The sequence below is a fragment of the Balaenoptera musculus genome, chromosome 3 (assembly GCF_009873245.2).
Source record: "Balaenoptera musculus isolate JJ_BM4_2016_0621 chromosome 3, mBalMus1.pri.v3, whole genome shotgun sequence".
Classification (NCBI taxonomy): domain Eukaryota; kingdom Metazoa; phylum Chordata; class Mammalia; order Artiodactyla; family Balaenopteridae; genus Balaenoptera; species Balaenoptera musculus.
In genome coordinates, this window is record NC_045787.1 from 13,898,608 (window position 1) to 14,142,400 (window position 243,793).

Here is a 243,793-nt window from a genome sequence, read left to right on the forward strand (position 1 = left end):
GGGGGAAGGAGTAAGGGTTGTGATGGCGAAGAGGACATAGGTAACTGTCCCGGGAGGACTGTGGTGAGATTGGTTCACCTGCTGCATGTGTAACCAGACTTAGGGTGGATGGGATCTGACAAACCCAGCTGTTCGATTCCGCCACACAGAGGCCAGCTCTCCCATCCTTAGGTACTTGGTCTCACAGACAGAAACAATCTGAATCCATCAAACATTTTTCCCTGTGGCATATCTGCATAGAGAGCTGTCAAAAGCTTGTAAAATCCTGACTGCTAAAAGCCGGCTATGATATTGTCATCAGTTTAGTTCACAAACACATACACAAATCCATGGGGTAAAATGAACAGCTATCACATTTACCATTATTGGGTCGGGGGAAAGGACCGTCTTTCCCAAAACCCAGTAAAAACTTGCACAGCCAGACCTTTCAATGATTGACAGTGATTGGAGGAAAGCTTTATTTTAATTATTTTCATATGACACATTTTCCAAAACCTCCTCATGTTGTCACACAGGCTTTAATTACTTATCTCTTTGTTTCAGTCACCAGCTCTGCCAGGACAAGCCGGTGCCAACATTCTCATCTATTGCTTTTCTCTCCAAATCTGGAATACCTGTTTCTCAGGTCCTACAATGGCCATGTTTACCAAAATTAATGCTCAGTGGAACAGGCATTCAATTCAAAATCAGGAAGAAATTGAATTCCACATGGCCAATTATTCAGCCATTTTTAAAAGAAGACATTCTCAAGAGGTAAAGAGGAGACCAGGCACATTTGATATAGAAACACGCATCATGTCTCTCTTCAAGGTCTTTGCACGTTTTCTGTCTTCCCCAAGCCTTCTCCCCTCAGACAGCTGCTTTCTCACTTCTTACTTTATTCTGGTCTCTGTTGAGGTGTTATGTCCCCGGCGAGGTCTGCCCTGACCACCCTATCTAAAACGGCACTCTTACCCTATGCCTCGCTCACCAACTGAACTACTCTCTCTGATTTTTGTTTGTCTTTACCTGGGACCTTGTCTGGTTACCAGTAAACACCCAGTGCCTAGAACGCTGGATCTGACACAAAGCAGCACTTAATAAATATTTATTGAATGATTGAACAGATGACTGTGAGAAAGGCCACCCCAGGGAGAGAAAAATTTTACAAATGTTTTAGGTTCATAATAAGAAAGCATAATTTAGAATATACCTTCTGCAAGTTTAAACTGTTAAAATATAGTCATGTCACAGAAGGCAATACAATGAAACTTTCTGCTGAAAAGAGAATTCCACTTAGGTAAGAAAAAGAAAAAAAAAAAAAAGTCAGTCTAAAAGATATTTTACTTGAAAGGTAAGTGCTCAGAAACAGTGTCTTATAATGGAAGCATTTCATCAAGTACATTGTGTGCTAGACAATACACTTTCACTAGTGTAATTTATGTCGTGGTTGCTTTAAGCATGTCAAGATACACACATATTAAACATAAAAACTACACAAAAATGTATACAGAACTCATTGTCTAGTTTTGAGAAAGAGGTAAGTCTTACTTCTGGTTGATAATCACATTGGTATTTATGGGAATTGCTGTGTTAAGTGTCATAAGGTCCTCCTTGCCAAAGGATCAATTTAATATTCTGCCCTAAGGAGCATCAATCATCTGAATAGTTTCCTCCTTATAGATTCAGGCAATATGAGACAGCATTTTCAGATATTCCTGGCTGAATTCCAACTCCATATTCACAAGTTCATTGATTTGGCTGGGGAAATGAGTGAGGAGAATGGGGGTAGAGAGGGGGGATGGGCAGACACACAGACCAAAGCAAACTAGCTGAATTACTACTTTCATTTGTTGTGCAGACCTACCAATAAAACACAACTGTAGCTCAGTTTCAGAAATGGCACTACCACCCTGCTGCTTATTTTCCATTTGAAAGAAAGAAACTCTGCTAGCTTAGTGATATCATTATATATAGACATTTGTCTGTTCATTTCTAAATATATGTTATCTATAACTCACTCCGCCCCAAGACTTTGTTCCATTTTTTTCAGATCCTTGGGCATCTACTTAAGCAGAAATCTGCAAATGCTTTTCTGGAATTCTTCAGGGCAGCCTAAAAGGGAAGTTTCATAAAAGTCAGAAAGAAAAATTATTCACATCCATTTTAGACATTAAGCTCCCTCCAGCTACCCAAGTTAAATCATTTTTACTCTTTTACAAAATAATTTCTATTTTTTAAGACTTATAACTTACTTTCAAGATTTTAATCCACGTTCCTAACACATAGCCCCATGATAAACTCTTAAACTTACCCAAGTAGCAGAGGGGCTACAAACACACTTTTAGCCTGATAGAACTTGAGGTTGACCTTTTTTAGTCTCAAATACAGTCCACAACCTTCCAAGATTAAGGGGCTTAGAGCAAAAAGAAGGTGAAATGTGTGTCTAGCATTTCAGATAATCTTGCTTTCTGTGCTGGGTGATTTATCTTCTGTACCCTGAAGGTAGTCACTAGCTTTCATTCATCAATTCACTCAGTCTTCACTCTTTGTTCAACAAAACTTTTGGAAACACCTACTAACGATATGGAAGTATAGTAGGTGTTGGAATAGTACAGATCATCATTGGTCACCGTTTGCATTAATGTCCCTCTCGCCCTGAGAGGCACAGCCTCTTGCCCTTGTGATTTGCAGAAACCCAGTGTTCCACATTCACCTAGCAGACCTGTCAGAGAGGGGTCATCACCTAACTTCCAAAAACAGACATTTCTTCAGGCTTATAATGGAAGTGAATTCATAATAGTCCCTTGAGGGGATGCTGTCTTTATCATCTAGGGTATTTCAGGATGTCTATGGAAGATGCTCGCTAAATTTATTCAAAGACCCTTGGTGGACTAATTTCATTACACTATACTGGACCCAGGAAATGGTGCTTCTCAAAAAGGTCATTGGATGTTTTCTGTACCTTCTTCCGCCATGAATAATTTATCAAAATGCATCCTCAAATTCTGAACAAGACAAATACAGAATGAATTATTAACACAAGCTTCCCCAACCTAATCATCTTCTCTTCCTCTTTGACTTTATCCCCCTCACTGCTCTTATCATGACTCAGTAGAAAAGTCTCTATTCTGGGCTCTTGCGTCAAAGAGCTGAGTACTCAAAGGGTTTGTGTCTCGTTTCTTTGTCTGTGAAGGGAGGTGCTGAATTAAATGATTTTATGGCCTATCAGCTCTTGATAATTTGTCATTTTCACATCAAGATTTAGGAATAGGATTCTTTTTTGCCCCCAAGTGCAATCCAGCTACTTACCTGAATGAGGGTTTGAGAAATCTCTACCCAGTGTTAGGTGAAAATCGATGCTTGGAATAAAAGGTATGTTGCCACTGGTTACTCGCATAATAATGTATCCAAGTCGTTGGTAGCACTTGTTCAAAGCTGGAAGAAGATAAGGAGAAAGTCAAGTGGAGTACGGAAATTATGGTTTGGTTGCTCATCAGTGAATTCTCTGAGAGAAGATACTTCCATCACTCCCTTATTCTTTGATTGCATCTGGCAGACTTCGGGCCTTTCCCTTAACGCCAAAAAGTTTAACCTGGTGGATATGCTTTGCCTTTATTTCTTTCTTGCCACTTTCCATCTTCATCACTCCTCTCTCTACCCCACCCCACCCCTTCTCCTTGTTCTTTTGTGCTACCAAACAGTTGCTGTTTTCCCAATCTGCAATGGAACTGAAAGACGGTGGAGAGAGAGGGAGAAAGGGAGAAATATGTGTGGGAATTGTCTGCTGGAAACAGAAATATAATTAAGAGCAGGGAGTGATTGTCATATACTTACTTTCCCTGCTTCCCCTTGTTCCTGATCCAAGAGTTTTTCATTGAAACGATGTGCACTGTGGGTCTGATGGGCATAAAATAAGACTTGATGTTGATGGTGGATGTCTAGGCTTGGCACATCTTATAATGAGTATGTAATCTAGCAGGATATGGGGGCCTTCAGGGAGCCAGAAGTCTTGGACTCCACAGTGAATCCGTCAAAGCAAGTGGAGGAGGAGGGACAGGGAAAGGGAGAAGTGAGATGGAGAGAGCAAGACAGGAAGTCAAGGGGAAGAGAGAGAGGATGTACATTCAGTTCTGACAGTATTCATCTAACTCAGTACATCTCACCCAGGAAGAGTGCCTTGGCCGCTCTTGGCTTGGCCTGGGAATAGATGACATCAGACTTCAAAGATCTTTTTCTTCAGTACCTTTAAAAAGATAACTACATCCACAAAAATTATGCTGACAGCCTAATTAATTGATCCTGCATGACCGAATAGCATACTGTAAAATGGAAGATGTATTATGTATCATTGGAAAACACTACATCTGATATATATAAGTTCTCACAAATGGTTTCTTAGGGGTTATGAAGATAAGACTGAACTGTGTTCATTTGGTTTTCACATTGATTGTGAACATATCATATACAAGACCCTGGAGCAATAAGCGATGGAGAAGACAGGGTCCATGCTATTGGGAAGCTGATGGTTCTGGTGGGGTAGGATATCGGTCAGTCTTCTGGGCTGCCAGCAACAGAAACCACTCTGGCTATTTTCAACCACAACAACAACAAAGGTATTTTTAAAGACGGTTACTGGGTAGCTCAAAGAATCACCAGACTAGCTGGACATTTTCACTGGAACTAACAGAGGCCACCACTGCCAGAGTCATGTTGAGAAGCAGTCAGGTTTGGCCACTAGTTGTGATGGTCAATGCCACTGCCAGCACCACTGAGTGAATTCTGAACTCTCGCTATGACTTTTGTTAGTATCCCAATATTAGAAGTCCCAAGTCCAACCTTGTGAATATCCGTCCCAGAGGCTTCATCAAATGTACACAGTGGAGGACTCTCCCTAAGTAGAAAGGGGAAATGCATGCTACCGGGCCAAGTATTTGTAAAGGATAAATACGCACTATGTGGATATAGACACATATCTAGATCCATTCAATACAAGGTAGACAGTGTGCTAATGGCAAAGGAGAGGCCCTTGCCAAGGGGATCAGGGAAGGCTTCCAAGGGGAAGCTGAGTTGAAATGAACAGGTGTAAGTAACATAGGCAAAGACAGAAAGACATGGAGCGAGATGGTACACCTGGAATCTACAAGCATTCAACGTTGCTAGAGCAGAGGTTTTCAATTAGACGCTGTTCGTGGACTATTGCTGGGGAGTTGCTCAGTGGAACCCCCAGACCACTTACACCAAAGTCCCGGGACAGGGCTCAGGCACCAAATGCTTCTGATGTGCAACCACAGTTGAGACGCACAGAGATGAGACCAAAAGGGCTTCTTTTCTGCAATTAGGGAGGAACTTCCCTCCCTTCTCACTTGTGTTCTTCTTACTCATCACCACCACCATCCTGCCCTAGGACATATATTTTCCTTGGATTTTTCTCCACAGGGAAAGTCAAGCCAGAGTACCCTGAAAGCATAACTCTACAAGTGAGCAGAAAGAAGGGGAAAAAAAACTGATTTTAAATACGTTCTGGTTTGGAATTGAATACCTAGGAGCAAAGAGAGAGTATTAGGAGAAATTTGTAATTGACATAGATGAAGCCCCAGTAAATAAACTGAAAGCAAGATCAATTGGTGAAAAGAATTCTATATAATAGTGGTTTAAAAGTTGTATTGGCCATCCATGAGTTTTACCAATCTTCTGAAAGAGTGTTTTATTAAATTTTGCATAGAAAGATAAATTACTTTCTTGTCACGGAGCTCTCTGAACCCAAGACTAAAAGGTCTAACTTCAAATTTGCTCCTAGAAAATATGGATCTCCACCTCCTACTGCATTGTGAAAATATACTAAGAAAGAGTGTGGGTCTAGTCATACATCACCATAAAGAAAGCAAATCAGTGCTCAAATCTTTGGATATTTAAGAGAAATCAATACACAGTCTTCCAGCTGACATCACGTCTCCTGGGTGATCAAACAACCATTCTGGTTTCCCAGGGACTGAGGGGATTCCTGGGAAGCTGGACTTTCACTGCTAAAACCAAGAAAGTCCTGCACAAACCAGGATGAGTCGATCATCCATTTCATCAGCTTCTCCTGCCCTGCACTTGAAAAAGGAGAAAAAGAAAACTGGAATCTCATTCACCGTTTATTCAGTGGCTTTATCCCTAGCCTGTGTTAGAGGCAGCTGACTTCTACAGCTTCTGACACACGGCACTTCCCAGCACCTTCGGGATGCGTGTGAGGGGGTGATGTCATGGCAACAAGAACATATGTTAGTGTAGGTGGTTCTTCAACACTAACTTCAAGACTTCAATAGAAAGTCTCCAAGACATTGTTTCAAATGAGTTCTCTGTGGGCTGTCGTTTGAGTGTCACCCTCTCAAATCTCTGAAGACAAGGAAACTGAAGAGGAGATGGATTTGATCACCCACTGGCTGGCACTAGGGCCATGTGCAAGCAGTCTCCCCGCACTGACTTCAGCATGACTGGCGCATGTTCCTCAGGCTATTAAGAATGTGCAGCCTCGGTCCATGCCCCTCTTCCTTTGACACTGTCTGTCCTCATCTTTCATTGTCTGTGTTGCCTGGAACTGGAGATGCTGAACGGGTACTTTCTGGAGTATGAAACAGATGTCTATGCCCAGACGTGTGGTCAGAACCTAAGCCCTTCCTGGAAGGACCCCAAGAGTAAAGCATATTATATTCAGAGTCAGCATCTCAAAAACTTATGGGCTGGAGGTCTGCAAGCTGTCCCCTCCATCCCGCATGTAGCAAAAGACCACAAAGGAAAGAGGTTGCTTTGTCAGCTGACACTGGAGCATTTCAGTGAGTTTTCACTTATTCCAGTGATGTGACCACTACACAAAAATGTTTAAGAATTAGACTTATGGTTTGGAGTAATTATTGATACAGATCTTTCAGGAGCCCCACAGGAAACAAATGGCATACTCAAACTGGTGCAATAGAAGAGTTTAGCAAAAGGGTCTGTTTGCAAAGATGGAGGCAGAGTTTATGGAAACCAGCAAGGGACAGTGTTATGTCATTCTAACCCCTAAATAGGCAAGTGGGGAAAGTAGTGACAAGATCCCTGAAAGGAAATGACAAGAGTCACCAGCTAGGTGTGGTGGCCTTCAGTACAGGGAAACAGCAACTCCATGGAGACTTGGCAGGGAGAGAACTGAAGGAAACAATGCCTGAACTTCCCTCTCCCTCCACCCTCTGAACTTCTAGCAGTGCCCTCACTCCCTCTGGTGCAAGCCACCCAGAAGCCAGAGGACAAAAGATCCATGGATGCAGCCTGCTCAGATCACCTCCCGGGGCTCAGAGCAAGGTGAAGATGTCTATAGAGTTACTCTCAGCCCTGTTCTCCATGTTATCACTATTTCTGGGCACGCTGAAAATTTGTACTGCCCCATCCTTGACAGGCAAGAAGGACTCTGAGAGTTACTCTAGTCTAATCCCTCTAACTAAAATGTAAGGTCAGGGAGGGCAAGGATTTTTGTCTCATTTTGTTCACTGCTATATCCCCACTCGCTGGGATAATGCCTGGCACATAGCAGCTGCTCTGTAATTGTTTGTGAACGAATGGATGGTTAAGGTAACACCACTGGCTAGTATCCACTGTGAGCAAAATCTAGATTTCCTAAATCTCAATCCTACACTTCTTCCTTTATTCCTTTTGTGAACATAGCACAGGTTTTAAGCCATTTCCCCACAATTATATGTGCAAAATACTGTTTGCACCAATTTCCTTGGAGACAATGGCTGGCACCTCTTCTTTCTTGTTTACTCTCCCTTAATGTTCTTGTTCAGTCTCCTGACTTCAACTCTTACCTCTATGCAACCATTTCCCAGATATTTCTCTCTAGCTCTTAAATTTCTTGGGAGCATCTGTACCTGGGTTTTCTCCCTGTGTGGAGAGGGCTTCTTCTTCTTTTTTTAAAAAAATACTTTGTTTATTTATGTATTTGGCTGCGCCGCGTCTTAGGTACAGCACACAGGATCTAATTCCCTGACCAGGGATCAAACCCAGGTCCCCTGCATTGGGAGCTTGGAGTCTCAACCGCTGGACCATCAGGGAAGTCCCGAGAGGGTTTCTTCTGACTGCACGTTGGAATCACCTGCAGCTTTTACAAACTACCAGTACCCTGGCTCCACCCCCAGAGACTCCAATTTAGCCTGTCTGGGTGGGGTCCAGGAGTCTAAAATCTTTTAACAACTCAGTGGATTCCAGTGTGCTCCCAGAGTTAAGAATCCAGTCCCTTAAACTCTACATGTTCAGTATCTTCCCCTCCAATCAATTTTTTCCTGACTTCAGTGTTTTTATTATTGAGTCAACTATTTCCCAATTGCCCATAACCAAAACCTTGGAGTTCTCTTGGACTTCCTCCATCCTCCTTTAGGCAATTGTTGGCCAAGTCATGAAGCTTTGACCTCACAAGATTTCTCCAATGCTTTCTCCACCTGCCATCTCCACGTTTGCCCCTGAATTCCACCACCGTTTCTTCTACCAAAAGCAGCACAGAGTGGATGTTCTCACAGCCTCTATAAGGGAGGCTGGCACCACCTGTGATCCCACAGGTGTGCCCTTTGCCAGCTGTGTGGCCTCAAGTAACTTGCTTAATCTATCAACAAGGATAAAGTCACACACTCCCCATAAAGGCACCTGGCATAGAGTAGGTGCCCCACAAATGTTAATTAGCATCCCATTCATAAGCAGCCTCTAAATAGCTTTTCCTGCCTTTCATGCCTCCCTAGTCTATGCAAGACATCCATTTCTGCTTGATGGTTTTTTTTTTTTCTGGAGTCGATCTGCATTTATCTAACTTCCCCTTCTCAAAAAAATTTCATGGCTTCATTTCATGATTTAATTGAGTCACCACTCAATTAAGTTCAAACCCCTCCCTTCTCTCCAGTGGGACCTCCCAGGATTTCCTCCCCTTCATCTCACCCATGCTCCAGTTCCCCAGACCACTGCAGTCTCCTGAGTGGGTCTACACCTTCCATTGGGTCTATTGGTCCCTTCACCTGGAATGTGCTCCCTTCTCTTCCCATCCATTTAAATTTTACTCCCATCTTTAGAGTCATGATGTAAATGGCACCTCCTCCCTGAAGTCTATCCTGATCATGTGATCATATCATCCTGTGAAGCTTATCTTTGTCATGTGATTCTATGATCATGTGATCTCTTCCTCTTCATTGGACCATAGCTCTCTGTGCATAGTTCCCTTTTGTCACTTAGCCTAGCCTTTCATTATATTCACAAGGGGACACGTGCAAATGTTCCCACAAATTATATATCGATCTAATTAAATGTCTATCCCTGCACCCTAGGGGAGCTCAGCTAGTGCACAATAAATATCTGTGGCTGTGACTTTCCTCTCATATCCAATGAGTATTTTGGCAATGGCACTGACTTTTGTTTAATTTAAAATAGAAGAAGCAGAACATGGAAAGAATGGCTTCAATTTTATTGAGCATCTTTTGTGTGCCGGGCACATATTGTGTGGTTTATTTCTAATAATTGTTCAATCTGAATCCCCAAGTCTCAAGCAAACAAACCTCCTGGCTTGCACAGGTTTCCGGTGCCCTGCAGAGTTGACTCCCTGCACCTGAGGATTTCGGGGTCACCAGAGGGGGTGGACCAGTACAAGTGGGCCTTTCCCAGGTCTGCAGAAGTGGCTTCCAGGGGTCTGTGGGGATCAAAGCCACGTGGACACCACACCACATATGCCGCCTATACTTCCCAGGCCTCTGTCCCTCTGATTAGCCCCTTTCTCAGTGACACGTGGGCAGAGGTGACCTCAACCAGGGTGTAAGGAGTAGGCTTTTGGGGGTCACACTCACAATCTCCCTTTATAAAATGGGAATTCTTGATTTCCTTTTACCTATGGTGACATTTTTCCCCTCAGGTGGCTTGTCCTCCCTCCTAGCAACTGGGCTGCGGCTGGACCTTCCTCACCTGTCATACACACGCATCTCTTCCTGAATCCCAGCCATAGACCTGATGTGTGCTCACCTTTCCACACGAGGCCCAGCCTCTGCAGGTGTGGATTCAGAGGAGGGGCTCATTGCCAGCATCTACCCCCATTCATACCCAAACTGTATTTATCCATCATCAGCAACCATGCTAGGAGATATTATGGTCCCCATTTTGTTTAAAATCTCCTGGTGTGAAATGTGGTAAAAATCAAAGCAGTTATTTTGCTAAGCTGGCAGAATCATGGGTCTTTTTTTAAACTTTCATTTTTTTCCCCTTATTGATGTTAAATTACTGTTTGTTCATAGAAAAAGAGCAGACTAGATAGGAAACTCCAGGACTTATCCCATCCATCACAGACATGGAGACCAAGTACAAAACATACAGAGGACAGATGTTTAATTATGTCCCCAGGAATCTGAATATAAAAATTCACAGTTGTTACCAATAATCACCTCCAGGCAGTCACTTTTGCCAAGAAAGCAATCACCCTATTGAGGTCAAGAGATCTTTCCAGATATTTACCTTTACAGTGACCTACTAGGCCCTGTGTGGTTCTCTCCACCACCCCCTGGTTTTCACCCTCTCCCCTTTGCTCACTGCAGCCTCATTGGCCTCTTGTTGGGTTTTGGTTTTCATTTTGAATATGCCTGACTCCTTCTGAGCAAGGCCTTTCGACCTGCCAGCCTCTTCTACCTGCAAACTCTTCCCCAGGTGCCCTGATGCTTCCCCCCTCCCCTGCCCCTTCAGTTTCATTTTCTCTAGAAAATTTTCTCGGACACCATCTGGCACTGACACTGTAATAGCCCTTCTAAGGGCTTACATTATGCTGGGCCTGTTCTAAGAGCATTACACCCGTTATCTCATTGAACCCTCAGAGCAGTAGTGCAGGGTGGGTCCACTATCGACCCCATTTCACAGATGAGGAAACTGAGCCACGGAGAAGTTAAGCAGCTTGTCCAACATCACACAGCACCTATGTGGTGGAGCCAGGATTTGGGCTCCATGCAGTCTGGCAGAGGGTCCACAGTTTTCCTACCATTACTTACTTTCATTACTTAACCTACTTATTTTGTTTATTTTGAGCCTCCCACTATACTGTAAGCTCCGTGAGAGCAAGAATTTGACTTTTTTTTTGGGGGGGGGTGGTGGGTAGCTGCTCCCTGCAGCATGCGGGATCTTAGTTCCCTGAACAGGGATTGAACCCATGCCCCTGCATCGGGAGCGCGGAGTCTTAACCACTGGACCGCCAGGGAAGTGTCTGACTTTGTTTTTTTTACTGCTGCATCCCCAGTGCTTGTTGCAGTGCCTGGCCCAGAGTAGGTGTCTAATAGATATTTGTCTAATTAATTAATTGTTGGTTAATTAATATCCATCTCTAATACCTATGTCAGCTGCTGGTATATTTCTGCATATATGTGGTAAGTGCCTAGCAAATATTTTTTAACATGAACTAAAGCCTTAAAGCACATTTTCCTAACCATATCCCCCCACTGCCCTGCTTGGGGAGGAAACATACAAGGAAATGTCAGAACAAAATGCTTTCTCTCTGACTTATGGCCAAAGCCCCCAAGGCCAAGAACACAACAGCACGTGCCTAGGGCACCCACATTCCAACACAGTGATGCAGGACAAGCGAAGAAGGTTTGAGATTCTTCTCCAAACCAGACCCTCAAGGGAAGGTCACAGAGAGGCGCTGGGTTCTACTGTGAAGTCTGACGCACCTGTTCTCAGCTCCAGAAACCAAACCTGACAGCAGCAGCCAGTTCTGAAAGACACATGTCGGCTTTCATCTCTTTCTCTGTGCGCAGCCTCAAATACACACAGGGCAGCCCTGAGCCTCACCGATACGCACCCACTCAGCCGAGCTCCCCAGGCCTCTCCCCCAGGGCAACGCCTGACATGAAGTGACGTTCATCCTCCATCCTAGTTAATCCACTAGATCGTGCAGCCTGTTTGGAAAGATGCTTCCATTCACACGCACCCTATTCGTTCATGCCCGGCGGCCCAGGCTGGACACCCCACCCCTGATGAAGACAAGAATCATGAGAAAGATCAGACTCATTTTACTGCAATCCCTGCCACCTCTTGGAATTAAGCAAGGTCAAAACACAGGACTGGAATGTCTCCAGCCCCTTTATGAACATGTTTGGTTCGTGACAGGCTACTTGAGCTGTGCTTCCTCAAACCACTGTGGAAGAGCTCAGACTGAATAACGGTTTAGTCCACTGAAGCCTTCCCTTCCCCAGTGCAACTCTCCAGACACTGTTGGTGAGGCGCTGGGCCGCCTCACCAGCTGTCACCCTGGCCCGCTGCCCACCAGGGGAAATGTGCCCGTGGTTTATGGCATCCAGCAGAGGCGCCCAGGAAGATGGAATCTGCTGGACGAGTGGCCTTGCATTTCCACACTCCACCCCTCTTGCTGGAAGCCCCTCCTGATTGCACCTGTTGACAACTGTCCTAGTGGTGGTCTGTGCTGTCCGCGGCATAAGAGAGCACCCGCCACCGGTAGGGTTGGTACAGCATTTCCTCCTGATGGCAGCTCCCACGTTCTTCCTCAGCCTGAGGCCTTGTGAGAGGAAGGTCTCTGAAAGCTCAGCTCCAGTTGTTCGTCCATCCTGGCTGTTACATGATCCAAAACCACCTGGGAAGAATTCCGCAACAGGGGAAGAGGTAGAGCAACCACCTTGCCGCCTACTTGTAAGCGCTGGTTGCACGTCTGCAGGACAGAACTAACTAGGACACAGTGTCATCTACAGGACTGTGTGGTTACATTAATTGCCAATTCACTTCATGGTGTAACTTCTCAGGTGAGAGAAAACTCTGTGTGCAGAAATGACACTGCCCCAAACACCAAATTAGCCTCATCCCTTGGTTTCTGTCTTAGGACAGAATGTTTGCCATTTGCTGGAGGGAGGGGGCACAGGAGGTAGAATGGGGCAGTAGGAATAAAGAGAGGATAATTAATTAAACAGATCAATTTGCAGTCAAATCAGAGTTATGATGAACGTGTCCGCTAGGCACCATTTAATAGAAAAGAGAAAATGCGCGTTTTCAGGATATTTTGGACTTCAAAAGAAGATTCAGGGAGGTCACTACAATCCGATCAACATAATCAGGTAGCATTTAGAACATTGACTAGAAACTTACCCTCTCCCTCAGTGTGAAAGGAAAGAAGGCCGTAGCTTCAGTGTCATCCTTACAGAAACACACGGTGCCAGCTTGGAGGTTCAACGAATGTGGCTGAGTAATGGAAGCACTCCCAGGCATATCCTACTTTGGGGGTGCAAACTACAATGAATCTGGCTTAGCTGATTTACGATCCCATCCAAGAGTCTACAGGAGCAGCCTTTCCAGGGGCAGGGGAGCGGCGGTGCTTGGCCTTGCTCTATTCTGAGGCCACAGAAGGTAATCCACACCCTAATCTGTTCTCTGTAAATTTCCACTTTCATGACATAAGGGGATTGTGAAAAAGAGTGGCAGATGGGGCTTCCCTGGTGGCGCAGTGGTTGAGAATCTGCCTGCCAATGCAGGGGACACGGGTTCGAGCCCTGGTCTGGGAGGATCCCACATGCCGCGGAGCAACTAGGCCCGTGAGCCACTACTACTGAGCCTGCGCGTCTGGAGCCTGTGCTCCGCAACAAGAGAGGCCGCGATAGTGAGAGGGCCGCACTTCGCGATGAAGAGTGGCCCCTGCTCGCCGCAACTAGAGAAAGCCCTCGCACAGAAACGAAGACCCAACACAGCCAAAAATAAAAAAATAATAAAAAAAGAAGAGTGTCAGAAATAACTCCCCATTAGCTACTTCTCAAATGCCAGTGGGTCCGTGGAATTGGGGTTTGCAGCAGGGCACGAATACTTTTTAGGGGTGCACCCAGGCAGGGGAAGGTGGGACTCAGCACTTGCATCACCCCAACCACTGCACATTAGGGCACTCTGATCCTGCAGCTCTTCTCTCCTTCCTTTTCCTGTTACTTTCAAGATACTAATTTATTTATTCGTGATTCTGTGAAACTTCAGTTTATGATGGTCAACAAAGTGACATCACTGTTAAATGATGCGAGCTCTCTGCTGGGGACATTGCCAAGCCAGGAAGCAGGGACTCTCTCTCACCATGCTGGAACTCTTTCCCCACTCCACACATACATCCCTGGTCACCAGCTTTATTGTGATGGCACAGACCACAATCCACGGTTTGTTGAGCTGAGACCATGCGATTTACTTTCCTTCAGACAAGAATTCTGACTAAAGTCAAGATGTTGGAGACCATTAAATAGATTTCCATCCATTAAGTAGATGAGGAAATTTCTTATTCCTTTCACTGAAATTCTCTACATGAATTGAAATACTCACAGAATAGGCATAAGTGTCAAGATTAAGAAATAATACTGATTTTCCAACTACAGTTTACCTACTTAAAACGTTTTCAAAGTCAAACATAAATGATGTATTATCAGAACATCATGTCACGGTCTTTTTCTATTCTTAAGTGGAAGGGGTCCTGCATCGTTGACGGACTTTCTAAATGGGCTTAGCAATTATAAAAAAGATCTTAAAGATCTTGGATAGAAAAAGGAATATCCTGATGGGAAGGACATGGCTACCCAGAGCTAGGAAATGGTTTCTTCCTAAACCACATGCTCGCATCTGTCCTGGGAGATTGGAGAATTCTTCAATCAACCTAACTTGGGTTTCGCCTAGGAACAAACCTCTCTGAAGGAAGGAAGCTCCTCCAGTAAGCTTTTGTTATTCTGATGACACTCACTGCTTTACTCTCTTTGCATAGAGGTCTTAAATAGCCTTGCTTCCAAACATTTCTCCCATTCTCCCATCCCTTTATTTACTCTTATCATTAAAGTCTCCACCTTCTATGGAGGTTCCTTAAAAAACTAAAAATAGAACTACCATACAACCCAGCAATCCCACTGCTGGGCATATACCCTGAGAAAACCATAATTCAAAAAGAGTCATGTACCACAATGTTCATTGCAGCTCTATTTACAATAGCCAGGACATGGAAGCAACCTAAGTGTCCATCGACAGATGAATGGATAAAGAAGATGTGGCACATATATACAAATGGAATATTACTCAGCCATAAAAAGAAACGAAATTGAGTTATTTGTAGTGAGGTGGATGGACCTAGAGTCTGTCATACAGAGTGAAGTAAGTCAGAAAGAGAAAAACAAATACCATATGCTAACACATATATATGGAATCTAAAAAAGAAAAAAGGTTCGCAAGAACCTAAGGGCAGGACAGGAATAAAGACGCAGACATAGAGAATGGACTTGAGGACAAGGGGAGGGGGAAGGGTAAGCTGGGACGAAGTGAGAGAGTGGCATGGACATATATACACTACCAAATGTAAAATAGATAGCTAGAGGGAAGAAGCCGCATAGCACAGGGAGATCAGCTCAGTGCTTTGTGATCACCTGGAGGGGTGGGATAGGGAGGGTGGGAGGGAGACGCAAGAGGGAGGAGATATGGGGATGTATGTATATGTATAGCTGATTCACTTTTTATACAGCAGAAACTAACACAACATTGGAAAGCAATTATACTCCAATAAAGATGTTAAGAAAAAAAAGTCTCCACCTTCTAGGTCAGCATCGCAGATGAGCGCATCCAGACCTGTCCCTCCTGCATCCTCCTCCCTCCTGCATCCTCCTCCCTCCTGCATCCTCCTCCCTCCTGCATCCTCCTCCCTCCTGCATCCTACCCCCTCCTGCATCCTCCTCCCTCCTGCATCCTCTCCCTCCTGCATCCTCTCCCTCCTGCATCCTCCTCCCTCCTGCATCCTCTCCCTCCTGCATCCTCTCCCTCCTGCATCCTCCTCCCTCCTGCATCCTCTCCCTCCTGCATCCTCTCCCTCCTGCATCCTCCTCCCTCCTGCATCCTCCTCCCTCCTGCATCCTCCTCCCTCCTGCATCCTCTCCCCATGTATGTATGCTCTGCACCCCTTTGCTTGCAGATCCATACTTTGGATTTCTCTTGCGTCTTGCATGCACATGCGTGTGTGCTTGTGTGTGTGACGTTCCTCCAACTGGGACTACAGATTCAGGAACTGTGTTATTTATCTTTTACATCTCTGCTTGCCTAGGGCCTCTAAGACAGTTGATGATCAAGACAATGTGCTCATCAAATGAACTGAATGGTGGAGAGATTCTCACGAAATCTTAAAATTCAACTCCAGAGCCGCCCCTCTCGTGAAATCAATCACCTACCTCAGCCCATGTTAGAATTAAATTTCCTTTCATTAGAGCTTTTAGAGCACTTGACTTGTTCCTTTATTGTAGTAACATCACATACTCTGTGTTGTAATGTATCTAGTTGTGCATATTTCTCTCCCCTCTGGACCAACTGTGTATACCTGTGCTAGCTTCACATGTATTATCTCTATTCCATACAACAATCATCCCATGTAGATATTACTGTATTCTTTTTAAAGACCAGAAAACTGTAGCTTATAGAGATTAAAGCAATAAACAGTGAATCATAACCTGAGCTAAGATGTTGTTTACAAGATAAGACCCCTGCCCCTCACCTGGTGTTTTCTTTCAAGAAAAGGGAATCCCATCAGTGAAACCCCCCAGGCCTCTCTCTGTCCCTTACTTCTTCCTGCCCAGGAGACATGGATCATCGCAATGTAATGGTTTAGTTTGGAAGGAAAGTCCGGACATGCTTTCCTCTTCTCACTCCTTCCTTTCCCTTCCCTTCCTCTTGTACAGGGAACACTGATCTCCTCTGCTTTATATACCTTAAGTCTTTTGGAAGTAGTCCCAGCTCCTGTGGCCAAAGGCACGAGGGCTTGTAGTTGGGGGGATATAACCTCAAATGTAGCAATATCTGGCACCGTAAGTCAGTAATCTTAGGGGAAAGACAAGGCATAAAATGTAAGTAGAGTCATTGAGTCCAAGAAGTGGTTTTGAGTCTCGGATTTGAGTGTAGGAACAGGTGTTTGACCTCAGAATAGGTAGAGGTTTATCCACAATGGTTAACACAATTGTTGGTTGGAGGTTATGTACTTCAGTTTGGGCAAAAGCTTTATGCCTTCGGCTGCATAGTATTTTCACCTTGGTAAGTGACTGCAGCTTATGCCAGCTTCATCCACAGGCTGTTGATCGGCAGGATTGCTTTCACAGGGCCAGAAGCTGATAACATCCATAGGCCTCAGCAAAGGAACAGGACAGTGCAAGGATTAACAAAGGCACAGGGGACCACAGCCACCAAAAAGCGCAAGGGCTCCAATGGTAGTGGCAAGGGCATCTCAGCCAAACATGATTCACACAGGTGCCCTCTGTGGATGGTGCCTCATAGGAACTTTGCAAGCCAGCGCTGGCCCCGCAGGTCTCAGCAAAGGTGTGGGCTATTAGCAGGTGAGGGCGGCCTCTGAGTACAGGTGCTACAGCTGGTCCTTGACCTACGCAGATGCAGGTTTTCCTGGGCAGATGCAGCTAAGTCATTGATTCACCCATTGAGAAAAGAGCCTCTTAGACATCAGAGTGCAGAACATGTCTGCTGTTTTTAAATTATAGCTAGAGAATCCCATCTGCACTACAGGTTCTAGATTTAAATTGTTAGTGCCAGGCACCAGCAGGGAAAAGCAAATGGGAAATGCAGATTGGTAGGTTAGGGATATATAGGATGCCAAAACCAGAAACATTGTCTACTGGTGATGGGGATTATAATAATTGCAAATTTCTAAGCTTTGCAAGAAGACAGCCATGTTTCAAACGCTACTCTTTGAGAGCGGAGATGTGCATATATGGATCTTTCGCCTAGATGTGGTAAATGCCCTTGCTAGGAGAATTTTTTTTCCCCATCAAGTTTAAGTTCAAAACTCATGGATTCCAGACAACCAGCATAATCTGGGGAAGACAGAAGCTAGATGACTTTCCCCGGCTACCTCCTCCCAGACTTGTCTGGTTCTCTGCTGTTTCCTGGGGCAAACTGCTTTTCTGGGTTCTAGAAATCTGGTTTTGCCAAGAAGAGCTGCCCTGGGAGTTAAGAATTAGGCTGCTTTGCTCAGTTTCGTGGGTGTGGGGTCAGGGCTGTGATACTTGTGTGTGTCCTATTAACTCTTTAAACTCTTTAAAAATAAGAGCACTCCAGGGCTTTTCAATGAACGAATACCCCTTCTGAAACCTGCAGGCAGTGATGCCCATTCCAGGTAGAAATATCCCAGGCATCTCCCCATCCGCAGACCCCAAGGATGGCCCACAGCCCCTTCCAGGGGTCTTCTGTCTTCTTAAGAAGAGTAAGGTGGTGTTTGCTTTTTTCATTTGTTGACATGTGCATGGGTGGTACAAAAGCAAGCGGGCATGAGCTGCTGACCCTCAGCCGGCGTGGTGCCCACCTGCGCTCACAGCCATTGAATTCTTCACCACCAAATTTTAATCCACTTTCCTTTAAGAATATCCTTGACAAATCTGTAAAAATTACTAATTTTCTTAACTCTCATCCCTTGAGTACACATCCTTTTAATATTCTATGTGACAAAAGGGAAAGGCCACCTAGAAGACCTTGGCTATGAGCCAAATTTCGAAGGCTATCTTGAGAACAAGCACTTGTACAATTGTTTGAATTCAGAGCTGAACTAGCCCTCTTTCTTTTTAACAAAAAAACCCCTCCCGTCTTTAGAGCCCAGCTCACATATCACACTTCTCAGGAAGCCTCAGGCTGCAGCTCTCCCCACTGGACCAGAAGCTGCTTGGCAGGAGGGACTGTGGCTTTTTTTTTTTTAAGGCCACACCACACGGCTTGTGGGATCTCAGCGCCCAGACCAGGAATTGAACCCGGGCGACAGCTGTGAAAGCCCAGAGTCCTAACCACTGGACCACCAGGGAACTCCCTAGCCCTCTTTTTTAAATGGGCATCTTTTTTATTTAAAGAAACTACTGTAGTTATTCAAACAAGTGTCTGGCCACCATTGCTCAAAATTGAACAAAGAGCCTGTCAGTTCAAGGAAAACAGCTGACACTAATTGTCACCAATAATAAAATTCAAGCTGTCAAGTAAAAATTGGAGTTTTTAAAAATGCATATCCACTACCATGAGCCTGTTTCCTAGTGCTTAAAGACTTCTCTGATAAGATGGGTGGTATATTAGCAAATGTGATTTTTTGATCTTGTATAGTAAAATACGTCAACATTCATAGATGAACCAGTGAACCGGTTCAACTCAGTGAACCGGTATTTTCCAAATGACTAAAATATGATATTAACAAAATTATGCATGGGTAAAACATCCTTTCAAAATGGAAGATATTCCAATGGATTTTAATGTAACAAAGTACACAAAGTACACTGAAAAGGTTTCAGATTCTTCACTGGAGCTAACCTTTATGAAACTAGCTCTTGTCAAGCACAGTGTAATATCAAAGAAGAAAATCCACAATTACCTGAAACAGGTATGAAAATACACCTCCCTTTTCCAACTGCATAACAGTGTGAGGCTGGAGTTTCTTCAGATTCTTTAACCAAAAGGAACATATTGCAACAGAGTGAATGCAGAAGCGGGTATGAGAATCCAGATGTCATCTATTAAACCACACAGGAAAAAGGATTTGCACACATGTAAAAAAGAAAAAATGCCACTATTTTTCACTATATTTTTTGTATTGGAAAATATTGTTATTAAATATTTTAAATTTTAATGGATTTATTTTATGTTTAAATAAATTAATAAGTACTTTTAAATGTCTCCATTTTAATTTCTAATATAATGAACTTTGATAAGCACTTCGGTGTTTTCGACAATTGTTGAGAGGTTAAAGGTGAACTGAGATGAAAAGCTTGAAAACCAATGACCTAGACAATGAGAACTCTGGCTAAGACAGCCAGAATACGAAATGGAGGGATGGGGGAATTTAATATCTTTGAATTTTTAACTCAAACAGAAAACAGAATTTACTTTTAAACATTAATTCTGGTGTATGTTTGAACTTTACTGCTAGGGGATTTAATAATTGGACTTTAATTTCCTGTTGGGAAATGTAGAAGATTTGGAGTCAAATTCAGAATATCTATGTTGCTGTCTATATTATTGTACTTTGTTACTAATGTCTTTTCATTTCAACTCAGACTCTCTGTATTGGAGACACCAGAATAAGCCGAATTGGCTGATGATAATTTGGAATGCAAATGGAAGAAGGATTACACTTGCAGGCTTGGGTTGAGTGGCCTTGGCTTTGATTTCATTAACGCCGCTTTCTAACTAACTCATTCCAGAGAGCTCAGGGAGCAAAATCTACACTGCCAGGGAGACCTCAGATGGTACCCAAAAGACCGTGGTTGGTATTGGGAGCAGCATCAGGAGGGGGAGTAGGTCTCTTCTGAGAGTCTGCTGATCGCCTCCCGAATGGGGAATTGTTACCGAACCAAACTCGGGTCCTCTCACCTGCACTCAGTAAAGCCAATCTGACACCGGACTGTGGTGAAGGAAAGTGCAGCGTTTATTGCAGGCACCAAGCAAGGAGTCCAGGCAGCTAGTGCTAAAAAAAAACCCAGAAGTCCCTGAAGGGTTTCAGGAAAGCCTTTTTAAAGGCCAGGTGAGAGAGGGGCATCCCAGGGTATGGGATCAACTCTTGCACAATTCTCTGATTGGCTGATGTTGAAGTAACAGGGCGGTGTCACAGGGGTTAACATTATCAATCCTTAGGCGCCAGTGGGTTTGGGGGCTATGCGCTTCTGATCATCATGTAGTTAATTTCTTCCTTTTGGTGGGGGTTTTAGCATTGGCAAAACAATTCAGGCAATGTGCATCAGATACTATTATCTAGGTACTTCAGAGAGAAGCTACAGCAGAGAATACAGGGGAGGGGTCTGTCCTGGGAAGGCCCCATAGGGTCCTGACATTACAGAAGGTCCACACATGTAATGGACTCCACAGCCAAATGGTCCTCCACCACTCTTGGAGTTTCCTTTCTCGCAGATGGAGTGTCCTTAGAATACACCCCACCTCTCACCCTGACACTCACTGTGCCTCAGGGAGGTGGTATGACTTATCTGTTGGTGATTTGGGAGTAAAAAACTGTTCGGCCGCCTCTTCTACTCTGTCTCTCCTGGGAGTGCCCAGAGAGCACGAGTTCCAATCCATCCCAGGCTCCACTGAGTGATTATTGTAAAAGTCTGCCTAATTCTGAAGTTCTGAATTAGGAAGTTAACTTACTCACAGACAGAAGCCACATTCTCTAAAATCATCTCATCAGTTAAAGTGGTGACATACTGGTTCCATACGTCCTCTTACTTTGTCTTATCTCTTGGGTTATTTAAAAGGCAAGCAAGGAAGCAGCCTTATTCATTAGGTCACCTCAAAAACCACAAGAGACTGAACTCAGGTCCACTTGATTCCAGAGGCCGTGCTCTTTCCACTTCATTACTCTGCTTCTGCTTTGTGTTTTCCCAGAGCACCAAGACCACCTCTCCACTAATAAGAACTTGAGGAGTGAATGCTGAATGCATGAGCAAATGAATGAATGAAACACTATCCCAGCATATTGTTTACCATCTGTGAATTATTCTTCAAAATCAAGCAGAATATTCTTTCTGATCTCAAGTGATGACTAGCTTATAAATAAATTCTGGAATTTGTTCAAACTCTGTGGCTTCCTTTACATTAAGAGCACATATAGGAGAGGTATGATAACATAATATGCTGAGACAAGGTAAGAGTAGCCATCAGAGCTACATCACCTCACCCCAAATTCATTAACTTCACTTAAATAAGAAATAATGTCTCTAGTGGAAAACTCACAGTTGTCCACAGACTATCCTATATCATTGCTGATGGCGAGCAGCATCATTTTCTTCTTTAGCCACAATTCAAGGAAAGTAAAGTTTTACCCCAGATACTTGATGGGCAATTGGCTCATTGTATGCATGTTTGTATAATAAAAACTCTATTTGTAACCACTTCTTGTGTACAAAGGTATATCGAGAAGGTATATGAGAAAATTCAAAAAGCATAATGCACTGCTCCTGTATTAGTTATCTATTGTTGCATAACAGGTTACCCCAAAACTTAGTGGCTTAAAACCATGATTGGCATTTATTATCTCACACAGATTCTGTGGGTAAGGAATGTGCAGCTTAACTTGGAATGGGTGGGGGTGTGTCATAGTCCGGAATCTGTCTTGGGTGGCAGTCAAGAGGGCAGCTGGCGCTATAATCATCTGAAGGTTTGACCTGGCTGGAGGATCAGGTTCCAAGATGGCGCACTCATCACATGGACCTCTCCATGTGGCTGTGTAAGTGTCCTCATGACATACCATTTGGCTTCCCTCAGAGTGAGTGATCCAAGTGCAGGAGGCTGCAAGCACAACGTCTTTTATGGCAGAGCCTCAGAAGTCACACGCTGTCATTTTCACAATATCTTACTGGTTACACAGGTCATCCTATTTAATGTAGGAAGGGACTACATAAGGAATGAATAACAGGGGGATCCCCATCCCATCGTGAAAAGCCATTTGGATACTGGCTACCACAGTTCCTATCACTTTCTCTAGTCTCATCATGAAGAAAAACAAAGCTCATGAAAAGGGAATAAATCTAGGTGGCAGCAATCCATGATGTGTCACATGGCAGGGGCTGTCTTTTCTGAACTGAGTTGATGCATTACGGGCCATGCTGGGAATGTCCAAGGCTTGGAAATCAACCAGATCCTCAGGAAATATTAATTCAAGAAGGTCTCATTCTCTGGTAATAAAGGCTCAGAGGAAGGGTAATCATTTATTCATTGAACAAAATTCACTGAGTTCCTACTCATTGCTGGGTACCAGGCTAGTTCTCTAGATCCTTAGATAAATGTGGAGCTCACACTGCAATGAGGAAATCAAACATGTGAACACATCACTCCAGTGTAATACGGTGAGTGCACCAATGTTATGTACTGATGTACATCAGTGAGTTCACTGATGATATGGTGAGTACATGTGCTTCCTACATAAGACTGGAGCAAGCTGCTAACCCAGTGGGGCCTGGGTAGGTGTCAGGAAAAATCTTTCTGGAAGAAGTGAACTAATCTCACCTTAAATGATAACTTAGAATTAGCCAGGGGTTCGGACCAGTTGAGACAGCCTGAGAAAAGTTGCAAAGATGAGAAATGGTATGGAGTATGTAAGGGAATGAAGTTCGCAGCATTGACAAATAAAGTGGGAATTTGTGGGACAAGGAAATGGAGAAGCAGGCAGGGCCACTCAGGGCCAGACCATGAAAGGCCACACTGGGGAGTTGGGTCTCTCAGACCATAGACAATGGGAATTCTTTGACTTTTATTGTCAAGAAGAGTGGTGTGGTTAAGTTCACATTTTAGATAGATCATCCGAGCAGTTTTCCATAGGAAGAATTTGAGCAAACAAGACTAGAGAGAGTTAGACTAATTAGAAAACCACTTGCTGAAGATACAAACGGGGTGATAGGACTAGCAGTAGAACAGTAGCAACAGGCGGAGAGATGAAAAGATATATCTGTCAATTAATAATGCATGCAATTTTAGGGACAGCCAGCAAAAGATAATAGGCATATTTTCTGGTAGTAAGGTAAAATATAGTAAGGTAGTGTGGTAAAGGAAATCATTCTGGTGGCCTGTATTACAAGGGCAAGGCACGGGATCTTTCAGAGTTGGTCACCTGCATTACAGGATGCCTGGTTTGCTAACCTATGTATCTGGGTGGAAAGGGCTCAGGTGTGACTGGTTCTTTTCAGATCCACCTGGTAAATTTTGATCTCTTGTTTCTACTTATTTATTTGGCCGCGTGGCTTGTGGGACCTTTCCTGACCAGGGATCAAACACCAGGTTAAGTGTGGAGTCTTAACCACTGAACTGCCAGGGAAGTCCATCAATCCCTTGTCTCTTCATCATATTTTCTATACTTTTTTTTTTAATAAATTTATTCATTTATTTATTTAGTTTTGGCTACGTTGGGTCTTCGTTGCTGCTGTGGTGAGCGGGGGCTACTTCGTTGCGGTGTGCGGGCTTCTCATTGCAGTGGTTTCTCTTGTTGCAGAGCACGGGCTCTAGGCACACAGGCTCAGCAGTTGTGGCACGTGGGCTCAGTAGTTGCGGCACACAGGCTTAGTTGCTCCGCGGCATGTGGGATCTTCCCGGACCAGGGCTCGAACGCATGTCCCCTGCATTGGCAGGAGGATTCTTAACCACTGTGCCACAAGGGAAGTGCCTATACTTTCTTTTATTAAAATATATTAAACACACCCACTTCACATTGTTTCTGATCATTTTCACATCTACTCACTTTGCAAGTCTAATTCTGTGCTTTGTTTTTTAGTGCTGACTTTTGTTTCTAAAGACTTGTTTTTGCTTGTTTTTTTTAAATTATGAACTCATGTTCTTGGAAGTTTAGCTATGGGAATTCTTTGAGTCCACTGTTTTAATTGTGTTTCTCTAAAGAGTATTTGCATTTGCCTCTGCCAGCCTCGCAGGGGCACTACCAACCCAAGACTGCTCTAAATTTTCTACAGCCAAACAGGCAGAGGAAATTTGGCCCCAAACCCTAGTGATAGCAGGCTTGTGGTTAGAAATTATAAGTGGAAATTTCCTCCAATTCACTGAAAGGCAAGCTTGAGACAGGATGTATCTCTAATATACGTCTCCAAGATTTTCATCAGCAGGTAAGTTTCTTCTACTCGTCCACTTTAGGGCTGCTACATTTATGCAGGAACTCTGACTCGGCCCCCTTTTCCTGTTTGAGGCCCAGGCTCTGTCTCCTGTCCCTGTGCCTTTGTCCCATTAAAACCCAGGAAATAAGCCCCAAGTTTTACCCCATACCTCCAGGGCAAACTGTGACTCCAGCTCTACCTTGCTCTTTGGGATTTGAACTTTCATGAGGTTTCTAGAAAAATCCTGAAAAATTATTTTACTTTCTCTGAGCTTCACCATGCATTATAAAAGATGCGAGAGGTTGAGTTTTTATACAGCATTTTTAGGTGTGCTGTACTGGGAGAGGTCCCTCTGAACATCTAAACTGCCACTTTGCAGAAATTGGAAGTGAGAGCTACAGTCTTATATCATCACAAGGAAGATCAATCATTTACTTATGCCTTATGTTTGAGATGATCAATCAAGAAAGAAGACAGTCGCTAATCCGAAAAGATGCATGCACCCCAGTGTTCACTGCAGCACTATTTACAATAGCCAAGACACAGAAGCAACCTAAATGCCCGTCGACAGATGAATGGATAAGGATGTGATATATATATACAATGGAATATTACTCCGCCATAAAAAGAATGAAATAATTCCATTTGCAGCAACATGGATGGACCTAGAAATTATCATAATAAGTGAAGTCAGACAGAGAAAGACAAATATCATATATCACTTATATGTGGAATCTAAAAAAAATTATACAAATGGACTTATTTACAAAAGAGAAGCAGACTCACAGACAGAGAAAACAAACTTATGGTTACCAAAGGGGAAAAGGGAGCGGGGGAGGAGGGATAAATTAGGAGTTTAGGATTAACATATAAACATGACTATATATAAAATAGATAAACAGCAAGGACCTACTGTATGGAACAGGGAACTAAATTCAGTATATTATAATAACCTAAAATGGAAAAGAATCTGAAAAAGAATATATATATGTATAACTGAATCACTGCTGTATACCTGAAACTAACACAATATTGTAAATCAACTATACTTCAATTAAAAAATCAATTAATTAATTAATTAAAAGAAAAAAGAAAGAAGACAGTTGGAATAAAAGAGTTAAGGAAGCCAAGTTGTCATTTGTTCCACATGGTCGACCACAAAGGGACATAAATGAGGTCCAGAGACAGTCCATAATTCTGTGTTATTAGGAAGCAATAAAGTGTCAGAGGGTGAGACCATTGCTCAATGCCTTGCACAAACAAAAAACAACAGACCACAAAGCCGAATTTATTACTTCATTAAGTAAGGAGAGTTACGCTGGGTGGGCACAGTCTCTCTGAGAAGAGCGGGTAAGTGTCCTGACATAGGCTAGTATCTGGGATGTGTGGACCTCAGGGGTCGGTGGGCTTTCAGAAGCAGGTGTGTGGATACCTCAGCTGGAGAAGCAGAGTTACTCAGGTGAGACTTGTCGATGGGTTCACTTTCTAAAGTCTGTTTATTGGAGCGCATCCAATAGTGCCTATTGGCTGATTTTCCAAAGCAAAAGGCTGGTGTTGACTAGTTGGGTTTCAGAAGCACGTTCCCTGGGATGAGTCGCTGATTGATTAAATAGTTTTAAAACTAGTTCTGATGGCTCCATGGTATAAAATTCTCTCTCTCTTTTTTTTAATAAGCTGTTTTAAAATCCATTTTGGTGGCTACTTATTACCACGACTACAGAATAATTAGTCCTTTCCTAGGCATATGAGAATTTTTCAGTTGGCAAAAAAAAATGTCATCGACTAAAATACGCAATAATTTGTAGACCCAAATCTAAATTTTCAGATAAGACAAAAATCCTCAAATTAGGATTAACCTACCAACAGCCTCAATTAACCACATATGTGTACACATGGACACATTCATTCTGTGTGAAAGACACAGTGACAAGAAAGTGTGATGTCTTTGGGTTGATTCAGTCCTTCACGTCTTCTGCAACAGCATCTCGGTACAATTCAAGTAATACTCAGGAAATTCACCTTGTTCACAAGTCGTAAAACAAAGTCCTCAATCACAAAGTAAGATTTTGGTCAATGTCACAAGATCTACGCAGTAAAGAAAGGAGCCATGCAGCCTAGAAGATTTTAAAACAAGTATAAAGTCAAAAATAATTATGCTCAATACTTAATGAACTAGGAAAAAAAACCTCAAACACCGAATTTCCTGATGATTTTAATTAATACCAATTACATACAAATTAAAATATATTGAGATATCTCCAATTCAAGATCTGAGAGCACTTACCTTGGCATCACATCTCACTCAGCACACGACAGTATAGTGGTTCAGAGCGCAGCCCAGGTGCCTGACTGCCTAGACCACAGCTCGGCTCTGTAAGTGCCTCAGTTTCCCCATCTGCTGTTATGGGCTGAATTGCATCCCTCCAAAATTCAGATGTTGATGTCCTAACACCCAGTACCTTAGCATGGGACTATATTTGGAGAGAACGTCTTTTCAAAAGCAGTTATGGTTAAATGAAGTCATTAAGGTGGGCCCCAATCCAATATGACTTGTCCCTATAAGAAGAGGAGATTAAGACACAGGTATGCCCAGAGGGAAGACCATGTGTGGACACAGTGAGGAGGCGGCCACCTACAATCCAAGGAGAGACACCTCAGGAGAAACCAACCCAGCTGACTCACTGATCTTAGACTTCCAGCCTCCAGAACTGTGAGGAAATAAATTTCCATTGTTTAAGCCATCCGGGCTGTAGTATGTTGTTATGGCAGCCCTAGGGAGCTAATACATCTACTAAAGAGGATAGCACTGAATCCCCATCATAGGGTAGTTGTGAGGATAAAAGAAATTAACCATTTATTTTATTAATTATTAAAATAATAAATGTAAAGTAATAATAGTGACTATCATTTCCTGACCACTTACTGTATGCTCTAGCACTGAGACCAAAGACTGGTGGGAACTTCCCTGGTGGTCAAGTGGTTAAGAGTCTGCACTTCCACTGCAGAGGGCACAGGTTCCATCCCTGGTCAGGAACTAAGATGCCACATGCTGCATGGCAGGGCCAAAAAAAAAAAAAAGACCAAAGCTTGGGAATTGCTCAATGTACTTACTGTGTATTTTTGCTTTTTAAAGAAAAAAAAAATCAAGATTTCTTAGTGAGAACAGGATGTTATTCTAACAATAATTTTGGATTTGATTTTAAATATTAAGTACAGGCGGCTCACCTTGCTTCCAAACTCATCCTCTGAGTGGCAGCCAGGTGTAGTTTTTGATCAGCACGTGGATAAACTGTAGTTTGAGGAATGAAAAGAATTCATTTAGCCTCATGCAGGGGAATCAATGCTATACGATGTGTCAGGCAATAATTCACTGACTTAAATGAGAGGATTGGTTTTGACCCACGCTTCCCCCCTTTAGATGCCCTAACCTCTTTACTTGGAGTGGTAGGGAATTGGCTATAAATTTTTAAGTGCTGCCAGAAGAGACTTACTATTTCAATGGGAGGAAGAGACAGCTGGAATAAAAGCATGGTTTAGGAAGAGGCAGAAAAGATGCAGGAAGGCCAGGCAGTAAATTTGCACAGGGGAGGCAGGGAGTGAAGACAGGAAGATTGGGTACCTTGAGCACGAGGCCGTGACTTGAGAAGTTTCATGCAGATTATGATGTGGTGATAAGTAAGCACGTTTGGTAGAGGGATTTTAGCATGGAGATGTGGGAATAACTGAGAAGCAAATAGTCTTTAAGATGTTCCTAGAAACCCTGGAAACTTCCTCAGTGGTGTGAAGGGGTTATGTGGCCAAGTGGCCTCAGAAGGAAATTCCCTACAGCTCTCCCTCTGGTCCTGTAGGAGGACCACGCGCAATGGAACCCAGAACTCCGTGGAAGTCGACCAAAAACAGATGGGCCGAGCTCTGCTCCAATCCAATCCTGGACCGGGGAAGAATTATTAAGGTAAAATGTAATAATACACATGACTCGGGGAGAAAGGCAAGTTTGGATTTCAGAAGACTTCAGAAGCCCAGATTCTGTGTTTCAGGGACATGCAGTCACTTGAAAGAGACGAACGCATATAGGCTAGTGGAAGTCCCAGTGACTTTGCTTTAATGACCAGTTAAGAATCACATATAATAAGGACATAGCAAGTATTTATGTAGAATGAGTGATTTCAAATGTTTTTTTAAATTTTAACAACTTGAACAGTTCCATGTTCTTCCATATCCTAGTCAAATATTTTGTGATTAATATATGAACATAAATTTCAGCCCTGCCTCTTAACCAAATAATCATAAATTCCATATTTATTGCAATGGGTGATTGGATTCTTGGACATTCTTTGTCTCATTGTCTGCCCCGCTCATACTCCTCCTCTACCCGCCCCCCCAAGAGGACTGCCCACAAATTTACAGCAAATCATCTGCCAGGAACTGAACCAACTCCTTAGTCTGTGGGTTATTTTCTGTATGTTCTTATGGTACCGTTAGTTTAACTCAATATGTTAATTCATTAGGTATGTGCCCAACTTTGATCAATTTTTCCCACAAAAGCCTAAGTGCCACAAAATTAAAAGACAAAAATAAACACAAAAATATTTCCTCCCCTCCAAGTTAGCTAACCTGATATGAAATTGCCCCAAGTAACATTTCCTGGTATGAGGTGTTTCAAATATGTTGAGAGTTTTTAAAAAAATGTTAAATAGCTTTGCTTTCATCCTGCATTATGGAGTCATGGTGGGAGGGGATGGGGGCTAGACTTTAACTGTTAACCAGGAATATTCTGGATAGTACAATTTGGTTTTGTACACATGCAATTACTAGCTGAGTCCTTTTTGCAGATTTATGAGGAGAACTCCTGAAAAGACAGGGGTTCTTTGCCAAGCTGTTAAGTTTACAGTTGTCAAAGTAACTGTCATTTTGATTTGTAAATAAAACCAAAATGATAAAGACATCACTGAAAAAAAAATTTTTTTCTTGGGCTTATGGTGACATAAAGAATAAGCTTGATCATTTGCTGACTCACTTGATTATATTAGCTGATTTGAACTTTTCAAATTCATTAAACCAGTTGTTTGAATTGACTGCTAATTCAGTTTAGAAAAAGAACAAGTTAGCCCTGTAGGTAGGGCTTAAATTGCTGCTCTGAATCCTGCCTTTGCCTTCCAAGAAAGGTAGCTTATAGGCCTACGATTCATCAGCGGTTATAATTTCTTTTTTTTTATTTTTTATTTTATGGAAGTGTAGTTGATTTACAATGTTGTGTTAATTTCTGCTGTACAGCAAAGTGATTCAGTTATACCTATATATATTCTTTTTCGTATTTTTCATACGGCTTATCACAGGATATTGAATATAGTTCCCTGTGCTCTACGGTAGGACCTTGTTGTTTACCCACCCTATGTACAATAGTTTGCATCTGCTCACCCCAAGCTCTGACTGCGGTTACAATTTCTATTTGTTTGCCTTCTCAGCCATCTCCCACAACCCAGGCAAACCGCATGTAATCAATGAAGAGTCATTATGTTGTAATCAGTAGTTATGTCATAAACTGCTCTGAGACACTGCAGCCAGCAAGCCAGGATGGGAATAAAGATGGAAAATCAGTAAATAAAGGTGTCAGTTTCCAGAAGGGTGAGAGAGGCCTCCCTACTGTTTCGGCTCCATGACGGAAATTGTTATTACCCAGATGGATATTAAGGAACAGCAGGAAAGCGGACTGGCATTGCTACAAATTAACGCACACAGCAATGGGGAGTGTTCATTTGTTATCAGTGTAACTGCATGAAAGTTACCAACATAATTTCCTCTGACAAGTGATTGATTCAAACAAACTAAGAAGCCTCTGTGGTTAGTTATCAGACATCTGCAACCTGTTTTTTCCTTCTCTCCCCCAATCTGCAGGTATTGCACGCTGGCTGGAATACACTCATGGTATGCAAAGGGAAACCTGTGATTTACTGAGTCATAGCCTCTTGTATAAGCACAGCAAGGTTCATTATCACTTACAGAAAGTGTCTCCAATGGGGTGACAACTCATGTTATCAATAGTGTTTTCTAAAGATCCAGAAACGAAATGAGCTGGGCTTGGTATTTGAAAACACATTTTAGACAGACCTGGGAGAATTAGTATAGGCCGCGGAATTATCTCAGCTCCCTAATGGTGCTAACATTTATTTTTACTTAATCGCAGAGAATGACAACTGGGAGAGGAAGTCGGTAAGTATAAAAGAATGAAATTTGCCAGATAGAGAGAATTCTACATCCTGACCAATTTCAGGCTCCCTTGGGAGACCTTTATGTCAGCACTTAGAGAGGAAAGGAGCAGGAGGCACCATCTTCCTTTGGCTCTTTTGTTGATCCCTTTATTTGCTGTTTGGGCCCCAGACTAAGCCATGAGTCATTCCTGGTAGAGAGGGACAGGGTGAGGGGGGGAGCGGAAATGGAAGTAGTCGTCTCATCTATTTGCAAAAGGCTAAATATAATTGAAGCTAATATTATTAGCGTGCATCAACTCTCGAATTTTTTTAAAGATCCATTTGTTTGATATGTACATTTTCATAAAAGCTTTTGCACGACTTTGATGCTTTTAACTTTCACTCTATTAACTGAAAGTGGTCAGGAAGAAAATGATCGTGCCTGAGCGGCAGCGCTTTCTTGTTTAAAGATCTCTACTGATCTCTGACATAGACCACCAGAGTCATGTTATTTTTCAGGGTGATGCTACGATTCCAACTAAACAGGACTGAACACTTTATTCTTAGCATGATGCCCCTCCCTGAAATGCCTACATTCAGAAACACGGAGGAAATGGTTTGACAATTTAAAAAAATTTTATTGCCGATCTACCAACAGTTACACCTTTGTCTTCACAATTCAGGAAACCTCTTATCTTTTCTTTCTTTTTTCTTTTTTCCCAGCCCTCCCGAATGTACACCACCCGGTTGTGATGATATATGGAATGCATGGCACAGTGCCCAGTAAATATAGATGCTCAAATACTGCTAGCTGTTCTCCTTAAATGGTCAGAGCCTATGTCTCTCTAACGTGGCTAAGGCGTATGACTGAGGACTGATTGGTTTTGAGATCAGACCAGAATTAGGCCAAGCGAATGAGCAAACAGTTGATTGGCTCCAGCATGGCAAAGAATGAACAGTCTGTGGATTCAGACTGAACTTGAACACCACATTGAGCACTGAACGTGACTTTGTTACTCCAGCTCTCTGAGTTTCTGTTCCATCTTCTGTAAAACATGATAAATAATATGTTACAGGATATTTTTGAGGATAAAAATTGAAATGTACAAATCAAATATTGAAATTAAAATATATAAAACCCCTAGTGCAGTATCTGGCACATAGTAAGTACTCAAAATGTTTTTAATTTAAGGGAACACATACTTTGGTAATAAAATCATTAAAAAGAAAGAACAACAGTAATGTTTTCAGTGCACATGTCATAGAAACTTCTCTTCTTGAAGGCAGCAGGTGGTACGTCCCTCCAGTAGAGCAACTGGATTTCATGCAGATGTGTTCTGCCAATTTCACTATTTGAACAGAGTAGAAAAGAGAGGAAAATGGCCATCCATTCAAGAAAGGGGGAAAGGAAAGGACTTTTAAGTGTCAAAACGCATTCTCAAATAAACCATGTGCTTACAGCAGGTCAAGTGAATGTAGGCTACGTATTTACAAATGCCCCTGCCGAGGCCAGGTGTAGATCTCTAGGGATGAAATCATGCCCTCTAAATTTCTTGCTTAAGTCACTCTTAACTTGGCTACAGACACAAGTAAAAACAAGCTAATGAGAACTTGAAGTCCAAGAGCCTGCTGGATCAACATGTTTTCCAAACGGCTGGAAAATCCGCAATAATTCTGTTACCGAATGCAGATTTGGCTGCTTGCCACTCAATAGCCAATAAATCAAATCGAAGGGCAAGCTTAGGTAGAGAAGGAAGGTACTTTATTCAGAAAAACCGGCAACCTGGGGAGATGGTGAATTTATATCCAGAGACCAACTCTGAAGATTCTGCTCAGCCATGACAATTTTTAAAGGGAGAAACGGGAAACAGTCTCAGTTAATCATTAAGGCAGGAGGTCAGATTCTTGGTCATCTTTCCATTGAGTTTAGACCTGCAGACTTCTCCCCATCTTCCTTGGGACACTGTCTTGCTCGCATGGTCCGCCTGCAGTTGGATGTTCTCTCACCCTCATGGTCTGCCTGCTCCCATGTGGCCCACCTGCAAATTTACTAAGGGGAAGCTAGGGGTAGAGGGTCAGTCAGTAGTTAATTAAGTCATTAATTTAATTCTTCTTAATTCTACTTAATTCTTCATTCTTACTTCTCCTAATCCAGGAAAGGAATCAACAGGTTAGGTAAGGTGTTGTGTATATTTAGTAAAGCAGAAATCAAGAGCTAAGTTAAGTGTTACCTAACGATGTCATCTTTATGATTAAGGTCCAAAGAAAACAGGGATGATTAAACAGAAAAGAGGCAAAGGAGCTGCTTACATGACCACGTTTTCACATCAGAATTCCATCCCCTCCAGACTGATGATTCAAAAGGACATGTGACCTAATCTGTAATCTGATACCAATTTAGTCATGGGGTCACCTTGACTAATCGCCAAAGGTCACCATGTAAGGAGAAGACACTCCTTTCCTAATTCAGCCACTTAACCTCAAAAATGAATATTTGAATTAAAATGACTTCAAACATGAACCTGGAAGCTCAAGTTCATATTTGGGCTCAGGGAACTGTTCAAATGAAGACCATACCTGTTATGTGTCAAATGTTTGCACTCTCTGGCTGATTTCTAAATTCATTCATTGGCTACGACACCCTAAGAAAGCAAACTTAAGTGAGCTGGAATATGGAGGGTAGCTGAGGATTTTGGAAAGAAAATATTGCCTGAGGATAGAGAGGAGAAGAGGAGAGTAAGGCACAGTCTTCTTAACCTCTCAGGAGGCCACTGTCACGTCCTCAGCATGGCTGCCCCAGAGAGCAGTGAGGGAACAAAGAGCCTCTCGCGACTTCACTAGGGAGGAGAAACAAGGTAAAGAAAAGCACTCAAGGACAGAGGAAACCCGGCTGCTACAGGGGACACGGGCCACCAGGGACGTCTTACTGTTATCCAGGCACTTCTGTGATTTCCCATGGGTGTGCCACACACCCACCCGCCTCTTTCCCTTCAACAAACATCATTAAGCACATAGTGTGTGCCAGGGAGCGCTAGGCGCTATGGGTGATCACAATGGATGAAGGAAAGGTCTGATCTGTACCAAAGTTCAGCTCCAGGAACTACACAACACTCACACACCTGGATGCCATCACATCCTAAAGAAATCCCATCTTACCAAGCAGAGTCCAGAACCCTAGTGGCAAAAATTCTGTTCCTTTGAGGATTTTGAGCTCCTCGAAGACAATGACTATTTTCCATCCCCTGAGCCCAGTGCCCCTCTCATAATGTGTATTCAGAGTATATTGTGAATAAATTAATTAATGTTTGAGTGGATATTTCAATGGACAATCTTAAAATTTTTATAATTACAAAATACATCACATCGAGTGTATTTATAAAAAATACTGTAATTTATATTTATTTATCATGTTTATTATTTAAAAAATCATACTATAATAAACAAGATTGGCTCAACAAGTAGAATGTCTCTGAAGCCCTCCCTATGCATTTCCCGAATTGCCTTCCAATCCTCACTCCCACACTGTAATAACCAATATCATTGAGTAAAACCTTGGTGTCATTTAAGACTCCTACTTCTCTTTTATTCCCAGATTCTACTGGCTACCCTATCTAGTCTTGGTGTGGAAATATACTCCTCCCTCCAAAGGACCTTCCATGGCTCTATTTCTCTTTCCCATTATCTCTTCTAGATTATTGTATTTGCTGTTTTCACCAGCTAAGTCTTTCCTATTCACATTTTGCTAATTAAATGAACTTTCACTATGGTTTTATTTTTGTAGAAGAACAGCCTGAGCAGTGAGATAACTTTTGTGTCTGTTTCAATGCATTTCCAGGATGTTGAAATCGTAGTAGCTTCTATCTCTCGGTATATACAGCACACACAAAGGAACTGTGACAATAGACCTCACATTTCTTTTCAGTAATTTGTACAAATGAAAGCAGCTGGCAGTACGTCAACCATTATTATTGATGATCTCCTTGTACAGGGCACTGGGCAAGGGGCTGAGGGGCATCTAAAGATGTGTAAACAAGAACCATCTAGTCTAGGGTTCACACAATGAATTCCTTTAGTTGCAGTGGTGACTAGTTGAAATCTCTGTTATGTTTATGGAGACTAACAGACAGAACTGTTAATCCTCTGTTGTCTCTCTAGACTTTAGCCTTTTAATTAACTGGACGCATTAATGTACTACACACACCCGCTTTATAAATCCACAAATATCGCCATTTTTGAATCCTAGTTCAAAAGGTATTTTGTTTTATCCTAACAATCCTAACAAAAGGTATTTTGTTTTAGCCCATCCCTAACTCTGAAGATAACCGAACAGAGAGCAAAGGCCACTGGCCTTGAGAATGACTCCAAATGCTTCCCCTGACTTCCTTAAGTCTATCGCACATCTCCAGGGACACTGATATTACCAACTATTTAAGGGAAACCTTTGAAATGCTTGCCCTCAAAAATTCCAGCATAAATAGAGAATACCATAGTCATTTTTCTTCTCTGAAAAAGAATTGATGCCTATTTCCTCGACTGATGACCAATAAATCAGTTACCCTTTCCATCCACACATGACCTATCACAACTTAAATGAGTCAGGTTCTCCAGAGAAGCAAAACCAATAAGATACGTAGATAGAGAGAGAGACATTTATTTTAAAGGACTGGCTTTTCTCAATGTAGAGACTGGCAAGTTCAAACTCTGCAGGGTAGGTAGGCAGGCTGGAGACCCAGGGAAGAGTTGCAATTTGAGTCTAAAGACAGTCTGCTGGCAGAATTCCCTCTTCCCCCAGGGAGAAGTCCTTCAATTGATTGGATGAGGCCCACCCACCCACATTATGGAGGGTAATTGGCTTTACTTAAAGTCTACTGACTTAAACATTAACCTCTTCTAAAAAATAAATTCACAGAAACATCTAAAATAATGTTTGGCAAAAATCTGGGTACCAGGGACTAGCCAAGTTTAACACAGAAAATTGACCACCACATAACACAAGTGGCTTAACCTCTCAGTAAGAGACACTTACCCAGGGTTGCACAAACTATGGCTGAAAATGTGGCGTCATGTCAGTTGAAACTTAGGCTACTTTTCCAGAAATTATACTCAATTCAGTAATAACCAAAGATGGGCAGGAAACTTCTGCTTTGTTTACCTTGTTTTATTTTATTATAACAAACAGATACTTTATGGTTTACAATGTGAACTTGCATGCACTTTTTAAATGAGTCTCATAAAATAAGACTTCAAGGAAAAGTTTTCCTTTCCATAAACCCCTTTGGTCTAGGTGCCCCAGTCTCTGCCAGAGACAATTCTGCTTAAACTTACTTTTCTTTGCTGTTAGATATATGTTTAAGAAGAATTGCTATGGCGCTTCACCCTGGTCATCTTAAACTCTTGGCCACCTTGAGTAAGTCTTTGTTTCTGCACGCGCGCTTTCTCTAACTGCAGTGAGTGGGGGCTACTCTTCATTGTGGTGCACAGGCTTCTCATTGTGGTGGCTTCTCTTGTTGTGGAGCACGGGCTCTAGGTGCTCGGGCTTCAGTAGTTGTGTCACGTGGGCACAGTAGTTGTGGCACACGGGCTTAGTTGCTCGCGGCATGTGGGATCTTCCCAGACTAGGGCTCGAACTCGTGTACCCTGCATTGGTAGGCGGATTCTTAACCACTGCGCCACCAGGGAAGCCCAGGGCTCACTTATTCTTAACCCAAGTAGGCAAAGGAGTTAACCATGTCTGTGAGCACAGAGACCTGAGTCCACAGTTGGCTCTGCATCCGCCCCTTTCCTGACCGCTAGAGACAACACAGAGAGCAGGAAGCAGTGTGAATTGTATAGCAATCCATCACTGAGAAACAAGCTCAGGACCCATGTCTTCAGCAGAAGGAATCTATGAATTAGTGTTTCCAATAAAAACAACAGCATACACATCGTTCATCCAACAAATATTTATGGAGCACTTACTATACACTAGTAACACTCTACTAGGTGCGTTGGTTAGTATATGGCTTGTGTTTGGTTCTTGTTCTCAGGAGGTTCGTGGGGATTCAAGCCCACATAAAAGGATGAGGGAGAAGCATCAACAGTGGGCTTCATCCTGAGTGTGTTTGTTACGTGACTGAATTGGATCATACATTGCAAGGCTTAGTGAAAAACCAATTGTATAAAGCCTTTAATTTAAAATGGAAAAACTCAATGATTTCCTCCTACTGGAAATTTAGAGGGGGGAAACCCCTACTATCTAATAAATTATCTGCATTAAAATGCATTAGTCATCCATCTTCATACCATCTGCTGACAGCTACATTGCTTATTTAAAAACAGCACAGTACCCTTTGTCGGAGCAGGCCTTTTATGGTTCTCCTGAAAGAAACTCATTACACTCAGCCATAGAGGAAAGAAAACTGCTTTACAATAAATTAGTATGTTATAAATAAAGGAATGCTTTGCATAATATTTTAATTACTATTTTAATTTAAGGCTTAATGCATTGCTGCCCAAAATGTCTATTGCAGAAACCTAAAGAACATAGACCTTACTGTTGATGGTATACTCTAGAAAGAAGACCAGCCACAGCATTTATCTTCCTATGCTCTAACTGAATGACAGAGGATTCTAAGGTGCACTTGAACTATCCATAACAAATGGCATTTCCCTCCTCCCTTTGAAAGGTCACTGAGCCAAGCTGTCCTGGAGTCCTCATGGTTAGAAAGGCAGATGCTTCAAAAGGCACATTGGCTCTTGCAAGTATATATTGATATGTTGTATTTGACCCTTTTAGAGCCGTAAGTGTTTCCGTGGTTCTTAGTATAGTGTTTCAGGATATCCAAAAAGCATCATAAAAACGAATTAGTTTTGGATTTGTTTGTTTCAGACAAGTGGGTGATTTCTATATTTGGCTGCCGAAGAGGCATTATTTACAAAATAGAAGAAGCCAATACCCCACAAATGACTCATAACTCCTTCTAGAAGGCGACAGTCCACTCTACTTTCTCTGTGCCCTGGGGGATTGGGAAGGAAAGAAGCTTCTGTAAAAAGAAAGCTGAAGAGCTGCTATATTACACAACATCCCGCCAAGTGACAAGAGGATGGTGGGAAAGGGAATGAGAAGAAGGAATCAGTCAGGTTTAGGGGAAGGAAGAGGGTTTCCCACAGTTGGGAAGTGAGGACTCAGAGGAATGTCGGGAGTGAAGGAGGTGAGCTGTAATTGTGGAAATGGTGATGAAGAAATGACGAATCAACAAAGCCAACTTCAGAAAATGAGAGGTTTGTCTCTCATTTGGAATACCTTCCTCTCTTCCCCCTCCTGGCTCTCAATCTAATCAAGTCCACTGTTTTCCTCTTTCCTTTCTTCTCTCCTCTCCAGTTTCTGTTCCTTTTGTGTGCACGTGGCCAGGTCCCTCCCACAGACACTGCTTAAAGGAGAATCCTGGGTCCACTTCCCGTTTCCTCCATTTAATGGACTTGTGATCTTGGGCAAATCTTTTATCCTCTCTGCACCTCAGTTTCATCTGATATACAATAGGGACACCAGTACATAGCTCGTAAGGCAGGTACATGTAATGCTTTCCCCAGGATTGCTGATGTCCAGCCCAGGGTGGGTGATTCCGTAATTTCTCGGGAGGGGAGTTCATATCCTTTACCCCAATCCCCAAGGCTGACTGCCCTCTTCACCTCAGTATATTCCTCACCTGCTCCAAACCCTCGAGTCCACACTTTTACAGTGAATTCTTCAAGTTCCCAACCTGTCTGACCTTCAGAATCACCTGTAAATCTCCCTCAAAATAGAAATTCCAAGAACCAATTAAATTAGAATCTGTGAAACTACTGAATTGGAATCCTGGGGGCAGAAGGAGAGTGGTGTTGGTCTGTGAGCTGATTCCCATGCTGAGGACAAGGAGAGACAGAAAAAAGAAGCAGCTCGTCCAGACTGGCAAGCGGAGAGTTTAATAAGAAATGGAACTCACTTACAAGGCTTGTCTTGGGCATCTGCAAGACCAGTAGATCTCCACACATGCTCACCAGAATGTAAACCTTTATACAGAGGGCTTAACTGGGTGCAGTCACGTGCACAGCCCAGATGGTCTCACCCTCACACTGCTCACTCAAGGCTGCGTCCTTGAAGACAGCTCCCACTATGGGAACGGTGGACAGAACACACGTTCCAAGGACAAGGAAGGAGGTGAGGAGCCTCGGATGACCCAAGTCCAGCTCGTGGGTCAACCAGTGGCCACGTCCTCTCGGCGACCTCCTCCAACAGATGGACTCAGAGGGTCTGCATGCATTTTTTACAGAAGCTTCTCCATCCAATAATTCTGATGTGTCATCAGGCTTGGGCTGCATTCGAGTTCTATTTCCCTGTGAGGGGCATTGGTCCAAATGCCTGCTTTCTGTGTGGCCATGAGTTTTGGTGACCAGTAATGTTCTAGAAGACTCCATGGTGGTTTTCCTCCCCCTGGAGTTGACTGAGTCCTTCTCTTCCCATTTCACTGCCTCACCCCTGCGCCCAGCCCTGCCTTTCCCAGAATGTCCAGTCCTCTTCATCCAAGCCCAGCTTTTCCATAAGCCAAGACGACCTTAGCCTCTTACATATTCTTTCCCCTGGAACTTAGACATCTAATTTCCTAATGTCCAGGGTGCGAATCTGACTATGTGTAGTGATCCCATGCTTAGCTCTTACTCCAAGATCCCACGGCTACTTCCTCCCAAGGCTTCTGTCCTTTGCAGGGCATCAAGAATCCATCCAGGACTTCCCTGGTGGCGCAGTGGTTAAAAATCTGCCTGCCAGTGCAGGGGACATGGGTTCGAGCCCTGGTCTGGGAAGATCCCACATGCCGCGGAGCAACTAAGCCCATGCACCACAACTACTGAGCTTGTGCTCTAGAGCCTGCGAGCCACAACTACTGAGCCCGCGAGCCACAACTACTGAAGCCCATATGCCTAGAGCCCAGGCTCCGCAACAAGAGAAGCCACTGCAATGAGAAGCCTGTGCACTGCAACGAAGAGTAGCCCCCGCTCGCCACAACTAGAGAAAGCCCGCGTGCAGCAACGAAGACCCAACACAGCCAAAAATACATAAATGAATAAATAAATTTAAAAAAAAAAGAATCCATCCAATTAGTCATGCAAACCCAGTTTCCCTTTCCTGATGCCATTAGAAATGCCTTCCATCCCTCATCAGGAGCCCATTCTTCAGGCATCTTTAGCCCTTAAAAGCAAATCCAGTCTATCTTGGATTTTCCTGCTCGTGCCGGAAATACAAATGTTTCCTTGGCAAGAGCCTCAGGAAAGGCATGAACAATCCCTGAATAAAGAGGACACGCCGCCCACACAGCCATGGAGCACCTCACTCATTACCCAGACCCGCCTGACTCAGAGTCACTCATTGACACTGTCACTTCATATCTGTGGATTCCGAGCTTTCATCAATGTTCCCTGGGCACTTAAATACATCACACACACACACTGAAGTGAAAGGTAGTGAATCAAGTCACCGTGTGTGTGTGTGTGTGTGTGTCTGTCTGTCTGTCTGTGCAGTCCTAAGCCTGGTGCCAAAAGGAATTTTCCTGGACTATGAACTATGTCTGTGTTTGTGACAAGGGAGCTGCCTCGGGCACAGCAGCAAGGAGCATGAGTGTGCAGTGGAAGCTGGGGCAAAGCGTGTAGTACCAGGATGTTTTCAGATGCAGGTTCCTACCTATTCAACTGAAAGTAGCTTGAACAATAAGGACATCTATGTCATAAAAAGCAAGAAGACCAGAGGAAGGGTGATTCCCAGATTGGTGCAGGAGTTCAGTGATAGCGATAAGGCTCTTTCCACCGTTTTACTCTGCACTCCACAGTGTTGGAATGTCCACCCGTGGGACTGCAAGAGCACTGCTGTGTGCCAGGCATCACCTGTCATCACGACCACATCCAGTGAAAAATACTGGTACTTCCTCCTATGAGTCTCTTTTGATTAGGAAATCAACCTTCCTTAAGATCCCTCACATATGCATACAGCATCCTTTCCTCTTAGGTCCCTTTAGCCAGGACTAGCTTCAAGAGAATCATCAAGAGAATTTAGGAATGTATCTGGCATGTGTATATCATGGTGGAAAGATGGATCTGCCAGGAAATAAGAAGCCATGGGGCAGAGACAGGGATAGGATGGCTGTTGGGTAAACAGCCAACACCGATGTTCCAGGGGTTCAGGACTAGATGAGGAGAAGGATGGAAGAATTCTCCTGCCTGAATCTCGGATGGTCCCTCTTGGAACCACTTTGAAAATTACTGTCTCCACGTACCTAGACATACCTCAGAGGCAAAGGTCCAGATACTCGGGCATCACCATTTGGGGTCACTACTTAAGGACATCAGAGGCATTTTGTATCTTTCCCAGCACCAGGAGAAACCTGGGAAGACTTTATATTCTTAAGTGTATTCAAGAGATAGAAACAAACTCTGTAAAGCTCTGCTTAGCTGGGCCTGCTATAACAAAAATATCATCGACTGATGGCTTAAGCAACAGAAATTTATTTCTCACAGTTCTGGAGTCTGGGAAGTCCCAGGTCAGAGGGCAGCATGGTCAGGTTCTGATGAGAGGCCTCTTCCAGGTTTGCAGGTGGCAGTCTTCTTGCTATATGTCCTCACATGGTGGAGAGCAGAGCGGGAGAAAGCAATCTTTCTCAGGTGTCTTATTATAAGGACACTAATCCCATTTGTGAGGGCTCTACCCTCACGACCAAATCACCTCCCAAAGTCTGCATCTCCTAACACCATCACTTTGGGGCTTAGGATTTCAACATGAATTTTGGAGGGATACAGACATTCAGTCCATAGCAAAGCCAAAGTGAAACGAGGAGAAACAAGTGGGTGCCAGTGCCTAGACTCACAGCTCAGCTTCTGGTTAGTGGTGGACAAGTTTCCACTGAGGGTAGCTGAGCTGAAGGAAAGAGAGTGACGTCACCATTACAAAAATGAATTTCACCCTAGTTTTTGTGAAGTCTGCAAATTTATGGATAAGGAGAATTAAGGAATGTCAGCAAGTAATGGCTGAAGCAGGGGCTTAGAAGTCAGAATATGGGCTTGAGTCCAAATTCTGGCCATGGATCATGGTGTGACCTTGGACAAGGCACTCCGGACAGTGTGGGTCTGCTGGAACCTCGTTTAAACAACGTGTGGCATGTTCTGAGCCAGCAGGGAGAGGAAACAGGGGCTATTCACAGACAGGACACAGGCAAACTCAGGCTGCACAAAAGGTAGAACTATCACACTCATTGACACCAGCGACTACTGGGCAAGATACGACGATGTTTGGCAATTCTACAAACTTCCATGGTGGTGCTACTTCTACGGGGGGGGGGGGGGTCTCCTGAAGCCCACTAGCCCTCCTTGCACACCCCTCCTAGTCTTTCTCTCTCCCTTCCCCTCAGCCCTCATGTTTCTGGTGCTTTTATAGGGTCAGGGGCTGCCCAAGTTTGTTCCCTGAACCCCTGAAGCTCTTTGCCTTCTTGGGACTATAGTCTATGTCCTAACTCTTCTGTAATCTTTGTGCTTCATGAAAACTTACCTCCCCTGCATACCATGGCTTCTGGGACTAACATTTCACCTAAATGCTGTCCAGCTAAGATGCTGCTAATTGACTCCGGGTCAAGAAGTACCCCCACACATCCCCTCCCATCACCCATCTCCCAGTTGGTACTTGCACTTTACAGGGGTTTCCTATGTCTACTTGCAAGAGATTCAAATGTGGGAAGATTTCTACTGTCCCTGAAGTCATTAATCTGTTCCATCTGTAGCTCAGGCAAGAGTTCTCTTGGGAAAATATCATTCTTTTGTATTAGAGGCAGTAAAGCCAGAGTGGATGAAAGTGACAGCTCCAATGTCAGGGCATCTGGGTTCAAATCCTGGTTCTATCACTCGTTGACTGTGAACCTGGGCAAGTGAATTAACTCCTCTGTGCCCAAATTTTCACACAAGAAAGAAATAGAGAAAGAGATAAACAGACACAGAAAGGGCAAAAAGGATTACTGTAAATTCCTCTTTGGACTGGTTTAAGAATGTAAGGAGTATCATGGACTAAATGTTTGTGTCTCCCCTTCTACCCATTCGTATGTTGAAGCCCCAAGCCCCAGTGTGATGGTATTTAGAGGTGGGGTCCTTGAGAGGTGATTAGGTTTAGATGAGGTCGAGAGAGAGAGAGAGAGAGAGAGAGAGAGAGCGCGCGCGCGTGCGTGCGCGCGCGCGAGGTACCAATGATGGGATTAGTGTCCTTATAAGAAGAGGAAGAGAGTTCTCTCTGTCTCTCTCTCTCTGTGTCTCTCCCTCTCCCAGGTGAGGACATAGCCAGAAGGCAGCCATCTGCAAGCCAGGAACAGAGTCCTGCCCAGAACCACTCTGGCACCTTGATCTTGGAACTTCTACTTCCAGAACTGTGAGAAATAAGTGTCTGTTGTTTAAGGTGCCTAGTCTATGGTACTTTGTTATGGCAGCCTGAGCTGACAAAGACAATGAGTTAACGCACAGAAGCAGAACAGAATGAAAGGCGTTGATGTATGGAGAGCACTCATAGGCATCAGTCAGATGCTAAAGCTTTACTGTCAATAACAGCAGGGATGGAGTTTGTTGAATTGATTTTTTTTAATATCGCATCTAAATGTTATTTATCTTGATTACTGAATTTGTTGATGCCGCCTTAAATTTTGTGCCCAAGGTGACTGCTTTATTCATCTCACCTAGTTCCAGCCCTGGTTACTATTCCCTGACAACTGGTAAACGCTTAGTGATAGTTGTAATTCCTTAAGCTTAAAGGCAATGGCGTATTCATTAATGATATTTTTACAATAAATTTTGTTGAGAGTTATGTTCTAAGTGGTCTGGTGAGGAAATCCATTTACAAATCCCTATTCCTGGTGTTTCTGGGTCACTTCCTTCACACTGTAAATAACAAAAAGGTCAGAATGGCATGAAAATCGCACAAGTGGCACCATACCTGACCCAGAAAGACATATGACCTGAGGTAATGGAACCAGCCGAAATTCAGGTGGAAAACCTTTGGCCAGATCATCAATCTCCATCTGAATCCTCATCATAAATACAGAGCAAAGTCATTATGGTCTTTTTTTTTTTTTTTCCTGAGTCCCACCCCCCTCATTAGGGCTGACCCTTGCCCTGTCTGAGCTGGGACCTACAGAAAAGATTCTCACTTCATGTTACATCCCAGCCACCCACAACAGACATCACTTCTGAACGTGATGGGCATTGCAACAAACATCGCCGAAGTTCTTTCTCCACATGATCCCTCTGCATGTCTGCACCCCTTTTCTTTCAGTGAGTTTAAATCACTTTCCAATACCCATCGATCTTTACAACATCCTCAAGAAGAGCATCAGCCAAGAAGAGACATTTCCTCTACTTTATAAGTGAGGACCCTGTGTAAAGGAAACTCACACTTCATCTACTCCATGCCTAATGAGGTGGTCCAAGCTATTCACTGGGGCCATGATTCTTGGTCTTCTGTTCACTAATGCCCCAAGCCCATCTTGCTTTCCTCACTGGTGCTCTTGCCTCAAGGATTCATGTATTTAGAGTTCAGGTAGATCTTTAGCAAAAAGGACCAAACACTTTTAACTGGGAATCCCATTCCCAATGGATAGAGCTCTTCCCAGGAAGTGTGCATCAAAGGGAATCTATATTATAATCATGGCACGACCATGATAATCATGGTGGTCACTGGTCAAGTAAGAAGGAAAGGGAAAGAGCAGAAGTATTGGACATTTGCTAGGGGCCAGAGTGCTGATGCAGTGGGAGTCTATGGGGAAAGAGTCAGACTGTGATGTCCACGTGAACAGCACAGAACACGTCACTAGCACAAGTGAGCCAGTGCTGGCCTCCCATGAACAAAAAAGAACCACCATGGAATTCTGGCTCTGGCCTAGGAAATAGAATCTTGGTCGAAGATGTATCTTATCCAGGAGTGTGACTTTCAGGAACTTACAATATTTGGGTCTTTGCTGCTAACTTATAATATGAGGGGTTTAGACTAGACAAGTGGTTTTCTACCTGGGTCTGTCTGATACGTGGAGGTGCCTTAAGGCATCTGTGGGGGGGACCCAAGCCGATGGGGCTCAGGAGCTGCCATGTTGAGGCCAAAGCATTCCCCTTTGATCTGTTTTACATGCTAGGACACCACCTAAGGTTGTGTCTGAATAAAGAGCTCTGTGGTTGGATAATAAAACAAAGCAAAACAAAACAAAAACTAGTAGAGTGGATGTTCTCAAATCTTTCTTTCAATGTCATTAGTCAATGATTTAATAAAAGTTAGTGATATGTTTTACAAATGGACCCTCAGTCAATGCCCTCCAGCAAAGACCTCAGAAATAGCACCCTTGAAGAACCTGGGTTTATTATTCGTAGCAGGGAGGGAGGATCCTCACCAGGAGGAACCACGGGGCACATCCATACGGAAGCAGTAGAAGGAAGCTATTCTAGACTTTGGGTTCTGCTTGGGTAATTCTGAGAAGGGAGAGGTGGGTAAGGGGAGGGAAGAAGGTCCTAAGGAAACAGGGGTTTGGCCTGGACTGGGTGCTGTCAGAAAGTGGGAGCGTTCTATGGCTGGGTGTATTCAAAGGCTTACTACAGGGAGGGCAGACTGGAGCAAGGATAAACTGTAACTGGTAAAGAAGCAGCACTCACTCATCTTAGCTGAGAGAGAGGAGGCTTGCTGTTTTCTGGGTGCACAGTGGCCTTTGGGTCTCACTTCATCTTGGTCTCAGAGTGACTTTGTCTGACATTGGCACGTCCAGTGTGAGATCCCAGTGTGAGATTGTTTACATGAGCAGAACACAGGGTCTAGCTGTGAGCGTCAGGCCAGCTCCCGCATGTCAGGGACTGCTTTTTATTTTCTTATCTCAATTCAAAGGTTTGTTTTAACTTTGAAAGAAATCCTTAAATCAGCATCTCCCCGCTCAGAGCTCCTCAATACAATCAGGGGTTCTGTGAATGAGCTGAATAAACATTCGTGTGAAAAATCTTACCCACAGTGTCCTTCCCACCTCCCTCTCCTTACGCACCCAGAGACACCCGAGTGATGCTGAGATTTGTCTGCCTTGTGTTCACATCCCTGAGAAATTCTGGGAGATACCAAAGAAGAATAAACACAGAACAGAAGAGGAGAAGGATGACATGAGATAAAGACATATGTGGGTTTTTTCATTAACGTGGCTCATTGCATCAAAAAGTCAGACAGAATGAATGTTGCCTGTTTTTCCATCAGGTGGTGATTGGCCAGTGGCTACATGAGCATCAAGGTGAATTCCTCTGTAATGAAATAATTTGGAAGGTATGCGTGCCCCCTTAAAGGAAAATGGGTCTGAAATGAAGATGGTCAATAGACACAATTATTTAGAGGTGAAAGGGAGAAGATGTAGAGACAAATGATATTTGAGCTGTTAGAATATATGTGGAAAAATTAGTGAATAAATCAGCTAAAACCGCACTCACATACATACATGAACATACATGCTTTACTTGCTTTCTTTTTTTTTTTTATTTTGAGTTATCTACAATTTCCTGGCAGGTATAGAGTTACATAATAGACTAAATTATTAGTAGGAAAATGGCATTGGGAACGTTCTAAGTTCCTGGTCTGGACTGTCCTCATTCTTGGTCAGTGCTGGCAGGACTGTGTTATATATCTTAAGATAAGAATGGCAATGGTTCAGAGGAAGGGACCCTGACCAAGGAATCAATGATTCATGCTCCAGTCCCACAGTTGACCAGGAGTGTGATTTGGGCAGCGCACTTAGCCTCTGTGGGATTCTAGTTTCCTTTGTTATCCAATGGCAGATTTGGACAAAAATTTCTTTAAGTCCCTTCTAGCTGAAATGTGCAATGATTACGTGGCCCACACCTTCTCTGCATCAGAAATAGGTACCTTCCTCTGTGGTGGGCTGACCCCTCAGGCACAAGATCTACAGTTTGGGCTCCAAAATAAGTATAGTGAGCACTTACTGGTTTTGGCCTTTTAGCATCTGTATTAGTCAGGGTTCTCCAGAGAAGCGGAACCAATAGGATATATCTAGATACGTATATTAGAGGAGATTTATTACAGGAATTGGCTAACACACTTACAGAAGTCAAGAAGTCCCACAATCTGCCAGCTGCAACTGGAGAACCAGGAAATCTGGTGGAATAATTCAGTCAGAGACTGAAGGCTGAGAACCAGGAGGCTGCACGTCCCAGCTCTAGAAAAGTGAGGAAATTCGTCTTCTGCTTTTTCGTTCTTTTCCAGCCCTTAGCGGATTGGATGATGCCCGCCCACACTGGTGAGGACAGATCTTCTTCACTCAGTCTACTGATTCAAAAGCTCATCTCTTCCAGAAACACCCTCAACAGACACACCCAGAAATAATGTTGACCAGCTCTCTGGGCTTCCATCAGCCCAGTCTAGTTGACACATAAAATTAACCATCACAGCATCCATCACACCATGTTCAATAATCTCTTTTTGAAAGCCCCAATTTTGTTTGAGGATTCACACACACACACCTTTAGCAGTCCAGGTGGTTTGGATGAGTGCCCACTTCCCCTGCAAACCAATCAGAATAATTTCATCATTTTGGTCACCATGCTTGACTGTTCTGTACGAGTACCTAACTCAGGTTTGTTCAGTCAAAGTGAACCTTCCAGCTTGAGAGGTGGCCTGGGAAGAAGATTCCACCTGAGAGGACAGGAGTCTGATCAAGTTTCTAGAGCTAATTACCAGCCTATAAGAGATCTGAGGGAGAAAAGAACATATTAAGTTTTGTGGACTCTATAGGGAAAAGGACCTAGTTTCCCCAACAGAAGAAAATAGAGCAGAGAGAGAGAGAGGGAGGGAGGGAAGGAGTAGACAGCTAAAAAGAGATCTAAAAAACTTATTACCCAATCAGGTGTATGGAACTAATTTGGGTACTGATTCAAATATGTAAAACAATCAAGGAAATGTGAACTGACAGGATGTTTGACAATATTAAAGAATTATTGTTAAAAATTTTAGATGTGACAATGATAGTGCAGGTATTTTTTAAGGGAATCTTTGTCCTTTAGAGATTCATACTGAAATATCTACGTATGAAATAACATCTGGGACTTGTTTCAAAATAACTTGGGGGGCTTCCCTGGTGGCACAGTGGTTGAGAATCTGCCTGCCACTGCAGGGGACACGGGTTCGAGCCCTGGGCCGGGAAGATCCCGCATGCCGTGGAGCAACTAGGCCCGTGAGCCACAACTACTGAGCCTGCGCGTCTGGAGCCTGTGCTCCACAACAAGAGAGGCCGCGATAGTGAGAGGCCTGCGCACCGCGATGAAGAGTGGCCCCCACTTGCCGCAACTAGAGAAAGCCCTCGCACAGAAACGAAGACCCAACACAGCCATAAATTAATTAATTAATTAATTAATTAAATTAAGAAAAATAATAACTTGGGGTGGGGAGGGGATAGATGAAACAAGATTTTCTGGGTGTGGATGACTGTTGAAGCGGATGATGGGAAACCAGGGTTCATTAGATCATTCTCCCTACTTTTAGATATACTTGAAAATTTGCATAAAACAATTTTTAAATAAAATCACATATGTGGTTTCTAAACACAAAAATTCCACTTTTAAGAAATGACACAAATTATAGACAAAGATGTTTATTTAAAGATTATCTGTGGGCTTCCCTGGTGGCGCAGTGGTTGAGAATCTGCCTACCAATGCAGGGGACACGGGTTCGAGCCCTGGTCTGGGAAGATCCCACATGCCACGGAGCAGCTGGGCCCGTGAGCCACAATTACTGAGCCTGCGCGTCTGGAGCCTGTGCTCCGCAACAAGAGAGGCCGCGATGGTGAGAGGCCCGCGCACCGCGATGAAGAGTGGTCCCCGCTTGCCGCAACTAGAGAAAGCCCTCTCACAGAAACGAAGACTCAACACAGTCATAAATAAATAAATAAATAAATAAAAGAACGTGAATTTCTTTAAAAAAAAAAAAAAAGATTATCTGTAATGGAAAAAAACTAAATTTGAACCACAGGTTAAGTAGATTACAGTAATTCCTTTCAATATAATGATATGCACCCTTCAGTTATGTCTAGGAATAGTTTTTAAAGACATGGGATATATTTATATAATATTAACTGAAATATATATCAAAATTATAATATTATCTCAAATAAGTGAAATGTATATCACATGAAAGATTGTATTTATTTCTAAAGAGGCTCATTACCATGATTTTTATTGAGGGGCATATGACCTTGTTAAAAGGGCAGGTTCTAGAGGGAGTTGGAGCCTCAGCTCAGCCACATACTAGATGTGACCTTGAGCAAATCACTTTACCTCCATGTTCTAATCTCTTAAATGGGTATAATCGTGGTACCTATCTCAGAGGTTGTAAGATTTAAGTACATTGATTTATTTAAAACCCCCACAACAATGCTGCCACATAGTAAGTGCTTTACAAATGTTGGCTGTTACTACCGTTCACAGTATAGTGCATATAATACATGCTGATACTGGTTGCCTGAAAATTGATGCTTTACATGGAACGTATTTCTAATTTTCCAAAGCACCGTTGCCATGTTATTCTATTTTATTCTTGCAACAGCACAGTGAGATAAGAAGTCGAATAATAACTATTTTCAAAATGAAGACTAAAACTCAGTTGCAGAGAGTCGAAGGAACTTTCCTGAAGTGCCCCTGGTGATCTGCTAGAGGTCACAAATCATGCACCTTGGTCTCCTGGCTTCTGCTCTGCCACAGATGCCTTTCTGCGAGCCATCAGGTCATCACGCGGCGGGCTGCTAGCTGCTGTCCTCCAGGCCCAGACATTATTTTTAATCTCGCTGCTCTGGTAGATAATGGTTCAAAATTCCAGGGCTGGAGCAATAAGGCCTCCCTCCCCCAGGCTACGTACTGGAGAGTCAAGAGACCATTTTGTGCGCCTGGAGCCTCCGATAACTGACAGCACTCAGCTGCTCCAGCTCGGGTTCATTTCTCTTGCCTGAACTGGCCCTGTCTGGGCACCTCCGGAAGGATGTCCTCACAGCCCATCCAGATTGTGAGGGCCTTTATCTGCATCTCCTGATTAGCGTGCTATTTGTATGCAAATGATAAGTCCCTGCCTTTGTTGCTTGTGGATAAATGGCCACTGCAAATTGGAGCTCTTCTGCTGAAAGGACAGGAAGTGATCTTATAGAATAAGAAGTCAAATTTGTGTATTTTATAGATGCGGAAACTCAGGCTCAGAGTGACCAAATGGATCCCCCAGGGGCATGTTGCTAGTGAGAGCAGCCAGTCCAAATATTGGGATCCCCATAGACCATATTTTAATCTCTACACTAGAACCTCAGTTGAGCTGGAAAAAACAAACCTCCGTTGAGCTGGAAAAAACAATCACTGATTAATATCAGTCTATCAGTTACTGTGTGTGTGTGTGTGTGTATGTGTGTGAAAGAGAGAGAGAGAAAGAGGGGGGGGGGGTAGAGAGTCGGGGGTGTGGGGTATGGGTTAGGGGTTTTATCCCTAAATCATTGGTTTCCAAATTGTGGGACTCGCCTCCTTAAAGCAGAGATTGTGCTCAGTTAACAGTAACTTTAGTCCTTCAATGAACTTCTATTTTTTAAACAAAAGGTATTTTTATTTTTTAAATAAATACAGATGGTTAAATTATTGTCCAATTTTATTTGATAAACAATCTGATTCAACTGCTACCTTTAAATTAGTTAAACAAGGAGGCCGTTAGACAGAGGTGGCACCAATGCCATGGCAGCCTATGTAAGCAAACCATATTCTAAGCGTCAAAGTGCCTCAAGTTTTGAAATCAAAACCTAAAGACAGCCAATCACAAACAGCCATCTGGCTCTAAGCTACAGCCAACCAATAATTTTCTCACTTTGTTTCCGCCTTTTCTGTGTAATGTCTCTCCCCAGCTCCTGTCAGTGGAGCATTCCTAACCACTTCCGGTTTGATGTTGCCTAATTCAAATAGGTGTTTGTTCAAATAAACTCTTAAAATTTGTCATGTGCCTTCGTTTATTTTTTGAACAACACTGAAAGTCCAAATACTATCAAACGATTGCCAATAAAGATTTTAATGTAGAAAGAGAGGGAATCTCATAATAAAAATGATTGTTTTCTTGCCATATAAAACAAACTGGTTGAACTGGGTGATGGGGTTGGAGGAACCCAAGGAAACTTTGGGAGATATTGGATATGACTATTGTCTCAATCGTGGTGATCTTTCGCCGATGTTCAAACTCATCAAATTGTCTACAGTAATTATGTGCAGTTCTTTGTTTATCAATTGTACCTCAATAAAACTATTTTTTAAAAGGATGGGGAAAAGCAATTATAAGTCAAAAGGAAAAGATGAAAGAGGGGTTAAAATAGTCCTTTGAAGATGAAAAGAAAGGGAATAAGGATCGAGATTGCTTAATAAAAATGGAAATCGTAACTGACATCCACACATACACAAAAAGTGGCAAATAACTCATGTTCACCATTCCCAAAAAGCCCAGCAGGGCTAGAAAATGCCTGGGGTCAAAATGCAGGAGCTTGGGCCCAGCCAGGAGCACAGACAGAACAAAACTTCCCCCAGTTCCCTCCTAACAGAGGCAAGTTCAGAAGGAGTTCCTGCCACTGGAAGGGCAGTAACACCACCCAGCGCCCAGGAGAAATCCTTGCTATTGAGGGCTGTGTAGTTCTTCAGGAGGGGAACTGCCTTTCGGAGACACAGCTAATACATATTGGTTTGGCCTAACAGCGTCCAGCAGAAACTAAGGGGTGAGAATATTTGTAAATGCCCGTCTTTACCCCAAGACATCTTGGTGATCATGGCAACACACTTAGGAGTGAAATTCAAATGTGACCCATAGGCTTTAAGTGGCAAGATGGGTGAGAATGTCCCAAGGGCTGTCAGAGCGTGTATGTGGGCCTACAGAGGATGCCCCAGATGATCCAATGTTGTTCACAGGGCCAGACTGGTTCACACAGGCAGGCCGCTATGCTGACGTACCTGGGAGCTTTTGAATTTCTTTTTTACCAGAACGAGGAGGGGAAAGTTGCTTGTGCAAAAGCAAGAGGTGAAGATGAGATGGGGACAACATGGCAGTGCCCTCGCACATCTGCCCACCCACCCAAGTCCAGCCTTCTTGGGGCTAGATTTGAGCCCCAAGAAGGAGGTCTTAGGTCAAAGCATGAGGTAGCTATGTTCAGGGACCGGGGGGCTCCTTACACAGAAGGCACCATTCCATTCACTTTACATACATGATGTCATTTAATTTTGACAGCAATCCCTGAGGTAGGTACAGCTATTGTCCAGAGTTTATAGATATGGAAACCAAGTCACAGAGAGGGTAAGCAACTACCTCAAAGACACACAGTAAGACGTGCAGTCAAGATTCTAATACAGATGGTCAAACTCTTAACCACTGAGCCACACGGCCTCAGCTCCACAGGCAACGATGCTTTGGGGGCCCAGGTGACAGGAGACAACCTGCCCCCATCTTCCCAGGAACCCAGGGACATGAAGCAGAGCAGGATCTTGGAAAGGCCTTGGAGCAGGGACTGCAGTGGCCCCTTGACCAGGAGGGTGGAGCCGACAGGGTGAGACAGAAGATGCTGCACACCTGGACACACCCAGACACGCCCAGGGTCCGGCAGGTCCCAGGTCTGCTCTGGAGACACCCTGTTGGAGCCAATGGGATTCAAGTTCCCAGCTCTTGAAGGAAATGGTCATGAAGAGGAGAAAGAGAAACCCCGTAACACTTCCTTTACCCTTCCTCCACACCTAGACCTTATCCTGGCCTGTCCTTCCTGGGTTAAGGTGGTGTCCTCAGTGCCTCAAATTACTGGCATAACATGGAGGGACTTAGCTATTACCAGAAACCCAGCCAACTACATCATCTCAGAAACATACTCAGGATAACCACCAACTTCACTGAGCTCCCATGACTTAGAAACGCCCTCTGGGCTCCCAAACTGGAGTAGGGAAGCTGGCATTTGGTGGGATGGGATCTGTGAAACGTGAAATGGTAGGATGCATTTACTATTAAAAAGAAGCAGCAGCAGGCATATCTCAATTGCTTCCTTGGAGCCCGGGCTTCCCGCCAAGTGTGTCGAATGTGCCTAATTGCAGCCACCAGCAGACCATGGGGTCCCTTGTGGCAGAGGGAGCTGGCAGGAGGCCTCAGGGGAGAGCCAGCCCACCCTCCCTGGGGACCCAGGTGACAGCGCCATCCAAATCTTGCTGCAATTAGGAGACACCAGCTCCCCCTCTGCAGGCTTCTTTGTGGCCACAAAGAAAACCAGAGCATTATTATTCCTCAGTCATCCTACAAGTTGCTGAGCCTTGAAAGCTCTAACAGAGGTGGCTGCCGGGGCAGCCCACGTTTAATTGCTTCACACATGGATCCCGTTTATGGGGCCTTTGCTCTGTATTTAACGCCACAGCTGGTGATGGATTTTCGCTGTTTGAATGCGCTCCGGTCCTCTGCACACTGCTTTATAACTGATGGGGGAAGATGTCCTCTCTTGGGCAAATTGTATCTGGCCTTTCCAGCCCAGTGGTAATTAATGTTTGTTCTCATCCAATGGGCAGATTCAAAGAAATACAGCTCTCATTAGCTCCCGCTCAATTAAGAAAAATTCTCCTTTGTCTCCATGACTCAAAAACTGCTATCAAGCTGGAGCTGCTTGAATTACACAGCTGGGAGGACCAGGAGGGCATCCTAGCTGCCTGTGGTGCTCCAACCTCATCCCCATCAGCATCCAGACTCCTCCGGTCTCCTCCAGTGCCCCCCACCCCGCCCATTCCACACCCACCTCCTAAGGAACCAGAAGGACGATAATAACTAGATAATAACTAATGTTTGTTGAGTGCTTACCATGTCCTAAACAATGCACATGGATCAGCTCATAAATGATGCACATGAATCAGCTCATATATGACTCACATGGAACAGATCATAAATGACACATATGAACCAGCTCTTAAAGGATGAACATGAATTTGCTCATAAATGATGCAGATGAATTAGCTCATTTAGGCACGGTCACGTATCTATGATGCCAGGAACTCAAGAGTTGAACAAGAACTTTTTTTTCTTTTTAAGACTATATGTTTAGGGGCTTCTCTGGTGGCGCAGTGGTTAAGAATCTGCCTGCTAATGCAGGGGACACGGGTTCAAGCCCTAGGCCAGGAAGAACCCACATGACGCAGAGCAACTAAATCCACACACCACAACTACTGACCCTGTGCTCTAGAGCCTGCGAGCCACAACTACTGAAGGCCTCGTGCCACAGCTACTGAAGCCCGTGCAGCTAGAGCCCATGCTCCACAACAAGAGAAGCCACTGCAATGAGAAGCCCGTGCACCACAACGAAGAGCAGCACCCACTCACCGCAACTAGAGAAAGCCCACGCACAGCAACGAAGACCCAACACAGCCAAAAATAAATAAATAAATTAAATAAAAATTTTAAAAAGGGCTAAATGTTTATATTCTTCCTTAAAGATTGTATTTGAAGGAGCTGGAGGGATCAGGCTCCCTGACTTCAGACTATACTATGAAGCTACAGTAATCAAGACAGTATGGTACTGGCACAAAAACAGAAATATAGATCAATGGAACAGGATAGAAAGCCCAGAGATAAACCCACGCACATATGGTCACCTTATCTTTAATAAAGGAGGCAAGAATATACAGTGGAGAAAAGACAGCCTCTTCAATAAGTGGTGCTGGGAAAACTGGACAGCTACATGTAAAAGAATGAAATTAGAATACTCCCTAACACCATACACAAAAATAAACTCAAAATGCATTAAAGACCTAATTGTAAAGCCAGACACTATAAAACTCTTAGAGGAAAACATAGGCAGATCACTCTATGACATAAATCACAGCAAGAGCCTTTTTGATCCACCTCCTAGAGAACTGGAAATAAAACCAAAAATAAACAAATGGGACCTAATGAAACTTAAAAGATTTTGCACAGCAAAGGAAACCATAAACAAGATGAAAAGACAACCCTCAGAATGGGAGAAAATAGTTGCAAATGAAGCAACTGACAAACAATTAATCTCCAAAATATACAAGCAGCTCATGCAGCTCAATATCAAAAAAACAACCCAATCCAAAAATGGGCAGAAGACCTAAATAGACATTTCTCCAAAGAAGATATACAGACAGCCAACAAACACATGAAAGAATGCTCAACATCACTAATCATTAGAGAAATGCAAATCAAAACTACAATGAGATATCATCTCACACTGTTCAGAATGGCCATCATCAAAAAAGCTAGAAACAATAAATGCTGGAGAGGGTATGGAGAAAAGGGAACCCTCTTGCACTGTTGGTGGGAATGTAAATTGATACAGCCACTATGGAGAACAGTATGGAGGTTCCTTCAAAACCTAAAAATAGAACTACCATATGACCCAGCAATCCCACTACTGGGCATATACCCTGAGAAAACCATAATTCAAAAAGAGTCATGTACCACAATGTTCATTGCAGCTCTATTTACAATAGCCAGGACATGGAAGCAACCTAAGTGTCCATCGACAGATGAATGGATAAAGAAGATGTGGCACATGTATACAATGGAACATGACTCAGCCATAAAAGGAAACGAACTTGAGTTATTTGTAGTGAGGTGGATGGACCTAGAGTCTGTCATACAGAGTGAAGTAAGTCAGAAAGAGAATAACAAATACCATATGCTAACACATATACATGGAATCTAAAAAACAAACCAAAAACATGGTCATGAAGAACCTAGGGGCAGGACAGGAATAAAGACGCAGACCTACTAGAGAATGGACTTGAGGATACGGGGAGGGGGAAGGGTAAGCTGGGACAAAGTGAGAGAGTGGCATGGACATATATACACTACCAAATGTAAAATAGATAGCTAGTGGGAAGCAGCCGCATAGCACAGGGAGATCAGCTCGGTGCTTTGTGACCACCTAGAGGGGTGGGGTAGGGAGGGTGGGAGGGAGGGAGATGCAAGAGGGAAGAGATATGGGGATACATGTATATGTATAACTGATTCACTTTGTTATAAAGCAGAAACTAACACACCATTGTAAAGCAATTATACTCCAATCAAGATGTTAAAATAAATAAATAAATAAAATAAATTTTAAAAAAAAATTGTGTTTGAAATAAAAACAAAATATTTACTTTCTCATAGAGAACTTACAAATCTCCTAACATATGTTCGTGGTCTCCAGTGTCAGAATCACTCCTTACAACATAATAACATACTTTCATTCTCTCTACAACTTGGGGTGATATAAACCAAGACTAAATACTCTTTTAATGAATTTGATTTTAGTTTAAATAAGAAGGACTTCTTTCAATTATCCTTCTTTTCCCCATTTCTTTTCTTTTCTTTTTTTCAAAATCCATGTATTTTTTAAATAATTTTTATATAATTTTAATAATTTTTTAAATAATTTTTTTATAATTTTTAGTATAGTTGCTTTACAATGTTGTATTAGTTTCCACTGTGCAGCAAAGTGAATCAGGTATACGTATACATATATCCCCTCTTTTTTAGATTTCCTTCCTATTTAGGTCACCACAGAGCATTGAGTAGAGTTCCCTATGTTATACAGTAGGTTCTCATTAGTTATCTATTTTATATATAGTAGTGTATATATGTCAGTCCCAACCTCCCAGCTCATCCCACCACCACTCCCCCAGCCTTGGTAACCATAAGTTTAAGAGTTGAACAAGAACTTGAAAGAGTTCAACTTCTACTCCTGACACCTATGAGCTGAGTGGTCACCAGGAGGCAAGTCACCAGGAGGAGACCTACATTTCTGTAACTGATCAAAGCCAAATAGTCATCATGTGAAGCTCTGGTGTTGCTGTCTCCATGGGCCAGTTCCCTTCACTTTGTTCCCTTTCCTCAGGCTACACCCAGGCAGCCGACTCCCAAATGCTGGTGAATGGACCAGGGGCAGGAGGAAAAAGGAGAGAATGGATCAACCAAAATCCATCACCACCCTTGAAAATAATGCCTGTGATGTTATGTTTGTGCATCTGTAAGTTGGAGCTGAAAAGAACCAGTTGTAGGTGTGTGTTAACTGGCAGGGCCTCTCTGAAGGAAAATTTGCTAATATTTCAGAATTTCAAATGCACGTACCCTTAGACCTAGCAATTCTACTTCTAGGAATTTATCCTAAAGAATGGAGGGAGGGGGATGTACAAGCATATTTATGGCCATATTGTCTGTACTAGCATGGGACTGGAAACAATCTAGTTGAGGGACCGACTAAATAAATTATAGTATATTTATACAATGGAATTGTATATAGCTATACAAAAATAAAGGCAGCTTTAAATTCAAGTGGAACAATCTCCAAGATATTTTGTTAACTAGGAAAAAAGCAAGATGTTATCATTGGCATATTGTTTTAAAATATCCATACTCATTTGCTCATAGGTGAATAGAATATCTCTATAAGGAGATCAACAATGGGTAATAGTTGCTGTGTCTGGGGAAGCTCCTAGGGTGGCTTGAGGTCAGGAGTGAGAAGGATGTTCATTTTCACTGTGTACCATTTTGCATCTTGAATTTGTGCCATAAGAGTGAGTAGGTGGGCCTCGTTCAATCAGTTGAAGGCCTTAAGAGAAAAAGGTTGAGATTCCCCCTAAAAAGGAAGAGGGAGTTCTGCCTCAGGACTGCCTTCAGACTTGACTTAAGACTGCACCACCAACTCCCCCCGGGTCTCCAGCCCGCCATCCTGCCCTGAAGATGCCAGACTCGCCGGCCTTCCACAATCGCGTGCACAAATTCCTTAAAATTGGAGAGGTGCATGGGTTTTGTTTCCTTGGAGCACCCTGGGGTATTATCACACATCACAACACACATCACACCTGGTGTAGCCAACGCTAATCTCTTATTTCCAGGTGTGCGTATGTCCAGCCCAGCTCGCTAGGCTGTAAGGTCTCTGTGAGCAGGCACTAGATCTCCAGCATCAATGCATTTCTACCATTCAGCGGAGAACCTGCATCAGGAACAAGGGCTCACTAAAGACGTGTTGTTGAAGGAAGCAACACTTTTCGTGACAACGGTCCAGATGCTAAATACTTCGGTTTAGCTCTTCTACAGGTCAGCATCTAAATCAGCTCATTGATGAGGGGAACATAGAGGAAAAGAAAAGAAAAGACAAAAAAAAATCCTTCCCAGATATTGCCAATTACCAGGACATTTCATTTTACATGTTTTCTTCTTACACAGCCACCTAAAGACCTGTCCAAGGCAATTCACTGCTCAGAATCTATCGATCTGACCACGGTAGTCAAGTTTCCCCGATGTCAGACTTAGCCTACATGGATTCAAAATTAAAATCAAGAATTCTCTTTTGAAATAATATATATTTAAATAGAAAAAAATTATACAGAAAAATGTTACCTAATATTATCATCCTCCCTTAAACCTCAGATCTGTAGAATTTCATTGCCCATTTGAAAAGAAGAAATTATGACCCTTAACTACAAGAGCAAAATATCATTCCTGAAAAGCAGATTGAATCCTAGATTAGAAACCTCTGCAGATATCTTCCACACAAGTTTTTATCATTTGCCCTAGTTTTAAAGGATTACAGATGAATTCATCCTTGACAAGTCACTCTGAATCGATCTGAATCCTCAGATGAATAAAGACCCAGTTGGTTTAGTTTTCTAATCAATAAGACCATTTTCAATGTGCACCAACACTGACAATTCTGTCCCATAGGAAAACTGATTTATAAGCATGTCAAATGGAGATTTTATTTTACTTCCTGTTTTTACTGCTCTGCCATCAGCTGTCAACCCAGGACCTACAGGCTGTCCCCTGGGAGCAAGGAGACAGAGATTATGAGGCCCTCAGAGGTCATCCTTGAAAGCAGGACACACTCAGCTTTGACCTGGTCTATTAAAATCAATAGGACATGGCATAGAGAAAGAAAGCAGATGGCAGAGTGTAGGTACATCAGTATTTTTCTTAATTATAGAATTTGCATTCAATTCTATTAACGGACAAGTGGGTTAAATTGACCATGAGAGATACAAAAAGCGTACGCAACAAATCGTATCCCATATGAATTTTCATCCACACTATAGGATTTATTGCATAGGCTTATTTTTCTTTTAATGAAGTTATCTTATATCTTTCCATTCTAAGTTACGTGAAACAGTATAGTTCAAAGCATAAAGAAGAGAATACATGACCTGTAGTCCCACCATCAAAAGACACCACTACTGACATGTTAGCATATTTGATCACAATAGTTTCCTATGTGTTTTTTATAAAATTGTGAATCCTGCTTTTTCCGCCTAACACTATAATGAAATAATTCTGTATGTTATTATAAATTCCTCTTCCTTATAAGAGCTCTTATTATCCTCATGTTGTGAGATAAAGCCTTTTCTAGGTCCCCAGAGCTAGTAAGGAATAGAGCTTGGATTCTAACCCTGATCTACCCACTTCTGAAGCCACTTTCTACTATGTTAAACCACCTTAAAAACAGTTATTCCTTTTGCCCCAGTAAATTACCTTTTGAGGATCTATATGGAATGTGAAATGTACAAGATGAGCCTGGGACGTCTTGAAATGCAGAAAAGCAAGAAACTATCAAAGACTAAATAGATCCTGTCAAAAGGAGGCCAACTTGAAAGAGATCCCATTAGCCAAAATAGCCCAGTATCACTATAAAAAGAATAATAATCACACACAATTAAAATATTATATGTATAAAATTCATGAGTTCCTAAGGATACTTTTTTAAAAACTTACTAGTTGCCATTGGATGTTATAAGGGCACTACCTCATTGCTCGGAAATTGATAAATACATGGCAAGAATAAAGAATTGGTCTGCCTTTCCTATACAAACTCTGTTTCAGGGAAGCCAAAAAATTGATGAGAATAAATTATTCCTTATAGAAGAATTATGGCTAACTAATGCAGAAGAATGGCAATAAGAGAATTGCATTTCAACCCTTAATGAAACTCTGCATCTAAGCAATGGTTGTCAGTGGATCTTAAAATTATAGGTGAAATGTTCTTAAGAAACTCGCAGAACATTCTGATATCACCTGGACGGATTGGTGACGTTTCTGAAGGTGGGGCAACCAGACTTCATAAGCTCTTGATATGATTCTACAGGAAGTACACAGCATAAGAAATATTATGACCTAAATGGGAAAAGAAATTGAAAAAGAATAGATACATGTATATGTATAACTGAATCACTTTGTTGTACACCTGCAACTAACGCAACATTGTTAATCAAGTATACTCCAATGTAAAATAAAAACTGAAAAAGAAAAAAATAAAGAAAAGTATTACTTTCTGAACTGATTCAAAATTCTGGCAAAGCACAATAAAAGATTTTATCTCCCCTCCAAAAAAAGAAAACTATTATGACCTAAAAAACATTTCAACTTTAATTAAATCATGTCTCAGGTCTCACTACCAGTTTACAGGAAATACAGAGAACAGAGGAACAAGTTAAAAACATCACAGAAATACAATCATACAATTCTAGAAATGGGTACAATTCTATAAAGGACGAATAATCTGATTTCTCCAACAAACTCAATGGCATGAGAGGGGAGGGGGGACCACGTAGACTAAACTAATTAAGAGATACACTACCATGCAGTTTATGAACGTTATTGATACTTATTATCTGAATAGACCAACTGTAAAAGAAAAATTTGAGACAACTGGGGACATTTGAATACAGATTGGGTATTAGAATATTTAAGATATCGTTACTTGGGGGGTATAATAATATTCAGGTGGTTATATTTTTTTAGTCTTACTACTTAAATGCATATAAAATAGTTTATGAGGAAAATGATGCAATGTCTGGTATTTCTTCAAATATTCCAGGAAAAAAGGGAGGTGGGGGGGGGGTGGAAACAGGCAGGAGGAGGTAGAGATGAGTAAATACACAAGATGTGCAAAATGTTGAAAACTCTTGAAGCTGAGCAATGGGTACATGGGTGGTCATTATACTATTCTCTCTACCTTTGTGTATGTTTGGGAAATTCCCTAAGACAAAAAAATTTAACACTAAAAAATGATGTTTAAGAGGACATCAAAACATATAGAAATGAAATCCCATACATGCCAAGGTCTAGGAAGTCATGGAATAAATAATCTGAGGAAAAAATCTCTCATAAAAGCCTGCTCCATGTGCTGTATATTGATTTCTTATCTATATTTGAAATGGAATCACTGCAAATATTATCTGATTAGTTTTCAAATTGATAATTAAAAAAAAAAGATCAATCACCTTCTACGTTCTTTTGGGCACCTAACGCTACCACCATTTCAACAGAAAGAGCATCAAAACAATCAAGTTAAGAAAGAAATTCAGTGAATTAAAAGATCTATGATATGCTCAGTGAACATGTCTTTCTCTTTGCGAAGAAATCATTTGGAGATGGAAAGAGAAGATACATTTGCAGATCAGTTGTCTGTGATCCTCTTGAAAGAGGTTAAGGTGATGATTGGACTTTTTTCCCGAAATCTGATGCTGAAGATTCCAAAGTGAAGCAAAATTAATTGTGAGTGGAGGAAGGAAAAGTACAATCATAATAGCCCTTCTCTTCCAGGGAGACAGTGAAGCAAGCTAATAGCATTCAGGGGTTAAAAATAATTCCATTCACCATCTGCCCACACATTCTATATGACAGATGGAGATCTAATTTTTTTTTTTTTTGAAACTTACTACATTAAAAAATACTTCAGAAACATCTACCCGAACAGTGGATTAAAACTTGATTAAAAAATAAATAATTGAAGCACCAAAAGCTCATTGAAAGTTGAGATGTTATGTGGCAATGCCTTCCCATCGAAACAAAGCCCTCTGTGTTCAGCAAAATGTTTTCTGCTGAATGAAACTACTAAATATTTTAATTTACAATTTGTAAGGGAAAATTATTTACTCTCACTCACGGGTCTGTTTTAACCCCCGAGTTACAACAGCTGGGACAATGCGTTTGTAAGATGCCTAAACCAGAGCCCAGTCTCGGGTTCCTGGGAACCACCTTCAGAGATGGAAGGTCTCATGCAGGGGCTTTTGGGGGGAGGTGCTCTCAGATACCCGCCATGAGGGCTGAAGGAGACAGGATGGGGCGCAGGGAGAAGCTGAGCTGGGACGCAGTTGCAGAAGAAGCCTCAGCAAATACCACAGGGAGACAGGAAGTGGCCATGGCCCTTCAGAGGCCCCAATGGAGGCAAAGGTGCCAGGCCTCTGTATCCTCACAGAGGCCCATCTCCGGATGCCACTGGAACTTGGCTGTAACCTTGACAAAGGTAGCACCCTTTGGCCAAGGGCCATTCCTGAGTGAGACTCACTGATGAGTGCCTTTGCAGAGGTCAGAGCCAAGTCTTCTGACTGCTTGGGCAATGAATGCTTTCGTCCTGAAGGGCAGACCCCTAGATCCATTACAGTTCACCCTTCAAGCCCTCCAAATCCAATTCCTTCGTAGAGTAATTTCGTCCCATCTGAGAATAGCTCCATGTGATTCTGGATGATCTCTTTTTGTGGGAAAACTTATAAGCGGGAGGTTATTGGGATGTACTACAGGAGCCCCTGCCACTACAGCTGGTACCCCCGTCTCCCTCTTCAACTCTCCTTTCTAGAGTCCCCACACCCTCAGACAGCACTACAGCTAGTCAGGGTGGCTTACCTGGTGGGGTGACCCAGATTCTCATCCCTGAGGGCTCTGAGCCCTAGGTCAGCTTGAGGACATGCCTGTGGTGCTAAATGGCCAAATTCAACCCATAGCTATGGTACTTGCTCATTTACCTTCAAACTTCGGCGAGGGGGTACCAAGGAACAGCCTAGTGAATCACTGTGTGTGGATGTGGCTATAACTAGGCAGCAGCCGTAGCTTCAGGTTTAATGGAATTCTTGCCATGTCCCTTGATGGAAGCATTCTCCCTCTGAAAACCAGGGCCCGGGAGACTAAATGTGCAGTGACAAGGAACACAAATTCCCCAAGCAGGTCATTGAGAATAATGTTTAAGTGGGTCAGGCCTACTTCCAATCGTTGTTTTATGGACCAATCAATTCCACCTATTGGGAGCACAGCACTATATAACGGGCCTTGATTTAATGCCAACCCGTCCTCATGGGGCATCATCTCCAGGCTGTCACCTTAGCTGTGTTTTCCAAAGTCTCTGTTGGGCAGGAGGCTTCTGGGTGGTGTGGTTTGGCGTAAGTAGGAACTGGTTGCTATAAAATGGGATTCTTGGTCCAGGATTACGTTATGCACAATCCCATGCCAGTTTATCAAATACTCTATAAACTCATGGATGGCTGGGCTGACTGAATCCTTTAGGCAGGAAAGGCAAAGCAGTTTCTTGGAATATGTGTCAATTCTGGTCTAGATACTTCATTGCCACTTGCAGATTGAAAGGGATCCCATGCAATCAAGTTGCTAGCAAGTAACTGGTTGGTCTCCTCAGGGGAAGATGCTGTATGGGGGCCTCAGTGTTGGATTCTGTGTTGGCAGTTTGGATATTTAGCAGTGGTAATAGATACACTAAGTCTGTTCTCAATTATCAGGATCCTGGTTTTAAATGGGGCAGAGTGTTGAATTAAATGGGGGCATGATGGGACCACTACCCTTGCAGTGTTGAGTGGTTAAGGTGACAGATATTGCTGCCGTTCCCCCCGAATGTGATACTGTTTTTTATCTACTCTCTCAACCATAGTGGGAAAGTCTCAGGGTCCTCCATGTGGCCTTCTGCACTACAATAGCTCACTCTACAAACAGAAGAAATAATGAAGAGATTCTGTCAACTACTAAGGACATCCATTTATTGATACATTCAGAGACTGAACAAATGATCACCAGATGGATCCCTGGAGCCAAAGAACCCACTGTGAACAAGGCTGGGCCTGGATATCCTACTACCTACCCCTCATAAGACCCAAGGTTAGTAAAGAAACATGATGAAACATAAACATCTCTGAATATCAATGGAGATTGTCTTGCCCAAGAGTCCCTGAAACATCTGGGAAGCCACTGCAGAGTTATCCAAGGAAATGGTCACAGACCTTTGGGTAAAGACCAGGGAAATTATTACCATAGGCACTTGCCTTGGTATATCAGGATCCTTCCTCAAACCAACCTTTCCTTTAGGCAACATTTTAGGGGTTGAAGGACTGGCTCAGGTCTGGAAATTGGCTGTGACTTTTCAGTGGGGGGTTTGTTAGTTTTATCCTTGTTAGCTACCCCTCTACCTGCCCTTAACCACACCAGGTTCTATTGGTCATCTCCATGGCTCTCTGTGAGTGAGGGTCCCCTTGCCACTCTCATTATAATTGCATTCTCTTTCCTTCCAATGTTTCAGTTCTGCCACTTGACCCCTATCAATCTGGGATCTTACCGTCCTCTTTGTTCTCAGGGATCCCAGTTCTATATCAGCATCTTCTATAGCATCAGCCCTGCATGCAGAGGACAGTCTCATTGAGATTCTCAGGGAAGACAATGCCCCTCTCACCAGCTCATTCCTTACAGCTTTGGTAAATGGAGTGTCCTCTGGGTACCCCTATGAAACACAGTGAACAGGTGGATTTTCCAGTCATACAGAGTATATCCACCCAGCCTGCTTCTTGGAGAATTTCGATCTCTTTCTCCAGTGTCTGCCAAGGCGTTGCTCACATATCTCCTCCACTTAGCGTGGTCATTGTTTTCCTAAGCTTTCAAGAGCCAACCAAGAGAGTGTTAAACCCTGTATGTCAGGAGAGTTCTTTTGTGTGGAGAAACTCTCCTTTACCCATCCTCCTCAATCCAGGCCCTTCAGAATTCAATCCCATAAGTACTCTTCCACTCCTGCTAGTATTTGTTGGCTAGGACCTTCATCTTCCTTAGTGTATTTTCTCTTTACTCCCTTATCAGGACCAGCACTTCTCCTGCTGGGTTTTATTATGACTTGACTCTAGTTCAGAGGTCAGCAAACTCTCCCTATAAAGAGCCAGTAAATAGTAGTAAATGTTTTAGGCTCTGTTGCAACTATTCAATTCTCTCACTGCGGCATGAAAACAGCCATAGACAATATGTAACTGAAAGGGCATAGCTGTGTTTCAATAAAACTTTATGTCCAAAAAAGCAGACTACAGGCTGGACTTGACCCATAGGCTGTAGTTGCTGATCCCCATTCTAGATAGTGCCCCTAACTCCATCCCTAGTGTAGAGGGATGGAGTTAGGGGCGGACCCTGAGCTGGGAGCATGTTGTCTTATGCTGCTGATGAAGAGGCTTCTGCCTCATCTTCAAGCAAGGGGGCAGCACTAGTTTTTCATAGGGAAGAGTAGGCCCAGAGGGTTCAAGGGCATTTGACGATTCGAGATATTTCATAGTGCATGACCACAGTGTCTGCATCCCAAGTCTCAGCATTTCATTTATTCCCAGTTAGGGCCTTGACCTTGGCATAGCAGACTTGCTGGGGTTGAAAATTCAAACTTCTCTGGAGCTCTGCTGGCCTTCCAATTAAGTCCAAGGTTGAATTCTGGCATTGTTTTCTGCCTCTGGCTGCAGGAGGTGAGAGTCTCTTTATAAACTTCCATAGCCCTTTGGCTTTCACACTTTGACTTAGATTGGTGATTAATCACTCCAGCCTTTCACTGCCTTTCTCTAAGTCATATTATAGCACTCAGCAACAACCATCCAATTCCACTGTCCCTACAATCACCACTTCCCTTGAATGTCTCAGATGCCCAGATCCTGCACCCATCTATGCATTCCCTCCCAGCTGTCTCGCCGCTAACAATTGCAGGGCTACAGCATGCTGGGGGCTAACAGTACTCCACCCACCCCCAGAGATGGTGCCCTCATTGACTGCAGCCAGCTAGTGACCCAGCACCAGATCCCATGTAAGAGCCTCCTTCCTTGGGCCTTTCCTGCCACCATTGCTTTCAGTTATTCTTCCCTGAAAACAAACTTTGAGATGGAGAATTACATTCAGGACTTTTTACTGGGGAGTGCTTTGGGGATCTATACCTATAAGCGAGAGAAAAAGGAATCCACATAGGGAGAAGTTGAACTATGATGCAGTTGCAATAAAGGCCTTAAGCAGTCCCATGGAAAGCTCTGGAGCTGGAAAAGCTGTCAGAGTTGTCCTGATCTAGGCAAGGGGACCAGCCACTGGATGCGGAGGGGGCGTGGCCTTGGGCGGGGCAGCTTCCTTCGGCTAAGGGCTGTTCCCGGAGAGGGGCTCATCAGTGAGGCATCAAAGGCCAGCTCTCCTGGCATGTGGGGGAACGAGTGCCTCAGTCCCGGAGGGGTGATTAGGCAGCACACCACAGCATCCACTACAACACAGATTTGAGTGGTCGAGTTGGTGTATCCACGGTAACGAAATTAGACAGGCATCCATGAGCCCAGGTTTACTGTCACACCCTCGTTACCGGGGATCTTGGGAGAAGCCCTGGGTTCAGCTAAATGTTGTGATTGTAATTGTTGTTCCTAAAAGAATTCTAGATAATGAAGGCAATGAAGTATCAGTGGTTTACTGTCCATAGAAACGTTAAAATCCACTTTTGAAGGGTAACATAACAACAAGAAAGAAAGAAAGAAAGAGAGAGAGACAGAGAGAGAGAGAAGGGAGGAAGGAAGACAGCAAGGAAGGAAGGAAAGAAGGAAGGAAGGAAGGGAGATAAAAGGAGAAAAATCAAGTCCTCCCAACTCACTGCAGCAGCCATATCTACTTAAATAAAAGTCAGTAGTTTAAAAAGTTAGCCTTTTAACAAATATTTGCTGCATTTTGACATGGTCGGGGAGGGGACATTTTAATACCACGATGCTGACAGCGGCAAACTTAAAGACGTCCAATATAATTTCAAATGTATAGATGTATTTAAGTAAGAATCAATGGAACAGAATCAATGGAACAGGCCAGCATTTACATTTTTGGCATGTGCGATGTCCAAATAAATGAAATTTATTTCCCTCTAAACTCGGAACAATAATGTAGGTAGCAGCTTAAAAAATCATTTAAAATTATTTTTTCTTTGAAGTTGCAAATTATAAAATCCAAAAGAAAGCAATGGCTGAAGTGGTTTCTCAAGATCCCCAAGCTCTGTCATATATTTGTACAGTTTCAAATTCTGATGAATCCCTCAGACGTTTTCTTCCAAGTACCTGTAATCCTTTCATATTTTTTTTTCCTTTCATATTTTTCAACATTAATTCATAGCCAGAACTTTTATCTTCAAACAACTTCAGGGTTGATTTCTCCCTGAAATTCTGTAAATTAGAGATTATGAACCTGAAATAATCAGTTTGGGCTCTTGTTTACAGATGTTTTTAATGTGGCCTTGTGTGTAATTTCTATCTTTATGAGTGTAGTAGGTAAAGGGTTTTATCAGTATGTAAAACAGATCATCTCACCTTATCTTAATTCTTCAGGAAATTGGCCTCCTGGCTAAGGTGGATTTTCAACAAATGAAATATAAACTTTCTCTGCATTCATTAAGTCATCTGTGACTGCCATTGGGTTCATTTTGAAACACACACATGCGCACACATACATACTCTGCATGTCTAACTCCCACACCCGCCCAAATATAATAAACGTTTAGCCTTTTAATTACAGGCAACAGGCATGGACAGAAAGTCAGAGGCCACTGCTGCAAACCTGGGATCCTGTAAATCTGGTTGAAAGGCAAAAAGTAGCAAAGATCTTTCTGAATCCTGAGATGTCTGCTTCTTGGTCATGGAGTGGAGAGAATTGAATGAAATTGCACCAGCATGATCCTTAGCTTGGTGCTGGCACAGTAACATTTGGTAAATCCCACAATCTGTCCAAAAATGCCCAGAGCTCTGAACACTGAATGATTTTTTGTAAATCATGTGGCATCAAAACCTGGCCTGAACAGACATGAGGCTACTTCTAGGCTTGGTGTGAGTGGAGTCGGTCCTCTCTAGAAATAGGAATGTGTGACCCTTCTCCTTCCTTTCCTCGCCATCACTGGCCAATCTGAAAAAACGGCTACCCTTTATAAAGCCATTCTCTGTGTGTCAGCACCTGTTCGGTACTTTGTCACCTAGCTTTTGGAATGGCTACAATGCCCCTGGAAGGGATCCATAACTAGCCCTATTTCAGATGAAGAATCTGAGACACAGAGAAACAAGTAACTTAGTGAAGGTCAAGAACCACCCGGTGCAGAACCTGGATGGCACCCCAGCCTCTGACCACGCCGGTCCTGCTCCTACTAGACTCCAGGCCCGGGTGTACGTGAGGACACTACTTCTTAAGGAAAGACATCTCCCCTGTGTACCGAAAGGCAGGAAAGTGCAGGGCAGTGGTTCTCAAAATGTGATCCAGGGACCCCTGCCTGTCACCAACAACTTTTCAGGGGGGTTGCTATTTTTATAATAATATTAAGATGTTATTTTCCCTTTTCACTCTTGTTCTCCCATCAGGGTACAGGGAGTTTGCACCATCTACGTGATGTGTGTCGTACAGCAGACTGAGTGCAGACGCAGAGAGGAAAATCCCATTGTCGTCTGTTCAGCTGGATGTGAAAGACACTTGAAAAGGGGTAAAATAAATTCACTCTTCACATTGCAGTATTTGAAGGAATTATACTTATTTTCTTAAAAATGTATTACTGTTAATATGTGATGATTTTAGTATTTTTAAAAGGCTTCACATTTAAATTTTTTCCGTCTTAATTCTTAACACATTTTATATCAAGAAAGACACCCAACAAACCCAAAAGCTCTTTCGAGTCCTCACTGCTTTGGACGAGTGTAAAGAGGTGTCAGTGCCTCAGTCTCCCCACTTGGATGAATGGGGAGATTACCTACCACGCATAGTTGTTATGAGAACAAAATGGTCTAACATCTAAAAGTGCACACAGCACTGCCTGGCCCATAGTAAGCTCTTTGTTTTAGCTTTTACTGTTATGAATTTTCACGTTATACATTTTTGTGTTTATATCATGAAAAACACCCCCATGCTTCAAGATGAATAAAAAGAAGACACTACCAAATTATCCAAATAGATTTCATTCATTGAATTAGCAATAGGAAGGACATCTTGGAAGGAGAGTTATGCTTCAAGCATAAATGTTACGAGCGTTTCTGTTTACTGTCAATTTCATATTCCCATCGACCAGTACTAAGCATAATACAAATCTCTTCAGAAAAACTAAAATCCATCACTTTTATAAGCAGAGTCTTATTTTCCACATTTGCAGATGCTGGGTTTAGAAAATGGATGATCTTGGTCAGGACAACATGCCTGAGACACATTACCCAAGGTGAAAATGGTATTTGCTGATGCAATACCAAATGTGGTCATTAATAATAGAATATCATGGAGCAACATAATAATGAATGCCTTGGATTCAATAGAATCAAAATTGTAGATTTCTTTAACGAATACAGATTTGATGTTTTAGTATAGTTAAATGCTTTTAATATATTTGTCGGTCTATGCTAAACATAGGTGCATTCATTTCCTCCAAAGAAATGCATGTTTACTCAGAAAATAGTTTGTACTAAAAGGTCGTTTGAAGGAGTTGAAAAAGTTTGACTTTGCTGAGTAGTATAGTGAGTATCAAGCCCAGCATGGAGATAATTGTTTTCCCTTGCTGTCAGTTACTGACGTGTTCCACAGATGAGTCACATGACACCATCCCGAGCGTCCAGGTTCTTGTGTGTAACCCAGATGGGAGGGAAGAGGTGGGAGGTGGAAATTGATCTGGGTCAGTTCAATGTGTCACCAAAGTCTGCAATTCTATGACTCAAGCGGCACAGATGATAGTGATGTAGAGCAGCAAGACCCTGGCCAATTATGCCTGAGATTCCTGAGCTGTACAATGGGAATAATAATCATATCTACTTGATAAGGATGTTGTAAAGATTAAGTAACATAAGTAATGTATGTAAAGTCCTTGCCCTTGAAGTCATATTGACAGGAAAACTGCACCAAAAGTTGGCAAGTGGAAACCAAAATGCCAATTGTGCAAAACAGGTGATGGTATAATGGTAAAGTGTACTAGTCACTACTGCTTGTGTAAACCCAGTGGTGTAAAACAACTGTTTTATTATGCTCACGGCCTCCGTGGGCCAGGGATTTGGGGAAATCTCATTTGGGCAGTTTTTGGTTAGGATCTGTCGCATGGTTGTGGTCAGATGTCAGTGGGCGCTGCCGTCATCTGAAGATTCGACTGGGCTGGGCGTGCACGATGGTGACCTCTGATGCTGGCAGTCGGTGTTGGCCACTGACTGAAACCTCAGCTGGGACTGTCAACCAGAGCACCTACAGTGACCTTTCCCCATAACCTGGGCTTTTGTACAGCCTGACCTCCTTGAAGGAGTCAGACTTCTTACATGGTCAGCGGCCAAGGAAGCAAGGTGGAGCTGAATTGCATTATGTGACTGTCTGCGGAATCAGCAGCATCACTACTGCTGCATTTTACTGGTTATGAGCAAGTCAACTAAAGCCAGGCCAGCATCAGAGGAAGGGGAGATAGACCCTGTCTCTCCATGGGAACAGGGTCAAAGAATTAGCAGCATGTTGCAAAGCTGCCATACAAAGTTAATAACAAATATTCGTTTTCAGTTTCTACTGTCTCTGACTGTCTCTGAAAGAATAAAAAAAGAGACATAGTGAACATACTGACCTGAGAAATTCCCATATGATCGTAAGGCACTTTTTTCCTAACTTGTCCTCCAATCCTGCATAAAGAGAAGGATCTAGCCCACCTCAGTTTGAGAACAAGACCAAGAGGAAAGCTATGAACCAGAAATTTGACAATTGCATCTCCAACACTGTTGCATTATGACAGGTCACATTAGCATTACCCTGGGGTTTTACTCTATTAGATTATAAGCGAAGCTACTGTAGCAGAAAGTCCACAACACAGTGGCTTCAGTTTATTTCACATAATAGCCCAGCCAGCTTGGGTCAGCAAGGCAGCCCTACTCCATGATGCCATGTAGAGACCCTGGTTCCTTTCACTCAATCACTCCGCTGTCCTCTGAGATGAGAGTGGCAACATGGGTGAAAGTGGCAACACCTCACCTCCAGGTGGGCAGAGGAAAAAGAGGCAGAGTGTAAAAATGCTGCTTGTCTCCAAGTTGGAGATGATCTGTACTTAGATTGAATCCAACCTCTGCTCACATCCATTGGCCCTAATTTAGTCACATGACCACACCTTGCTACCAGGGAGGCTGGGAAATATAGTCTGGCTGGGAAGCTCTGTGCCCAGGAAGATAGAGCAGATCTACAGAAGAACAGTCAGCCCCACAAATAATCAATAAATTATTATTCTAACATTGAAATGTTTGCAGCATTAACAAGCTAATCAAATCTTCCTAACCTCCATCAGTTTCAGTGGCATTAATAATTAACGTGCCAACTGCAAATGAGTCTAAATTAAATGACAGGTATTCTTCAATGCACTTATAAATTTCTCTAGGAATACAAGCAGTTCCCTTGCAAAAATGCCCGCTTGTTCAGTTGGAAACACAGCAATTATCTGGTCTCCTACAGATGAATTATTGTGAATTCCAAATTAATCATGTCCAATGGAATCTTACAGAGTTTTGAAAAATCTCAGACAGAGGAAAGCAACTTAAAATTAAGAATCCACAAATGACCAAAATTGGTTGAGGGCCAAATTCATTCACATTCTAGGCAAGAAAAGATATTTTATGTGGTAACATTTATGTTAACTATGAATGCATCATGCATGTAACATTAAAGGACATATTAAATTCCATGTGTTTCTCAATTTAGAACAAGATTCTTTCACAGCTGCTGCAAATAGAAGGGACTTGAATAGATGTTTACAGCCCCACTGAGTGTGCTCCTTAGGATGAGATGCTGCTGAAAATTCTGTATGAACATGTGGCGACATTAAGAACGCTGGACCAGAAATCTCTGGCTTCTTTTTGTTGTCTCCTTACAAAGGTCACTGAACTTCCCTAAATCTGTCTTCTCATGTGTGAAATAGGAATGTTACCTACACTTCACAGTGGAGAAACAAAAAATGGCACAATAAAGCACTTTGTACTCTGTAAAGCACAAATTCGGAGTCCACAAAGCAGGAAGAATACATCGAGTCATCATCTAGTCTGCAGATGGGTGGTGCAACCAATCAGTAAAGCTGCCTGGGGCTTTGGTAAAATACACAGAGAGGGAAGGAGATTGTATTCTCTTACTTTTGATCCCAGTCTTGATGTCTCAACCAAAGACAGATGAATCAACTTGCAAGGTCCATCTGATCCTGGGATTACTCCCAGGAGAAAAGAGTCCTCACAAGTCACCATCAGCCAGCTACAGCAGCCAGTGCTAACTTGGTCCTAATGCAGAAACTTTAATAGGATTACTATGGCATCTACTGTCAGCTTAGACAACTAACTGTCTTACAGATAATAGGTGTTAGGAAGTATTGATAAGGATTAAACTAAAAATTTGGATTTAATAAAAATTTACTTTGGGGTTAATTTGGATAAATATTTAATTTAGGGCTTCCCTGATGGCGCAGTGGTTGAGAGTCCGCCTGCCAATGCAGGGGACACGGGTTCGAGCCCTGGTCTGGGAAGATCCCACATGCCGCGGAGCAACTGCGCCCGTGAACCACAACTACTGAGCCTGCGCGTCTGGAGCCTGTGCTCCGCAACAAGAGGCCGCAACAGTGAGAGGCCCGCGCACCGCGATGAAGAGTGGCCCCCGCTCGCCGCAACTGGAGAAAGCCCTCGCACGGAAACGAAGACCCAACACAGCCATAAATAAATAAATAAATATTTTTTTTAAATGTGAATAAATAATTGGAGAAAGACAAAAGCACTATGTCAACAATATATTGTAAGTAGTGAAATTAAAAATGATCAAGTGTGAAGTTAAGGATGGGCGCTTTTCCTTAGGCTCTAAGCTGGTAGTTTGACAGGTCCTGTCCCTTCTCCAATGTGATCGGCATGACATCAGGTCAAGAATATGCAGCCTTGAAAGGACCAAAGTGGGGAGACCTGGTAGCAAATTGCTGTGTGGGAATGAGCCAGAAGCCCCAGGAATCCCAACTACAGAAGTCAGAGAGTGGGGCGCAGTGCACCCAGAGGATGAAAAATAGACACACATCAAAGGAGAGAATGACAAGGAAATCCAGTATCAGACATTTCCCTACTTTCCTGAGCCACAAAGAAGTCCACCCCGCCAAACAAGCTCATTTCTCATGCTGTTTTGTTTCTTCAACTAGAGGAGTTGTTTAAATCTTCTTTCTTTGCCTTCTTTCCCAAGTAGAGTTTTACTCCAGAAAGGCAAATAAACTGAATTTTTAAAAGTTATGATGTGGATAGAGGTGACAGTGGATTGCTTCACAAACTTAACTCAGAACGAGTCTCTTGAAGACTGGAAGAAGTAGATAATACATAAATGGAATGTTTTCAGGTCAGCAAATACGCTGTCCTCATCGCCACTCACAGGTAAAAAGGCCTCGAAATTAAAAGGGCACCAATATAAACGAGGCCCTCAAACAGTGCGGTGCTGGTGTGGGACTCGGGGGTTAGAGAGGAGGAGGGGTCAGCGCAGGGGGAGGCGAGTTCTGTGCGGAGAACACAGTATGGACACTTCCCAGCAGTCAGAAGATGAATTAGGCTTATCGAGTCGAGTGAAAAAATACTGAAAGAAGAACAGAACTGACAAGAAATACAGCACAATGTCCTGTACGTTCAGTTAAGTACAGATTAAAAACATACCCCATGCCAAGCACTATATCGTTTTCTCAGGATATAGATTCAAAGATGTCAAACACAAGAAGGTGGGTACTTGTGTGACGAGAATGTTAGACAACAGGATGAAGGAGTAAAATTAAACTAGGGAGCCCTCCACTGTTACACAGTGAACCCGCGTACTAACGAAATATAATTCATTCCATTCTGCACCCAAAATTTAAAGAAAAAGATGTGTCTCTAGCTAGCGAGGGCTGCTGAGGGCAGGGTCAGGGCAAACACGATCTCCAGGCATCCCTGAAGCCACTCCTCAGAAAGACCACTGCGCTGACCAGACGTCCTCCTCCTCCGAGGGGCACCTGCTCCACCCGGGAGAACGTGAAGCACTTACTTTGTGCTGGGGACTGAGCGAGGGACGGGTCTGTGGCTGACTGAATTCACCGCACAACAACCTATGAGGTAATAAACACCTCATTTTACAGATTTCAAAGACCAGGTCACTTTTCCAAAGTCAGAAAGGTAGCTCAATGGATTTGAACTTCATGTTTACTTTCATTTCCAATATATCATGGCCTTCCCCCTAAACCACCTAAACTGAGCATCTCTTGAGAGATTGAACCCTGAGGTCGTTTTTGTTTCTAAAATGAAATTTACACATTTCACATTTATTTTCTTCCTACTCTAAAGGCGGCACTGGAAACTGAGTCTCAGGGTGAAGCACTCTCATTCCTTCTGGGATCACATTTAGAAATGAAGACCCTTGACGACAAGCCACTGACATGCCCTTTTACTTTCCCTGGATTTAATGAACGTGCCCAAACTGTCACCACCTTGGGAGCCATAATACGTTCCAGTGAGGGACATTCAACCCTGCTCCTCCAGAAGCCTCAAAGCCCCCTTACACAGGTCCCAGCGCCATGATATGCTAAGGTGTTCTTCTGAAAACTAAACCGGGTTTGGAGCAGACAAGCCGCTCTTGAATTCCCCACACTATTCTGAAAGCCCTAAATCAGTTTCAAGCCGAGACAACAAAGCAACTCACAGGAGAAGAGCAGGGCCTGCGTCCAGTTGACACAGCACTCACTTTGTAAAAACACGACATTTCAACCCTGTCCAAAAATTACACTGGAGAGCCAATATGATTCTGACTTTTATTATCAGGTCAGGACAGAGGAAGTACAGGGAGAAGTAGCAGCAAAAGGGTCTGCTGTCCGATCCGGCTTCCACGGGTCCCCAGGCAAGGAGGACGCTTGTGCAGGAGACGGATGACGGCTCAATCCCCGGCCGACTCAGAACAGCACCTGGGGCCTGAAGTGCATCTGCTTGGTGGCGTTGTTCTTCATCCCCATCTTCAGCATCCATTTTGACTTCATCCTTTGGACATACTGCATGTCCCGCTGGCGCACGAGAGCTGCTCCTGGGGTTGGAAAGGGGATAAGAGATGAGGCAAAGGTCTGTGACCTGTGATCAGAGAAAACCCAACTTGGCAGAGGATCAAAGCTAGTTTCGGGTAAGTGGGTTCTTATATTTAAACAAGAGTTATTACCTGGGGTCTCTATCCAATGGGCCTTGGGGGGTTTATTGCATACCAGAACTTCTCTCTATATACATTCTTCTGGGATGAGCCTCTTTAGTTTTCATCATCTGAAAGGTCCATAAGCCCAAAAGGTGAAGCCCCATTGACCAAAAGGGACAGAGAAAGGCAGGCTATAAACCAAGTCAGAGGGACTTCCCTGGTGGCGCAGTGGTTAAGAATCCGCCTGCCAATGCAGGGGACACGGGTTCGATCCCTGGTCCGGGAAGATCCCACATGCCGTGGAACAACTGAGCCCATGCACCACAACTACTGAGCCTGCGCTCTAGAGCCCGCGAGTCACAACTACTGAGCCCGCGTGCCACAACTACTGAGCCTGCACTCTAGAGCCCGTGCTCCACAACAAGAGAAGCCCACACACCACAACGAAGAGTAGCCTCCGCTCGACGCAACTAGAGAACGCCCGCGCGCAGCAACGAAGACCCAAAGCAGCCACAAATTAATTAATTAATTAATTAATTTTAAAAAACCAAGTCAGCTGACAGGGAGCCATAGTGAAGGAACCTACGTGTATATAAACACAGAGCCATTTACAATGGATTCCGGTGCCAAAGCTTTCCAGGCCATCAGAGGGCAGCTCTCGCCCTTCTGTCTATACTGTTTTCAGTAGACTGACTTTCCCCTTGAAGATCCAAGCATAATGAGCTTCACTCAGCAGACACATCAGAATAGATTTAAATAATTTCACACTGATGATGCTTCAAAGCTTAACAATTTCAGTGGCTTGTCTAGCTCTCTGAGTGTTACTAAGTTTCCTATGGAAAAATTACAGAAGGAAGAACTGACAGCTGGCCTTTATTATGTGCACGTACTACGTCATACATGCATTAGGACAGCCAACCTGCCCAACTCTACAAGTAGGTCCTATTAATACCATCTCCACTTTATCAGTGAGGAAACAGAGGTTTCAATCAATTAAATTACTCATACTCATTGTATAAGAACCTACAAGTATATCAGGTAAGTCGTGCTTGACTTCACAGCTCAAACTATTGCCACAAGGATATTTAATTCCTCTGTATAACCTCCAGGAGAATTTCAACCTTTGATAATGGCTGAGCAATTATTTTTGTAACTATACCTCCTGAAAAAGGTAATGGTTTATATGAGCTTTAAAATAGTTACTGTGCTAGGGAATGCAAAGCTTTTCAGTCATGGAGCTTTGGGCTTATTGCCATAAATGTCTCAAGTGGTCATAGAAGCCCCCAGAGCCAAGAAGGTAAGTTTCCCCTAGAGAGGACCCACAAGGGCAGAGCGAATGGAAGCACCTCACCCGAGGCCCTTTGTGTAATGCAAGCTCCTGGGCTGGTCCCTGTGGCCCCCATGGACGTACCTGCGCTGCCAGTATATCCCAGGGCTCTGTACTGCTGCAGGACCCGGCCCACGGCCTTCTGATTCTTAGCAACTGCCACGGCTCGTGACAAGCCAAACCGCTGTTTGTAGTATCTCATCAAGGAGCGATGACCCACTCTGGCACCTGTTTTTCAGAAGAACAATATTGAAGCACTGAGTTGGATAGTTTTTCAAGGCAGAGCTATATAAAAGCAAAGGCTTTCTGAATCAGAATTTTCACTTTTATCTAGCTGGAAAATGGATGTGCCAGAAGAAACAGAGCTTTAACCTGCTGAAGAAAGATGAAGCTGCATGTTAAACAATGAAAGAAGGAAAACCAAAGAGTAGAAACGTTGAAAAACAGAGATAATGGCAAGTCACTGTCAGGTGAAAAATTCAGTATCTGTACTACAATGTGCTTCCCTAGAAATTCACATAGCTGCCCTCAACTAATACAGATAATAGGGTCCTAGGAGGTAAGGAGTTTTAACTTTTTTTTTAATAGAAAAAAGATTAAGCACAGATAATGGCCCTGATGTTTAGGTCTACAAGCCACAGTCTGAGTCTAGAAGAGACACCAATCCACTTTTCCTTTGCTTAAATTCTCTATTGCGGTGGTTCTCAAACCGGCGATTTTACCCCCAGAGGACACGCGGCAATGACTGGAGACATTTCTGGCTGTCCCAGCCAGCGGGAGGCCCCTGACACCTAGTGGGTGGGGGCCGGGGATGCGCTAAGCGTCGTACAATGCACAGGACAGCCCCCAAGACAAAGAATCATCTGCCCCAAACGTCCACAGTGCTGAGGCTGAGAAACCCTGCCCGACTGCCTTCTACGTGACAGAAGTCGCCTGGTGAACCGTAATTTTAAAAGATGACTAAGATGAATTCTCTCTCCAGGTTTTACTTACTGAGAAGGATCTGATACAACCATGCCAGTCAATCACGCTTTCAGGAATGAACTCTTTGGACTATCTGCTCTTTTATAGGAAAAGTGTGCTGACCCCTGGATCTCAGCTTCACAGCAGGTGAAAGTGAAGGGGGCGGGCTTCAGTGATGACCCGCTCCAGGCTCCATCAGAGCCCTGGCTCTCGGAAAGCGCTCCTGGGCCACCAGCATGAGATCACCTGAGAGCTTACTAAACCCAGGCTATACTTTCACAAGAATATTAACTAGAACATAAGCAATCAAATACACTCCCAGACAGACATCAACGCATAGAAATTTAACAACACCATACACACAAGGCACGGAACAGCTATTTCCACTGAAAATGAATTAAGGAAATACAGCCAGGTAGAACCATGTGTACGCCTGCTATGGAAGTTTTACACTTATATATATAAAATCATTTCTTTCAGAATATTTTGTGCAGAAAGACCATGAACAGAATACTGTTAACTATTGTAGATGGCTACATTCACTTTTAGGATCTAGATTTTTAACTTGCAAGAAAAAATTCTGTCAGGTTATTTCGTTTCAAGTCCCTATACCTGGCAAGCTACCTGGGCAACAGTTCACTCTCTACACAGATATGGAAAAGTGGTTACTTCCAGTTGACTGATTAGTGATCAGACGCAAGAGATGACAAAAAGAAACTTTCAATTCAAAGATGATGTGGCCTTTGGATACTAATATGGATGAAAAGATGTTTGCCAGGACCTGACTGTTCTGGCAGCAGAAGAGTTAACAAAGCTCCTAAACCACAAGAAATAAGTGAGATACAGCGGATGGAGAAGGACTCACTCTTAAATGGAGGCTCTAGCAGGAAAGCCCAGCACTGCTGATTATGACTTTCTATTTATAACGTAGGTCAGGATGCTCTGAGTTTGCAATGATGATTTCCTCAAAATCATTAAATGATAATGCTGCTGGTCATTAGTACTTAATAAATCGATTTATTTACATTCGTAAGCAGCATTTAGAAATACGTCATTATTGAAGGTTGGCTTTTAAAACATGCTTGAAAAGGTTTCATTAATCAACGCCAAGGTTTCTGACACCTGACAGGAGAACTCTGAACATTCAGGGTCTAAAGTTACTCGTGTCCCGTGGCAACGACAGTGAGCACCTAACACTAAGCACCAAGTACAATGCCAGAACACGGTGCGCCTGTCCATCATAACAGATGGGTAATGTCCAAGTTATGATGAAGCCACAACCGGTCCATCTATCTTTCGCCACGGTAAGAACTGCTTACAAGACTGTCACTCCTAACCTAAAACATGATACAAGCGAACTTCTTTACAAAACAGAAACGGACTCACGGACCTAGAGAACAAACTTACGGTTCTCAAAGGGGAAAGGAAGGAGGTGGGCAAGGGAGAAATTAGGAGTTTGGGACTAGCAGATACAAACTACTGTATATAAAACAAGTAAACAACAAGGTCCTACTATATAGCACAGGGAGCTATATTCAGTATACTGTAATAAACCAAAATGGAAAAGAATACAAAAAAGAATATATATATATATATATATATATTAAAAAAACAGAATCACTTGCTGTACACCAGAAACTAACACAAAACTGTAAATCAACTATCCTTCAATTAAAAAAAAAGACCGAGGGCTTCCCTGGTGGCACAGTGGTTAAGAATCCGCCTGCCAATGCAGGGGACACGGGTTCGAGCCCTGGTCTGGGAAGATCCCACATGCCGTGGAGCAACTGAGCCCGTGCGCCACAACTGCTAAGCCCATGTGCCACAACCACTGAAGCCTGCGCACCTAGAGCCCGTGCTCCGCAACAAGAGAAGCCACCACAGCAAGAGGCCAGTGCACCGCAACAAAGAGTAGCCCCTGCTCGCCACAACTAGAGAAAGACGGCGTGCAGCAACGAAGACCCAACGCAGCCAAAAATAAATAAATAAATAAACAAATAAATAAATAAATAAATGTATTAAAAAAATTTCCACTCCTACTTAACAAATAGCCTAACACTGGGTGACATTAGACAGGGAAAAAGAAGACATCTCTAACTGTAATTTTCCTAAGAAGACTGATTACGTGCCTCTCGTGGATCCAGCAACAGATTCATCTGGCTAGTCAGCAGCGAACTGGATGTGTTTTCACACCAACTTGCTCCACAGGAACTGAAGAGCAAAGAGGGAAGGAACTGAGCCAGACCACAGTCTTCAAAATAAATGCTCACAGCGCCCTCTACCGGATGCTCTACGTCACTGCCTCTGGGATCATCTACTTGACCTGAAGCAACTAGGTTTAAGGAATCACAACTACCCGCTGCTTTCCAAACCAGTTTAAAGCAGACTCTGCTAAGTGTAGCTGATTAAGTATCCCTAGGCTCTCCACATTAGAATCCTTCTCAAGTCAGCTTCACGCTAACATCCACGCTGACCCAGTCATATAAATGAGCATAATCAAGGAAGTTTCTGAACGGTAAATTTGTTCAAAGACATAACCAGGTGACTGAATATACTATTGTAATATCACTACACATGTATACAGTGTTTATTCAGAGATTTCCTATTTTCTTGGTTCATTACAAAATCCCCAAGTCAGTACTGAGGCAAACCAATGGACGAAAAACTGTCATGTCTCATTATAACCAAGACTGACTAGAGCATGACTGGTTTTTAAAATGAGATGGTAAAAGTGTATGTAACTGTATAGCTGGAAGAAATTTCCGAATATTGGTAGCTTTGATTCACTAAGAATGCTATGTGCTGTTGCTATTTAAACAAATTCTATTATCAGGTCTCAGCAGCTGGTCCTCTGTGAAGAAGACCCAGGAAGGCAGCGAATGCTGTATATTTAGATTTTTCCATTCTTGGCTCTTAATCTTCTCCAGGTCACAGATGCTTTACAGAAACTACAGCCTTTCCCCAGAAAAAGTGCACTTACCCGCGCAGTCAAAAAAAAAAATCTGTGTGTGGGGATTCCCTCACGGTCCAGTGCTTAGGACTCCGCGCTTTCACTGCCGAGGTGCGGGTTCGATCCCTGGTCGGGGAACTAAGATCCTGCAAGCCGCTCAGCGTGGCCAAAAAATAAGTTAATTAAAAAAAACAAATGAATAAATAAAATAATAAAAAAAATTTAAAAATCTGTGTGGCCACACAGGTGACTTTATGATGTTACAGCGTTTCCCCAGGAAAATGCACACACTCAGAAAACACTGCACAGCTAGTGACGAACGCTGAGGTAAGGCAGCACCTGGCAGCTGGTCTGGCCTCTCCAGAGTCTAACAGTACAATATTGCCCAGCACTCCAAGACCAAGCCGCTTACTCACGACTTCCCCGTCTCCCTTAAGAGCGGCCCTGAGGTTATCATCCAGCACTTTAAAACAGCATCACTTGGTAGGTGGACATGTAGCTGTGAGCAAGGACATTCATGCTTTCAAAACCCAAGAAATTGGACCTTCAAGTTAATCTCATGGCATTTTCTTCTTTTTTTTTTTTAAATTAATAGCTACTCTATTTATTTATTTATTTTTAGCTGTGTTGGGTCTTCGTTTCTGTGCGAGGGCTTTCTCTAGTTGCAGCAAGCGGGGGCCACTCTTCATCGCGGTGCGCGGGCCTCTCACTATCACGGCCTCTCTTGTTGCGGAGCACGGGCTCCAGATGCGCATGCTCAGTAGTTGTGGCTCACGGGCCCAGCTGCTCCGCGGCATGTGGGATCTTCCCAGACCAGGGCTCGAACCCGTGTCCCCTGCATTAGCAGGCAGATTCTCAACCACTGCGCCACCAGGGAAGCCCCGGCACTTTCTTCTTTGACTGTATGATGAAGAGGCAGAGCAATCTGCCGCCCGGGACTGCAGGCAAATGCGACTCTCAGCCCCCAAGGCAACATCACAGCCCAGAGCGGCTCCCTCTGCTCTGCTTTTCCTGCACTGTGCCAGGCCCGGGGAAGCCACTTTGCTTTCCTTTTAAAAGTCACCTCCAACCTGCCAGTCATTCAGTCAACAGACATTTACGTGGCTCCTGTGTGTCTGAGGCACTGCGCGGAGATCAAAGACGCTAGCTTTGTCCTCACAGAAACGGGGAAGAAGGCAAGGCAGCCAACAGGCACAAAGGAACACATCATGACAGCTGGGCAGGAGCAGAGGCGACTCTCCTCACTCAGGGCAGGCGCTGAGCTCAGAACGGCCTCCTGGAGCAGGGAGCCAACTTGAGTCCTACAGGATGAGGACGAGGAGGAGGAGGGCAGAGGCAGCGCACAGGCAAAGGCCCAGAGGAGGGAAACTGCATGTGGGCAGGAAAAGGAAGAGCACGAGACACCTGCGTGACAAAGTGACCCTGAAGGCAAGGGCTCCCCCTGGGAATTCCAGAGGGAAAAGAAAATAGACTGGTGTTTGTTTTAGAAAGAACCTTCTGGTGGTCAAGTGGAAACCAGATTGGAGATGGCCAGACAGGAAGCTTTCATGGTGACACAGATAAGGAGAAAAAAAAAGAAAAAACATCCAAAAGCCATTTAGGAATTGCAATTAGTCACCATCTGGATGAGGGAGAGGAAGAGCAGATCCTGAGAAGACACCCAGTTTTGGCTTTGGCGAACCTGAGGAAACTCGGTTGCTCTGGGCAAATGTGTTGTCTAGATAGCTAAGGAGTCTTTAAGCTTCAGACGTTTTAAGTCCAGATGAAAATTTCTCTCAAATAGACTATATTTCTAAAATAGGATATGCTCACTGTTGAGCAGAGCTGCTGCAAAATGAAGCCCACGTTCCTAGTGATCCTACTACATGCCAGACGCTGCTGGCAGGGACCATTTCATTCATTTTCTCAAGGTCTACTGTGATCTTAGTCTCCAGTTAAGGAAGGGGAAGCTAATGAAACAAGGGGCTAAATAAATAGTCTTAGAAAAGAAGTCATTAAACTTATTTCTGAGATTCTGCATTAGCATTTTCACCAAGGGACGATGAGACTAGGTCCTCTGTGATATATTTAGGCCTGTTCTGCTGCTGCGTATTGTATAGGCCACAATATTCTGCTGCATTACAGCTTTCCTACCACTGTAGAAGAATTACATCCTCAAGACAGGTTCTGCCTGCACTTCCTTTCACTGTCATTGTCTAAAGCTGCCCTTAGCCTTAGAAGGTGATTACTCTGGGTTAAGCAGAGCTCTCTATACCTAAGCCGTGATATTCCAGGTGGAGAGCAGCACCTCAGGGTGGCCTCTTCATGGCAGACGTCTCCACTGGCAATGTGGCTGTTCCTGCTCCCACCATTACTGCAAATCTCCCAGGCAGTGCAGAGGAGTGGGGAAAGGGCTTCACTGACGAGGTCCATGATCCTGGGTAAATTACTCAACCTGTCTAAGCTTCAGTTGGCTCATATGTCAAATAAGGATAATAGAATCTAACTCAAAGGCTTGATGTAAAGATAAAATAATATATCTGCCTGAATGTGCTAACTGCTCAGAAAATACGAGGTATTATTAGGATCTTATTATCTTATCATCCCATTCCCTGTCCTTTTTAAATGCGTCTTCTGTAGCTGTTCCCATTCCTATTAGCTCAGCATAACACTGTAAACAATACTGCATACTTCTCGTATTCGTGGCTATCCTTCTTCTATTCATATCTGGGACAAAATCCTGCCATTATGAATCCTGTTCCCCAAAGGAGAAGGCAGAATTCAAACTCCAAGCCTCCCCCTACACCCAGAATACGGACAGGAAACCTGGGCGCTGTCAATCAGGTCCACCCATGCCAGACTAACATGTGCAAGTCTGAGCCGCCATGGAAACAGGAATCAGTTCAAGGAATAAGAGCAAAGTCAAGTTTAACAAGAAAAACCTGGATGGGGCCAAAAAAACAGATAATAAACAGAATACAAAAGGTCTGTGTATTGAAAAGAAAGGCAATGACTGATTAAAGCATTATGAATCACAACAAAAGTGAGGAAAACACTGATGCAATTTAAACAAAACAGCCAAGACAGAGCTACGGGGCAACCTTCAGAGTTCACCTCGTCCAGGGGAACACAAACACACACATGAAGCTGTAGGGTCTCCCCTCGGCGTGGAAGGGAAGCGACGGGAACCCGCCTCCCCGATCATCTCGGCAGCACGAAGCCGTGTGTTCCGGACGCGTGCGCTCACCGGACGGGAGAAGCAGCTCCATGGTGTCGTCATCGTACTCCAGGGCCCTTTCTGGGGGCGAGTCCTCAGTCTCGTCGGCGTCCTCCCCTTCCCTGTGACCCGGGTAGCTACTCCTGGAACCATGGAACGGCATTAATACACAGACCAATACCTCAAATTTAACTAAAAGACATATATTTTATTTGTCAATGTGAAAAACCCACTTGCTACCTAAAGGGGTGGGGGGACAGGGATAAATAGATGCAGAAATTGCCAGCTGAAGGATTTTGGAGGAAAAAACAACTTGTTAGCATTTTTCTGTAGTAAAATTTTTCTGTAGTAAAATTTTTCTGTAGTAAAATACCAATGAACTTAAAGTGGACCACAGACTTAAATGTAAAATGCGTAAAAACTCCTAGAAGATAACATGGGACAAATTCTAGATGACTTAAGGTTTGCTGACAACTTTTTAGGTACCACACCAAAAGCACAATCCATGAAAGAAAATGGATAAGATAAACTTCATTCATATTAAAAACTTCTGCTCTGTGAAAAGCAATGTCGAGAGAATTAGAATACATGATACAGACTTGGGAAAAATATTTGCAGAAGACACAACTGATAAAGGACTGTTATCCAAATGCAGGAAGAACCCTTAAAATTCAACAGTAAGGGCTCCCCTGGTGGCACAGTGGTTAAGAATCTGCCTGCCAATGCAGGGCACACGGGTTTGATCCCTGGTCCGGGAAGATCCCACATGCCACAGAGCAACTAAGCCCGTGAGCCACAACTACTGAGCCTGCACTCTAGAGCCCACGAGCCACAACTACTGAGCCTGCGCTCTAGAGCCCACGAGCCACAACTACTGAAGCCCGCGCGCCTAGAGCCCATGCGCAGCAACAAGAGAAGCCACTGCAATGAGAAGCCCGCGCACCACAACAGAGTATCCCCCGCTCGTCGCAACTAGAGGAAGCCTGCGCGCAATGAAGACCAACGCAGCCAAAAATAATAAATAATAAAAAAAACACACAAAAAAACTCAACAGTAAGAAAATAAACAACCCGATTAAAAAATGAGCCAAAGGGCTTCCCTGGTGGCACAGGGGTTGAGAATCTGCCTGCCAATGCAGGGGACACGGGTTCGAGCCCTGGTCTGGGAAGATCCCACATGCCGCGGAGCAGCTGGGCCCGTGAGCCACAACTACTGAGCCTGCGCGTCTGGAGCCTGTGCTCTGCAACAAGAGAGGCCGCGATAGTGAGAGGCCCGCGCACCGCGATGAAGAGTGGCCCCCACTTGCCACAACTAGAGAAAGCCCTCGCACAGAAACGAAGACCCAACACAGCCATAAATAAATAAATAAAATTTAAAAAAAAAAAAAAAAAAAATGAGCCAAAGACCTTAATAGATTCCTCACCAAGAAGATATACACATGGCAGACAAGCATGTAAAGAGATGCTCCACTTCATATGTCATCAGGGAAATGCAAATTAAAACAGTGAGACACTACCACACACCTATCAGAATGGCCAAAATCCAGAACACTGACAAGACCAAATGCTGGTGAAGCTGTGAATCAATAGGAACTCTCACTCAGTGATACTGGGAATGCCAAAGGGTACGACCACTGTGGAAGACAGTTTGGAAGGTTCTGGCAAAACTGAACATACTCTTACCATAGGATCCAGCAATTGTGCTGCTTGGTATTCACCCAAAGGAGCTGAAACTTATGTCCACACAAAAACCTACAAATGGAGGTTTACAGCAGTTTGATTCACAACTGCTAAAACATGGAAACAACCAAGATGTACTTCAGTAAGTAAATAAACTATGGTACATCCAGACAGTGGAATATTTTTGGAATTAACCAAAAAGAAATGAGCTATCAAACCAGCAGACATGGAGGAACCTTATATGCACATTACTAAGTGAAAGAAGCCAGTCTGAAAAGGCTACATACCGTATGATTCTAACTATACTATGTTTTGGAAAATCTATGGTGACATTGAAGATGCCAGGGGTTGGGGTGGAGGAGAGTGATGAACGGCAGAGAACACAGAGGATTTGTAGGTCAGGGAAACTACTCTGTATGATACTTTAATGGCGGATACATGTCATTATATGTACATTTGTCCAAACTCATAGCCTGGACAACACCAAAAGCGAACCCTAAACTACGGACTTTGAGTAATAATTGACGGGTCAATATAGGTTCACCAACTGTAACAAATGTACCCCTGGGGGACGCTGATAACGAGGGAGGCTGTGCACCTGTGTGGTGAGGAGTCTATAAGAAATCGCTGCACCTTCCGCTCAGTTTTGCTGTGAACCTAAAATTGGTTTTTAAAGAGTGAGCAAATGGCCTATAACTGAATTCCTTCCCCTAGTATTTGATTCTCTTTAGGAAGGTTGCAAACCAGAAAGTAAGAGGAAGAGAATGGAGACTGGGGATGCGGCTCTTGGTAACTTAACAATTAGAAAAACATGTTTTAGAAGAGAACTCTAGGCCAGTAGAACTCTATAAGGTTGAAATTTTCTTTCTGGGTTCAACTATGTTGCTACCAGTCACATGTGCTTTGAAATGTAAGCTGTGCAACTGAAAACTTCAATATTTAAATTTTTAGATCAATTTTTAATAACAGAGTCATGTGAGCACCCCTAGTATTTATCATACTGTGTTTCTAGAAATATTCACAAATACACATAAAAAATAATTTGAGAAATGCACACTAAAATGTGAATAGTAAGGCAGATAACCCAATAGAAAAACAAAAGACTTGATCAGACACTTCACAAGAAATGAGCTAGCTGGCCAATCAGTATGCAAAGGGTTCTTAACTACATCAGTCCTCATCAGGGAAATGCAAATTAAAACCACAATGGATACCCCTACAGAGCCACCAAAGTGGCTATAATGAAAAACTCTCTGTCAGGACAAGTGAGAAATGAGAAGTCAGGAGGAAAAAGCAAAAGGACAACTTAAAAGACCAGGACTTTCCTGAACACCTGTATTAGGTGGACTTGGCACACCTGGCATGGTCATTATAAACACCTGCTCGCAGAGCACACCTGTGCTAGGTCACAGGCACACTGACACCAAGAACCAGCTGTTCCAGAATTCCTAGCATGGATTCGTTGCAGGATGTATGGAATAGTCAAGATTCTAGGTAAAGGTGGAATAATTTCACCAACAAGTGACTGGGGCAGGTCTGGCGCAGCCACCAGCTCAAGCCCCTTAGGAGACAGCCTGTGATTCAAGGGCTCTCAGGGAAACCAAGGTGTGAAGCCTAACTTCCCTGCCTCTGTCCCTGAGGTAACTGGCAACACTGAACTTCTGACCATGGAAACCACAACAAGCAATAACAAGTTTTCAAACCACACAAACTGACAGTTTGGGCCTGAGATCTTCTCTTGGTCAGATATGTGTGTTTAACTCTGTGATACTCAGTTTCTCATCTACAGAATGAGAGGAAATAACTACCTCCTAAAAAAGTGTGCTACGAGGTATGAAGAATACGACACTGGACAGAGCCAGACGCAGACAGTTATCAGGTAGGGGCACATGCAGATCCAATGCAAATGTGATCAGCTGGCTTCGCTCGGTATTACAAACCAGACTTACCTAAAATCATAGAAGTCTGCAAATTCCAAAAGAGCATCGCCATCTGTGAAGAGCTTGCAGTGACTCCTGTCATTCATGTGAGCCTGCACAGCGTCCGTGGAGTAGAACGACTTCCCCCTCTCGTTGCACCACAAGCAAACCTTCCCCACACCAACCTTCTCTCCTGGAAAAATAAGTTGAGAAAAAAATATGAAAGCAGCTTTTTGCAGCCAGATTAGAGCTCACTGTCTATGCCCACAATTCAAAAAACAGCCATCAGGTTTCTGATTTTCACAGAATCGGCCGGTCATTCAATCCAAGACTGAGGAGAAGCCCCAAACTAACGCCCCCCAATAATGTGGTATTTTGTCATTAAAAAGGAAAAAACGACTGAACTTACCCAAATATTTAATCAGTCCCTTAAGATCTGAAAGATACTCTACATCAGGAATGAAGAAGCTGTGGACTTTAGTCATATGAGCCACATTCTTCGTGAGGGAGCTCGAATGATGGGGACAAAATAAGCAGTCCGTGACGGGGATGGCACCAAGTGGGGTGCTGCCTCCAGCCGCTTCCTCCTCTGCCTCCTCCTCCTCCTCCTCCTCCTCCTCCTCCGTGGCCTCAGCATCCTCACATTCCAGTTCCTCATCAGAATCGATATCCTCCCAGTCTGCCAGCCAGAGATGTGAAACACAAAGTTAGCTGAAGATCTCAAAGTCAGCCAGTCGCCCACCACACACCGGTCGGCATGGCTAAGGAATGCCTTCATCTTTCTTTTTCAGCGCACAGTAAACCCCTTGAAGGAAGCACGTGCTCCTTTCCTATGCACATATGAACGCATGCAATCAGCGTCAGTGGGATGAGGGGAAAATAGCTCATTAAGTCAAGAAGCCTAGGTTGCTGGCTCCAGCCTCACACTGCAAGTTAGCTAGCTGATTCTGAGCACCTCAAACTCAGAGCAAAGCCATCACGACCAGAAACCCAATGGAATTAAACATTCTGCAGCACATGGTGTGAGGGCACTATGTTCTCCTTTTGCATATGTTAACAGTCTCCTTCTTCAACAGAGAAGGCATCCCTTCATTCTACAAATATTTACCAAGTAACTATTCCCCCCACCCCCCGTTAAGGTTTCAGTCCCTGAATCGACAGCAGCGAACTAAACACACAAAACGCCCTGTGGGGGTGCTGGCCACACCAGCCACTTCAGAAACCAAGGAAACAGCCTCACGCATCACCTTCACCTGAAAACGGACATCTCCCCCCTCCAACCTCAAAGATAAACTGGAAGCTTGAGGACCAGCCCCGTCCCCCGCCCCGCCCCGCCCCCCAGACAGGCCCCCACCATCTGCATCCAGGTCCTCCTCACTCTCCTCCTCCCCGTCCCGTTCGGCCAACTTCTTCGCCTGCTGTTCAAACCACTGCAGCCGGGGAGGTTTCTCGGCCGGGTCTCGCTGCTGAGTCCCACGTCCTCCAGCGGCCACGGTCACGGGACTCCGGGACTCCGCCTCGGGCGCTGGGGCCGCCTCCTTGGGAGACGTGGACGGCTGAGCCTTGATGACCTGCTGGATGGCCGCGTTCACCGCATCCTTGTCCACACTGTCCACGCCCAGCCCTTTCTCCAAGTTCTTCTCATTCAGGATCGCCACTTGCCGACTCACCGCCTGCTTCTCCAGCTCCACGTGCCGCCGGGACCTCAGATGGTTTTCGTAGGCCTTGAAGGAGGCAAACTTCTTACTGCAGACGCTGCAGTAGGTGGCCGCGCCCTTGCTCTCCGGCTCCGCCAGGGCCCGCTGCGCCCGCACCCGCTCCTGGAAGCCCTCGGCGCCGACCGGGGCCATGCCGGCCACTTTGCGCCTCAGGTTGTAGCGGTGCCAGTCCGTCTTGTAGTGGGCCCGCTGCGCCTCCGTGTCGTCCAACAGCGCCCGGCAGGTGTTGCAGGTGTAGGTCGCCATCGCCAGCCGGGAAATAAGAGGCGAACCGAAGCAGCAGTCTAGCGACCACTGAGTGCCCTAACCCCACCAGACACCCAGACCGTAGGCCTCAAGGCCCACGAAGAACCACACTGCGAGCTGACTTCCGGACTGGATCGAATTATTCCCGGCCGGACAGGAAGTCCCGCCTCCCGACCTGTAGCCACGCCCCCGCCGCTGAGAGGCCAGAGGCCCCGGGAAAGTGGGGGAAGGCCGGGAGGGATCCGGTCCCGCCCAGTCGGCCTGAGGTGGGTGTTGATTGGGTTGGCGTAAGGAGGGTTGTGATTGGATGGGCCTGAGACGGGTGGTGATTGGATGAGCCTGAGACGAGTGGTGATTGGATGGGCCTGAGGTGATTGTTGCTTCCGTCTCCGCGAGGTGTGTGATCGGTGGAATCGCGTGAGCTGGGTTGATCAGAAGTAATAGGTGTTCATTGAGTCGACCGAGGTGGGTGTTGCCCTGAGCTGGGTGTGATCGACAGGCCTCGTCCCCGCAGGTTACTGTCCTTTTTGGCTGTGCTGTGAGGCGTGGTGCTGGGAAGGCGACCACCGAGCGGGGCGGGACGGAGGATTGGGGAGCCGGGAAGACTGATGCGTGCGACCACCCGACCGTCTGGATTCTCTTGAGGTCCGCGCCCTGCACCCCTGCAGCCCGGGGAGTGGGTGTCACGAAAGCCAGGGATGCTGGTCAGCCCGGGTGTCGGACCGGAGACTCGGGTTAGAGGCTGAGGGAACTCACAGGAAAACCGGAGACTCCCGGCCAGAGCCTCGGCCTTACTGGGGCGGGAGGGGCGCAGGGGAAACTCCTGGATGGATAGTTTGCACCTCGGAGCGCAGAACCCAGCCCAGCCCAGCCTCTGCCCAGTAGAAATAGAATCCCAGACAAGTAGGTCCTCTTAAATCTAATAGTAGCCACGTTTTCATTAAAGCGGAAAGAGAGAGGTAAGATGGCCATATTTTATTTAAGCCAGTCTATCCAAAATATTATCATTTCAACATGTAATCAAGCCAGAAGATTTAGTGAGACATTTTACCTCCATTTGTTGGTACTAAATCTTGGGATTCCAGAGCGTAACAGCACACCTCAGTTCAGACGAGCCTCGTGTCCTGTACTTAGTTAACTATGTCATGTCATGCGTAGCAGCCCGGTTCTATAGGAAGCATGAATGTTAAAGGCGTAGGGAGTTCTTACACTCGTCTACGCAGCCTAGCTGAACCAGTCCATCCTTTTTCAGAATTGAACACTGCATGTTTAAAATCCAAGCGGCCCATAGCACCAAAGAAGATATCGACGTTTTTTAAAATGTAGGTTAAGTCGCATTGTTCTTCTTGCTGAAAACCTTCAGTGGCTTCCCCTGACTGGGAATAAAGTACAAACACGTTCCTGCTCTGGTCTGAATGTTTGTGCCACCCCCCTCAAAAAGAAAAAAAAAAAATTCATATATTGACAAACGAATTCCCAAAGTGATGGTATTAGGAGGTGGCACTTCTGAGAGGTGATTAGATTGTGAGCACATAGACCTCAGAGACCCAGAAAGGGATAGAATAAGAAGTCTGAGACTAGGAAGAGGCCCCTCACCAGACCATGCTGGCACCCTGATCTTGGACTTCCAGCTTCCAGAACTGTGAGGAAAAAAAATTGTTGTTTATAAGCCACCCAGTCTGTGATATTGTGTTATAGCAGCCCAAACTGACCAAGAGGATTGCCTTTCTATTCTAGGAGGCCCTACCCCTCCTTCTGACCGCCTGTCACACCCCCTGCCCCACTCTGCTCACCCCGCTTCAGTCACACTGACACTTGATGTTGCTCTAACAAGGCTAAGCAAGCACCTTTCGTCTCAGATGCGTACTAAGTCTCAGAAATCCTTTACTATTCTGCATGGATCGACTATTGCTGTCTTGCTCCCTTACTTTGAAGGTTTCTGCCCAAATGCGTTTACAGGAGGGGCCTATCCACACCCTCTTTTCACAGTAGTGCCTACCCCCAACTCATCAGTCCTTCCTAAGCAGACCTTTTCTCAGTAGCACTGTACTAGCCATCTAGTACTCCATATCACATTACCCCCCAACATTTAGCAGGACAACAACAAACTTTGCTTCTTTCCATTTCTGTAAGTCGGAAGTTTATGTGGCTCATAGTGTCGTGAAGTTGCGGGGGGACAGGGCTGTGATCGTGTGAAGGTTTGACCGCAGCTGGAAGGTTTGACTCTGGCTGGAGGATCCCCTTGGAAGAGGCTCATTTACACACTGACAGCAAGAGCTCTGGGGTCCTCACTGAGTGGACCTCTACCTAGGGCTGCTTGAGTGTCCTCATAACATGGTTACTGGCTTCCCCCAAAAGTAAGCAAAGTGGAAGCCACAGTGTCTTTTAGGACCTAGCCTTGGAAGTCACACAGGGTCATTTCTACGATATGCTGTTACTTAGGAAAGCCAGCTCTGTTTAATGTGGGAGGGACTTTGTAAGGGCATGAATGGGGTGTCTTTGGGGACCATTTGGGAAATTGGCCACCACTAGCATTTGTTGTTCGTCCCTGATTTCCCAGTTTTAGCACTGAAAGTCCTGTATCCGACAAACCCCCTCCATCCTGGGCAAACCAGGATAGTCAGTCCCATTATAGGTTAGTCATCCACCTCCAGAGTACAAGCTCCATGAGGACAGGGACTCCTTTCCTTGCTGTGTACCCCAAAGCCAGAACAGTGCTGGCACATAGATTGTTCAGTATTTGTTAAACACATCTTTTCTAGTGCAAGTTAAGTCTGATGCTGATTTTTATTCCAGAAAACTTGATTTTTAGATTACAAAATCTTTTAAAATAGCCGAGTCCTCTGGACAGATATCCATCTTAAGAAATGTAATTTGTTCAACAGGAATAAGCAAAATAATGTATATTATCAAGCTTCTCTAAAATTAAAGCAGAGAATGGTTATATTAAGTAAAGAACTTCTGTTTTCTCTTTCCAATTATCGTTCACATATGGTTCTTCAAGCATCTGTTCCTTCTTCAGGTCATTATTTCCTCCCTGCCTCCTCCCATCCATTTCCATGACCCATTTCAGCATCTTTGAACTCTCCACGGGTTCTTTCCTTTTCCTCTTCAAAGGGACATTGTTTTCTCCACCGTGTTAAATTTCCCATGGGCTGCAATTCTACTGCAGTCTCCTGGAGAGACTTCTCTTTCCTCTTAGTCTACCCTACAGCACATAGAGATAATCACACTAATTCCTCTCAGCCATGTTTCCTCTTGTGTCACTCGTTGTGTTCAAGAAGGGTTACCTGTTGCCCACAGAAGAAGTTTAAATTCCTTTGCCTGGTTTTCAGTATCTCCTATCACCTCTCACCCATGCTACCTATCTCCAGGAACGTGGGTGTTTTTTCCAGACTACCAAGCAATTCTCCAACACCAGCTGGGTGTCCTCAAATTCAACTCAGTTCCGACACCTTCTACCTGGAGATGAAGTCAGATCCCACAGGTTAAATGCTCAGTCCCACAATGGCCCCACTTCAGAAGCCAATGCCAAGTCCAGGTTTTTACCTGTGCTTCTTCTGACTGGCTATAAATCACAGGTTTCCATGACCCCCTCCTCAGGTTTGAGTAATTTACTAGAGCAGCTCACAGAAATCTGGAAACTCGTTTACTTACTAGATTACCCGTTTATTACAAAGGATATTAAAAGATGTAAATGAACGGCCCAATGAAGAGACACATAAGGTGAGGTCAGGAAGTTCCCAAACAAGAGATTCTCTCCCTCTGGAGTTTTGGTTGTGACACCCTCTCCGCTAGGCTACCTAAGGGCTTTGCAATAGTCACCTCATCAACATAACAAAAGACACCTTTATCACTCTCATCACTTAAGACCTGCCAAGGGTTTTAGGAGCTCCATGCCCAGAATGGGACAAAGACCAAATATCTGTATTTTATTATAAATCACAATATCTCATATATAATATGCTACTGGTTCTAAATTCAAACATCTCTGTCTTCAAGGAGATTTTTTCTGCTTTGTTAAGGATGGTAAGAAATACACAATTAACTAATAGAATCAAGATGGGGTCAAGTAAGATGAAATACAAAGAAAGGGGCACTGGGTATTTAGAACAGAAAAATGGCATCAGCTAGGGAGATGAGAAAAGTTTTCATTAAGGAGTTGACAGTTCAGATGGGTGGGTCCTGAGAGAGGAGACAATGAGGACTTCAGCTGCAAGTGGAAAAGGGGGCGGGAGCACCTCGAAGAGAAAATAAGGGACATATTTAGGACGACTACAAGTCTAGTTTTCTTGAGGCAAAAGATAGGGGAAAGAAGACTAGGAAGTTTTAAGGTATCACTGGGTAAAGAGTTGAACTCTAGAGTTTGCTGTTCATTTTTCAGTTGGTAAACAGTAGGGACTCCAAGAGCGTTTCAGTTTTTATGGGCATGAGGAATAGAACTGGACCTTGAATAGATCCAGCAGCAGTATCTGTAACTGATTGGAGAAATATCAGAAAGGAGCAGGTCTATAGCCAGTAGGTCCTTAGTAAATGCAAGCCCTTTGGCCAAGAGACCTTTGAGTTAAATTTCTCCATGGCATATCTAGGGTATTACGTTAATGTGTCTAAACTCTGCTGATAATACTGTCAAGAATTTTTATTACGAAGTTAATCATTCTTCCAAAGAATTTAAACTGAGTCTGCCATGAAAAAACTTTAGCTTTGAAAATACTGGAAATTAGAATTCCTTCTGGGTACTGTGACATGGCTCTTAAAAACTAATTCACTTACCAAATTATTGAAGTTACTCTACACACTGTAAAAGTGACAGTACCCACGATGATGTTCTTTTTCAGCTTGGATGACACTGGGATGGTGATCTTTGATAATTACACAATTTAAGACAAAAACTAATAAGGTCACCTTCAAGTCAGTTGATGCTACTTTCCACATCCCTATATTGCAGTGGCAACTTGATTTTTAAAGGGAAAAGTATGAAGGTGATTGGATTAGTTGAGTTTAGCTTATAGGGGGTAATAAATATAGAATATAAAACATACGTTTATTAAATGATTTACAACTTCTATGACTTCTGTGTTCATAAAAATGTTAAGTAAAGCATTATGATTTTTTTTAAAAGGAATTCCTTTATTTTTATTATTTATTTATTTATTTATTTTATTTTTGGCTGTGTTGGGTCTTCATTTCTGTGCAAGGGCTTTGTCTAGTTGCGGCAAGCGGGGGCCACTCTTCATCGCGGTGCGCGGACCTCTCACTATCGCGGCCTCTCTTGTTGCGGAGCACAGGCTCCAGACGCGCAGGCTCACTAGTTGTGGCTCACGGGCCCAGTTGCTCCGCGGCATGTGGGATCTTCCCAGACCAGGGCTCGAACCCGTGTCCCCTGCATTGGCAGGCAGATTCTCAACCACTGCGCCACCAGGGAAGCCCAGCATTATGATTTTTAATAAACAATTTAAAAACATTTTACTACCTCTTAGTTTTTGGATATCTAGATATGCAAAGTTTTCTTAAATTAACAAGGGATTGAAATTTACAGCAAAATCTGGTTATTGCAGCATTTAAAACAGTTTCGATCAGCTGGTTTGTGGATTCTTTGAAAAAAGAAAAATTAATCTAAATCAAATAAAATCAATCTTTAATATTTAGTGAAATTCTGTTAAACTATTACAAACATGATCATTCTTTTTTTAAAATTATTTATTTATTTATTTTTGGCTGCGTTGGGTCTTCGTTGCTGCTTGCGGGCTTTCTCTAGTTGTGGCGAGCAGGGGCTACTACTCTTCGTTGCAGTGCGCGGACTTCTCATTGCGGTGGCTTCCCTTGTTGTGGAGCACGGGCTCTAGGCGCGTGGGCTTCAGTAGTTGTGGCACACGGGCTTAGTTGCTCCGCAGCATGTGGGATCTTCCTGGACCAGGGCTCGAACCCGTGTCCCCTGCATTGGCAGGTGGATTCTTAACCACTGCGCCACCAGGGAAGCCCATAAACATGATCATTCTTAATGTATTTTTAAAAAATGAAAAATATTAGGTAGTGTGACATATTAGAAGGAGGATAGGCTTTGGGGTCAAACTGGCTTTTCCTCTTAGTAGTTGTGTGACTTTGGACAATTTATTTGACCCCGTCCTTCTGAGAAAAGCTCTTAATACCACTTAATTGTAGTCATGAGGATTACACAGGACCCTAACTGTAACTGAGTGTTTTCTACATATTAGACCAAGGATTGGCAAACTTTTCCTATAAAAGGACAGATAGTGAATATACTAGGCTTTGTAGGCCTATGGTTTCATCACAACTTTTCAACTTATCTGTTTTAGCATAAAAGGATGCACAGACAGTACATAAATGAGTGTGGCCCTCTTCTAATAAAACATTCTTTATGGCTGCTGAATTTTGAATTTCATGTATCTTTCATATGTCATAAAATATTCTTCTGGGTTTTTTGGAAATATTTTAAAATATTTATACATATATTTTAAATTTATTTATTTATTTTTGGCTGCATTGGGTCTTCGTTGCTGCGAGCGGGCTTTCTCTAGTTGTGGCCAGCGGGGGCTACTCTTCATTGCGGTGCGCGGGCCTCTCATTGCGGTGGCTTCTCTTGTTGTGGAGCACGGGCTCTAGGCGCGCGGGCTTCAGTAGTTGTGGCATGTGGACTCAGTAGTTGTGGCTCGTGGGCTGAGTTGCTCCGCAGCATGTGGGATCTTCCCGGACCAGGGCTCGAACCCATGTCCCCTGCATTCGCAGGCAGATTCTTAACCACTGTGCCACCAGGGAAGTCCAGAAAAAGAAAATTATATTTTTAAATATTCCATAAAAACAGGTGGCAGGCCAGATTTGGCCCATGGGTGGTAGTTTGCCAACCCCAGTCTTAGACATTTAATCCTTATAACATACTATGAGGCAGGTGCTTTATCTTAATTTTATAGGTGAAGGAAACAAGTACTGATGTTAGGTGACTTTCAGTCCCACAGCCAGGAAGTGTTAGAACCATTCACAATGACTAATGTAGAACCTTACACATGTTTCAGAGTCAAATGAAATAACAGACAATTTGGCAACACTGTCTATCCTTTTATTCTACAGGATTTATTGGATTATGAGGCCAATATCATGCTAGGCCCATTAAAAGAACTTTAGAGTTTTTTGTAAGCAGGTTCTTGTTGATTGACTTTTCTTTAATGTTCAAAAAGATGGCTTAGCTGAAATAGGAAAAAGATCACTATCTTCGTTTTTGTTTTTTTTTTTTAATTAATTTATTTTATTTTATTTTTTTTGGCTGTGTTGGGTCTTCGTTTCTGTGCGAGGGCTTTCTCTAGTTGTGGCAAGCGGGGGCCACTCTTCATCGCGGTGCGCGGGCCTCTCACTATCGCGGCCTCTCTTGTTGCGGAGCACAGGCTCCAGACGCGCAGGCTCAGTAGTTGTGGCGCACGGGCCTAGCTGCTCCGCGGCATGTGGGATCCTCCCAGACCAGGGCTCGAACCCGTGTCCCCTGCATTAGCAGGCAGATTCTCAACCACTGCGCCACCAGGGAAGCCCAAGATCACTATCTTCGTTTTATACAGCATTTTTTCCCCCCGAAAATGCTTCAGACATTTTTTTTTTCATTCATTCTCAAAACATCCCTGTGTGAGAGGATAGGAATTAGCTTCCTAATTTTGTTTGGGGAAACTGAGGTGGTGGTTTGAGATGCTATGTGACTTGACATTGTGTCTTAGGGTCATAATGTTAACATCAGAACCAGAACTCATAATTCTGACATCCCATCCTACCTTAAATGCTTCAGTGGAAAAGGAGGAATATACAAAAATATAGTTCAGAGACTGTGTCTTCATTGTGATACACAAGACCTGTGACACATGTAGTTTAGGAAGGGTAGTAGTTTAGGAAGTGTTTTCAAAATAATTTCTTATCTCATAACTAACATAGCCAGAGCAGTATAAGGAACTACATCAACCTAAGGTATAAACAGAAAAGGAAAACTTTTAAATCGCTTTTTTCTTAAATGTAGATTTGCTTCTGGCCTAAAATCAGTAGTATGCTGGCACTTGCCACTTTTTAAAAAGGAATAAAGTCGCACTTATTTCAGATATAAGAGTGAGATGCCAAAATACGTTGAGGACGTTTGCCACTTGCCAAACCTCATAAAAGTTTCTTTTCCTAACATTCTACTAAACTGGGGAGGGAGCAGTTTTAAAAAATCACTTCTGAAGGTTTTTAGGGTAGAAAAAAAGTAAAGATGTCCAGAATGAGAATATAAATATTGCTTTAAGCCTGGATTGACCTTCCAAAACAAGCTTGAACTTCAGCCCTGCTTTATTGCTTCAGATCAAAATGCATGATCAGTGTATGCTTTTCCCATTGTATGGTTTTGCTCAGCATTTCCTACAGGAAGTGAACAAAACATCTTTCTACAGCTCCTCTACAATTAAGAAATATCCATGCTTCACATTTTAATGACTGTATAAATTCTCATGGTAAGGAATCTGTAGTTTCCCACTGTACTGAATCAATCACAGGGTTTATTGCTAGTACATCTTAAAGCCAGAAACAGGACTATATATAATGTTCCCCCCACCCTACCCCCTGCCCCACACACACACACACACACACACACACACACACACACACACACACACACAGAAAACGAAACCCCTTGACATCCCTATGTTTGATAGTATTAAGAGTACCATTATTACATTGTGTAAATTTATAGCCATATATATTCTGGAACAAATACTACTGAAGTGCATGTGTGGTTATAATCCTACTGTCCACAGAGAGCTGGTATGTCTCCACCATAGGGCTGTAACACATTTTTCTACCCTAACAACCTCCCCAAACCCCTTTTAATTTATAGTGTATAACATCTGATTCTAGCTTTACTGTTCATTCCATCAGATCGTGAGTTTATCTCCTTGTAAGCTTGTCCAGTGACTTGTAACACATTCTTTAATTACTTAAGTTTTTAACTTCTTGTTTTCCCCTCAATGAAGAAGCTGAAAAGACCTTTAAACTTTCTGACTTCGTGGCCAAGAATATTTTTTAAGTGAAGAAACATACACGTAAAAAAAAAAATAAACCCGGTAACAAACTATTTTATAAATACATGACTGTATTTTTCTTCATGTCCAGAAACTCTTACTGAAATAGAATTCAGGTATATTCCTTGCAAACCCACACAGTTCATAGATCTAACACCAGGTTTTCATTTGTAAACAAAACGGGCAAGATAAGGAAGGCACAGGCTCACTTTGTATCAGTAAAGGACATCAAACGCAGTCAAGAGGTACCAATGACATAGAAGCATCGTCAATCACGAAAAGCAAGTGTTCAGAGTCTGCAGTAACTTCTCTCCCTTTAATATTTGGCAAAGTTCAGTCTAGATATTTTAATACCTCAGAAAGAAAAAATAAATAAGAGATGCTACATTAAAATGTCAGATGACCTATCATTACTCTTTAGACATATAAGGGAAGGGATAAAGTAAAGGGAGGGGACCACAGATGTCCTATATTCTTGGATTATCCTTCCTTTCTGAGGGGCTCAGATGTCTGTGTGCATCTGTCAAAATGCCAGCTGTACCTGAAGATTGAAGAGATGGTTGGTAGTTGCTGACATGGTCCCTCAACACTATTAAAAGTTTCTATCACAAAAACAAAATTAGCTTGATTTCTGCTCTTTAGTCCTTTGTTAAACACCTAAGTCGAATTTGGTTATTTAAAAGTGATCTAAAACGTTTAAAATAAAGGAAAAATATATTCTAGCTTCCTAAGAAGAAACAGATTACAGATTTAGACTTCTATGGCAAATAAATACACTTGAAAACCAAGCAAGTTTCTCTCCTGCAGGAGAGTCAGACTACAAAAACAGTTCTCGTTTCTCTACGGCTGATGACCACATCACTCATAGAACATACCAGGAACTAGTTTCACAATTTTAAGAGACTTTTTCCATAATATGAAAGATTAGGTTTAACCTAGTTCTGAGCAGGCAGAATAGATCTGCACTCACAACATCCCTATCACAAATATATGACAATTGAACAACAAAGCACAGCCCGATCTCTGCTTACATCGAAACCACCATCTACATGATATCTAATTACTTGCTTTCGATGGGTTAATACCACCTGTTGCAAGACTAGAGCTGGCACTCAATGGAGCACGCCATTTACAAGGAAGCCTAAAGTCTATAACTGCAAAAATAACATGGAAATGTACTAGCCCATCCAACGTAGTTAAATATATTTTCAAATTTTTTCCTAGGAAATGAATTTTAACAGTATCTCCCAAGTCCTTCAACCAAAGTGACCTTGATCATTTTTGTCTTTTTACGTCAAAATCTACCAAAATTTTTTGACTCTTTCCAAGTATTAGGAACAAAGGAGCCAATATAGCATGTTTCACAATTAACTGTTAATATTTCAGCGAGTTACAATAAACTGTTTTTGCATGCTTGAAAAACTAACTGTGAAGAAAAAATAAGGAATACTAACGGGAGGATCTCAATAATTGGGTGTTTTCATTTTGCTTTAAAAACAACCTCTAATATTCAACTCTGACAACACAGTAAATATATATACATATATATAAAGTTCATTTCCATGCGCATTACATAAAAATAACTATGAGAAATATCAATCTATCAGTGTCAGCTGATATATATCCAATTAACTCACTGCAGAAGGGAAAAAAAAAAAGGCCAAAAAAATTCTAAAGTAATCAGTAAAGCTCACAGTTCGAAAAGTTTTTTTTTCATTTTTTTTCTTTTTTTGCTTGTTTGAATTTTTTTGGTAGTTTATCTGTGCTCTGTCATACAAGCTGATTCCCAGACTAATGGCCTCCGAGTAGATTTGAAAGAAAGCCTGAAGACTTCTTCTTTTGCTGTGCTTCTGCTTCCTGGTCTTGTGAAAGCCCCAATTCACTCTCAATTTGGTCGAGCTCTGACTGGTCCAGCAGCTCAAAGTCATCCCCTTCCTCCGCGTCTGTGTCCTCCCCTGCGCTGGGAGCAGCCTGGGACAGTGCTTGCTGCATGCCTGCTAACTGGTCTTTGACGGCGGCAGTCACCGCCGCGGTGATGACGTCCCCAGCCAGGTTGCTCATCAGGTGGAAGGTTTGGTCACCGCTCAGAGGAAGGGTGAGACCAGCCACTGATTGCCTCTCTGAGCTGGGTCGGGGACCGCGGTCCAACTGCTCCTTTCTTCTCTTGAGCTCAGTGGGCAAGCCAAGGCTTAATTCATCTTCATCATTTGTTCCTGTGCCATTTTCTAGAGATGGAAAATCTGAAAGGTCTCGAGAGAAAACTTCCTCACTAGGTCGGTCAAGATCTGTGAAATGTAGAACAGAAGTTCATGCTTAAGCACCATAATAAATTTTTTTTTAAATTATTTTATTTATTTATTTATTTATTTTTGGTTGTGTTGGGTCTTCGTTTCTGCGCGAGGGCTTTCTCTAGTTGCGGCAAGCGGGGGCCACTCTTCATCGCGGTGCGCGGGCCTCTCACTATCGCGGCCTCTCTTGTGGCAGAGCACAGGCTCCAGACGCGCAGGCTCAGTAGTTGTGGCTCACGGGCCCAGTTGCTCCGCGGCATGTGGGATCTTCCCAGACCAGGGCTCGAACCCGTGTCCCCTGCATTGGCAGGCAGATTCTCAACCGCTGTGCCACCAGGGAAGCCCATAAATTTTATTTTATGATTCAACTTTTAAGTTATAAAGTAGTAATTGATAAACCTTTACTATCTCAGACATACAAAAAATAGAAAGTCAAAGGTTTATAAGACCCTGTAATAAACCATAATAAATTTGAAATCAGAAAATTGTCTAAAAGATCCCTGCTTTTAATTGGAATCCTCTGAATCACTCTGGCATTCATCTAGCCTCCCATCAGACCCCCCCAAGTCTGGGACACTCTCTCCACAGTACACACAAACACTACATGTCCCCCAATGGCCTTAGCTTTCCTCTTAAACACAAAAAGTGTGCAATGACTTACTACTCAACCTGTCTTAATGTCAGCTTGGGGCTCTGACTAGAGTTTAAACGTTCACCAAAATCTCATCCTGCTCCTGGGGAGGGGATTAGCTTAAGCCAATGTGGATATGTATAATCCAAAATAAAAAATATTTCAGTTGGGCGTTTTCATAGATTTTGGTCCAGCAGATGGTGACTATTATCCAGCCTTTGCATTTTCATTCATGGAGATCTATTTGAGTATCTGTAACTGTGTTTGTTTAAAGCAACGAGTTAAAAGAAGCTATTGTTCCTTCTATTCCATATTCAACCTAAGACCTTATGGAAACATTTAGCTTTCCATGAACGTAGCTGAAATTAACCATACCATTTTAGCAAAACATAGGTCCTGAACATATACAGGAACGCTTTAAGATTTGGGACATTTGAAAGCAATGTCAGGTTAGTAGGCAGTGATTTCATTGTTTTTCACTTTTCACAGAAAATCTTTTGGTAACTCTTTGGAATCTTCAATTTAATTAATGAAAGCCTTCTATATGGGTTCGATTATTGTGGCTCCCTTTGTTGTGTAAATCTGAGCTAGGATGCTTAAGAACAAAGGGTTTGTTTTCCTGGTCTTGTAGGTATTTACAGCTCGTAGAGCTTGAGAGGACTTCAGTGACCCTCTTGTTCTAATGCACTTTAAAGATGAGAAAATTGAGATCCACAGAAATTTTGTCACCTGTTCAAGGTCATACAGTAAAGTTAATGACAAAAGCAAGGCTACACTTGGGTCTCCCAATCTCCAAACCTGTATTTTTTCAACACTACACAGCCTTCTTCCTTCCTCTAGAAAAAGAAAGTGTGTTCTTGCTTATAAAGACACATATAAAATAATTTATTCATAATCCTCCATTATAACCTGCTTATATTTTCAGTATATTGTTAAAATGACTTGAAATAATCCAATGAGACTAGCAAAAGTTATTGCACAAGACTTGTCTCAAATTTCATTTTAAATTGTACTTAACCTAATTATAAAAGATAAGAAAGCTTTTTTTTTTTTTTTTAACTGACTTGGAAGAAAAACAAGTTAGTTAAAAAAAAAAAAAGTATATGAGAAACCGTGGAATCAGCTTTGGATTTGGGAAACTTGCCCCCCATGCTTCAGTCCCTCTTCATGAGGACTAGCCCTGGATATATGGGATTAGCTTCTCTCCTCCCCTGTCCCATTACTGCTATAAACAATGTCACCAGATATTCCAGAAGTTAAGTTTTTTCATTGTCAATTATTTGTTTTCAAAATAAAGGCAGATTTGAACATTGATTAGCCTAGATGTTTTTCTCATACTCTTCAAAAAAATAGCTTTTGAGATAGAATTCATATACTATAAAACTTACCCGTTTAAAGTGTACGATTAAGTGTTTTTTAATATATTCACAAAGCTGTACAACATCACCACTATCTAATTCTAGAATATTCTCATCATCCAAAAAGAAACATATTAATTACCAGTCACCCACCATTCCCTCTTCCCCCAGCCGCTGGCAGCCACTAATCTATTTTCCTTCTGCATGGATTTGCCTATTCCGGACATTTCATAGAAATGGAGTTACACAACGTGTGGACTTGTGTGTCTGGCTTCCTCCACTTTAGCATAACGTGTTTAAGGTTCATCCATGTTGTAGCAAACGTGAGTACTTCATTTTTATAGCCAAGTGAGATCCCATTGTGTAGATGTACCACACGTTGTTTACCCAGTCAGCAGTTGACAGATTAAATACCTTTGCGCGCACTCATAATTATAAAAATCAGAGCATCTAGAAGTTTGAGCATACCGTCAGAAGTGTCCGTCTGTGGAGTGTAGCCTTCTGAAAGGTTGAAGGTCCCATTGTCAGTCCAGGAGACCTCGGACACGTCTGTGTCAGACACAGACAACTCTTTGGCGGCAACGGTCAGGCTAATCTGTGTTAATATAAATACCAGTGACACATTTCAAACTTCTGTGGGGAATCTTTTGAAACATTTTCCTTTCCATATTGTTCAATCATCTTAGAGAAACAGGAGGAGTCTATTAAGAATATCATTCCAGTTTTGGTACATTTAGATAAATTTACAGTCAAACCACACAGGAACAAATTGAAAACTGAACAAAAAATACCTTAGGACAGAGAGCTGAGAAGTCTAATTCACTGTCATCTTTGTGACCTTTTTCTTTATCTGCTTCTGTTGGGAAAAAATTTGGAAGCTTTCAGTTTCCTGGCCAGCTTAGACAGCGTGTATTTTACCCATTATATATCCTTACCCCACCTTCCTCATATTCTCCAACGCCTCCACGTAATTAAATGTTTGCACATAACAAGGTCCACGGATTTGCAACTGTGTGGTTTCCGAGGGAAATGGTCCATATCAGTGGTCCTCATGGTGTGGCCCCTGGACCAGAAGCATCACATCACTGGGAAACTGTTAGAAAGGCAAATCCCCGGGCCCTCCCCTAGACCAGCTGAATCAGGAACTCGGGGGTATGGGCCCCGCAATCGAAGCTGTAATAAGCTCTTGAGACAATTCCGATGCTCCCTCTAGTTTGAGAATCTATAAGGTCACAGGCCAAGTGAAAAAGTGAAAAAGGAGCACATTAGTCTTCCCCCTATTTTCTTTTCCTTCCCCTGTTCTACTGGCCCCCTCTTACAGGGCTCCCACACACAGCCCTACTACCTGTGTCATTTGTTATTTGCAACCGTCCACTCCCAAAGAAAACGATTTAGAGAAAATAAATAATAAGTAGCAAATACAGAAGTGTTAAAGCCTTTTCTCTCTCCCCTGACAATTTGGATTAAAAAGTCAATTTGTTGTATGTTTGAGAAAAGCATAAAAGCCTAAAATAGGAAAAAGCTATGTTACTTTGGGGGGATTTGCTTCTGTAATAGTATGTGGTGAAAGGCTAAAACACCCTGAAATATATTAAAGGTGATTTCATAACAAATAGCCAGCCGATGTCTCATCTCATGCATGGAATCTAAAATTGAAACATTACCTACCAGCTCTCTCACGTTTCTTCTGGTTAATATATTCTCTGATTCCAAAATCTAGTTTCAGCAGAAATGACTTGATTTTGTTGTATATTTTTTGTCCAATATCATTACACTTAAATAGTGGACACAGAAATGCACATAGTACTGCAAGATAAGGAGGAAGAGAGTTTAGGGAAAGTGACCTTACTTTCCAAAGGCTACATCTTAGTATGCCACAAAATTATTTCAGTTCCCTTACGGACAAACTGGTTGTTTTTTCCTTAGGGAAGCGCCTCTGTGAAATAAGTCCATAGTTTTTATTCTTCCCCCTGTAATGAAACCATTTTCTCCTATATACACACAACCCAACAGTCATGGTTTTCAAAGACTTGCAATTAGATAACTCCATCCCTTCAATCCTCTTACCCTCAAAATTTATACAAAGGTTACGTGCTTTCCCGACAACAGTCCTGGATTAAAATATCAACTCTACTTATTTGTTAAATGATCATTTCTCCATACAAAAGTTATTAACTCTCTGTTAGTCTCTCATCAGTAATATTGGAATAATAACATCATCTCTTGGGGTTGCTGGGAAGAATAAATGAGATAAATACAGACCATCTGAATAATGCCTTGCCCATATTAGACTCTCTTTCCCTAGCTCTCTTCTCCTTTCCCTCCTAAACAAGGCAGATCAAGGGCTGATATTCCACATGAGTTCTACTTGGAGAATGGATGTGAGCTCTGACCATTGGCCCTTTGTGTGAGGCATTAGGAATACAAAAAGAAATGAAGATCAACACAGGGAATGCATTGTATTCCCTACTGTTTATTTCTCTGCTGTTGTCAGGACACATGCCCATTTACCTTTTAAATAGGAGTTGCAAACTCAAATATCTCTAAAGGAGGTATATGTAAATTTTAAAGGCTGGTGCAAGAAAACTAGGGAAATACGAGGATTAGTTGGGTGGAGAGCGACTGCCCCATCTAAAGGTGGCAGGGCCAGATCTTTATATTTTTCAGGAGAAGCAGGAAATCGAAACTTTTTTACAGCACTCTTGAGTTACAATTGACATACAATAAATTGCACATATTTAAAGTGTACAATTTGATGTTTTGACATATGCATACAACTAAGAAACTGTCATCATGATAAAGATAGTGACCATACCACCCCCAAAAGTTGCCTCATGTCTCTCTTAATCCCTCCCTCTGGTCTTTCCCTGCCCTACCCGCCTCATCCCCAGGCAACCATTTATGTGCTTTGTCACTAAAGATTAGTTTGAATTATATATAAATGGAATCATACAGTATGTACTCTTTTTTTACCTGGCTTCTCCCACTCAATCTAATTATTTTGAGATTTATCCAGACTGTTGCATACATCACTTTTTTAGTGCTGAGTAGTAATCCACTGTATGGATATACCACAGTTTGTTTACCCATCTATTTGTTGATGGACATATGAATTGTCTTCTGTTTTTGGCTGACACAAATAAAGCCACTATGAACATCTGTGAACAAGTCTTTGTATAGGTGTATGCTTTCACTTCTCTTGGGAAAACACCTAGCTCTGGAATGCCTCGGTCACATAGTAGCTTTTAAAAAACTACCAAACTGTAATCCAAAGTGGTTGTACCATTCTACCTACCCACCAACAGTGAGTGAGAATTCTAGCTGCTCCAGATCCTGGCTAACACTTGATATAGTCAGTATTTTTAATTTCAGCCATTTTGGTGGAGGTATAATGGTGTCTCACTGTGGTTTTAATTATATTTTGAGCCGCAGATCATGCACAACGGCAAAAATATTCATGTATTTGTGAGGGGTGGAGAGTAGAGCTTGTTTACAGCTTTACTGACATAATTTAAAATAAAATGAATCACTTATAACCTTGTTTTTTGACAGCTATTCTTATAATTTTGAAATAGCAACATGTCTCTAGAAAAAGGAGAAACTTTGTACAGCAGGAAATTAAAGAATAATCAACTTGCTTTATAATCAAGAGCACATCCCTCCTCTTCTAAACTGCAGAACGTCTTGTAGACCATTAAATGATACCATGTGTGTCACATCAATTAGACAAATGCTCTACTATACTTACACAGTAGATAGCTCAGTATAACCCCAGGAATGTAACTTCCCAAGATCGTAAAAAAGGTGCATACACTGCAGACCAGGAGACAAAACTAAAAATAATAGAAGTAACATGTGACAGTTGTACATAACATCAAGATACTTTAGAGCACAGGATACACACAAAATTATTGATCTATATGCCATCTATCATGTTATGGCAAATGTTTTTCAAACAGTGTTCTTTGCACTTAGATCTGACTAATGACTGCTGTGTTCAACCAGCCTTAGCCCACTTTAACATTAGGTGATAATCATTTTGAAGGTTCCAGAAGCTAACCTCTGGCACAGAGAACAACATCTCCCATTAATCATGCCTGCAGCTGTATTACCAGATGCAAGAGACCTGAAGAATAGTATGGACCCAGAAACTTGTTTTACTCAGGGTCACTCACTGAAAACAATGCAGCCCAGTAACGAAATCTGTAGGTTCAAACTGTTTCTATAAATCCACAGAAATTCATAAACACAGCAAAACATGTTATAGAAATTAGAGGTATTTACATAAATATAACAGTAATTCGCACAGCTGATAAGCAGCCGGGATAAATCGACTGGGCATTACTATCCTCCTTCCTAACCATATCTGTTCGGCAAATGAAACTAAATTTCACCAGTGAAATTTGATTATTTTCTTTCTGTCAGTTGAAGCCAAAAGAATCTTGGTTGTTTTAAGTAAGTAAAACATCAAGACAGAAAAATTCTCCCATAAAGTCTTCACTTCTTTTTCACACTCTATTATTTAAAATAAACTATCTTACTTCTTTGCTTTACCTTTAAATTATGGTACTGAATTTCACTGATCAGCCAAGAAAATTCAATAAGGGAATTTCAAAAAGACACACAAGGAAAGGATACATAACTCTGATCAATAACTGATTAAGAGAAACAGCAAGGGGGTCTAAAATTCAGATTAACTTTGATTTTTCATTCTTGGCACAGGGTTAATAAATTCACTAGTCAAAAGGAAAACAAAATTAAGAGCTGTTTCTCAAACATCAGGGATCCTTGAAGAATATGGAATTCTAATAGCAAAACGGAAGAGGAAAGACCATAAAAGTTAAAAGAACAAATAAAAGCATTACTATATCCAGAATTCAGTTTCGCAAAGGCATTTCATATTATCCACTAAATTCGTAGCATCGTTATCTTAGGTTAATTGACTTGGGGTATATTAATGCAATCCAGTGTAGAAGTTTAAGTTCAGAATCTTCTAAAAATGTGTTTAATCATCTCAGTAAAATTAGCATCAAAAACACAAGTCACCCCACCCCGCTACCATGTTGATATGTATTCTAAAAATCACCTTCAGTGATAATAAAATAATTGATCCATATACAACGCTGCAACTTTAGTATGCTCAAAATGTGTCCGAATATAGTTCTGTTACTCATTGAAGTTAGATTTCCTGTAACACGGTACAAAGAGAGGGATTTTAAGTGAAGACATTCCTAGGTTCTTCCTTCCAACTACAGGTGGACATTCGTTTCTATAGCACTGGAAGGGAAGGGGTCTATTGATGGTTCTGTAGCTCACCCGTGCTGTCAAGATACAGTGGAAGCTGTCTCAACACATAAAAACCCTATAGTGGGCATTTCTTGTAACCCCTTTCAAACCACTCAACTCTCGCCCCGTGGGTTTTCATCTTTGTTGGAAAAATACTCATTCCATTTATATAATCACTGTGGATGTTTCTGCCAAAGATTTTCTTTCTTAAGTAAATCACACAAGAATCTCCACTTTTTAGACTGAACGTGAGACTCAGTTACCTCCCAAAACACCCTCAAAGGGCTATGTGTTCCTTTGACTTGAGAACCAGCCTAGATAATATAAACTGAAATTCTTAATAACACATTTTTATCCTTGGTCTGGCTGAGAGGACAAATCATCATTCATTTTAGTTAATAAGCTACATAAATATGGATAAAATAGAAATCCAATCCAATTTCAAAATATAAGGTTAAGGATTTTCTAGTGCTAACAACACTAACATTTCTGAACCTTGCTAATATCAGTTTTTTGGCACGTGTTCCTAGTGTATTATATTCAGAATTGGAGAACCCTTACAGGCTAATAAAATAGGTTAATTCATTTGTTTCCAAGTTTATTTCACATTTTAAAGCACACACATCATTCTCCTTTTCTGGAAAACTTGCCTTGCCCGGGCTCTGCTGTTTAAACACAGACATTTCTTGAAGAAATAGGCTGAAATTCATCCATGATTCTGTAAGACAGTGGCTGAGCCTGGGTCTTTCATCTGGTTTGGAATTGATAACTTCCCAGCTAAAGAGAGAAAAAGAAAACAAAAACTTTTAACTGAACTTTGGACGATTCACTCAACATTTATTGCTTTAGCAGATATTCATTGAGCACCTCCTAGTGGCCACACTCTCTGGAAAAGCCATGTGAATTCAGAGATAAACAAGCCAGACACCTGTCTAAGGAAGTTCACAGGCCAAGGCAAGCAATGAGCTCCATGATTGTCTGGTCACAATGAAGGAAAAGTATAGGGTGGAGGCTTTGGGACATCTTCTCTGAAGATGTCACTTTTATGCTATGATCTGGATTTGCACTATTTACCATAAAGGCTTGGAAGGGCTCCGGACAGAACAATGTACAGCATACGCAAGAGGTCCTGTTGTGAGAAGGAGCTAAAGCACCATTGGTCCCAGTATGGCTGCAGTAGAGCGAACCAGAGAATAGCATTGCAGGGAGCTGGCATGGTAGGAAGAAACCTGATCATACAGGGCCTTGTGGGATTGTTAGAAATGTTTTAAACCTTAAAGGTAGTAAAGCCACAGTACCTTTAAAGAAACCTTGGCTTTAATCTTATCATTATCCCCATCATCAACACGAACAAAGCATTTTCAGTCCACAGTGGATCCTTGTACAATGCTGCAGTTAATCCACGTATGTATAATTTATTGTTGGCCCTTCGTATCTGTGGTTCCTCTGCATCCACAAATTTAGCCAACGACAGACCCTGTTGCACTGTAGAATTTACTACTGAAAAACATCCACTCTAAGTGGACCCACGCAGTTCAAACCCGGGTTGTTCAAGGGCCGACTGTACACTATGTTGGTCAACTCAGTAGAAAACTGTCAAACTCAACAGGATCTCACAACACCCCGTATTTGTCTAGAGTATCTTTTCCCGATCACCATCATAGAATGTGTTGAATGTGGTGTGTGTGCCAGGCACGTGCTGTGGGTCCCCGCCTTCATCTTCCCACAGGAATGGTAGTGAGCTAAAAGCTAGTAACAATCACTCCAGGAAGAAGACATGCAAATACTGGGCATTTCCTGAAGTTACAATGCCATCAAGTCCAAATCCCACTCTTGCAATCCTAACTCATCACATAAATATACCAGCTCAAACAAGCTCTATTAAGGGCACCCAAATTCATTTATTACACAGATAATTTTCAACAAATGTGTCTAGTAGAGGACACATTGTTAGTGAAGTGTCATCTGAGCTATGACTGCAAGGGTGTCAGGGTGAGACTGATCTCTGGATTCAACTCCAGTAGCCCTGCGACAAATTAAAACTACTCTGGCCCTTAGATGCTCAACTACCCAGAAATTGTGTACATTTAGATTCTGTTTCTTTTTAATAAACTTTCGAATCAACATCAAGGAAATTGTAAATTAAATAATACAATTTCCCTTTATAATATAAATTTTAAGTTATATTTAAACGAGTACAATAGCATTAAAAAAGCAAAAAAAAAAAAAAAAAAGTAGTTCTTGTCCTTCCTCTTTGTTCTGTCAGCATCAACCAATGCTCTGCCAGAGAGTCACCAAGCTGCCTGGTGTCCAGGTTGATGCTACTCCACGAGGTAGACATTTGCCAAATGATTTCCCGACTGTTGTAAGCAATGAACTTTTCGGGACGTTTAGCTATCAGTTTATGCCTTCATTAACTCTTCCCACGCTCGAACCACTGAGCAAGCCTGTTTACATTGGTGACCAAATCTAGCACTATGCATATCCTACGAACGATTCCAGACCTATTAAAAGAAACACTAGGGCTTCCCTGGTGGTGCAGTGGTTAGGAATCTGCCTGCCAATGCAGGGGACAAGGGTTCGAGTCCTGGTCCGGGAAGATCCCACATGCCACGGAGCAACTAAGCCCGTGCGCCACAACTACTGAGCCTGCGCTCTAGAGCCCGCGAGCCACAACTACTGAGCCCACGTGCCGCAACTACTGAAGCCCGCGTGCCTAGAGCCTATGCTCCGCAACAAGAGAAGCCACCACAATGAGAAGCCCGCGCACCACAACGAAGAGTAGCCCCCGCTCGCCACAACTAGAGAAAGCCCGCGCCCAGCAACGAAGACCCAACACAGCCAAAAATAAATAAATTAAATAAATTAATTAAAAATAAAGAAAGAAAGAAAGAAACACTAAGTTTTTATGTTACATATAGTGGCCACTATCTGTAACAAAATCTTGCCAGTATGTCAGCTTAATGGGAAAAGATTTTGTACAGGAGAGTAAAAACTGAAATTGAACTGTGGCTTCCTTTCTAGAACAACATAGGCTTGTTACAAATTGGCAAGGGTAGGCTACTCTACTGCTCAGTGTATGACATAAATACAGATTTTAATTTCTGCTCTCTATGCATACTGAGTAGTATTTAAGGATTTGGTTAACCTGTCTGGCAAATATAATTCTAACAAAAATCAACGAAAAACTTATAATGGAACTGTTTATTATTATTTTAACAATTCCAATGGAATGGGTGAACAGTTTGTATTTTGAAGCAACTTTAAAATATACTTCCGGGGCTTCCCTGGTGGTGCAGTGGTTGAGAGTCTGCCTGCCAGTGCACGGGACGCAGGTTCGAGCCCTGGTCTGGGAGGATCCCACGTGCCGCGGAGCGGCTGGGCCCGTGAGCCACAATTACTGAGCCTGCGCGTCTGGAGCCTGTGCTCCGCAACGGGAGGGGCTGCGACGGTGAGGCCCGCGCACCGCGATGAGGGGTGGCCCCCGCTCGCCGCAACTAGAGAAAGCCCTCGCACAGAAACGAAGACCCAACACAGCCATAAATAAATAAATAAATAAACCCAAAGTTACAAAAAAAAAAATCATAATTAAAAAAAATATATATATATACTTCCATTAGGATAATGAACAAATAAAGTGAGTTGTGTTCAAAAATGAAAGATGGGCTTCCCTGGTGGTGCAATCGTTAAGAATCCACCTGCCAATGCAGGGGACATGGGTTCGAGCCCTGGTCCAGGAAGATCCCACATGCGGCGGAGCAACTAAGCCTGTGCGCCACAACTACTGAGTCTGCACTCTAGAGCCCGCAAGCCACAACTACTGAGCCCGCATGCCACAACTACTGAAGCCCACGCGCCTAGACCCTGTGCTTTGCAACAAGAGAAGCCACCGCAATGAGAAGCCCGCACACCGCAACGAAGAGTAGCCCCTGCTCGCCGCAACTAGAGAAAGCCCGCCCGCAGCAACAAAGACCCAACGCAGCCAAAAATAAATAAATAAAAATAATAAAGTTCCCTTAAAATAAAAAAAAGAAAGATGGAATGGATATGAAGGAACTCAAACCCCATGTTTATACCTGAACCTCAGGATCATAATATTGAGAAACACATCACAGAGGCATATACACAGCATGATTTCATTTATATAAAGCTCAGAATCACATTAAGCTAACAGTTATTTAAGCAGGGAAATGATTAAAAAAAAAACAAGATTCAGGAGAGGGGATACCTAAGATGGGGGTGTGTAGGGAATGAGACTTGAGATGGCAAGTGGGAGCTTCTTGGGTATTTGTCATGTTCTATATCTTCCTTTAGGTGCTGGGTACACAAGAATCGATGTATTTCTGTTCTTAAAGCTATACATGTACACACACCTTTGATTTAAAATTCCTGGATACTTAAATGTATAATCATTCTTTTTATTTAATGAGTAACATTCTTACACGAGTATATCCCACTTCACATCCTATAGTCAAAACACAAGTGTTACCTCCTGTGACAGTACTTTGGGACAATAAATTCCACTGTTACTTATATTTATTTTTAACAAAATCACCTTAGGGAGTTCCCTGGTGGTCTAGTGGTTAGGACTCAGCACTTTCACTGCCGTGGCCCAGGTTCAGTCCCTGGTTGGGGAACTGAAATCCCATAAGCCGTATGGCATGGCCAAAATTTTAAAAAATCGCCTTGAACAATTCTAATGATATCTGAATTACTGTTACCATCACAAACAGAAATGAGAAATGCATCGTGTAAATCATGAAAATATTATCTAACCAAATGGGTTTTGGGAAGAGTAGCAAATGTCTGAGATAAAATAATTGTGTAGATTGTCCTGAATAAAATTTAATGGAAATATGTATGATTTAAGAAGGAAATCCGAATTCAAGGGCAAAGAAGAGGTGTCACTCTACATGAACACTCTAAATAAAACATGCACCTAGCCATCACTCTCTGGGAGTTTCATAATAGTTTTAAATTGTCCAGTGACTAATTCTGAGGACCAGTGGAACATAACATTTCTAATGTCTTCCATTATATACAGTCTACCATTAATTTATGTCACCACAGTTCAGTTTAGGTAATACAGTTACATAATATATTTGAATAATACAGTTACGTAATTTAGAATAAGATGGGCCAATTGATGTCAACTTTTCAAATTCCCTTCTCTTATAGACAAGGAAAGTGAAACCCACATTTTCTCAGCTAGTTCAGGGCAGAGCCTGACTGGAGGCTCCTGATTTCCAACACGGTTCTCTTCCCTTTAAAACATGTGCCCTCTGCAAGGGAAGAACAAATTCAATGACACCTTGGAAGAGGCCACATCTTGTAATTTAGAACAAGAAGGAACATGTGATGCTCCTCCTCACTCTTTCCTAGACTCAGGAGGAATGAGGTGTGATTGACCAGGATCAACACGGCATCATTTAAGACCTACCCATCCCAGAAAAAAGGAGAACTTCCTGTGCAGAATCCAAATATTTATTGGGAAGTAAGATGCATACTTGATGGTTGGTCAACGATTAATACAAGTGACATCTGCATGTGTACACACACACACACAACTCACACACACACACACACACACACACACACACACACACACACAGAGGCTCTGAGTTGCTCCATAATGAAACTCTAGGTTTTCCTAGAGAGCCTTATCTGGAAAACACATAATCAGAGAAAGGATCTCCTGTGAATACTGGACGATGGTAGGGAAACAGATCTTTCACATGGTGTGTGGCTGTCTTCCCACCATCCTTGGCGCTGATCAACGTGCAACGAAAGGCCCAACAAACAGAAAAGAAGGCTGAAAAACAGTGTGAATCTTTACCAAGTTCTTCACCAAAGAGTGCAAGTCTTCTATGATTGAAGCTCATTCAAGGGAGAAAATTAGCTACCAATGGCTTCAGCATGAATATTCCAGGGCTTAGATTTTTTCTTCCATAGTTTCAGAGAGAACACGCATTTTCCAGGTTCAAAGGGAAGTAAGGTCCTTTTGTGGGTCCGTCTGTCCTTCTTTCTTTCCTTCCCTTCTCCCTACCCTTGCTTGCCTCCTTCCTTCCAGCTAGTTTTCTCTCTCCTTCCTCCCTCCCTCCAGCCAGGAGGTAAGGACCTCTTAAGAGTCCCTCCCTCGTGACCACCAGCTCCAACTTCCCAGACTCTCCAAGTGAGAAGCCACACCTCCCAGCCTTCCCACGGCCACGGCATCTTTCACGTGGGCTCTGCCCAAGGATCTGCAGCTGTGCAGAGCTTGCCAGAAAAGCTACCAAACTGAGGCCCTGGCAGATTCCGTTCAGTTACATTCTCCTTCTTAAGAGAAACTAGAGGGACGGATTTTTGACAAAAGACACTCTGCATGGTCAAGATAAGCAGCTGTTTACTGAAGAACCGATATGGTTCCACCAGTCCGAGACGTTCTAAGGGAATAAGAATTAGAGAGATAGCTCCTCAGACAAGCAGCCTCCCTTTGGCACAGAAAGGAGCTCTGCTTCCCAGGAGAATCTGAAGCCAACACCCCTGCTTTCTGCCTCCATAACCCTACTAGAATACAATTAGGCATAGACGTTAGATATGGCCAAAGTAATCTCGTTAGGCAGTTCCCACTTGGGAAGTGTGTGTGAACCCCAGGGCACTGTTTCAATAGCAGCTGTCATGGCCTCACTCCAGAAACTCTGATGGAGCAGGCCTGGGGTGACCTCAGAAATCTGCCTTTTGAATTAGTGTCCCAGGTGATTCTGAGGCACGTGTTTCTTATCCTAAGAGTTACAATAAGAAATACCCAGTGAGAAAGTGTCAGGCCGCAGAGCAGGCATCTGGGTGCCCCCAGGTGGGTCCTGGCCACTACCTGAGTTGAGCAGCAGAAGTGAGAGTCCAAAGGGGCTGGAGTTGGAGGGACAGAGTGTGGCAGGTAGAGCCTGCACAGAGAACACGGGCCACCTTCGGGGTCCCCTGGACCCTCCAGCTGAGGACGCACGTGTGAGGGACAAGGCATGGGAAAGGATGAGAGGGAACAGCGTCCTGTGCTCACAGGGCTGGGAAGGATGCCTGGAAATCCTTCCCACCGACTAGACTGGAAAGCCTCAAAATTCACACGTCGGGTAGAGTACTCACAAGGGTCCTACCTCAGCAGCAGAGAATAATGAGCCCTAGACTGAATGCTGCTGTGGTCCTAACACGTCTTAAAAGCAACGTCCAAAAGGATCCAACTGATTTTAAGTAATTTAACTGTGTGATACGTAGGAATAAAAAGTGGTGAGTTTTGTTATGAACCAAATAAGCCACATGGTCAAACTGAGATCTGAATGATTTTTTAAATTTTTCTTTCATACCTATCTTTTTTTTTTAGTTGAGTTTTCATTTATTTATAACATAGGAACTTACAAAAATGAAATTTTAAAAAGTATGTCATTTACAATATCATCAAAAAAACACCAAATTCCTAGGAATAAATGTTACTAAAGATGTATAAATCTCCACCCTAAAAACTACAAAACATTATTAAGAAAAACTAAAGAAGACCTTAGTAAATGGAGGTATATGTTCAAGGAGTAGACATATTGGCATACTGTAAATATATCAATTCTCCCCAATTGGACCTACAAATTCAAAATCTCATCAGAACTTATAATGCCAATCGGCTGCCTAATCCTAAAATTTAAATAGGAATTTAAAGTACCAAGAACAGCCAAGGAAATCTTGAAGAAGATAAACAAAGCTGCAGACATACGCTACCATATTTCAAGCTCTATTATAAACGCTATTGAATACACACACACACACACACACACGTATGAACAACACATAACTGTAATTTTGTTTTTCTTGTATCTTTTTTGTATAGTTTTTAGCGTAGAGGGTTATGCATCCTTTAGGACATTTGTTCCTAGAAATCTGATGGGTTTTGATGCTATCATAAATGATGTACTCTTTTAATATATGCATAGTGATTTCCTTGCACAGTATTTATGCAAGAAAATAGCAAACTAATCATGATAATGAATGATGACACTATAGTTCAGTGGGTAAAGAATTTTTTATTAACCTTTTTTTTTCACTGAAGTATAGTTAATTTACAATGTTGTGTCAGTTTCAGGTGTACAGCAAAGTACCTTTCTTTTACACGATTGTGTACCTTCTTTCTTTAAAAATCTACTTAACAAAAACAGTCTTTAAGTGTTATATTAAAAGACAAGTTAGCCTTTGCACGGTTTACGGGCGCCAAGCGTGAACCTTGGATGCACTTGGTTTTCAGGGTGCAGCACACAGCTCTCCCCGTTAGGGGGCTCTGTGAGACTAAGAAATGTGACACTCGGCTGCTCTTTAAAAACAGACGGTAATTCTGGAGGAGAGAACACGTGCCAGCAGCCTGCTACATCTCTTTCACCCCAAGCGTCTTTGAGCACAACCAAAAATTATGCTGAAATAAATGAATCCTGGCAGAGGACAAATAATGTGTCTCAGTGTCATTTCCCGTCCGTTCATTTCAATCACCACGCACTGAGTGCAGCTGTCTGTCTGTCAGCAGTCCCGCCTCAGGGATTTCGCGATGGCTAAGGCACAGCCTCTACCAGTGAGCGACCCCAAAGTGATTTCTCTCTCGCTCGCGTTATATATGAAACTCACGTTTACAAAATGACATTTCATTGAATCTAGGGGCTGTTGGGGGGAAAAAACATTCAAAAACTAAGCTGGGGCTTGGATATATGAGAAGAGCCTGTTGAATATAAGATACTCTCTTTTCATTATTGTACACTTTACAGGATAATAAATCTTTTTAGCTTATACTAGTCAACCTAAAAGTCAGAAGGTATTTTTATAACTGAAAGTAATTTTTCAAAGCAAAAAAAGGGATTTTTTAATATATCGAAGCTCAAATCCTTTCACATATTTCTGGAGCTTTAGATTTGAGGAGATGATTACCAACAAGAGACAGGAATCGTGGAGCAGATGGAGAGAGAGAGAAGGACGAGCATGAGGTGGAGGTAGAGGGCACAAACGAACCCTGATGGTCGGGTTTGAGCTCCTGGGTTCTGCTGAGCCCAAAACAAATTCAAACGTGGACATCCCCTTTGTGGAGCCCATTCCCTTTTTCGCCTTAAGCTGGTTTCAGTTTGGTTTCTGCCATTTGCAATACAAAATAAAGTGCTACATTTTTCCGGGGAGGGGGTGGGCAATGCAGAACTGTAGAATATATTTTAAATTGTAAGGTAGAAACAACTATTCAAAAGAGTTATGGAATAAGATTCCACAGAGATCAGCATGACAATTTATTTACTTTTTTTGTTTGTTTGTTTTTAGTACCTGAATGGTTTCGTTTGTTACTTTTTTCACTTTATTTTTTAATTTTTATTGAAGTATAGTTGATGTACAATATTATATGTTACAGGGGTACAATATAGTGATTCCCAATTTTTAAAATATTTTATATTTTATAAATATTTTATATTTTATATTTTATAAAATATTGGTTATATTCCCTGCGTTGTATAATATATCCTTGTAGCTTATGTTATTCCTAAAGGTTTGTGCCTCTTACTCCCCTCCCCCTATATCGCCCCTCCCCCCCCCACTGGTAACCACTAGTTTGTTCTCTATATCTGTGAATCTGTTTCATTTTTGTCATAGTCACTAGTTTATTGTATTTTTTAGATTCCACATATGAGAACACATAGTATTTGTCTTTCTCTGTCTGACTTATTTCACTTAGCATAATACCCTCCAAGTCCACCCATGTTGCTTCCAATGGCAAAATTTAATTCTCTTTTATGGCTGAGTAATATTCCATTGTATGTACCACATCTTCTTTATCCATTCATCTGCTGATGGACACTTAGGTTGCTCCCATATCTTGGCAATTGTAAATAATGCTGCTATGAACACTGGGGTGCATGTATCTTTTAGAATTAGTGTTTTTTAGAAAAACAGTTCTATTTAGGTGATGGTTTTAGTAGAATGGAAGGATGCTAATAGAGTGAAAAATTCACACCAAGGCAGTTGATGAAAAATTCAAGTAATGGGGGTTCCAGGCAATGTGAGATAAGAATAATAGCTAACACTCACCAGGAGCCAGGCACCGTTCTATATGTTGTAAACTTACTGTCATATTCAATCCTCACAGTCAGCCTATGAGCGAGGTCCTATTATTTATTCTGTCCTACAGATGAGGGAATTGAGGCTCAGATACGTTAACTATCCTGCTGAGGTCACAGAACAAATACACACAAAATAGGGCCTTCATAAATGGAACCAAGAATGCTTATAATGGGAGGTTGAGACACCGGAAGAACTCTCTGGAACTTGGCATCATTTCAAAGATGAGTGGGGGGCTTCCCTGGTGGTGCAGTGGTTAAGAATCCGCCTGCCAAGGCAGGGGACACGGGTTCGAGCCCTGGTCCAGGAAGATCCCACATGCCGCGGAGCAACAAAGCCTGTGCGCCACAACTACTGAGCCTGCGCTCTAGAGCCCGCGAGCCACAACTACTGCACCCGCGTGCCACAACTACTGAAGCCCACGCGCCTAGAGTCCACGCTCCGCAACAAGAGAAGCCACCACATGAGAAGCCCGCGCACCGCAACGAAGAGTAGCCCCCGCTCGTCGCAACCAGAGGAAAGCCCGCGTGCAGCAACAAAGACCCAACACAGCCAAAAAAAATAAAAATAAATTAATTAATTAATTAAAAAAAAAAAAGATGAGTGGGAAAGAACACTAGAGAAGTAACGTGGACGGATTATGGACTCCCTGAATGCCGAGCTACAGAAATAGAGATATCGATAAAGCATCTCGGTTCCCAGGTGAAGCCTGGGACCAAGGAGTTCAGATTCCTATTTTCTCTCTCCACTGCTTCAGCTCTTTCCAAGCCAGGACCCTCCAGTGATTCCATACCCTGTGCCAATGATACCCTCGATCTCTGGGCCCTCCCAGGCCCGGCACTGTGTCACAAGCACTATGTGCACCTCCTCCCTGAATCTCTCCTCCTGAGCCCTGCCCACCTCCACCAATACGTCATTTTTTTTTGTAGCAAGTTTTCAATTGTAGTTACTTTCCTTTGTAATGTTGACACCTCATGAGACTTAAATGCCCTGAACGGATTCACAGATACGGCTCTGTCTTCAGCAGCTTACAGAACTTGACTTCTACGAGGCACATAAAATATTGAATAAAGGAATGGATATAAACAATGAACAAATATCAAACCAAGAAAAACAAATCAAAAATAGTTTAGTGACTTTTATTGATTTTTTTAATGCACTTATCCAAATGCTTCTATACATTACCTATCGCAATAATTAGTGTGTATTCCTTTATATGTGTAGGAATACATCATAGGCAAAAAGTCTGAAAAATTTGGAAACCGACTTTCACTTATATGGAATAGTTTTATTATTTTTCCTTGGAAATGCAGAATTAAACTGCCTTTGAAATTAGGTAACCAGGAAATAGGGCTCATTTATTTCAAATGTTTCCTGAGGTAGAAATTAGTATTTTGTGTGGAATTCCTTCTGGCAAAACTTAGGTCCTAATGCCTGACTTCTCCATGGAGATCCCTGGATCCAGGAGCACCTTCTATAGACGTTACTCTCACATGACCCACGAGCACCTGTGCGACCCATGGAGACCGGGCTGGGGCTTGTGAAGTCGGCCAGAATGTGAAACCCCTTGAATATCCATCCTTCTGTCGGGATAGGGAAAATCAGTGCCTTGTTTGTTTCTGTCGGGTGACCTCAATCCACTAGACAGTATTTTCAGCTATTGCTGTTTCCTCTCAAACACATGTGCACGTTCACACACACACACACACACACACACACACCCCTTTCTGGTCACTTTTTAGATTTTCCATATCCTTAAGAACTCAATATTGCAATAACCATTTCCAAAGATCTTTAGAAGAACCGTCAAAGTACCTCCAGAGAAAATACATTATTTTACACTGATTTATTTTATTTTTAATCCATAGGAATTGGAAATTGAAGCCAAACCATATTTTACAGAAAGTTAACAATGTCAACATCCCATACTGACAAACTTTTGTAAAAGGGGATTTGTTATAACCTAAGCTGTCACCTAGCAACTGGGACAAACAGCTGCTTCACCTATCGCACCTATAAATATGCTTTGGCCGGGAGCCCTCGCCGCCTGTCATTCTCGGCTGGTGACTAATGGTCTCATGTCCTCTGTTGGTAGTGAATATCTGTTGATGTTAACTCCTGAATAATTTTTCTTAGAAAGGTCAGTCAGTCTCCAGTTACAGATTTGACCATTTCTGAGCGCGATGTGTTAGAATTGTTCTTCATCCTCTGGATCCACGGCGTGTTCCTCCGCGTGCAGGCGTGTTTGCGTGTGATCGTGTGTAGGCAGAGAAACGAAATAAAAACAGGGATCCTGTTTCCCTGCACAAACACTCACAGAATTAGAACCATGACAAAGCAAATAAGATATGTCAACTGGAGGATTAAATAAGCAAACACAAGATTAAGAAATTACACAACACTCAATGTGAAATTGTCACTTTTTCAGACCAATTAACCACGTGGACAACTTCTCCCCCCCCCGCCAGGGACCAGGAGGCGCCACCTGAGTGTTGGCTCTTCCTGCCCTGAGAAGCTGAGCCTCACCTCCCTCTGGGCAACTTGGTGTTTTACTTGGAGCTCTATCGTTCTTTTTATACCAAGTCTCAAATGAATTCGAGATCAGTCACGTTGTGCAACTGCCCCTTTCTTCCTTCCACCTCAGTCTCTGCCCTGCCACTTCCCTGGGTGCAGTGATTATCAACTATCCAATCCACCAAGATCATCTGGAAGCCTGGCACTCAGCTGCCCATCACGTTACTTCTTGTATGATTCTAGTTTCTATGAACAGATGCCAGTAGAAGTTATTTTCCAGCGTTTTCAATTTTGTTAACTTTTCAACAAGTAGACTTTCATAAGCCCAGGGCACGAACAATTTAAATTCCATTACCAGCTCCGAACAAGCTCCTACTTGAGACCTGCAGGAGATTAAACACCCTTTCATTTGTGAACACGGAGATTTGCTTTAATCACTACCCCTGAGGGAAGAAAAGGTTTCTACTTTATCCCCGAAGGACAGATAATACCTGAGAACCAGGAAACACTCCCCAAGGAAAACAGAAATTGTTCCTGTAAAGCAAGTTTGCTAATTCAGATATAAGCCTTTCTTTTGCATTCTGTTTGGGACCCACAATTTCCAATGAAGTACCATCCAGGATTTACTGCAGTTGGAATCAAAAGGAAATGTCCTCTCCCTGCCTTTTTTTTTTTAACCTCTGGCCTAGTTACATGAAACCTAAGCTTCTGTGACAATACCGAAGAATGTATTTCTTATGGTGCAAAAATTTTTCATTAACAATATAGTTCCTCATTCTGTTTTTTGAGAGATCTTACCCATCACACCGCGCTGGAACAGGTATATACAACCCAAACAGACTGAACGATGATAAAGTTCCTCCAGAGGGCTTTTCAAATGAAGGCCAATTAAAATTAATTTTGTTGGGAGAATTTGTTGTCAGCCTTTGTGTTGAAGGGGGTACCTTGGAATAGGGCAAACCTGGAGCCAGTGACTATCAGTCATTGAGATATTTATTCAAAACGCTACACTGTTAAATCATAGGCCACAGTCCCACCTTAGTCCTTTAAAGACTGCATCTCCCATTTACCTTCATTTAAAAGAGAAATGCAAATCAAAACTACAATGAGATATCATCTCACACCGGTCAGAATGGCCATCATCAAAAAATCTAGAAACAATAAATGCTGGAGAGGGTGTGGAGGAAAGGGAACACTCTTGCACTGTTGGTGGGAATGTAAATTGATACAGCCACTATGGAGAACAGTATGGAGGTTCCTTAAAAAACTACAAATAGAACTACCATACGACCCAGCAATCCCACTACTGGGCATATACCCTGAGAAAACCATAGTTCAAAAAGTGTCATGTACCACAATTTTCATTGCAGCTCTATTTACAATAGCCAGGACATGGAAGCAACCTAAATGTCCATCGACAGATGAATGGATAAAGAAGATGTGGCACATATATACAATGGAATATTACTCAGCCATAAAAAGAAATGAAATGGAGGTATTTGTAATGAGGTGGATGGAGTTAGAGTCTGTCATACAGAGTGAAGTAAGTCAGAAAGAGAAAAACAAATACAGTATGCTAACACATATATACGGAATCTAAGGAAAAAAAAAAAAAGGCCATGAAGAACCTAGTGGCAAGACGGGAATAAAGACACAGACCTACTAGAGAATGGACTTGAGGATATGGGGAGGGGGTGGGGTGAGATGTGACAGGGTAAGAGAGTGTCATGGACATATATACACTACCAAATGTAAAATAGATAGCTAGTGGGAAGCAGCCGCATAGCACAGGGAGATCAGCTCAGTGCTTTGTGACCACCTAGAGGGGTGGGATGGGGAGGGTGGGAGGGAGGGAGATGCAAGAGGGAAGAGAAATGGGAACATATTGTATTTGTATAACTGATTCACTTTGTTATAAAGCAGAAGCTAACACACCATTGTAAGGCAATTATACTTCAATAAAGATGTTTAAAAAAAAAAAAAAAAAGCCGGTGAATGACGTTGGTGACTCTTAAAGGAACATACCCTTACCAAGAGGATCACTGTTGTCAGTCATAGAAAAAAATGAGAATCGCATTATGATGTCTTCCTGCTCGCTAAATTGGCCATCGGCCTCCCTCAGAAGCAGATTTTTAACAATGAGCTACTGTATGGATACTGCATGTTTTCATGGTAAATAATGCACTACTCAACAGCAGCATGGCGGGAAGGTGGGGATGTATCTGGGAGTGAGGAGGGCACGAACTAGAAAGGAGTATGTGTGGGGGGGCAAGGGAGAAGTGGATCTGGGCACAGGTTACCGAGGAGGCATCTCTTGCCCAGGGAGGGGGTGCAGTGGCCGACGCTATGGAGTGAGGACAAATTTCAGAAGACCGTATTTCTCCTAGTGATAGTTTCTTTAGGAAAACAAAATTCTAAAAAGTAACTAATAGAGCCTGTCTGCTTTAGAGGGTGAGTTTCTACGGGATTGCATTTCCCCCACTTTCTCATACACATAGAACCGCAATAAAAATCTGGCTGATAATTAACTAAAAAGGAGTTGCCTTCAGTGCACTTCTCACCACCTCGATAACCGTCATTGTGCATTTTATACCTGAAGACTGAAGGGGTTCCTGCAAACACTTACTTAAAGAGTTCCTCTGACATTTCATTTCCATTCATATTATAAATTCGCTCAGGAAAACTTATTCTTAAAAATTCGTATTCCCTTGTGCAGTGAAGTTCAGTGCGAGTAAATGAGATTGGAATGATCTAGGCCGAAACTTATGCCCGTGAGAGAGGTGCCCGCCATCTCCCCCATCCTCCTTCCTTTTTGCAGACACTCACACCTGCCCCCAGGGTCCAAGTTCCTGTCCGTGGTGTTCAGGAGAACCTAACGGCTGCCACACGCGCTTTCTATGTGTGTAAACTGCCAAGCCGGCGTATTGGAGATCATCTGCTTGCCCAATCTTCTAGCCATTTCCAGGAAGCCGCCGACAACTGAATCAGATCTCCTAGGCAAGTGCCTGTGTGTTCACAACTCCCGCCGCTCTCTCCGGGGCACACGGTTACATCCATACCCCTTTCTCCTCTCCCTCTAGGTCACTGTTGACTGGATTGGCTAGTCGGTAAAATGTTAAATGCCTTCTTGTTTTTATACACATATAGAATGTATTATTATCCCATGTTCTGCTTCTACTCTATTGTAGGGATGCAAAATTTGCCACTCCAAGTTGTCTCTTTGGCATGCATATTATTTCGAGGTGAAAACAATCAAGGCCCAAAAAAACTCAGGAAGAAACTTTGACCTTCCCCCTAACTGCCTAAAATAATGTATCAACAGATAGAGGGCTTGTTCCAGGAAGCAAGATAGCAGCAGAGACATCTGCGAAGAATATGGTCTGAGTGTGGTGAGGGAAACTCAGCAGGCCCTAGAGCTCAGAGCCCACTCTGTGTCCCATTGTCTCTTCCTGGCCCAGCAAACCTCTACTTACCAAACATTTGCTTTTCTATCTCCATGTCAATTGCCTTCCTAGCCTTTGAAGTTCCAAACCACTACCCTCAACACCTCTTTTGTCTTTAGCTGAAGATGGTAGTTCACGTGAGGGTTTTGGCCATTCTGGAGAGTTACTCAGTTCTCCTAGGTCTCTCCCGTGTGTACATGTTATTAAACTTTTGTTTTTCTCCTGTTAATCTGTCTCGTGTCAATTTAATTCTTACACCAGCCAGAAGAACCTAGAAGGGTAGAGGAAAATTTCTTCCTCCCCAACACTATAATTTACTAACATGAAACAGACTTGATAAGAGCCTATATAGTAAGATCAAATAGCTCTTTGATCAACCTTAATCATTTATTTGGTTGGCCAAAAGTTCGTTCAGGTTTTTCCATAAGATGGTATGGAAAAACCCGAACGAACCTTTTGGCCAAACCAATACTCTTCCCGTGTGAGAACCATTCAGAACCACAAGGACAAAACTACTGCGAAATGGCATTTAACTGGGCCTGGACATGCCAAGGGTTGTCTCCACCCAGTTAAGTAGATCAATTAAGTGGTGCTAAATATTTCATCCTGAGCTCCTTGCGAGTTCATCATCCTAGGTGAGAGCCACAACAGTAATGAGTCTTCAGGGAACTGACCACAGCCAAAAGGGAACCAATGGAGCCAAATGGTCAAAGAAAAGCACCTATAATTAAACAACACAATGACTATTTTAAACATGCACTGAAAGACAGAGAGAGATATCTTTTAATCATTGTCTTGAAAGATGTTCTATGTTTAGAATTGTATTTTGATCAGAACTTAATTTATTATGTATATTCTTCTTGCTTTTTTCTTCCCTAGCTCATGCTACCACAATGCATTTTCAAGAAATGGAAAAAATGGCTCATCAAAATGTTGGGTTCTAGAAAAGGTAATTGTTTTTAAAGACAGATACCTGCCTTTGTTTCTCTTACAAAGCCCATACCTTCTAATCTATGTAATCTTTAACAAAACTATCCAGTGCCAACACGATTTGAGTGATCCCCGTACATACCACAGCCACTAGACACCCCAGACGCTAAGAATATGATTAAGTTCACTTAAAAATTAAGTTCACTTTGAATATATAGTCCGAGAGGCCAGGAATGAACCAACTCTGTGAATTCTGTTCTGAACTGACTCTTTGGAATCATAAGAGGAAATGAAATTAATGTTCTTTTCACAAATTATGCTAAAGAATGCCACACATCAGTGGCACGGCAACCACCGAAGCCCCTGGGAGGCTGTTCTGACTAGTCCACAGGAGGAATTCGGGTTTCTGAAGTCTATAAAATAAGGAGCTGGACCAGATCAGATATTAACTGGTTTTGGATAATGGCCTCCTTCAAAATACCTCGGGAATTCAGAGGGTCCATGGGCCCGGGTTGAGTGCTGCTGGATTCGATAATCAATGATGTCTTCTGCTCAAGGATTTTATAATCCACTCACGTTTACCTAAAAGGCTGAATTTAGGAAAACTCCAAATATATCCTCCACTTTTATGAAATAAACATTTATCTTCTCCTATAAAGAGTTGATTTAGAAATTGATACTAACTTGAGAGAGGAATACTTAAAGCTGGCAATATCCCTTAACACATCCCTGGTGGTATTGATGGGAAAGAGAATCTCAGCCAGTAGCTATCAGTGACCTTTCAAGTACTGATGTCGAAGTGTCAGATCTCAGGCCGAAAGAGGTTCCCAGCAAACAGACCTCCTCATAAGCTGAGAAGGTCCAGTCTGCTTCCATTTTCTGAGGCTGTGAGGGTATTAAAGATGTAAAATGTCAATATCTGAGGTCCTGTAATGGAGAAATTTAAAGCCATATAAGGAATTTCATCTTTCCTTTACAATGGGCTGCTGATTTCCAGGCCCTGGGGACTGCAAGGCCAGAGCAGATGCCCAGCTGGCCTGCCCTCTGCAGACTCAGTCAGTTGGACCCCTGAAATTCTGTGTTTGGTCAAAGCAGGGACCTATGATTTCACTGGAAATGTGGAGCAGGAGACCAAAGAGATGGGAGTTAGAAGGTAAAGGCAAATTTACCAGAAACAATGGGCGCTCCTAACTGTCAGGGCCTAATTACCTGAGAGTCATTAAACTTCCTTTCTTAGATTTTCATCATGGGGTTTAAAAGAGCTATCACAGTCTATCTTTATCCGTTGCAAACAGCGGTCACTTTTAAGCTGCTTTTTCAGTATTCGATAACTTTCCTATTCCCTTATCTGGGCTGGTGTAGGGGATTAATTCTCAACCATATTAATGAGTAATTGGCATGAATATTCTTAGACTCAGGGTAGAACTTGAATGCTGACTGGAGACTAAGAAACCAAGCAGTACACCCTTGGGGCAGTCAACTCAATCCAATAAATATTAATTTATGAATACGTGCTGCGGGAGTTATAAAAGTTCCAGCTGAGTTAGGGCTTGCAACAAAGATTGGCGTTCTGGCATAAAACACATCCCCATGAATTACTCATGATTTCTAGTTTCATTTATTTAAAGAGGAGCAAGAATTTAATGACGAATCAAACAACCCACATAAAGGATCATTCTCAATTTTTATGCCTATCCCCCCCCCCACCAACCTTTTTAGCTGTTTGTTCACTTTTTTCAAAAAGCATTATTTATCAGCAACTGGCCCTTACTGATTCTTCCTAATACATTCAACAGTTTTCTTAGGGATAAACAACTGTATGTATTAAGATATAAGTTTGCCTGTTGTATCAAAGGTCTAAGTGATGGGTTTAAACGAGAGAGCACTTCATTTCTCCCTCATGGACAGCAGAGCATAGTGGTTCAGGGCTGACACAGGATCTCTATAATGTTGAAGACCCAGGCTCTTTCCGTCTTGATGCTCCATATTCTCAAATCACACAGTCATCCCATGGACCACTGCAGTCAGCAGGGAGGGGGAAAAGGAAGCAGAGGGCACTCCCTCTCCCTTTGAAGTCATGGCCTGCAAGTTGCATGCAAAGCTTTCACCCACCTCCCACTGGCTGGAATGCAGTCACGCGGCCATACCTGGCTGCAAGGGAACCTAGGAAATGTAATTCAGTTGCTGGTGGCCATCATCGGGCTGAAACTTGAGATTCTACTATCCAAGGACAGGAAGTCGAGTATGTGGGAACAACCAGTAGAGGCTCCCACAACAATCCTCCTTTTGATCTCTTATTTCATCAGTTTACACAATTTATCATTAAAATTATGCAATTACAGTAGCAATCACAATGGGCCTTAAGAGATTTGAGAATGAACGCTCCGACTCAGTAAGCACACGACTCAAATGCTGGAAGCGGTTCTACACTAGAGTCGGGGAGACAAACGTGTTCTCTAAAGGGCCGGAGGGCAAATATTTTGCTCTCTGCTGGCCATACAGTCCGCGTAGTCAACTCTGCCATTACAGCGTGAGGGCAGCCACAGACCACGTGCCAATGGAAGAGCGTGATGTGTGCCAACAAAATTTGATTTATAAAAACGGGCTGTGGGGTGGACTTGGCCTCCGGGCTGCACTGACCTGCTGGGTTCAGGGTGTCATGGGCTTCAGCCGTATGGTTATACAGCGGTGACGGGGATCACTGATTAGCCCAGCAAGCCAACCGGGAACCATTCAAAGAGCTTTTAGTCTAAAGACACCTTTCACTTATTGTGCATGTACCAAGGGCCAGGAACTACATTCGGAGCTTTATAATATTCTCTCTAATCCTCACAACAATCAGACAAGGTGGATAAAATGCTCCCGTTTTCAGATGAGAAAGCAGACACGACCAAGAAAACCCAGATTTGGACCCAGGTCTTTCCAGCTCCAACCCACCAGCCTCCCAAGCCTGTGGTTAGAAAAATAGTCCTTTTGCCAGTAACACATGAGACATAAGCACACAATTTCCTGTCATGTTGCTGGTGAAGCTGTTGTATGCCAGATTTGACTTGTCAAGTATTAGAATGAGAAAGGTTTCCTCTGATCTTAAAATAGTCCTTGCCCTAAAAGTTTATCCAGGTTTTAGCAAAAGGCATCTAACTTTCAGATTTTTCCTGGGTAGAGCTGCTAAGGTCTCAAGCTTCAGAACATTGGTATCTAATGGAGGGGGAAAAGTCAAGGTGCCATCAATGTCACTGAAAACTTTTAGGGTCTTTCAAAGTTTATCTAAATAAACAAAGATTATACCCCACCCCTTCCACCTCCCACCCCGACTTCTTACCCTGGTACAGTGGGCTTCACCCACATAACCACCCTCCCCAGGTATGGCAGACCACCACACTCTTTCCAGAACCTTCCTGATAAGGCCTCACAACCCTATGAGAGCTCCAGGCACCATTTCCAGTTTATAGGAGTTGGCATGAAAGAAAGACATTATCTGCCATCAAACCTTCAACAGTTACCTTATGGAACAAACCATCTCCCATTTTCCCCTCTGCTGTGCCCAAAAAAGGGATTATCAATTACTTCCTTTATTGTCGCTGCCAACATTTGTCGTATCTTAGTTTACTGAGCAAATCTCTTCTTGTTTCAGCAAGCAAGTCGATTAATTCTAGGTTTATAATCTATTGATGTGTGTATTCCTTTTATTACGAAATCTACGTCTCAAAGTCTTCCTTCATAACAAACAAATACGGTTCTAAAAGGAAGTTCTTAAAGTATTACAAAATGCGGAAATTATGACTATTTAGAATTCACATTCAGTTTAATTACTTTGGAAGGAAGGTTATCCACCACTTACGTTACAAGCTACTCCAGAAACACTGAGTTAATTTCTTAGAGAAGAGAGCCACGTTTAAACATACATATGACACGTAATTAGTGAGCCCTGCATAGAATACTCTCAGTAGTAGATACTAGTAATTTCCAAAAATATAGAAACACATTTGTAATCCCCTCATCTTGTCTGAAGATGAAGTTTATAGGTATAATTTCTATAGGCATAATGTGAAGATGATCCCCTGATAGATGGGCTTGTTTTCCTTTCAAAAATAAAAACACTTGCTTAGAGTCCAACTAAAACCCCACCAGGAGATGTCACTTCCTGAGTCACTGGATAATACTGGTGCACAGCTGCTCCTTCTGTTTACAGCTAGCTAAGAGGCTGCATCACGCTGGTAATTACTATGTGACACGTCTTAAGCACTACCACAAGTGGGTGTCTGCCCAGCTCTGGAGGACCAGTCTCCACCCTGGAAACAGAGCAACCCGTCGCAAATCACAGTTACGGGGGAGAGGAGGCATCTGGGGGTCCGACCTCTCTCTCACCTCTTTCCCTATCAGGCACTCACAACTGCAGCCCCCCTCCAAGAGGAAGACTCTGCCGTCTCGTGATCCCTCCCCAGAGGCTGCTGAAGCCACAGGGCAACACCTTTAATAGCCCTCGGTGGCACTGTCCCAGTGGGTGACAATCACGCCCAGGGCAGGCTGATCCTGCAAAAATGAGGCTGTTGGCGGTGGGGCGGGGGGGCAGTGTGTTCTGGCCTGGAAGGCTCACGGGAGTCTCCTCCCAAGGGTAACACATCTGTCCTCTTGAGCACTGAGCTTGTGTGCGTCTCCCAGGAACAGCCAGGACACTCGCTACCCCACTGTTTCCCGAAGTTTGCATCAGGACACTTTGTGACCTGGACGCACTGCCATGTGTTGCTACATCCAGGTTTATCCCCTCGCCTTTGCCAGTGTGGGATCCAGAGGTGGCGGGTACCACGGGCGAGAAAGCAGTTCCTGGTGTGAAGGCACCAGGGGAAAGATGTAAGAGAGAGAACGGATGCAGGAGAGGATGAGAGAGAAATCAGAAAAAAGTTCAGGTAGAAACGTCCTGCCTGATCATCTCACTCGCAAAACACTGGATGAGATGAGGTTACTCTGGCCAAAGAGCCAGAAGCCAGGACCCCCCCCACCCCAGGAGGTCGTGTCTATCTTCCTATTCAGAGTTCACTGGCGGTTTCACAAGAACGGCTGAAGAAACACAAACAGAGTTTTAACTCACTTCTGCCTGAAGGTCTTTCCTCTGACTTTGGGCTGGTTCTTATTATACATTCTTACTAAGCTGCCACGTGGCCAACCAGCCCCAGAAACCAGCTGAAATCCCTTGACTTCAGTTGAAAGAGAAGTGTGATTACTGAAGAAAATTTCTGATTTTCAAAGCAACCTTTCTTTAAACACTGCAAGCTGATGCCCCGTTTTCTCAAACACAGAATGGAGGCGTTGAATTTCTTTCTCCTTAACTCCAACCTATAACTGACCTTCTCTAGAATTGAATCGCGTTTTGTTCCCTTTTCTTAAGTTTCAAACTAGGTGAGCGGGACACTTCATTTTCTGTTTCTTCATACAGATGTATACATTGGATTTGCCTGCGGCCGCGGGTATCCTCTTGGTAATCACTTTATCTCACTCTGGGGCAGAAAGGGCTTGAGGTCGTCGCTTATCAAAGTACATAGATAACGGGGATAAAATAAACACCTCGGGGAGCAGAGCCTATTAGTCCACAGGATGTATTTGTGCAAAACGGTGCACCTTGTCCAGGAGATGCAGCCCCTCCCGAGGGCACAGGGCTTGGGGGTAGAGCCTGGGATGGACGTCAATCCCCCACTGGCCCTCTCAGCTGGATGCCTTGTACATATCCCCTGCCACCAAGGGGGTGGTGGCCCTACCAAGGAACAAGGCTAAAAGGCCTGATGGGAGAGAAAATAGGAAAGCCCAGGGGAAGAAGAGCATTCAGAAGTGCATCCAGAGGGTCCCATTTACTATCTAGAAGGGAGCTGTAATTTTACCTCCAAATGGCTAAATCAGAGATAGAAATATGATCATTTAGAAGATTCACGGTGCCCATAAGATTAAAACAAACCAATTAGACAAGAGACAACATGTGCCATGAACTCCCTCCTGTGGGTACTCAGCTCACTGTCAGAGGCATTGGGCAGACATCCTTGTTCCCCAGAGAAGGGGTAAATACTCTGACTCAACACATGTCACTGGCATGACACGCATGCTCACTTGGGTTAAATCAATTCCAGGAAGGATCAAAACAATGTGAACCAAACACACAACCCTTGTGGCCCTATCCAAACAGACCATCTAGACCAAACCAACGGAATGCACCAACTCTGTACACACCCGTGGTTGAGCCCACCATCTAGAGAGTGGATGGATTGCACATACTGAATATCCTCCGTATTATCATATATTCTGTGCTGCTAAGGAAGTATATAACTTATGTAAGTATTATTATTATTAACTATTTTTTGAGGACTTACTATGAGCCATTCACTAAGCTAAATATTTAATGTGGATTACCATATTTAATCTATAGGACAAACCTATAAAGGAAGTATTATTATCCCCATTTTATTGATAACAAAATGAAATTCAGAGAGGCCACCCAGCTAGTCAATGGTGAGGTTGGGATTTGCAGCCAGGATTGGAAACAGCTTTGCAACATTCCACAGACCATGTCTTCAGTCACTCTACAGAATAGTTAAAATAGTTAGGTGTTTATGCCTAAAGACGTGAGCTTCAACTAACTAGGAAGTTATTCTATATAAATAAGTATATTCATCAAGACCACTGGGGCATTCCTCTGTTAGGAAGAGATGTCACTGGTCTGCAAGTTTTTTTAAAAACAGGAGAAGGAGCCAGATGGTAAGTTTTACCATCAATATCCTTCCAAACGATAAGTGATAAAATTTTATAAAAACAAATAGTAAACATTTTTTTCTCTCTCTAGTAGTTTTATTTATTTATTTTTTAATTAATTTATCGTTGTCTGCGTTGGGTCTTCACTGCTGCATGCAGGCTTCTCATTGCGGTGGCTTCTCCTGTTGCGGAGCACGGGCTCTAGGCACATGGGCTTCAGTAGTTGTGGTGCGTGGGCTTCAGTAGTTGTGGTGCGTGGGCTTCAGTAGTTGTGGCTTGCGGGCTCTAGAGCATAGGCTCAGTAGTTGTGGCACAGGGCTTAGTTGCTCTGCGGCATGTGGGATCTTCCCGGACCAGGGCTCAAACCTGTGTCCCCTGCGTTGGCAGGTGGATTCTCAACCACTGTGCCACCAGGGAAGCCCCCCTCTCTAGTAGTTTTAAAATAAAGCCCCAAAATTCACTGACGTTCTTCAGGAAAAAAGGCGTTCATGTCCTCTCCCCTCAAATCTGTATTCTTTTGCTGCTTGACCAACAGGGCATGGTAGAAATGATGCTTGGCCAGTTTCTGGACCCAGGCCTTAGGAAACTGCCAGCTCATACTTCATACCCTTTGATGCAATGATTCCCCTAATAAGAAAAATTAAAGTGGCAAAACAATCTGGAATAATAGAGTAATATTAATATAGGTGGAAAAATCCAAAGGATAGCATATTTTGTAGGCATTAAAAATGCTCCCCAGGGGACTTCCCTGGTGGTCCAGTGGTTAGGACTCCATGCTTCCAATGCAGGGGGTGTGAGTTTGATCCCTGGCTGGGAAACTAAGATCCCACATGCCACAGGGCGTGGCCAGAATAAAATAAAATTAAATTAAATTAAAAAGTAAAGTAAAATAAAATAAAATAAAACAAAATAAAATAAAATAAAAATGCTCCCCAAATGTTTAATGCCATTGGGAAATGCTTATGAGAAGAAAAAGCCGCATACAGAATTGTATGTATCATATATAATTATTGTAACATTGCCAAGAAAATCTGTCCAAAGAAGTACTAGAAGACAAGACATAATAATCCTTTTTTTAGGGTAGTAAGATTACAATTGATCCTGTCTTCTTCTTCTTTTTTTTTCCTTGAATTTTATTTTATTTATTTTGATCCTTTCTTCTTTATATTCATTTTTCTCTACACTATTTTTGTTTCCCCCAATGGACAGTCATAACACCTTTTAGTGGGAAAACACCATTGTGTATGAGATTTGACCCTCAGGTAAGCAAGCCTGTGCCCTCACATACCTTCTGTGGGACTCAGATTTCCATAGTGAGGAGACACCAAGTGGATCCAGACATGGATTTGCCCATGAAGAGACCAAAGGCTGGGAGCAGGGCAGCCTGCATGAGTGGGGCTGTCCTTCTGTCAGGGACAGTCTCTCTTGGCAGCCCTGGGACAGACCTCTCCGTGGCCCACCACACAGCAGCTGCAGCCCTCCTTTGGCTTTGGAAAGCAAAGACACCTTCCTCACATTTTAGGGATGGCAAAGAATTAGTCACCCTGTGTTGATCAAATAGAAATGAACTTTAACAGGGCTTGATTACCAGAAGCTTGCTGGGGAACCACAAGGGTTTGGGAAGCATGTTGCTTGTTAACTGGTGATTAAGATATCTCACACTAAACACACTCTCTTGCAACAAGGATAGATTGCGTTATTCTCCATGCTCTTAATCAATTTCAAATATTAGCCCATCTGGGTCAAAGTAGGATTTCAAAAGTGGTAAACGTTGTCTATGCCTGAGACAGATTTTTCCACGACCATATTAGAGGGTGGAAGAAAAATAAATCATTCATTCCTTCGACAAACCTTTCCCGAATGTCTAGCATGCCTTAGGGATATATAAACGAAGAAGCTGGAGCACACTTCAAATTAAACACAAGCTCTTGCAGCAGTCCACATCACTTGGGTTCTGGGGCTGACCCCTGTGGCTTTGCAAGAACCAGTTTTTCCCATATCTTCTGAACCCCGCTTTCACTGACCTCACGTGGGTGGCCTGAAATTGACCACAGTGATGTAGTTACACCACAGAAATCAACGAATGCCAAAGAGCAGAGAGCTGGTTGCTAGACATTTACCAACACACCACTGCCTACAAGGCCCAATGAGGGGTCCCCATACACCGCCCCCACTCACCTCCAGCCAGCTTCTCCCTTCTCCTTGTGTGCTGACCACACTGACCTTGCTGGGTGTCGAGCCCACCTCGTGCGTCGCCACCATGTAACGATACACGTGTCTGTCTGCACAGGCTTATTTATTCACTTCACTTCTCTGTACCTATTTCAAAACCAACGGCAGCAGGACTTGTGCAGGCCTATGAAAGCTGAAATACGCTTGTTTGTGGGAACCCATCTCGACCGAACGTCCAGACGCACAAAGCTTGAGCTGGGGCGGGCTGGTCAGACTTCTCTGTGAGGCTTTTCTTAGCCTCACTTTATATATGAAAGAAATAGTACTATCAAAGCATAGGCTTCATCCACAAGGTGAAATTAAGCCCATAATCAGGCCAACCTGAATCATTAAAACATCTGGATTAAAGAATACATTTAAATCAATTTCTTTTCAACCTTCCAAGAATATAATTCAGTGCGATTGCTAATGCCATTTCCAAATACTACAGAGGCCAGTGTGCTTTTAAAGAGCTTTGGTTTTCTTAAATACAAACGCCCTTCGTATATCCAGAGCCCAAATATAGGGCAACCTCTCCACTCCAGGGCAGGGCAGAGCAGCCGAGACTGCTGTTACAGAGTTAGTTTTAAAGGCTCAGTGGCCTTTTTCAAGCTTTTGCATCTTTACTATGTTGTATGAGACATCAAATAACAAGCTTCAGAGAGCCCTGCATTAGCAGCCAACATTTTGCTTCTTAAGTGCTAAAACTGCACGTTGTCCTTGGGTAATAGTCTCCTAAGTCCGGGTAGCCTGGGATCCATCTGCTTCAAGGCAGCTGGACCGGACGATGTTTCACCTGTCCCCATCCCCCCGCCACCGCAAATCGGGCTACTGAAGACATCCCAGGGCCCACCTGCTGCATCCAAGGTGGGGTGCAAAATGAGGTGGGAGGCGGGATGAGAAACCAAGGGAGCCAGGCCCCTGGCCAGGGGATGATTCTCCTCGTATTTCTTGATCCTGTCTGCCTCCCCGGTTGCGGCCCCTACTTTCTTCCTTCTTCTTTGGCACCCGATGCTTCCTGCTTGGCTTTCTGCCTTCCTTACCCGGCGTCAGAATGGCATTCTCTCACACCCTCTCCCCTCACCTCCTGACCATGACACTGGCGCGGAGTCTCTGGAGGTTCTTACCAAGAGCGTTTATTACTGGCAACGAGATAAACAGCAAGGAGGAGGGTCTCTCCTCCGCCTCCCCCCGCCCCCCAGGCAGCTGTCTTCACGTTCGTCCACTTGGTGAATATGAAATGGTGCGTCGGGGCCACTGGACCACAGCACACGAAGCAGCCAGCCCGTGAGGTACCCTACGCACGCACCCGGATACCCTATCGAAGCCTCCCGTCATTTGCTTTCCACTGATTAAGTTCAGATTTCGCTCACTGCCCGTTACAGAGCAATTTGATTCAGCAAATTCCAAAATGGGACTAAAGTAACAGGAAGAAGCCTGAACGTGGGACTCACCCAGAACCGGCTGCAATCAAGCTTGAAAAACACGTTTGGCCAGCAGATTCGAGACTGATAATAACAGTTGTTTCTCTCTTAGATGCGGCCCCAAAGGACGTGTCCAATGGCATGTAATCATCTCAAATTTAGCAAGAGTAAGATTCCCTCTCAAATGTAATATTTTACTTTTAGCCTGGCTCTAAATGTTCCCCCTGTCTGGGGTTCCCTCTCTAACTTTCTGCACAGATATTGAAAAAAACAAACAAATGTATGGAGCAAAGTATATTCCATAGAAAACTACCAGCTGTTGAGAGCTGGGAGTTATCTCATCAGAACAAAAAAGGTGAGGCAGGGGTAGCTTACTTCAAAGGAGTGAGAGGGCGTTTCCCACTTTCAGCAAGTTATTAGTCTTTGGTAATAATAATTATTATTAGATATGTGTATATTGTGTGTGTGTGTGTGTGTGTGTGTGTGTGTGTGTGTGTGTGTGTGTGTATTTATTTATTTATTTATTCTCCTTCTTGTCTGTTTATCTTGTAACCGGTAAAACATTCTTAGAAAAAAACTTGTTTGTTTAGTTTACATCATAAACTACTTGTTCAAAATATTTATAATTATCCACAATTAATTATGATTTAATTTAATTGTGGGAACGTTCCATTTCATTAAGGCAACCCTTATTACATTTCTGCCAAGTCTCTCCCTTCAGTCTCTAAAATGATCAGGCCCCCTAGATATTTACTGCAGGTGTTAAAAATGGTTTATAAATACATTCCATTCACAAGTATTTATAAAAGTGCCTATTCTGTGCAAAATTCTATGCAGAGAGCTGGTGGGAATGCCACGATGTAAAGTGAAAAAGAGAAAGTCCTGCTTTCAGAAATGTTCAAATGTCATAAGGGGGATACGTACAATACTGGTAGATCACCCATCATCTCAAACCAAGACTGACATCTAAAATTCTCTGAAAGTGTTTCCTCAACTATTTAATTAGTCCATGTCCTAACTCTAGGCACTTGTGTGAATGTCATCTTCAAGCACTTGATTTAATGTCTCATTTTATATAGAAAGTTCTTTCATTATTCAATTAAATGTGAACTTAACGTCCCCTTTGATGGATGGGGAAGGAATTTGGAAGAAAATGAAAACTAGAAAACTAAAGAGAAAAGTAGCTTTTAAGGACATGATTACAACTGATTATAGTCAACACACACACACACACACACACACACACACACACACACACACACACAAACACACCATACAACCATGGCTGAAAAGGAATGCTTATACAAGGACAAAAAAAATTGTGGTATTCCTGTTCCTAGAGAGTTACCAGTTTCCACTTTCTTTGACAATAAAATTGGCAATAACATCTTGTCCTTTTTTTAAACAACTTTCTTTCTACATCTTCATATCTGAATTTCAATGACCCTAATTAGAATTCAAGTGACACCAATTTATATAAATTTTGTTAACACAGCAATGGGGCTAGAAATGGAAACTTCCAATATGGACACAAGTTGTGCTCATATTATAATAGAAATAACTGTCTGCTTCCTTTTCCGTCTCTATCCCCCTTTCTTAGAGCCAGATATTAATAAAACATTAATACAGTTAATGTACTGCATATGGGGGCCCAATGATCACATTTTCAAAGATAAGATCTATGGTAAAAAAAAAAGTATTGTTAATACCATAACGGGTATATTGGTCTAACTATTAACCTTTAGAAATGTTCAAGTCTTTAAAATGCAAGCAATTTACAAAATGTTTACTAGCTTAGATTTCTAACAACTACCATCTGAAGTTAAAAATCAAACATCAAAAAACTCAAGTAGACTTTACAGGGTGTAGGAAGAAGCACTTTTTGATCATTTCGGGCCGTCACTTCCTCACTCAAGAAAAACACTTACTGGCATATGTTTCTACGGGTATATTCAGTTAATTTTATGTCTCTCTCTTCATGCTAAAGAAAATTCTATTTCCTGGAATTAAGGGATTGCACTCCTTTTTAAATTCTAATTTCAACTACCTTCTAAATTAGTCACAGTATTTTTTAGAAAGATAACCAGCAAATGAAATAGACTCAAGAAAAAGTAAATGTATATCATAATTACCTTTTGCCTGATCCAAAGTCCTCACCTTCAGGCATTTCTGCCCTTTGAAAACAATAACAAAGTGGAGAAGGCTGCAGCACTTCTGTGCTACGACAGTTTCTTCTCCGCTAACGATGACTATCCGGAGGGGAAAACCCCAGTAGTCAAGTTCTTCTCTTTTTGGAGTAAAGCTCTCCTCCCCTACTCAGAAAGTAGGTGTTTACAAACTCCCAAAGCCCCCGCCTGCCTTGAATGAAGCTAGGAGCCGGGCTATTATGACTGTCCCCTTCTAAAAATAAATAGGTCACCTCTTGCTCCCAGGACCGTGACAGGCAGCTGGGAGCAAGCGCTGCCCAGCTGCCCAGCTTTTTCGCTCCAGTCCTGTGAGGAGGTGTCACCACCCAGCTATTAACCTTTACCAGGATGACTTCACCTAAGCCAGCCTACCCTTTCTATTTCCTGCTTTTTCCTGGCATGACAAGGCACCCCCAAAGGGCGGCGAGCTGGAAACTTCAGCCTGGGCTATCAGATCTCCAACTCACAGGAGGGGCTGAAGGGTGGAGAGCAAAGTGGGCAGGACCGCGAGAGCTGAGAGGCTTGTTTGTTCTGGAAATGCTTAGCCACTCAGCAAAAAGATCCCTTACTCACAAAAAAAAGGGGGAAAATGCCAATAAACAATGGTGTTTGGAGGGATATTATTTTGCAAGAAAATCTTCCTTTGGGTCATCTAGATTTCTCAACTCTGAAGTAAGCACACAAATATGAGTCCATGTGTTCCTTTGGGCAACACGGTTTCTTCGGAGGGACTTCCCTCTGTCATCAGGGACCAGCCTGACATTGGAATGTGGCCGAGCTGTGGGCCTGAGATGTTCTGATAGCTTGGCGCATCATTACGTACGAGTCATCAATCACCAGGTACCCTCATTCCCTGCAACTTGTAATAGCAGGACAGAAATCACTTCACTTCTTGCTTTCAAAAAAGCTGGATGAAACATTACTGAGATCCCTTTAGGAATATAACCTGAAAACTTTGCAGAAAAACTTGAAATCATTTTTTTTTTCCTGATTGGGAAAGCCAAGTAAGGCTGTAAGCAAGATCTAATTATTAAGAAACAATATACTTTTCTTAGATACATGCACCCCAATGTTCACTGCAGTACTATTTACAATAGGCAGGACATGGAAGCAACTTAAATGTCCATCAACAGATGAATGGATAAAGAAGATGTGGTACATGTATACAATGGAATATTACTCAGCCATAAAAAAAGAACAAAATAATGCCATTTGCAGCTACTTGGATGGACCTAGAGATTGTCATACTGAGTGAAGTACGTCAGACAGAGAAAGACAAACGTCATATGATATTGCTTATATGTGGAATCTTAAAAAATGGTACAAATGAACTTATTTACAAAATAGAAATAGAGTCACAGATGTAGAAAACAAACTTATGGTTACCAAAGGGGAAAGGAGGGGGGGAGGAGGGATAAATTGGGAGATTGGGTTTGACATATACACACTACTATATATAAAATAGATAACTAATAAGAACCTACTGTATAGCACAGGGAACTCAACTGAATACTCTGTAAAGACCTACATGGGAAAAGAATCTAAAAAAGAGTGGATAGATGTATATGTGTAACTGATTCACTTTGCTGTACACCTGAAACTAATACAACATTCCAAATCAACTGTACTCCAATAAAAATTAATCAAAAATAAAAAATAAAATAAAAAATAAAAACATTAAAAAAAGAAACAATACACTTTTTTTTAACATCTTTATTGGAGCATAATTGTTTTACAATGGTGTGTTAGTTTCTGCATTATAACAAAGTGAATCAGCTATACATATACATATATCCAATATCTCTTCCCTCTTGCGTCTCCCTCCCTATCCTACCCCTCTAGGTGGTCACAAAGCACCGAGCTGATCTCCTTGTGCTATGCAGCTGCTTCCCACTAGCTATCGATTTTACATTTGGTAGTGTATATATGTCCCTGCCACTCTCCCACTTTGTCCCAGCTTACCCTTCCACTTTTCTTTTTAACATGTGTGGGGCTTCCCTGGTGGCGCAGTGGTTAAGAATCCGCCTGCCAATGCAGGGGACACGGGTTCGAGCCCTGGTCTGGGAAGATCCCACATGCCGCGGAGCAACTAGGCCCGTGAGCCACAATTGCTGAGCCTGCGCATCTGGAGCCCGTGCTCCGCAACAAGAGAGGCCGCGATGGTAAGAGGCCCGCGCACCGCAATGAAGAGTGGCCCCCGCTTGCCACAACTAGAGAAAGCCCTCGCACAGAAACGAAGACCCAACACAGCCATAAATAAATAAATAAATAAAATTTAAAAAATAAAAAAAATAAATAAATAAAATGTGTGTTCCATTGTCACAGGATTAGTAATAGCTAATCCTAGCAATATCTCTATATTCAATGTATACTTTACATTTATATGTGTTAAAGTGATTTCTGGAGCATTAAAAAGTTGAAGAGTCTAAACAAATATTATCTTTCTCTGAGGCACTGTTAGCTATTTTGTAGCACATGCCTGTCGCAATTCGTGACAAATTCTTTAATATTCCACACAAGAGCTAAAGTTCTAGACTTCAAAGTCTAAGAGTAAGTTGCTGCAGATACTCAAACACGTAACTCAAATACTGTTGACCTTGAAAGAAAACGGTCATAAGCAGAGTTCTGAAGATCAGGGTGTGCCCGAGCCTCTCAGGATTGGAGCAATGTGCTGTCTTGTTAGAAATTCCAGGCCTAATGAAGTGAAAAGTTGAGACGCTGAAAATATTATCCATGAGAATATTTTACCACCTCTATTTCACTTGACCCACAACAATGCTAATTCTATGATCTAATTCTCAGTTCTAACAATCCTATCCCATTAATTTTACCTTTTTTATTCTTTTAAGCTTCTCTTATACTACTTCTTGAATATCTGAGTACCGCTATTGTTGAACTTAGCTGCTGGTGACTACAGACCAGACTACTGTATCCCTGAAACCTGCCTCTCAATTTTAAAGGACAATTAACTGATAGGTGTGAGAGATGAATTACCCATTACTACCATAAAATGTTTCCTTTAAAAATACTTCCTTTAAGCACACCTTCACGCATTTTAAAATTACTTGCTCCAACCATAAATTCCCCTTTAGATATGTTTGTGTTAACTTCTGAAATTCCCAAGGACAAGGAGGGAAAACAGGATGGCACAGATAACAAAGCCAGCTGTAGGACACAGTGGGAGGCTTCCTCGCTCCAGTGATACCTTCGGTCCGGCGGGGGGTTTAGGGTGCCAAGGGCTCCCTCATCATCCCTGACCGGAAACCCACTGGGCATCCCAAATTTAAGGACTCACAGAATACAGCCGTGGGAAAGACCCTGAGGGCCAAGAAAGCCATCCAAGATTTCCAGACGCTGAAACGGGGGCCCAGCAAAGTCAGGTGACCTGCTGGGGGCAGCGCCAGGAACAGCCTCCAGCGCGGGAGTGGAGGGCTCTTTTCACCCCTCCAGCCGAACAGCCTGCAGAGCCCACTCATTCTGGCAGAAGTGCATACACGCGGCCACACACGTACACGGTTTAAGTTCTCTTATACCCATACTCTTTCAAACTTTGTATGCATTTAATTTTAGTAGTAGACTTTAAGTGAACATTTTTATTCTCTCTTGTGGTTTTAATTGTACAGTATTACGGCCTAAGAAAATAACTGCCATTTCAAAGCTAAATGTCCACTTCTCTTAATGCCCTTTTTTCTCTTCACACAATCATCGGCCTAAGAGTTTTGGTTTTTTCCATCTCTCCTACGGCAGCGTTGACTGAGGCTCTGGAACTTTCAGAGACAAGAGGAGGGACCCTCCCTCTATTGGAGGTTACAGGGCAATATTAGCATGAATGGCTAAGAAATGGGTGGGGTTCGTTGGTGGAGAGAAAATTATTAAGAGGGGTAGGTTAACTCCTTGCTAAACTGACCTAACAGAATTCTTGCTGAAGGCAGGCCACGGTGATCAGCTATTACCTAGGGGATGGTGAGACATGAGGGATTTGGTTAGATATTAAGGGTGACCAAATATCAAGGGCGTAACACCATAAACAAAAATAAACTCAAAATGGATTAAAGAGCTAAATGTAAGGCCAGACACTATGAAACTCTTAGAGGAAAACATAGGCAGAATACTCTATGACATAAATCACAGCAAGATCCTTTTTGACCCAGCTCCTAGAGAAATAGAAATAAAAACAAAAATAAACAAATGGGACCTAATGAAACTTAAAAGCTTTTGCACAGCAAAGGAAACCATAAACAAGACCAAAAGACAACCCTCAGAATGGGAGAAAATATTTGCAAATGAAGCAACTGACAAAGGATTAATCTCCAAGATTTACAAGCAGCTCATGCAGCTCAATAACAAAAAAACAAACAACCCAATCCAAAAATGGGCAGAAGACCTAAATAGACATTTCTCCAGAGAAGATATACAGATGGCCAACAAACACATGAAAGAATGCTCAACATCATTAATCATTAGAGAAACGCAGATCAAAACTACAATGAGACATCATCTCACACCTGTCGGAATGGCCATCATCAAAAAAGCTAGAAACAATAAATGCTGGAGAGGGTGTGGAGAAAAGGGAACCCTCTTGCACTGTTGGTGGGAATGTAAATTGATACAGCCACTATGGAGAACAGTATGGAGGTTCCTTAAAAAACTAAAAATAGAACTACCATACGACCCAGCAATCCCACTACTGGGCATATACCCTAAGAAAACCATAATTCAAAAAGAGTCATGTACCAAAATGTTCATTGCAGCTCTATTTACAATAGCCAGGACATGGAAGCAACCTAAGGGTCCAACATCGGATGAATGGCTAAAGAAGATGTGGCACATATATACAATGGAATATTACTCAGCCATAAAAAGAAATGAAATGGAGGTATTTGTAGTGAGGTGGATGGAGTTAGAGTCTGTCATACAGAGTGAAGTAAGTCAGAAAGAGAAAAACAAATACAGTATGCTAACACATATATATGGAATCTAAGGAAAAAAAAAAAGGTCATGAAGAACCTAGTGGCAAGATGGGAATAAAGACACAGACCTATTAGAGAATGGACTTGAGGATATGGGGAGGGGGAAGGGTAAGATGTGACAAAGAGAGAGAGTGGCATGGATATATATACACTACCAAACGTAAAGTAGATAGCTAGTGGGAAGCAACCGCATAGCACAGGGAGATCAGCTCTGTGCTTTGTGACCACCTAGAGGGGTGGGATAGGGAGGGCGGGAGGGAGGGAGATGCAAGGGGGAAGAGATATGGGAACATATGTATATGTATAACTGATTCACTTTGTTATAAAGCAGAAACTAACACACTATTGTAAAGCAATTATACTCCAATAAAGATGTTAAAAAATATATATATATCAAGGGCAGAGGATTCTCGATAAACTGACTTGACAAATTTCTTGCTAAAACTGGGTTCCTGAGGACATACCCAAGGACGGGGCCTAGCTGGAAATGAGCTCAGAGGAGCCTGACTAGTTTGGTCAAAGAGAGAGTCTTTGTCACCTCCTAAGAACAAGGCACATTTTAATTTTTTTTTAATTAGCACTCAGTGTTACAAACTGTATGGCCCCTCCAGAGGGGCACTGTCCAGTATGGTAGCCCCTAGCAGCACCTGGCTACTGAGCACTTAAAATGTGGCTAGTCTGGAATTTTAGGATGGACTAGGAAAAAAGAATGTAAAATATCTCGTTACCAATTTTTATATTGATAACATGCTGAAATAATAATATTTGGATTATACTGGTTAAATAAAATGTATTATTAAAATCAATTTCACTTCTTTCTGTTTACTTTTTCTAAACGTGGCTGCTAGAAATATACAATTATATATGTAGCCTGTATTCTGTTTCCACTGGCCTGTATAGCTCTAGAGCTTCAATTTTCTACTTTTCTGCCAAAACTGGCCTAAATTTGACATAAAACAGAAGCTCCTTTGAGAGCTCACTGGCTAACACAATCTTACCAATTGTTTCAAAAACATTTCCAGAATCACTTTTAGTCAGAAGGGAAAGGGGTACAAATTACAGAAGGCAATTAACAGGACAGTTAATGGATACAGAGAGGAGTCCATTGAGTATCTTCTCCCTCCATATCTTGGCCTCTGCTTTTCTCCACCCAAAACCCTCTCCCACCCTTGCTTCCCTTTGGCCTCCGAAGACAAGAGCCCATAAGTAATTTCTTCAAGGCCAGGCTGTATCCCAAGTTCTTGATTCCCTTCCCTCCTCTCACCTCTGGTTTATTCCCTTTGGCCTCTAAACACAAGAGCCCGTAAGTAATTTCTTCAAGGCCAGGCTGTATCCCAAGTTCTTGATTCCCTTCCCTCCTCTCACCTCTGGTTTATTCCCTTTGGCCTCCAAACACAAGAGCCCATAAGTAATTTCTTCAAGACCAGGCTGTATCCCAAGTTCTGGACTCCCTTCCCTCCTCTCACCTCTGGTTTACACCACCAGCTATCCCAGCCTCTTCTTGCCAGTTCCTGACCCTCCCAAATTCTACCTCTCCCTCAGCCCACAAACATATGCAGGCCTTTTCCAGAAATCCCACCACTGACCATACATCTCCTTCTAGTCCCAAACCTCTGTCTGCCCTTCACAGCCCAAGGTCCTAACCAGGGGGCTATGTTCAACTCACTCCTCACCAATTACAGCCTACCTTCTGCCCCTACCATGGCCCTGACAATGCTCTTCACATGCAGCTGACGCTTACTTTCCCTCTAATCTGCCCTGACCTCGTGGGGCCCTACGTGGCTGCCCACTTCCCTTCATCTTGACGCTCTCTCCACCCTGGGCTCCAAGACGCCACTGTCTGTGCCCAGCCCCACTCCTCTCAACAGTCCTTCTTGGTCTATCTAAGTGTCTCTCTTCTAACTGACTCTTCAGTCTTAAGCGCTGGTGATCTCTAGGGCCGGCCTTCCCAAACCTGAAACAATACAGAGTCGTGGGTCCCAACCTCAGCCACTCTCCACTTCCACTGGTCTGGGATGGGTCATGAACTTGCTTCCAAGATGCTGCTCGTGGGGGGAGGAACCACTCTTGGAGAGCACAGTCCTGGCATTCCAACATTGGCCACCTTCCTTTTCATGCTATACAATCTCTCTAGGAAATCTCTCTATTCCCAGAATTTTAACTCTGACCTCCACGCCCAAATCTATATTGCTAGTCACACACTCTCCAGAATTCCAAACCTATACAGACAGTGCCCGACTTACAATTTTTCCACATTATGATGGTGTGAAAGTGATAATACACATTCAGTAGAAACCGCCCTTGGAATTTTGAATTTTGATCTTTTCCTGGGCAAGATGCGGTGCGACGCTCTCTCGTGATGCTGGGCAGTGGCAGCAAGCCTCAGCTCCTGGTCAGCCCTGTGATGACGAGGATCAATAATCCATACACTTACGACCACTCTGTACCCAGGCAGCCATTCTGTTTTTCACTTTCAGTACAGTGTTCAATACATTACATGAGATAGTCAACACTTTATTATAAAATAGGCTTCGTGTTAGATGATGGTGCCCATTTGTAGGCTCACAGAAGTGTTCTGAGCATGTTTAAGGTAGGCTTGGCTAACCTGTGATGTTCAGTAGGGTAGGTGTATTAAATGCATTTTTGACTTACGACATTTTCAACTTATAGTGGGTTTATCGGGATGTAACCCCATTGTAAGTCGAGGCGGCTCTGTATTTCTGTCACCCACTAGCTGTGGTGCACCAGAGCTGCCTCTGACTTGCTCATGGAAACTCTTACCATCTCTTTCCACTCCACGTTCAGTGCTGTGAAGGAGCTAGTCTGCAACCAGCCACAGCATGAAAATTGGCAAATGCTACAAACCAGCTGCTATCCCGTACTCACCCCGAGCCAGTTGTTAAAAATGTACGCATACAACACTGAATACTAGACATCTTAACCTGTGTTAAATTAATTAAATAGGGAGAGCATTAGATGGAGGTGGTTCTAATTCCTTAGAAGCCAACATAAGCAAACCAAAATCTGAGCCTACAAATGCCTCAAGGTTCAGAAACCGAAACATAAGGACAACCAACCACAAGCATCCAACCAGGGTTTCCCAAATAAGGGCAACCGCTTGGGCTACAGCCAATCAGATGAGTTCCTTGCTTTGCTTCCGCATCTTCTCTATAAAAGTCTCATCCCGGACATCCCTCGTGGCGCAGTGGTTAAGAATCTACCTGCCAATGCAGGGGACACGGGTTTGAGCCCCAGTCGGGGAAGACCCCACATGCCGTGGAGCAACTAAGCCTGTGTGCCACAACTACTGAGCCTGTGCTCTAGAGCCCGCGAGCCACAACTACTGAGCCCACGTGTCTAGAGCCCGTGCTCCGCAACAAGAGAAGCCACCGCAATGAGAAGCCCGCACACTGCAATGAAGAGTAGCCCCCGCTCGCCGCAACTAGAGAAAGCCCGCACGCAGCAACGAAGACCCAATGCAGCCAAAAATAAATAAATTAATTTTAAAAAAAGAAAAGTCTCGTCCCCAGCTCCTGTCAATGGAGCATCCTGACCACTTCTGGTTGGTGCCACCAAATTCAAACTGATTTTTGCTCAAATAAACTCTTAAAATTTTTAATATGCCTCAGTTTCTCTTTTAATACCTGGAAGTCCCACAAACATCTCCAAAAACGAGCCCAAAGAGGATCCACCAACTCTCAGTAACCTGCTCTCCCTTATCCTTTCCTATTTCTTCTCTTCATTTTCTTTCTTTGGAAAAATAATTCTCCATATCATTCTCAATCCCATTTTTCTGAAGCATTGTCTTCAATGAATTTAGCAACATCTCAATGTATCTTCACTACTTGCTGACATGTCAGCTATCGGAATCCCTCCCTCCTTCCCACTAGGAGATACGCAAGGACCTTATCTTCTTGTTCATTATTGTCTCCCAACAATACTGCAAAGCATGGTAGAGCCAGCTCCTAGAACAGCACACACCATATTATTTTAGGGTGATACTATTAGTCAATATTAGTTACATCAGTAAAGTGAAAAAAGGTTCCAAATGGCCAACTGAGGCAAAAACATGGGAATTATATTCATTCTTCCCTCTCGCTCACCAGCCAGAGAAGATTCTCACCAAGTGCCATCAACCCTAACACACTGAGCTGTACTTGTAACCACCCTTGAGACTGTGCCTTCTGTGGTTATTGCCTTTAATCAGTCCAGCATCACCTGTTGCCTAGGCTAGGGGCCACCAAATACTTGTGATAAAGCACCCCTAGCAGGACATGCTGTCCAAATACATTATGCATTTATACATTATATGCATATATATTTTCAATGTACAAATATGACCTGCAAATACTGTATGTGCTTCATAAATCATATGCAAAATAAAAACATGTAGAGATAAAATAAATATAAGCATTCTTTGTAATTGCAAAAAAACCAGAACAATCCCTATCAATAAGGGATTAATTAAATTATGGTGCCATGAAATCCTATGCTAAAAAGGATGAGATTATTATGAAAATCTTTCCATAATATGGTCAACTTTAAAGAGAGACTAGAAAACAAAATGTATAATATCCCATTGATGTAAAAATATACATTTACATACTGATGAAAATACCTCAACAAAGATATGGATGAAGAAAGGGAAACCAGGAGGACAAGGGGAAGCGGGGAGGGGAGGGAGAGGAGAGAAAGGAAAAGTGTTTCAAAGGACCTACACTGAGGTATTGATTGTGGTTTTCTTTTCTGGCTTAAGAAAACAATGAATATTTTCTATTTTATTCTTTTTGCCTGTCTGTATTTTCAATTTTTCAGCAACAAATACAAATTGCTCTTTTGGTAAGCAAAGACAATGTTCTTAAAATATGAAAAAGAAAAAAGGTTACTTTTAAATGGAAGGGGAAAATTTTTTCTGTGGTTTCCTGTCACTAAAGGAAAAAAAAAATCCCTATTCTTTCATTTGGGTCTTCAGGGTTTTTCCCTCAAACCAGACCAGGAAGAGTTCCTACCTTCAAGGATTTGACCACTCAGAAAAAAACACATGTTGGTTGAAAGAATGAGAGAAAGAAAACAGAAACAAGCCCTCCCTCCACCCACTGACTCGAGAGGATAAGAATTCCCCTTCTCGGGGGCTTCTCTGGTGGCGCAGTGGTTGAGAATCTGCCTGCCAATGCAGGGGACACGGGTTCGAGCCCTGGTCTGGGAAGATCCCACATGCCGCGGAGCAACTGGGCCCGTGCGCCACAAGTACTGAGCCTGCGCGTCTGGAGCCTGTGCTCCGCAACAAGAGAGGCCGCAATAGTGAGAGGCCCGTGCACCACGATGAAGAGTGGCCCCCACTTGCCACAACTAGAGAAAGCCCTCGCACAGAAACGAAGACCCAACACAGCCAAAAATAAATAAATAAATAAAAAAGAATTTCCCTTCTCCACTTTTTTCGTATCCCACCGAAGACTTCCGGTGTTGCCAATACAGAACTTGTTTCCCATGAAAATTCAGAGTATATACTATGCACTTTTCAAAAGTGGAATAAGGGCATAAATTAGTATCAAAGCCAGTGTATTTCTGGAGCAAAGTGGAAAAGGACATCTTTTTTTCCTTAGATTAAAAAGAAATAAAAGGTTCAAATGATTATACATGTAAATGATGTGAATGATGCCATTCAGTAGTGACGATGTGATGAGTAATCATGATGTACTACACTGAGACAGATGGTCCCTCTCTCTTGCTTTCTGGTTGGTGGAATCATATTGAGACTTGTCCTAGATCGGTGGCTTTCCAAGCAATAAAAACTTATTTTTCCTAAATGCTATGTTATGACAAATCTCAGTATATAAAAGACACAACAACCCAAAAGACTTATTCAGGTTTAAATGGGAGCAGGGCACTGAGAGGTGGCCTCAGTCCTGCACAAAGGCAGCCCTTGAATCGGATCCTTGGAAACCCAGAGTTGCACAAGTTACAGTTGGACAACTGTGACTGGGACCATCTGGACGGCTAGGAAGAGAAAGTGGGAATGTTTTTTCTCAGTCTCTTCTCATAATAATTAGAACAGAAGAAACCCAGTTACTCTCTTTATCCTTTTATCTTTTTTAAGCTTAGAGTTATGAAGTGTTTTCCTCAAACTTCTTTTCATCCAAACATAGCTGGCACTCTACAACCAACGCACAGAGCTTCTGAAGTCCCGCCCTCTAGCTTTCTGGTCAACCTTCTCCTTCCTTTTGCTGGAGATACCACTGTAGTCACCCTACTTCCCAGCCTGGGACAGTCCCCAGTTTCACCTCTTGTCCTGGTATAATTAATAACAGACCCCTTTCACTCTCATCAGTATACCTGTTTAGGTCATCAATTGTAAGATAACCCAATATATTACCATGTTCTTCCTCCTATTTGTCAGAACTTCCATTTTGCTAATGTGTGCTAGATTGTTGTTTTGATTATCACATAATTTGTTATGGTCTCAACAGGGACAGCCAGCTGGAGCCAGATCTGTGCCATAGACCATTCAGTTTAGCCAGGGGGTGCCTCTCACACCCTTCCAGTCCGGTCCATGCTATACCCATTGTCTGACCTGTCGTCTTGGGTCGAACTGTGTCCCTTCCTAAAGTAGATATTGTTGGAGCGAAGCTGTCTGGAAAGCGTGGTTTGGACACTTGTGGGTGCAGCTGCCCCAGGGATGCTAAAGAAGCCAGCATCCAGGAGTGGAAAGATCAAAATACGGGAGAAGAGTCAGCAAACGTCCAAAGGGGAAGAGGGGGGAGAGGAGTGGAGAGAAACTGGGGGGCAGGGAGGCCGGCAGGGAGCACCGTGAAAGACTCAACAGCCTCCAGGAGGTGGACCCTGTACCAGCTGTGTCTTTGTCATGCTGGTCTCTGTGGGCTATATTTGATGTCCTAACATTTAAATAAAATATTTTTCTTTATTGAAGTAGAGCTGATTTACAATGTTGTGTTAGTTTCAGGTGTACGGCAAAGTGATTCAGTTATACACATACGTGACAAGAACACTGAATACAGTTCCCTGTGCTATACAGTAGGTCCTTGTTTCTTACGTGGTTTTTTTTTTTCCATTTTATTTATTTATTTACTTATTTATTTATTTATCAGCTGTGCCGGGTCTTAGTTGCAGCGCACGGGATCTTCGTTGCAGCACGCGGACTCTTAGTTGCAGCATGCATGCAGGATCTAGTTCCCCAACCAGGGATCGAACCCGGGCCCCTGAACTGGGAGCTCGGAGTCTCACCCACTGGACCACCAGGGAAGTCCCTCTTACGAGTCTCTTAATAAAAGTTCATTATATGTTGTTAAATTTTAAATTGTGATATTTGGGAGTTAATGACCATTTGACTCCATGAAGAAAAGTGTAAACACCGCAAATAACCCATTTGCTGACTCATTCAGTGGGTTCACGGTGGGGTAACGGCAGATGGAGAGGAGCAGGAAGGGACATGACTTCGGGGCACAGGAGTAGCCTCGGGAAACGAGGAGAGGAAGAAGAGGCTGTTTGGCAACCGCTTAAGGAAGCGAGGAGAGAAGGACTCCAGGAAACCAGCAGGTGCTGGGACCTCCGGAGTCACACCAGCCGGCATCACTGGCCTGGTTTGCGTGTGTGTGTCCTGTGTTTACCAAGACCCATTTCACTGTGCTAAACAGGGTCTCTACAAACTCTTGTCTGTGACCCCCTCTCTGAGGACCTGTTGGTCACCAGTGACTAGTTTCATTCCCACCTACTGCCTCATGCCTTCTCTCCTCAGAAAACTGTTGATGTGCTTCTGTATCAAGAGGGGTTCTTTCTCTCTTTATCTCTTCTCCCTCCCATCCTTCCCAAACCCCTCCCCCCCCAAAAAAAGTCTACAAAACTGCAGGAGTAGAGAGACTGATAGAAATCAAATTCCCAACGGTGCCAAATGTCACTATTAGTTCAAGCTTCCCTCCACAGAATAATCCTGAAGAATAATAATCTTGTTTCTCAATAATCTTGCTTGCTTGGTTATTGAAAGCTCTCTTTTAAGGCTCTAGGTGTATTTCAGGGGTGAAGGTCCTTGACAGAGAATCTCTGGTTCCAAGAAAGTTAGAACAAATAGCCACAGGAGAGAAAGAACTCTGGCAGACCCCACTGCTCTTAGTAAACATAAAGAAATGGAAAATTTCTAAGGCCACAAATCATAGAGACAGAGGTCTTTGTGGCCGGTAAAGACGGGAGTGGCTCCAACAAGAGTGGCACACAGCTCAAACCAAATCTTATCTCTCGCACTTAAAACTACCATGCAAAACAGAGGGCAATTGCAACTTATGTTTAACTAAGGATTACATAATACTTTTGTTATCTGCTAATCTTCCTTATCAGGTGTTGCTTATGTCAGTATTAAAAAGTATTTTTCATTCCTTAAATAGCACCCGATAGGGCTTCCCTGGTGGCGCAGTGGTTGAGAACCTGCCTGCCAATGCAGGGGACACGGGTTCGAGCCCTGGTCTGGGAAGATCCCACATGCCGCGGAGCGACTAAGCCCGTGAGCCACAATTACTGAGCCTGCGCGTCTGGAGCCTGTGCTCCGCAACAAGGGAGGCCGTGATAGTGAGAGGCCCGCGCACCGCGATGAAGAGTGGCCCCCACGTGCCACAACTAGAGAAAGCCCTCGCACAGAAACGAAGACCCAACACAGCCATAAATAAATAAAAAATAAAGAAAAAAAAAAGAATCAGCTGGCCATGATATCCTCTATAAAAAAAAAAAAATAGCACCTGATAAAATGCTTCTTGGCTATACATTTACCCAGGATTTTGTGGAGAAGCCAAACTGAAATGGAGACTTTCCAGCTCCACAGCCTTGTAATAGTTAATCATGATTAGTTTTGAGGGTACCAGAAAGCCTCTTTCTAGTCCCATTTGGCCACGCATCATCTGACACCCTTGTGGCCTTGGGTGGATGAGTTCCACCTGCTGACCCGGCCTTGGGTAGGGGTGAGAGATCTCAGACACTGAAAGGGCCGCCCCCTCCCAGGCAACTGTGTTTTCAGAACGTGCTCCAGAGCTTGCTAATATCCGACAGCCTCCAGGCATTTCTGAAAAGGAACCAGCCCTTTCAGAAGCATTTGCTAAGGGAAAAGCTGGGTATCTGCTGGCCTGGATCAGTGGGAAAGAAGAAAGCCTTCACTTCAGAGACCTGTAACTGCTTCCTGCAGCAGGGCAGCTGCCTCCAGTGACGTGGTGGGCCAGCACCTCCATACCGCCTCGACCACTGTCTGACTGTCTGATAATAAACCCAGCCTCTCAGAAACATGGTGTGTCTCCTGCAGGCCACCTCAAGGTTCCAAATAAGGCATGGGTAGCAATCTGAAGGTGACCATGAGTGAGTTCATTTCTAGCAGGCATGAGTAAAACCCTTTCAATGACTAGCAAAAAGCAATGAGCTTTAAAAACAGAGTGAAACAAATCTAAAATGTGACCCTTGAAGAGCCTTAACCAAGAAACCGGGCATTGAGACAGGGTCAACCTGTGATCTCCTGCCTCCACAATAACCCCTCAGGACGGGCTTCCTCGGGCACCCAGCACCTCTCTCCTATAAGCTTAACAATCTTGTCTTCTTGTAATAACCTTTTTATTTGGCAATGATTTGAGATTTACAGAAGAGGTGCAAAGATAGTACACAGAGCTCCCATATACCCCTCACTTAGTTTCACCCCGGGGTTAACATCTTACGTTACCACGGCATGTCTGTCAAAACTAAAAGCCAACATTGGTAGATTACTATGAACTAAACTCCAGACTTTATTTGTAGTTACTTTCACTAATGTCCTTTTTCTCCTCCAGGATCCCATCCGGGGCATCATGGTGCTTTCAGTCGTGACACCTCCCGAGTCTCCGTGGTCTGTGAGAGTTGCTCCGTCTTCCCTTGGTTTCCTACCTTGACAGTTTTGAGGAGTATTTTGTAGATATCAGGTATTTTATAGAATGCCCTCAGTTTGGATTTGTCTGATGTTTTTCTCATGATTAGACTGAGGTTACAGGTTTGGGGGAAGACAACCATAGAGGAGAACGGTCCTTCTCACCACACCGGGGGTTCCCTGAGATCCACATGACTTCTCCCTGGTGATGGTCACTTGATGACTTGGATTCCTAGTGTTTGCCAGGTTTCTCCACTGCAAAGTTATTACTTTTCCCTTTCCATACTCTAGTCTTTGAAAGCAAATCTAAGTCCAGCCCTCATTCTGGGCAGGGCGAGGGGGGGATGGTGGTGCCCAGGGACACAGCTCCACCTCCTGAAGGCAGGGGTTGCAACTTATATTACTCAGAATTCTCCTGTAAGGAAGACTTGTCTCTCCTCCTTCCGTCAGTGACTTATCTCTTCAATCATTTACATCAATAGGGACTTCCGTGGACTCATAAGGACTTGGGGTTTGGGTTATAATCCACTGCTGTATGATTGACTTTGTTGCGCAGACCGTTCCAGCCACTAACTCTGCCCACCCTGCCCTCTTCTACGACTCCTCCTCCAGCCCCTCAAGACACCTGGAGAGGCCACCTCTCTGCTGCACTTGGCTGGCTCCACTCTCCAGCCCACCTCGGGGTTAACCACAGTGTGCCCAGTTCCCCCCAAGATTACCTCGCTTCCCTCCCACCTGGTGTCGGCACCTGCCACGGGGCGACACCAGGACTAACCTGGAAGTCAGAGGCGGGCTGACGTGGGAGCAAAGGCCTGTGCTCCACCCGCACGCGTCCAGTTCCAGGGACACGGGAGAGACGGGGCGCTGCGTGTGCCCCGCCCCCTGGGGTGCCACAGGCCGCGAGCAGTGTCCAAGGAGGTGAGCCGTCTGCACACCAGTGTGTTCTTATGAAAGCATGACCACCTGCCATCTTTTTCCTTACTCTGATAAAATTTCCAGGTTTGAAACCAAGTTCCAATTTCCTTTCCATGTGTGCCATGCGTCCTGACGTTTCATGTTTCCTTCCTGTTCTGAGCACAGAGGAAGTGCACAGTTTAAAAATGGAAACGAGACTTGGCTACTTCACCTGCACTTACTTTTAGCATCAAACCACGGCAATGTCATACACACAGTTCATCATACGTTTTCACAGTGGATTCACGCCGCCAGACGCCGCTTCCAACCTGCTTATTTATAACCAATGGGAATTTTTATATCAAACTTGACTTTACATTTTTTAATTGAAAGCATAAGCTGTACTGAAAACTGGAGAGGGCCATGACCGTTGAAGACCCCTCCTGACCCAGCTTCTGTGTTCCTCATGAGCAGTAAAAATTTAAACACGGCCTCATTGCCAAGTCAGTGAAGAGCAAGGGACGGGCTGTGTCAGGAGCTGCAACAGAGGCCAGGAAACAACATGTGTTTCCACACCAGCTGCAGACAGGTGTGCGGGAGGGGACACCACGCTTACACGTGTCTCCCAGAGTAAGCGGGTCCCCTTCTCTTCCCATCAGAGTGCCACTGCTTTCAAGGAAGGGGATCACAGTGAGCCCCCCAACAACGAGAAACAGCTGTTCCCAGGGTCTTTCCAATGACATGGAATTACAAACTCTAAAGGCAAAACCAAGGCGCCTCTTGGGGGTGTCGCCCTGAGAAGCAGGTTTCATTGGATGCGTGTCCACAGGCCCCCGAACGGGCAGTTTCCTTTAAAACATAACTTGGCTTCGTTTTGCTTGAAATTATCCCTCCGAAAGAGGATGTGTTCACATGTTTGTGATCTTACCAAATCTGTTGCAGACCAGGACTGTGCATTCAATTTTAAAATTTTGAATAGCGAAGTACTAGGAGAGGAAGAATGGCTGAAGTGACATCACTCAATGCTGGTTTGGGAAGCTTTTAGATGTCATAGAGTTTACCTGATAGGATGGGTAAAAAATAATAACAATACTAATTAAAGAGAAAGACATATATCACAGATTCCTTAATTATTTGTGGGTGTGGGCTAGGCTATTATAAAATAAGCTTTGCCCAAATTTCTTCCAGAAGTACTATACTCAGTGGTCGTGTGATAAAGACGGAGCCACGTGGTTTTCCAGAGGTGGAGGTGTGGATGGGGAATTGTCAAAGGTGGTCAAAAGGTACAAACTCCTTTTGTTATAAAGATAAGTAAGTCCTGGAGATGTAACGTACAGCGTGGTGACTACAGGTAATTATACTGTGTTGTAATATTTGAAAGTTGCTAAGAAAGTAAATCTTCAAAATTCTCATCACATGAAAACAAAACTGTAGCTGTACGGTAGCGGATGTTAAGTATTATGGTGATCATTTTGCAATATGTACATGTATTGAATCGTTACCTTATGCACCTGAAACTTATACAAAGTTATATGCCAGTTATGTCTCAATAAAACTGGGGGGAGGGGATAAAAATCGAGGGGAAAAAAAGATTGACTGAAATAGCTGTTTACAGCTTGGATCAATTTCCAGTGACTTTACTATCTAAAGTCCTCTATCCCCACTTAGGAATGAAAATAACTTGTTCTGGAAAATGTGTTAGGGTCAAAAAGTGGCCCTAACTTTAATAAAACTGACATGAAGGGAGAACAGGAAAAGCAGCATTTTAAAACTAATATGTTACGCAAATAAGTTGTGATTTTATATCTATCAACAGTGATTTTACAGTGTTACAATTAGTACGAGTAGAAAATTGGACCCTCTATATTTACATTCCCCGCAGCCAATACATTCAAGGTGGGCAAAAGTTTTTCCTGGATCTTGGCGATGGGAAGGAGGGCCCTCGCCACACATTCAAGGTTCCCTTACATCGGGTATGAATTGTATTCCGAGTGGAAGGAGAAATCATCAAAATAGTTAGTCCTGGCTGCTCTGTAGAGACCAGCTCTTCGGGGCCAAGAGGAAGCATGGGGGTCAGTTAGGGGTTGAGATCTGGCCCAGGTCCAAGGGGATGATGACAGAGTCAGGGCTTGAGGGTCTAGGCCACAATCTGCAAATGGAGCCGAGCAGGTTGACTGATGGACTAAACGTGTGGAATAGGGGCAAGGTGAAATCACATATGGCTTCGATCTACTCACCTGAACACCACAGTCCTTAAAGGCACATTTTTGAAGAACAGCTAACGGCCTGGGATACCTAACATATTAAAACACGTTGGAGAACTTTTCTGCAAGTGGACCCCCACTAAATATTTTCAAATTCGTGGGCCATATGGTCTCCATTACAGCTAATCAACTCCACTGCTGTAGCTCAGACAATACGTAAAGGAATGAACGTGGGCCATGGGTGGCCACCCTCTGTATTTTATACACACACACGCTCCACCAATTATAAAAGAACATGTGCTATTTGTAATTGATTAAAGAAAACCACTGGGAAGGAATTATGTACCCCAATATTTATAGCGATTATCTCTATGGTTTTTATTTTCTTTTGTGTGTTTTAAGTATTTTCAAAAATTCCCCCACATATGTATTCCTGTTGTAATCAGATAAAATCTACCCCCCAAAAGCGTGAAATTCTATCTTTAAAAATCTACAAAGAAAAACAAAGCCAGGTGTTTTCGTGTCCTGTCATTGATCATACTTTCAAATGGAGATTTTTCTTTTTTATATAAAAAGACTCTGAAAAAGGTCATCAGTAAATAAATGCTAAATCGGTAGTTGAAAAGAAAATAACCCGTCATGCTTCCTAGAACTGGAGAGAGTCCGTGTGAGGAATGGGGAAGGCTGTTTTTCGCTACATTGGCTGAGTCTCTGGAAAAGATTGCATCTTGAATTAGCAGCTTGACTGTCTGCAGTCCAGGTAAATATTGTGTTGCTACAACGGAAATCATCCTGCCACGTGGGTCACCCTGTCATATAATAAGCCTCTTATCATATCAGGGGCAAATCAAAGCAGCAGCAGTTGCTGTTAATGTGGTAACTGAACAAACCAGCAACACTCTCTTCCTGGATCCACATCCGATTTGATAGTATCACCATCCCACCGAAGACACCAGAAGGGTTGCTTTGCGGCATTTTTCAATAGCAAGCGGAACCTGAGAGAACGCGGAGCATCCTAAGGACTTCCCAGCTGTCTCAGCTGCTGTGATTTTTTGCATGTTCTTCACTGCATCACTGCGCATCTTAGTCATCCAGCTGGGGAACTGGGTGGAGGGTGAAATTTCACCGTAAGTGTCCTGTGGTTCATGGATATCGCCCTCAGGCTCTCCCATTCACCTTATCATGCACATGGTCAGGTTCATTGTCTCCGATCACCGGATCCCGTCCTCCCCGCCCCAGAAGGTCTGCCCCCTCCTCCTTCACCCCCTTCCCAGATGTTTATCCAGACAAACATGTTGCAGCACATCTCCGTCCCCAAGTCCATTTCAGGAAACCCACCCTGGCCATCGTCCTCTCCTCTGTTGCCAGGTGTTATTTACTTCTCAATGCGACTGTTAAGTCCTTGCCTAAGCAGTAAACCGCCGGAGGGCTGTCTCTGGTATCCTGTCCTCTCACTGTGCTGGGCACACTGCATGCTCCGAGGCGCAGTTCTGCCGAGTGACCCCTGCAGACAGCCTGCCTGGGTTCTGATGCTGTTCTACTACCCACCAGCTGGGTGAGCTCGGGCAAGTGACTTAACCTCTCTGTCTGTTTCCTCGTCTGTGAAGTGGGGATAACAGCACTTCGTAACAGCTGCTGTGAAGACTTAAGGCATATGTAAATGTTGTATGTGGATTAGATTAAGTATATAAGATTAGAGAATGAGAATGTCATCATATGCAAAACACCAAGGACAGAGCAGGCATTTTGACTGTCCTACTTATGTGTTGGCTTAAAAAGAACACACGAGACAGAGATTGTCTCACGCTTTCCATGTTGCTCTCTCCAATCACAGCTATCTTTCCTTTCTCTAATGTTCAGCAGAATATCAATGTAAGGAATGAATGAAACTATGTTTTTGATTTCCTATTCTTTCACTTTCGATCCTTCATTACCGCTGGCCAGTTCACCTCTTGATGAAAGATAATAGTAATTGCACAAAGGATTGCTTACTCTGTACCAAGTGCTTTATGTTAATTATTTCATGTAATCCTTGAAACATCTTGGGGAAGGTGTTGTTCTAATCCCCTTTCACAGATGAAGAGACAGATTGAGAAACAAAGCATCTTGCCCAAGGCCACTCACAAGACTTGGAAATGGCTGAGCCAGGGCTGTTCTTCTTCTGAATCACCCATTGCTCATAGCACTGTTCTAGACTCATCACAGGTGCTTATGAATTACATAGTTTGGCTAAATGACTGATTCATTTAATAACTGTTTACTGATGGCAATTGTAGGCCAGACTTGGGGAGGGCAAAGATTAGAAATGTTTCCCCTGTTAAACCGCGGTGGGGTGGGGATGGTGGTGTGCTGAATTGGACGACTGGGATTGACATGTATACACTGATGTGTATAAAATTGATGACTGATTAAAAAAAAAAATGTTTCCCCTGTTATCACCGAGTTTAAGTCTCGGTGACTTTGTCTGTGGGGAACACAGACAAACCAAGAAGCAATTACAAAGCAACGTGATGGGCCCCGTTAGGACAGGGAAAATACAGAATGACATGGAGAGGCGCACGACGAGCACAGGAGACAGGCATGGGGTCTGCGGTGAGCAGAAAAGGCTTCCCTGAGGTGACGTCTTAGTGATGCTAAAGGATGGGCTGTGGTTGAGACGGGGGATTCCAGGTGGAAACAAGACAACGCATTGCTCGGCTGGGGCTGAGAAGGGGGCGTGGCTAGAGAGGACTGCATGGGGAACAAGGTTGCGCAAGCATTAAGCAGGGTTTCTTTCAGCAAATCAGGCAGTGGACAGCCTGAGTCGGGACCCGCCTGCAGCCCACGCAGCCAGCAAGCTGATTAGGAAGGTTTGTGCTCCTCCTCCAACCGCAAGGCTCCTTTACACCAGAGGAAGCGGCATCCTTAAGACAGCATCAGCGAACCGCTGGCTCTTCCGGGGCCCTGCGGCCCTGTTAAAGAACTTGACTGCTGGGATGAAGGGGATGGACCATGTCCTCCTTGGCCTTAGAAACCTTCCTTTAAGAACAGTCACAGGACGGCAGACACTGAGATCAAACGATGCGTCCTGATATCCAGTGGAGACCCGGTGACACTGAGTATCAGTAGCTTGTCTGTCATTCACGCCTGTGGGTATCAGGGCGGTGATGCAGTTTTCGAGGGCATCAGAGGTTTCATCTCAATTTACTCATCGGTGTTCAAAAAGTTTTTCTTTTTCATTTTTTTTTTTCTTTTTGTTTCCTCACGCTGGGTCTCCATGCAGACAACAAAGGGAAAGACTAAAGCAATTACCTAGATGCCATTTTTTAGCATTTTTACCAAGTGTGCCTGTATTATCTGCATACTTCTGAAGAAACTTCTATAAATTACCTGAACAAGAAGATAACAGCATGAATTCTTTGCCTGAAGTTATAAGGCAGAAAATTCTCCTCCAGAGGAAAGGTCCTGGTAGCCAAAAGGAACGACACATTTTCTCTACACCCACTAATTTACAATAATGAACATTTTATCAGCGACAATGAAAAACCCAAGCATTAGAGTATGTTCCGAGTAGCTGAGACTCTGATTACGTGTGAGAACTGTATTGTCTACACCTACTCTACGACACGAGATATGAGGTCCCCACTGGTCTGATGTCGTGTGAAGGACTGCTCCCAGAGGTCATCGTGCGGGGTGCAGAGTGCCCCACGCCTGCCCAGCCCCGCTGGAGAGCCCAGACGTATAGAGTGGATGGAGAGGAGAGACTGCCCTGCGGATTTCAGCCAACCTTATCAAGGCCAAGGCCATCATGTGATAATGTGTGAATGAAGCAGAAGGGGTGGCCTGGGGATTTCTGCACTCCCAACAACATTCACACTTCGTTTCCAGCCAGCTCTCATTTTCCTCTGCTGAGCGTTTACTAGCCGCTTTTCACATGACACTCAGAACCCCCATCTTACTAATTTGCTCAGGGTAGAAGTCCCGTCAGAATTAGACTCTGTACCAGGGATTGCTGCATCGCTAAAGTATCCCTGCTAAACTCCCGAAAAGGCAATGTCTTCTGCTACCACTTTTCTTCTGGAAATGATGGCCTCAGGTTACTCATTCCCTCGTCAAACATTTTTAGTGAGCACTTATTAAGTGCCAGGCAATGTGCTAGGCCCTGGGGTCACAGGGGCAGATCCAGGAGACGTGGTCTCTGTTTTACGGAGCTCCCAGGGTGGTACAGAAGCTGGATATGAAACAAGTGAGGACACAGACCAACATACAAAGGCCCATTTGGTTAAGAGCTAAGAGAAGCTGGGCTCTAATGAGGAAGGGTTTAAACCAGACCACCTATATTGCTTTTCCTCCTCCCCCACCCGCCACAAATGTGCACAAGTATGTTTTCAGTTGGCATCAGTCCTTAGGAGAGCTGAGTGCTTGCTTGATTTCAGCGGTGACAAGTGCAGGGAGCCCGTTCCACACGGTGGGAGCTGTAGGTTTGGGATGCAGGCTGCATTGGGCTTGTCGAAGAGCCGTCTGCCATGTGTCAGTGCCTCATCTAAGATCGCACAGGAGCACACGAGAGCTTTCTGAGTCCCTTTGTCTCCTTTGCAGCCCACCTCCCATGCCCACCCATTTCATGTCTCTTGCTCGACTGGACCAGCCAAATGCTGGAATTGATGACAATTTTCTGACCAGCTTTCACCAGCGAAGAAGCCTGCCTTGAAATCCATGAGCCCTCTTGTTCATTCCCAGGGAGAAGCTCTCACAAAATGCCCCGAAGCTGGACGATGTTGATAAAACCCAAACTCACTCCTTTATGTCTTCAGGCAACAAGAACCCGACTGCCCACAGTGGCAACGAGAGCGGCAAGGATTGTAAGTAAGTCAGCATAAGAGGATCACCTCACAAAACATGAAATCGCCGACCTGGTCCACCCCTGGGGCCCAGACATGCCAGCACTTCGACAGATTTTAACCCTCTCCCAAGGCGCCACCAAGACACACAGGTCTCCCGTTTCATGTCCTCAGCACTCTGACATTTATCCCCTCATCCCAACCCGATAGGAAACACTCACGGCACAGATGTGTCAGGGCCGGCTGGATGGAAAACCACGGCTCGTCCAGGGGCTGGCTGCCAAAGCCCACAGATCAGTGTGCCCTGGTGATGGTGCCAAAGCCAAAGCATGCCTGAGACCGTGCAGATTTTGACAGAGCAAAGCTAGCGTTGGAATGTTTTATCGCTGATGGGCTTCCACGTTCATCTCAGACTCCTGTCTTGGGGGAGCATTCTGGCAGACCAGAAGAATACTTTTCAAATACAGACTTGCTTGAGGGTTCCCCCAAGAAAAGCCCTCCGAGCGGGGAAGAGCATATCCATGGAAAACAAGAAAGGGCTTCAGGCCACAAGAGCCCCAAGATGGCAAAAGATCCAACCTCAGCCGACTGTCCTTCCGGACGCTTGCCTGCTCTTCCTCTGACGGGCCCCCCACCCATCCCACTCTGCCTGTCTTGGCCCTTAGGACCAGCGCCGACACCCTCGAGGGGCCCGACCCCCTGCCCTGGTCAGCTGCACGAACCAGAGAACCGCTCTTGTTCCGGAGCCCTCACAGAGGGGTCGGGAGCTTGGCAGCTCCCACGTGCTCTAATCCTCATCACCACCCCTGAATTAAATAGCATTTCCCATGTTTCAAAAGCGAAGAAATGAGGGACTTCCCTGGCCGTCCAGTGGTTAAGACGCTGCGCTTCCTTTGCAGGGGGCACGGGTTCAAGGGTTCAATCCCTGGTCGGGGAACTAAGATCCCGCATGCCGCGGGGTGCGGACAAAAAATTAAAAACATTTTTAAGAAGTGAAGAAATGAGGCTTTGAGGTTTTAGAACTTGCCCAGGGAGAGGTGCCTGCGAAGAGAGCTGGGCTGAAACCCCAGGCAGTGCGCCTCGGAGCCCCCTCTGTAAATGCCTCTCCTGTTCTGCCTGGACGTCCGAGCCTCAGCCGGGCTGCCAGCTGCCAACATCTGCAGCGGCTACACTGTGGGGCTTGGGGGTGGGTTTACGTGGTGTGTGGCTATGACCACAGATCAAACAAATGCTTTAGTTCTTCACAGGGAAAAGGATGGCATGAGGCGTGGATATGGGTGGCCACGTGGTGACTTCACGTCCCAGGGCCCTTTATCCACTAGCAGAGTGCAGTCCCCGCCCGGGGCTGCAGTCAGCGACTCAGCTGTTTCAGGAGCAAATCGTGAGCAGATCAAGCGCAGGAATTCTCGGCCCCCAGGTATATTCACAGGATACGGAACAATTCAGCTCTCACGTCTATTCGAGGATCTTCGCAGGGGGCACTTCGGAGCAGCTCATTTTACTGACGTCTGCGGGGACAAACACGGAGTTCTAGCAGGGCCCAGATCAGAGCAAGACATCCAGAGCTGCAGTGCAGCCCGGGCCCCGGAGAGGCTGCAGAAAGTTAACACCCACGCCGGCCATCCTTCACCGCAGCAGGTGGCCCCGGCTCCAGGCTGAAGACCCAGCCGCCAACCTCAGGGGAGGGGGAAGAGACCACTTGGGACAAAAGGAGCCTGTGAGGTGACCGCTCTGCTCGGTTAGTGTGCCTCCTGGCCCCCTGGGGAGGCGTGTTCTGAGCAGGGAAGCGGCTTCAGATTGGGGGTCCTCTGCTCCTCGCAGAAATGATCACAAATAACAACAGCCGGGACAGCTCCGGTGAACCGCGTGCACGCCCTTCTGTGCTCGACGCTGTACATACAGCTTCTCTGTCCAGCCTTTCCAGAGCTCTGGGAGGGGGTTCTATCACTATACCCGTTTTATTTATTTTTGTCTTATTATTGAAGTATAGTTGCTTTACAATGTTAGTTTCTGCGGTGCAGTGAAAGGAATCAGCTATGTGTATACCTATATCCTCTCCCTCTCGGACCTCCCTCCCTCCCCCCCATCCCACCCATCTAGGTCATCACAGAGCACCGAGCTGTATACCGCAGGTTCCCACTAGCTGCCTATTTTACACATGGTAGTGAGGTAGAGAGAGATCTGAACTCAAGTCTGTTGTTACCAGGACCCTGCCTCTCAGCATACCCTCTGACCTCCCAAGACGCCCTGCACACTGCCCTCAAGGTCGCCCACCCCGCCTTAGAACTGAAAAGGAATGAAAGCACTCTTCTTCAAAGGAAAACTGAGGATGGTTTGTAAGAATCAGTTACAGGGTCACTTTGTGTTCCAAAATTTTTCAGAGATGACTGAATTCATGTCTTCAGACATAAACTTTGAAATATCCCTCTAAGGAGCTCAAAAATCTCTGTTTTAGAGGCCACTTCCCTGGGCAAGGCCCCAGCACTTCACTTCCACACGGCTAGGGACCTCCATAAAGGGGACACCGAGGCAGGGGAGGCTCTGACTTCATGGTCTGTTAGGAGGAGCCTGGAGGAAATAAACAAGTTATTTTGTCCTGCACTCATGTGCTCTATCCTGACGCCAGCGGGAAGAGTCCTCAGAATTCAGTGACTAATCAGGTGATGGGCCATAAAACACACCCCTGAATGTCATCAGGACCCAGGCGTTTGCACTGGGAATCCAGAAATAAGCTGTCACCAAAAGGATGTGTGCCCGCTGGAAATAATTTCCAGAACATGTTTCGTAATCTAGAGCCGGGACTCAGCAAGCCAGACAGGAAAGGTCAAGACCAGCCCCTGATCCTTCCCACCTGGCCTCATCTCCTGCCCACCGGGGCCTCACAGCAACTGCCCCTGCTTTCTGCCTGTCCCTGAGCCCCCAGGTCCCTTCCCATCAACCACCAGCAGAGCCAACTGTCCTGGCACCGTGTCCTGCCATGTCACTCCACTATCACTGAAGGCAGATCTCACCGCTACCTCGACTGGCCTTAAACATGTTTTGAGTAACTGTCAAAATTTAGTAAGTATTTTATTCACCAGACATTTAGATGTCAAGTAATTACTGGCACCAGATTCTCCGCGTATCAAATATGCCTGAATTGAATGACATGTTTTAAAATAACTTTCCTTTTCCAAGTAACATTTACTCGGAGTAGAGAACGTGAATGACACTTTTAAAAGAATTCTGCCCAAGGAAAATGCACATTCAAATAATTTTTTTTTTAACGTAAAACTTACGAGTATCTCCTTTATACTCTTGATTGCTTTTTGGTTAGGACAATGGATGCAGCTGCTGATAAGAATACGGACACTCAGTGAGTAGATTTATGAAAATCGGTTCTTTGGGAACTCTTTCGGATTGGGATCTATCGGACCAAAGTGAACAACTTTCTCAAGGCAAACAGGATCCCCCAACTAAAGATGACCAACACAGTAAGTTTTAGTTCCCAGGGCACGGGCCTCTATCCTACTGACGCCTTTTAAGCACTTGTAAATTTCTTAAGAACAAATCAATTACCTCATTATGTTTGTTTATGAGCGGAGTTATTTGTGAAGTCAATCACGGATAAAACTTGAGAGGACAAAGTGTACCAGCCTAAGGAGGGGGGCAGTGGGATCTGATGAGGCTTGACTTGGGGACTCAGGATTAATGTTTCTGTCACACAGAAACCCCCATCTCTGCAGACACAGGCCAGGGCTAAAGAATGAGTTTGCTTCTACCACAAATTCAGTTATTACCGAAAGGATCTTAAACCCTGAGAATCTGAAACTCTTTGATTCTGATCCCTTTAGGAAATTCACATACCTGTGAATGATTCATTTGGTCGCTGTAGGAAAATCAAATCTGGGAAAGATTTAGGCTGGTTAATGAATAACTTGGAACTAACTGATGATTATATAACAAGGGAAGGGAAGGAGAGGGATGGTGGGGGTCTGTGCCTGACAAGCACGGGTGCTGAGCACTCACATCCGTCAACTCACCCAGGCTCCAGGGAACCGGACAGAAATGACCTTTCTGAGCACAGAACTGGGGATGTAAAGTGATTGGGAAGACATTTTTCCTGGTTGGCTAACACGTCTGGTGTGTGTTTTGGGGGGAACAGGGAGAAGAGCAGTTGTGTAACAGGGATGATTTGGAAAAATTAAAGGGGAAAAAAGCATCCATTCAGTCAAGTGACAAGTAAACAAGTACGTATTTACTATGTGGTATCACTGCGCTTGAGAGATTCTAGGACGGACATCACCTTTGTCCCTGCCCTGTCCCAGAGCTTACATGTTCGAAGAGACAAGACTAATCACCACTCTCTTTCATATTTCATTAGCTAAAACAAACTGCCTCAATTTCACTCTTGACTTTGCCCTTAGGAACACAGATATAAAGGAAGAGTATCCAAGTTTCACAATAAAAACTAACGTACATGCCTATGGTTTCTTGTTTCAAGAACTACCTAGGGAGGCAATGATGTGATTATTTTATTAAAACACAATCAGGGGCTTCCCTGGTGGCACAGTAGTTGGGAATCCGCCTGCCAGTGCAGGGGACACAGGTTCGAGCCCTGGTCCGGGAAGATCCCACATGCCGCGGAGCAACTGGGCCCACGCACCACAGCTACTGAGCCTGCGCTCTAGAGCCCGCGAACCACAACTACTGAGCCTGCGTGCCACAACTACTGAAGCCCACGTGCCTAGAGCCCGTGCTCTGCAACAAGAGAGGCCACCGCAATGAGAAGCCCGCGCACCACAAGGAAGAGTAGCCCCCGCTCACCACAACTAGAGAAAGCCTGCGTGCAGCAACAAAGACCCAACGCAGCCAAAGTAAATAAATAATTAATAGTTTAAAAAAAACCCACACACAATCAGGGTGTGTGTGCAGGGGCCACTATATTCTAAAGCTGAGGGCTGAGAGCTGAGGGCAGAAAGGTATGGAGCTCTAAATCAACAACGTCATGGAGATATAATTACAGAGAATAAACTGCATACGTTTGAAGCATAAAATTGGGTGAGTTTTGGCAGATGAGTACACCGTGGAACCACCACCAGAAGCAAGATAGAGAACATTTCCAACCTACAAAGCACCTACCCACCCTGCCCCAGGCAACCACTGCTCGGATATCTGTCACTACAGATTAGTAATGGTTCTAGGAAAACAGGAACTCCACCTGACTCCTGCCCCAAGGCTTTTTAGTTGGGGGTGGGGTGTTAAAGCACAAGTATATTTTATTTTGCTCAACTATACACAACAGTAGCAGGTGACAGGGCTTTAGAAAGACAGAAGATAGGCCCAGGGAAGGGTGGGGGGGGGGGGGTCTCAGAGTCAGTAGAACCTGTTGTCCTCCAAGCACCCAGCCCTCTTTGGTGGTTGTTTTTTTTCACATCTTTATTGGAGTATAAATGCTTTACAATGTTGTGTTAGTTTCTGCAGTATAACAAAGTGAATCAGCTATACGTATACATATATCCCCATATCCCCTCCCTCTTGCACCTCCCTCCCACCCTCCCTATCCCAACCCTCTAAGTGGGCACAAAGCACCGAGCTGATCTCCCTGTGCTATGCAGCTGTTTCCCACTAGCTATCTATTTTACATTTGGCAGTGTATATATGTCAGTGCTACTCTCTCACTTCGTCCCAGCTTACCCTTCCCCCCCACCCCCCGTGTCCTCAAGTCCATTCTCTACGTCTGCGTCTTTATTCCTGCTCTGCCACTAGGCTCATCAGTACCACTTTTTTAAATTCCATATATATGCGTTAGCACATGGTATTTGTTTTTCTGACTTACTTCACTCTGCATGACAGATTCTAGGTCCATCCACCTCACTACAAATAATTCAGTTTTGTTCCGTTTTATGGCTGAGTAATATTCCATTGTATATATGTGCCACATCTTCTTTATCCATTCATCTATTGATGGACACTTAGGTTGCTTCCATGTCCTGGCTATTGTAAATAGAGCTGCAATGAACATTGTGGTACATGTCTCTTTTTGAATTATAGTTTTCTCAGGGTATATGCCCAGTAGTGGGATTGCTGGGTCATATGGGAGTTCTATTTTTAGTTTCTTAAGGAACCTCCATACTGTTCTCCATAGTGGCTGTATCAATTTACATTCCCACCAACAGTGCAAGAGGGTTCCCTTTTCTCCACACCCTCTCCAGCATTTATTGTTTCTAGATTTTTTGATGATGGCCATTCTGACCGATGTGAGGTGATACCTCATTGTGGTTTTGATTTGCATTTCTCTAATGATTAGTGATGTTGAGCATCTTTTCATGTATTTGTTGGCCATCTGTATGTCTTCTTTGGAGAAATGTCTATTTAGGTCTTCTGCCCATTTTTGGATTGGGTTGTTGTTTTTATGATATTGAGCTGCATGAGCTGCTTGTATATTTTGGAGATTAATCCTTTGTCAGTTGCTTCGTTTGCAAATAGTTTTACAACATGCAGGTGAGAAGGCGGAAAGCCACGGCCCAGCGAACACAGCTCAGAATTCAGGTCTACCCTGTCTGTCTTTGCACTGTGCCTCCAGAAAGCAACTTTTTTTCTTTTTTAAATGTATAACACATTATTCTCAAAAGTCAAAGGACCTCTTAAACATTTCGGCTAAAAGAAATACAGGCCACACACCACATGTGGAGGGGCATCTCAGCCACGTGGAAGGGTGTCGGAACTAGCTCTGGAATCACCCGGTAGAAAGTTTTAGAAAATTCCTGCTGGCGTCTAAACAGAACAGCTCCTACTTCTATTTGTGTTCTCACTCATGTATTGGTATCGACTGCTGTATCCGCTGTGTTTTCTTTTAAACAGCTTTACGGACGTGTACTCGACATATAATAAACTGTGCATATTTAAAGAGCACTGAGGGACTTCCCTGGTGAGGAAGCGGTTAAGAGTCTACCTGCCGGGCTTCCCTGGTGGCGCAGTGGTTAAGAATCCGCCTCCCAATGCAGGGGTCACGGGTTCGAGCCCTGGTCCGGGAAGATCCCACATGCCGCGGAGCAACTAAGCCCGTGAGCCACAACTACTGAGCCTGCGCTCTGGAGCCCGCGAGCCACAACTACCAGGCCCGCGTGCCACGACTGCTGAGGCCCGCACACCCGGAGCCCGTGCTCCACAGTGGGAGACGCACCGCAGTGAGAGGCCCGCGCACCGCAGTGAGGAGTGGCCCCCGCTCGCCGCAACTGGAGGGGGCCCACGCGCAGCAACGAAGACCCAACGCAGCCTAAGATAAATTAATTAATTAAAATAAATAAATAAATAAATAAAGCACATGGCCCTACTTTGGCCTTTAAAAATAGATAAATAAAAAATAAAGAGCACTATTTGATAACGTCTGACACATGTACATGCCTGTGAAACCATCACCAAAATCAGCATAATAAACAATTCCATCGCCCTCCCCAAGTTTCCTGGTGCCCTTGTTACTCCCTCCCCCCTCTCGCCCTTCCGTGTACCACCCGCTCTGTTCCAAGGCAAGGACTGATCTGCTTTCTGTAACTACAGATTCGTTGGCATTTTTAAACATTTCTGCAAGTGGAATCATACAGCACGTACTCTGTTTTGTCCGGCTTCTTTCATTCAGCATAATTATGTTGAGATTCATCCAATTGTATGGATACACACAATTTACTCATCCATCACCTGTCAATGGACAGTTTGGGGCTACAACAAATAATGGTGTTATGAACATTCATGTCCAAGGCTTTGTGTGGACACTTTTCATTTTTCTTGGGTAAATACCTAGGAGTGGAATGGCTGAATCACATGGTAGGTGTATGTTTCTCTTTTTAAGAACTGCCCAGCTGTTTTAGCGAACAGTTGTATATAGTCTGACGTTCATTCAGACTATATGAATGTGAGAATATGAGAACTGCAACTGCTCCACGCCCTCGCAAGACTGGGTACGTTCAGTCTTTTAAAATTTTGACCATTCAGGGAATTAATTCCCTGGGGGTCCAGTGGTTTGGACTCCAAGCTCTCACTGCCGACGGCCTGGGTTCAATCCCTGGTCGGGGAACTGAGATCTCACAAGCCGTGTGGTGCAGCCAAAAATAAAATAAAGTAAAATACAATTCTGGCCATTCAGATAGGTGTGAGGGTATCTCACCGTGGTTTCATGAGCAGTTCTAGTCACTGGTGATGGTGAACATCTTTTATCGTTGTTGAAGTATCTGTTCAAATCATTTGAACTTTTTTCCAGTGGGTTGTTTATTTATTAAGTTTGAATTCTTTATAGACTCTGGATGCAAATATTTTGTCAGATGTACGATTTACAGAACACTGTCAATCTGTGCCTCGATTTTTTCATTCCCTTAATAGTGCCAGTTAAAGAACAGAAGTTTTTTAATCTTGATGAAGTCCAATTTATCATTTTTCTCTTTTATGGATCATGTCTACAGTATTATATCCAAAAACTCCTTCCTTAACCCGGGGTTATGAAGACTTCCTACGTTTTCTTCTGGAAGGTTTACAGACTTAGGTTTATATTTAGGCCTATGTTTTAATGCCCTTTTAAAGTTAATTTCTGTGTGTGGTACAAGGTATGGATCAAAGTTTCTGCTTTTGCCTATGGATATTCAACTTTTCCAGCACTATTTGTTAAAAAGTCATCCTTTCTCCACTGAATTGCCTCTGAACCTTTGTTGAAAATGAGTTGTTATATATGTGTGAGTCTATTTCTGGACTCTCTACTCTGCCTTGATTAGCATAGCTTTAAAATAAGCCTGTTTACTTTGTTTAGCCAGTAAGGAAACTGAGGCCCAAGAGTTGACCTTATTTGCTTAAAGTGTCTTCCATTGGTGACACATTAACTCCTAAGATTTAATTATTTTACGTGTAAGGAGAAATTCTATGCCAAAAAAAAAATTAGTTGATATGACAGAAATCAACATATTTTTACTAAAATACAGATTCATTTTTGTGATGAAAACAAGGCTTAAAACTATGAAAAATAAATTTTTAGCAAGAGCAAAGAAATATATTTCAGTCACAAGAAGCATAACTCTCCAAACTTCAGAGACCCTTTCCCACTCCACTGCCCGGTCAGGGCTCCTTTCCACCCAGCTCAGGCCCCCGCCATGGCATCTCTAACCCTTGCACACTGGTGACACCAGCATTCTATTTGCTTCTTCACTGTTGGCATGTGATGAAAACATTTAAAATTCTTAACTCTACCCTTATTTGCCTATATACTGTTTAAGAAGCTATGTTCTGGAAAACGAAATATAAGCAGTTTGGTAAGGGATGCAGTAGAATGTCGAGATAAACCCAGTGCTTTGGAGGGGAGGTCGATGTGAGTGGAAATCTTCCCTCCATCACTGTGGTCAAGTTAGTTAACCAAGCTGTGGTGTCCTTGTCTCGGAGCTAATACTTCCTGCCTCGTGAATTGTCATGAAGGTAAACCAGGTAATGCTGAAAGCATTTAGTACAGCGCCTGGCAAATATCAGGCACTAACAGATAAGAGTTCTCCACAGTTTACCATCATAATCATTGGGGCCTTCCCCTTCTTCAACTGCCCTGCGCTGTACTCCAAGCTTCCCACCAGCTCCCTCTGATTCCTGGGGCACCTTCTAGCTACTTCTGTTCTGGTCACTTTCCAGCCCCTGGTTCCTTACATTTCTTGGTTTCAGCCTCCATGTGATACTGAGTCCAAATAAATAATCCCTCCTTCACGAACGCTGGATGGAGGGGTTTCTGTTTGCTGTTAGCACAGAAGCTTCCTTGGAAAGACAGGTAAATTAGCATCTCCAGACTCGTGGTTCTCGCTGTCCAGTGGGCTGCTCTGGGTCATTTGGGGGTCACTGTTACCCCGGGGGGGCCCGGGAGGAGCGCTGGGCCAGAGGCACTGCTGGGTTGTGACAAAATGCATCATACAGGCGGTGAGCTAAAAACCTTTATCCCTCAGTGACAGCATCTAAACAAGGCTGGTCTTCACAGGTCATAAAAGGCGAAGCTATGGGAGTCAAATGACTGAAATCCCAAGAGGAAAAAAAAAAAAAAATTAAAAAATTTCCTTTGGGGCTTCCCTGGTGGCGCAGTGGTTGAGAATCTGCCTGCTAATGCAGGGGACACGGGTTCGAGCCCTGGTCTGGGAAGATCCCACATGCCGCGGAGCAGCTAGGCCCGTGAGCCACAACTACTGAGCCTGCGCGTCTGGAGCCTGTGCTCCGCAACAAGAGAGGCCGCGATAGTGAGAGGCCCGCGCACCGCGATGAAGAGTGGCCCCCGCTTGCCGCAACTACAGAAAGCCCTCGCACGAACCGAAAGACCCAACACAGCCAAAAATAAAAAAATAAAAAAAAAAAAAAAAATTTCCTTTGATACCTCTGTTTTTCCACAGCAGAAATCTTGAAATTTCATATTCTTGATAAAGAAACATTCAACATTTGAAAAGATGCATTGGTAGAAGCAACATGTTACTTCAAAGATGCTTTTATAGTTTAAATGAGATATAATTATAACAGGTGATTGGAAAACAGGAATAAAATAGGGTGCTGATTCAATATACATAAAAATTAATACCATATTAATCAATGTGTACAAAATAAATTTGGTGGCCTTCTTCAAGTATCCCTCCCTTTCCTTTTTCTTACTTTGTCTTAAAATTACCGTTTCAGTGAGCAAAACAGAATCAATCTAAATATAACCACAGACTTCCTCCCCTCCAGGCATAATGTACCAATGAAAACTTTTCCTGATGATGTAATACAGCCATTTTCATTCTGGTGCCACTGGCTTTCTCCCTTTACGTAGAGCAAATGGCAATAGACTCTTTTAGGAATTACTTTAAAAGTGAACTGACACAGCTTCAACCATGCCTGACAATGCACAACTCTCTTATTATCTGTACCCCCTCTCTGATAGACGTCTGAGAACTTTACCCCTTGTTCCAGCATCAAGGAAAATACAACAAAATCTTGACAGAATACGAGGTTCTATGCCACACATCCAGCAGAGTGCCTTATACACAGCAGGCATCTACTAAATGTTGGAAGAATGGAGCCACGGATTCAAGCTCAAGACACCGACAGGGCAAGTGGCCCCAGAGTTTCAGCAGGAATCCAAAATAGCAGCTCTATAGAGACCTAGAGGGTGACCATGGACACAGTCACCTCCCCTTCTCCATTCACAACCCAAAAGATTGACATTTGTAAAGTGTTTCATCCTGTTACAAATACCACAAGAAGTTCAAGTGAAGAATTTCAGAGTCAGGCCCGAGATGAAAGAGATTTTATGGAGGGAAAGCATCGAGGGTTAATGACCTCCTCAACAAATAACAGGAAAACTGGGTTTCCTCAGAATAAAAGAACCACTTTTAAATACATTCCACACTCACTTTCCACCATCCTCTCGCAGAGCCTGGCTCTTTATTAACTTTCTTTGAATAATAACCATGACTGTGTTACCAACAATGGGAACTTAATTTTTGATCCCAAAACAATAACTCTTGCTTCAGCAGCATTAATTTTGGCTACAGAAATAGATGGATGATTTTGCCTAAGGATATCTCTGGTTCTTCCAAGTTCCCCTTTCAATGTGTACAATGAAACCCTTCCATAAAAAATAAAGGTATACAATACATTCAGTTCTGTTAACAGCAGGTTTTCCAAAGCCCTTTAGCTCTGACTATATGAATACATACAAATATGGTATCATCATGTCAAGTTTTCCAACAATTTCATATCCTGAAATTATTACTGGGTAAAACTGTTCTGGTTTTCAAAGACAGAAGAATAAGAAAGTAGTAAGTAAATGCTGAAAAGCTTTCTCTAGGATTTTAGCTAAAATTGATTGATTAAATTATCAATCTCATATTCTAACCAGCAGGAGAAAATTCATTTATTGTAAGCCTTGTATTCTTCTTTTACTGCTGGAGGACTTTCATGCCTTGAACAAGGAACAGAGGCAAACTTCTAAGTCGATCTCTAACTTTCTATGTGCCCTACACAAAGAGCATAAACAAATTCCTCCAACCAGGGTCACTTCTCCCCTTTCATTAGGGAAGCAGAAGTGGTCCAACTCAATCGCCTATGTATTCATGGGACAGCTCACATGTGGGCAAGAGTGTGGAGAAGGGCAGTCTTTCCTAGTCCAGTTTACTGAGGATTTAGATTGGGACAATCCTGTTGTGACCCCAAGTCAATTTCAGATCCATTTCTCAATTTAAAAATACAAATTTCTTTTTCATTTAAAAATCCTCTCAATTACTGAGGTTTCATTACATATTCCAAGTATGGTGCAGCCATTAAAAGCCCTTTAAAGGAAGATGATTTCATTCCAACTTAGCCCCAGGGGAAAAAAAAAAGTATTTAAAGTGTGATTTATTCAAAATAAACATCCATTTCTGACTTGGGGATGTTTAGCTTGATAAGCTTTGGAGCTTAGTTTTCTTTCCAGAGCAGATGACTCCTGAGTCATGACTGAAAATATCACTCATTTTAATAAAGGTAACAACTGACCCCTCCCCCCGAAAAAAACCCCAAACACCAAGGAAAAGATATGCTAAAATGTGTTTTCAGTGGAAGTAAAAATCCTATTCAAAATCTAAAACTTGCACTTTAGGAGAAATGAATACTGAAAGCACTTCCTGTGCTTTAAATGACGTTGGAGGGCTCTGAAAGTTGAGTTTAAAAATACTCTCTAAGAATACAAGCCAAATGACTGCAGGATTATAAGTTCTCTCTCCCAGTTGTTCAGGTATTAAAAACAGGCACAAGTAAGAATAGCCTTCAAAAAAACTGAAACAGCACATGAGTAATGCAATCTACCCCAATAAGGATACAACACCACGGCCTTTTTCCTCCTTTTACGATGTACCTCTAAATCATAAGGTACCCTCCCATTCCCCTCCTTCCTGTATGGTCCCTTCTCTTTCAAAAAATTATTTTAAAGGACACATGACTAAAATGACAAGTGAAGGGCACATTCTTGGATTCCTCCTTTAGAAGCAGTGCTCTCGCTGCCGGAGGCACGGAGGCTGCCTAGAATCCAGCTTCCCCAGCAGGCATTCCAGCATTTGCCAAGTTATATTACACCATCTTCAATTCTCCAGAGGATATTTATGGACGAAAAGCAAAGCGAATCGCCTGCCCAGGTCCACCTCTCCCCTGGACATCATCCTGCCCCCTAGTGACTCTCCCTGCAAGTTCCACCCAGCGACCGGGCAGCATGGACCACAGCAGTCCCGCCCTGCCGTGTCCCCATCTTCTCCCACACAGTCACACCCTTCTATCCCGAAAACAAAACCACACAAGAGAAAACCAAGCTGTTCACTGTTCACAACAGCCAAAAAAGTGGAAACAATCTAAATGTCCATCAAGTAAAATGCTGTACATCCAAATAATGGAATATTATTCAGCCCCGAAAAGGAGTGAGGAACTGATACTTGCTACAACATGGATGAACCCTGAAGACATCATGCTAAGTGAAAGAAGCCAGGAACAATAAGGCCACATATTGTATGATTCCATTTATAAGAAATGTCCAGAATAGGGAAAGCCCACAGAGACAGGAAGCAGATTAGTGGCTGCCAGGAGCTAGGGGGAGGGGAGCATGGGAAGTGATTATGGGGATTATAATTATAGGGTTTCCTTTTGAGGGTGATGAAACTGTTCTAGAACTAGACAGTGGTGACGGCTGCATGACATTGTGAATGTACTAAATGTCACTCATGGTAAATTTTACATGATGTGTATTTTACCACAATAAAAAAATGTAAACAACAACAAAAGACAAGTTGCTGCTTTTCCTGGCCACTGTTTAATCTCTCTGCGTTCATTCAACACTAATATTTTCTAATACATGGTTCACACGACCTACCTCCATTTTCTCAGCCCTCATCTCATCCTTAAGCCCCTGAATTCGTATCTTTACCCCAAAAGACGTCCTCTTCCTCTGCACATAAACAAAAGCATGGACAACTATTTACAGAGGTCTCTACAAATGTTTTAATACAATTTGCTCCTGGAAACTGTCAATAGCCTCCTCCGTGAAATAATATTTGCCCCTGGCTTCCAAGTACAGCGTCTTCAGGACTCTTTTGGACCATCTTGACCTCGTGTTTCCTTTTCAAGCTCTCTTATGTGCCAGTGGGAACATTCCCCCAGGCCACCCTGGGCTCCCTGTCCTTTCCCGGTGCTTGGTCACCTCGCCTGGCATCACTCTAACCCTCCTTGTTTCAGGACGCAGTTCTCCCACATACTGGGGTCAAACTGCCTTTCCTCAGTGGGTGGAGATGTGAGTTGGTAAACCCACCCTCGACATTTTCAAACCAAGCCGGTTCTTTCATAGCATAAGGAACACTATGGGAGTTTCCTATTGCTGCTACACGAATTATCAAATTAGTGGCTTAAAACCGCACCGATTTATCATTTTACGGTTCTGGTGAGGAGAATCTAAACTGGGTCTGCCGGGCTGCATCCCTTCTAGAGGCTCTGGGGGAAGATCTGTTTCCTTGGCTCTTCCGCCTTCTGGAGGTTGCCTGTCCTTGGCTCATGGCGCCACACCCCATCTGCAAAGCTAGCAGCCTCTTCTCTCCTCTCTGCCTGCCTGCCTCCCTCTCACAAAGACCCTTATAGTCACACTGGCCCGTCTGGATAATCCAGGATCACCTCCCTTCGTAGAGATACAAAGACCCTTATAATTACACTGGCCCGTCTGGATAATCCAGGATCACCTCCCTTCGTAGAGATCCTCAACTTAATCACATCTGCAAAGTTCCTTTTGCCATGTTAGGAGTATAATCCCAGGTGCTGGGCATTAGGAGGCAGACATCTTTAGGTGGGTGGTAGGGGGATTATTTGGTCTAGGACATACTTTGGCAGCCCTTTCTTTCGCACACGTTTCTAACAAGCAGGGGCCTTTGCCCTCAATATTTCACAGGTCAGTTGCTGGCCTGGGGCAAACAACTCACAAGAAGTTCTCTCTCCATGAAACCGGAAATCAAGCCATTTTCTGGGATTCTTGATTCAAGGTTATTTAGAGCTCTGTGGGAGGGAAAAATCCATGGGTTTCCATTCATTTCCAAGAGAGGAAAAAGTACTAAGTCAGGGACCAGCAAGGGAAGGAGACTCTGGAGAGCACGTAATAAAGAACATTCAGAAGATTTCTTGACACACTGGATAGAAATACGCAGTAAACAGGGTGATACACTCAAAACACTGCTGAGTTCTTGGAGGCCTCGAGCATCAGCCTGTTCCTAAACTGAGAAGCAGAGTCATCTGCCATTGTTTTGGGCCATTTGTACGTGAATTTCCTCCCCACCCAGTCTGTCTTATCCTCCTTTGATGCAGCCTATCAGTATTCTTCATCCTTGTTCATTTTTTCACCCCGCCTACGTTAAAGTGTGTGCGTAACCTGGCACAGACCTGTACAGACAGAGGTGTAACCTTTAATTGGATCTTACTGTAACTGAAACGACACTGGTGTTTTTGTCCCGCTGAAATGTGCACGTACTAAAATCACTGGTGCCACGCAGCTAGGCCTCAACAGCAGGCACGTTATCCTCAGCCTCTCCAACACGCTGATGGCCCAGCTCTCCCACACCCTCTAGCGGCGGCCAGCCCTAGAGCACTGCCAAGCGTGCAAGGAAATCATTCCAGCTGTCAGAGCCCAAGTGTGGAGGCAGACTTTACACAAGCTTTCAAATATACAGTATTCTGGCTCAGAAAACCACTCACTTTATGTGTTAGGCATTTGCCTTTTCCCTTTTTGTGACTGTTGGTACTGTCATGCAGTAAACTCAGAAACTCACAGAAGCAGCGGACAGTCTGGTAAAAAATGTCCCAAGTCCAATGCAAAGAGAGCATATAAATCAACTGTGGTGCAGTCACATGGTGGAATATTACACAGCAACAAAAAAGAAGGAATCGCAGCTATACACAGCAACATGGATTTATCTTTTTGTAAAAGTTTAGTGGTAAGATATTAGTTCTAGAAGACTACATAAATATGGAACCATTTTTAATAGACCTCAAAAGTGAAATTTTTATTTAGGAATACATGTATATGTAATTTAAATATATATGTATCATATACATATATACACATATACAAATATTTATATACATACACATATATTTATATGCATTTATATATATCTATATACATATATACATATAAATACATATACATATATTTATATGTGTATACAAACACACACACATTTTTTTTTTAAAGCAAAGGAACAAAGAACACAAGTATCAGGACCGTGCTTGCTTTTAGCCTGGGAAGGCAGCAGGAGAAGGTAAGGGAGATGCAGTAGCCTCAATCCTGTTTGGGGGGAAGTTCATGATGATCTGTTTTATTATAATGACTACAACTTCTGTGTATGTTACATATATCCTTCAATATATAAAATACGATCATTAAAAGATAATTTAGGAACATGTGTAGGTAGGTAGGTTGGATAGACTGATAGCTGACCGATGGACGACTGACAGCTGAGAGACAGACAGACTGGCTGACCTACAGAACCCAGGGATGGGGCGTCCAGAAGAGAACACACTGTCTTCTCAGGTTCATTCTTGTTTGAATTGCCCAAAGACTATAGTTTGGAGTATAAGGATAGAGATATAAATCTTACTCTGGAGGATACAAAGAGTTTCCAAATTTTACTTAAATAAGCTTTCTGGGGGTGTCTAAATCATGAGGATATGCACGCAGGCCCTTCACCTGTACCTGTCACTGAGCCTCAGAAAGGAAGGATTTAAGAACTTTTATCCCACCCCTCAAACACCACCTAACCTTGGAAATTCATCATTTTAATGTATTGCTCAATAATACATTAGTCATTTTTCTTTGCCCCAATCCTATGAAGCTCAGTATCAAGTGATACTTGGGCTGGTCAGGGCCCCCTTGTAATGCCTCTGACGTATTCCTGAGGCTCCCGCCCCCCCCCTGAGCCCCGCTGCTTCTCTGCACTTCGACCCTGACCTGTTTCCAAGGCCTGGGCCGTGCCATCTGCGTAACCAGAGCCCCATTTCCGGTCAGCAGCTCAGGAGCCGGAGCCCTTACGTGAACTGAATACCTGAAGCGGTGTGTCGTCTCCCATGTCCACAGTCACAGGCCTCACCCTGACTGGTGGGGTGCTCTCCCCTTTCACTGAGTATCTTTCGTCTCTCTTCATGTTAAAGGTTATGCATGTTCATTACAGAAGTAAAATGTATTGATAATAAAGATAAACAAAATCAAGAAAACAAAAACCACCTGTCTTCCCTTCACAAGAGCTACCAGACATGTTCAACACATAACTGTAAGGTACTGTGCATTATAACTCCCTGTAATGCTTTAAATCTACAATTTTTTTTACAATTAGCAATAAATGATACATTTTCCTATCTCATATCCCATTTTCATACTTTCACAATATGATCTTAATTAGCTACAGAATATTCCATTTATTCTAGTTACTACAGTTGCATTAAAAAAAAAAACTTACTAGTATAAAACAAAAATCACCGGGCCCCAGGGCCTTTGCACTTGCTGTTCCCTCTGACTAGAAGCTCTTCAACCAGACATGATTCACAACTTCACCTCCTTCAAGTCTTTGCTCAAAACTCTTCTTCAGTGAGGGCTTTCCTGAGCACTTTAATACAACTTGACCCTCACCTCCCACCCTCACACTCCCTGATCCCCTCTCCTGTTTCAGTTTCCCTTAAACATCGTTCACCATCTAACATTATGTATTGTAGTAATTTATTTTCTGTCTCACTCACTAGAATGTGACCTGCAGGAGGACAGAGTTGTTGCTTTTTGTTTAATTCTACTAATGCCTAGAAGTACTGGCAATAAAGGCACGCAATAAATATTTGTTGAAACGATGAATGAACAAAATCAGATACAATTTTACAAAAAGACTGGAAAAAATAAAATCGAAAGTGAGTTTAATTTCTGGGTGATGGGTTTATAAGATTTGAGTGTTCTTTTTTACAATAAGTTCCCTATATTTTCAGTTTTCTAAATTAGCATGTATTACTTTTAAAATCAAGAAAAAAGTTATGTTTTAAATGCTATTAGGCAAATATGACTATAAATATTGTTTAGGAACAATAGAGAGAGAGAGACAAAGAGAAAGAGAAAGAGACAGAAAGACAGACAGACAAAGGACAAAAAGTTTCAAATACCTGTGAAATCTTAATTTATGTTCAAATAATCACAGCATAGGCCAGGGAAAGTTAAGAGAAATATTAACTACTAACCATTCTTCCTTCTGGTAATTTAAGTTTATTGAAGCAAGAATGCTACTAGGTAACAATTAGTCTAGCTTAATTACTTGATATATTTATAAGTGAACTACATTCTCAAATCCTTAATAATGCAGGATCCAGTACCTAATCAAACCTAATAAGCAAGGAGCCTGAGAGAATCTGAAAACATAGATTAAAATGATCAAAGCTGGAATTTTTGTTTCTTATGAAGTGGCTGTAGACAGCCAGGATGAAGCCACAGAAAACAGTGACGTACACACATTTTTAATTAAGCAAAGATGAAACAGAGCTAAAATAATGGGGGAAAAAAGCTGATTGGACTCGTTATTGAATAAGATTATGGAATTACATTAGCTTTAAGAAATGTCCCAAATTATCAAAACCGAAAATTATAAACTGTAATAAAATATAATATCGAGTGCATTTTACTTAGGAGCCCTGAGTATTAAGTCAGGGGCTGCTGCTCCCAGACTCACTGAGAGCCTGACTCCTGGTTTCCTGCCCACGTTTTGACTTGATAAATCTGCTTGAATGTAAGGAGAACATGTTACTCATGAAAGGAATGCACAGCCAGGAACAGGTCTAACAATTTGTCTCCCTTGTCAATGAAGCCAGTGGGCTATGAAATGTGCTTCCTGTTTCATTTTCTTTCTTTATTTTCTTGAGGTATAGTTGATGTACAATATTATATAAGTTACGGGTGTACAACATAGTGATTCACAGTGTTTTAAAGTTATACTCCATTTATAGTTATTAGAAAATACTGGCTATATTCCCTGCATTGTACAATATATCCTTGTAGCTTATTTATTTTATACACAATAATTTGTACTTCCTGTTTCATTTTATTTTTAATGCCTAAGAAATAGATCAGTTGCTGTTGTGAAGATGCACGTCAGTTTCAGGGAGGGCTTTTAGCTTGAGGGGCTCCTGAGAGGAAAAAACAGCCCTTAAAGTTCTAGCATGAGGCATTTTTAGGAAGTCAACACTTTTTATGTAGAGACCCCACTGAGGGTGAAGAGATAAGAAGCAGAATTGTCCCCTTCGCCCTCAAACAGCTTTCAAAACGGCTTGTAGTCCTTTGTTCCGCACTTGTCTTCAACTGGTCTGATTGTCAAAGTACAACTTTTAAGAATGAACACAACAGATTGGAATCTGGGTGGAGAATTCTAAGCCACATTGCAGCCGCGCTGCCTAAGAGCTCACCATCTCTCAGTTGCTGAATGGGTCCGTTCTTTCCGGAGAGACAGGAATCAAAGGGCTTCAACTCTCCATTGTGCGATATATGACTACAGAATTGTGCTCAATTATTATTTTTGAAAAAAGAAATAAAAGGCCTATTCGGATTTTTATGCTGGCAGGGTAGAGACTTTCAAAGTGGTGCTTTGCCCCCAGGCTGGCCCAGGCATCTCCAGCCAAAGACTCCCCAAGCCCAGATATGCTTGTGTTAAAAAATCCAGCATATTCTGAATTTAAGTGAATTTTTTTTTTCTGAGGAAAAGAATTTTTCATTTAATCCAGTCGAATGTATCCTTCACAGCAAGACTTTCTTTTAAAACTCATGGAGATGTGGCTTCCTAAGCGCAGTTCTGGCTGAAGTTAAAAAATAAAGCTTCCACATGGTATGCCTTCTTAGAAAGGTGACAAAATACAAGCTACAAGGTGATTTTAGGCACTTTTGAAAATACTAAAACTGTAAAATCTAGTAGTTTCAATGCATGAGTCAGAATTACTGCTGTGCCTAATAGCAAAGAAAGAAAGAAAACTTTTTAAGCTACCATGTGACTACTTAGTGCTTTTGACTTGGTGATTCCTCCTGTCTGTGGAATTTTGATGAGTGATGACGATTCATAAATACAGAATACGCAGTTTTCACACTAAATTCTATTCCTCAGAGGAGACAATTTAGCAAATGCTAGATGACTTTTCACTTTTAACGGAAGCATGGTGTTGTGCTCAAGGATTTAATTAATTAGACGGCTCTTACTTACATGCTCCAATTGGTTCTGGGCCTATGAGCTGGGGCAAGCTCAGGACTGGGCTTTACAACCGACAATTCTTGGCTCCTTTTCTCCAGAAAAAAATAGAAACAGAACACTGTGGCAATTATCTGGAAGTTGACAAGACAAAAGGGCATTTCATCTCACCAAGTAGGGCCACAGAATTGCTTCTCTTAAGAGCAGGTGAGAGAGAGAGAGAGAGAGAGAGAGAGAGAGCTCAAAAGGGGAGTCCTGGGATTTGACCAAGCTGCAGGCAAAAAGCCCACAACTCCTGCTAACCCCTGCTGGCTCTAGGAAGACTGCGTCTGTTAATTCTCTGCTGTGCCCACCCCAAGAGTCAGCTCAAGGTAAGGCAAAGTAGATCTGATGCCCTCGTTACCTTCTTGGAAAGCCACTCCCCACTTCCTGTGAAAGACACCGGCTGAGGCATCGGGATTCTGGCGATGTCTGTTATTAAATCCCAGAGTTCTCAGCCGTAATTTCCAAAATCTGTAGCGTTGATGAAAGAATTGTATTTTCTGTAAATTGACACTGAACAGTAAAACAGGATTTATGATGAGAAGAGCTCCTTCATCTGGATTATAACGTACAAAACTATTAAAGAATTAGGGAAAGAAATTTTGAATGATCGATGTATACGTAAGTAAAAGTACTTTTTTCTAATTTATACTTCCCTAGAAAAACCAGGCCAAACCGAAACCAATTTTATGTTTTTAAAGGTAATGGGCACAATTTCTCCTTTGTTAACAGAGGCTATTACTCAGTCAGCAGCCACAGTCGCACGAGAATTAAGAGCCATGATACCACGGGTCACGTTTCATCCCAAGACTAGGAACGAGCCATAGAAGATGTTAATTTGGTTCAGTTGACAGACTGCTCCGTATAGATCCTGTTCATATTGCAGAGCTGGGGCTTATACTGTTTAGTAAAGAAAAAGGGCAAGCACCAGCCCTTCTCAGGACTTACACACTGAGAATCACATTCGCACAAAATGAACTTTCCAGGTACAAAAATTGATAAGTGAATGGCATCTGATTAAAATGATCCAATTTTTATTGTTGATGACGTCAGAAATTTGATGCTGGCTTTACTGTTATTTACTAGTTAGGTATAACACGTTATACTTGTGAATACCCTTCTTGTACATAGACATCACCATCTTCATGCTAAATTTTGGAGGAAATGCTTTAAGCTTAGCTGACAAAAGCAACTTTTCCCAGAGTCTGTGAAATAAGCCACTAGGATTATAGGAGGGAAAAATTTACTTTCCTTTCCAGTTTTACTGAGATATAATTGACATATAACCTTGTGTAAGTTTAAGGTGCACAATATGATGATCTGATAGATGTACATATTGCGAAATGATTACCACAACAGATAGTTTACACATCCTTCACCTCACATCATTACCATTTTGTCATTGTGGTGGTGAGAACATTTCAGATCTACTGTCTTAGCAACTTTCAAGTACACAATATGGTACTGTTAGCTAGAGTCACTATGCTGCACATTAGTTTCCCAGAACCCATTCATCTTATAACTGGAGGTTTGTGCCCTTTGACCAACACCTCCTTGCTTCCACCCCCGGCCCTGGCAACTACCAATCTGCTGTTTTTTTTATGAGCAACTTTTTTAGATTCCACATAAAAAGGAGATCACACAGTATTTGTCTTTCTCTGTCTGACTTACTTCACTTAACATACGCCTTCCAGGTTCATCCACGTTGTAGAATCTCCTTCTTTTTGAATGGCTGAGTAACATTCCATTGTGTATATATACCAATTTTCTTTATCAATTCATCCACTGGTGGACGCTGAGTTGCTTCCAAGTCTTGGCTATTGTGAACAGTGCTGCAGTGAACACGGGGCAGGTGTGTGCACACATCTCTTCAGGACAGTGATTTCATTCCCTTTGGATCTAGACCCAGGAGTGGAATTACTGGACCATCTGAATGTGTTATTTTTAGTTTTCTGAGCAACCTCTATACTGTTTTCCATAGTGGCTGCACCAACGTACATTCCTGCCAACAGTGCACAGAGCTCCCTTTTCAAGGAGCTCCTTTTTAATGGAAAAGCTCTACAACGGCATAATGAAGGCAGAGTGGTCCATGATTTCATCCACCTTTTGAACAGTGAATTTCATGGCCCTTAAACAAGCCCTACAGAGAAAAGGCCTGGTTCACTCTGAGGCTGAGCGCAGGCCACTAGCGCAATGCTGGGAAGAGGAACAATCACGCCTGGCAGACAGACCTGGGAATCCCAGCTGTGCAGGCTGTCACGGGGGGTGGGGAGGGGGGAGAGGGGGAGAAATGCTGATCTCTTTTTTTTCCTTTTTTAACTTTTTAAAAATAGATTTTATTATTTTAAAGCAGTTTTAGGTTCACAGCAAAATCAAACAGAGGGCACAGAGATTCCTCATATACCCTCTGCCCCCACACACACAGCCTCCTCCGTAATCAGTGTTCCCCACCAGAGTGCTGCATTTGTTACAACTGATGAACCTACATTGACACGTCATAATCACCCCAAACCCAGAGTTTACATTAGGGGTCACACTTGGCATTGTACATTCTATGGGTGTGGACAAAAGTGTAATGACCTGTATCTACCATTATAGTAACATACAGACTATTTTCACTGCTCTAAAAATCCTCTGTTCTCTGCCTGTTCATCCCTCCCATCCTCACGAGCCCCTGGCAACCACTGATCTTGTTACAGTTTCCATAATTTTGCCTTGTCCAGAATGTCTTATAGTTAGAATCATATTGTACATAGCCTTTTCAGATTGGCTTCTTTTGCTTAGTAATATGATTAAGGTTTCTCCATGTCTTTTCATGGCTTGATAGCTCATTTCTTTTTAGTGCTGATTAATATTCTATTGTCTGGATGTACCACAGTTTATTTATCCATTCACTTACTGAAGGACATCTTGGTGGCTTCCAAGTTTTGGCATTATGAATACAGCTGCTATAAACATCTGTGTGTTGTTTTCTGTGTAGACCCAAGTTTTCACTCCTTTAAGTAAATACCAAAGAGTATGACTGCCAGACTGTATGATAAGAATATATTTGGTTCTGTAAGAAACCACCAAACTGTCTTCTAAAGTGGCTGTACCATTTTGCATTCCCACCAGTAATTAAGGAGAATTTCCGTATATTAGAAAAGAAGAAACATCCAGTTTCCTAAGGTGGAAAGTGTTTGCATTGATGTTAATTCTTTTGCTTGTATGCTTAGGGTTTACCCACTTAGCAAGGTACTGTAGTTGAGATCATATTTTATCATTTTTAGGATTTAGAAATGTTGATTTCTAACTACCGCCAAGTGAGGGCGAAATTTCTGAGCTCAGCACCTCAGACATTGGAAGTGGAAAGATCCTAATCCCACCTGCCTCACATGAGCAAAACAGCACCTCCTTCTGCCTGCAAAGATCCTCCTATCCAGCACTGTATTTTATTCTTCAAATAAGGTGGTTTTGAATTTTTCAATGTTAAAAACACGGCACTAGCAAGTACCAGATGCCAAGAGTCACTGTAAATAACAAACCAAATCATCATCAAAGAAATTAGAGCAAAACATATTTTAATTTCACATCTCCAGCGTGAACAATAGAAATCAGAATGAAATTACACAATGGAAAGTGCAGTGAAAAAGTTTTGGAAAGTATCCTTTCTAGTGTGAATTAAATCACTTTGAAAGAGGCACTGGCCAAACCAAGAGGTAAAAGGATAACAATATGAAAGGAACACTAATCCCCCTCCAATCACATCATAGACTTTTTAGGGCTGCAAGCGATATTCGAGATGATTCTCTCTCACCTCTTCACTCAGCAGGTAAGAAAACTGAGGCCAAGAGAGGAGTGAACTTGGCAAGATCACTAGCTGCAGGGTTGGGACCAGGATGGAAAATTAGCTGCATCTGAATATCCATCTGGGTGATCCTGAAGTAAATGAGACCCTCCCTAAAAAAAGCCTATTTCCATGATCATGGCTTCTCTGGGGGCACATAGGCAGCTCCCCAACGAGTGGAATATTATAAATCTTAAAAAAGCCGCATTATAAGGAGCTACTCACTCCCTGACCAAACCCAACACTGGCAAAGTGAGAGCCTTGGTCCTGCTGTGCTCACTAATAGCTAATATTTTTTCCAGATCCTTATCAAACATTCCAATAATTTCTATGTTAAGAGGAAGTGCACAGTGGGAATTCTCCCAGGCAACTTATAACTACTTCAGAAGGGCTGTGGACAGCAAGGGCTTCAGCAAAGCCCTTGGCGGGTCAAACTGAGTATCAGTAAATCTGAAAGAGTATTGCTTCGAAGAGCTTTTAAAACTTCTTTGAAATTACACTAACTCACTTGGTCAGATCTTCTTCCTCCAACCAGAATTAGGGAGCACGCTCAATTTCTTCACCTGACAAATGGGGAAACACCTGCAGAGAAAGCTTAAGACACTTACCCAAGGAGGCCCAGTGTGTCTGCAGGGGCAGGACGGAAGCCAGGACCTGGACTGCCAGGCCAGGGGTGGGTCTGTGCCTGGAGGACCAGCTTTCCCTTCTTATAGCCCATATCTCCCTCTGCTGAGTCTTTGGCAAGTTTACATTCTGCCCATGAAAATCTGGGCTCCAAAATGAAGGAACAAGCACGCAGAAGTAAACTGATCATAAAATTAGCCTTTACACCTGAAGTAAGCATTATTTTCATGAGCACAGCTTCTAAGAGTACATTATAGGGGCTTCCCTGGTGGCGCAGTGGTTAAGAATCCGCCTACCAATGCAGGGGACACGGGTTCCAGCCCTGGTCCGGGAAGATCCCACATGCCGCGGAGCAACTAAGCCCGTGCACCACAACTACTGAGCCCACGTGCCACAACTGCTGAAGCCCACGTGCCTAGAGCCCGTGCTCTGAAACAAGAGAAGCCACCGCAATGAGAAGCCTGCGCACCGGAACGAAGAGTAGCCCCCGCTCGCCACAACTAGAGAAAGCCCGCGCATAGCAACGAAGACCCAATGCAGCCAAAAATAAATAAACAAAATAAATAAATTTATTTTAAAAAAAGAGTACATTATATACCAGGTTATGGTTTTTTTCATGGGTTTTTAAAGGCGTTACTTTGTTTCCGTTGTGAGCCTTCACTGCATGTTGTCTACTTTGATGCAAGTCGAGCACCGAACCATCCCTCTGTCAGTCATACAAGGGTATTCTTAAGGCAGAGTTTAAACAAATAACTAACTACAAAAATTCATTTCACTGGAACACTGACCCTTACATTTTCTCACTTTTCCACTTCTCATATGCACAGTTGGTGATGTGAATTCTGGTCCTCTCATCACCTGCCCCACCTCTTTTCTCTTCCACGTGAGAAGAGAGCCTTTGCTTCAGGATGGGGGATGGCAAATGAAAAGGGGACTCATTTGCCTGTGGCTGCACAAGGAGCCCAGAGCCCTGTGGACATTCGCTGCACCCTCCCACCTACAAGCCTCTCAGCCCCTCCTCCTCGTCTCCTTACCCCAGAGTTCTCTGAACCGACAGCCTGGTTAACCTTCGGGAATGCTCCTGCAGAGTTCCGGGACTTGGGGTTGCCCTGTTCTTCCCCCACTACAGCACGTTGCTCAGGCTCCAAAATGAGGTCTGAGAGGAAATCCCCAATGAAAACACCCCCATCCTCACACATCATGACTCTCACGCGTGCACATGGCCCAATATTACAGCAAGACACGAACTATTTCCTAGAATGAGTCCTGATTTTATCCTCGCCCTCACTTCGACTGTATTTTTCTTTCTCACTCTTGTAGATTACTATGATCAATACTGTCACTAAACTATGGTTTCAGAGATGCATCTCGGCGGCCCGGTCACCTCTCCCACCTGCCCTCCATTAGCCATAACATGAAAAGAATGTTCCCTACCTTTCACTGAAGCTTCTCCACAACTGTGCACCTGCAATAGAAGTAAATGTGAAATGTTAATGGAGGTATTTTCCTCTTGAGGCATTTCTCAACTTAGAAATATTCTGAGCTATTTAAAATGGACCGCTTAGATCTTAAAACTCTAGAAACGATCAGTTCATACAGCATATACTTCTGCTACCATAACTCATTCAGGCAAGCTGTCCACAAATATCCACTGAGGTTCTACTACATGCAAAACACGTGGATAGGTACCATGGAAGATGGAGCATCGTATAACACATGGTCCTGCCTCAGGGACCGTACTGTCCAGTGGGGCAGACCGAACCCGCACTCCAGCAAACCTGAACCGAGGCAGGTGGTGTAGGAACTCTACAAGAAACATAAGCCATGGGAGTTCAGGGAGGAGAGAAAATGTGGCTGGTCAAGAAAGCAGCCGTAACAGAGGTGGTATTTAAGGTGAACTTTGAAATGGTACTGACAAAGGAGAACTGAAACAACTACTATTTGAGAAAGGAGATTTTTATCTATTCATTCTTTAGGTGTTTTGAGCTTATATCTATGCTCAAATGAAATCAACATTTATACACACACACACACACACACACACACACACACACACACCTAGATCTCATTTGCTTTCTTAATTCTCCAATGACTTTCTTCACTGGACTATGCCTTGACACTCTACTCCCCGCTACCAGTTTTAATGAAGTTCAAGAAAAGAAATGGCCAAGAGGTGGTTTCTGCTTTTTCCATCGAACAAAAGCCAAAGGTGTTGTCCCTTTTGTTCTTCAGTATCCCCTAGTAAAGATGCATGTGATAAATCCTTCTTAAAATTCAGCCACAGGAAAAAGTTTCTCCAAACTGCTTGAATCCTTTTATCAGATTATTAGAATTGTGCAATTGACCTGGTTTTACTTTCTGCCTAGATGAACAAACAAAGAAGATGTAGTGTATACATATATTACAATGAAATATTTGGTCATAAAGAAGAATGAAATCTTGTCATTTGTGGCAACATGGATGGACCTGAGGGTATTATGCTAAGTGAAATAAGTCAGACAGAGAAAAACAAATACTGTATGATTTCACTTATATGTGGAATCTAAAAAAACAAGTGAAGAAACAAAATAGGAACAGACTCATAGATACAGAGAACAAACTGATAGTTGCCAGAGGGGAGGGGGTGGGGAGATAAACAAAAACAGGTGAAGGGGATTAAGAGGTACAAACTCCCAGCTATAAAATAAATATGTCATGAGGATGTAACGCACACATACAGAATCTAATTAATAATATTGTAACAACTTTGTATGGTGACAGATGGTAACTGGTCTTTCTGCAGTGATCATTTCACAATGTATAAAATATTGAGTCACTATGTGGTACACCTGAAATCTGAATACAATTGTGTTAATTATAACAAAAATACTGGAAAAATGAGTACAGTTGCTGGCTAAGGGAGCGAGGACGTTAGAATGGTGGGCACAGCAGCGCCGCGATCACTGAACGTAGACCAGGGTGGGGCAGTACAGGGCTAAGGACGGTGCAGTGTAAGAGGCCGAGCAGAAGCGCGCTTGAACTGGGGTCACGGAGCTGGTGCAATGGGAGTGAGGGGCCGGGGTGGGGCCGGACAGAAGGAAGCACCGAGGACTGACTGCCAGCCTTGCAGGGGCTGGAGACAGAACTTGCGAAGGCTAAGGTCAAAGGTGCAGGGACGGTCTCGGGGACCGAAGCCGGGTTTCACACGAGCCACCAGGGTACAAGCGGGAATGACAGAGCGTGGCATGGGCACAAAGGCCTACAGTTCACAGGCCACGAATCCAGGTGGGTCCACGTTCAACCGCGACCAGAAGGCGGCATCAAATGGATGGTGCAGATTTGGCGGGAGGAAAGGCATAAAGGGACAGTGTTTGGCGACGCCTGCACAGGCGGCGTGTGGGAACCTGCTGAGCCCTCCTCCACTGCCCAGTGCAGTTGTTGAAAAGCATCTCAAAGACAGCGGGGTGTGGAAATTACTGGTTCTTTGGCAAAGAGACAGAAGGAGAAGGTGGTCAAGAAAAACTGAAGGCCGCAGGAGGAGTTTCCCACACCGCAGAAGCATCCCCAGAGCCCAGAGGAAGGGGTTAATTCTGGGGAGCACACAGTCAAGCACACAACAGCGAGACCGTGAGCGAGAAATCCATCACGGCCGAGGGCGTCCACACCGGTGACTCAGAAACCAGAGACACGGGGTCCCTGGGTTTCGCAACGATTAAGTCCCAAGAAGGTATCGCCACGCTTCTGCTCACCTATTTCGTATTAAGTACCTAAGACGGTATTAAAGATATGATGGAGGGAGAGGAGGGGTACAATGAAATCTTAACAAGAGAATCTTAATCCCTTCAGCCAAAAATGCTGTGGGAAGCGGGGAAGCTGGCGGAGAGGCGAGGGGCCAGGTGACCTGGGGGTCCTTTCCTCACTGCTCCTGCCGTGGGGCCAGGGTAGCTCATGAGAGCCAGGCGGTTCTGGGTGAAGCCACGGAGCTACCATCCCCGCCTCTGGACCCAACTTGAAGCCGATTCTGCGCCGCCCAGAGACCAGTTCATCACCGCAGGGCCCTGGGCTGAAGGGCCTGCAGAGCCAGGCTCCGGCCGACCATGCATGGGGCTCAATGGGCCTTTGTCCTAAAAGACTCGGCTGCAGAGGACGACGCAGGCACCAGTGCTGCTTCAGCCACAGACCGGGAGCGCTGGGAGAGCACGGCCATGAGTCCTGCCTTCTCCTTTTCTCCTCAGGCAGTAGAAACACTGTATTCACAGCAACGTCCCCCGGTGAAAACCCGGACGGAAAGATTGGCCTGTGACAAATGCCCGCCCTACAGGCTGGAGCGTGAGAGGTGGTCTCGGGCAGAGAGGCACTGGGGAGAGGAAGGCGCTCAACGTGGACCGGCTGATGGGTGAACAGACCCATGCTGTTCCGGTCGCAGGTCGGAGCTGAAGAGAGGGCCCCGTTACTGACTGAGGTGCTTTTGTTTCACGCTCTTGTCTGACCCTTAGACAACCCTGTGGTATAAGGAGGATTTGCCATTTCACAGGATAAAGAGGTTCGGATTATGTAGGAGGCTGAATAACGGCCCCAAAGGTATCGGGTCTTAATCCCCGAAACCTGCAACATGTTACTTTACATGGAAAATGGGATTTACCAAACATGACGAAGTTATGGGCTATGAAATGGGGACACCGTCCTGGATTATCCAGGTGAGGCCCAAATGGAATCACAAGTGTCCTTATAAGAGGAAGGCACAGGGAGATTTGACACAGGCAGAGAAGGAGGTGATGGGATCACAAAGGCACAGACTGGAGAGATGCCCTACAAGCCAAGGATACCAGGAACCGGCAGAAGCTGGGACGCTCCAGGAATCCGGGAGCGCGGCCCTGCCCACGCCTTGATTTTGGCCCCATGATACTGATTATGGACTGCAAGAGAAGACATTTCTGTTGTATTGAGGCACCAAGCTTGTGGTAATCTGTCACTGCAGCCATAGGAAACCAATACGGTCTTTGACGGGGCCTCTCCACAGCTGAGAAATGGAGCCAACTAGCTCTAGAAGACTGGTATTCTTCCCACCCTACCACCCCAATTTTTTAAAGGACTGAATCTTTGCAGTGGAGAGCTTTCCTGCAACTTAATACAAAAGTTGCACGTTTGCAAGAACATCAAGCTGGTGAGGCAACGCAGGGAACGGTCCTCGTGAGAGTGAGAAAAGGACAGTCACGAAGTCTTTCCACTTCCTCCTTGCCCCCCCCCCCACCATTTGTCCGTTCCTTATAACTTGTGCCCAGACTGGGACCAAATTTGTACACCACTGAAAACATCGAGATGCTCAGCTTGCTTTGTGAGGTCCCTTGCCCTACTGAGCTAGAATGACTGCAGGTAAAATAGGTTAAGTGGCTATTTCTTCTAAGATTCCTCTGAGGGAGCAACTAGAGGGTGAAAATGTTACCAAATCAATTTGAGAGAAACAGGTTCTCCTCCATCAGTTATGAATCAAGGCAGAAACACTGGTATCACCATGCATTGATCTCACCAACCCCAGCACAAAGCCCTACAGCTCGGGGATGTCCCACCTCTAGGCAGAATTAATACGTCTGGAGTAAACAGAAAGTATCAGGCCAGGTGCCTGTTAGGGTTAGAAGGTAGAGAGTTAGGTGTCTGTTCTCTGAAACAGAAAAGAGGCGGGTGGGGAGGAGAAGAGGGAGAGAAGGAAGAATGTGTACAAGAATATAAACTAAATCTACAGATTCAAGAAAAGCAATAGCTGGACAAAACCAATCGGTTCACCTTCCCAGAACAGCGAATGAAGGAATCACCTTCAAACCTTGAAACATACCCATGTAAAACAATCTTTCTAAATGGTTTACACATGAGTTAGTTTAAGAACCATAAAGACTTAAAATATAAACCAGATTTAAAGCGCACCATAGAACACTATGATGGTACATCCGTAACAGATGATGGTACATCCGTAACAGCCTATACCCCTGGTCCCAGGGTCAGTGTTAGGGAGGAAAGAGTGCCTCCCACAAGCAGCTTCAGTATCCCCGCCAGGGCTAGGACCCTGGACAGTTCTTATGTGCCTCCACCTATATGGACCCCTACCAAAATCATCCCTCCATCTGGGGTTACATTTAGTGGAATCAACTGCTTCACTGTAACCCCCTTTTAGCTATTTTTGATCAAATCAATCTTACTTCACTTAATTTCATGGGGCTCAATTATTCCAAGCAGGGATTTTTGTCTATCTACAAAAACTAGCTCAAACCCTGGTAGAAAGAAGCTCCTCCAAGTATGGAAAAGCTTGACTCGGATGTATGATATAGTTAAATTACTCAGAAAACCTTAAGCAAATTTTTTAAATAATTCAAGTTCTCACCTGAATTTTTTGAAAAATTTGGTGTTTAAAATGAATTTATTTTTCAATTCATTTTTAGAAATGTATTTAACCGTTACTTAATTGTTTTTAAGCCCTGAACTTATTGTTTTTCTCCACAGAGGCAGAGAAGACATTTATATAAACTAGCCCATTTTCCAATGGCCCAGTTTCATCATGTGGGATGTAATAAATATTTAACTGATATCCTCACTGCAGCCTACTTGAATACCAAAATGGTATTTAAAATAACAGCACTTAGAGCCAAAAGAGAAACCAACACACACAAACCTTTTGCCCAGCAGCAGTAGCTATGACTACGGACAACATCACTTAAATAAATAATAAATAGTAAATAAATTAAATAAATTTAAAAATAATATTTAACAAACATTCAAAATAGAAAGGTCAGTGCCTATATAATCTGTTATTTTGCTCCATTTCAAAGACCGCTCAGTTAATTTGCCCATACAAAGGTCAGACATTCAGGGTCTAGAAAATTAAATACCATAAAAATGAATGCTGAGGGGCTTCCCTGGTGGCGCAGTGGTTGAGAATCTGCCTGCCAATGCAGGAGACACGGGTTCGAGCCCTGGTCCGGGAAGATCCCACATGCCGCGGAGCAACTGGGCCCGTGAGCCACAACTACTGAGCCTGCACGTCTGGAGCCTGTGCTCCGCAACAAGAGAGGCCACGATAGTGAGAGGCCCGCGCGCCGCGATGAAGAGTGGCCCCCGCTCGCCACAACCAGAGAAAGCCCTCGCACAGAAACGAAGACCCAACACAGCCAAAAATAAATAAATAAATAAATTAAAAAAAAAAAAAAGACTTCCACAAACCCTTTTAAAAAAAAAAAAAGAATGCTGAGTTTTCTTACCTCTTGTTCTAGACAAAACCATATCCTTTATTATTTGCATAATAACACGTCCAAGGATCATGACGGAGATCAGGTGATACACTCTCCACGGAGTCAGTGCAAGGAACCTATCGCAGCAAAAACAGACAAATCATTATTTCAACTTGAGGATTGTACCTTTTTTCAAAAATTAGGTTTACTTCCTGCCACAGAAACAAAAAATACATTCAATAATGATTTCACGTGTCAAAAGCACCCTCAATGTGACCACATGAAAGTTACTTAATAGGCATCAAAGTCACGGAAATAAAAGCACTGGAGCCATGTGTACTTTTGTGCCAGGCTCTCCGCTCCAACCTCCAATCTGGGCAGAAGATTTGCTATTTTGGGTATGGCCCAAATATCACTCTGCTAAAAGACGGAATAGAACTGACCTGGAGAAGAATCATGATGGGCTAAAATTAAAAAGGCAGAGCAGCAGGGTTCTTTCACGCACAAGAGAAGCTAGAGTAGATGCCCTTTGCTTACTGTCCTCTGTCTTACGGTTTCCTCTTATGCCACATCCATTTCTTTAACTCCTACCCCCCACCCCACCAATCTCTGAAAAACAGCAGTTATTAGGGATCCAATTTGCTAGCCCTTTCTAAGATCACTGCCCTTCTGTCCATCTGCCCACCTCCTCTCCAGAGGGAAACAAAGAATTCTTTATCATGAACAGCACGCAAACCCTACAGTACTTTTTGTTTTGTTTTTGATTGGGTTTATAAAGGAATGGAATGGCAAGGAAGTCACAAGGAGCTTTGAGCCTTCACATAGAGGCTGAAGCCCATTCTACATAAGTTAGTTGGTTAAGCTACCAATTAATATTGACTTCAGTGCAATCATAACTCAGAAAGATCAATTTAACAGAAATGTCATTTAATACTAGTTGTAAGGCAGTGTGGGATGTATAAAGAAGCAAAGAACACATGAATACTGCCTTCTAGGAACTTACTTCCTCATCAGGGAGATGAACACAGGCTGCACTAACAAAGTCCAAGGCAATGAGTCTTGGTGCTATAGCAAGACATGAGCAAACAGCAAAGAGAAGCAAAGGAGGAGAAATGATTAACTCCAAATCAGAGAAGATTTATAAAAAGTGGCATTGAACTTGGTCTGGGAGAATGGATGCAATTCAGAGGAAAATAGAAGCTGTTCCAATTGGAGGATACAACATGAGCAGAAGATGAGAGTCAGGCAAGGGTGAGGTGTGCCTGGGGCATGCAAGTGGTCTGGGATGGCCCCTGTGGAAGCAGAGGGATAAACAACAAGAGAGTTGGGAGACTGGCAGAGAGAAGAAATTGAGGTGCCAGGCTGGGGGCAGACTACGGCAAGCCCTGAAGGATATGTAGGGAGTTTAGTCGTCACTACTGACAATAGAGAGAAAGCCAAAGGTATAGAGTAGGTAAATGAAATGATGAGTGGTTTAGGAAAATGCCTGGGGGCAGCAGAGAGGATGAGGTGGAGTAGGGAGGAAGCATGGAGTCCAGGACATCTACTAGAAGGTTATGCAATGTGCTTGGTGAGAAGTGGTCAACATGAGATGCTGGTGAAGTTGTGGGTAAAACCTCTCCCAGAATGTGGACAACCCAATTTCCATGTCTGGTTCTAATGTCACCTGTGTGTGTGACCTGGGCCAGAGGGGGTAGAATAGCTCAGTGCTTCTTTAATACTGGTCTGCAACTGCCAGCAGGTTGGCTGCCTGGAAAGCTTGTTAAAATACAGATTCCCAGACCCCAGGGTCCTCCCCTCCCAGATCCTCTGAAACAGGTGGTCTAATTACTAGTGTTTACATTCAATAAACATTTATTTATGGGGGCCTACATTGCGCCAGGCACTGTGCTACCAAAAAGGAATAAATGGTGAACAATATATGCAGAGGAAGGAGCAGACATAAAAGACAACCCATAGGGCTTCCCTGGTGGCGCAGTGGTTGAGAATCTGCCTGCCAATGCAGGGGACACGGGTTCAGGCCCTGGTCTGGGAAGATCCCACATGCCGCGGAGCAACTGGGCCCGTGAGCCACAACTACTGAGCCTGTGCGTCTGGAGCCTGTGCTCCGCAGCAAGAGAGGCCGGGATAGTGAGAGGCCCGCGGACCGCGATGAAGAGTGGCCCCCACTCGCCGCAACTAGAGAAAGCCCTCGCACAGAAACGAAGACCCAACACAGCCAAAAAAAAAATAAAAATTAATTAATTAATTTTTAAAAAAAAAGACAACCCATAATGCCAACACCCACGTCTTTAGTAACAATAACTTGTTCTTCCACTATGGGTCTAACACTTGCTCTATTTTTGAGCTCTTATGTTTGTTTTAACCGAAGGTGTTTTTTGGTATTTATTTTCTTTTTGGCTTACCTCCTCACTGTCAGTTTATGATTAATTATTGCGCTTGTCTGTGGGCCAGTCTCTCTGTTTTCCCCACCTCACACTGAAGTGGCAGTTTTCAAAATTTTTGATAGTGATCCACCATAAGAAATTCATTTACCTCTAAACACATACAAATGAAACCAAAGTTTCAAAAATAATATTTATCCTTACAATGTGTGATGCCTTCTGATACTTTCCTTCAATTCCATTATATTTTTAAATGCTGACTCTGGCTCACTAAAGTGACTCCACAAGCGAGTTGTAACTCACAGTGTGACTCACATTGCATGGGGGGGGGGGGGGAATCTGCAACTGTTAGATTAGTATGTTTCATTAGAATGGCCTTCTTTGCAGAGTCAGGCAAAACCCTAGGAGAGAAAGTTCCCTCAAGTTTAAAGGTCTTTTGAGCTAGCCAGGAAGCCATTTAAGTATCTTTTAAAAACCAAAGAAATGCAAAACCAACTGAAGCAATGAAGGCCATTAGTTATCCTTTTAGTGGAAATTACAATCTTCCAGGAATAGAAAAATTAGGGAATGACAGGACTTTGACCCACCGCCCTGGCTGCCAGAAGCCCTCATTTAGAGGATGTTGCCATAGCAACTCCCAAGAGCACTGGGGATGCCCACCCCATGTTCCCTGGGCCAGGGTATAGTTGGCATCTTGCCCAAGGGTCTCACTGGTCATTAAGAATCCTCAGCCAGATGAGAAAGCAAACCCAACAACTACTTGGGACGGAAGTGCCACACCGGTATGGGATTGCATGTCTCCTTGGTGGATGAGCATCTTTGCAGCCCAAGAATTAAGCATAGACATGTTTGAGAAACTAAGTTCTAATAGTAATAATTTGTACTTAGAAAAACCTGCACGTATTTGGTATTTTAATTATTTTTACTGCCTACGATAATTCGTCCCATGGTTCCAATTTAAAATATGTAGTATAATTTAGAGTTGTGATTTGAAATTAAAATCTTAGGAACACCTATGAGTTTATTTATTTTACAGGAACTGCCTAATATTGGGAGATCTTGGTTGTTAGACAAAGTCATTTTTTTAAAAACTTCTATTTTGGTAACTTTCGAATATATACAAAAAGAGAGACCAAAGCATAATAAACCCAGCCTCAACAATTCTCCATTCATGGCCAATCTTGTTTCTTCTATATTCCCACCCACCAAGCTCCCCTCACCACATACACACCCAAATTATTTGAAGCAAATATCAAGCATCATATAATTTAACTTGTAACTGTTGTCATTTATCTTCAAAAACAAAAGAGCACTTTTTGGGGCTTCTCTGGTGGCGCAGTGGTTGAGAATCTGCCTGCCAATGCAGGGGACACGGGTTCGTGCCCTGGTCTGGGAAGATCCCACATGCCACGGAGCAACTAGGCCCGTGAGCCACAACTACTGAGCCTGCACATCTGGAGCCTGTGCCCCGCAACAAGAGAGGCTGCGCTACAGTGAAAGGCCTGCGCACCGCGATGAAGAGTGGCCCCCGCTCGCCACAACTAGAGAAAGCCCTCGCACAGAAACAAAGACCCAACACAGCCAAAAATAAATAAATAAATAAATAAATTTATTTTTTTAAAAAAAAGCACTTTTTAACCTAACAACAATACCACTATCACACCTAATAAAATTGCTTTAATTTCTTAATGTCATCAGATACCTGTCAGCATTCACATCTTCCCAGTCATCTTTTACACACATGTACACACGCCACACACACACACACACACACACACACACAGAGTAAAAGACTGAAACAGAATCTGAAAAAGTCATACATTGAAATGGATAGATGTGAGTTTTAAGTTTCCTGTAATTTATAGGTCTCCTGCCCGCCCATCTCTCTATCTCTCTTGTCTATTTCTCTTTTATTTACTTATTTTTTTTTGCTTAAAATTTCTGTGGAAGAAACAGACTCATTTTGTCCAGTAAAGCTTTCCAGAGTCTGAGAATCACTCCTTGTATCCTTGTGGTTTAGTTTAACATTCTCCTTTACCCCTTCTGCAGACTGTAAAAGTTGGCAGTTGCATCTAGAGTCTTGACCAGATTTAGGTTCAATTTTTTTTCCTACAGAGCTATATGACAGGTGGAGCTGTGTGCTCCCATCAGGAGGCACATACTGTCTGGTGTCTCTATTTTTGTGACATTAGCAGCCATTCGCGATGACTGCCTGGCTTTAATTCCTCAGGGACTACCCAGGGGTAAGAGCCCTTCATTCTTGCTACGGGTATTAGCTGGGTCACATCTATAAAGAGAAACTCCCCTTCATCAATGTTTGATGACCGGAAGAGACGGATCTCATGGGAAAGGCAGGATCAATGCTTGATTCTTTCTCTTTATTTACCAGCCTTCAAGATAATGAGACAGTTCCTTAGTATCCTCTAAAGGCAACACAGTTGGTTTGGGTCATTACATTTTTTTTAGTGTTACTGTGAATGATGTGCTCCAGCCCGCTGCAGTCTCATCCCTACTGACCGTCAAGTGGCCCATCTTGGCTGGTGGAAGCTTAATCAGGTTGGTTCCTGAGTCTCTTAGTGGAACCTTAGTAACCTCTGATAATAAAATACTTTAAAGGGACAGGGAAAATATAAAATTTACAAATGCTGTTTAAAATGTTGAAAGGAGTACAGTGAAACTTCTTAATAAAACCAGTCATTCACCAAAGACTCTCTTGAAAATGCTTGCTAAAGTTTGATCGATTTATAAACAAAATAGTAAGTTATGTTAGCTAAAATTGAAAGCTCGAAGAAAAACAAGGGTTTCAACCTTACTTAATCCAAATTTATTTTTTAAAAGGTAGTTGAACAGAATTGTTTCAAACCAATCTTTTTTTTATACGAAAATTGTCTCATAGGACATCAAAAAAAAAACAATCCCTGTCTGCGGGCCGTAAGCAATTCTGATGCTGGTGCACTGTGGCACCACTCAGAGGAAGACTACACTTTCATCCAACCCATGATTCCCTCAGTGAGAATCACCCACCTCTACTGAAATACATCTCATATCGGGGAGCGCAGCATGTCTTCGGCATCCAGCTTCCTACTGTGTCCTTTTATTACTGGGGGAAGGGGAAATTCCCTTTTCATTCCATAACCAGTGATTATGAGACACTGGGCTAGCTGCAGGGACACAATGATGACTAAATTCCCTGTGAAGCCGGGAAGCAGACAAGTAAACAACTATGTTTAACCCAAGCATCAATACTTTCCAAAAGGGTGTGGGAGCAGGAAAGAGGGCCGATAACTGCATAAGGAAGGCAGAGTGAGCTCTCGAGAGAAGGTGGGTGTTTAAGCTTTGACTCCCTAGAGCAGTCAGACTTTGCCAGGTGGAAAGCGCCAAAGGCATTCCAGGTCGGGAACAGGGTAAGCGCAGGGAACAGCAAGAGTGCAAGAGGCTAAAACAGAGGAGTGAGAAAGTGCCCTTAACGCTGGCTCCCCTTGACCCAGCGGCGCTAGTTCTGCCCTCCAGAACCACACTGCAGTGAATAAAACCGCTGATGTCTAGTGAGTGCGAGCACGGTTCTAGACATCATTTAATGTATTCCCTCATTTAATCCTTATAACAACCCCATGGGGAAGGTACTCCATTTTGCAGGTGAGCAGGGAGGGGTTAAGAAACTTGCCCAAGGCCCCAAGATCAGGGGAGGCGGGGCCAGGATCCAGACAGGATCCAGGAATCCAGACAGCTTGGCTCTAAGCCAGCTCTCTCACCACTCTGCTAAATACCTCCCAGACACAAGCTCCTGCCTCTTCCACCTCCTGTTATCACATGAAAATAGCTGGAAGGGCTGTCACCAATTTTCAAGAGGATGTCTGCTCAGGGTGTGATGAACTGACTGAAGAGATGCCAGGAGCGCTCCTCAAAGACACCAGCCACCACCACCAAGACTGCAGAAAGCGAGGATTACGCTCACACCTCTTTAGGACAAACATCCCTGGTCCCTTCACCTCTTCCCCAGGCATCCCATCCCTCCTCTGGCCAGGCTCCAGGTGTGACTCTTTTCAGACCAAATGCTCCCACTGGGCATCTGGTCCCTACAGAGTGGGGGAACCAGGACGGGCCTTAAATCCATTTGTTCTGGATTCCATAGCTCTACTTATACAGTTTTTTTTTTTTTTAATTAATAGGCTGTATTTTTTAGAGCAGTTTTAGGTTTACAGAAAAATTGAGTAGATTGTGCAGAGACTTCCCATGTATCTCCTCCCCCATCCTCCCATCCCACCTACAGTGTCTCCTAGTACTAACACCTTGCTTCAGTGTTACAGCATCTTACATCTGTTATAACTGATGAACCGATGTTGATACGTTATTAACCAAGTCCATAGATCACAGCAGGGCTCACTCTTTGTGTCATACATTCTAGGGGTTTTGACAAATACATAATGTCACGTATCCATCATTATAGTATCATACAGAGTATTTTCACCGCCCTAAAAATCCCTGTGCTCCACACATTCATGCCTCCCTCTCTCCCCATAAACTCTGGGGACCACTGATCCTTTTACTGTACCTACTAGTTTGCCTTTTCCGGAATGTCATGTAGTTGGAATCATACAGTATATGGCCTTTTCAGACTGGCTCCTGTCACTTGGTATTTACTTAAGTTCCTCTGTCTTCTCACGGTTTGATAGCTCATTTCTTTTTATTATCAAATAATATCCCGTCATATGATGTACCACCATTTATCCATTCACCTCGTGAAGGACATCTTGGTTGCTTCCAATTTTGGGCAATTATAAATAAAACTGCTCTAAAAATGCGTGTGCAGGATTTTGTGCGGTCATTAAGTTTTCAACTGATTAACTCCTTTGGGCGCAGCCTTTTTTTTTTTTTTTTTTAACAGCTCTATCAGCATACTGGCTTATTTTGAAATTACAGGCAGCTAAAACCCTCAAGGATTCTATTTTTCTGATGCAACTTTTGAATCTCAGTATGTCCTATTACATTGGTTCTTGTTTGACATGGTCCGTCATTCAAACCCACAGCCCTTAATGGTGGCATCAATCACATTTGTTCTCGTGTCCGGCATCATGACACCCACACATGTGAGATCTGCGTGTCATCTGTCCTCGACCACACTGCTGGAGGTGGATGGAGATCGATCGGTACTGGAGCCCTGTGACTCCCACAGTGACCTAGTTTATGAATCAGCACTTTATGAATATGACAGGCCATCCAGTTGGCCGCTACATTCCATCCATGTTACTCCATCCTGCCCGTAAAGACATAATAAGAGATTTTCTTAAACACCTTGTTGAAACCTGCTGCGTTCCTAAGCTCTGAGTGCCTGTAAGTGCTGATCTGCTTGGCTGATGCTGAGAATTACTCTGAAGTATAGAACAGCTCTCAGGAGAAGAACCAAACGCCATTAGGACCTGCCCATGCACATCCCATGGCACAGCCTGATCCAAGCCCCAGGGTGACCTTGCCAATCTGCCGTTCACAGAATTCACAGAAACACGTGGTGACCCCCTCACCCACGGGGGGAATCTTGAAGCAAATATGGCTGCACACAGGTAGCCAGAGGATTCCTGAATGCTGCAGAACGATTATTCAGAGACGGGTTGTGGTCACATTGCACGATGCCCATGAGGTCATGGGAAGCAGAATGATAAAAGTACAGACTTTGAAGAGGGGCGGCTGTGGACAGGCATCTTTCTCACTCAGGGGCGCTACGTAATTTTCCAGGTCCGGTGCAAGGTGAACATGCAGAGACCTCACTGGGGATGGAGAAGTCAACCTCCCCTCCCCACCAGACTGCAGGCCCAACCCACAACAAACAGGAGTTCCCCCCAGTATTGCAGCCTCGACTCCAGGGCGTGTTTGGGACCTGGGTCCGGGCGGGGTGAGGCCCCTGCCCGCCCGTCACTCTGCTCTCCGAGGCACTGCTGGCCGGGGCGAAGACGGTGATCTGTGCCTGAGGAGGACCCTTCTCACACCTGTGCTCAGGCCCCAGCGAGGGGCGGGCGGTCACAGTGGAACACAAGCCTCCCCCTACCGATGCCACCTGGCCACGGCCCTGGGCGGAGGACCCAGGGCAGTCATGCGGGGTGGGGTGGAGAGGGGGAGGGTGGGCAGGGCTGGCGCCCAGTGGCTGGGAGGAGGCGGCCAGAACCCCATCCCGGGGAGGAGGTCCCACACGTGAGCTGAGGCCCCACGCTCCCAGCATGTGCTCCATCGTCCTGTTGAGCTTCACTGACAAAACACGTATCCAACGATGGAAGTACTAAGAAATACAAGATGGTGGCCTCAGAGCATTAATCCCCACGTGCAGGGCCTTCTGAACACCGGGCTCTGTGCGACGGCACAGCTCACACGTCCATTCAGCCAGCCCTATAAAGGCTTTTTTCCTCCTGAAAATCACTTTTAGTTCAACAAAAAGGCCACGGACACTTGCCTTTCCCCAAATTAGACTAGGGACCTGTGACTGCATCAACAGATCCTAGAAGTGAGACCATTAAGAAGCACTACCAACTCCCAAGTTTCCAGCTTTTGTAAATATCTTTCTGCAGCTGGATGGGCTTTTTATAACCAATTAAATTAAAATACCATTTTAAATTAAAATATCATTTCTGTTTACTAAGACAGTTACATGTACTTCTTTTAGCTGACATAACATTTATCTGACAAGGGGTAATCAAGACTTTGGAAACCAAGACAGGTGAACATTATATAGGACAACTATAATATACACATACATATCATGGTAGGTAAACATTACATATGACAATTATATGCTATATATAAATATATAAAATTATATACAAGTTTCATACATATATAAAACCATATGTATATAAGAATACCCATCTGTCCTATAAATACATACTGTATGATTTAGCTGCTATTGGGAAGATAAAGTTCTGCAACTCACTATGTGCACTTTCTTTTAGCAAGTTGTGTCCAACTCTATATCCCAGTGGGATGACTGCTTTAAAAAAATACCACACTGGGACTTCCCCGGTGGCACAGTGGTTAAGAATCCATCTGCCAATGCAGGGGACATGGGTTCGGTTCCTGGTCTGGGAAGATCCCACATGCCGTGGAGCAACTAAGCCCATGCGCCACAACTACTGAGCCCACGTGCTACAACTACTGAAGTTTGCTCGCCTAGAGCCCGTGATCCACAACAAGAGAAGCCACCGCAATGAGAAGCCCACACACTGCAACGAAGAGTAGCCCCTGCTCACCACAACTAGAGAAAGCCTGCACGCAGCAACAAAGACCCAGCACGGCCAAAAAAAAAAATACCACGTTACCCAGCTGACTCATGTTTAGCTTGTGATAATTACAGTCCACGGATGATTTCTAGCCATGCTTGTATAGCATCATTTCTGATTCATTTTTATATTGGATACATTTGTCTATTTGCTTTTTTCTTCCTGTTGTTTCTTTCTTCTACACTTTCTTCTCTCGTTCTCTGGTTCGGTTACATCATTTTGAATTTTAATCTAGTTTTCAAGTCACCAACAGCCAGAGCCCACTTGGTATTGTTGGGATGGTTTATGCCACTAGTCTCTACTCAGCTACCTGGGCCAGCTAAGAAATAAGACCCAACCGTATGCTCAGAGCCAAGGGAGGGTATAAGGAAAACAGGTAGGGATCCAGAGAAAACCTAAACAACTATAAGGGTAAACCCTCTACTAATTGTAAAAGAAAAAAAAAATAGAGGAGACTGGGGAACCCCCAAATGATATCCATTTTGGAATGGGCTGTGATTTTAAGCAGAAAATTTTCCTATCAAATTATGGGCTTTGGGGGCTTCCCTGGTGGAGCAGTGGTTGGGGGTCTGCCTGCCAATGCAGGGGACACGGGTTCGAGCCCTGGTCTGGGAAGATCCCACGTGCCGCGGAGCAACTGGGCCTGTGTGCCACTATTACTGAAGCCCGCGCGCCTAGAGCCTGTGCTTGGCAACAAGAGAAGCCACCGCAACGAGAAGCCCGCGCACCGCAACGGAGAGTAGCCCCCGCTCGCCGCAATGAGAGAAAAGCCCGTGCGCAGCAACGAAGACCCAATGCAGCCAAAAACAATAAATAAATAAAATAAAATAATTTTAAAAAAAATTATGGGCTTTGACTAATATCAAACCAGTCTGCATTCGCTGCCCATAAGCCACGGACAGGAGAGCTAGACACCCACTCCACGAAGATGCTCAACAAGCAAAATGACAGGCTGGGAACTAAATTACACTCAGGTCACCCATCGTCTCAGCTTTCTGTGCGCGAATCATTCAAGGCCACAGCTTTTCCCTGTCCCTTTACTGGTTTCAGGATGCCAGGTGTGCGTGGGGTTCGGGATTGGAGGAAGGAACAGCAGGGAGGCCAGAGCCCCGGGATGGGCTATGTGGACAATTTACATGATGGAAAAGGAGATGAAAGCACTAGAGCGATCTTCTGTGGACCTCTGCTCCGTGGCTAACTACAAATTGCTAAAACACCTTTTCTCGACTAGTTGTGTATCTGTTTGATACACAAGGAAAGCCTAACTAACTCTTCCATTACTTCATGATAAGTTTTGCAAAGCCAAATTAAATGGCTTGACAGAATAAACTTCTTGTAAAAGCAAAGAAAGGGATAGTTCACAAAAACAAACAGAACAACTTCTTTGGTAAGGGATGAAAAGGACATCCCATGGGATATTTAGCTCATCCCATGTGTAACAACCTAACCCTCATTTCTGGGTAAAGCATAACCCACTTTGTACTATGAAATGAAGGCTGTCAACAGCTAAAATACACATTTTTGTCTTCAGAGAAAGGAAGTCTGTGGACAAAAGCACTAGAACCCTCCACAGTTCTCATGCAGGAATTAATCTGCAGTGTTTGCTTTGTAGCTCTTTCAAAAGAGAGATCTAAAAAGGAGGTTTAGTTCTCCTTTACTGAAATATATAGAACCACAGACTTTGCCTAGATAGAGTCCTTCGTGTACATTGGCTTTATTTAATATTACGGTGGCTCTAATCATAAAAGAAGGACCTCATATGATTTATCCAACATTGTTCAAAGTCCAGATCACATTTTTCTGGAAAATAATTCTGTCATCTTCTCAAGTGTTAGGCGTACTGGCAGTCATCTTCCTTAATATTGCAAAATTCTGAATCTTCACTGAAGTTTGCTTCAATTTTTCCTGGTCTTTTATCCAGATCCTGCAAAAATACTGTCTGAAGATGCGATATGAAACTAAACTATACACCACTAAGGGGGGAAAGAAGCTGGCAAATAAGCTATGACCCTCTGAATTGTAAAATGCATCCCAATTTCAAACCTGTTTAAACATGAAGGTATGTCAAGGAGAAGGGGGATATGTTTCTTAGGAATCAACAAAATATACGATTTTAAATAATTGAGAAAGTAGAGGGTAATCATGCAATAGAGCAAGATAATGACTCGATTCACTGCAAATCAGAGACTAAGTTAAACTCGGAAGCGTTTCTTTTTTTTCACCAAAGTACTTCTTTAGTTGTGATGACCAGAAGAGTGAATTAGAAGCAAGAGGTGAGAAGTATGAAGAAAAATAAAGAGGCAAGCTTCTTTACAGAGGGAGGTGAGAAATTCTGGAAGCCACCCATAGGCAGGGAGGCATCAGACTGCAGCAACCAGAAAGGGTCCGAGTCAGGCTGGCTCCAGTAGAAACCGGTGGCAATAATCCAGTGAATTCAGGGAACATGCCCAGCTCTGCAAGGCATGGTGGACAAACCACAGGACAGTGGGGAAGAGCAGCGGGGAGTTTGCGTTCTTGAGCCCAGAGAGTGGGAGGAGCCAAGGGCGCAGCAGGAGTGGAACCAAGTCCATCTGAGGTCAAGGCAAGGCGAAATCAGGCTTGCTTTTACCCCAGCTCTGCAATGGAATTAAGAGAAAAGCCACAGGCAAATCAAGTCAGGAGCACCGGGCCATGCGGTGGGCTCTTTAGCGCCACCTAGTGTATACTGTCTGCCCATCCACCTTGCCTCACGCCTGTCCCAGGTGGTCACTGCAGCTCAGTAGAAGCTGACTTCCAAGCAGGGTTGGGTGAGTCAACCTGTGCTGCCCCTTCCGGCTGAGTTACCAGTAAGTTAAATACTAACTGCAAGATTCCGTCACAGAAAGGCGCTAGAAGAAGAAAGAAGAGATCTGATCAAAGTCATGCATTGCAGTGGAGCACAGGAGGATAAGAGGGACGAAGGCGGGGTGGCGGTGTACAGAAAAGGGACAGTGAAACCCAGACGCACAGAGGGGGAGAAAGAAATAAATACGAGGTCAAGCAGCTGTTGTCATGGCAGCCCGGTTGGTTTACATGGGTTTGTATGCAAATGGCAATGAGATAGATACTGTGTGTCTGCCCAGTGGCACCTGCAGAGTTTGAGTTTTGGCCCCAATCACACAGCTGGTGAGAAACACCTCCATCCTCCTCTCTACGCCTCAGTATTTTCATCTGTAAAGTGCACACTGGCTAGATAAGTCCTTCCCCAAACTGACTGACCATCACATTACTCAGGACACTTTTTCAAAATACAGATTCCTGGGCTCCATTCTGGACCTGGGAGAGAAGAATCCTTGGGGTGAGGCACAGGAACCTACGTGTTAATAGCTAGGTTTGCAAACACTGAGCTGCAATGATCTCCCCAGGCATTTCCCATCCAAACATTCTCTGAGTCCATGAACCATAAACCTAGAAGCAATACCTCACAACTGATCCAAATCCAAGCTGAACTTGGGGCCTCTCCCTTCATAAATAAATGCATACACTGGGTACAAGACACAGTGGCAGGGGTTAAAGAGGCTTCTAAGAAGACCAGCTCTTGGGTAGGGGGTAGGGGGCCAGACATACAGTAATGAGTTCCATGAACCATTATGGGCAAGCCTGAGAAAGAAAGAAGCTGAGAGGTAATGAGGATTTACCATTTGCTAGATATTTTCACATCTTCATCTCATTTTTTGTTGAAGTACAATTGATTTACAACATTGTTAGTTTCAGGTGTTAATTTCAGGTATACAGCAAAATGATTCAGTTACATATTTTTTTTCAGATTATTTTCCACTATAGGTTATTAAAAGATACTGAATATAGTTCCCTGTGTTATACAGTAAATCCTTGTTGCTTATCTATCTTGTGTATAGTAGTTTGTACCTGTTAATCCCATACTCTTAATTTACCTCTCCCTCCCACTTCCTTTCCCCTTTGACAAGCATAAGTTTGTTTTCTACATCTTCATCTCATTTAATGCTCCTGCACAACCCGATGAAGTTAATATGTGGAAATTATACACTCATAAATAGACTAGGTTAGAGCAATTCGTCTAAAACTGTCCAGCCTATAATTGAAAGAGTTGGGTCTTCTTGACTCCAAGTCCACTTCCCTATTTACACACCATTTATGGAGACCCTTGACATCCCACTTTAACCAACCAATCTAAAACACCAGAATGTTCTAGATAGCAGGGTTGAAAGAGCAATTGTCATATGGGCTCCTGCCTTTTAAATGCCCATTCAGTTGTGCTCAACCACTCATCAGCTCACATCCACACTCCGTTCAAGACCCCATTCCAATGCACCTGACCCTGTCCAGGGTCCGCCAAAAGGAATTCAGCCACTCTGCAGTTCCAAGACGGACAGCATTGCCACAGCTGTCGATGATCTTCTTGTTCCTCCAGCTCCTTCACTCCGAAAACCCAAGGATGCAAGCCGCTGGACTTCAGCCCTGGGGCTTCCACACGGCCCCCACCCCACCTTGGTTCTGCCCTGTTGGTTGGCCTGGTCCTCCAGCCCATCCCTGCCCTGCTCCCGCTCCTCCCTCTCTTCATGGGAAGCCCGGCCAGGGCTCTGCCTCCCCAGCTCCAGTCAATCCCTTTCCAGGTGAATGAACCCCGATCACACTCTAATACACATTGTCCAAGATCACGGGCACACAGAGATGGGCCTCCTGGAATGACCATTCCCCGTCAAGTTCCTAGGCTCGGCAACAAGATTCACACAGCCCAGACCCTCTCCCACCCAGTCTGAGGCCACGATGTTCCAGAACTAGGACTGAGGCTTTTACACCCCTTGAGCCAAGTGTCTGGACTGAACCGACCACCACAAGGTCCACTTCTACGTCAAGGTGAATGAGCCTGCAGCTGGCCTGGTCAGCCCCGCAGAGCTGAGGACCATCCTGTCTCTCCTAAACTCCCTGCTAGAAAATGAGACGTTCTCTCAGGCTGCCAAAGAGACCAAGGCTGAAACAGCTGAACAAACTATAAGAAACTGTGTGGATTAGAACGAACAGGTGACTTCAGATCAGAGAGACCACAGTATCCTGCTTGACACCTTGTCCGGCATACTTAGGATTGGACAGTAAGTTATACACTCACCCACTAAAGATCCGAACAAACACACAGTGCAGAGAAGCAGCTATCTAATTTGTTTCAAATGTCCAAAACATCAAGACTGAGCACTGAGTTAGTAATGCTGCCATCCTGGGAGGGTCACTTATGGGAAGGCCAAGATCAGGTGTCCTTTATCAGTGTACCAAAGCCGTGCAGGTCAGCAGGGCTGACCCCGGGTCACCCCGTTTAGGAACACAGCCTCCCTAAGACACGGGCAAGCAGTCTCCCCACACAAACACTCCCTTACTAGCAGGAACACCATAGCCAGTAGCTGTCCCAGGAAAAACACCACCTACTTTTCTTATTTGATGCCAGAATGTTCAAAAAACCCCACATAACACCCAGAACGGGACGTGGACTCCTGTCGTCACAGTTTCCACAGATACATGCGGGGGGCAGAACAGTGACGACACACGTGGGCGTCTGTCCCTGAAGAAGGCAACACCAGGAACGGGTCAGTCAAACCTGGAGATTACAGTCCTACTTGGCGTGGCTGCCTGACCAACACAGGATGGGGAATGTTTTCAAAACTTGAGTAAAAATAAGAAGGGTGTGTGCAGGTCCACTGGATGCCCTTCTAGTCGCTGGCACAGGACGGGGGACGTAGGCCATCACTCCCAGCGCACGGGGAGCCACGACCCCTGGAAACTCCACCGCCAAACCTGAGGCGCAGGAGAAAGCACAGCAAATGTCTGGGCACCAGTATTCTGACTCAGGAAGGCCCACTCTGGGCCCACATGCCAATGGCCACTGTCCAGCTGGACTGTGATTGGCAGTGCCACCTCAAGGCCCAAGACTTGCTGTGTCATCCGGGTCGGAAAACCCTTTCTGGTTCTTTCCTATGCGTCCAATCAAAAGAGAAAACAGAAGTGGAGACAGAAATACAGAGAGAGAGACAGATGCCTGTGCATCCGTGAGCAAGGCATGAGAGAGGACCGGTAGCTGCCTCATGGACCCCGGTCCTCGAAATTCCCCAGACTGTGTTTCTGGAACATTCCAAACCAAGAGTAAACTTGGGATGAGAATGAATCTCCTTTGATGGCTGTCAATTCTTCAGGGTCCCCCGACTCCAAGCCCAGGACCTCCAGGACCCCTGGGCAGGGTTTGAGGAACAAACCAAGCAGATCCTCTCCCACCCGCTCAGATGGAGGGCGTGTGAACACACGGGCGGGAGCGAGCTCCCCCTATAACGAAACCGCCCTGTCTGGTGGATTAGTGGAACCTGGCCCCGGAAGTGCAAGACAACTCGCAAATCAGGCTTCCAGCACCTAAGAAGTTATTTTTATTTAAAGTAATATTTTAATGTCTTCTTTTACAATTTGTGGTTTTAAAACTAACTTTCAGTATATAGCACACGCAAGTAGTAATATAAAATTTAATGGAACATTTTTAAGTGGGAAACTGTGATTCGGAAAAAGAACCACAGGGCAAGGGCTCTGGCCCGAGTGAGTTTACAGCCGGGGTGCCACAGACGTGAGGCGGCTCGCTCCATAATCCTTATTGTTTTTGACAAATGAGGAAACTGAAGCTCAGAAAGATTAAGTCCTTTAACTGGGCTCATCTTGCTAGAAGCTAGTTCACCTCTAGTTCACCCCTCCTCCTTAGCCACACACACACACACACACACACACACACACACACACACACACACACACACTAGCCTGCCTTCGTGAGCACTGATTTCTACTATATCTCAGTCCAAAAAGCAACTGAGAGAGCTTAAATGTCCACTGTAACACAGAATAAATACAAAACGATAAGGAAACTGGCAAAGAGAAAATAAAGAAAAGACGATTACTCAGGTTTAAGCTTAGCCCACAGGAATTCAAACCATGAGTTGAGATGCAAAATGACAGCCGCAAATTTGGTCCTGAGAAGACCTCTTTGGTGTAAGAACTTGATATTTCATCATTAGGAAAACCCTTTTTCACCCCAATAAAAGAAGGCAAACTAACAGAGTGAACATTTCCTTATCTTCTTAATATGAAAAGAATCAATCAATAAAACACAGCGAGTGTGTAAGTGAAGCAGTGAAGGTCACAGACGACCACCCCAAGCTCACTTTGAGAGCCCGGGAGCCGCAATAATGATCTGAACAACAATGCAACCCTGACTTGTTAAAAGTGAAGTCAGTCAGACAGAGAAAGACAAACATCATATGATATCACTTATATGTGGAATCTAAAAAAAAATGATACAAGTGGACTTATTTACAAAACAGAAATAGAGTCACAGACAAAGAAAACAAACTTATGGTTACCAAAGGGGATGGGGGAGAGATAAATCAGGAGTTTGGGATAACACATATACGCTACTATATATAAAACAGAGAAACAACAAGGACCTACTGTATAGCACAGGGAACTATATTCAATATCTTATAATAACCTATAATGGAAAAGAATCTGAAAAAGAACAGATACATATACATATACATGTATGTATGCATATGTGTATGTGTGTGTGTATATATATATAAAACTGAATCACTTTGCTGTACACCAGAAACTAACACAACATTGTAAATTAACTATACTTCAATTTTTTAAAAATCGTTAAAAAAAGTGAACCTCTTGGGATGTTTGTTTGTTTTTAATGCTTTTCACCGTTTGCCAAAAAAGGAGCAATAAAAGAGGAAGACAAGATAAATGGTGACTGAAAGTGTTACAGGAGGGAGTAAAGCCACCCCCTCCAACACCCGCAGCTTCCAAACTCCCGTGGCTGCGCTAGAAGGTGGGGGCATCACCAACAGGCCCGCCCTCCCCTGCACACCCGTGGGCGGCGGCAACAGCCCTACAGCTGTCTCTAATTAAACAAGGGAAACAAAGCCGTCCCTTAGCACGGTGGGAACCAACTTCTAGCGGAAAACACATGTCCTCCTGAGAATTCCACCTGAGAGTCCCAGGGCCAAATTAACTCTCCCAACATACAGACAACACCCGTGAAAAACAATGCCAGGAAGCAGAGTAAGAGCACACGTGATGAGCAAAGGCGACAGTTTCTCATTAAGCTCTCCAAGAGAGCGACTCAGCTTCTGTGTTTATAACATTTGGCGTTAAACACGAACAATGAAAGAAAACGCCTCGACACAGCCACGAAGAGCAGACACCAGGAGCCTGGCACCGAAGAGGATCCCCATTTCAATCATAAGCTGTTATTTCAATCAGACGAGCAGTGAATGCGAGGTGAAACTCTGCTTACAAATGACAGAGAGATGCCTTTGGTCAGTTCTTAACGTGTCTTTTTAGAATGACCCCAACCGTGCAGTCAGCTACATCAGAACTTCAAACCTGCTTTCCCCAAAAGGGATCAGCTATTCTGAACAAGGAGGACAGGAGTTCTTCGGCAAAAGGCGTTTCAAAAGCTTGGTAAAGGCACAAGGTCAAGACACTGCCCCGGGGTCACACTCAGTAGCAACACAACCCTGAGAACCTGTCTCCTTGGCCGACTGTGATCATATTTGTCATCCCACTGCTTCCCCAGAAAAACGTCTTTTCCTTTCATGCACTCATCTTGATTCCCACCTGTATATCATTTGCTTGCTCACTTGTTTATCATTTGCTGACACCAAACTGTAAGCTCCATGAGGGGAGGACCCACTCTGTCCAGATCACCAGTGTCACCCCCGGATGAGGTCACTACCTGGCCAAAAGCAGGTGCTCAATAATGCGTTTCTGCATTGCGGCTCATTCCATGTTTGTTGAATGGATGAGTCAATTAACATAATTAAATAATCATGCGTGTAATTAACGTCATCGTTAATCATGAACTTCCTAAAGCACACTATCATAACAGTAGCAGCTTGCCAAAATGGGGGGAAGAATTGCATGAGGAGCGTGAAAATTTCTGCAGTTTTTGAAGACCTTTTGAGAAGCAACGGACAACATGATGGCCCTGGGACCTTGGCTTAGGCTAATTTGTATCTCTTTAAAGGGAAGTCAGTCTGGCTCTCCTAACCTGCCACCGTGCTGAATAAAGCCCTGTTGCGAGCTTTACTGTGATATCGATGTGACTGGTCAGGTCAAGGAGGATGGTGCCCTGGCCAACGCAGGCACCCCCGTCACTGGAGCAGCCGTGATTACGCGAAAGCCACACCCATACACAATACATGTCTGGGCTTCTTTCTACACATCTGGGAGTTCTTCTAACTAGAAGTCAAAGATCATCACTGACATTCTAAGACAATATCCAACCACGGTTCTTTTGTTAACAGCCATGCTTTTGAATGCCACAGGCACGTGGCAAGCATGTCATGAATCGTGGGCTCATGAGCCTTAAGACATCCACCTTCTGCGCCAGGCAAACCCATACACAGCGGAGATTCCACGGGCAACATCAGAGCTAAAACGTTCAGTGATATTATTAAAAGTGAAACATTTTAATGGAAATTATCAATTTCCATGCTGATAAATGAAAGCTAGTATTCGCTCATACTAGTTAATTAAAAAACAGAAAAAGCAACTTTAGGATCATATTTTCCATTTCCACTAGATTATATTTTAAAATCTATTCTAAGGAACTTAGAACCTGAGGCAAAAGTGAAACTTTATTGTCAAGTATCTTTAAATATTTAGATTCATTTATAAGAAAAAGGTTAAATTTAACATATGTACCATTTTTTTTCATAAACTATGAAAGTAAACTGGTTTAAGTCCCTTACTAACGCTTTCTGATACTCTACACGACGTGACAATGCAAGCTGTTGTTTTGAATTTATCCCAAAGGTATTTGGAAGTTAAATTCATAAGGTATGCCAAGAAAATATATATTCATTCCTAAAAAGATGATTTAATAGATGAAGTAAGGTTTCCAAACTACAGTCAGTACCCCCAAGATATATCCATTCATGGAACAGGAACTCAGCTGCAAGAGGAATTTTATATGATGTCCCTTCCTCCAGCTTATGAGCCATTTCCTCCATATACAAAGATGGATTTGGATTTTATGCAATTCATGAGCAACTGAGCCCCAGGGCTAGAGACCACAAGGTTGCCTCCTGACTCCCGGTGAAATTCTCCTCGGGGGACCTGGGATGGGCAAGTCAGCAGCGGCTGCAGTCTTGCACACCACCGTCCCTAAACCCTGCTGTTTGAACAGATAGCTTTAGTCCTTGCTTTTATACTTTGTTGTTATTTCCCAGGAAAGCTTGAATTTTTTTAAACACTGAGTGCACGCAGTTTTTTTGTTTGTGATCGCCCCGTATTATGTGTACCAGCTACAGGACAGCTGGAAGAGAAGAGATCAACAGCTCTTTTCAAGAGATTTTATTAACAACAAAAAAGCCCTTAAGCTGGGTTTGATAAAAAATATAGCTATTAAACGGACCGGGTCGATGTTCATTTCAACAGGTCTTGGTGGTGTCTGAGCAAACATAACTGTCCTTTTGTAGTTCAGGAACATATAAAAATATTTCCTTTGAATAATAAATACATTTTCAAGTGACAAGAATTCTCCCTAGGAAAGGTCTCCCAGGATGGAGTTACCCTCATCATTTGAAAGAAGGTGGTACTCCGTCAGCTGGACGGTAAACATCTTGTTTTGAGTAGATGTGCAAGTCAAATGCAAGCCATGACTACTGAGAGCAGGAGAAAGTCTCCTTTTGTCAAAAGTGACTTTTACAAGCTCTGGCTTCTGTGACAGCAGGTAAGAAGGGAGGGTGAAGTCTGGGGGGAATGCCTGAAGCTCACAGCTAGGAGCTCTGGAGGGGCCTGGCGAGTCTTGGGGAGATGTGTCAATACACCAACTCCAGACGCTCAAAACCCCAGAGGTGTGGTTGGATCCACTCAGCAGAGTCTCCACACGGGCGTGTAAAATCATGTGGTGGGCAGTTCTGCCCTTGGGAACATTGTGATTCTACCTTCCTAAGTTTCCTCGTGCTCATGGCTTCCACACTTGGTGGCGTGCAGTTTTCAGAAAGGGTCACGTTGTCACCAGCTCATTGCGGGGCCTTGGGACTCAGTTTCTTCATCTATCAAATGAGGTGGTAAAACTGAAGCAAGGATTCCCTACCTTTTATTTCATCATACAGGTGCCTTCTTTTGCAAGGTTTTAGCTGCTAACAAAATACATAGCACAGTTTACTAGGTCAGAGTGAGTGCAACTTTGTCATAGAAATAAGCCTCTTCCCCAGTTGTTTGAAATACCGAAAGCAGGTCAGTACCTCCAAAGAACTGGGGAGCTCGGGCTCCTAGGTGATTCTAATAGATTCATGCTATGATTCCTGGGCTGAAATCTGCGACTCTGGATGTCCATTTCGTTCAGTGCTACACAGATCAGCAAAACACACGCCCAGAAGTGCCAGCGTGGTTTTCTGGAAGCACACAAGCAGAAAGGGGCAGCAACGTAGCATTTGGCTCCAAACCAGACCTCGAATGTAAACAGTGACACTCTGGCTCAAGGTGGCCTGGTCTATGACAAGTTAGGACACTACGTGTTTTGAGCGTTGTGCTAATGAGGTCAAGGTATGAATTCTCTCCGCCTTTTAGTTCAATTAGGCCCAGCCTATCCTAGGATCGCAAGTTCCCGCACAGCCGGGCCAGGTGCCAGGCTTGACGCCCACCCCCCGGGGCACGACTCAGCCAAGCCCATGGGATCCAGCCAGGGCAGCATCCCTGCACGATTCGGGGGGGCAGGGAGGTGCCACTCAGGCTCTTTTCTGCGTGAGTAACCTTTGGAGGCACACAGAAGCCCTGTGTTCAGTTCCATCCATCTCGAGAATGGACCACCGAAGTCAGATGCAGCCTTTACATGGCAAGCAAACATAGGGTCCCAGAAGTAAGAAAGGCAAAAAGAAATGCTTTAAGCTTGCCCCGAAGATCTAAAGCACAAGCTAGAATAACACAGCAGTCAGACTGACTCCTTACCCAAATACCAGAAATCATAAACCAATAGCTGGACCAATTGCAGACCATCTATAAGAGATCAGGCGTTGGAAAGGTATCCATCTGCGAAAAGCAACTCTGGAAGCAAGCCAGAAAGGAGGGCAGTGCTTCAAAATTCTAAGGGAAAATTATTCCCCACCCAGAATTCTAAACCAAGCCAAACCAGCAATCAGCTGGAAGGGTGGGATAAAGATATTTTCTGCACGCAAGTTCTCAAAACATGCTAGAGGATGTACTCTCTCGATACCGAAGAGGCCACCAAGAAAGAGTCCAGTAACAGAAAACAGGCAGACGCAAAGCACTCAGAGCAAACACAAGAAAACCTTAAACCTTAAACCATCGTGAATCATCTCAAGGAGAAGACATGGGTGCTGCTGACCCCGTTCTCAGCAGGGGTCCAGTAACAGAGGCTCTCACACGGGAGAGGGGGAACGGGGTGACGACACAGATGTCCTGCAGGGACAGCAGGCCCAGGGGACAATCAGACTAGATCAGAACAGGGGGAGAAGGACTCCAAGAAGGGTGGCTCCCAGGGAAAGAAAGAGAAAGAGAAACTGAGGTGTGAGTCTGATAGAGTTGACCTTTATCAAAAGGAGTTTTCCAGAAATGTTGGAGAGTTAGAAAGATCGAACAGAAAAAATGCTAAGAGCCAACAGCAAAATAGAGTTGTACAAGAAAGGGACTGTAAACATGGACGTCCTTCCCCACGAAAGCAACAGCCAGTCTCATCCGCCCTCAACCTCCTCAGTCTCAGGAGCTCCTCCTCCTCCTTCAAAGAGAAATCAGCTGCCATTGGCAGGTGACCCCCTAGCCACCTGCCCTCCAGGTGTGCCCACCTTTCCCCCTGGTCCTCAGGTGTCAGAGGAGGAGGTGTCCTTCTAAGCCCAGCCCCCATGGGCTTCCCCAGAGCCCCTTGCTGTCCCTCTTCCCTTCCCCTGTCTCCACCCTTCCCTCTCCGTTCCTCCATCCTCACAGATGCCAGCACCTGTCAGAGGACCCATCGGGCATCAGCAGAGCAGGTGGAGAATGGCATGGGGGCGGGCTCAGGACTCTGCAGAAGGAGTGAACACAGTGAGGTAGGAGATTGGCTCCACGTTGAGGGGCTGCAACTGGTCTCCCGCTGATACTTGGAGATAAGATACCAGCAGGCGCACTGGGCCCTGATCACGTGAAAGCACAAGTGAGACGACGGGCCGGAGACCACCCGGAAAACTGCCCCCATACAAGCAACCTAAGCCACCCCTATTGCACGCAACTCACTCCAAGTTTGCCTGTGTGTTCTTCCACATGTACTTTGCTTCTAATAAACACCGTCTCTATTTCACAGTCTTGGTCCCTTTGCTGAATTCCTTCCTCAAAGACAAGGACCAAGGTCCTTCTTCCACAGCTGGAATCAACAGAAACAGCTAACAATAGAACGCTTCTGACATTCAAAATCAGCTATCTTGGTAGGCATGAAAGCCAGGCACTGGGGAGAGAACGGATTTCCTAAACTGTCTGAACTCCCGTTGGCCAAGTCAGGATCTGGCCTGAGGACCAAATCCCAGAGGGGCCCTGGAGGGCAGGGTAGGGAGTTCTGTCCTCCACAGAGACTGAGCCACGATGCTGCAGCAGGAGGAGGTGGTGAGGGGCTGGGAGGAAGGGAGGGTCCCCCTTCTGGTGTGACTGGGAAGGCCAGGCCCTCATGCCGGCCAGGAAGGGCACTTGCCGATGGAACCCTAGCGGACCCGGCCGCGACCTCACCTGGCTCCCGGGGAACCCCGCTCTCTGGGACTCGCCGCGCTCTGACCCTCCTGCCAAAGATGCTCCTTCATCACCGCCTTGCTGAGGTCGGTTTCCTCACACTCTCCCCAGGCTCTCTTCTCATACAGCCCAGCAGGTGCTCCCTAGGAAACTCCACCACCCCCAACACACACACATCTGTACTTCAACCCAACCCGTCCCCTGCTGCAACCCCAGTGACCCTCAGAATGGTTAACACCAGCCACTCCTCATTCACCCTCGGAGGCTGAGGCACTCCCCCACCCCCTCTCTTCTCCCATCCAAGAAATCACTCGGTCGTCCTGATTTTATCGCCAGAGTCTCCCCACCCCGCTGCCTCTCTTCACCACCACGTGTTCCTGCAAAGGTGTCCTGCCCCACCTCTGGCCCCAGGTTCTCGCTCCCCTCATTCACCCGGGGTGGGGGGGGGTGGTGATGGAAAGCCGGTAAGCATAGTCTGGCACACTCGCTGCCTGAAGTTCTGAGCTAAAACTAATGGTGTCTCCTGCTTGCTCAACCAGCTGCAGCCACACTGGACTCCGTGCTGTTCCGCAAACACCCCCAGCCCACTCACCCCAGGGCCTTTGCACAGCCTGTTCCCTCTGCCTGGAGCATTCTGCTGCAGAAGTAGCTGCTTGGATCCTTCCCTAATGTGCTCTTCGGGCGTCAGCTCACAGTCACTCCTCTGAGAAGCCTGCACTGACTACCCCAGAAAAGTAGCACCTCCTGGTCCCTCCCTGTCCCTTGTCCCTGCTTTAGTTTTCTCCACAGCACCTAGCTTCTCCTAGCATTTTGTGCATTTGTTTATTGTCTTTCTTCCACCATTTCCACCACGAAAATATAAGCTCCATGAGGAGAGGGATCTCATGCTTTCTTGTCCACTGTTACATCTCTAGCACCAAGAACAGTGTCAGCATGTAGTAGACAATAAATATTTGTTAAAGTTTTGAATGGAGGTCTTAAAAGAAAGGGACTATGGCTATATGACAGTCTATATATGATGGCACTTACACAAAAGTAATAGACAGAGACTGCTTATTTGATATAGTCCAAATTCCTTAGCACAATCCAATAGTGAACTCTTCAGAAACTGACCCCAATGTTTCTCTTTCCAAACTCACCTGTGGATATTCCCTCTAGAACATAAAATACCTGCCCCGCCCCTCCCCTCCCCTCCCATCCTCTCCCCTTCCCTTCCCCTCTCTCTATATATAAATGAATAGTTATGAGTGCTACTGTGTACCCTGTTCAAGCTTCCATCAGTTAACTGAGTACCTAGCACATAATAGCTACTCAATATGTATTAGTTCTCTTCCACTTTTTACATACTGATTATCCTGTCTTTTCCCCAATCTCCATAGCCCCATTTGCTGCCTAAGGAAATCCTATTGGCTCATCTTGGCCCATGTATGATAATTTAGTGCTCGCAGCATAACCTGAGAATTACTTGCTTACTAATCTGTGCCTCTCACCAGGGGTCAGAATGTGTCTTAGTCATCACTGTATTCCCAGCAGCTAGTGATAATGATACACCTCATTTATTTGTACTCATTTCGATCAATCAGGCAGCTTAAAAACATTCACGCACAACAGGATAAGAAGGAAAAACAGCAGCAAAAAGAAGCTGAGGGACAGTTATTACCCAAATAGGCATAACCATAAAATTGTGCAAAATCACTAAAGATGAGCTTTGTGGTTATTACACTAGAGAAGAAAACCTGATGGGTTTCTAGAATGAGCATTAATCTGGTAAAAACAGCCCCATTTCTTAGGTCCTCAACCAGCAGTTCCTGGTGCTAAAGGACCAAGGCCTAGAGAACAGCCTTACATGGGAACTCGTGAAAGATTTCCTGGGTCTAAGAATAAGCACATGAGGCCACTACTCAAGAAACATTTACTGAATATAAAAAACGTCCACAACTATTTTCAATGACCTGAAGCCTTTCTATTTTGCAAGGCCTTCCTTAAACCAGCCCTGCCCTATCCAGGCTAGGGGAATACCCTTTAGTCCAGTCCCGTTCACTAAACCTTTTTGAGCATCTACAGGGTTTCAGATCCCATGCTGGTTCCATGCATACAAGAATAATAATTTCTCTTTCCTGCTCCCCAGAATGTACCCTCAGCCTGAGGCAGGTGAGTCTCCCCAGACTGACAACATCCAGTACACGTCCCCCATTTATACCTGGGTTTGTCCCACGTGGAAAGCCCTCACTGTTAACCTTACTTTTATAGTTACACCTTCTCTGCTAGGCCTATACATACAATAAATCACACAGAGATTTCATCAACTATTCCAAACCCCTCTGATATCCACTATTCCTAAACTGTAAAGCCCTAGAAACTGTGGCATACAGTTTAGAAGTGTGGTGCATTGTTTCAATCAATTCACTGAACCAGCCATGTCTCCTAAAGCAGAGAGTAAGCTCTCAGAGCCAAGTGCAGACCTGGGACTTCTGGTATACCCCATGGACCCAACACCATGTGGGTCTGGAGCAGACACTCTTCCACGGCTCCTGATGCCCAGATGGAGCTGAGATAAGGCGAGGGACGTGAACTAGACTCGCTAACAGGCTAAAAAAGATCCCTCTCAATGCAGAACCAACCCTCTCCCAACATAATTATTTTCACCCCATGCTGAAACTATTAAGTGAAATTCTGTAACACTGAAAAATGTAAGCCCTAACTGTTGGTTCCCATATCTGTCTTCTATTATTCCTTAGAGTAATAGAGTTTTTTTAAAAAAAAAAAAAAGAAAGAAACACTGAATTTGTAGAAAAGGACATCGCTTCATCACCCAGGCCCGTGACCCAGGTTAGGACTGTGCTACTGAATATGGGTAGCCGCTAACCACATGCAGCTATTTGAACTGAAGTTTAAGTTCAAGAAAATTAAAAATACAGTTCCTGAGTCACACTAGTCACATGTCATAAGCTCAATAACCACAATAGGCTACTTGCTACCATATCAGACAGTACAAACGTAAACTATTTCCATCACTGCAAATATTCTATTGAATAGTACAGGTTAAAGTCATCGTTAATAACTCAATTAACTTCTATGGGCCTGTTTCCTCTTGTGTAAAAAGGGAATAATACCTGCCTCACTGGTTGCTGTTAAGATTTAAATGAGGTGCTAAATGTGAGCATCGTTAATAGTTTTACTAGTTGTAGTTTGACGAACTATACCTGCGTACATAGTTATATACACGGGTATAGTTTGACGGCAGCAGCAATCATTAATAGTAGTGGCTGTCAAAGGAGTTACTATCAAGTAGAATAAAGAAATTCTATCTCAGGCCATGTGAAGAGGAGGATGCTGTCCAGGAAGATGGGGAAAAGTACCCATTGGTCACATCATCTCAGAATGCTGCATCTGAGGAGGAATACGTACAAACTGAAGCATGTTCAGAAGAGTCTGGTGAGTGCAAGGAGCCCAGGATTTCTCATCTGGGGGAAAGAAGAAATGGAGAACAGAACAAATCTTGAAACAGACAAAGGACTGTCCTGGGGAGGGAGCCCGGATCTTGGGCAGCTGTAGAGATAACAAAGAGGTGAGCTTAACTCAGTATAGGAAAAATATTTGCTAGTCAGAATTGTCCAGCAGTGGAAATGCTGCCTTATGGAGAAGAGGGTTCATGATCCCAGAAAGTGCTCAAATGCAGTGATTCTCACACTCGAGTCACCTGGTGAGCTGGAGAAAATTCAGATGCTCCGGCCCCACCCCAGGGATTCTGGCTCAGATGTGTGGGGTGGAGCCCACGATTTGTATCTCTACAAGCGCCCAGGTGATGGCCACGATGATGCCAGTAAGAGATCGCTCTTTGAGGGGCACTGCTCTAATGCAAGCTGGCCCAACCCGTCAGCGATGGCATAGAGGGGCTCTTGACATCAAGTGGGAGCTGGACCCTGCAACCTTCCAAACCAACTCCAGAGGACAGGCCTCCAAGGACTCTAAGTGGGTCCTGGGCATTCCAGATTGCACAGGTGCCCAGCCTGAAATACGGCAAAAGTTAGAGGACCCAGGGTCTCCTGCAGGGCATGCCCTTGTGTCCTCACCTCAGGCTAATCAGTTTCTTGCAGTTGAACTATTTATACAAGTGGAGGGTAATGTCATCATGTAGTGCCAGATGCTCTGAGGAAAGAGGCCCAGCATAGATTTCTCTGCATGCATGGTCTCCAACTGCGGGTTCAAGACTAGATCACATCCGAGCAGCTTTCCAGGCTGCATTGTGTGTGGCATTCAGTTTCAGTATCATGACCAGCAAGGAGACCAAGAAGACAGACATAATCCTCCAGCCCTTGCTACCCAAGGCAACTGCCACGTGGCCAGAGCTTGCCACACTCCTCTCACCAAAACCAGACATTTCACACAAAGATTTGTGCCTGAATTTTTTCAATAGCTTTACTCATAAGAGCCAACCGTGAAAACAACCCCAAAGAACATCAACTAGCAAATGGATAAACAAATTGAGGTATATCCCCAAAGTGGCAGACTAGTCAACAATAATGAGAAACAAACAACTGATATACACAACAGGGATGAATTTCAAAGCTTTATGCTGGGTAAGCAAAGCCAGGCACAAAAACATCATATTACAAGGTATCATTTATATGAAACTTTAACAAAGACAAATCTAATCTATAGGGACAGAAAACAGATCAATCCCCGGGGTGGCTACGGGTGGGAAAGGAAGCCAAAGTAATCTTTAGGAGTGATGGAATGTTCTAGATCTTGATTGCCATTGTGGTTCCATGGGCGTTTACATTTGACTGTTCACTTAGAGCGTGTGCGTTTTATTGACAGTATACCGCAAGCAGCTAATTCTTTAAAAACAAAAGCAAATGGGTATCTTCTGTTTCACTGGGTTCATTCTATTTGATGGCGTGCTTAAAATTGGTGTCACTGGTTGCCCCTGGAAGGAGACAGGTAGCCAGTGACAGGCGTCGGAAAGAGCTTTTCAAACTGTTTACCATTTTATACTTTTAAACTTTTGCACTGTGAGGCTGTACTGACCATTCTTTAATAAATAAAATTTAAAATTAAGAAAAAGAATTCACAAACATGTCCCTCATTGGTAAAATGAGAGACCCAACCCTAGGACTATAAGACTGTTGTGCGATCTATTTCAGGTTGTGGAAACCCTGCTTCTTGAGACAGGTGCTTTACGGTCTGTATTTTATCAAACTCCTCTGAGCTCTGAGTGAATACCAATTTTTTTAAGCATTATTTAGTATTTTAGTATTTTTCAAAAAATATATCAAAGATAAGAATGCACACACACACTCATAGTTTTAAAATAATTATAACTTGAACACCAGGTAACTTCCACCACTGAAGTCAAAAAACAGAACACTGCCTGTACTCCAAAACCTTCCACGTGCCCTCTGTCATCAAACCTTCTCCCTCCTCCCAGGGATAACCACTCTCTTGATTTTGCAGATAAGAATGTCTTCTATCAATATATCCCTGATCAATACTGTTTAGTTTTGCATAGTTTTCAAAAAACCGAATCATTCTGTATATACTGTGTGCTTTTTTTTTTTTTGCCCAAAATTACGTTTGTAAAATTCATCTGTGTTGTTGCCTATAGCTGTAGTTTATTTTCATTGTTCTATATGTTATTTTATGGTAGGAGTAAATGTACCACAACTTACTTGCCCATTAAAATATTCATGGGCGGGGCTTCCCTGGTGGCACAGTGGTTGAGAATCTGCCTGCCAATGCAGGGGACACGGGTTCGAGCCCTGGTCTGGGAAGATCCCACATGCCCCGGAGCGAGTAGGCCCGTGAGCCACAACTACTGAGCCTGCGCATCTGGAGCCTGTGCTCCGCAACAAGAGAGGCCGCGATAGTGAGAGGCCCGCGCACCGCGATGAAGAGTGGCCCCCACTTGCCGCAACAAGAGAAAGCCCTCGCACAGAAACGAAGACCCAACGCGGCCATAAATAAATAAATAAAACTCAATCCCATTTCTTCCCTCCCTCCCTCCTTAAAAAAAAAAAAAAAAAAAAAAAAAAAAAAATTCATGGGCACTTTTACAAGGCATTTTTGGGTCCCCATTGCCTATAGAGAAAACAGGTCCAAACACAAAGCGTGACACTTGAGGCAACCACTGCCCCCAGATGTGTCTCCGAAACACCCAGCCACTCTCATCTCCCCTACTTTTCTCCACCAACTCATGTGGCATTGCATCAGTTGAATATATTGATTGAAACATTAAGTACAATTCCTTAGGACTGGAATGCTGTCGACCATATACTAGATCTACCCAAATCATTCCTGTCCATCCAAATGTGACTCGAGCATGATCTCCTTATGAAGACCCCACAGTCCCTTCTAGTCAGGATGCCACCTCCCCGCAAAAAACTGCATCAAAACGAGTGATCCCGTCTCTGACTCTTTACCACACTCGCTCCATTCAGCCTTGAGTTATACCCATTTGTTATGGCCAAGTCTCAGCTTTTGTGCTTTCAGTGCACAGCACTAAAATCTTGCAGATAATGGGCAGGTAATAAATGTTAGAGCTTCTGAACCCAGGCTCAAAATCCTGAACGCTAGTGCTGGTACCAGGTACTAAACAATCAAAAATATGCATTTAAAAAGTTCATTTCCCCAAAAATAACATCAAGAAAAGTGACAAGATTTGGGTTTCTTATGCTTCTAACATTGATCTTTTTGGGTATTTTTTAATAAAAAATACAAAGCTTTATATTATGCAGTATACTTAATTACCATTTTGCTAACTGCATGATCTATTCATTAGATATACTACTTCCATTTATGAAACCATTGTCTTATGTTCTGTCATTTAGGTTGTATTCAATTTGCACTACTGAAAATAAAACAATTAGTAAATGTAAAAAAAATCCAGAGCTTTAGAGTCCTTGGGACACAGTGTTAGAGTGTCACATAATTTGAGATCACTTGATAAGAAATACACTATTTAGAGAAAACAAAGTCCTTGAAAAATATTTTAACCTCAAAAGCAACAATGAGGAAAAAAACAACATTTTAATAAAATTAATAAATGGGTCAGAAATTCCAATTAACAAGTATTTCAAATTTAAAAGGCAGGACTGTCATGTTTCTGTCCAAGAAAATATACAAATGGAATGTAAATTCTCCAAACAGGAGAAGAAATAAAACAGATAAACAGGAAGCTATAATTAGACTGAATGCCTGGCCATTGTTTGCCTCACCATTAGACTTATTAAAAAATATATGGATGAAAAACATCACTCCCGAATAATACCAAATATGCCTTTCAATTATTTTATGCAAAAATCATTCTTTTCAATAGATATTAAGAATACATCACAGAAAAAATGTTTGCCACTCATGTTACAGAAATTAGGCTAAAGTTCTTAACATGAAAAGAGCTCCTGGGACTTCCCTGGTGGCGCAGTGGTTAAGAATCCGCCTGCCAATGCAGGGGACACGGGTTCGAGCCCTGGTCCGGGAAGATCCCACATGCCGCGGAGCAACTAATCCCGTGGCCACAGCTACTGAAGCCCACGCACCTAGAGCCCGTGCTCTGCAACAAGAGAAGCCACCGCAATGAGAAGCCCGCGCGCCACAACGAAGAGTAGCCCCCGCACGCAGCAACAAAGACCCAACGAAGCCATAAATAAATAAATAATTTTATTTTTTTTAAAAAAAGAGCTCCTACAAATCAACAGGAAAAAGCCCAATGGCTCAATTAAAAATATGGGCAAAAGTTATTTGTAAACAGATAACGCAAAGAAAAGATAATTATAATGGCTCTTGAATGTGAGAAAAAAATGCTCAGTCTCAGAGAAATGCAAATTAAAACCATATTGCGATAGCCTTTTTCACCTATCAGATTTGCAAATCAAAAAGTTTAATAAAATGCTGTTAGGCAAGGGTATATAAAGAAACAGGCAGTCACACGCACTGCTGGTTTGAGTATAAATTGGTAGAACTCCAGGGAAGTGCAATAATACACTGATAGCCATCAAAACTACAAGTGCACATCCCCTCTGACGCAACAATTCCACTTCTGGCAATTCATCCTACAGCAATACTTGCTTATATGCAAAATAATGCATGTTTAGGCCATTAGCTATAATGCTGTCATAGCAAAAGTTGGAAACAATCTTAGTCCATCAGCAGGAGACAGGTTAATCCGTGACATCCATATAGTGGAATTCTGTGCAGCTGGAAAAGAACAAGGAAGTGATCGCCAAAGTACACTAAGAGGAAAAATAGTCCAGATAGTATTCCACAATTTGCGTAGAATATTTTGTATTTGCTGAAATATGCACTGTCTGGAAAGATACACAGGAAACTCGTAACGTTGATTGCTTCTGGTAGGAAAGTGGGTAGCCAGAGACAGGCATGGGAAAAAGATTTACAGAGTGTTTAACCTTTTGTACCTTTAAACTTTTGAACTCTGAGGCTATTGGCTATTTTTTTTAATAAATAAAATTTAAAATTAAGAAAGAGAATTTTACCTCATTGGTAAAATGAGAGAGACCCTGCCCTAAGACTATGGGACTGTTGCCCAATCTAGCATCAGACACTATATTGTCCTTCTTTTGAGTGCCCACTGTAACTTCATAACAGGTTGCAGAACTACGGAATATACTCTAGAAACACTGATAGCTAAGAGACCCAAAGTGCGGTTAATTCACGTTCAGGAGTCTAATAAGAAAGAGCTCGGGCTTCCCTGGTGGCGCAGTGGTTAAGAATCCACCCGTCAATGCAGGGGACACGGGCTCGAGCCCTGGTCCGGGAAGATTCCACATGCCTCAGAGCAACTAAGCCCGTGCACCACAACTACTGAGCCTGTGCTCTAGAGCCCATGATCCACAACTACTGAGCCCGTGCACCACAACTACTGAAGCCCATGCGCCTAGAGCCCGTGCTCCGCAACAAGAGAAGCCACCGCAATGAGAAGCCCGTGCACCACAACGAAGAGTAGCCCCCGCTCGCCGCAACTAGAGAAAGCCCGCGTGCAGCAACGAAGACCCAACACAGCCAAAAAAAATAAATAATAAAAAAAAAAGAAAGAAAGAAAGAAACAGCTCATTTCAGGAGAAAAACCAGGGCTAGCACAGATCTGCAGAAAAACCTTCAGGTTAAAGGAGCTAACCTAGAAAGTGGCTGTGTATGTTTCGGTCATTTATTTCCTCACTTTAAGCTTAAGAAATCTATGTCCTGTAACAAGTATCCTCTGCTGAAGCTCTGCTTATTCTGCACTGTGTGGGTCATGCTTGTTATGAGGACACAGGTGCAGACAAAGAAGGTTTTTCTCCCCCCTCCATCAGACTGGTAACAGACGACAGGGCACCTCCTTCAATGAAGGAGCCACACACTTCCCTGTCTTTAGGGGTGAAGGGTGCTTTTTGAAGAGACAATCCTGTTTATCAGGGGCTTTTCACAGAACATTCCTGTGTATTCTCTCTGTTCTTCAGCTAAAAATACCACTGTTTTCCACACTGCACACCTGCGGGGCACGGTGATGTACCTAATCCACCTGTTTGCCGCCTGTTTTCTCATCAGGGAGTAAAGACAGTAAACCCAACCCTCCAGGGAACAGAAAAACAAATCATTCAGTGCCCATCTCAGGTGGCTGATGGAGACAGGCTCAGTCTTGCGCGTGTAGCTAAGCTGGTCCAGATAGGCCCGCTCTGGGTGCAAGAACGAATGCACGTTCAAGTGTTTGTGGTCTGGCAGGCTTTGGGCGAGCAGGTCAAGACCTGCTAGTTTCGGAAAGCGAAGGCCAAGTGCACTCCGGGCACACCTGTCGGTCCAGGTGCGTGGGGGTGAGCCCACCACCTCTCCCGCGAGGCTGCGTACACACACGGAGGATGACAACTGTTTACAGGGAGGTGGGTCTGGAGGAAAGTTGAAGTGTGTGTCTACCTGTTTGAGAAAGGTGGCCGAGAAAGTGGGCCAGGGCTGACACCTTCCTCCGCGGGGTCCGGCGTGCACCTCCCCCCCCCCCGGCCCTGGGCGCGCCCTCCGCCCGCCCCCGAGCGCCCCAAGGTCACCTGCCCTCCCCGGCGTCCCCACCCACCCCGAGCTCTCACCAGAACAGCAGGTTGGCCCCGACGAAGGCGAGCAGGCTGCGCAGCGGCCTCTTCCAGCTCAGGAGCTCGTCGGCGCGGCAGCCCAGCCACAGCACGGGCTCCCCCAGCAGCCAGGTCACCGCGGCGGCCACCCCGCCGGCGGCCTCCTCCACCTGCCGGCCCGCGCCCGCCGCCGCCCCTTCCTCCTGCGCTCCCCCCTCCTGCTCCTCGCGGGGAGCCCGGGGCGGCGGCGGCGGCGGCGGCGGCGGGGGCGCCTGCTCGGCGGCTGCGGGAGCCGGGCATCCCTGCTCGGCGGGCTCCGGGGGCGCCGGGCTCGCCATCTTCCGCGGCGCTGGCGGGCGGGGACGGGCACGGGCACGCGCGCGGGCGCGCCTAGGTGTCGCGCCGAGAGGGCGGCGGGTCCCGGCGCGGGGTGCGCACCGCGGGGCGCCGGCGGCTGGGTGCCTTGTGACGTCAGCCCCGGCCGCGGCGGGACGCCTCCCGGGGGAAGTGGGTGCGGCCCAGTTCGCGCGGGGCGGGGCGGGGCGGGGCGGCGAGGGGCCGGGCGGCCTCCCCCAGCCGCCCCGGCGTGCGAGCGGGGCGGCGTCCCGGGGGCAGCGGGGGCCCCGCCCGGGACCGAGGGAGCGTGACCGCCTTTTCCCTTCCAGCTGCGGGGGACGGCGCAGTAGAGGACCGCCGCCCGGCCACTTATATAAAAGGGAGTCAGGGCCACGGGCGGAATCAACTGGAATCCTCACTTTCTCAAGCCAGGGCCACCGATCGCCCAGCCCGCAGCCTTACCGGGCGTGACGGGCGCCCCTCCCCCGGCAGCGCATTTCCGCCGCCAGCGACCCGACGCCCCCCGCCCCCCTCGCAGGCCCAGTGCCCTTGCAGGGACAGATTGCACACCCATAGCATAGGTCTTTAGTACTCTGCGAATAACGTGATGATATAAAGGTTGGATTGAGAAAGGAAGGAAAAAAAAAAAAACCATTTTGGGTCAGTTCACGAGCGTCTGGCCCTCTGGCTTCACAAGTCAGGAAAGCCAGGCCGCAGTGATGGGGAAGGGGTCTGGGGGCTTCCTCTCCGACCTGCGGGCAGCGTCATCTGGCTCAAGAACGCACGCTGCTGGTCCGTGGGAGGCACAGGTGAGCGGGGAGCTGAGAAGCAGGACCCCTTGCGTGTGTCACACAGGTTTGGGCAGCCTTGACTGCGGTCATTCAGAGTCACTCTGGTCACAACAGGTATCAGGACGGGTAATGCGCTGTGAGGGCGTGACAGGGAGTCCTGAGACCTTCCTTCCGGGGCCTCACTGGCTCTGGTGCTTCCGGGTGAGTGGGGGCGGGGGGGGGGGCGGGGAGGGAAGAAAGGTAAATGTTTATGCTCCCTTTTCACTATTTGCATTTTTTAAAGGTTCTGTTCTTTAATCCCCGTTGCCACTTTTCTCTAGAATAAAATGTCCCTTCCCCATCCAGAGCGTTCTACCTGTGATGAATCAGAGCATCTTACATCCTCTTGGAGTTCACTACTGGCAACCAGCCTTCTTTCATAGGATGGATGGGGCTCATTCCCAGAGCAATTAAAGCCTGTTGTTTCCAGGGAGCCTCTGGAGAATGTTGTATAGTGTTCCTCTGGGGGTCATGATATATGTTTATACCTCTGTGTACACATATGTAGCAATTCACTGATCAGTACATTGCAGATGTGTGCACTTTCCTGTATGTAGGTTATACCTCAAGAGGGTGTATTCCTAGTTCACTCAGAGGTTTATTGAGCACCTACTATGTGCCCAACATATTGCTCAGCTCTGTGGATAGGGCTTCCACACATAGGAAGTTCACAGTCCTAGGACAGGCCGGTGACAATCGTGATAACTGCTGTGACAGAAATAATCACTCAGGGCTAAGAATCCTTACTTAAATCGTGCGTCCAAAATTAGGGACAGGGAGGAGGAGTCAGGTTTCAAGGGGCGTTTTGGAATAGACGGCATCTGCCCTGAATTGTAAGGAAGTACAGTGGAGGTTGGGAAGGGGAGGCAGTCATTTCTGTCAGGAAATCAACACGAGTGAAGTTACGGACTTGCAGGTGGAGGTCACGGTTCCTTATGTATATTTGCAGGAGATCACCAAGGCCTCCACTGATCCACTAGTGGAAGGAAGTTTGGTTTCTGACCTGCCGGCAACGCAGTCTCACGTTTCTGACTTGTCTTTGAAAAGAATCGCGACAACCCGGTAGAGAGTGGCCAGGGAGGCATGCAACAGCAATGTGGAAACAATCCCGGTATTTTTTTTCCACAAAAGAAAGACCATCTTTCCCCGGGTGTTGTCCCCTCTCTTGGTCCTAATGCAGGAGCTTTTGAAAGATAAAGGATGCTTTATTGTGTCACCTGGCCTTTGCTTAGCACTGGATACAGCCCAGGGGTTGCGATATTTGGAGATTCATCTCTAGACTTCACAGCTGGAGGGAAGAATTGCAGGGCAGAGGAGGTGAGGAACCCGATATCCCCATTGTCCAAAACAGCATGATATGCTTTCAGAAACACGTCTGCAAGATTCTACACGTTCCTCCTTCTCCCCGGAATTCTAATTATTGTTGTCAGGATAGGTTGAGATAGTAAAAGCTGTTGACAACCAAGACACATAAAAGCTCAACTTCAGTTGCTACATGTGGTTTGCAGCACTTCTCTCCATTTAATGATAAAGCTCCCTACTCACAGCTCTGTGAAATCTTTTCCTTCTCTCTTAAAGTAAAATGCTACCCAACACTGTTTTGCACAAAAAAACTGGACTGATTGCTCTAATCTGTCTTTTTCACCTCTGACCTCTAATCTACCAGCAGATAATGTCACAGGACTAGACACTGGCCTAGACACATAAATGGGTGCTACTGTGTGTTTTTCCTTTGTCTAATTATCTTTGTGATGTGTGAATAATGTAATCAGTGCTAAGACTACGTAAAAATAATGCTAATGATGCTTAAAATAAATGTTGTCCCCTCGTTTCAACAACATGTCACGTTTAAAACCCCTGTGGGTAACCTTACCGTTTAAGAGTCTCTTCTGAATTTTGCATCTCTGTGTCCTGGGGACAGAGTGATTAACACTAATGAGCTAGACGATTTGAAAATATAGATCCGAGGAAAACAAGGAAAATGGGTATGTGTCAGAGGGAAAAAAAAAAAAGGAGAGCGAGAGAGAGAAATAGTTATAGCCACTGAATCTAAGCGACAGTTCAGAAAATAACAGCTCAGGCAAAGAAAACCAAAATGCACACAGGAACTCTTAAAAGAGGCCACTCGCTTTTCTCTTCCAAAAGTAGCTAGAAAGCTTGTAATAGGAGAGAAAAACAATGAATAATTAATTCCCACTCTAGGAGGTCACATAGGCAACACCAAGCTAAGCCCTGAACGAGAGGGAAATGCCCCAATATTGGTTTCTTTTTTTCCCTAAAATGTTTCATATTAGACTCCTACAGGAGGTCCTTAAATGAAGGAGCCGTACATCCATGTTGTATTGTATTAGTCCTGCAGATAGATTTTTGTGTGCTGATAATTTTGTTAAAGCAATTCTACCCTCCTATTCTTACCATATCCTCTAGTCTGTATTCCTAACTTTCCCTAATTTTTTTGCCAGAGTCAGGAGAACCTAATAGTTCAATCTAAGCAGAGAGAAATAGGAACATCACGCAACAACAGAGGGATTGGAAAGGAAGAGTGTGCCTGGTTTCCAAGGCCCAGCTCACAAAAGGAATTAGCTATTTCTGTTTTGGGTTGACTGTTGCGCTTTTTAGAATTGGAATATCCAACCCAGAATAATCTGTGTTTGATAAGCATTCTGTAAGGGAGGTGCTAACCAGAAATGAACCGCAAGATGGTGGCCAGCCATACCCAGTTGGGGTGCTCAGTTTTACGTGTTATTCCCTAATAATATACAAAAGAGCTTTATCAAGTCTTCAGGAAGGTTAATTTAAGGGACCTGAGGTCACACTACAAGAATACATCCCGAAAAGGTACTATTTATCTACCCACAGGCATACACGTCAGCACACACACACGTGATCAGCAAGGATGGTTTCAGAACATTGACTTCCAACCCCTTCCCACCTGCCTAGCGGTTACACTCAACTCGGCAGACTGGCCCACCATTCCGGTCCTGTTGGGGGAGGTCACCGAGAGGACGTGACCGCTAACTGAGCCTCAAGCTGGACCCAGGCGACTGGAGGCGCCTCACTCCCTCCCCTGTCCTTGGAAGATATGTTCTGCCCGCCGTTCCCGCAGGCGGAGCTGTTCCAAGGATGCAGTCGTGAGAGAGCAGTGTGGTGCTGAGACCGTCTGGACGGTCAATGTAACTGAACCCCGTTACGGCCTCTGTATAAACTCTTAGGATTCTGGCGGGCAGGTGCGGAAGTCTACCGTCTCCCCGATGGGGCTGCTGAGGAGTCTGAGCTTTGGGGCCTTAGGTGGGCCTTCAGCAGGAGAGTAAAGTGGCCTGGTTGTGTTTCAGAAAAGTATCTGGGGCAATGGATTCCATGGAGCCTGGCAGAGACACTGGAACAGACTTTCTCCTTGTCCTTCACTAGGATAGGGGAGAAGGGGGAGGGGCAGGTTTGGGACATCTCCGGAAATGCCAGTTGGGTGGGTGGGCACAGGGGTCTGCAGCTCAGAGCGCAGCAGGGGTCCTGGACAGGATCCAGGTGGAGGGAGTGGCCTGTACAAGAGCTTGCCAGAGGGCAGGCCGGGATGAGTTCAGAGGCCGGATCAGATGGACTTGGGGGGTCAGAGAATGTGATGAGACTTGCGGACAAACAGATCAGACGGAGGGGAGTTTTGAGTATCAGTTGCCAAGTTTAGACACAATTCTGTGAGCAGTGGAGGATTCCTGAAATTGGTGGATTTTCTTTTTTATCGTCGTTTCTTTGTTTTTACCAAGGAAGTGATAGACTCAAAATTCCAGTCTCCTGAGGCCCCAGCTTGATGTCCATCATCAAAGCAAAACTGCGATGTGCTCGTCTCTAAATGCAGGTCTCCAAATCAGGCCTTCAGTCTCCAGGGGTATTCTCTAAGCTAAAATTAGACTAGTGGAATGTACTGGAATCGCTACAAGCGTTACATCCCACAGACATCCCTTCAGAGTCTGTATTTGGCTTGTCACCTGTTACTAATTTTAGTTCATTAGAAATCAGGCACAAAACCTGGTGACATTTTAGGCTGGGATGGTGGCCCAGGCCCTGTTGAGATCATGCAGTCAGGCTGTGTCACGTGCATCCTCTTAGACCCGTGCATAAATGGGCACAGCCAGGGCTGTTCATGGGCACGCTTAAGATTTACAGGACTCAAGTGCCTTCTGAGCCATCAAAGGAATTTGGAGATTATATTTAATATCGTTCACAGTATATAGTACGTTTGCTTGGAGGCCAATTTATTGTAAGTTGATGGTTTCTGTCTACCCCATTGCACTCTGCTGTCCCACCCCTGCCCTAAACCAGGCCCCCCAGAACAGCCTTGGGAGCTTCCTCTGGGTTGCAGGGACAAGGGCCTGGCTGGGACTGAAGGCCTTTCTCCTTTCTCCAGGGAGAAGATGCACATGAACTCAGGGTCCCACAGGCTCAGTGGCCTCAAGCTCCCCAGGTGCTGGGCCGCTAGATTTCCCAAACTCTGCCAACCGCTGACATCCAGTGCACCTATAGACCGTTTTTTCTCCCACTGTTGAGGTAGTTCTTGCTCTTGCCCTATAAGGAAGGGAGGTGACAGAGTTGGAGGGAAGAGTCTCCTTCTTCGGGAATGTCTACCCCAGTGGGTCCCTGTTTCTTATGAGTTAAGCCTGTTTCTTAACCCATCCTGTGTGGGGCTGTCTGATTCCTCACAAGCCCTGTTGGGGAGGACAGGGGGAGATCACAAAGACAACCACCACCCCGGCACAAGAAGGAGCTTTTACAACTGCCCTGGAAACCACAGTACCCCACAGTCCCCAGGGCAAGAAATACCGGAGTGAGTTTTGATTCTGGTCACTCCTCCTTTCTCTGTGTGGAGCAACCATATGTTGGGTTTGCCCACGACAGTCCTGGCTTATGCCTATTGTCTGGCGTGGTTATTTTTTTAAATAAATTTATTTATTTACTTTTGGCTGCGTTGGGTCTTCGTTGCTGCGTGCGGGCTTTCTCTAGTTGCGATGAGCGGGGGCTACTCTTCGTTGCGGTGCGCGGGCTTCTCCTTGCGGTGGCTTCTCTTGCTGCGGAGCACGGGCTCTAGGTGCGCGGGCTTCAGTAGTTGTGGCTCACGGGCTTCAGTAGTTGTGGCTCGCAGTGCTCCGTGGCATGTGGGATCTTCCTGGACCAGGGCTCAAACCCGTGTCCCGTGCACTGGCAGGCGGATTCTTAACCACTGCGCCACCAGGGAAGGCCCTGGCGTGGTTATTAATAGCACTTCGTTTTCTTTCTCAAAGGTGTCGGGTTTGGATGATAAATTATATAGGCTCCCCATCCATCTCTCATCCGTCACTAGCCGCTGAGAACGCTTCTTCTCAGAATAGAGCCACCTTCCCTGTCCAAGCTTCGTCACTTGCTGCCTAAATTGCAGTAGCCCCGTGCTTCCTTCTCTTCCGATGCATACCATACACGTATCCTCTAAAACGCAGCTCTCAACATGGGACACCCACCCACATGCTTCCAACGATGTCCCGTCACCTAGAACCGCTAAATCAAAATAATCACAAGCCACCTTCTAAAGTCCTGGGTCATCTCTAAAAGTCGTATTACTTTTTAGGCAGATTAGCTGCTCGCTAATCTGAATACTTGACTATAGTCAGATTAACTCTTCACCAGTCAGATTAACTCTTCACCGAGTCCACACTCCAAGCAAGCGCTCACATTCATGCCTTTGCTGACACGGTTAAACTTTTTCCCGTCTTCTCCAGCCCCAGCTTCTCTCTCTGCAGCTCAGCCTGCTCCTTGTCCGGAAATCCTTCCTCAAGTGCAAGGAGCATGGGTTTCACATTCATGAAGATCTGAATTTGATTGTAGCTCCTAGTGTCCAGGCACTAACCATTATGTTTTATTGACCCTAAAACACACTCCCCCCACCCCCGCATTTTAACATACCTGGGAATGAAATATGCCTTAAAATCTACGGCACCTTAGCATCAGTAAACTATAGTAGCTCTCTGGCTTTGTGTTCTAACACAGACTCTCCGAGTCTTGGTTTCCTCATCTTTTAAAACAGGAATAATACCTGAGTCTCAAGACTGTTGTGGAAGTGACTTGAGATAACTGTAGTCGAGACCCGGGGTGGGGATATCTCCGTGGGAATCTGGATACTGTGTCCAGACATTTCGTAATCATCACCCAGTATCTCACGGGAAGATGTACCACGTGCAAACACTGCAGTTGCAACAGAGACCAAAGTTTGTGTACTAATAGAATTTCACAGAATCCTCTGCAGTGTGCTGAATCAGAAAGTAGTCTCACCCACAGGGGTGGCTTAACCACAACATTCCCCTGAGAACTCTGTTCAGAGGAAATAAGGGGGACCTTTCTCCAGGGGTAATTGGTCAAGTGGCTTTTAGTTGGAAAGATGTCATTTGCTTGGAGAAAACTACAAAAGCAGCTTTGTCCTTAATTTATTCCTAAGTAGAAAATCTTCAAAATCTGATTTTATGTAAAAAAAAATCCCCAGGTAGGTAAGTATTGGGTCCCAGGTGGACGTTTTGATAATGTTCACTTGGGTAATGTCCATTGCCCTCCCTTGTGAGAGATCCTCCCCTTTCTGTACACAAGTTTGCCCACTCTGAGAAGCCTGGCAGGCAGCCACTGTGGGATACAACTAGCTGACTGGCAAGGGGATCTTTCCTTCTGTGTCCTTGGGCTGCAACCTCAGGTGAGAAGCCCATCCTTTGCAGAAGAGCCCCAAGTACAGATCATCAAGGGTTGTGGTGTAGGATTTTAATTGGAGCCATCATTAACTATGAGATCATGATCTGATATTCTAGCTCTGCCCACAGGAAGAGCCTGAATCAATAATACCCCATGGCAATAAGCTCACTTAGGGACCAGGTGCTGGTTTCTAACTATTTTCTACCAAAAAGAACCAAGACTCCTTAGAGAATTGGCTGATAGTAGGTCTGAGTCAGGAACGTGTTGCATGCTGGAAAGCAAAGACATGTTCAAAGACAACTTAATAGTTCATATCAAAAGGACACAGAAGCCAGCTTGAAAGGGATTCCACTGACCAAATCTGGGAAACTTTAAGGATCAAAAAGAATAGGGACTTGCCTGGTGGCACAATGATTAAGAATCTGCCTGCCAACAGAGGGGACACAGGTTCGAGCCCTGGTCCAGGAAGAGCCCACATGCCACGGAGCAACTAAGCCCATGCACCACAGCTACTGAGCCTGTGCTCTAGAGCCCGCGAGCCGCAACTACTGAGCCCGCGAGCCACAACTACTGAAGCCTGTGAGCCTAGATCCCATGCTCCTCAACAAGAGAAGCCACCGCAATGAGAAGCCCACACACTGCAACGAAGAGTAGCCCCAGCTTGCCACAAGTAGAGAAAGCCCACGCACAGCGACGAAGACCCAATGCAGCCAAAAATAAAATAAATAAATTTAACAACAAAAAAAAACAGGAAGAGCTTGAGGAGAATAAAGAAATATAACCACCAAGTCAATGTGTGAAAATTGATTGGATTCTGGGTCCAAAAAAATAGGTATCAAGGACATTTGGAGGGAAAATTAGGGTAATTTGAGTCCAGACTGCATAGTAGGTGATCTTGTTGAATTAATACTGCTTTTCTTAGGTATGATAATGGTGTTGTGGTGGTGTGAGAGAATGTCCTCCTTCTGAGTGATGCAATATGCATCATTTAGGGGTGAAATGCCAGAAGAGCAGCCATCTGCTTTCAGCAAAAAGGAAGTGTGTGTATATATAGAGAGAGAGAGAGAAAGAGATATAAATACAGAGATAGAGGAAATGGGTGCAGCAAGATGTTGGTGAATCTATGTGAGGGGTATCTGGGTGTTCGTTGGTCTGTTCTTTCAACTTTCCTTTGGGTTTGAACATTTTCAAACAGATGTTTTTTAGAAGACTGTATGAGAGAATAGGAGATAGAGAACGTTTATATATATATATATATATATATATATATATATATTTTTTTTTTTTTTTTTTTAAACATGGATCTCTTCTAGTTCCTTTTGCCCGAGACTGTGACCTTTGATAATTTCTCCATTCCAAGAACTCTTGCTTGACTTAAAATCACTGTGACAACAGAGCATGGGAATCATAGCAACAGGAAGTGAAATAGTTCTGTTTTCTCCAGAGAACTGTAGCTTATCTATGTAATTCAATCTTCTTATATTGAACATCAACTATATACAAGATCCTATGAGAGGTACCGTGAGTGATACAAAGGTAAACAACAACGTGGTTTCTGCCTTCAAAGGGCTTAAAATCTAACACATAAACAGGGACTCAACATGTTTTGAGTGGTTATTATGAGCTAAACAAAGACTAGGACTAGGGATCTAATTATGAATAAGACACAGTCCCTGCCATCAAAGAGCCCCTTGTCTTTTGAGAAATACAGACACATACATTAATGCCAATATAATAAAACAAGATTTATGAAAAGATCTTTGTCATTGTCTGAAAATTATGCCCAAGTATCCAGGGACAGCTTCAGAACAAAGAGTAGCTCTGAGCTAGGGTGTGAAGAGGAGGTCAGAATGTTTTCAAAACAGATTGGTAGGCATTCCAAGAAAATGGAACAAAATGTACAAAAGCATGAAGGTGTGAAGAGATCATGACATGTTTGGGGATCCACAGGTAGTTAAATATAGCTAGAATTTGGGGTATTTATTGAGGGGTAAGAGAGATGGAGCTGGGAGTCAAGCTAGTTGATCAAGAGATTTCATGTTACACTGAGGAGCTTGAGTTGCATCCTGTAGGTGATGGGGAAGCTTTGGTGGTAAGTGACGTGATCTGATTCTTATCTTGGAAGGATAACCCTGGTGGTGAAGTGGCAGGTGAATTGGGAGAAGGTGAGGGAGAGAGACTGGTTAATGGACTTTTGTAATAGCCCAGGCGAGAGATGCTAAGAGCCTAAACCGAGACAGGGGAGGTGGAGACAGAGAAAGGGTAGGTGCAGGAGACATGTAATACACAGCATCAATCGGCTCTGGTGACTGAATGAATGTTGGGAAGTGAAGGAGAGGAGGTGGTCCAAGATAACCCCTGTATTAGGGTTCTCCAGTGAAACAGAACCAACAGAATGTCTGTCTGTGTGTGTGTGTGTGTGTGTGTGTGTGTGTGTGTGTGTATGGGGACAAGGGGGAGGGGGATTTAAGGAACTGGCACATGCAATTGTGGACACAGGCAAGTCCGAAGCCTGCAGGGTAATCTGGGAGGCTGGGAATTCCCACAGGAGTTGATGTTCAGTCTTGAATCTGCAGGCAGTCTGGAGACAGAATTCTGTCCTCCTTAGGGGATTTCAGGCTTTTCTCTTAAGGCCTTCAACTGATTGGATGAGGCCCACCCACATTATGGAGGGCAATCTGCTTTACTCAAAGTCTACTGATTTAAATGTAAATCACGCCTAAAAAAATAACTTCACAGCACCATCTAGAGGTATTTGATAAAACAACTGGGCACCAAAGCCTGGCCAAGTTGACACATAAAATTAACCATCATCCCAGCCCCTTAAAAGACTGGTTATATTTTTGTGCCATTACTAAATTACAGAATAGAGGAGAATGGCTGGAGACAAATTTGAGGAGAAAAATAACATCAGTTTGGAAAATGTTGAATTTCAGTTGGTCATGTTGTGTGGTCAGTTGGAACAGATGCACAGGGACAGATCTTTCCAATGGGCCAAATTTAGAGATCTTACTGGAAGCCATAGGACCAGATGAGGCTAGACCACGAGAGACTGTTCATTCATTCAACAACAGATGTCTCCTGGGTGCCTCTATGGGCCAGACAGACAGGGGAACCATAGTGTACCCAAGATAAAATTCCTATCCTCACAGAGCTTAAATTTTAGAAGGGTTGGCAGGCAATGAGCAAATCTTCACATAGATATATAATTTCAAATAGTGATAGGTATAATTTACTGCTGCCTAACAAACCATCCCGAAACTTGGTGGCCTCAGACAGCTTTTATTTGCTCATGATTCCATGGGTTGGCACCTGGGGAGAGACCAGCTGGAGCGGCACGTCTGAGATCCATGCCATGGTGTTGGGCTCACTTATGCTTTTGCCATCAGTTGACAGATGCTGCACGGCATTTGGCTGGGTCTGTCAGCTGATGTGTCTCAGTTGTCCCCCTGTGGCCTCTCCAGCAGGCTAGTTCAGGCTCCTCACTTGGCAGTTGGGGTTCCATGAGGGCAATTTCCTATTGTTCAAGCACTTATCAGGCCTCTGCTTGGGTCACCCTTTCTAACGTCCCAATGGCCAAGGCAAATCATATGGCTAAGCCCCGAATCGTCATGGGAGGGGACAACGTGAGAGCATGGAATTCATTAGGAAGTGACCATTAGCCTAACAATCTAACCTGTGCTAAGTGCAGTGAAGAAAATCAGAACAGGGTAAAAAGAGAGAGAATTAACTCAGAAGAGGGGGCTTTAACGGACAGGGTCGTCAGGGAAGTGACTTTTGAGCGGAGACCTAAATGAAGTAAGACACCTAGTCGTGTGAAGTTCTGCAGGCAGGGGCATGCCGGATGGAGGGAACAGCAAGTGCAAAGATCCTGAAGCTAGAACCAGCTTGACGTGCTCAAGAAACAGGGAGAGCAGAGTGCATCTGGGCGATGAACAATTATTAGTTACTGCTACGAGGCCAGGTTTTGCTTCCTCACAGATTTTTGGCCATGTTCTGAATTATTGAGTTTGCCAAATAAGTACCATATGGATAACTTATTATTATAGATAATCTCATTTATTAAGTTTTAATTATATAGTTCTCCTTGAAAAAATTAACCCTTTCCTAAATATCTTGTGTATCTTCAGACATACAGTTGTATATTCTGATTTCAGTTCACTTGAAATTAGTTCAAAAAACAGGATTTCAAGGAAGAATGAATGTTAAATCACACACAACATGCACTGAGGCCAAGCTATTCTGACCTGGCAATGAGATCACATCTGGCACAGCAATTGGGATGATGCTTGGTTGACTTGGTTTCCACAGGGTCCAGACTTGTGCATTAAACGGCAACATGATGGGGGCCTCACCCTGAATCCTCTAGTTCTTTTGGGATGACATTGATATCTGCCATTTTCCCCGGGACGCCATGTCAGTGTTGACTTGCTATCCTGGTCATGGAGGGATTCATTTCAGAGAATTCTCCTTGGCCCTCTGCACTCTGGTAGTCTTCCCCTAAGCCAAGGAACCAGTGTGAAGTTGTACAACTACCAAGCATTTGGGGTCTTGGGAAATGACCACCAGCTGGGGCGACAGACACAGTGGACCCACTGTAAGTTGGATCTGGGCCAGGTCTCCATGTCTAGGCCAGACCCAATATTCCTGTACTCTATCAGAGGCCTGTGATGGTGATTAGTGTCTCTAGGTATGAATGTCTACTAAGAGACCTTGCCCAGTAGTCATCAGAATGTTTGGGTAACCTTCAGAGTTCAGTCGCCCAAGAAATCCTTTGGTGAAGGCCTAGGAGACCCAGGACCATATACACCTGTGGTTTGCCTCCTGAGGACATAGTCTTTTCTTCAATCAGTGGAACTGGGTCCAAACACTGGCTCAGGTCTGGAAATTGGGCAAGTGATTATGACTTTTTATTGGGATGGTAGCCTCTTAGCCTTCTTTTTAAAATTTATTTATTTATTTATTTATGGCTGTGTTGGGTCTTCGTTTCTGTGCGAGGGCTTTCTCTAGTTGCGGCGAGCAGGGACCACTCTTCATCGCGGTGCGCGGGCCTCTTACCGTCGCGGCCTCCCTTGTTGCGGAGCACAGACTCCAGACGCGCAGGCTCAGTAATTGTGGCTCATGGGCCTGGTTGCTCCGTGGCATGTGGGATCTTCCCAGACCAGGGCTCGAACCCGTGTCCCCTGCATTGGCAGGCAGATTCTCAACCACTGCGCCACCAGGGAAGCCCTTAGCCTTCTGATCATACATCCTTGACTTTTCATTGTACAGGTTGAGCAATCTCTCATTGGCTACCCATCTGTCTTGCTCCTGGGGATTCAGTAACTAATCGGATTTTGAGTTAATTCCCTTGAGTGTTCTTTTTTGGCTGGGGGAAGAGTTTTCCATATTCGGGGGGAAAGAGTCTTCACGAATAGTTCTTGTCCGGAGGGGCAGCTGTCCACCAAAGCTTCAGTCTCCCCTTATAGAACATACAGTTGTTACTGAAAGGCCTGGAACTACATTTCTCGGCATCCCCTGCATAGAAGTAATGCTACATGACTAGATCTTGCTAGAGGATTGTAAGCGGAAGTGATAACACTTCTAGGCCGAGTAGGTTAAGAAGAGGTGTACGTCCTTATCCAATCAACTGCTCCTTCTCTGCCATCTGTTTCTGCCTAAGGTGACCTTGGAAGGCAAATGTGGAAGAAGGCAGAGCCTGCGTCAGCCGGGACCCTGGAATAACCACAGGAGCGGAACCTCCCAACATGATGCCCGTGTTGGACTGTTACGTAAGCAAGAAATCAGCTTTAATAGTGTTAGTCCAAATGTAGGAGTTTGTTTGCTACAGTTACCCTAACACATGCTCTCTATAAATTCTATATCAAATCTAATTAAATAAAATTGTTTCTGCCTCAGTAGATTTTTACCAGATTTGAAGGTATGTTTGATGGTCTGACTCAGATACAGATTATGGGACAGTATCAGATTCACTCTGAGAGGCCCAGGGATGTTTTACAGAGCTAGGCAGCTATTCTTCACCATAACTGGAAATGAAGTATAATAAAATGCAATATGAATACAATCAGCATGGACACATCTCCTCTGTCCTCAACTTCTTAATATAAGCCGTCATTTTAAATACCGATCCCTGTATTGTGTTTGTGTCACATACCTCCTCAGGTGCCCTGGCCTTGCCCATCACGCAGGCTCTCAGCATCGAGCTGGCTGAACAGCCACCCTGCAGGCCCACACTTTTCCACCCCTTGGGGCTGACCGGCTGTGTGTCTGAGGCCTTTGGATCCTCCTGACACAGATTTAGAGGAAGTGCTCCCCGTATAGTGCATGTGTGTTAGTTTCCTATTGCTGCTAGAACAGGTTACCACAAACTCAGTAGTTTAAAACAACACACGTTTATTTTCTTACAGTTCTGGAGGGCAGACATCTGGAATGAGGCTCACGGGGCTAAATCAAGGTGTCGGCAGGGCTGCTTCCTTCTGAGGGCTCCAAGGGAGAATCCACTCCATGCCTCTCCCGGCTTCCAGAGGCTGCTGGCATTCCTTGGCTTGTGGCCCCTTGTTTGCATCACTCCGACCTCTTGCTTCCTTCTCATCTGCTACTGCTGAATCTGATCTCCTGTCTCCTCATGACACGTGATTACATTGGACCCACACGGATAACCCAGAAAAATCTCAAAATCCTCAATTTCATCACATCTGCCAAGTCTTTTTTGCTGTACAAGGTAACCGAACAGGTCGTAGGGGTTAGGATGAGGATATCTTTGGGGCCCATTATTCAGCCTGCCACCATGGGGGATGTGTATTCCTACGTGGCTTTTAAAGGCATCAGATTAAAAAAAAAAAAAGAAAAAGAAAAAGAAAAAGGGACTTCCCTGGTGGTCCAGTGAGTGACACTCCACACTCCCGATGCAGGGGCCCTGGGTTCGATCCCTGGTCAGGGAACTAAATCCCGCAGGCACGCCGCAACTAAGAAGTCCGCATGCTGCAACTAAAAGATCCCGTGTGCTGCAACTAAGACCCAGTGCGAACAAATTAAATAATAAATAAATAAATATTAGAAAAGAAATAGACACCAGATGACATGGAAAGGTGAGGGAGCTGACTCCCCACATAGTGAAATTCAACAAATGGGAACCAAAAGGCAGGACCTAGCCAGGAAGAGACATTTTTTTTTCTTTCCTCTCCCTGGAGGAGTGCTCTGGGGCAGGAATTCCCTGGAGAGCCTGTGCAGAGACATCCCGTGTGCCCACAGAAAGGCTCCTGCTGAGCACCTGGCTGGGTCTCTTGGTGGCTCATGGGAAACGGCAGTGGGCCTGGTGATACGGTCCTTTGCATTGCTTCCCATCCTTCTCTGCCTCACTGCCTTATCCTTGCTGCCCTGGGATTGCACTTCCCAAGCATCAGTAGTTCATCTCTGCCTTGGGCTCTGTTCCCTAGGGAATCTCAGCTGGGGTGCCCCCTCCCCCATTGAAAGTCACCATTTATTCCTTCATTTATTCAAGAAATAATTACTGAGCATCTACTATGTTCAGACACGGTTCTAGTTAACAGAGTCACAGTAATAAATACGAAAAGATTTCTGCTCTCATGGAGCTTCCATTCTAACGGGGGAAGACAGACAATAGACAATTAAACAAGAAAATATCATTTAGTGGCCAGTGATGCAATAAAGTCTAGGCATCTTATATTTGGTGGTGAAGAAAGGCTTTTCTAGGGAGTTGACACTTAAACCGAGGCCTGAATGACAAAGAGTCATTTGTGCAGAAGCTGGGGAAGGAGAGGTGACCTTAATGGCAGGTATCAACTTGCCATCTCACATGCATGATTCTAGGTAGCATGCTCTGGGTGAATAGCAGCAGAAATTTACTTTTAAAAAATTCTTGATTCTACCAAGCAACAGGAGGCCAGATGGTTTAAAAGACAAAATAAACATTTCAGCAGAGGCTTCCTACTAACCAATAAATGGGACTTTCTTTGTCATCAAAGAATGTATTTTGCTTCATTTTAGAAATTAGATTTTTCTCTACACTAAGCATCATTTAAGAGGAAGGACCATGAAATTAAAAGTGATGAATCTACCTTCCTCACCTGTATAATAAATTGGGTTATAAACCCATTTCCTCCTATCTATCTCCAACATATTTTTGTTCGTAGGATTAGCTGACATTTGGTGCCTCAGGCATCTTTCTCCCTAAGCTTCTCCACGTTGTCTCTCCAGCATGGTGACTGTCGGGCTCCAAAAGCACATGTTCCGAGAGAGAGGCAAACAAAAGCTGTTGTGTCCATTTTCATGACTTGGCTTTGGAAGTTGAACGCTGTCCCTTCTGTCACATTCTATTTGTTAGAAAGAGAGGAGAATCAGACTCCACCTTCTCACGGGGGGGTTATCAGAGAATTTGTGGATGCGTTTAAAGCCACCATGATTGGTCCTCTGGCCCCAATTATCGACATTTCTCCTTCATGCATTTCTGAAATCCAGCTGAACATATGTTGCCGGTTCCACAATTAGGACTCAGTTCCACTAACCAGGAATCATTCTCCATGGGTTCTTGGGTATACCCTCCGAGTCATCCTTCTTTTTCCATAAATGACGTGGATTAGTGACTGTTATGTGCTTCCCATTTCCCTCTTTTTAAAATTAGTGTCCATAGCTGTTATTGTATGCCCGACCCATTATTGTATGTAACGAACAGAAGACTTGTCTCTTTAGTGCACAGATCTTCCAGCAAGCAAGAATTTAATCAGTGAGCTGTACTTGGGACCACACCCACGGAGCCTCATGCACACCAGAGCTTGATTTAGATGACAAGGTCCTGGGCCTCCAGCCTGAACCTGATGCCTCGGTAGATAAGACTTTGATGAGTCTTGAGAGGGAGGGAGTGGGTTTTCGCATGAAGGGTGATTTAAAGCCAGCGGCTGGGAAACGTATTCTGTAGCTTAGCATCCGTTACTAAACGGTAAAAGGAGAGAATGGACAGATGACTGGGGAATGGTTAGCTGTCTCTGCAGCAGGGAGCTTTGTGGAGGAATTAAAATCTAGGTTGTCACCGATGAAGAAAATATGAGCAGGGAGAAAGGTCATCTCAGGCACGAGAAAAATAGGAGCAGACATTTGGAAAAGGGAGTAATATGGGCATGTGACTGTTTACATTAAGAGTGCATGTCTAATTAGAGGAAGCCGGTAGTGGGATGGTGGTAAACTTGGCCACATAGGATGCGTGTGGCTCTACAAAGAAACATAGAGGAAGTATTCGGATTTTAACATAGCTTTGTGATAAGAGCAAGATTTCAGAGTCAGACGAACCCGGGTTTGACTTCTCTGTCCGTCGTAGTTTTGTGATTTTTCAGCCAGTGTGGCAGATTACAAAAATAGCCACAATTCTCCAGCCTCTGGTTGAGTGACTCTGCAGAACTTCCATTACGCCATGGAGGCTGCTTCCCCATCTCTTGGTTCTGCTCTGGCACTGGGTCTTGCTTTAGCCAATAGAATGTGGCAGAATTAACCACGTGCCTGTTTTAAACCTAAGCCTCAAGAGACTCTGCCTGTCCCTACTAGCTTTCTTGAGACCTTGCCAAATGCCATGTGAATCTGCCAATGCCAGCTAAGTGGGGGATGAGAGATCCCACGGAGCAGAGCTCAGCCATCCCATCTGAGGCCCCAGACACAGGAGGAAGCCAAGGTAAGATCAACAAAGGTGATCTTTGTGCAGCTGTCCTGCAGAGTCATGAGTGAGACCAGCAGGGAACTGCCCAGCTGAGCCCAGCTCAAACTGCCCACCTATAGCATCATGCCCTCAATAAAGGATTGTTGTTTCAGCCACTGGATTTTGGAGTGACTTGTTAACACAGTAAAGCTGTTACAGCTAGTTAAATAAATTACTTTCTAAATCCCAATATCCTCAACGTACAATAGGTTTGCCAACACCTACATCATGGTCACTGGGAGGACACAATGAGATGACGGTGGTGGTGTACCAGGCACCGTAATATGTGCTGAGCAAATGGTAACTAATGCCGTTGGTCACATCAGAGAGATGGTCAAGGGAAAAACACAGTGAAAGGGGAGTGTAAGAAGGAATTACTTAGAAACCCACATTTTGCTCCCTTCTGCCTCATGGAGTTTCTTCATTCGTTGTTCCATGGGCATGAGTTCAGACTACACATCACGAATCTGCATTTTTCGGCTCATTATTCACCTTTGAAAACCCTCCTCCTAGCATTCTTGTTTTCTGGACTTTCAACACATATGCAATGGTACATACACTCTTGCTCTGATACAAATCGACTTCCTATTTCATATATTTATATATTTTATCTCCAACTGGGCTCTAAGCAACAAGACAGTTCTTGGGTTTTCTTTGCAAACCCCACTGTGTTTTGCTTTTTTATTCAAACAGCAAGAATTTAGTAAATACTTAGTAAATTAGTTAAATTATGTTCTGGTTGGTGTTGATCCTTGGGGTTATCTTATCTCTAATCAAGAGGCCTATTAAATTTCCTCAGTGTCAAGTCACTAAGTAAACTTACAAAGAACAATTCCGCCAAGAGATCAGAGTTATAGGAATTATTCATTTTCTTTCCTGGCATGTCAGGGGAGAATGGTGAGAACTGGCAATTGGTTCCCACCGAGCAAATGTCTGGATGCCTCAGAGGCAGTAGACCCTGTTTATGTCTCAAACTGCGAATCAACTC

The 243,793-nt window shown here is 43.9% G+C and overlaps 2 protein-coding genes across 4 annotated transcripts; both read right to left on the reverse strand.

The window, feature by feature from the left end:
* Positions 1-74,596: 74,596 nt before the first annotated feature.
* Positions 74,597-89,120, reverse strand: ZNF622 (zinc finger protein 622). Of its 2 annotated transcripts, XM_036847242.1 has the most exons (6): positions 88,364-89,117; positions 87,419-87,688; positions 87,040-87,202; positions 83,442-83,554; positions 76,387-76,530; positions 74,597-74,876 (listed from the first exon to the last, which is right to left on the reverse strand). In XM_036847242.1, exons 1-6 carry the CDS (start codon positions 88,971-88,973, stop codon positions 74,749-74,751), a joined length of 1,428 nt encoding a protein of 475 aa, XP_036703137.1. In that variant the 5' UTR covers positions 88,974-89,117; the 3' UTR covers positions 74,597-74,748. The 2 variants fall into 2 exon arrangements, with proteins under 2 accessions (XP_036703137.1, XP_036703138.1); XM_036847243.1 differs by lacking the exon at positions 76,387-76,530 and having other exon boundaries at positions 88,364-89,120.
* An 8,948-nt stretch (positions 89,121-98,068) lies between these two features.
* Positions 98,069-225,742, reverse strand: RETREG1 (reticulophagy regulator 1). Of its 2 annotated transcripts, XM_036847240.1 has the most exons (9): positions 225,259-225,742; positions 191,827-191,933; positions 186,035-186,065; positions 108,231-108,357; positions 106,043-106,127; positions 103,963-104,100; positions 103,086-103,150; positions 102,763-102,889; positions 98,069-100,302 (listed from the first exon to the last, which is right to left on the reverse strand). In XM_036847240.1, the coding sequence occupies exons 1-9, from the start codon at positions 225,576-225,578 to the stop codon at positions 99,809-99,811; spliced, it is 1,494 nt and encodes a 497-aa protein (XP_036703135.1). In that variant the 5' UTR covers positions 225,579-225,742; the 3' UTR covers positions 98,069-99,808. The 2 variants fall into 2 exon arrangements, with proteins under 2 accessions (XP_036703135.1, XP_036703136.1); XM_036847241.1 differs by lacking the exons at positions 186,035-186,065; positions 191,827-191,933; positions 225,259-225,742 and adding an exon at positions 137,065-137,593 and having other exon boundaries at positions 99,743-100,302.
* Positions 225,743-243,793: the final 18,051 nt, after the last annotated feature.

Coding starts and splice junctions, on each gene's coding strand:
- ZNF622 (XM_036847242.1), bottom strand. CDS start 88,973: ATGGCGACCTACACCTGCAACACCTGCCGGGCGCTGTTGGACGACACG. Junction 87,203..87,418: donor GGGACTGATTAAATATTTGG/GTAAGTTCAGTC, acceptor TTATTTTTCCAG/GAGAGAAGGTTGGTGTGGGG. Junction 83,555..87,039: donor GCAGACTTCTATGATTTTAG/GTAAGTCTGGTT, acceptor CCATGGTTCCAG/GAGTAGCTACCCGGGTCACA.
- RETREG1 (XM_036847240.1), bottom strand. CDS start 225,578: ATGGCGAGCCCGGCGCCCCCGGAGCCCGCCGAGCAGGGATGCCCGGCT. Junction 104,101..106,042: donor TATACTGAGCTATCTACTGT/GTAAGTATAGTA, acceptor CTTATCTTGCAG/TACTATGTGCATTTCTGTGT. Junction 100,303..102,762: donor ACAGACGGACACTTCTGACG/GTATGCTCAAAC, acceptor TACATTTCACAG/ATCTTGACCGACCTAGTGAG.